Here is a 241,639-nt window from a genome sequence, read left to right as displayed (position 1 = left end):
GGTTGAATGTAAGTATCCCCTTAAAATGTACGTGTACGTTTCAGTGGATGGAGAGCCAGTGAAGTCAGAGTACATTGAGCGTTTGCGTTAGCACTTAGCAATTGCAATTGACTTTTGCTGTGCTTGTTGACGAGCTAACAGCCAGAACGCCACAACGACAGATGCTTTGGTGCACTTTTAGAGCCGTTAGCGCTGTAATAACCTTAAGTGGACAGAAAACAATCAACTAGTGGGTGTAGTCGCATGTGTGCTTCTGTGATCCAGACACACGTGTGTGAACATGACTGCAAGGTGTATGTGAAAGCAGGCGAGAATGTTCCATCCTACATATTTCAGCTGGTGTGACAGAGAAACAGTGTAATCCGGCTGCTCCGCTCATCATTTCCCTTTCAAATTATCAAGGCTCATTTGCTCACAATCCTCCTCATCATCATTTAGCTGTGTTTCCCGGTTCCCCTATGGACCATACTCAGCATGACTTACAATTGCTTCAGTGGCCCGGCACAATGAGTCAGAGACGCTCATGAATAATCAGGAGCCAAGAAAGCTTTATAAGGTTAGAGATAAAGCAGAATGGCTTGATTAGCGGGCGCCTGTGTAATCACGGCCAATATTTGAGCTGGCTTCATGAGTTCATGAGAGGATTCAGAAATGAGATTTGGGGGATCTGGCCTTTGTTAGCCTCTATTTACTGAGGTATTTTCTCTAATCACCCTGTAGCTACTTCCCAGCAAAACACAAACTCATATCACATGAAGTCACATGACATAGTATGGAGAGTGTGCCTGGCTTGGGATGATAAATGGATCAGAGAAACATAGAACGATTCGATTCCCATGTGAAATAAATAGTAGATGCTGACTTCTTTCATAGTGATGTTATTTTCCAACAGTTACATCCATCCAATTAATGTTTTAGGATAAAAGGCATTCTATGTGTGCTGATATGGAGTACAACATCACTGGGACTTTTAACGTTGTGTATCACTCCGCCTCAGGTGTTCTGAATATAGTTAATTAACATTACAGCAGAAGGTCTTTGTCTTGATTAATAAAGCTGTCACCAGAGCATGAAAAAGCTGAAAGCAACAAATAACTATATTTAGTAGCCAGTCTGTTGAATTGTGCAGACACACACAGAGCAGCAAGAGTGCTGGAAAATGTTTGTGTTGCTTGCCAACAGTCCAGTCCAGGTCAAGTTCCAGAACAAATTCTGTTGGTGGAGCCAAATGAATGATTAAATAAACCACATAATCTGTTATTGATTCCTTTTTTTTTTTTTTTTTTTTTTTACTATTATATACCACTTGTAGAACTGTTGAATAAAATAAATATCACACTTGAGGTTGTGTTGTTGTACCAAATATACAGAGCACTGCTGTGATTTGGGCATAGGCACCATGCTGCAGAAGATAATCACAGCCATCCCTCCCTCCCTGGTGATATTGCTAAAGTAACGTACGCATGCTTGCTACCTTAGACACATAACCTACGTATATAAGTGACTGAAAAAACAGTCAATCAATCAAGTCAAATTTTATTTGTATAGCGCCAAATCATAACCAAAGTTATCTCAAGACACTTCACAGAAAGAGCAGGTCAAGACCGAATTCTTTGTTATTTAGAGAGAGACCCAACATGAATCACCATGAGTAGCAGTTAGCAACATTTTGCACATTGGCAAGGAACAGGGTAGGCAGAATGTGCCTATGTAGCATATTTAGATCTAATGCAGCAGGTCCTGCTCACCCTGTTGGGGTTCCATTCTGCGATAACAACAGACTTCTTTCGGTGGATTGATATGATTACAGTCGCACCCCCAGCAATGGTCTGTTCTTCAGCCGTGTAATACGGTTAATTATAGTAACTAATAATAACCAACATGTATAATGTTTTGTTGTCCACTTTTCAAATCTGAATAGCTCCTGAAGCGTTTGAGAGTGTGTGAATGTGTGATGATGCATTTTTATTGCTAACTTGACTGCTTTATTAAAGGGTACCTATATAATCAGATTTTGAGGCATAGGGCCACTTGGCGAGTTGGAGGTGAATTCTGTTTGGTTATTTCAAGAAGTGAAAGTGAGGTGAAAAGGAAAAAAACAAAAATTGAGGTACATTGTTGTGAAAAAAGAGTATACTGTGATCTGAAAACAAAACAAAAGGTTCAAAAGGTTATTTTCATCTCAGCTCAAAAGGAAATGTTTGATATGCTTTTGGAAGATTTGCTTCTTTATGCATGAAAGACACAATATTTCTTTTACCTTTAGACAGGTTACAGATTCCTCTTGTTTGTAATCTTTATGCTAAGCTAGGCTACTGGCAACAGCTTCATATCTACACACACAGATATAAGAGTGGTGTCAAACTTCTCATCTAATTTAGACAAGAAAGCAATTCCAAAGTTCCAAAATGTCAAACAATATTTTGGAGCACATTGACACTTTGTACTGTACAGCCACAGTTTTCTGCTCTACAGCTACATATGGTCATTACTGTTAAGATCTTAAATCTACAATAAAATAAACTCACCACCGCTGGACAACGATGGAACGCCAGAGACCGTGGCATCAGTTTAGACAACCAGGACTTTGTGGTCTTATGTACCACATGTTGTTTACTATTTTTGGCATGTATAATTGTTGTTACTATTCTGTTGTTAGATCAGGAACCACCGACTCCCACTGACGGCAACTATACTCGGACCACAGCAATGACCCCCAGCCCACTGAACGCCACACACGCAGGTAACCACACCTCCGACATTGTGTGACACAAGCGTAACACATGATCTTACCCCTGATCCATATTCTCACTTGGCTGAAAACTCTGGCATTGATCCACACCCATTTGGCTTCCTAGATTCATGGTTCGGTAAGTGGAAGGCCTTAATAGTGTATATCATAACAGCTCTGATCATTGCTCTTGCTGTCTTCGCACTTTGTGAAACAATGCTTTCCTGTCAGCCCCTATCTGATGGAACACAGAATCAGTATCAGAATCGGGGTATATTGCCAAGTAGGTATACACACACAAGGAATTTGTTCAGTCCAGTGTGTGTTAATGTAAGGCATAGTCTGAATTAGAGTCTTAAACATTTGTGGATTGTTGAGTGACTGAGGGGCTGGATGAGAGACCATGTCACGTGGAGTGTTGTCGGGGCCTTGTTGACGAGGCTGGCAGCAGAGGGGAAGAAACTGTTCTTGTGTCGGGAGGTTTTGGTCCTGATGGAGCGCAGCCTCTTGCCAGAGGGGAGGGTCTCGAAGAGACTGTGATCGGGGTGAGAGGGGTCGGCCACAATCATACCTGCACGCCTCAGGGTCCTGGAGGTGTACAGGTCCTCGAGGGATGGCAGATTGCAGCCAATCACCCTCTCTGCAGAACGGATGATACGCTGCAGCCTACGATGGCAGTGTAGAAATGCACCATCATTGTCTTTGGCAGGTTGAACTATTTCAGCTGCTGCAGGAAGTACATCCTCTGCTGTCCCTTTTTCAATGAGGGAGCCGATGTTCAGCTACCACTTGAGGTCCTGGCTGATGATGGTCCCCAGGAAGCAGAAAGTCACTGGTGGTGATGGGGGCGGGTGTGGCTGCTTTCTTTCTTAATTCCACAACCATCTCCACTGTCTTCAGAGCATTAAGCTCCAGGTTCTTATCACCACACCAGGTCACCAGATGGTAAATCCCACCTGTAGGCAGACTCGTCCCCACCAGAGATGAGTCCAATGAGGATGGTGTCGTCGAGCTTGACAGACTAATGACTGGAGGTGCAGCTGTTGGTGAACAGGGAGAAGAGCAGAGGGGAAAGAAAGAAGTCTTGAGGGGAGCCGGCGCTGTTAGTCCTTGAGTCAGAGACGTGTTTCCCCAGCTTCACATGCCGCCTCCTGTTGGACAGGAAGTCCGTGATCTACCTGCAGGTGGAGTCGGGCACGTCCAGCTGGGAGAGCTTGTCCTGAAGCAGAGCCGGGATGATCGTGTTGAAGGCAGAGCTGAAATCCACAAACAGGATCCTGGCATAGGTTCCTGCTGAGTCCGGATGCAGGAAGATAGTGTGGAGGGCCCTGGCCAAAAGGGGGTAGTGTAATGGAAATATTTTATGATTGTTACATTATTCTCGCTCACAGAGACCATCTGTGCTCATATTTTGTACTTTGTGTTGATCTCATGTGCACAGGAAAGGTTTCTGTCCAAGATACAAAGTTTAACTACACCACACTCTGTCTCTGAACGATGCTTACTCCTTACTCCTTATATGGAAAGAATATCTGTGATCAACTTTCAGTTCCAGTCAACCTTCCTTTTTTAGCTATGATGTTAACTCTTTATTTGTTACAGAGTATTTTGACAAGAATGCTGTGCAAGCTATGTGACAGGTTTTTTCTTTATAAATACTCTGGGCACAATTTCTCTTGGTTCTTCCTCCCTCAGACTGCATTGCATTCTGGTCTGGTGGTGTGTTGCATTGATGCTTACTGTAAAGGAGATTGAATGCAGCAAATTTAGACATGCTTATATTGACCAAAATGGGCGGGTGAATAGAACAGGGGCCAAATCAGTGTGAAAAAGAACTAGCCTAGTTTTTAAATGGCTTTTGTGATGCGCCAACAGTGTGTGCCAATATCTATGGAATACATGACAGAGAGCAGCATGGACGGTTCATCTGGGGAGTCAGTCCAAAGGCAGCTTGAAAAATACAGCTGGTAAGAAGTGTCTCTATGGAAAAATGAAAGACGTGTCACAGCCTGCAGCGTGTACCAAAGAAAACTTTGATTTCCTACTTTTAGTTTCCTGCCAGGGCTGAGGTTACTTAATCATTTGGAATTGAGTGTGCATGGACATTTGGTAGACGGCTGTCATCTTGGCACAAATGAATAGGCATCAACTAAAAGTTAGTCTGACCTTGGCTGATAATAATATGGTATTTAGGTAATAATATCTACCATGCACATGTAAAAGCACTCAATTCCTTGGGGAGAATTAATTGATCAAGAAAGATTAATAATACAATAACATATGAACATAAATTGGAGACAAAACAGTACATCTTTTGATATGCTAAAAACCGATGCCAAAAGAAACTATACCATAGGTTGTCATCATTGATTGTATAAATAGTAGATGTAGCCACCGTCATGTCGTCCATTGTTTTTTTTTGACTGCCTTTTTGAAGCCAGGAGTTTGGCATTTTGGAGTACCCATGTTGGTTTCCTGAAACCAGAAGTGACCATATATGGACAAGAAGGTGGAGCTGGGAAGAGCAAGGGGTTGGCAAATACTGTGACTGTGTCCCATTTCAGGGGCTGCATCCTCCCAAGGACATATTTGAAGGCCGATTGCATCACAGGCTGTCCCATTTCAAAGGCTCCTTCAGATGCGGCTGACAAATAAGTCCTCCTTTTCCCGGGCCACTATATCCATCGGGTGCACCCAACGTATGACTCATGACTCATCCTCCGTAGACAGCGTTCTTTGAAGGATGCAGCCCCTGAACTGAGACACAGCTTAAGTAATCAGAGCTACATTGTCCATGCCTGTTGTTAATTTATTAGCTAGGGACTGAACTAGTTAACCATCATACTTTCCAGAGAATTAGTCCTGATTATGCATAACTTTAAGCTTAATATCATTTAAAGGGGTGAGTAATATCAAACCTTGCTGTAATCATCATCAGTTCAGTTAGTTTGAAATCTAATATCGGGCCTAATAGGGATTGACTCACTTTTGGAGCCAGCCTCAAGTGGCCAATAAAGGAACTGCAGTTTTGCCACTTGCTTGTCTTACTCATTACAAAAGCAAGTTAAGCTAGTCAGCATGCATGACATAAAAAAATGCAAATACTATAAATATATTACATTGAAAAAATGTTTCTCATTACAATAAAACATATCAAGATCACATAAAACATAACTTTGAATCACCCTCTTACATGATGAACATTTTCCACAAGTCTCAAGCTACAGAACCAACTTAATATTTCATAGAGAACAGCAATTAACCCCAAGGCAGAAACGCTTCAACTGCTGCTTTCAAAGGTGCCTATGCATGATGGAAACGTCATCGTTTCAGTTACATTACTGTAGTAAGACAGAAGTAGAAGCTTATTCCCTCATTGCCATAGAAACTGGGTAGTAATGTAGCTTATTGTGAAGGTATCATTGGGGTTTGTTTGGCAATATAGGGGGGATGCAGTCCCCACACTCCAAGGCGATGGGGGAGGGTAAATAGGCGCTGAATCTGTAAGGCTTTGATGTTGTGCCGAGAGGAAATACAGCAGAGTTGTGGAGCCAAGCATGGTATGTTTTGGCGTTTTAGTCATCCGAAGGAGCTGCATCTTTTAGAGTGATATTTTTTTTACACTTCATGAACGAGCAGTCAGAAACATGCAAGTACGTTTGAAGCCGTCATGCCTTCAGTGTGATGCTTGTTTTCAGAGATGTATCACCTTTATATTCCAATCAATAGGACTCACCCTCCAGCAGTAAGCAAATTAGTATTTCCAGTTGGATGACGAAAGTGGTCTCATCAGATTAGAGCAGTTAATCAATGACTTGTAACATTTAGTGTTCTAAAGAACCATTGATCGCTTATTCAATATTATGTATTAGAAATAAAGGATTACACTTTTTCTGTATTAGTGTTCTTGTTTTGTTTTTCTTTGTCAATAAGAGAATTTTAAAACCTTCAAAATAAAAGCCTCTGTTTTCAGAACTTTTCTCCGTCTACAGCAAGTTCTACATCTTTGATCTGGAGAAACCTCACTGCTTCCAACCACCCTATCAACTTTCTCAAACCTTTTCCCCCCAAAATTACATCACCTGTCTTGCTCCTTTGTCATAATTGCAATGCTCACTATGGGCTTTATTAATTGAACTTCAACAAATCTTTTGGGAGGGGCAGTCTCATGAAAAATAGGGGTGTAAAGATTTTTTTAGACTTATTTTGTTTTTAAGTTTTAGGGATTTTTTTTTTTTTTTTTTATAGCATTCCTTAAAGTAAAAATAAAATGGGATTCTCTGTCTATAATGAATATATGTTTGAAGGTGAACAGAGCCCCTTTTGTATAATTGTTTAAGTTTAATTTATTATGGGAAATGAATATTTGAGGGCTGCATGGTGGTGCAGTGGTTTGTACGGTTGCGTCAAAGCTAGAAGGTTCCTGGTTTGTATCTTGATTTGGACGCAGGGAGTTTTTATGTAGAGAACCCATGCATGCACGGGGACTTGCTCGTTAGGTTCATTGGTGACTCTAAATTGGTGTGAAAAGGTATGAATGTGAGTGTGAAAGGTTGTCTGTCTCTATGTGTCAGCCCTGTAATTGACTGGTGATCAGTCCAGGGTGTGACCCCGCTTCTTGCCCAATGACGGCTGGGATCAGCTCCAGCCCTCCCGCGACCTTGAACAGGATAAGCGGTATAGATATTATATGGATGATGAATATGTGACACAAGAACTGCATCGTATCGTATAGCATTCCACCGAATCGCATAGTACTCAATTGTTTGAAACTTAAATGTATTGTCCATGAATCGCGTCAGAGCCAGTTGTATCCAGATGCGTATTGGATCGTCTTAAAATGGAGGGATGCACACTCCTAATAAAAACATTTAATCAAAACATAAATCTTTGATCCCACATACACCCTGCTACAAACAAAAGTACTATTTTTCTCAGTTTGAGTCACATTCGGTAGGAAACAGAACCCTGTTGTTTAAAAAAAAAATACCTTTGCCATTTTTAAAGAGGATATTATACATTCATGGTCTGTTTGTTATGTATGAGCGATTGCGGTTGATTGCCACAGACATATGAAAGTCTGAGTGTTGAGAGATGAAATAAACGTGTAGTTTTGGTCTTTTCCTGGGATTTCTCTGCAATAACAGAAACACAGAACACTGCCAGACCTATTCTTAAAAATAGAACAGGAGATTAAACAGAATGTTTTATCTATGTAATTACTCTGTAGCAGAATATTTCCCCATTTCCAAACACAGACCGCTGTTATTCATTAATAAAGTGCTTTAATATTACATGCACAACTGTTTCCATAATCCTCAGCTCTATTCATTTCCAGACTTTGGTCCCAGCAGGAGCTATAATAGAAATCTTTGTGTGGGCGCGCTGGATGTGTTGGCATCTGTATGACTGAACACGTGCCTGTATGTATTGTTCTTTCATGCATATTTTGTACTCCTTTGTGTGCATGTGTGGGCAAATGTGCTTTTTGTCCAGCTATAAATTTGCTTTAATGCATTTAGCTGGAATGAATTTGGATATGGATGGCTGTGTGTTCTCTCAGCGTATGTAAAACTTTGGTTTGTGTGTGTGTGTGTGTGTGTGAGATGTCCCCTCGGGGTGTAAATTAGCTTGCGGTGTAAAGGCCATGATTCACGCTGAGACAGAACTCTGATCAACTGTGTCGAAAAGACAGATAATGCAAAAGTACTCCTCTCCTCTCTCTCATTATTTACTCTGACTCCTGCTCCACTCCCTTGCCACGGCCCCCCGTCTGAACAGCCTCCATCCTTTCTTTCCTTCCTCTGCTCCTTCCTTCCTGCCCTTTTCTCCATCATCCATCTCTCACCCTCTCATGTCATCGGAGGCTATCCTTCTTCTTCCCCTCCTCTGAGGCGAGGCGAGGCGAGGTGGAACAACACTTATCCAATCTGCAAATAAATACCCATCCGAACAACCGACTTTAAGGTCTCTGGTGAAACACATTCAATATTTAAGTAATACACATTACACAGTCTGTGTCTTTAACAATATTTTGACTCCTTTATTCTGATCTTTTGCATGTTTTCTGGAGAAACGTTTGATCTTTTTTCAAGAAAAGTAGACTCTAATAGCGTTGGATGTTATTGTACAGTGAAGGGAGACAAAACCAGCAGCCAAAGCATCGAGCACTTTGCCTCTGCATATAGGGGGCCTGCTCTACTGACTGAGTTAAACCAGCGCCAAGTATTCTTTTTTTTTTTTAAAGGAAATGTTACAAAAAAAGTCTAAATAAAGCAGTTTCAAGTTAAAAGTGTGTCTTCTCTTCGACGCTCTTCTGCGACCAAAGGATGTCCACAGGGACTGCAAGCCGAGCTGCCGCTCACCTTAGCTCAGCTCAGGTTGTTGTGGGACGCTTATTTTTGGGATAGGATTCCTGAAGTGTTAGTTTCACAAGGGTTCTGACAGAAGCAGAATAATCTACAGAGGTCCCTTTTACTTCAGAACCAAACCAATATGAACACTTAATATAAGTTTCAGGTTAAAAATCAGTGTCTCAGTTTTATGAGGGGGCTGCTCGCTGAGTTGCCACTTACGCCAATGTAATTTACAGTTCAAACAATGCTTTACAGTGTGTTCCACATGCAAACAAAAAACTGCAGATTCGAATTTGTTTCTTTTTCTTTGGACCTTCACTTATTTTTTAAGTTGTATCTGTTGTCATCGATCTTTTCTTTGTTTGTTCAGCCATAGTAGATTACTGTTTCCTCGCAACACTTGCAGAGACCGCAAAAGCGGCCGTTTAGCTCCGCCTACCCTCTCTGGCAGACCAACCACTGCTGGCTGATGGAAAACGTGTCACTAACTGGGCTCCGCTTGAGATTGTTTTACGCGAGAGTCGCCACAGTCTGTAATACTGAAAATGCAAAGGCTTTAATCAGTGGGCAATAGGCTCTATCCCCACTGTGTTACCTCATACGGCGATAGATAGTGACTTAACAGATATTTAAATGAAAATCTTCGAGGTTATATTTTTGATATAATTTTCAAGGTTCAAAATCAGTGTCTCGCCATCCTTCTTCTGCAGACACGGGAAGTTTTGAAGGGCTGCTAGCTAAGTTGCTACTTATCATTTACAGTTCAAATGTTGCCATTTTTTGTCAACACACTATTACCATCTTTGGAGGAAGACAGGAGTTTATGTTCCCTGTCACTTGTCGCTTTTTCTTTGTTGCAGATAACAGTGGCAATGACTATAGCAGCTCAAACAAGGATTTGCAGTGGGAAATGGACAAGTATTGCAGCGTGTGTTCCACATGCAAACAAAAAACTGCTTACTTACTGTGTTATGTTGCCTTTCCTGCTTTGAAAGGCGGTCTGATCTCTCCTGAGTATAAATTTCCAACGTATATATTTGGAACTGTGTACATTTTTCATATGATGACACACTTAATAAGTGATAATCTGTGTATATAATCTTTGGCTGCAGCCCTGAATGTTTCCCTTCCCTCAAACATCTCTCTTTTTTTTTATCATCTTTCGTCTTTTTCTCCTCCACTGGTTTTCAGCTCTCCACTGCATTCACTTATACTCCTGTTCCTCTTCTCCACTCTCTCCTCTCTCCATTGATCTATGTTTATCAGTGATGCTGCTGGGAGTGCACGCTCCTTTGGTTCACATCCATCCCCCCCAAACACACACTCACACACAACCACAAACACACAGTAATAGTCTCTGTCTAGCTGTCTAACTTATCCCTCCACTCCTGCTCACACCAGCTCATCCTTCCTTCCTCAGTCTCTCCATCTTTTTTTTTTCTTTCTTAGTTCTATCTTTCTCTGTCTTCCTCTTTCTTCTTCTGCACTATGTAGGGAGAGAAAGAGGGAGGAGATGCTTCTTGCCATAGAGCGAGAAAAAAGAGAGAGAGACACAGAGAGAGAGAGAGAGAGAGAGAGAGAGAACGGGGAGGGCGTAAGAGCGCGCGAGCCAGCCAACGGGTGAAGTGCGCGTGCTCTGTTGTCGCCGCCGCCGCTACAGAGGAGAGAAGCCGTTTATTCAGCTGCTGAATGAGGGACGGAACGGAGGGAAGGATGAACAGACAGACGAGAACAGGATGAGTGAATGAATGAGTGAATGAATGAACGGATCCCGACGTGGGCTTCTTGCAGAGTACCAAACCGGTGAGACACAAACAACGTGTGTATTCCTATTGTTATTAATGTAAATGTATTGTGCATGCATTATAATTGTCTGAGTTTCTCTTGTTATCATGTGTGAGCCGTGTGTGTGACAGGAAACAGTGTGTAAGAAGTGTACACATATGTGAAGCGCGAGGTGCAATCACTTTGACAGTCCGTTAATTGCAGCGGGTGGTGTGATTTGCTCAGATCGGTGCATGCGTGCGTAAATAAGGAGCACACAACCTGTCAGGAAGACAACAGGGGGGAGGGAGAACGGGAGAGGCGAGGATGGGAAAGTGATCGTTTGGCTCGGGGAGAATCCGCGGAGGAATGTACGGACACTGGACAGCCACGCATGACCGGGGGTCCCTGTCAGGTGCGACGCCGCAGAGCCCTGCCCTGTCCGGGAGACGCGTTCAGTAGGGCTCCAATTAAGCATTTATCCATCCAGCGCACAGTCTCCACTTGTTTACTGGAGATGTAGCCTTGGTGGGAAAACGGTGAGTGAAAGCTGCAAGGGGGGGGGGGGGGGTTGTGTTTGTGGACCGTGCAGGTTGTGCAGCCGGCGGCCGGCGAGGGAGGATGAGATAAGGGTCAGGGGGAGTGAACACACCGGGGTCTGGAGGGACTGCGCACCGGGTCAGGGCGCACGAGAGGTATGGATAGCCAATGTGGGAATAGCAGCGACATACTGTATATTACTTACGGACAGTGAGGTCTTTGATGTTGATGTACAGATTAGGACGATGGCGTTATCTTAATTAAAATAAACAATAATTTGATTAACAGTGATTACTCCCATACTTTCATTGAGGTTAAGATGTTATCTAAGCAGTTTTTAGTGCTTGTGATGATGGTGGTAGTGCATGGGGATATGGTGTTGATGAAGATGATGGTATTTGTTAATATTTGTTTTATTGTTATAATTGCGATTTTTTCATGGTTTGTACCTTTAGTATCCTATGGTATCATGTCCCATTACTCTCAAAATGTTTTACTGTTTACAGATGATCTGTCTTATTGTCTCTTGTCAATCATCTGTAGCCTGAAGCGCTTTGAACTGCATGAACCTGGAGAGGTGCAATACGAATAAAGTTTGATTGACAAATTGATAGTGGTGTTGGCAGGTGATGATGATGATGAGGAGGAGGACCATGATGATGATAATGTTTATTACTCTTACGAAGACTGATGATAAAAACGGCTGTGGAAGGAGTTTTGAAGATGTTACGATTAAGTTCTATTGCGGTGGTAGTTTCTTTTCTTTTTTTTAGCTAATAGCTAAGCTAACAGCTGCATCGTCATGGTTGTCAATGGTAAATGGACTGCACTTATCTCCTTTCTCGTATTCTGACCACTCAAGGTGCTTTAGACGAAGACAACGATGATGGTGGTGCCATTGATAAAGCTATTTATAGTGTGGTTGAAGTTTTAATAATGATTATGCTAGTTTTATCATGAAATTTGGCAGCATGATGATGGCAATGAGGACTTTTTTTTCCACAATGGTAAATAATTAACATAAAGATATGTCGCCCTCAATAATTCAAGCACCCAAGCTGTCAGAGGGAATAGGCTATAACCATCTACATATCTCAAACCATCTTGCAGCTTACATCAGCAACAATAAGTCTTTGTGTTAAGAAGCTTTGATACCGTCTAGCTCGCTGCAGCTATCCAGTCATTTACCAGAGCTAATGCGGGCCATGTCTGCAGGGTGGTGATACATGAGGCAACACTTTGGACAATCAGACATGCAACGCTATTTTTTTAGGGTCAAATATGTACTCGGATGTTTCCTGGCTGAAAGATAAAATGATTTTAAATTCAAGGAAAATAAAAGGAGTTATGTTTCTAAAATAGTTGTCTCGTTTTACATGACACAGAAATAACTGTTTGAGGAAAGATGAAACTGCTGATGATTCTTAGTAAATTTCCATCACTGTCAGAGTTCTTATTTAAGAATGGAAGACAAACCGCACATTTTTGTGTATATGTTTGCTCTTAACTAACTCGGAAACAGCGGCGGTGTGTTTTGGGCTTCCCTGTCATTCATGTTGACTTTGTTCCATTCGTCTTGGTTGAGCTGGGACTTGAAATGACCGCAGGGCCAGAGGAACCAGGTGTTTGCAGGGAAAACATCATACATTTATTCATTATTTTGAGAGAGACCTACTCCTAGAAATGTCAATATTGACATTGATTTGGTAAGGCTGTCACATTTTTAGTAAGCAGAGGTATGTGTGTATTTTAATGCTCATAATGCATGCTGCCTCTGTACCTGCTGAGATCTACGTAATTGTGCTGGTGCCAAAAATATCCGGGACTTACTCTCTCCGTCTGTGGCTTCCTTTCCTGCGACTGTCCTCAACTAATCCATTAATGACTTAAACAACACAGTCATTTCCCCGCTGGAAAAGGTGGTAACCCACAACTTGGCCTCTATTCTTGTCCATGTTAATCTGGTTATGTGTATCACTGGCACTGGTCTCTGGTGACTTGTGTCGTTACTGATTACTGACCTCTGGGATCCCGCTACTGTCAGCATAGCGTGTCTGGCCGGTAGCTTGGAGGGACAGGAAAGTCCCTGTGGTCATAATCCTCTTCTTTCCTATGAGTGTGTGTGTGTATGCGTGTGTGCGGTACATGCTGTTAGTAGTGTCATTGGAGGTTGTTAGCCCTGGAGATAGATGCCCTGTGTTCTGAATGGTGCAGTAGGAGGAAGATGATATTGACACTAGCTGGGAAGTAGAAAAAGAAGAACAATGACTCATGTAGCCAGGAGACTAGGCTTTTATAAAGGTTACAAAAGGAGAAATGACATTTGACAATAGTTAAGCCTATATAATCTTTTTAACTGAACTATTGATTAGATAGTACACTGTATGAAGTGTGCCCTTGCATACAAGTGTAGTCCTTTGAGGTGACACTTCAAACCTCTAGACACTATCCAATTACTTTTCATAGCCCGCAGGCTGAAAACAGTTCCTGATTGTGTCGACCTCATTGATTCTGAAAGTCATCAGCTTAATATACAAATTCTTCAGATATTGGCATTGCGAGCAGGGGCGCCCCAAAGTGTTCAATATTAAATCAAATGAAAGACATAATTGAAAGTAATGAATATTTGTGGAAAAATAATAAATGGACCAAAACAATTAAAGAAATCATCAAAATGTGTTGTAGCAGTTTCATTTACTCAGCATCAAAGCGAATTGCCCAAGGTAGCAGTGTAAGCTAGTTCCTGTTAGCTCAAACTACCACAAACAACGCCTGTGTGACCTTGACAAAACTGTGTCTTTAGAAATCATTTTTGTGGAGTTAACATTGAAGTAATGCTGAAATAACCTTAGCTGGCTAGCTAGCTGCACTGTCCGGTTCAGAATTCTTATGATGTTCTCGCCAACAGGAGCTTTCCAACCATGTGAGTTAGACATCCTAGCACACAACCAAGCCTAGCTAGCTAGATAGTTAGCCTTCCCAGACTTGTTGAGCCAAACATTAGAAAATGTTTGTGTCTGTGTTTAGTTACAGCAACTTTGGTTGATGTATCTCAAAATGTTGTGCTAGCTTAGAGGAGCTAACAGGCTTATTTGGAAAGCAGTTGTTGAGCTAGCATGAGGCAGGCAGCTTCTGTGTTGGTTTAGTTGTACTTTACTCAATTTATCACAGCTTTTATTTATACCATGATTTCTTTTTAATTTATTTACTATTTAACAGTTCTGTGCTGCCATCTGTCCGATGTGTGCACGCAATATGCTCTGTTTCCCAATCCACCACGATCATTAATCATCTCAAGCTTTCTAACCTACTTGCCAACGACATTTTAATTTGCTTTTCCTGAAAAGTGTCTTGAATCAAAAACGTCCACTCAATACCCTTCACCTGTTTAGACTGGCCCTTTAATCAGAGAATTTCCTGAAGGTATTTTAATCTTACCGCAACCTTACTGTTAGTGCACCTCGAGGCTTTAAAAAGCATGGCATCCTGCCCACAGGTTGATTAATTAAGTCCCTATAACAATAGAATGTGAGGACAGTGATAGATCATTGGGTTCATCTCCTCTGGCTTTGACACAAAGTCATTGGCCTATCCTGTTTTATTTTATGCGCTCTTTGACATTCTTGGTAGTCAGTGCCCAAATGCTCTCTGCTCTGCCCAAATGCCACATCATATTGGCAACTCAACACTTGCTGGACTAGAGTCGCCTGTGAATGAAGGCCAAGGGATATACTGTCAAACAAGTCTATCAAACCCACAACTTTACATCCAGTACAGGCATTTGTTAAATTCAGCTATAAAATGAGATAATATAACATGACCTTGTGACCAATATAACGGGGGACTATTGGGAAGTTCTTGGTGCAATAAAAGTGTTAATGTGACCAAATAAATGGAAGATCAAGGTAATGCACCTCAACCAAGTATCAAAGAAAGCGAAATACTCAGCAAAAAAATAAAAAAAATCAATAATCACTTCCACAGAGGGCTGCAACATATAGGTTTCAGATACAGTATGGATGTAACACCCATTGAATTTAAAAAACCAATAAAGATGAGTAATGCCGACCGAATATCACCCTGATTTCCCTCACGGGGCCGACCAGGTTGGCCGGGTCCCTCACATCATTCATTCCACTCCGTTTTCCAATCACTCCCAAAGCATCACTTCAGGGATTCATTTGACACGTTTATTGCCAAATGGTGTGATTTCCAAGCTGGGCAGCAGCTTTTGATGTACCAACAGTGATCTCACTTGCATGGCAGACTGATTTGGCCCTCACACTTCTGTATCTCACTTAGTCCTTCCGAGGTAAAGTGGCAGATGATGAACAGAGTCGTTAATAGCCTGTAGCATTGAATGCAGCATGCGCCATTTTGCTCTGTCCTCATATTAGATAACCAGAGTTGACGGTAGGATCTTGCGGTATTACTGTCCTCTCAGCAGTGATTTGTTTAATACCCCAAGCGATAGATTTATATTTTTTATTTCACTTTTGTTTAAGCTCATACTTTGAGCCTACAGCAGAATAGATTTAAACAGAGGTTAAAGTGTTTTCCTCGATAAAGCAGAGCCACAGGGGCTGTTTGTTGTGCACTCCACCTTGGACTGTGAGCATCGTAAAGCTCATAAAGCAGATGTTATATGCATATTTGATTAAAATATTGAATAATCTCAAAGCACACGTACAATTCACTCAAAGCAGAGATTGTATCCCATCGGCTGTTGTCTGAGACGATATAGCCTCTGGGGACACCGGTGAACGTGCCGGGCAATAAGCAATAAACAACTTCCCAACTTGTTTTTTTTGTCACACTTCAAACACCTTCAGTTTTGGAACATTAGATATCAGGGATTCACTGCTGCTCATGGGCGCCTGGTCGTCTTTCAAAATGTTGGAGCAAACTTGTAAAGAAAAAAATTTAAGATTAATTAAAGATAAATTTCCTGCCTTTCTACCCTACCTAACCTCTTGGGTTAAGTCAAGTAACAACCTCTGCATTATGCTAGATTAGTTAGATTGAGGGTGGTATGAAAGAACTCATTTAAAGTTTGTCCAAAGAATGCTCCTGAAATCGACTGATTGATATCTCATCCCTGTTTTCTAAATGTGAAAATGCTTACATTCTCTTCTTTATTGCTGCCTATGTCAGTTTTGTGCTGAGTGTGGGAGACATACTTTACATCACGGTTACTGTTTTTAATTGCAATCTTAATTTTGGATTGACTTTAGGCTGCCTACACTAGATGGTAACTCATTCTGGCTAGTTTCGGCATAATTACAGTAACGCACATGATATTCATTGCTCCTTAAATAAACCAAATAATTTAGACCTCCATCAAACTCAGAAAATTGTCATATTCACAATGATAGTGGAACATTTGTGCATATCAATGTATTTAGTAATAATGTAATCAAATTGAACGACAACCTTAAATCAAAGGTCAGGTCAAAACGTGTATTTAAAGAATAGTGACACCCTTAATACTCATGACCTCACTTCATTTCAGGTTTTTTAGTTACCTCTTTTTAACTTTAATCATCACAACTAAGTTTTCTGGTTTATCACAACTACTATAAACCTTTATCTCCCTGTTGTCCACCTCAAACCTTTTGTACAAGTGACCTTTTCTCATTATTTACCTCTTGACAACTTAACTATGCCACTAATACAAACTTCATCCATAAGTACATCATGTAGAATTTAATTAGTTAATTTATTTTTATTTATTTCATCTATCAAATTAGGGGGCAATTTAGAGTGTCCAATTAACCTAATGAGCATGTTTTTGGATTGTGGGAGGAAACCGGAGCACCCGGAGGAAACCCAGACATGAAGAGGGGGAACATGCAAACTCCACACAGAAAGGCCCTCTTCGTCCAAACCGGGGTTCAAACTCGGAACCTTTTAGCTGTGAGGCGACAGCGCTAATCACTGTGCAGCCTCCTCCTCCTTCTTCTTCTTCTTTATCGTCCTCAAACCGAGGAAGTGGCGAGCTCTTTTCCAGAAGGACTTCCTCTTTTTCTCAGGAGCCTTCTCGTCAGGGTCATGGGTCTGTTCTAGGAGTCCAGGTGCCAATGGAGAGGGAAGGGACTCTTTCTCCTCTTTCTCCTTCTCCACCTTGCAGATTTCATCCTGCAGCTCATCACTGAGTTGTGGGGTCTCTGCAAGGCCGGCTTGAATGTCCTCTTCCTGAGTGTTTGTCAAGGTCTGTTGGGGGAGTGTCTTTGTTGGGTCTTCTAAGTGCCCAAGCTCATGTCTGTTTTCCTGGTCTACGTTACACAGGCACTCTTTCTGGCTCTTCTGATTAGACAGCTGCTCCTTCAGTTCTTCCACCTGTTTGCCAAGTTGAACCCTTCGTGCTTGCTCTTTAAAACACTTGGCTGTCTCTTTGCGCAGCAGCTCTCTCTGATGCTGTGAGAGGGCGGTCAATCTGTGGGTCTCATTGAGACTCATTGATACTCCACCTGATTCCAGAGGCAATGATTTTCATTGACCTCGGACTCAAGGTGGGCAAGGTGGGTCTGTTGGGGGAGTGTCTTTTTCAGGTCCTCCAAGTGCCCGTGGAAGGATTGCTCCCTCTCAGATGCTTCGAAAATCAGGAGTTCAATTTCTTCTTCCTTCTTTTGTTGGAGGTAGTCATGTTCACTCTTTAGTCCGTGGATCTGCTCCTGAAACTCTGACAAGCTTTCAGCGTGAGAATTCTTTTCTGCCTGAAGTTGCTGCTGAAGGATGTCACTCTTGTGTCTTTGGGCCCTGATCTCTGTCAGATACTTCTTGTAGAGCAACTGTTCCTGGCTCTCCTGATGACACAGCTGCTCCTTGAGCTCTTCCACCTGTTTGCAGAGTTGAAATCTTTGTGTTTCTGATTCAAAACACTTTGCTCTCTCTTTGCGCAACAGATCGCTCTTTTGCTGAGAGAGGGTGTTCACTCTGCTGACCTCACTGGTCATATACTCCACCTGATCCCAGAGGCAATGATTTTCATTTACCTCTGACTCGAGGTTGGCAGAGAGCTCAGTGATCTGTTGCTGCTGACGCTGAAGCTGAGTCTTTAGCTCCTCGACCTGGTTGAGCAGATCCTCCCTTTCTATGCTGCTGGAGATCTCCTGCCTGGCCTGGTTCGAGGTGCCGAGGGGGGGATAGTCTTTGTCTTGGAATCATGTCTGAGATAGTAAGAGATTACCTTAAGAGATTCTTTCAGTGGTCTGTTAAGTGATGAACGGTCTGAGAAGAAATCAGCCGTCAGCCCTCCTTTATAGTTTTCAGACCATTTCAGAGTTGCTCAACTTTTCAGGTTGGTGCTCTCAAATTCAACACTTTCAATTGTTGTCCCACAAACACCCCAAACACACATACAATCAACAGTATTCTGCTCCATAGACCCTTTATATAAATATGCATTGCATAAAGATAACTACAAACCTTCACTCTCTTGTTTTGTTATATATAATAATATAATATCTATATATAATCTTTGTTTACATTTTGTGATTGTTTAAATCTGAGTTTTACATAAAGTTGGGGAGAAAAAAAACATTCCCTTACAGTAGTCACATGGCATTCTGGAACAGACACTGTGAAGCCACAAGATGATTCCAATTTAACCATATTCCCCATTACCAGAGGTCAGACCACCTGTGACTACAAAATTCACAGAAAATTAAAAAAATTTATGGGAAAGAGCAACTAGAAGTAAACAAATCTTATGTCATTGCCTCAGCTTGATGCTTTTGGCACAGTAAGCGTTGGCAAGCTAGCAAGAGTTAGCTTGTCAGAAAACATTATGTTAATAAGGAACATGTCCCTTTTTCTAAAGATTTTTGTGATTGTTGTCTTGTGAATTGTTTTATCTAAAGCGAGCCTAAAGCATTTGCTGAACAACAGCGACTGTAGTCACAATCACAGGACAAAATGCTAAATGCTAAAATGTAACATTAAGTAGGCCGTATCTATCTAAGCAGCCATATCTATCTGGAGTAACCATCCAGTCTTGGCAGCTGGCTGTTCAACATGAGCCTGGTTCTACTTGAGGTTTCGGCCTGCCATAAGGATGCTATACAAATACATTTTGATTGATTGAAAGTTTGTTAACATAAGCTAACATTTGCTACCAGAAGCAGACCAATAACAATGTCTATAGCTTACAAATTTGACCTTTTTATTTGTAAGAATTCAAAAGCAGAATGTCTAACTTAAATCTCAATATCTCAATTCTAACTGTGTGTTCACACCTGAACGCAAATAGACACGAATCTGCGGCGAGATTCCATAAAAGTCAATCCAACGACGTGAGTAGACGTGAATGACGCAAATGATCGCGACGCAAATTCGCGTGATTGTAAAAATGTTTACTTCCTCTGTGAATTCGTGTCACGTGGTGTGGCAAAAGCCTATCAACATGTTATCTAAATACGAATTTTGATCCCGTGGTCAAACTTGCGCGAGTAACGCAAGGCGAATATTCGCTTTGCATTCGGTGTGAACGCACAGTAATGCTGCATTTGAGATTTTTTATTAATAATCGAATTGGTCGTTTCATGTTTTTCCAAACACTTTTAAACTCATGAGTGCATTTTAGCTATTATTCTCTCTCCAGTCAGTTTGGATGTAACATGTCTGCAGAATCATGTGTGAAGGACCATCGCAACCAGGACCCCTTGACCAGGGAATCTCATTTATCCTTAAGATTAGCGACAATCCCACACGACTGCTGCTGCAATCTTCATTGTCCTTGAATTCTTGGGTCCACATGTAGTTACAATCAAGATCCAACACATAAACAAAAAAATGTTCACCCACATCTGCACAGTCTCATAAAAAGTGAGTACATAACACCTTTAAACTGACTGACATACATTTAGAAGCAGACACAAAAACACTTGATGGTGCCGTCCTCACTGTCGTCCCGTCAGATTTTATTTAAAGATGAGCATTGATATGCAGAGACGCTCATCCTGCTGCTGCTGCTAAAAATAGAAAACACCAAGGTAGAGGGAACCATTTGTTTTACGAGTAACCTCAGCCTTTGACACGCACACACTTGGACTGGTGACAGTGTGTGTGAGAGACAGTAGCTGTGTCTGTCTTTTTCTGTCTGTCTGTGCGTCTGTAATCTGAATGTGATGATTCACGAGGATGACTTTCATGGCAATGATTTCATTGTTGCCTGAAATGAAATGCCAGGGATGGCTTAATGTTTGGCAGCACGAGACGCGCTAAATAGAGAGAAGTGACTAAGGTGGTTACAATCTCTGAAAGATACAGGAAAAGACAGAAGGAAGAAAAAAAAAAACGTGCTTCTGTCCTTTTCTCAGCCGCTCTCGGAGGCCAGATTCTGCACAATCTGCTCCTTTGAATTCATGAATGGGACACACAATGTGAAATGGACAATCACAGATGTATCAAATCAGCTGTGAAAATGGGCTCACATGAAGAATACATTGGCCTCTCAAGCTTCTCTGAGCGGACAGGCTTGAATGGGCAGCGTGTGAAGTGAACAGTTGCTTAAAGCAGAGCGTGTTCTCTTTTTGAGGAGGATTCCGAAAGCATTAGGCAACATGGAGGAGACTGTGAGCCTCTCTGGAGTGGCTACTGGTTGTCGAACAGATGAAGCACTTGTTTCTGAAGCACGAAGTTATTCCCTGGTGGTTTCCTTCTGACTCCCTCTACCTCTTCCCCTCCCTTCTCTGCCCTGTCATTTTTCTTCCTTATTCCTCCTCCACCCTGTTTGTACAGCTTCCACTCTTTAATTTCCTCCTGTCTTTATGTCTGTCCCTCTCTCTCCGTCCTCTCTCTAGTCTCGTCTTTTTTTTCTGCCTTTAAAGGCCTTAACAGCCAAAATTTCAGGGCAGTTTGTATCATAACAGAATACTTACTTTTCTTAATTACTCCCTCATTACTCATCATTCATGAGTCCAACTCTGCGTTTTCTTATTAATCCAGCCTTGCATTGCCTCTACAAATGAATACACTTCCTGTTAAAGACATAACATTGTTTTTATCTCATCCTTTGTAGATATTGTAACATTTACTTCCATAAAAATATATATAAGCAGCACTAACGGATTTTAAGAAAGGAAAGAAGATGAAGAGGTCGTAACCTTTACCCTTCAAAATAAAAGTAAAAATTTACGTAGGGTTTTGCACAGATCAATCTGGGATCCCATCGGCTATAGTCTGACAATGGTATATCCTCTGTGCACAGTGGTGAACATGCGGCAAGCGATATACCGTATCCGCGTGCTGCATTGTGTACAGAAAAAGAACCGGTTTTTCTTGTGATTGACTTTAATTAACGGGTCTTACCTTTTCCGAAATTTCAGCATCATGATGTAGATTAGTAAGAAGTAAAAATGAAGCTTTGTCAGGTCTGTCCTCAAGAGGAGAAGAAAACTACTTTTAAAATGCTCGTTTGTTGAACAGAGGTCGATCATTTCTTATGCATTCGAGGAAGTCGGGAAATATGCTAATAGGCTTTCGTGACACAGCATCAGGGGAATTTATCTCAAGTTGAATTTTAGATCTAGGACGGATTGTTAGCTGTTAGCATGCAGATGTCTGTTTATAGAGATCAATAAGAGGCTAAATCATCGTCAGATGAAGCTGATGGGAGCCGGGATGTCTGTCTCCACACAGACTGTTTTTCCTGCATACGCCGCAGCCTGCTGATCTGTGATTGGTCAATACTACTCAGACTACAAGCGTAGTAACAACGTAACCGTCCTGGAAATCCACGTCCCTGCTACATTTCTATGTAGAATCTGTAAGTAGAGATTATGCACGGATAAAAAAAATTTCGTGCCACATGCACTATTCAACATTATGTGTGCGTTGGGTTGTTGCATACAGAAACAACATGGGTCAAGTCTTCATTACTGCTGTTGCTACTGCAGTCCAACTTTTATATGTTGTTATTTTATGGTAATACTGTTTAATTTGAACAACCTGTGAGATGCAGCAAGTTCTTCTGGGTGGTTTTCATGCTAAATTGGCAGCCTAAAGTCTAGCAGTTTGGCAAAAGACCTGCAAATACATGAATAAGGCAATAAGTGCAAAATGGCTTCATCCGACATGCAGGCCTTTAGTGCAGAGTAGCATTAAACAGGTGGAGCATCAAGTGCATGAGAGAGAGACTTAACATTACAACTTAACATCCGTCAACAATGCTTGTGCCTCAAAAACAAGCCCAAGTGGCTGCAAAATTGTGTGTTCGCTTCTGCCCCTCTGCACACAGTAACAGCCTCAGGTCAGCACTAAAAGAGGGTTCTACGCTCTGAAACAAGCACTTGAGTGTACTAGAAGCAGCGAGAGGATATAGCTGGAATAAGGAGGATCAAGTGTGTGTGCACGGTCGCCTTTTAGTTTTTCCACCTTCAAAATGGCGCGACATTGGAAACCAGTATAACTCTAATATTCCCTCTCCTTTAGCTCTTGTTCTGTCTCCACCAATGCTCCTCTTAAGCTGCTAAATGCTCCACTTTCTGCACAGCTGGTCGCTAACGTTCTCTCTGTTATACGGTGCAGCAAGGGTGATATATTATGGCGTTATCATCAATGAAAACAGCTGTCGAAAAGAGGTTTGATTACAGCGGTGGGAGTGACGCAAAATGCTAAGATTGGCTTTAAAAACGAACCTCTCTCATGTTACACACTGTCATTATGTCCATTGTTAATATAAAAATATGGATTATCGTCGCTTTAAACTCAAATCTCATGAGAAACACCAGCATTTTGACAGTGAAACAAATATAGCTACTTTTGTTGTCTGCTTCCTCCTCTTTTACTGTCACTTTTGCTTCCTTCCGCCTCTTTCCTCCTTGTTCTTGTCCTCTCCTCCTGTACAGTTGCTTCTACTCCCTTTTTTCCCTCTTGTCTTTTGCTTCACTCCTGTCTGTCTTTCCCTATCAGTCTCCTTCCCGCTCTGTCCCCTCACATCCCTTAATCCCCCTCTCGGTCTCGCTTCCTCTCCTCTCTCTCTTACCTCGGCATCCCAGCTCCCAATACTCTCTGCAGCCTCCTCACCTTGTGCCCGCCTCCTTTCTCTATCTGTCACTCCACTCCTTGGTTGTTTTTTTCCTTTATCCCCTCTGCTTCACCTCCCACCTGTCTTCTCCGTGTTCAATTTCCACCATCACTCCCATATGTCCTTATTACTGTGTCCTCTTCCCAAGCTCAATATCCCTTCAGTCATCTCAGATCTTACCCTGTGCTGTCCCAAAACACCATATCCTGCATTATATTCCATGATTTACTCATCTGTTTTAGCCTTTTCTTTCCCCTGGCTGCTTCTTTCCCACTCTTGCATGGCCTCCTCTTCTATCTGTTTGTGCGTAATCTGTCACAGCAGCATAAACCCAAACCTTGCTTATGTAATCTGATAAGAGCCGCACACAAATACGCAGATGCACACATACAAGCTTCCCATCCACGTTGCATGCATGACTGCAGGGCGCTTCTGCATGCGATGTGTCTGTGACGGTGTGTGTTCACGAGTGCATGCATGTGTGATTGTGCGATCTTGCAAGTGTCAGCTGCACTGAACCGGGCGGGTTTGTGTGTGTGGATTGTCGTGTCTGGCGATGTATCTGATTAGATTACAGAAGGGATCATAAGTGATCAAGCGATAGACGGGGGAAGAGTAAAAAAAATGAAATTAAGGGGGAGTGGACGAAGGCGCTCCTAAATACCCATAATCCACTCTGTTGTCATGCTATGGCAGTCCTTCTGCTTGGCTTTTATGCACAGCCAATGCACATCAGCAGCTTTTATGTTTCTTTTTAGAGCACCCACACGCCACTGCTGTGCAAAAACACCTGCAAGATTTGTACTTTTTTTTAATGCTCCAGTTTTCTTATTTGTTTATGTGTGTGGATGTTTTGGTTCCTCTCAAAGCCCCTATGACTTAAGGGTGACCGATTTTAAAAGTGCATTGGAGTCACAAGAACCTGAAAATAAAAACACCTCTATTTTTTCATTCACTTCCTGAAAAAAAATGCTGCTATTTTTAAATAAAGGAAGGCCAGCGTGGGAAAGCATTGAGCTCATGAAAGACTCGGTTCCATTTAACTTCATTAGTTTTACCACAGCTCTGTTGCAGAGCACAAACAAATCAAACACGCTCCTGTTATCCATCTGCTCTGTTATCAAACTGTAGCGCAACATGGCATCCCTCACAGGCCCGCACACACACACACACACACACACACAGTGTGACACACCTCTTTTTGGCATTCATTTGCAGGAGCAGTAATTTCTCATCGCCACATGGGTATTTACTTTTGAAATTAAAGAAATGGAGGGGAGAGACAGCAGGCGAGTGCCAGCTCTTATGAATATGGCTGAGTGCGGAGCCAGAGGACTTGTAAAGTGGACTTATTTTTTTGCTGGAGGAAAGCAGATGCGATGCAGCGGAGCGGGGAGAATGATGAAGATGAGAATCGGGGAAAATAGATAGAGAACAATAAAAGATGGAGGGAAAACAACAGAGGGTTTAAACCACAGTGGGATGAGATAAATAAAGGAGGACAGATAAGGAATTAATTGAACTGAATCCAACAGCCTCACACTTTTTCTTCCCTCGCAGTGTAGCATTCTGTACATATGCGCCCTTCTTGCAGCAAACGCCCCGTTCCTTGATGTTAGCACTGCTGACACTCTGATTCTAAACAAGTCACCTCGACTTAATCCTTTGTTCATGAAGCTTTATTAAAAAAGTCACAGCTGGTCCCCTCAAATTTTGTTTGCTTTTATTGTTTGTCGCTTAAACTGCGAGTCACTCGGAGTAAACATTCTGCTACTGCAAATAACCGTGACATATACATGCAGGGAGGCGTTTTGTAGAGGTGTAGGCATCCAGGGGGAATGTAGTGCAAACAGTCACAGTGTGAGGATCCCTGAGGATGACTGGTGTTTAGTGTGTGCGTGCATGTGTGCGTGTAACAGTGACAGAAAGTGTTTCAATGTAAAGGTCTATATGATGGAAGGTGTTCAAGTGGTGTCATGCTTTTTAGTTATGAACTCAGTGTAAGTGCATTTTTATGTGTCATCAGGGCCCCACAGCAGAAAAATAACACTTAAATGAGCAGCCTGGGAAGACGTGTGTGTGTCTGTGTGTGTGTCACCAAGTCACTGTAGCAAAAATAAATCCATACGATTGCAGAAACACTATAGGACAGCCTGCGAGGAGGCATGGTGCGCTTTTGTGAGTAAGCTAAGTTTAAATGTTCGCTCTCAGTGTTCTTATTAATTTATTTATGCATGATAAGTGTGTGTGCGCGCGCGTGTGTGCATATGTGTGTGTGCTCTTTAGCCAGCTAGCTGCCTCAGGCTCTTTGCTATCCTCTCTGTGTGTGACATTAGCAAGGGACGGAAGTCTGAGCACCATGCTGCCAGTACCTCTCAACATCATACACACATACACACACACACACGCAGAGCCAAAAACAAACAAACGGAGGCTGGCAGATACTGGATATGAACATCTGCAATATGACTTACGCTCGGGGAGAGCAGAGTGCGCGTGTGTGTTTGCGAGCAAGGACAAAACATATCCATGACTGCCTATCCATAGAAAGCTGGGGGAAGATTATGGTGATTGTGTGTTGCGTAATACCATATGTGTAATATGCATTATGAGATTGCATACATTACATTATGGGGATTATCTAAAGCCACAGTTCAAAAGCTGTCAAACTGCCAGGGCCAGTTAGAGGAGGACAGCATGGAGGCTAGTATACAGTTCCCGTTTCGTTTGTCAGTCATTAGGAAACACCTGGATCCTGTGTTAAACTGAATCATTGCAGGCATGCATGAAGAGCCCACATGACATCATATTACATTTAATGATTAAATAAATGCAGCACTTATTTAGAAAAGTGGGAAAACACCTTCTGCCAATCTACATTACATTACATTAAATTATTGCACACCCACCAGCCAATCAGAATTGACTATCATGCCATCACGTCATGGTATAATTTGTGATAATGGATATGCAGTAGCAACTGACACTGGATCTACTAGGGTCTCAGTAGGTCAACAATATTATGGAGGATTTATCATAAAAGAGTGGATACGTGGCAAAAGAACAGATCCTCATTTTAGTAATTCATTACAATAACACCTAACAAGCGTTTTGCCCTTGACCTGCCACTGATGTGACAGTCTACAGAAAGCTTCGAAACATGCATGTCAATTATATACCGTCAATGTTTTTTTTCAACAGTATACTAAGCACAAACTTATTAAAGTGAATTCAAATCTTGTTTCCTTTAAAAAATATTGAATGAATATCCTAAAAGGCGTACGACTTAAGGCTACTCAGAGACCCACGGTTATATAAGTAACCCAGTTTTTGCTGCTATTAGCATTTTGAATAGCATTGTGTTATCATTTGCCTTCTAATTTATGAAGCATTTATTTAAAAAAACACATGTAAATCTTGCAAATCTTACCCTCCTTTTACTAGTGTTTCTTTCTTTATTTCTTCATTAGATATTCATACAAAAAAAGGTAACCTACATTTTAATTCTGAAAAAAAAAAATACATTTCTGAATCACTTTTTCCCATCAGGTCCACACTAACTTAAAACCAGATGAGATAACATCGGAAAAATCTCCCTCATGTAAAACAAACAAACCAAAACGAATCAAACTTTGGAAGAAGATTTTATTCATGTAGAACTGAAACACTCATAGTAGGAAAGCTGTCAGAAAATACACTCTAATACATAGAATTGAGAAAACTTACTTTAAAGTGTAACTGCACACACAGGTCTGACCATAACTCCAACCGGTGCACAATTTTGAAAAATGCTCAGTGACGTCCCCTCCCCTGGCCAGAGAAAAATGGAGAGCGACATAGAATCACAAGGCACAGAGGCCTCTTTTGAGGTGGAGGACTTCTGCCCTTTCGTGTGGTGGAGGACAGTGGTGGTCCCTGAGCCGAGGCAATGCAAGTGCGCATGCACCAACCGCGCATGCAGCCTGTTACAGTTATTTCTGATTCTGATTCTGAAGAGAGAATGGGCACAGTCTCTGAGTGGTAACGTAACGTTAGCTAGAAGGCTAATGTACAGTGTGCTGGCAAAAATAGTGTAAACTCTCGTGAATGATGCATCAGGATATATTTGAATATGAGCATGGTTTCACAGACTCCCTCTCAAAGGCAGGGGCTGGGGGTTGTACCTCCGACCTCTGATTGACAGGCGTTAACATTCTTTATTTTATAAATTTCATTACGTGACTTTGTCCCGAATGGTCGACTCTACATTACCATCGGCTGGCAAGGTCCAATTTAAAACAGTAGATGCTGTGTTTGAGCCGTTTTCCATTCCATGAAATGCAGATTTTTATAAATTTGGTTAGAAGTGTCAATATTAACACCAGCATTGATGTGTTTCATCACAGTACAGCAATATAATTTAGATTACAGCTCAAAAAACATGTTAAACTGTGACGGTACTCTTTAATTTTGTCACAGTTTTATTCATTATTGAAGCATTCCCACCGGTTGTGTGTGTGGCAATTATTTTGATTGGAAGGTTGGTGGTTCGATCCCCAGCTACCTCAGTCTACATGTCGAAGTGTCCTTGGACACTGATGGCAAATGCTGCTATACAAAGTGCCGGGTTCAGTGTCTCGCCCAAGGACGATTGAACCGCCTACCTTCCGAGTGAGAGTTGACTGACTGAGCCACAGCCGCCCATTTGACTTATTTCTTATTCACAGTTACTATTATGTTTTTAATGCGTTGTCCCCCCATGTGTATCAATATTTTTCTATACAACTAAACGTATTTAGGTCTTTATCCCAAATTGAATCTAAGTTTGATATTACCCCTTAAACTGCTCTGGGATGATCATTAAGTACACACTACACACATAGTCTGATTCCACTGGCTGGGTCCATTCAGTTATTTTCCCCCCGATCCCTGTTCATGTCTTTATAAATGCAGCGTAGTTATTAACCTCCAGCCCCAGGGCCATGCTAATGAAGCTAATTCTCTAATGTAGGCATAATCTGGAGGTAGAATGAAACATTCATAGAAGCTTCTCTATTCATCTGTCTGCTGATACTCCATCAACCCTTTATGGCCTTTACAGCCTAAAGGGCCCTCTGACACTTTTCTCATTTCCTCCTCTGTATCGTCTCTATTCCATTAGTCTTTTCTCTTATCGTCTGCTTAGTTATTCTCTTTTCTCTTTCTCTCCATGCACTCCTTTCCTTTCCTCTCTCCTAAAATCCTCCCCTCCCACCTCACTGCTCTGCTCCTCTGCCATCACCAGCGTGACAATCTGTTGCTCGCTTGGATCTCAACCGCAGCTTCAAACATGCTTTTAGAGGGATCAAAGTAGATATCAAGCGCTAATACACACATTTAAGCAAGCACACACACACAGGCGGGCACACATCTCCACACTATCACAATGAGCCTTTTGCAAATTACTGCCTTCAAAGACTAAAATAGACGCTGTACAGTGTGTAATCTCACATGCACACCCACGCAAACACGCCCCCTCGAATGACACCTATTGGTACACACAGTTAACATGCATAAAAATGTATGAAAGTGAATGTAGAAATATAGGAAAAAATGAATGTGGTTTTCTGTGGCTGAGTGAACATAAAAGTGGGTGTGCAGTTGAGTGTGTGATTGCCTGTGTAATGAATGCTTGTTATTCTCAGATCTGCTGGTTAAGTAGGATGTCGGGCGAGGGGCGAACGCTTCAAAAGCTCTTTCATGCCTGCTTTGGCTCAGGTCATATCGACCTCTGGATCAGCAGATCGATTGAGCAGCCTCGATTTAACTCATTTGGGAAAGCAAGAACTCTGTAATTGAACTTTGGATTACGGACACACACATATGTCTAAAGGATGTGAGAAATTATTTAGTTATTAGTTTTTTTCTTAGCTTTAACAATTAAGGTCTGTAGTTGTTTATGATGTGGAAGGCGTTTTTGTGTCGGAAAAAAAGCAAATACCCAAAGCACTGTTTCAGTTTCTCTCCTACATCTTGGCAGGTAGCTGTAGCATGTGTTGCTAGCTAATTCGACTAGCAAGATGGCTGAGAGGGCAGCATTTACTTAATGGAAATATTCCCATTATTTTGAATGTTTGGGCGAAAGGGACAAGAACAACATGACGGTGAAATGTAAACTTGTACCTGGAGGATAAGTGCTTGTTAGCTGCAAAGAGCTCGACTTCAAATGTAAAGAAGCATCTGAAGCTAAACACAGCGCAGCTACACTGGTGGAGACTAAAATCTGGTGTTGTATTTTTTTTATTGAAACAGCTGTGCCTAATACTGCATGCCTCTGCCCAGTTCGCTTTCAGATTATTAGCATAAAAAAGAGCTGTAAAGGTTATACTTTTACAGCTGAGCACAGTTGTACAAGCTGTAAACATAACATTTGACTTTTACTATTTAAGCTCTTCCTGTATATAGCCTACACATCCAGAAGACATAGAGCAACAAACATTTATTTGGAGCTGTGTGACTGGCTACCAAATGCATCTAAAACCAGAAGCTACTCCACTTTTAGCTCTGTTTTTGTCTCCACCAACATTTCAGGGAAAGTATCTCTTTAGTGGCTAATTGCTCTACTACTTATACCAGCCAGAAACTTTGTTTGTCTGCTTTTTGGTTCTGGGCAGGAAATGCACGTTTAGCTAACAAACACAGTTAGTTGCTAGCCAAAAAACGGAAAGCAAGAGCAGCACGTTGCTAAAGCTGACAGGAACTGCAGAGTTAAATGGTAATTCTCTCTGAGCTTTTAAAGTATACATTACATCTTATACATTGTAATCAGACTTATTGCTCATATGAAATATGAAGAAGTGCAACTTTAAGGTGCTGGATTTATATCTTTTGAGGCACCATTACTTCCATTAATTTTGCTATGACATGAAATCACCTTGCACAGATTGCTAGGTTGGAAACTTGCTAGACATTATTTCTCAAAGTGAACGTCTCTTGGCAGCTTTTTGTAATATATCAAAGGTACAATATTGGAAATGCAGTTGCGGACAGAGACTGCTTTGAAAACTTGTAAGTGTGCTCAAGGACACTTTTCAACTCTGCTGCAGAAAGCTACCTCACTGCTCTTAAGTCTGAAAAGCTGGAGAGCAATTTTTGAACTGCTGTTGCTCTTACATTACCGTGAATTGATATCTAACAAATGAAGAAAAAGATGGTCACAGACGAATTCTAAAGCAAGTTTCTTTAGACTGACTTTACTCAAATTAGGGGAACAATGGATACCAGTGAGATAGACAGTTCTGTAACCTGTTTTGCATGGGGAAAGTTGATTCTGACGAGGACAACTGCAGAGCATCAGATGGTTGATCCTTGCTCAAAGGCACCTTAACTTTAAAACTTGAGGCTTTGAACATCACTTAATCATTTTCTTTATTCCCATTCGAATCAATAGAATGAAACTGACAACCTTGCACTTGTGAGCCCACACATACTCTGTTAACCTTGCTGCTATACCTCTGTCCCCTGGCAAACCCCTTTGCTCTCAAGGCTGTGCTGCCTGCAGTTTAACTCGTATTATGAAAGAGAAACGACAGGGAGGCCGAAAGTTGATGCCAATCACATTTACTCTGAAATCTTCTGTATTCATGCCGTGTGTTTTATTGACCTGTTTCACCCTCCCCCGTCGAACGGCGTCCAGATTAGTTGCGAGAAAACATCATCGATCTAAAGATAGAAAGGCAGCCGGGGGGGATTGGACTCAACTTGTTTCACTGAGGATTTTCTCAGTTCTTTTGTCTCTCTCTCTCTCTCTCTCTCCTTACACAAATATACACACACATACAGTCACACACTCCTCTCATACCCGTAATGATAACGTTAAAGACTTGTATCTCATTAATCGCCATGGCAACAGTATTGGACCTACTTTTCCTCTCCATTTCTTGCTTTTTATTTAAGTCTCTCACACACAAACACACCAACACACACACTGGAGAGATTATGTTTCCATTCTCCTCGGCTATACAGCCATCTATATTCAGTACTGAATTGGATATTACTGGAAGTGACATACTGCTGATGCACACTCACTGTTGCTTACATTTTGTCCCTGCAGGATGCGCTGCTGGATTCTGCGTGATTATCCGTGTGATGAGTATTTTTGTGTCGTTCTGTGCGTGCAGGAATAAGAGCTTGTGAGATTGTGGGTGAAAACAAATGAGTGAGTGTCTCCCGGCGGCTGTGGCAGGTGTGTAACCCCATAAGGCCAGAGTTGCATTGTTAACAGAGTAGTTCTACATCTGTGTGTGTGCTTCAGGGGCACAATCGTTAGGTAACATGGATTGGTTTTGTTGGTTGTATTAATGCTGGAGTGTCTGTGTGTGTACGTGTGCATGTGTTCGGTGTGTGTTTACTGTAGAGCAGGTGAGAAGAGTTCAAGATGTCTTTAAGCGAGAGCAGATGGGAACTCAAATGTTATTGGAGCGTACGCTACATGATTCATTTATGCTGTGTGTCTCTGTGTGTGTGTTTCTGCAGCTGATTGTGTATCTATGTGCGATAGTCGCCCTGAGGGGGTTACATAAACACAATTTCATACCAGCCAAAGCACAAAGCAGCAAGGGATGTGAAATATGCGCTACGCTACATAATTATTTAAAGAATCAGTCTGTTCTTCTGTTCACTGATAGAAAGCCAGCCAGGCTTTGCATCCAAAAGTTAAAGCTGCACTAAAGAGGATTTTATACACAAACAGCCACCTTTCTCTTTAAACTAGGGAACATTTGGCTCCAAAACTGAACCACCTTTTAAAAAGTATGTAAATTCAGGTAAATATTATTTTGGTGTCAGGTAGAAACACTTCTCGGCTGTTGGTGAGCTTTAAAAGTGAAGTCCAACTTGAAATGAAAAGTCAAATCGAAGGATATCCTGAGATTCACTAAAGTTTTGACCTTTAACCTTTCTTCTCCCTGTAGCAGCTTTGTTCATTTTTCATATATTTAATAAAAGCAGGGATGTATCTGCATTTAATTCAAGTATTTAAAATTCAGTTGAAAAAAAGATGCAATTTGCAGGACTCCTTCAATCTGTACTCTAACTATGGATTGTTTTATCTATAATTTAGGGATTCAATCAGCAGCTAAACTCCATCTCAGCCTCAATTTATTTTATATGAAAGTTTTAAAGTTTTGTAACTCAGCTTTTCATTGTTTGGAGACAAAGAAGTCTGGGTGAAAATTGCCTTAAACCAAATTATGACTTTTAAAAGAACCTTCACAATTCAAAAATGATGAACATCACACATCAGAACAGTTTACAAGTGATGTACCATAAAACCTGGAATATAATATGTTGTCTGTTTTTGGTGCTATCCCAGAGGGAAAATAGGTTTTCTATATGCTATTTATTAATAAAAATGTGTATACAAGTTATGTCAACACTATTTACTTTTATTTGAAACACATTCAAAACAGACACAAATTACAACCTACCACAATGTCGAGTTTGCAATCCTGCAAGCTACTGGTGTTGTAGCTAGCGGCAGCTGGCAGCCTACGGTAACGTTGATTGGCTAAATCCCAATCTCTACACTTTTAGACTTTGAGGCGCGCGCATGTGTGTGTGAGTGCTTAGTGCTGTCAAATCACCAAGTGTGTGAGGGCTCTGATGCAGACTTTTCAACCTCAAATTGCAAAATTTCCGTGAGTCTGCATATCTGCAGACTTTCCTTTGGTAGTTACCCATAGTTCATAGCCAACTTTGTGACATAAACAAATGTAATGGTGCTGTCCTGCACTAAATGTAAACAAATATAAAATTTGAACAAAAAATTAACAAGCATTGACGGTGACGGGAACCACAGTTAACTCTCAAATTCCACAGGATTCCGTGTGCGCCGCGACCTCCGGAGTCGATCACGCCCATTCAAGTCAATGCTTGTGATTCCACAGCTCGCACCGCGGTCCGTCTCCGACAGAGGATGCTGTGATTCTTGTTTTCCCTGAACCCCCGGGTCTTTAAAGTATTTATTCTACCAAATATTTAACCTGTTTCTCTTTGACTAGATGTCTATTTCAGACCCTGAGCTTTGGCGTCATCTTTGCCAAGAAACCGCTAGCTCAGTCAGTCCTGCCACTCCAATAGTTCAGAGTGGGTGAGAAAACTCTGTATAAAAATGTTTGTGGGTTTTTTCTGCACTTGGGTCCAATTTAACTCAGGACACGAGTTTGAGCCAATGAAGCTTGTTAATTTTGTCATTTTTCTGTGGCTTTCTCTCAAAAAGTTCATGGTCAGTTCACTCTCCCCTCAGAGCTGTGGGGATTCACTGTTGATTTTTGGACGCTTTCTATCAAGTAGTCGCATGTCCTCTAGTTGAGAATTGGTTGAGATACTCTCCTGCTGCACCAGACTGAAAGACATTAAATCAAAGTCGTCCTGAAGGTGCTGGGTGGGTTGGATATTGCTCTCAGCGGGGTGGAGGATTTGGGTCTTGGACAAAATCGATAACAACTCCAGAGTGGCGGTGTTGTGGGGGAATATCAATCATGCTTTCCAACTGCTATGACTCACGATGGTGAATAAGATTTTGGATGTGACTTTTGGAACAAATAAAAAAGCTGGTTACTGAAACTCTTAAGATAACTCCTTTCTGTCATACACTTTGCATCTTTGACCCATTTTGTTGTTCATTGTCTCCTCGGATTCTACAGACATGTTGTGTTTGGAGTAACTGAAGGCTCGGTCTGCGACTTGAACCTTTTGTCTCCAGCTTTTCTTCTGACTGTCGGTGTTCTAGCCAATGTGGTGCCCAGGGTGAGATCACCAGCACCCAGTCTCATTAATGACCTCAGACAGAGCGACGCTTTCAATGAACACTGCTTCTAAGGCGATGACATCGTCTGTATTCTACAGAGGAACACTGAAAGGCAAATAAATACAAGTTTCTATCAAATAATACAATTAAAACAGTTGCAAATTTAGTTCCACAAAGAGCAAACACGTTATTATTATTATGTGTGATTAGAAATTGTGTGGCCTGGTGTCCGGCATCAAAACCTGCTGGTCTTCAAGCAAAGACATCAGACATCTTGAAGTCAGTTCTGTCATCTGCTGACCCACTTAGCTGCCGATATTCAGAGAACCTGTAGGCACAAGAGTCCAAATGGGAGGAGGAGGTTCTGAATGATTCCAGCTTTCATGCATTGATAGCAACATTTTGACAGAACTCTCTGAAGACAGTGTATGTAAAGAATTTAACTGCTTTGTTTCAAGCTATAGTTTGACATTTTACAAGATCCACACCACCCCAATGATTAATTAGCTTAGTCCTAGTAGGCTGGTCTGGAAAACCAGCTAGGAACTGTTTGGCTTGGTTTTGCCTTAACATTGACTTTTGGTCACACAAGACTCCAATCTGGTTTCATGGGTGAAAGTCCAAGACCTATCTTTTCCAGCGGACCATGGTAAGGTTTTTTGGTCCACACCAGAGTTCAAATGGATGTTCTCACTTGTCCAAACAAACCGGACTTTCCGAGTAAAGTCCTAAAGTCCGGACCAAAGCTGTCAGGTGTGAAAGCACCCTGAGAGGCATGGATCCCACTAGAGCTCTGACGGTATGCTGTGGGATCTGGCACCAAGACAAAGCAGATCCTTTAAGTCCTGTAAGTTTCAAGGTGGGGCTTCCATAAGACTTATTTGTCCAGCACACCCGAAAGATGCTCACTTGGATTGAGATCTGGGGAATTTGGTTCCTCAAACCATTCCTGGACAATGTTTGCAGTGTGGCATGGCGCATTATGCTGCTGAATACCGTTTCCATGAAGGGGTGTACTTGTTCTGCAACAATGTTTAGGTAGGTGTTTTGTGTCAAAGTAACATCCACATGAATGGCAGGACCCAAGGTTTTCCAGCAAACCATTGTCCAAAGCATCACACTGCCTTTGCTGGCTTGCCTTCCTTCCATAGTGCATCCTGGTGCCATGTCTTCCCCGGGTAAGCGACGCACACTCACCCAGCCATCTACATGATGTAAAAAAAACGTGATTCATCAGACCAGGCCTGTTCTTCCATTGCTCTGTGGTCCAGTTCTGATACTTGCGTGGCCATTGTAGGAGCTTTTGGCGGTGAACAGGGGTCAGCATGGGTACCCTGACTGGTCTGCAGCTATGCAGCCTCGTGCACAACATACTGCAAAGCACTGTGTGTTCTGACACCTTTCAGTACCAGCATTAACTTTTTCAGCAATTTGAGCTACATTAGGTCTTCTGTTGGATCGGACCACTTGCATCAATGAGCCTTGGCTGCCCATGACCCTGTCGCCGGTTCACCGGCTTTCCTTCCTTGGACCACATTTGGTAGTCAATATTATTCACTTTACCTCTCAGTGCTCATTATTTCATGGCTGAAGGGTGTATATTTCCATGGATAGGTATAAATTCAAGTTTGTAGATACCTGTAACCTTGGCCAACATTTTCTGAGCATTCATGGATGTCTTTTTATTTGCCCACCTGACCAAATGACCAAATTGTGTTGAGTTTACAGATCATTCACGCCAAACCAAATGTGAGTTGTCTTCCTCAAGAAAGCACATAAAGGAGGCCAGCCAGGTCATGGCAAAATCCAAATCCTAGTTGTGAACAGTGTCTGAAGACTGGTATGAGTCATCCCTCACGCCGAACACAACATCTTTGTAAACATTTGGTGCCCAGCCATGCAGTCTGTTTCTGTGTTTCTGTGTTCGTGAGCACACACGGTTATTGACTCTGTTTGCGTATCTGTTGGTAATGCACACAGCCAAATCGGCAGTCACCTGCAACAGTGAGTCACTCAGTCACCCTGGACTGAATACGGTGCCATTTAGACAAGACTGCAACACACTCAGAGGTGTGAGCGTGTGTGTGTGTGCACTCATTTCACATTTCACTTATGTTTTTTTGCATCTCTGTGCCTGTATTGCATAAGCTTTGTGTCTCTGTGTTGAGAGTACAACAGTACTTTGCATGTGAAAGCTTAGTGTGTTATGTGTGTGTCTGCGTGTGTGTTGTGTGTGGTGATGTGTGTCTATATTTAATAGTAAGCTCCGTGTTTCTGTTTGACCTTTGGAAATCCCTCGGTCTGTCGCACACCGCTGCTTCACAATAGACGTACACAGTTCATTCGTGTGCGTTTGTGTGTGTACTGTATGTGTGTTTATGTGTGCAGACACAGAGAGAGAGGACCAGAAACATGTAGAGAGAAGGAGAGAAATTACATAAATGTTTAATTTCGGAGTTGGAGTTGTGTAATTTTTATATTGCTCATGCATAATTTATGCAGATGCCATGAATTGAATAAAGAAAAGAGTCAAAGGGACAAAGATTCAAAAGGACAAATGTAAAAGAAGAACAAGCATCAAGTCTGCCCAGCTGGCCGGCTCATAGAAAAAGGTCAAAGGTCATTTAGACACACAATGATTCAATTAAATAACCTTTTAACTGCTGCCTAATAGCTGTTGAATGTGTGAGGTGGTAAAATTACAAGCAGGCCCTCGCCTTGTGAATATGGATCCTGGCTCTGATCATTATCAGAAGCCTTGCACTGGTTTACCACAGAATCGATAATGAACACATGAGTAGGTAATTGAAATGCATTCCCTAAAGGGGTGAGAGGTCAGTAGGATTCAAATGAGGTCCTTCTAACATGATTGGGGCAGAATATTTCAAATGCCATTTGATTAGCTGCTAACAGCGACAATATTGATGAGGTTGTTTTTTTAAGTCTTTCTTGAATTCATTGGTATTTCATCAGTTTTTGTCCTGCAATTGTTTGGGTTGTTCTTGGATGCTTTATTGGTTTTCTTCATTGATTTTTTCCTTATTTGGTTCTTTGGTGTGTTTATTCTGATGTTGGGTTTCTCCTTTGGTTTTTAAAATCTTTGCCTTCTTTAGTTGTTTCTTTGCTTTATTCCTTAGTTCTCTAGCTTGTTGGGCTTCTTCATTCGAAACAATTTATGGCCACTTTTTCCAGTGTTGACATAATTAGGTTTGCTGACCTCGACTAACCTGCTGCCTAATTTGTAGTCATGTGTTTTAAAGATGCTTATGTGTGCAGATGGTGGTGTTTTATTGCATTGGTTTATGTACAAATCAATAGCGCCACAAAGAGGGAGTCTAAAATGAGAGAAGATGGGATGTGAGAGAGATAGAAATATTAGACAAGTGAGCAGTTGAAAATGACAGAAACATTGAGAGATGGAGGTGTTGCGAGGCGATATGTCACGGGGGGAAGCGACGGTAAAGAGGAAATACATGGAAGTGGGTGAGGGATGGAAGGCCGAGTGGTGAAAAGAAACTAATGAAACAGGCGCAAAGATGGAATAAAATAATTGAAGTGAGCGATGAAGTGGGAAAAGGTTGCCACATTAGTGTAGGATGAGTGACTGCAGACGGGCTGGAAGAGTGAGAGTGTAGAGAAGGAAATGCAGATGACGGATAGAGGTAAAGAAGTGAGGTGATGGGTAGAAAAGATTAATAGAGATAAGAGGCTGATGCAAAGTGGAGTACAGGGCATCTGCAGGAGGTTGAGAATGAAGCGATAATTTAGGGTTTCCCCTAAAAAAAAAGTTGGCGGGACCACCCGCCATCCTTTTTAATCGACAGAATCAAGGCATTGAGAATTTCATGAAGCCATAAAAGGGCCCTAAAATGAGTCAATGCCAAATTCTGTCTGGAGATGTGAAAATATAAATAATAATATCAAGTCATAACTCATGTAAGTCATTTATCCACCACACACCAAGGAAGTCAAATCAAATCAAATCAAATTTTATTTGTATAGCGCCAAATCATAACCAGAGTTATCTCGAGACACTTTACAGAAAGAGCAGGTCTAGACCGACTCTTTGTTATGTTATTTAAAGAGAGGCCCAACATGAATCACCATGAGTAGCACTTAGCAATATTCAGCACATTGGCAAGGAAAAACTTCCTTTTAACAGGCAGAAGTGTGAAACTTCTACTGCATTACGTCGACCTGAGACTGTGCTAATGTACAGATGCTAGCTGTCGCTTCCTCATCGCCATCACCTACAGTATTTGGCTGTTTGAAAAAACAATCCCTTAATATAACAGAAAATAAGTATCTGTGTTAATGAATGGCTAGCTAGCTAAGGATGCTTGCTCGCATTAGCATTTGAGGACTGCGAAGCATCAAGTGTTACATCTGCATTCTTGTTTAAAATTGTCTAAAATGCTCAAAGAAGTTTATGAAAATTGTAATCATTATCCCTTCACATCCCTTAAACATCAGCATGTACATCATTGAGACATTTAGCATGATAGCATGCTGTTAATAGCATTTAGCTCATAGCTACAATGTTTCTCAGAGCAGCCTCACAGAGTTACAAGCATGGCTGTAGTCTCCTGTTAGCTGAAAAGAAGATCTGGGTAGTTAGCATTAGCGACAATAGCCACAAGGGCTGAGTCACAGTGGAATCCACAAAGTTGGACTGACAGGTTATCTGTTGAAAGTTTAGGGCTGAAACAACACTGCAATGAGCACAAGACAAAAAAGAAAGCCTAGCCATACACAATCACATGAAGCATGTATCAAACAGGATTAAAGGACAAATGACAGAAAACACTTTCTGGCATCTGAGAGTTTTTGTAAATTTGATATGATAAAATCGGAATGTCTTTTTACATTCTTGGCAACCAGCACATATTTCCCTTTCTTGCCCCTTGGTTAGCTTTGACCCTACTCTGCTCTGCTCACCAGCAGCATGTGGAAGTCAGAGACATTTCTCTCATCTAATGTGACACTTAAGAATGATCTACATCGAGGGCTGAAACACAGGTCTCTACATTTTATTCAGGAGTGGTAAAACACATAGAGGATCGTTTTGGTACATTGAACTACCTTTAGAGTACATGTACAGTGTGTGTGTGTGTGTGTGTGTGTGTGTGTGTGTGTGGTGTGTGTCCAGGTAAGTGCTCCTCTAATAGGCATTCACGGGTGAACGAACTGCAGGAAGGAACCTCTGGTGACTCTCTTGCATATTCTCACCTGGTAGAACACACTCACTCACACACTACACTGCTTGATATGTGACCGTCAAGTAAATGCTTTTGTTTCCAGTATGCACAGTCATGCATGGAAATGTACGAGTGCCATTACCTTTGTACCACTCTTGAGTGGAGTATTGGACTTTAATGGAGGTGAATGAAGTAGCTTGTGTATTACATTTAAAACAACATTTAGCCGCAGCCTGGTTGTGTGATTGCACTAAAGTCATTTTAGCAGAGACGACCTATAACCTAATGGTTATTCAGGGGAAGCCATGGTCACAAAGTTTGAATCCCAGGAGATGCTGAGGTGTCACGCACGCACGCACGCACACACGCACACACACACACACACACACACACACACACACACACACACACGCACACACACTCTGCCCTCCTTCAGCAGCCACCATAACACTGCCCTTGAACAGGACACTAAAGTCCTAAGTGAGGTCGACAATGCAGAACTGTGAATGAAAAGCAGGATGGAAAAAATACAACTGTGCTTAATCAACCTTTTCAGGATGAAGGTTACTGTAATAATCTGTGACATTTTTATATAGATGGCCGTTTTGATGCCTTATGCTTAATGATAGATAGTTCATTTGCTCCGTTTTATACGTTTGAAATAAAGGCCCACTTGTCTTCCACTATTCCTTTTTGAGGATAGCCATGGCTGTTTCAATATGAGCAACATTTTTAAGATAACAGTGTTAGTAAAGATTTTTAATTATTCAGTCAATGTGGAATGAGGTTTGCTTGTAAAAAAAAAAGTGCATTTGTTACACCTCTCAAGGTATCAAACGTAAAAGTTCATGACAGAGCAGTAGTCACTGAACCTGGTGGGGGTTTTGGTGAAGTTGGCTTTGATTGGCTGTAACAGTATCATAACAAATAAAGTTACACAGGTGAATCTCTGCTTGACCACAATATATCCGATGTAGCCAGCAGTTGGCGACAAAGGACTTCCTGCCATAGTCTGACTAGCAACTTAGGAAGCGCGTATGGAGTTGGAGTTGAGATACAACATCTAAGAACAAATTGTTAGCTTCATTTGCATGCAGAAATCTGTTTATAGAGATTAATTTATCGTTGAATGACCGCCAATGGGAGCCAGGATGGCATAACAGCAGATTGCGTTCTGCCCACTTCCGATACCAAAATCCAGTCCCCTGCCAGCAGATTCAGATGCATTTTTATGCACAGGTAAAAATGTACTTAAAGTTACTTTAGCTCAATATTTACTCCCGTCAAACCATCCATCCATTCGTCCATTATCTCTAATCCTGTTCAGGGTTAGGGTTAGGCTGGAGCCTATCCCAGCTGTCATTGGGCGAGAGGCAGGGTACACCCTGGACTGATCACCAGTCATTCACTGAGCTGACACATAGAGACAGACAACCTTTTACACTCTAATGAGCATGTATTTACCTGCAGGGAATCCTTGCATTCACAGAGAGAGCATGCAAACTCCACACAGAAAGGCCCCCTACGTCTGAACCAGGATTCAAACCAGGAACCTTCTGTTCTGTTTAATTTAATTACACACTGATTACCTTAACAACGGCGTCAAGCTTAAAAAGAGTGACACTCAATCAAGCTTGATGTACACATGTTGCCTAAAGCAACAACCGGGGAGTGGTTACAACCAAAATATTATACCTGAGTGTGCACATTATAAAACAGAAATTACGCAGGTTGGTTGGCATAAAGATGTAATGTAATCCTTACACAAACAGTGTGTGCCAGCTCTCTAAAGGGATTTATTTATAGTTTCTTTTTTAAGGCGGGGATAATTTCTTTGATGAATTTACTTTTGGCTCATAATGGTATATCATATACATGTCTGGACATGTTCGTGGGTACTTATTTATGTCCCTCTATCAGAGGGGTTGTATGATATTGAGACCAAGGTTTGGTTTCTCTTTGGAAAATTGTCTACTCTTCAAGGTATTAAGGTATCACTTTCCCTGCAGCTAAAACACAAGCTAGATTGGAAGCACCCATGTAGTTAACATGAGCAATTATAGCCCACAGTGCAGGAGGAAAACAGTAGCACAGACAGAAAACCTTGTAGAAAATCCAAGCAAAGGGTGTCACAGTCTCACCCGTACTTCTTAATTAATAGACAATTGATTTTGGGAAGTGCACAACAACAGTGAGGCCTTCACAGCCACACACTTTGATGTTTACTCTCCCCCAAATGCCTGCATTTAATATTTCAGTGCTGGTAATTTAATGCAGGATTTGGATGAGAGCTCGAGAGACTCATATATTTTACTGCGGGGCAAAGGCAAGGCGACACAGAGGAGATTTGTTAGGGAGCTGTGTGAGGGAAGGACATCTGCATCTTAATTGATTTCGGGCTGGATATTTTTAAATTTATGTGAACATAAATAAATTATTCATGCAGAGGAATATGTGTGTGTAACAGTTGGAGTTCATAATATCAGTGGGTGCTTTATATGTGTGCTCTGTGTTTCTGTAGTAGCAGTGTGTTCATTTGAGTGCTCATTATTATTCTGAGTGCTGTAAGAAATTGTGTTTAAGTGTGTTACATTGTGGTATTGTAACACGAATAGTCATACCAGTGAGCCTGTGAGTGTACGTGTGTGTGCGTTTGTGTGTGTTTTTGGTACCCTGCAGCTAAGCCAGATGGTGGTGTCAAGTACAGACCACTGAAATCAACGGCTCTGACATCACCGCCCCACCACCGAGCCACAGACGATATGGATGCGTTCATCACAATGCGCATGTTCATGAGGACCAATCATAAGGTCAGGGTGACTCTGCACCTGTTTGTCAGAGTCTCTAACTTCTCTTTCTCTTCGTCTCTCTGCAGCAAAGAGGTGGTTTCACCCATGGCTGCACACACTCATTCAGCGTGCTCAGCATAATGAACGAACACACACACACACACACTCACTCAGACGCATGCGGGCAGCAGAAGTAATTAACAGCTAACTGCGAGAAGCCATTATCATTACAGGAACGAGGTGGGATCAGACGCTCCCACCTACATAATGGACAATTAGTCTCTGCATCATCATGTGTCCAACTGAACTCTTTTCAGGAATGGCAACATCGACTACTTCTGCTCTGACATTTGTGTATTTTAACAGGATATATTGTGGCCTTTTCTCCCACTAATGGCCACTTTGAATGGGAGTCATTGTTGTACTTTGGAATACAAAATAGGTGCAACTCTAGTTTCCCCTCTCTTCCAAAAACTCGAGGCTCTTTATGAGACATTATCGATGGTTTGGCCGGGCCACAGGGTCATGAAAAGCTTTTTCTAAACAAAAGAAACCATTTCAGTTTTATCACAAGAAAAGGCTAAATGTTAAAATGACTGTGGTAAATTTTGGTGCCATTTTATTAGAGGCTTGAAAAGTCTCCACAAAGTTCAGTGCAAGATGTGACATTGCATAAGGAGTAGTTAAGGTCTCTGTCAGATGAAGCTATAAAGGGCCTTTTTTAATAAGTCAAAAGGGAATATTCCATGTTCGACAGCATAGTTTAGCTTGTTAGCATGCTAATCTTTGCTAACTAGCACTAGACACAAAGTACAACAACAGCTGATGGGAATGCCATCAGTCTTTTAGGTAATCTTATATCTAACATTTCAGTCTGAACCTAATCACTTGAGTGACAATGCTAGCGCGGCTATAAACTAGATTTGCAGCAAAATCAGTAACAGAGGAAATATTGCATTGCAATACATGATACAATATACATTTTAAGTAATAGGTTAGTGAATAATTGCATTTTTATTCTTTAGCAAACTGTTCAGAGATACAAGCTAATCTGGAGAAATGGTAATCTGGTGTTTCTTATCAAAAGAGACAATTTTAGTTTTGTCAGATGAAAAGGCAAAATGTTAAAACGAGGCTTGAAAATTCTCCACAAAGTTCACTGAAAGATGTAACATCGTATATAGAGTAGTTAACGTCTCTGAGAAGTAGGATGATGCTGTAAAACCCCATTTTCAATAAGTCAAAGGGAAAAGTCCATGTTCAACAGCGTAGTTTAGCCTGTTGCATGCTAATCTTTGCTAACTAGCACTAGACACAAAGTACAACAGCAGCAAATGGGCGTGGCATACATTTTTGAGGTAATCTTTGAGTAAAACAAACATTGATTCCAAATTTCATACTAATTTATCGAATAGTTGTTGAGATATTTCATTCTGAACCTAATCACTTGACTGACAATGCTAGCGTGGCTATAAACTAGCTTTGCAACATGCACATACAGGCGAAATCGGAACCAGAGGAAATCAAGCATTGCAAAACATCACGCTATTTATTTTAAGTAATGAGTTGTTGAAAAATGGCATTTATATAACTTAATAAGTGCAAACTCTTCAGAGATACGAGCTTATCTGGAGAAAAGTTAATCTGGTGTTTAAATAAGCTAGCACAGTACATGTATAGCTTTTAGACACGTATGTCTGCTTCACATGGTGGACATTGTGTTGAAAGGGAGATAAAGTGTTCATAACTTTTTAGTAATGATTGGAATTCATGAAAATCCAAGATTTAAGCAGCTTTTTCTCTGCTTGTTGTGTCGATTTCAAAGGCAAAATATTCCAAAAGTAACTCCAGGCTATCTCATTATACTTTTTACCCAATTTACTTTAATCTCTTGTGCTACAGGATTGATTCCACTTTGTCACCGTGTAATGGGTAAACTTAGATTGCATTTTGAAATTAAACATCCCGAGTGCGCCTGCTAGCCAGAGATGAATGCATTAGAGGCAGGACAAATTGGGTGAAATTGTCCCCCCAGCCACTCCAGTCTGGGCTAATGGAGCCAATACAAAGGCCATGTTAGCCAAACCGCCCTGCCTGAAATTGATCCCTGTCTGCTCACCAGTCCGAAGATTCTACTTGTGCAAAATGTTTATTTTAATACATCAATAGTATAGCAATTCATAGAACAATCTGAGTATAATGTGTAGTTGCGTGCTGTATATTTTACTCTATAGATGATTGGAGGGTTTTAAGGATTTCGTGCAGGATGTAGCATCTTACCAGAGGCTTATGTGAGTCAAGATTATGTGTGTGTGTGTGTGCCTGTCTTTGTGGTTGTATGTGTGTGTGTATAGGATTTGTATTCCTCCTCAAGGTTAAAATGGAAATCCACACCGTCCATATTAGTCAGGCCATATATCTCCTTTAGCTCCTGATTCATCCTCCTTTATCATAGCATTCCCTTATTATTTTCCTTGCTGCTCCGTTTGGTGCTTTCTTCTTTGTTGGCCACAGCGTAAATATAAAAATATAAACTGCTGTTTTCTAATCACCTCTCCTCTCCCTTCCTCTCCTCTCCTCTCAGCCTCGTCCTCTATTGATTGTGGCTCCCGTTAATTAACAGAATTTATTTCTAACGAGCCAAACACTGATTATCTTGTTCCAGTCGTGGAAACAACCTCCTGCAATGCTTCAGTTGGACCTCCAAACACGAGGTCAGAATAATCAGACTGTACTCAGACCACAGTGCCTCTCCATTGCACCACTGCAGACTTGTGCTACAGCGCAGTTTGAGCTGTAGCCCCAAGAGATTTTGCACCAAACGGCTGGAAAATTAGAAGGCTTTGCTGCCAACTTTTTGCTCCCAGATAAAGCGTGTCAGGGGATGAGCTGTAGGTTCTTGAGCATATGGGGCTTATGTTTCAGAAATGTCTTACAAAGGAAGGTCTCCTAGAGGAGAGAGGATACATTTGTGTGTGTGTGGTGGTCAGAACAGCGAGCCTCCTGCTGTTTATCCAATGATGCAACAGTCAGCTGGGTCAGGCTTTAGCACATCACACAGAGGAGAATCTCTTTATCTCTTTATTTCAACAATGTCTTCACCCTCACTTTACTTTTGTACAACATCGCAATATTTCCTAACTGTCTCTTCTGTGTGTATACTGGAAAAAAAATCGGATGTGTGTAAGAGCCCCGGTTCTGTGAATGGGAAACAAAAAAAGAAAAAAAGACTCCATCACTATTCCATCCAATTAACAATAGGTAGCATACCTGCATTGCACTCTGACCTCTGACCTCTGCCCCTGCCAGCTACTCTCCCTCTCCAACCTCCTCGGAGAAGGAGAGTAGCCTCCTATAAATAGCTTCCTCTTTTGAAGCTAACTTATCCTCTGGCCGCTGTTGCTCTGTATCGCTGTATTGTGATATTACCGTTCCCGTGGGCCACGTATCCCATTTCATATCGGGAGTTACCCTGCATTCCCACCCCTAGTTGTGAGTCTTTCCCCTCCCAGTGTGCATCCATGAATTTGGGGGCAGAGCTTTAGATGTAGCACTGAAAGGAGACATTTATCTGTATGGCTGTCAAGTACTATCTTTCTCCAGAATTGAATATCCCATCTTTACGTTCCTAACCCTAACCGTGCTTAAAGGGGTGATTATGCTAATTACAAGCTTCATATTTCACTCTGTGATACCTGTGGAGTAGCTTAGCATAATTTAGAGTGAAAAAAAACCTCTTCATTTTTTTCACACTGGTGCTCTGTGCAGGCCCTCACACAGCCTCTGCCTGAAAGTCAGCTCTGTCCCTTTAAGAAACCCTGCCCCTACAAGCCCACTTTCTTCTGATTGGCCAGCTCACTGAAGCTTAATGAGGTTGCACTTTGTGACATCACAAAGTGCGTGTAGAAAACCTACATACTTTGACCTACAGATTTGAAACTTCACCCACATTTAGTCTGAACAGCCAACATTATAAAATGTTGAGTAATGTCTTAAATGTGACACAGCATAATACCCCCTCTTTAAACATATATATTTGCAATAACCACAACCATTCCTGAAAAAGCTGTAGAAAGGGAGAATTGAATGAATGTCATCCAGGGTTTTGCAGAATTGTCTATTATTGCTGTTCTTGTCTTCACTTGTCTTCACTTGTCTTCTTGAGGCACTTTCCTTGTCATATTAAAGTGCCAGGAAAGAAAGCAGCTCCAGCAATGTTGATGTTATCAGTTACAGAAAAGGAATTATATGTTTCTGTTGCCTTCATCTGGTCCCTGTTCATTGCAAGCAAATGAATGATCTCTGTGGTTTAGAGCTGCGTGACATGATTTTGGTCCCAATTGACATCCATCCATATGAGTCATTCATGTGTTGGTGTTACTTGGTTAACTTCATCTGCCAAATTCAAGCAGCTTTTGATAGTTGTATTATAACCACGCTCTGGGCTGGAGGAGGTTCCACCCTAAGGCCTCAGGAACAGAAGGAGGGATTTTGGGCACAGAGTTGGAATTGGATGCCACTTGGAATTTACACCTCAAAACTATTTTTTTCCGATGCAAACTGTTTATAAAGGAATGTCTGAAGAAACCATGCTTTTAATAGTATGAGTACAAGTGAACGCTGAAGTGTTGATTCTTATGTTTCTAATCCCACTCTTCTCTCAAAAAGACTTGAAAAGCTGGTGTGCAAAAGGGCTGTAAAATAAGGAGAAACTTTACAACCTAAATGACACTTTTGTCTTTCACAAATTGAGTCTCTAGGTCCAATGAAAATTAAAAAGTTTGCAGAAAGTCAGCGATTCAGTCAGGTCGACTAAAAAGCATTGAAGCCTGGAAAAAACTGTCCTTTTGTGGCCCTTAATTGGAATCAATAGTGCGGTTACAGTGCGGGACATGTTAGATGGATGAAATGAGATTTGTGCCCAATCTTACAGCTAAGTGTAAACAAAGGTGAAATCATTACTTCTGGATTTCACATTTAAAGGTGTAAATGGGGCTTAGGGACATCGAGATGTATCTAAAGTGTCTCTTTCAAATCTCGGAGGGATGTAAAAGCAGTATAAGGAGTCTCATTTAAGCCCTGCACTCTTCTCTAATCAATGCTCATACAAGTTGCCCACTAATCCTTCCACTGAGCTCCCCACATAGTCAATAAAGACAGAGTGCAGAGTTTAGAACTTAAACTGTGGCGATACTGAAGAGGAGTCTGCAGAGGGGGAGGCTGTGGACGTTATTTAAAAATGAACAATCGAGGAGGAATGTGAAGAGAGTGAATTCATGTGACAGTGAGACGTCTTCGAGAAATAGTGCCCTGTCCTCGATCTTTCACACTGCTGTCTTGTTTCATTTCTGTGTGTGTGTGTGTGTGTGTGTGTGTGTGTGTGTAAATGTGTGACCTTGAGGTAACGAGGTCCATTCAGCTGCTGATTGTCGGGCCGCTCTGGCACGGCTGCTGGTAATGCCGGGAATTGATTCGCTGCCAAGCTCCTAAAATTTCACCTCCGAATCTAAATCTCTCCCCCTCGCTTTTTTGTCTGCTTTTCTTTCCACTGCTTCCCTCCCTCCCTACGTCACTTTTCTCCTGGCCTTGCACTCCTTTTTCCAACTGGATTTAAAGGCCAGCTTCCCTCATCTGTCGCTAAGCCTGTGCTACATTGCGTGTATTGTGTGTATTTGTGTGTCTCTGCACTAATTGTACCTGTTAAATGTCTTGCCAAACTCATTGCTAAATGTAGCATGTAAAGAACAGGAAAAGTGAGTATTCTCTTCTTCATAATGACACTATAGGTGCATTCCAACTTCTTCCCATTGTGTGTAACCAGTGTGTGTGCGTGTGTGTGTGTTTAATTGTCTATGCAACAGTAAAATATATTAAAGCTCCCTCTCCTCCAACTCTGATTTCCCACAGTTCCTATGCACACCCACTCACGCACCCACACACACATGATTAGAGCTACCCTCCCACTCACAATTATAATTGCAAGAGCATTATTATCAGTGGGTTTGGACAGATTGTGAGCACAGATGCATGTTTTGGATTTCGGTGTATGGGCGGATTTAAGAATAGAACAAAGTTTGAGAGACAAAGAAAAAATGATTAATAGCTGAGACAAAGACATCACCCTGTAACTTTCCTGGAGCTGCAGCAGGACAGATATGAGTAAGCCCAGCGTAACAATACAGGATACATACTATGATGTCACAGCTGTAAAACAAATATTAAATCATGTAAAACATCCAGGAAGTGCTTGGTGAAATGTTAAACAGTTTTGGAAACCCAACAACTTTTTAAAAGTCTACCAAATTAAACATCAAATACATCACTTGTCTATGAACATGAACGACACAAACAGGCGCTTTCTGATGGGACACACAAAGTTCTCACTGTTGGAAAATAGATCTGTTTTATCATGTGAAAACTCTCAAAGGCCTTATTAGGTTAAGGCAAAAAATGTGGTTAAGGGAACAAAATATGGCAACATAATAGTTTGATTTAAAAGTAAGGTTAAGAAAGCTGTGTTGTCATGGATAATGACACGCTTGGTTAAAGTTGAGGAATAACTTTGGTCCGTCTTTGAAAAAAAGAGGCTGTTTAAACATGTTTTAGCATATAATGATAATGTTGCCTGACTTCCTCCTTTGTTGTTCTGGAGCACTTTCTGAAATGGCTGTTGTTTTACCTGGCAGTTGCACCTTTCCAAATTGGAGTTATGGATGCTAAATGTCAGACTTTTTTTTTTCTTTCAAGCACATTGGGCCCGTACATGCGGTGCAAAGCACCACAGCGTGCAGCACAAGTGTCATTACTATTTTCCACCTGACACGGTTGGCATTTTTACGCCCAGCGAACACATTGTGTAAATAGCAGTTGATCTTGTGCCCAAGTTACCGGCCATGGGCGGTCTTAAAATGAGGTGTAGTCAGACGAAGAAAGCGACTGCGCCATAGACTAACAAAAACCTGGTCTAAAGTCAGGCGCACTTGCTTTTTAAGGGAATGAGAGCTGACACTCTGATTGGTCTGATTCATGTTACGGCCAACTAATAAATAATCAGGGGTCTTAAGCCAACCTCTTTGCGCCTTGCTCCTTGCGCCTCACTTTATGCCCAGATTGTGCACTGCGTAACTAGAAGTCTGACATGCCTTGAATCACTTAGCACCATGAGCTTTAGACCGTGCGCTGTGCTAACTAATCTCTTACTTTGCACATGAGTGCGTTTGCCATTCAGACAGCTTAAAACACTTTTGCAAGTTTTAGTCGCCAGCAGCTGCTTTCTCATAAACATACAGTCTCACAGTCAACATTAATATGGAATTGTTTTGTAAAATTTTATTCTTATAACCCTTTTTAGCAATTATAGCAGTACAATAGCAGTTAGTAACACACATTAACACACTGTAATGTTGAAAGCAGATAACATGGGTGTTTCAAAGTGTTGGAACACAAATTTTTCTGTTGCTGCTGTATGGTCAATAATGATTTGTAACCCAGGATACAGTATATTATAAGGGCTATCTAGAACAAATACAGTGTTGTTAACCCACCTGTAAGTGATGTGTACATGTTTTTTTTTTAACTCAAGCATATTGAATCTCAAGGATAAAAAAAAAAGAGTTTAGAAAGGATGACTTAAAGGCCACCAATCTTTATCTCAGGAGATCCAGTATGTGCATGGCCTGTTGCCTCAGCCTGTTACTGTAATCTCTATTTAACAGTTTAATTTATGAGGAAACCCTCTTCTCTAATTGATTTAGATAATGTCATCCAATGAATAATCCACTAACATTACTCTGGTTTTTCCATCTGGATGACACGCACATACACACACAAACACTATGTGCATCACCCACTCGTTTCATACTCGTAATGATAATGATAATAACTTTCCTTTCCCATTAATCACTGTGGTAACGCCACAACAGCACAAGGCCTGTTCAGTCTCCGCTCCGCACTCTTCTCTCTCCTTTCATTTGAGTAAAGAGCTACGACAAGTTTGATCCTTTTATGCTGCACTCAAGAAAAGTGCTTCCAGTCTCATTGTTCAGTGTTAGAGCCATAATATTTGCAGCTCCAGAATGAGATATATGCACTGCATCACTCTGCAGCTGAAAGTGCACTTTATGGATTTAAAATTGACTTAATGAGTGACGAAAATTGGTTATGAGAATAGTTGTTGAGTAGTTTTCTTTCAATTATTTAATCAATAAATTTTTTCAGCTCTTCTTTAATATCATCACTTGTTTCCATTAAAATATACATAATAAGGTTCGCCTTGAGGTTGTATTGCATCACTTCGTTTCTTGTGCCTCTTGTTTAGTGTTTCTTTGTAGTTTTTTGCACTGCTTAGTTGGGACATTGTGTCTTTTTGTTGGGTGGCATCTCTTTGTAATCATGTTGTATCTTTTTCTTGGTTTTTACACTACTGCTTGTTTTGCACTGTAAAGTCTCTTTGTTGTCATATTGCGTCATTTCGGATCCCTTTGTTGTTTTGTGCCCATTCGTAGTTGTTTATGTGTCTCTTTGTAGTTGTTTAGCATCTCTTTGTCATCATTTTGCATCTTATTGTTGTTTTTACACCTCTTGTGTCTTTAGTCTTTGTGTTTGTGGCCATTTTATATCTGTTTGAAGACATTTAGTGTCTCTTTGTCGTCATTTTGCGTCTCTTTGTGGTTCTTTTTGTTTCTATGAATCATCTTGTATCTTTTTGTTGTTGTTTTACGTCTCTATTCTTGTTTTGTATCGTTGAGTCTCTTTGTTGTCATGTTGCCTTTTTTGTACACCCTTTGTAATTTAGTTTTGTGTGCCTTTGTAGTCATATCTGTATCTCTCTGTTTGGTTTGTGTCTCTTTGTAAACATTGTGTTTGTTTCTTTAAATTTAGATCTCTGTGCTTGTTTGTATCATTGAGTCCCTTTGTCGTCATATTGCTTTGTTGTTATGTGTCTCTTTGTAGTTGTTATGCATCTCATTTTTGTGGTATTTGCCTCTTCGTGTTGGTTTGGTGTGTCTTTGTAATCATTTTGTTGTTTTTGTATGTCTCTTTGTGGTTGTTTTGCATGTTTGAGTCTTTGAGTTTGTTTTGTGTCAGTTGTGGTTGCTTTGATGTTTTGTGTCTATTTTGTTGCCGTTTAGTGTCTCTTTGTAATCATCTTTTTTGTTTTACATCTCTGTGCTTGTTTTGTATCATTGAGTCTCTTTGATGTCAATGTGTCTCATTGATTTTGTTTTGTGTCTTTGAGTTTGTGACCATTTGTGGTTGCTTTGATGTTTTTTGTCTTATTTGTTGGGGTTTAGTGTCTCTTTGTAGTCATTTTGCTCCGCTTTGTAGTTGTTGTTTTTGTTTCTGTAATAGTTTTGTATCTTTTTGTTGTTTTACATATCTGTGCTTGTTTTGTATCGTTGAGTGTCTTTGATGCCATATTGTTTCATTTGTGGATACTTTGTTCTATTTGTAGTTGTTATCTGCTTCTTTGTAGTTGTTTTAAATCTCTTTTGTTTTTTTTGTTTCTTTTCTTTTTCCATATCTTTTGGCTGAGGCGTTGTGTCTCCTTGTAAGGATTTTGTGTCTCTTGGCTGTACTTTAGTGTCTTTTTTAGTGACATTTTGCAGGGATAGCCCTGGGGGACGCCACATGTTTTAGGCCCCTGAGCCTGTGCTTGCTAGGCCTGTTCAGTAATCCATCCATGACGGTCAAAGAGTGAAAGGATAGATTGACAGGCAGAAGAGACAGCGCATAAATATAGAAACTGCAAAGTGACTGTTGAAAATGGCAGCTTAAAGAACATGATTGGCCCTACGCTGTTACCATGGTGACTAATGGGATACAAAAGTTATTAGCGCTGTATGGCATGAATGGCTGATGCTGTGAGTGTGTGAAAAGACAAAGATGAAAGTGCGTGTTTAAAGCCCAGAGAGCACTTGTGCAGAGAGAGAGGGGAGTCGCATGTTGGCGAGTGTGTTACATAAAGGAAAGAAAGTGTGTGTGTGCATTGACAGGTATTCTGTGTGTGTGATTACTTCACTGGTTGGGGGTATAAGAGAGAGATCAGAGGGGATTAATGCAGCTTCCAATTATTGCTGTTGTGTTTGCTCTCCCCTTCCTCTTTCCCTCTCTTTTTCTCTCCCTCCATCCTCTTCTTCCGTTTGACGGTGCACACACGTGAGCAAATGGCCCCCGTCTCTTTATCTCTATCTCTTTCTGCTAAGCTCTCAGTGACAAGGGGATTTTCTTTAGCCTTTTTTTATTAAGATTGTTGTTATTTGTCACACAAGAGCGAGGGAAGGACAGAGGGAGGACGGGAAGAAAGGCAGACAGAGGTTGAAGAGGTTTGACACAGAAATACAGACGAGGTCGGGAGACAGAGAGATGTGAGATAGAAGGGGGGGGGGGTGAGAGAACAAACAAGGATTGTAAAAGGGAGAACAGACAAAGTCGGAAGGAAAGGAGAGCAGCAGGAGGTGAGGAGAGCGAAAAGAGAGATGGTGGAGGATGATGGGAAAGAAAGGAAAAGGAAGCAAAAGAAACTTGCATCATCGCTCTTAAACAAGCCTGAGGGGTGAGGAGGATGTTTGTGATGATAAACTCTTCACCCTCACTGACTCTGGCACACACACACACACACACACACACACAGTCTCATTTTCTTCATGTTAGCCAGCCTTTGTCACAAGATGTAAATTGAGTCCTTGGTTGTGTTCAGGTTAAGGCAGTGAGAAATCCTCACGCTAATACAAATCAGGCATTTATTAGCGAGCGCTGCATCAGGGTCGGCACTCAATCCTGTTTTATTAACAAGAACAGAGCAGATCATAAATGTTGTATTAATGTGATATTATTTTATCACTTGCAACAATAGGTGTAATTTTTGTCTTCTGGGACGGAGCTGGAGCCATGGCAACCATCACATATAGTCATACAGTTTATTGGTATAACATAAAGTGAAAAATAAAAGAAGATTGAGTGGGTCTCACTGAACATACTGGGACACACAAAATGACATCCTCTGGATTAAAGTTGGATCCGAGCATTACTTTAACAAGCACGTAATACATTGGACCATAAAGCACACTCTTGTACAGCTTCCATTGCAGATATTCACTGCCAATCTCTAGAGCTTCAACATGGGTCCTTTTGAAGTTCTTTCTTTTTAAATACTGGCTGCTAATGGGCTTGGCTTGTTGTACTAATTTCCATTACCACTTTCCATTAGCATTGGATTGAAAGTAAAACTTCCTATGAGGAGTTTTTAACTGCAACTCACTTTAATACTGATGCTCCACTGGAACCAGATTAAGACGATGAGATTTAAAGCATACAGGCCGAAAGAACCTTTGTTTACATTTTGCCCAAAGTTTCGGAGGGAGAAGTCAGTCAGCCGCTGGGTTAGAGAATCTCCACATGCACATACAGGACAGAATCAGCAAAGAGACGAGATGTGTGGCAGAGTCGGTCGATCCCTGACTGCTACAGCCACATGTCCTTGGACAAGACACTGAACCCCAAATTGCTCCCGAAAGCAGGAATGTGCTCCTGATTGGAGATTGGCATAGTAGCCTTTGTCATCAGACTGTATGTGTGAACAGGTGAATGTGACATGTAGTGTAAAAGCGCTATACAAGAACAGTCCATTTACATTTACCACGTACCGCTTTGTCTAAAGGGACTTTCCAAATTGACACAAAATGGAAATTTCCTCACAGTTGCTCTAAAGCAACACTGCCTTTAAATGTACTCTTCCTTATTATTATAGCCAATTAAAGGTTCCCTGTGAAGATTTTGACCACTAGTAGTGCTATGGAGCCATGTTTTTGTGAGTGGGTCTCAACAGGTTGATCAACAGGTAAAGGTGAACAAATGTAGATACTTGGAAGCTTTAACCAAAAGGCAACCGGACTTGGTTGAAGTTCTTCTTTAAGTCCAGTTGCCTTTTGGATTAAGCTTTGAATTACCATGACCTGGATCACTGTGACCCTCCTCAGACAACAAACGTAGATAACAAAGGTAGAATAGAAGAAGACTAGAAGAAGCAAGCAAACATGGATGTAAAGAAGGCAAGATTTGAAATAATTATATGACTGCCCAATAGTGCATCATTGGCGCCCGTATTTGCAACATCGAAGGGATGAAAACAAATTGAACTTCTACAAAATGCAACACCTCAGCGTTGATAAAGCAAGCAGGAAGGAAGGACCCAAGCGCAGGTGATTACAGGCAGATTGGTGCAATTTATTGACACTTACAGGAAGTTGCAGACAAACAGGTTATTGTAAACAGGCACGCAGGTAGGCAGACAGGTCCAGATACAAATAAAAAAACACAGAAAATGCAAATGAAAAAAGCATGGTATAAAGGAAGAGTAACGAGCATGAACTGGAACCAATGTAAAAGCTCTGGAAGTTCAGCGATGGGCTGATTATAACAGGGAACAGGTGAGTAGATGGAGGGAGTACGATGGCATCTTGTGAGGACTTCTCCCACACATATTTGTGTACAGCAGTACTTTTTGCTAACTAGATATTACAAGTGGTGTTCAACCAGAATACATAGTCCACAGTTACATGTAACTCTGATATTTTCCTGTGTGCGACCTAATCCATCATCTCCACAGCATATTAGTCTTGCTCATATTGCTTCATTAACTACACACACATTCCCTCTTACACACGCAAACATGTAATATGCATGCCAAACCATGTCTACTGACTAAACCCAGGCTTATTTAAGGACTCTTCATTGCCCTGGTCGCTTACACAGTATCCTTACACCCAAACAATCACGCACCCTCAGACACGCAAACCTCAAACAAAGCTAACAGCATCACATCATGCATCACCTTCTCTTGTTTTTATGCCACGGCCCATTAAAACCCTTTTAACCCCATTTGGCTGATATCCTCGCCCACACTAACTTTCACATGTTCACACAGCATGCTGTTAAAAGGACAGAAAGGAAGAAGGGAAAGCTTATTTTTGGCAGCAGGCCGATATAGTCTTACCTCATGCAGTTGTGTATGGCAGTAGAACACATAGCAGCATTATGAAGGGCTAGATTTCCCTGTAGGATTCATAATCACAGGGAGAATTAGACATAAAGGGAAAGGAAATGAGAGGAGAAGACTCAGCGCTTCAGGCAGGATAATATTAACCCACATTGACTGGGTAGCCTGTGGTGAAATTTGTATTCTACAAATGCCAGACTCTTCTGGGGGCAGAGAACAGCAAGACTCCTCTACTCTGCTCGTGAACCTTACGTCACCTTCTCCTGTTCTTTAAATTATTCAAAGGCTTAAAAAAATCTCTTCCCTACAGTCCCTTAACAAAAACAGGAAGTGTTTCCAAATTAAAAGGTAAAAAAAAAAAGGGTAGAAATAAGTTGTGACCAAGAGCTGCAGGATTACACGCATTGCTCTATCCGTCTCTCTCCCAGTCTTAACCTTTGTGACCTTGCTGAGAGGCCTGATCTGATTTTCTGTGCATCATATGACTAAAGCTGACATCCATCCATCCATCCATACATAACATGCAATGCTCTGTGTGTGCCTACAGTATACACTATAGTATAAAGAACTATACCTACTGGCTTGTAAAAATGTCATGATTTCATAGCTGTGTTCATGTTTCTGAGATTATATCCGTGCATGTGTGGCGTCTGTGTTTGTACTTTTAATGGTGTGTGTTTGGTCGGTTACGCATGCGTCTTGTGGCAGCATGTTCTGTGTGAGAGAATGTGTGTTGGTCCCCGGAGTGATGGATGAGCCCGGCAATCGATCGATGCTGAGCACCGTCCAGCAGGGAGATACATTCAGTGACCACCAATGTACTGACTGCACACACACACACACACACACACACACACATACACTGAAAACTTAAAGCCTCCAAATGGTATTCATGGAAGAATTTTTGTGAGTTGCAATAAAACTTCGTACATATACCGCATATAACTTCAGTTCAGTATATAACTATGTTGTTTTAGTTAGTATCCAACATAAAAGGTGCAGCAGTTGTCCTAAACTGTAGCTTTGCCCTCCAGTTTGTGCAACACTTTTAAACAGCAGAGTGTGGTGAGTGTAGACTGAGTGTGGTGCGTTCACTGGCACCTTAATCTTTAATTTCTTCTTCTCTTTGTACATAAACGGCCGATCTAAATGTGCAAATGTTGCTCTTGTCACACTAAATAAGCTGTGAGTTTAAGTGAACAGGATGTCTGCAGATAACATTCACGGTCCTCTTTAAAGCTCTTCATGCGCACACTACTTCCTAAACTAAAAGCCAACTGATGCATGCGCAACATTCTGCAGCCACTTTTAACGCTCTTCAGAGGGGACAGCCAGGCTGCATCCCTGATGTCTTTCTTTTTGTTCCGCTGCGTTGCGCTCGCCATCGCCTTCAATCTGCGCCGTGCGGCGGAGCGCGGGCAGCACTTCGCAGCACTCTCTAACATGCTTGGACAGCTGTATCCACGGCCCAGTGGGGCGCGTTCGCTATCGCCCTTAAATCTGCCTAATTACGCATCTCATCAGCTCCTCAGCCGCTCAATAGCTGTAATCCCACAGTCACAAACATCCATGCGCCGCCTCTGTCTTTATCTCTGCATCTCCTCCCTGCCTTCCTTGAGTTGTTTTATCTCAGCACTCTCAATTCTTTTTTCTCATCACCTTTCTTCTCCCCCTCCCCCCTCCATCCCTCTCTCTCTCCCTGTTGCATCATCCTCCGCTCTTCATCTCTCCTCTAATCTCGTCCTCACCAAGTAACCAAGCTCTCTGAGCTCTGCGTACCAAAGGCTCCACGGCCTCCCAAGCCCACAGTAACTGCTCCCTACCGGGTTTCTCCTCGCCGCCTCATTGCCTCCCCTCTCAACTTCCACCACCACCCAACTAGCCCCAACTCCCCCTCTCCATCAGCCCGGAGCGTCCACGGCGTCAGCCAAAGATCAGTCACGCATGCACATTCACCCACACACACACACACACACACCATAATATAAACATGCTCACAACAAGCCAATTCTCACACACTGATAGACCACCAGTAAAGTGCAGGGAACTGTCCATGCACACACACACACACACACACACACACACGCACGCACTAAAGATATGACCAAGATCAGTCACGCTGGCTTCATCTTGGTCCCCTTCACAGAGGAGAGATAATAACTTTGTTAGAGATGGAGAGACAGCGGAGGGAGAGGAGAGTGAGGAGGAGATAGTAGACGACGAGAAGGAGGGGTTAACAAGAAGAGTGGGAACGAGGAAGATGGAGGAGTTTGTAGAAAACTACAAACAAAGTGACGCAAAAGCAATAGTAAATAAATCTACGGAAACGACTCTGGATTAAAATTTGAATGGATAAAGCAGCTGTTTCAGTTTCCACTGCAGGCCTGTCCACTATTGTTGTGTGGTTATATAACAAGCCTTTAGCTGCAGGGCGAAGACATATTACACACACCAAAACACTACCTATGCCTTTTTTAGCTCGCACTTTCCTCAGGGTTTTCCAGGAGTCACAGGTGATTTGCACGGAAAACAGCGATATGAGCTCACTTCACTACTCCGTATGAGGTCACATGACTTGTTTGGGCAGCGTGAAAGGGCAGGTGGACGGAGAGGAAGAGAAATGAAAGCAGGAAGGCTAGCTGAGCCCATGAGGATGTGATGAATCAAATGTCATTTAACCCTGAGACAATATTAGCCCTCTGCACTGTGTAACTTTGTGTGTGTGTGCGCGTGTGTGGTGATTCACGGCCAAACGAGGCAGAGCAGCCAAGCACAGCTGATGAGATATGAATCAACAACCGTGGTCAGTGCTCTTACTGCTTTCAATAAGCGGGTCGTAGCTTGTGTCTGTGTGATGTGCTTCGCAGTGGGCGTGAATATGGGCATTGTCTGCCCTCATCTCGTCCTAAAGGCTCTCTGCACATGCTACACTTGACATTTTCCAAATTCAATTTTCAGGCGGACATTGCTGCTCGGCTTCGTTCAGCTACAGCCTCTCCAGGCGAACAGTTTGGGCAGTTGTGTCTACCTCTTTTAGATAACAGATTTGCGTTATTATCTCTGACGTATTCCCCCGAGCTGTCGGGTTATAATCCTTCAGATTTCAGTGCTCCTAGATTTTGGCGATATCTGGTGGTGCAACTGACTTTTTCAGAATCAAAACAGAAGAGCAACATGTTTGTCTGCTCACCGTGCTGCCAGGCAAAACATCAAACCCTGCAATATTGGGACAAATCTGTTTTCTGAGACACATAGGCCTATTGGACAAACCACTGCGATCAGCAGTCATGTAGAGTTGCCATTTACAATGTCAAGATAAAAGCCAACCTGTGATTTCAAACATTAATGCTAAACAGACCAACATCATATATACCAGACTTCTTTTGGCAGATTGATATGTTTACTGTTAGTCCTCTGGATTCCGTAGCAACGGTCTGTTCTTCATGAGCAATGATCTGCTATCGGAAATTATATAACAGTTAGTTCTGACCAAGTCATCTGATTGGACAAGAGGCATTCCATGAGTGGCCTCAGCCAGGTTCTGAATACTGTTAATTAACATTACAGCAGACCGTGTATGTCTATATAGCGCCTTTCTAGTCATTTAAGCACTCAAAGCGTTTTACACTACATCTAACATTCAGTCATACACTAACTTAGGGCCATACAAGGCAACTGTTTGGTGTTCATCATCATGCCCAAGAATACTTTGGGATCGAACCGCCCACCTTCGGATTGGAGGGCGACCCGCTCTACCTCTGAGCCACAATCAAGGCCAACCTGTGATTTGCGTGTTGAATGCTATCAGCGTGACACAGCAGCATATGTTGGGTAACTTGCATTAGATACGGCAAAGCTTCTATGTAGAAAGGTTTTTTCGCATACAATTCTTCCCTTCCCTTCTCTCCTCTTCTCGTCTCTTCTCTTCACCTCTCTCATTATCCCCTTGTTCTATCAAGTCTGCCAGCCGTTAACCTGCAGACGTTGTCAACATGAATTGTCCAATTACCACATTACCTCCGTACACACATATACATGCATGCACTTTGAACACCTGTTAGTGTCATTAAAAGCAGAATCAAACATGTGTGTTCTTGTGTGTAAATGCACATACATGCATTGGACTTTACACACATGTCTGCATGCGCACGAAAACACACATGAGCATTGCTGTCTGTTTTCAGAAAAGTCTGAACAGGTCATAATGTGTGTGAGATCTGTCAGAATGATTCATGTGCTACAAGGGAAAGCCTTGGGGAAATAAGGAGCACACACACACTGAGATACATGCACACGGATTGAGAAGTCAGGACTGGTGTCAGACACTGAGACAATAATGGTTTTAGTATCATACGCACAAGTGTACCTCTCTTCTTCTAGTGTTTAAACATTCCACTTCATCATAGTTAATCAGTGCATCTCCTACATACGCTCCCGTCAATCCTTTCAAAGTAAAACTGCCATTTTTCAGCTTATATTCCACAGCTCACCTTATGGCATTAATTTGCTTCCTGTCATGCAGCCTTGCACATTATTATTAAAGGGGTTGCACTTAAGTCAGGGCTGAAAATTAAAGCCCACCTCAACTCAGCACAAGAAAAGGCTAATAGCTTTTTTTAGCGCACAAATGATAAATGGAAATTTTAAATACCTTGACACAAAACTGAGCTCTTAAGCTGAAATTCAGCCACAACTGCATATTTAACCTGAGCTATTTAATGCTGTATTTAGCCAACGTGTTGCCATTTGGGTATTTAAATTCATCCTCCTGTAGCATTCATTTTTGTCACCAAAACAAAACTTCCTTCCAATGAGTAAATCTTGATTTTTTTATTATGATGATATACTATAGAGCCTGGAAACGTACATACGGTGGCTACAAATGCCACCGATTTGTTTACAGGATGATGAGGTTGGACGAATCAGGCGAAAAAAAGAGCAAGCAGTGGATATGACGAGGTGCTCGAGACGTGAAGTGGTGCGTAGGCAGAGAGAGAGAGAGAGAGAGAGAGAGATGGAGGACGACAGGACATTACCGTACGCAGATACACAGACAGAAGTGAGCAGGATGTGAGGGAGCCTGACAGAGAGGCTGAGAGGGAGGTGGAGATGGAGGAGAGGGGAGGCAGGTGAAAGAAAACGAGACGATAGAGAGAGAGAGAAAGATTCTTCAGTAAAAGGGACGTGGTGCTTTTAGAAGAGGAAACTTGAGCATCTTTAGTGTCTCTTTAGTATCTGTGAGACGATACCGATTATGATGATTCCAATTATAGATGATAGATTTAAGATACGATGTAACGTTGGCAAGATCATTGATGAAAATGGAAGTTGCTCCGTTAGGCCCCAGGATTGTGATGTGATTGGCGAAAGTATAGGATATAATAACTCATTTATGTGCTATATATATATATATATATATATATATATCAAATCCACCATTTGCTCAGTATTACCAAATTGCTCTTTAGTCACCAAATAGTCACTAAACGTTGGATGTTTCTGACGACAAATTAGCAAACTCAAATGGCTGATAAAGTCTTTATAGACTGTATGCAACGCAAAAGCAAAATTTAGAACTGAAATAAAGGGACCATGAATGGAAATGCCATTCATTTTCCTTAAATGTAATTCTGTACCTGTTAAAAAAGTTGTAGAAAGCCTTTTGTGGCTCAAGAGGGAGCTGTACAAAGTCTGAAACATGACATAACTTAGGTCAGCGTTGGTTTGGCCTGAAAAGTAAAAGTAGCCTCTCTGGCCCCCTGCTTTAGGCTAGCATGTTTAAGCTGCTATAGCAGCTATTAGCATAACACCCTCGATCTCCAACAAGAGTGTATTTAAAGATGGACGATGTACTCCCATTGTACAAAATTGAAGCCGAAATACATCCGTGGCGGGTGCTGCCATCTTGCGATTGTGACGTAATTTGTAGCCAGAGCTGCGCAGTAAAGAAAGGCAGGTGGAGCCGCCATAGCCACTTCCGCTAACCAAAACACAAATTACCAAGAAAAAACAGCAAGGATCCCGCATGTCGGTGTGTTAAACAACAGAACAGTTTCTTGTGTTGGTCTGAAGCAGACGTTCACAGATATGGAAAATAGAGGACTGCATTGGGATAGGGACCTGGCAGGCAAATCTCGCAGGAGTGAGCGGTAAGCTTTGCTGCGGGCGGGAGTGGGCAGTCAAATGCGAGATGAAAATTGTAGAAATTAGTCCCTTTTTGAATGTAAATGATCACACTGTCTTGAAATAACCTTGTAAGAATAAACACCAGGTGAACAGATCCAAGTCATCTTTGCCTGCATGACTGCAGGCCTACTGAATTCAATGAAAGTCCTTTTACTCTCTCGCTCATTGCGTTTTAATACACCCGATTTATTGATGCTAAAACCACCATGTTTTGGCTTCACTTTTAGGGAGCTGTCATGTCATCCATCTTTTTATACAGTCTATGATTTCCAACCGAAACGTTGGTGGCTGAGTTGCCTTATGGGTAATATAGGTGCCAGCTTTTTAGTAGGAAAAAACTTAAATAGTCAATTTCATCATCATCATCATTATCACCTTCTTTTTCTACTTCTTCTTCTGTGGTTGCCTTTTTTTTCAAACTTATCGAGACTAACAATGCTCTATGAAAAAAAAAGTACTCTTTTAATGTTACACCTGCATTATTACGTAATCCTGAGGGTCGGTCTTGTAGAGAGTCCCTGAATCATATTCTGAATTTAAAAGCGTTCATTACTTCAGTATACTCAAACCAGGCATATTCTTCATAAATGATTGCTTCATCTAGTTAATGATTAATTACAAACTAATGCTCCCGCAGATCAGTTTTGCTAGGGCCCTCCTTGCAGCTTAATTGTGTGTGAAGTTGTGAAAACTCATTTACATACCAAGGAGATTTAGGAAAGTTTTTGGAAATTGCAGCCAATAAGTGAGGTTTAAAATTGCCCTCGCTCTTAAAAAAAGAAAGGACTTTTATTTCTCCATGCTAAAATCCTGCAACAACCTGAAGTGTAATTTCTGAAAAAGACAAGAGAAAGACTTCGGGAGGGGAGGGAAGCAGTAGTAGACGTAGAAGGAGAGAAGCGAGTGGAGTATTGAAGTGACAGGTTGTTGTCAGAGTAGCGAGACCCTGGAAGATAGATGAAGACAGGGTCAGCAACTCCCTGCTAATGTCACGACAGATGACTAACTGTGGTTGTGTGTGTAAAGTGTGTGCGTGTGTGTGCCTGTGTAAAAAAACGGGGTCAGCAATTTATCGCCCAAGGCCGGCAAACCGGAGTTTGGAGTATATGTGTGAATGAGTATGCAAGTACAAGGTCAGCAACTTCCGTACTACCACGCCGACTGATACTGTGTGTGTGTGTGTGTATGTGTGTGTGTCTCTGTGTTTAGTGTGTGTACGTGTGTATGTCTCCCTGTTAATGTGTTTGCTCTGATTTGACCTAATGCTGCCAGTTCAAACTGTTTCTCTTCCCTTTGTGGTTTTTTTTTTCATATTAGCTCTGGTCCAACACAACAGCCGTTTCGCTTCGTGTCATGGAAACATATTGCTGTTGTATCTCTGCTGTCGGCGGCTTGTTCTCCACTCAGCAAATGTTTACTGCCAAACACTGTATAGCAGCATGTAATCTCCAGCAAAGTACAGCTTTTACAGCTGGCTGCCCACACGCATGTGGTTCAAACTGACTTGTGGGTAAAAATTTACACATGAAGGACTCTTTTCAAGGCTATAATTTGCACCAAGGAATATGCAGAGTTTGTCCTTGTAATGTTGCAGTCTGTGGTAAATATTTTGCTCGTACTGCTCGCATAGGAGGAAGCCTTGAGTCAAAGGAGTCATCAAAGTTTGAACATTTTGGCCACATGGCTAAAATTGAAAGACATAAGCCCCAACTTTTTATACTGACATAAACATGCATGAATTCATATTTCACACATTTGGGGATAGTTAATTAGTTAACATGTTATGAAGTTGATCAATCAGAAACAGACTCAATTTTTAGTGAATGATGAATGTACACCCAACTTTCACTCTCATTTTATCTCGGTTTTTGGTCTCCACCAATTTTTGGCTCTTTGGTTAAGGCCCCGTGTCCACATAGCACCTTTTTCTGGTAGAAGATGCGTTTGTGAGGTGAGAGAAAAAAAGCGGGATTTGTTTCTATGACAACAAAAAAAGTCGGAGCGCTGTGAAAAAAAGACGCTGGGTGCAGCGCTTTTTCTCTAGGTGGCCGCATACGCTCTGTCCTCATTGTGAACTATTGAAAAAGACGCTCGGAAAAACGGGCTATGTGGCCTAATAAGTGTGTAACTATTTTTACAGGCTAGTTGGTTTCTGTCTGTAGTAAAGAGACTTTTGTTGAACTATAAAGTTGTGGCTGTAAAAGAACATTACACATATTCATTTGACCCACTGTTACAAATATGAGCTGTGTTGCTTCAACCATCAACAACCCAAAATTTAAACTTTTAATGTTTGGAGCCTGGAGGCATTAGCTGTGCGTAATCGTTCTTGTAAAGTGTTTATAAAAGTGTATTTCAATTAATTCAACACCGTCTGTGGTCATTATGAATATCTGGGACACTGAGCACAACGAGAAATAAGCTGAAACGTTAGCTTCCATGTGCTCATCTCAAATTTAGAAAAACAAAACCTTTTCCTTTTCCTACATTTCATAGTTACATTTTACATTGCTCATCAATTATTATAATTGATCTCAAGAGTTCTCCTTTCAAATTAAAGGGATGGATGGCCTGTAACAAATTCTACTTATGAGCCAGTTTATAGCCTGTGGTGCTCTGGGAGATTTCTATCTTAAAGTTGTAAAGTACGTATTACAGCAGTGTAATTTGTGTCTACTTGTGCATTATGGCCCAGATAGAGTAAAGAGGTTGCTATTGACTTTTTTACAGTTCAGATTAAAAATACGAGGTGATTGATTTTTTTTTTCCTCATCTGGGAGCTCATGCCGGCTACATCTACTTCAGCTTTATTACAGACTTTATTATTTTAACTTTATTACACATGGGGGTTAGGCTACTGTAGGCATCATTATTAGCAGCATGAATACAGGCTCTTTCCTAGACTTGCTTTTATTCCTTTTTATTTGTTTTTTATGCACCATAAAGCACCAGGTAACCACTTTTAAGTGAGTCCTATTAAAAATGAGAAATGTTGTTACATGTGAATGGACTGCACTTCTATATAGTCTTCCATACGTACATTCATACAGTAATTTAGTGCTTTACCCAAGAATACTTTGGCATATAGATTGGGGGATCAAACGCCAAATGGGAATCGAACTACCAACCTTCCTATTGGAGGGCGACCCACTCTATCTCAGAGTCACAGCTGCCTCAAAATAGGTTTTTTTTAACAGACCACCCAAGCTATGGATCATTTTTCTTCCAGTCCAGCCTTCCATTAACTTCAAGTTTTACGGCTCTTTTCAGGCTTTAATTAAAGACACTTAGGCTGATTTAAAATCAGCACAAGGTGTTTTTACAGTGAAATCAATTAAAGGCAAACAGAAATAGTTCATAAAATAGTCCACTGAGTGTGATGATTGGAGGGTTGAATAATGACTCTCTTCCTGTTTCTACCCTTTCTCTGTCTACCTTTAGGATTCAGACGTCGTTCCAAGCTGCAGCGACCCAGTAGAGCTCCGTAGAGTCCAGTGAAGGCCCGGCTGCTTCAGCAGAAATGGCTCCAGCAGCCATGTCTCTGCCGCCACCCTCTCTCACCTCCCTTCGCCCCTCCCGTCTCTCCTCATTCCTCCTCTTCTTCCTCTTTTCCTGCTTTCTCCTGCTGACATGTCCTGCATCGGTCCACGCTGGCTCATCCGAGAGCAACTGCTCAGCTAGTGGAGACCCCTGTCAGGAAGGTAAAGAACCTAGGGATTAACATGATAAATTTCTGTTCTTAACCCTTAAGCAAGAGCTGCTTGTTGAAGGGTTAAGTAAAGGAAGGGTTAAGCCTCTGGTTTGGTTATCCGTCTTAGCTACCTATATCACTAGACTTTCATCAAAGGCGAACATGATTATATTCAAGTTCACCATTGATGATCAGATTTCTGCAGCCTAATTTTCGGGGAAACCGATACATGCTCCACTTTTTAATTGGCTAATTTAAAGTATTACAAATCTATGGAGGCTTATTCAATGAATTCTATTTCCTCTTAAAGATAGAAGCGATAATTAAGCCTGTAATTCAATATTGATAAATATGTCTGTATTATAATCAAAGCAGTAGATGCATGGAATTCTATGCCTTGATTGCATTAAAGCGCCTATAATTTAACCCAGCATTAGTATTCTGAAGATTTAATGGCCAAATCTTCATTGTCAAGGTTGCATTATTCATCCAGGATATATTGAGCAATTATATTACCAAAATAAAAGAACTTAATAATCAGCCATTTAGCCCTAGCATTATACTGGGGGGATCACTTATTCAGTTCAATAGCCACTAAAGCTCCATATTGAGGTATTCCTATGGTGCCTTGATATAAAACAACATTTTCTCTTTCATAAATCATATAGAAACATACTTTGGAGTTGCAGATAAACTCTGTGGCCTGTCCAGGGGGTCTCCAAATAAAAGGGAGGAGATTTATTTGCCACTTTCCAGGTGCTAATGTTCTTGCTTAAGTCAAACAATGTCAGCAGAATATTCATCACACAACCACATCAGCGACGCCTTACCATAAGAAGCCAACAGTGTTTCATTGCCTTCGAGCTAAAACATAACACTGGTGAGTTATCGGACCATTGTGCCAATTTACTGTCCTGAAACTGGAACGCACTGATCCATTTAATTAAGTTTGAGCAGGACAAATGGGACCATATGGAAAATCTCGTACTTCTTGTAATCCTTAATCAGGTTATACTGCCAATGAGCTTTATACAAAATTCCCACTGAGGACTTTTTATGAACAATGTTTAATTATGATCTTTAATTTGTTTACATTTCAGGAGTGGTACTGCCCGTGTGGAACCCTCAGAACCCTTCCGTAGGGGACAAAGTGGCTCGGGCCATTGTTTACTTCGTAGCACTCATCTATATGTTTCTGGGCATGAGCATTATAGCTGACCGATTCATGTCTTCTATAGAGGTAGGAAAGAAATGAATAACCACAAACTTATTTTACTTTTAAGATATAATTGTATAAATGCATAAGTTTCATTTCATGCCTTCCCTGCTTCCCCTTGTTTCCTTTCCTTGCTTTCCTTGGGTACTTCCTTCACTTCTTGCTTTTGCTTTTTGTGTATTACTTTCCTTTCCTTTTCATTCCATTAACTATACTTTATTCTCCTCTCCTCCTTTCCTTTCCAGGTCATAACCTCCCAGGAGAAGGAAATCACTATAAAAAGGCTGAATGGTGAGACCACCACGGCCACGGTCAGGATCTGGAATGAGACCGTTTCTAATCTCACTCTAATGGCCTTAGGTTCCAGTGCCCCTGAGATTCTGCTGTCTGTTATTGAGGTGAGTAAAATATGAGCCGGGGTGGTTACACATTAGATAACCTGATACAAAAAGTAATGGGAACACGATAATCTGATTTTCACCCCACCCATAGGTGTGTGGTCATGGTTTCGAGGCTGGGTCTCTGGGTCCCAGCACAATTGTTGGCAGCGCTGCCTTCAACATGTTCGTCATCATCGCCCTGTGTGTGTACGTGGTTCCGGACGGTGAGACGCGCAAGATCAAACACCTTCGGGTGTTCTTCGTCACGGCCGCATGGAGTGTCTTCGCCTACATTTGGCTGTACTTGATTCTGAGTGTCTTTTCCCCTGGAGAAGTGGAGGTGAGGATAAACAGAAATTAAAGTTGAAAGAGAGGAAAGTTCTGGAAAAAGGAAGGAAAGGGGAAAAAAGGAAGCTAAAATGAGGGTGCTGCTAACTCTGTCTCCTCTCTCCTGTAGATATGGGAGGCGGTGCTGACCTTCCTCTTCTTCCCCCTTTGCGTGGTCCAGGCCTGGGTGGCCGACCGTCGCCTCCTCTTCTACAAGTACGTCCGTAAGCGTTACCGCGCAGACAAGCACCGCGGCATCATCATCGAGACCGAGGGGGCGGATGGAGGGATAGGGGGCATGGATGGAGGAGGAGGCGGAGGAGCTCTGGGTCCAGGGGGGTTCACAAAGATGGACATGCTGGAGCTAGACGGGCAGATGGCATTGAATTGTCACAGCGGGTTGGATGGTGGGATGATGGAGGAAGGAGGAATGAAGGACGAGGAGGACGAGGCCAGAAGGGACATGGCAAGGACGCTGAAGGAACTGAAGCAGAGGCACCCAGATAAAGACATGGAGCAACTGATTGAGATGGCTAATTATCAGGTAAGAAGGAGCACATATTAGCACAACAAATTAGCTATGTACTTTTAACAATGTATATAAATACATAAAAAGAAAAACAAAATTACATTTTTGAAACATGCTTATTTGATACAACTCTCATGTTTGTGTGTTCAGTATTTAGCTCAAACTTGGAGGTGATTAGCTTGTTTTAGAATAAAGATTGAAGGCTAAATAGCTAGCTGGCTCTAATTAAAGTTTAAAGCTCAATAATGAACAAAACCAGAAACATTGTGGTTGTTAAAGAAAGTTCTAGGAAGGTTGTGATTCTTTGGGAAGGTACAAGTATTAGAGATAGAAAACAACAGCCAGGGTTAGTGACTTCCTCAAGTAGCTGTTGGCTGCTGTTTGCCCCAAAAATAAGCTAACCTAGCGTCCCATAACTTTTCCTAAAGCTACAACTTGTCATATTTTCTGTTTCTGTTTGGGTTAAACAAAGGCATTAGAGTTGCTAATAGGCACATTTCAAAACTCTAAATAGAGCCAAGCTAGCTGCATCCCCCTTCATGCAGCCTTTATGCTAGGCTAAGCTAACCACTGCCTCACTCTTTACCTAATTTACAGACATTAAAGTTGTATCAACTTGTAAGCTAACTTTTGGTAAAGAAGCAAAAAGACATAAATGCACATTACATTTCATTCAACCATGCTAATATGGTGTTTACATTTGTATGAATATGACTGGGTGTTAATGTTATGGTAAGCTGCTAATTATTAGCGCCCTGATGAAGCATGAATGAAGCAGCTGCTCTCATATTGTTCAACTTGTTTGCTCTGTCTCCACTTCATTGCAACATTGCTTCTTTAAGTTTTGTTCTTCACTCAGCTTCTGAGCCACAGACTTTTACTAGAGTAACATCCCATCATGCATCACATTTCATGTTTGACTCCTCTGAGGATGACAATGTGTTGGAGGTGACGCTGTGACACTTTCACTTGTGAACATGGTGTGTTAGGTGAAAGGGAAGTGTTCGAAGAGCAACCTTTGAGCTTTTTTACTTAATTAATTTGCTTAACTAATTCTATTCATTACACAAGTTCCTTCCTACACTTAATTAAAATTAACCTCTTAATTAATCTCTTCTTATGCACATTTATTTCTTGGATATCGAAACCAGGCTATGCACACACACACACACACTAAACATAAACACATTTATAAAGAAGTTAATTGAAGTGTTGGCTGCGTGTCAGATAGACAAACACTCTTTAGTCTTTCTCACTCACATAATCAGATACACAGTGTAAATATATATTTAAGGACACTCCTCATGTAATGTTATCTGCTAATAAAACCACTAGTCTGCAATGAGGATGGTGCCAGTTGGCTTCATTGACAGCACTGTAACGTGCAACTCGTCTGCCATCCAGGTGATATTTTGCCCGGTAAGTTATGTGAACGTTAGATGCCGTCATCCTTGACCTTGGAAGATGTGTCTTGACAAAAAACTTTTAACGAGAGGTCCACTTCTTACCTTCTTACTGACCTTTCAGACCCCTCTTTAAGGCTGAAAGTAGAACGTAAGGGGTTCACTAGCAAGTGAACCTTGAGTTAAGGTTTTTTGGGGGATTAATATTTGCGATTTTAAAACTAGTGTCTAAAATAGATGGACATTTAGTGCTTTATTTTAAATTTAACTTTCGGTTAAATTTGGAATTAGTTTAGTTGAGTTTTGATTGTCACTGAGCCACACAGAGATTAATCGACTAGTTGGTTAATCTGCGCTCGTCCCTGGTGAAGAGAAAAGGAGTTGCTACTAGTTTAAACACACCTCTTTGTTGTAACATGTACTCGTGCTTTCTTCAATGTTGAAAAAATATTTCACTCATCCAACTGGCACATTAAATTAATACTCTATTTTGCTAAAGTGAAGAAGCTATCCAGGTCTCCACGTGCTTTCCCTTTTGCTGTTTTCCTTGCTTCTTTCTCTTGCCTCCTCTCAGAATATTTTCTGGGTTCAGTTGCAAAGGAGGGAAGGAAAATAGCTTGGCAAGCACCCCAAGGTGCACCGGGCAACTCCCAGATGTTTGTTGCATTTAAGCCTCCCCCTCCCTGCAGCTCCTCCCTCAGCCTCGTGCTGTAAATAAGTATGACAGCTACACTGGAGATTAAACTCTCTGGACAGATTAAGGTTATTGTGGCCGTAATGCACCATTAATTAAAAAACTAAATGGTGGCTCTCTTGGATTTGGACTTTTATTAAGTAAAGGCAAACAATTACTGATTCCATCCCTCCGAAGAGTGAAATAGCCGGCCCCTTTTCCTCAAATTTGAATAAATCACAGCGATCCGAGCTCCAAGGCCACATTTAATCTAATGGTCTATACAATATATTTGTTCATTTCTATTTGGTGGATTGGTACGATATTAAATTGCTTTTCATCCAAACATTTTCAGGGAAATAATTTCTTCTAGATTGATAGATCTATTGTTTGCCAACAACTAAAGCCTTGTGCATTATGAAGAAGTTATTACTTCATGAAAATGGACGGTTATAATTTATTTTGTGCCTCATCTTCTTGTGTACGAGGTGGATTTAAAGCTCAAACACCCACCCTTATAAAGTTTAACTTAAGTTACTCTATAGCTGACCTTTGACCTCTAACCTCGCTTTGATCACGTACGAAATCCCAGGGGCGATCAAAAGCTTATCCTTAAAATTGCAGCTGTCCGTTACATAAAGGAAAGATTAACCTTGACAAAGACATTAAGTTGTAGATTAGCATAATGAATACAATACGTCCATATGTTAATTGATTAGTTTTGCCGATCAGGTCCTGATGCAGCAGCAGAAGAGCAGAGCCTTTTACCGTATCCAGGCAACCAGGATGATGATCGGAGCTGGAAACATCCTCAAGAAGCACGCCGCAGACCAAGCTCGCAAGGTGAGATATATATTCTCCCCTCATAGCCATTGTACCTGTTGCTAAAAAAACCCCACCCAATTCAGGCCTGACATGTACTTTTCCTCTTTTATTTTCCAGGTTGTGAGCAGCCATGAGACGCAGGCCCAGGAGGACGACCCTCACACCATCAGGATGGATTTTGAACCCCCTTTGTACCAGTGCTTCGAGAACTGCGGCTCCTTGAAACTGACCGTTTCCAGACACGGAGGAGACGCTGGAGTTACTGTCAAGGTTTGGGATAAGTGCAAGGCTTTTGGGTTGTTCAGAAGGAGGATGTGTGTACAGAAATGTGTGTGTGTAAGGGAAAGAAGCCAAAAAACACAGAAAAAAGCAGACACCAGAGAATACAGAAATCTACTTTGAACTGATTTCAATCACAACTTTGGCAGTTTTCCTAGTCTTAGTCTGATCTTACACATAACATGTTTTCACTCTGGAGGCTTTGAGCATCCTTGTTCTCTTGTCTGGTCAAAGGCTGGTAAAGGGATAGAAATGGGTGATTGAGGAGTATAGAGGACAATTGGGAATACACAATACACAACAGTTTATTTTTCAGATCTTTAGCTTTCAGCTCAGGTTGTAACTCAAAGAAAACACATATCCTCTTGCAAAGGCTCATTGATCTTGGGCTTAACACTGGCCTGATCCTCTGAATAAGAGATTTTCTTTCAAGTCTCCTACAGAGAGTTTGTGTCAGTGGAGTGATATCTGATCTGCTCGCTATCACTACAGGAGCTTTGCAGGGCCTCCTCTTTTCTTCCCCTGTATACAAATGAAACTATTTTGCAACATCTATGTTGTCTGTAGAGGAATCCTGATGGCATGGTCTCAGTCTGCCGTCTAACAAAGGCTGATTTTGTCAAGTAAAGTGGCCCACATTTAGCCCCCGCAAACGCTCTTCAGACATGGTGTTAGAGAAGTGCTTTAGAAATTATTTTCACCAAAGAGGGTTCTCGATGACACTTGATGGTACAAGTGTGGCTGTTGATGTTTTATTCAGCTCTAGGTTGGAAACTTTTGTTAGCCTTTTTCAATCTCCCAAAGAAGTTCAAAGATGATGATTTTATCATCTTAAAAGGTTTAGCAACTTTAGCAGAAGCCAGCAAATCAATCAAGTAACAAAATTTCATAAACATTTTTCATATTTTAAGAATGATTCAATTAACTACAAATTTAAACCAGCTTTAACTTATATAATTTGCCACTTGGGACCAATGGAAACAAGCTACAAATAGGCTATAACATGTTATCACCCTTTAAGCTAATATGGCTAACCCATTAGCAAACATTTCAAGATTTGGCAGATACAATCAACATTAGCTTTATTAGCTGTATCCACCTTATCAATGTTAGTCCAGGTTGGTGTCCTTTTAAGGTTTGTTTGACACTCCAATGATACCTGGGTGAAATATGTTTCTTTAGCTGCTAAATGCTTCATAAATTACACAAGCTAGTGGCTAACTTTGTCTGTCAGCCATTTACTGAGCAGTAGGTAGTATAGTGGGACTTTTATTGCTTTTTGTCTTAAAAATTTGCCATCTACACAAGAAACAATGCTGATAACAGTTGTGACAGTGAAGTATTGCAGTGAAATTGCAGGTTTGATAACCAAAACACTGAGCTAAATGCTAACATGTTATGGAAAGTTCAAGCTAACAACACAGTGATGATTCCCTGAGGGCTAGAAAGTATCTACGACAACTTTGACATGGTGATTACAGTTTTTAAATTGAAAATAAAAACAGTAAAAACTACAGCAGCTAGTTAGCTATAATCGTTTGTACCTGGCAAAAACAATTTAGTGATACAAAATAATGCCTTACATGAAGCTAGCTTAGGTGCTGTATTTTAGAAATGTCATATTTAGGTGTTTTATGTTTTAGTGTTATAGCTTGAACCAACAGTACTACAGTACTAAAAGCCTCGCTATGTTTTTGGCTACACATCAACATCAAATTTTTCACATTTTTAATCTTCTATCTAAAATATTAAAAGCAGCACTCCTTGTGTCTGAAGCATCTAAATTATTGTTAAGCCTTACAGTATTCCCAGCACTATAAGACCCTGTGATGGATGCATTCAAAAGTAAATTTAGCGCTGTGTCACTCATAAACATTTCATCCAGAGCTAAAAATAGAGCTGAGCTAAGAAAGCGACTACAATAGCACCACCAACTCTGAGTCACAGATTCAGCTTTGCTTACAAAACAGCTTCAGATTATTGTGAAGTGAACTGAGTTTTTTCCATTTTTTTATATAACAGAATCTGTTCTCTGATCCTAAGAAATCTAGGTAATTTTGTTAGGATGGATAGGGTTAATAACCAGGGCAGACGGAGAGAGAATGGAGAGAAAGAGAGGATACAGGGAAAGTTTTGTTGAACAATCTTCAAAGTCTTTGTTATCAGACTGTATCTGACCAGAGGGCTCAGTTTAATGAAGCTGTTTCTCTTGTTTTCTCTCACCCTCTTGTCGCTTTTCCCCAAATGCCTCTCCTCCTTTTCTTTCTCCCCTATCTCTCCCCTCTTCTCTGTATTCTTCCTCTCCCTTTGTGTTTATCTACCCTTTTCCTATCTGTTCCTTTCTGTTTCATCTTTTGACGGCTCTCTTCGCTCTCTCTCTCTTCCCCTCGTCTCACCCCACTTCTCTCTGTTCGTATCTCCCCCAGGTGGATTATCGCACAGAGGACGGTACAGCAAACGCAGGTTCGGATTATGAGTTTGCCGAGGGAACACTGCTTTTCAAGCCAGGAGAGACCCTCAAAGGTAAAAATGACAATGACAGTAACAATTTATGACATGTTTTCAAAGAACGAGTCATTGAGACAGAGGTTTAAATTATAGAGGTCATCTTGCAACTTTTTCCCCCCTAGCTTTAAACATAAATTTGCATAAAGAGTGGTACTGTGGACTATTCTGTAACAACAGCCGAAAATGACAATACACGCAACTCTTTCACTAGAAATCACAGTCGGAGTGATTGATGACGACATCTTTGAGGAGGACGAGTATTTCTATGTCCACCTCAGTAACCCTCGGGTGGTTGGTTATCCTGAGATTGGCACTGCCCCGCTGGATGCCAGTGCCACCCCAAAGGCTGTACTGGGTGACAACCACACAGCCACAGTGACCATCTACGATGACGATCACGCAGGTAAGAGGAACCCCTGAAGTTAAGTAATTTAACTGAGACAGCAAACGTAATACATTTTGAGGTCAGATCTACGCTTACTAAAGACGAGCGAATGCTTGAACGTTGACACGAGAGAGGCTGGCGTGAAGACACAGGTTAAACAAATAAGGGCAGAGCATCACACTGGCAGGAAACAGAGGAGGGCAGGAAGTAGAGAATCTGTAATGAGACATAAGGGGAGTATCAAAATAAAACAGGATACACAAGTCATGAAACAAGGTAACAAAAGGGAACTTAACTAGCAAGGAGACATGACAAAATTGACAAAGGATCCATCGGGTGCATCCTTCGCGGCCCAGCGTATCCTGAAATTCATTGCAGGCCAATTCAAACGAGATGGTGTAGTCTTAAACAGCCGAGGAATACACTTTTAAGCTAAATGTTTTTGGTTTCAACTCAGTCAAAAAGCTAGCGATACAAAAATAAAGAAAGGTACCTTGATACCTCAGTTCTTAAGGATGTACCCAACTAAGAATTTTGTAATTCGAATCACATGTGGCTGTTCAATGCGAAGCTCTAACATCCTTCCTTTTTTCAGTTTAGCACCACACCAAACTCCTATATAAACCTACATGAGTCCAAGATTTTACCACGTACACATGCTGTTGACTGTACTTTAAAACATGTCCAGCGTGGGCGTCGGTTTAGCTCAGCGATTAAATCGTGTGTCCCTGTGTGCAGAGGCTACAGTCCTTGATGCGGTTACTCCCACCCTCGGCCCCTTGTCATGTGTCAACCCCACTCACCCCTCCCCTGTTTCCGACACTATCCCTGTCCCTCTCCTAAATAAAAGGATAAAAAAAAGCTCCCAAAACATCCAGTTCTAGCTGACTGCTGTCTAACATTAACATTAGCAAAGCATGGCACGTAGCTTTTGAGTTTAAGACCTCTGCAGAAATTCTGTTCTGGGTAAAAACCTCTTGAAGGAACACTGAGGAGTGCAGATATTTGACAGACAAAATGCAAAGCAACTGGAGGTGTTCTCGATTGCTGCCACAGTTATGGGGCAACTTTAGTTCCCATAACCTTCTGTGCAAAATGCAAAACAGACAAAGTGACTATGTAATTATTTTAACTATATGTTTTTGCTAGAAATGTGTGCACTGGACCAATTAAATGAAGAATCCCCAAGGCGTTGCTTTGCTGTATAGTCCCAGGATATCCTTATATCGTTGAAAGAGTTCCAGTGCACTCAGTTTTGTTCACTTACATGAGTTTGATAAGACCCAAAGAGAGTTAAAGTGATGAAGGCTGAGAGGAGAGTGGGCGTTTACCTAATGCTAATTATCTTTCATCTAGAGAGAGTGGGTGGAAATCTATTATCCCTTTCACTATATATATGGTACATGGTACACGTTGGAGAGCTAGTGAGTGAGAGCGTAGGTGTTTATCAACCTCATTTTACATCTGTGGAGTGTTTCGCCAGTTCAAAGAACTTTTTCTTTTGTTCTTTCTTAGGTATTTTTACCTTTGAGACCGCCAGTCAGAGGGTGAGTGAGAGTGTAGGCGTGATGGAGTTGAAGGTGCTGAGGACATCGGGTGCCCGAGGCCTGGTAGCTGTCCCATACCGAACCGTGGATGGCACCGCTAAAGGAGGGGAGGACTACGAACTGGCCTCTGGCAAGCTGGAGTTTCAGAATGACGAGACCATGTAAGTACAGACGTGTTGTAACGGCCGTGTGACCCAGTTTTATGCACGTCTTATGCAATTGAAAATCTGAAACCCAAAGCTCACTTGAACCATTACCTTCCTACACAATAGGTTTTTCGAATACATAGACATAACAGCCACTCACGGCATCCATTACTGAGGTTGATTTTTCCCCATCGTCTAAAAAACGACTTTAATTTATGAAAAAGATGTTGTTTAGGCGCCAATAGGTGAGTGACACCCTTTTTGATTGTAAATGACACGTTCCAGTTTCCCGTCTGTGTGATTGAGTCTCATTCAGAACTGCTGTTCAGGTTAATTGAGTGTTAACATGCATTCACAGTATAAACAGCTCTATTAGGCAGATAACAGTGTAATATTGCCACTCTTCAAGGTAGGTTACTCTACATTAATATGCTTGCACACACGTTTGCGCGCGGCACACACACACACTTGCTCTGGTGTCCTTGGGCACATGCATTTTTAATATGCTGATGTTAGCGGTGTTAAATTGACCAATACATAAAGCGGTTGGGAATGCAGTTTCCTCAGAGCCTCCTGGGGCCTATAAAGCAAGAAGTCTCCTTGTGTGAGAGAGTGTGTGTGGTGTTGTTCTCACATCTCTAGGAGGACCGATTTAAGAGTGAGGACGTTCATGCAGAGTGAGGACATTTTTTACCGGTTCCCTCTCACTTCAGGTGACTCTTTTCTGACAAGGTTGGAAACTAGTTGGGGTTGAATAAGTAGGGCTTAAGTTTACGACATGGGGCTACTTTATGTATTAATGTTCGTGTATATCTTCACAAGTACACTAATACAAATAAGTGCATGTGTGTGTGGTTGGATGTCAAAGGGAGCCAACTGTTGGCAAGGCAATTCAAAAGCTGCTCATCTGTGACTTCCCCTCAGAGAAAGACTGAGAAGGTGCAGTGTGTCTCTGCCTGTGTGCTCCACATTTTTGAACAGGGCCTTAAGAGTGAGGACTTTTTCGTCTTCATAGAGCTGTTTGACTGTCAAGTATTTGGCTTCAAGGTTAAGAATTGAAGTTCTTAATTTAAGTTCTGGGCTAATCCATGAACTGTGGTTGTGAGGAAGTCTGCAGCTTAGGGGGATACACGCTTCCACTGAGGGTCCTCCAAAGTAAGGGAGGACAAACGTATGTGCGGATGTATGAGACCAGAATATAAAAATGAACAAGTAGCTTGTTACCAGCCAGCAGCTAAGTATGAGTGTCACTACAAGGGCAGAGTTTGCATGTGTGTGTGTGTGTGTGTGTGCTTGTGTCATGTCAAATTAAAGCTTTAATAAGTCAAAGTCCTTCCTATTTATTAGGACACCACTTTAAGCAAACAGTATGCATGTAATCACAGAAGAGTATGTGTTTCTCTTGTAGTATATTTTACTCTAAAGAAACATTTCAGATTAAATATGAGCCGCCTTGTCTACTATAATAATGTCAGAGATGCTTTGGCATCACAGTGATCCAATTATAGCGTTCGGCTGCATCAGTGTGTCTGCTCTTTTCGAGAAGATGGACAAAGCAGACACAAAGGAGGAAGAGTTTGTATAAACAGGATGCACTCTCCCATAATATCCCTGCCTCTCTATTTTCTTCTTCTTTACTTCGTTTTTTTTGCTGCTTCTCCTCTCGGTGTGTGTGTGTTTTTTCTTCTCTTTTCATTATTACGCCTTTAAACCACTTCCTCTACACAAATGTAAATCAGCTTTCATCCGTTACACTCGTTTGTTTATTTCCTCCCTCCATCGTCTCCGTTTCTCTCTTTGCCTTATTAAATGTTTGCTCTTCGTTGACCTTGGATTTGCTCTATGTAGCCATTTAATGCACCCTCCTGTCTTATATCTCTCCTTTTGTCTCTGTCAGGCAACATCTCTCACCCTTTATTTGTGTCTGGTATATTTTTAGGATGCTTTTTGTGACCCCCCCCCCGCTCTCATTCACCTTCTCTTTTACCCTCACCTTCCTGTCATCTCCTCCTTCCCTTTCTCTCTTCTCCTCATTTGCATCTTCCGCCGTTCTTCCTTTCACCTTTACTTATTCACATCGGCACCCTTATCTTCCTCCACTATGCCTTTCTTAGCTCCTCTCTTCGTGTCCTCCTCCCTCACTTCCTCCCTTTCATCCCTTTCCTCATCCTCTCCATCCATCCATCTCTGTCTCAACCTTTAGTCAGACAAAAGGGACTTACTGCCAAGGCAATTTAGCCAGATCACAACCCAGACATAACTCACCATCACACCTCCCTCCATTCTCCCTCACCCCTCCTACAGTATTTCTGTTCTGTTCAACCTGCGTAATAGGTTTGTTTACCCATTTTGTCCTGCATTTAAGCAAGCCCCATTAATCTGTCACTTTCAGTGTTTATTCTGTGTGTGGGAATGAGCTTTCTGAAAAGTTCAGAAAAATAGTAGAAGGACGGACATTGGGATGGGTGGGGGTTGGATGTAAAACGGGTGAAGCCGGTGCTGCTTAAAATTCTGATGAACATCTAAAAGGCGCTGGAGCTGAACTGACAAGAGGAGAGCGATGGGAAGTGAAGACGGAAGAGAAGAGAAGCGGGGTCTTCAGCTCAATTTCACAAGCTCTGATCTATAGAAACAATGTGATATTGATCCCACAAAGTAAATCACATCTTCTCTCACTTCCTGTCATTAGAGGTCAGAGGTCAGGCTTCAGCAGTGCATCTTCTTTATTTATAGTTAAGGGAGGTGAATGATTGTGAAAATGGGGATTTAAAGGGCCACTCCATCAAATTAACACATACTGTCAGTTTACGTAATGCAGAATCTCTACTGTGGCTTTGTCGAGTCCAAAGGCATAACCCCCTAATGATGTCATGGTGATGTCATCATGATTATCTCAGCTCAGTTGGAGACTGCACATTTATATTATAAGCCTGCATGATAAACAGGAGCGGTTTAGAGGGTAGGGCATTTAAAAGGCAGGCAGGATGTAAGGAAAGGTGCAATCCTGTTTAATTAGGACCCAGCACTGTTTTAGTTTGGTGACATTCTTTGCAATTCTGTTATGTGGAAATCCAAAACAGCTTGAGTCCCCTTTAAAACTTGGACACATAAATAAATGCAAGGCTGCATGCAAACCAAGAGGCCTCCCTGCCATCTAAATTATAAAGGGAAATAGTGGAGTAACATTTTCAGTGAAAATGTGGTTAACTTCTCATGGAGGGAGAAGGAGATTGACTCTGTTGAAATGTGAAAGGTGGAAAGAGAAGATAAAGAAGGATGTCTTAGTTTCATTACTTAACTATGAACTGAGGATAGAAGTGATGGAGACAGGGAGTAAATGTGGAAATATTCTCTCAAAAGAGTGAGTCGCTCTGTGGGAAATCACACACACACATATGCATATATAGAGAGCAAAGTGAAACTATATTTATACACTCTAGAAAGAAATTCATTCTCTCTCAGCTGAGGCTACGAATGCTGCCTTCTCTTGTTTGCTAACAGAGTCCCTCCTGTCTGTCTCTACCTCAGCCTGCTCTCTCTTATTTGTTCTTTCTGTTAATCATGAGGGCATGATTGTGTAAAGTCATAGGCTAAATAAACAGGGTGTGTTTTTGTATGTGTGTGTGTGCGCGTCTGTGCGTGTGTGTCTGAGAGGGAGAAGCAGAGGCTCAGCAGGACCAGTTTATTCTTAGTCTTCCTCTGACCTGCAACTCAGTGAACAGTTACTGCCAAGACGAAGACAACAGCTTGTGTGTGTGTGTGTGTGTGTGTGTGTGTGTGTGTGTGTGTGTGTGTGTGTGTGTGTGTGTGCGTGTGTGTGTGTTTGTTTGACTGTGTGTGAGGTCCACTCCCCTGGCTGCTCATTATAAATTTCAAACAGGTGTCGCCACCAAACTGTGCAGACTCCTGTTCAATTAATGCCTTACCCTGTGTTGGCTATGTGTGTGTGTGTGTGTGTGTGTGTCTGTGTGTCTGTGTGAATGCTCTTATTTAAAGTAGCAAAACATTGTGGCTTTTATAATTTTTGGTCCCTGAGAGTACTTAAAACCTTTTAAGCTTGCAAATGAGTCTGTGCCATAACAATGTTGCTAAAAAAAATAAATAGCACTTCCGGATACATTTTTCAGCCTTATACACAAGTATATAGAAGAGTTAACACACCTCCTCCGATCCGAAGGTTGACTGCTACAGTCTACATGTTGAAGTGTCCTTGGGCAAGACATTGAAGCTAGGTAAAGCAAACATAAGGTAAAGCTGTCTAGCTAGTGTAGCTAACATTAACTTAAAAATTTGGTCTTAACAAATGTTGGAAAAGGGTCTTAAACATACCCTTGGTGACAAAACTTGTTATTGTGCTAAAAGTCTAAGGCTAAAGAGCCATGTTAGCTTACATGCTGTGGTTGCTGTTGAGTGTGCCTCGTGTAAATTCAACAAAGATGGTGCTGCTAACTTTAGCTTAACTATGATCCCCAACTATATTTTGAGGGAGTTTAAGGGGGAAAAAACCTGGAACGCTTGGTCTTGGAAGTTTCGCTTGTTTTAACCTGTTGGTAGTAAGCTAGTTAGCCAGACATGCTAACGGTTAAAGTTAATGTTAAAAGGGAAAACACTGTTGTTTTATTCCTAATGCTTCAGCTCTTGTGCTTCTGATTTTAGAAAGGAAAAAAGAGACAGCACCCTCAAAACTCTTAAATTAATGCATACAAAGTGCAGAATATTGTTCCCTTTGAAGCTCTGTATACACTGATATGACATTAGGAGAAATCCAAAGCTTGTCAGACATGCTTAATTTGGAAAATTCTCATCATGCGTCTCAGACATCAACACATTTCAACAGGCAACCTTGACTCATCACTTAAAGAAGACTTAGACTGTTATTTTGTTTTCTAATGCGATAAGAGAGATCACTGAAACATCCCCTGAGGTGCACCAGCTGAATTCCCACTTCACAATATTGAGCTTCTCTGTAATCCCAGCGTGCTGCCATGTTGCTTTATGTGTTAATAATGCCCAAACACAAGTTCTTAGTGTTTTTGACAAAGCTGTCAGAAGAGCTGTGATCATCCATTAGCTGCTGGTGAAGGAGAAGTCAACTTGTAAGTTTGAAACAACACATTCTCCCTTTGGCAATGTTACTTGGAATAAACAGAAAGAGACAGAGGAAATAAGAAGAAAGTGAAAGTGTGAGCTTGTGTGTGTTAATGTGTGCGTGTGGGTGGGTGTTTGCTGTGTCGAAGGGCTTGCAAAGTGTTTGATATTTGCAACCTGTTTCTCCGTCTGTCACCAAAGTAGGGTGACTAACCCAAAGCTGTTCCCAAAATAAAACATCCTTTGAACTCCAAATCCACTCGAGCTGTGCGCTGTATGTGTGTGTAGTTTGCGTAAGAGAGTGTGCATTCAACGAGTGTCTTTTCGTGCGCATACAGTACATGGAGATGCGTTTGACCTTGCTTGTTGCTGCAGGTGCATATTTGTGTGTGTGTGTCGTTTGTTGCTCATCTGGCAAATGTTATATCATGTCTTTCTCTTAATACACACACCCACACACACACACACGAACACACACACACTTGCATGACTGCATATTGTCCCCTTCCTGCTTATCAGCACACAACTTCATAAACAGTTTATCACCATATTGAGATAAAACAGGTTTCACAAAGCAGATTGGATTTGATTCCTGCATGTGTTGTTTGTCAGATGTGACTGAGCCAACACCATAAATAAATACAGCTTGACTGCTGTGCATCATGGGTAAAGGTATAAATGAACTGATAGTACAGTAGAAAAACATATATATATAGCGCAGGTATTATAATGATGTTTGCATGCTGCTTTCCATGAATCTCGCATGTTAAAATTTTCAAGTGGGGGGTTTGTCACAAACACAGCATGCGATCCGGTGAGTTAGTATTCATACTGCTTCCTGTGAGGCATATTTATGCAGCAGAGCCTGTATTAGAAAATATCCACCCTAAAACCCTTTTACACAGTGGAAAACAGCCTCGGGTAATCTCACAACGCTGAGGCGATTTTGTTAATACAGAAGATAACTGAACAAACAGTGCAGCTTTTTTTAAAAACCTTTATGAAAGAGATAAAAATGTTGATTGTTTATATTGCATTATTCCTAAAACCTCGCAATGTTTACAGGGAAATATTTTAGCTTGTGAAAAAAACTGAAAGGACGAACATATGAGAAAGAAAAATGTCAAATGCATACTCAAATATTTCAAAAAGATCATGGTAATATATTTGATAATTCTAGTTGTTTACTTCGACCTCCTTCCCATTATTCTGACATCTTCTCAAGGCTGTAACCAATTGCACCTTTAGACAAATCCAGGGAACAACACCTTGCAGTGTTATTTGCACAATATTTACATAAGCTCTGGCGATGTCAATTGGCACAAACATTGTGGCTTTACTTGGAATGGAGCTTCACCATGAAAGCAATGAAAATTCTTCCCATATTGAGTTTAATTTACACTCACAGCAGACGCTTAGGATTCCGCCATATTACTTGTTATAAGTTACTGGTTAGAGTCTTTTCCCTGGTAATTTACGTCACTGGACCAATGACTGTATATAAAGATGGATGACGTGTCTCCATCTACTCAAAATACCCCATGTGATGGGTGCTGCCATCTTGCGCGGGTGGAGCCGCTGGCCGTAGCCACTTCTGCTAACCAAAACACACACTTAACTTACAGAAAAACATCAAGGATCCCACACGTTGGCGTATTTAACAGCAACCAGCTTCTTGTCTCGGTCTGAAGCAGACGTTCACAGATATGTAAACTTCAATGACTGTAGTGATTGTTTTCGTTACGTCTCCTCTCGCCGTTTCTCCTCTACTCTGCTAATCCAGAACAGATCGGCTAACTATAAGTAAACTTGTCAGAAAAACACTTGAACAATAGTCAGCATGATAAGAACTAACTATACTGACAGAAACCATGTTTCGGCGTGTATTTTGATTCTATAGTTTGACTAATGTCCCATCTGTTAACATGGAGGAGGCGGACTTTGTGACCTATACTGCAGCCAGTCAGCAGGGGGCGTCATGTCGTCCATCTTTTTATACAGTCTATGGTTCGGACATAGGGGACCTTTCTGCGTGGAGTTTACGTGTTCTCCCGTGCATGTGTGGGTTTTTTTCTGGGTACTCCGGCTTGAAGACATGCTCGTTCGGTTAATCGGTGACTCTAAATGTGTGCGTGAAAGGTTGTCTGTCTCTGTGTGTGAGCCCTGTGATTGACTGGCGATCAGTCCAGGGTGTACCCCGCCTCTTGCCTAATCCTTTTCTAGCATTCTATTGGATTCATGAAAACAGACAGAGATGATTCTCTGCAGTTTCTTTCGATTTTTCTTTTTAGTCGATGAAAAATTTCAAAGCTTTCTGTTTTTGTTTGTGAATTTACTGTTTTTTAATCCTTTTTACTCCAGGTCAAGTCGTACAGTCACCCCTTTATGTTTAAATCTAGTGTTGAATGACATGTCTCTGACATAAAGTAGTACCGTTAATATCGTAAGTAATGTATAGTAACTAACATATCGTAATTAACGTGCCGTAATGAACTTATCTTAACTAACGTATCGTAAGTGACATATCGCAACTAACGTATCGCAACTAACGTATCGCAACTAACGTATCGCAACTAACGAATCGTAACTAACGTATCGACACTGACATATCGCAACTAACATATCATAGCTAACGTATTATAACTGACGTATCGAAACCAATGCATCATAACTTATGCACTGAACTAAGGTATAGTAACAAGCGCATTGTGACTAATGTATCGTAACTAACATATTGTAACTTACATATGATCGCAAACCTATCGTTACTAACATATTGTAACTAACATATCATAACTAACATATAGTCAGTAAGTTATTATAAGTAAGTTATTAGGTCATTATTTTTGTATAATTGCAGCATTTTGGGAGACATCGGTTATGCATTTTTAAATCATTCCACAAGGAAAATATATTAATCAGCACAATTTTATGCTTCATAAACTTTAGATATAGACACATATTATTGTGCATTTTGATGTTTTCTCTCCTTCAAGCCCCATATCCCTTCAGGTTTCTCTGCATTCTCCCAGTTCTCCTTTTCTCTATGTTCTGCCAAAAAACATCAGAATTCCTCCGTCTCTATACGGATGACAGGGATTTCTTTTTTAATCTTTCCCTGCTTGTTGCCTGCAAAACTTTTGATCCCTCTCATTGTAAGAACCACAAAGAGGAGACGGCGGAAAGCGACAGAAACACGGAAAGTAAGATAAACACTAAAAGGGAGAAATTATGGGAGCTAAAAAGAGGAGCTTTGTTGTTTTTTTGTTTTGTGGTTTTCTTCTAAAAATGTGTTTTTCTGCCATCGCGTGTCTGCTCTGGAAGTTGAAATATTAAGAACCGTATCATTAGAATCCCCATTATTTCTCTTCTTCCGTTTGGTCGCTCTTCATTTTGTCTTTCATTCCATTTCTCTAACATTTGTTGTCAGATTCTAAACCAACTACCACTGTGTGTGTATTCATGTGTGAGATACACGTCCATTGTTTTTCTTTTAATTAGCAAAGGGAAAAATTCTTTGTCCAAATGGATTATGAAGATTAAAGAGTCATATCACATTTTGCCTCAGTCACGGTCTGCCTGACGGAGAGAAAGATGGAGGACAGAATATGTTGAAGACGGGGCTGATTTGATGGAGTCAAAGAGCAAAAACAAAGATGTTAAAGTCAGAAAAAATAGAGGCGAGATAAAGATTTATATTCTTCTCTTTCTCTGCTCTTCTTGTTCCTCCTCCTTCTCTATGCCTCGTTAATATTCTCCCTCTTCCATCCCTCCCTCTTACCCCTCATCTCCTCTAATGTCAGAGCAGTCAGACTTAAGTAGCTTAAGACAACCTCTTTAACAACTTTGCCGGCTTTCTGTGTGTGTGTTTCTTCATGTGTGCGGCCTGTGTGTTCCATATTTCAGCTGTATATTGAAATCGATGTGGCAGCTGCCTTGTGTTGTATTCCTATTGACATTTCCCACTGTACTACAGTAATACCACTGGCACAGTCTAAAACGCACATACACACAGCCGCACATCACTGCTGGCTTCTTTCTAAACACAATTTTAACCCATTTTTAATCCCCGCCTCGGGCTCCCCTCTCCTAGTACTGCTGTTTAACGGTAAAAAAAGAAGTCAATTGAATTTGGTGTCTAAGAGGAAGCCAACAAACTGTCAGTAAAAGTTACCGTTTGATTTTTTACAGTGTAGTTTAGACAGATATTTTAAGAGGTGGGATTTTGCGATGCCAAAATACTTTCAGTCTTTGAAATGCTAACCTTGCTGCCTCTGCCTGTGTCTGCCTGTCTGCGTTTTTCACCTCTTTTTGTTGTTTTCTGGTTCCTTCCATGCCTCCGTCTCTTTGTTATACAATTCAGCGGTTTAGCATCCCTGTCACTCCCCGTCCCTGTTCTCTCTCACTCTCTCCATGTCTCCCGTTTTGCACGTCTTAGCCTTGCATCTTCTCCTGTGGTTGTTTTTTTAGCCCTGCAGTCCCAGCTATTTTCTCTGTCGAGCTCTAACACTCCCTATGGTCGGACTCACATGCATACACTGTGTCCTGCCAATGCATCCCTGTGATCAAATCCCCGTGGACTGCACACACCCTGTAATCACGGCTCTGAGGCCCACCGTGAGCTGCAGCAACAGGCTGCCCCTGCCCTTCCATGCCCATGATTAGAGCCTCAAAACGGGACAGATACAACCACTACACCCCCCCTCTACTCCCTGCCACCCATCTGCCTTAGGCCTCCCTGCTCCTCTGGCCTCCACCCTGCCACACCAAGACCACATTAGAGGCCACAGTGCAGGGCTCACTGACCACCAAGCTTCAGGGTGGGTCAGCTGGGGTGCTACTTTTTCTTTTGTTTACTTTATGTGACAAGTTTCTTAGTTATCCTAATTAACTGCTGCATGCATATTATGGTATGGCCTTGGAACTTGGCAGGCCTACATTTATAAATCCTATCCTGGGATTGTTTCAAACAACAAGGCCATATTTACTGAGACCGGTAGCCACTGTTTCCCACTACAGCTCAGGATATAAAAAACACTATGTTTCCCATAAACGCTCATCCTTTGTGTCTTTTATGTTTCTTTTTTTGGCCAGCAAAAAGATAAACATCAGAGAAGTGGCTTTTTCCACCAACCAATTGAAAGACTGAACGTTAAAGCCTTATGAGAGCAGGAATAGTGCCCTCTTTATCCTCTGTGCTTAAAAGCAATCCAGCAAACATTGAAATATTTAACTTTTAAAATTTCTCAGCGTCATTATGATTACTGCTTATTTTAGTGTTTATTCACAACTACTACAAACTCCCGACAAACACATGCTACACATCTGGTCTCACATCTGCTTGCCGAGTGCCGCCTCTTTTTTTCCCCCCTCTTCTTTCATGTGTCATCTCCCCTTTTGGAGATTTTCACCTACTTTTGTTTTCACATCAACATGCGTGTGGAGGAGGCTTGTCATCACGTAGCACATTGAAACAATGAAAAACCCACATCATAAGTAAGCCTGCAATAAACAGAAAGGACACTGTAGCCTTAAAGGTCTCTCTGTCTCCTCTCTGTTTGTATTTAGAGTGTCACAGTACAATTTTACAATGTTTTAATTTCATTGAGCAGAAGCTTTTGTCCAAGGCGACGTACATCTGAGAGTTAATACAACACACGCAAAGATCAAGACAGGAGGGAACAAAGCCAGGAAGTGCCAACAAATCATCATCATCATCATCATCATCATCCTGAATATCATAATCAACATCAACAACATCCTCAATATTGTCATCATCAATAGCAAGCAAAAGTGAGCGGCAACTAGGAGCCAGTGGAGGGATATGAACAGTGGAGTGACGTGTGCTGTTTTGGGTTGGTTGAAGACCAGTCGAGTTAATGCGTTCTGGATCATCTGCAGAGGTTTGACTGAGCAAGCAGGAAGGCCTGCCAGTAGGGAGTTGCAGTAGTCAGTGCACGATATTACGAGAGCGTGTAACAGCAGTTGTGTTGCGTGTTCTGAAAGGTAGGGACTGATCTTCCTGATGTTGTGCTGGGCAAATTGACATGACCAAGCAATCGAGGCCACATGAACCTTAAAGGTTAGCTGGTCGTCAGTTATGACGCCCAGGTTCCGGGTGACTTTGAGGGTATGAGTTCAGTTGGTCCAAGCTTGATATTGATCTTTGGTTGCATAAGAGGGACAGGCTGGGATGACAAGTAGCTCTTTGATAGTTGAGCTGAAGGAGATGTTCTTTCACCCATTTAGAGATATCGGAAAGGCATGACTAGATCCATGGGTTGCAAAATACTATATATGCTTTGGAGGCCTAAATATGCCTGGGCAGACCGGCAAATTAATCTCCATGCCTCTCTTCCTAGGTCACATGACTGACAACATTATAATCTCATAGGACAGAGGTCTGATCCCATGCTCTTTGTTCAGATCAAGGCAAAGAAAATCAGGAAACAATAACTTTTGTTTAATCCGCTTGTTTAATCTGTACTGCACTTTCACTGTTTTATTAATTTCATTTGACTTTTGTCCGCTCACATCCTGGATAAATCTTCTCTCGTCATCTCATCATCGTTGCAGACTTACTGTATACATGGCCTCATATCGCCCTACTGTCCCCCCTCTGATTGGTCAGAGGGCATCGTTAAATTCAATTAGAGCAGTGACCTCTGTTTGTGCATGATTGGAGACTGCTCTGATGGCTGTATCAATCTAATGAAGTGAAGAGGGATGATGATGAAGCCTCAGATTGTCTGTTGCTGTCCCATGGCGGGGATTACCCAACTTGTTTCCATTTTATAAGAGAAAAACTGGTAGGATTAAAAAAAAATTGAAGAAATATTCTGATTGCAAAAAGTGGTGAGAGCAGTGGGCATAGCAATCAGGTGCAATCAGTGCTTGGATAACAGTTTTTAGGATTTTAATTTGAAAGTGGCAGAGAGTGGGATGATAGTAGGTGGTTGGATTTAAATAAAATAATGTGATTGTAGGTGATGAGATTAATGGTTTTTAATCAATAATGTTTGATTAACTGTTTTTATTCCACTGCGAAATATCTGCTCAGAAATTATTACACTGCGGCACAGCTAATAAAGCTTTCCCAGTATGGGCCCTGTGCCTCTCAGTACTCTGAAATGTCAGGACTGTGATGAGGGGTTGAAATTTCGAATAAAGAGAATTTGTGGGTCGAAGTTCACCAAAGTTGAATCTGATGCAAAATGATCATGTACAACCTCTCTCATTAAGATAGCTTGGTCAGTGGTTCTCTGCTTTAAAATATCAACATCTCCTCTGGTTACTTTTAAGGACATGTAACAATCATTAACATATTGTAAATGTTGTTGAACTACAGTTTGATTATATTTAGGCTTCAGAACAACTTGGTACGTTTTAAGAAAAACACTACTGACATATTGCAACTGATGTATCGAAACTAATGTATCATAACGTTTGTATTGTAACTAAAGTATTGTAAATAGCGCATTATAATTAACATGTCATAACAAACTTTTTGTAACTAAAGTATCAAAACTAACATATCGTAACTAACATATCGTAACTTACGTATCGTAAGTAATGTATTGTAACTAACGTATCATAAATAACGTATCGTAAGTAATGTATCGTAAGTAACGTATCATAAGTAACGTATCGTAAGTAATGTATAGTAACTAACATATCGTGACTAACATATCGTAACCAACGTATTGTAACCAACGTATCATAAGTCACATATCTTAAGTAACATATAGTAAGTAACGTATAGCAACTAACATATCATAACTAACTTATTGTAACTTATGTATCGTAACTAACGTACTGTAACTTATGTATTGTAACTCACGTATCGTAATTAATGAATCATAACTAATGGATTGTAACAAACGTATTGTAACTAACATATCATAACTGATGTATCTCAACTAACATATTGCAACTAACATATCCTAGCTAACGTATTATAACTGACGTATCGAAAACCAATCTATCATAACTTATGCATTGAAACTAAGGTATAGTAACAAGCGCATTGTAACTTACATATCACAGCAAACGTATCATTACTAACATATAGTAAGTAATGTATTGGAACTGACTTATCTGAACAAACATAACGGAACTATTGTATCCTAACTAACGTATGGAATTAGACCTGACTAACAAGTATATAACGAATTTGTTTCACACGGGAAGAAAACCCAGAACGAGAAAAATCTTGTTTGTCTTATCAATTAATTAAGGACAACCTCCACAAATGACAGTGGGGGTAGCTACAGCACAATATTTTGAAGCTTTGGGACAATGACCAAGCTGCTGTTTTTGACAACTTGGGAAGTAGAACTGAGGCCCACCAGTGACCCACCCACGACCTGCTTTGGGTCTCAGCCCATACATGGAGGAACTGGACTCTGACAAGATGAATTCACACTGCTCTGTAAGAGTGATGAGCCAGTTCCTGACTGCACTAGCTCAGGGTAATCTGGTATGATACACACACACACACACACACACACACACACATACACACACTCAGTGATGTCAGAGTGATTAAATCACTAATAGCTTGCGGAGGAGACGATGTGACTCACACAAGCTCTCCATCGCTCTCTACATCTCTCACCCTCCCTCTCATACTCTTTCCAATAAACTTCTTGTTCTTGTTCTTCTTCCTCTCTCTATCTGACGCCATTTAACTCATTCTGACTTCTTATCTTCCCCTCCATCTTATTATTTATCTCCGATCTTCCCCTTTTTCCTTACAATTCATACGTCTCTCACTCATCCTTCCTCTCCTTTATTAATCTCTCTTTTTGCCCTCCACCTCAGCTCCATCCATCTTCCTGCCCTGTCGTCTCTTCACTTTTATTCTTCCCATCGCAGATATCTCCTCCGTCTCCCTCTTCATTTTAAGGGATGATATATCATCCCTCGCTGTCTTATCGCTCGCCCCTCCGTTCCTTCTCACCTCTTTTGCTCCCTCTTTTGCTGCATCGTTCCTTCTTACCGCTTCATCACTTGCCCTTCATCTTTATCACCTTTCACTTTATCATCATTCTTCTTTTCTTTTAAATTCTCCCTTGTTCATGTTTTTTTTCCTTTTGCATAAATATAGATAGCAGGCGAAGTTTAAACAAAGCGGGTTTGGAGGAAAATGGTGCTGGGGAAAGTTTGGTCGACACTTTTAAAAGTTCGGACAAACAAACCCACAACCTCATTTTATAAGCAGTTATTAGTGTAGTCCATTTATTGTGATTATCGATGTCTTTGGCGTTCCCAATAAAGCTCAGTGTGGAGAGGACTTTTGGTTTTAATGGTCAGTAAATACAAATAGAGGGCAGAGAAGGAGGTGAATGGTAAACTGAGGAGAGAGAAAAGAATGTAAAAGCAACAAATTATTTGAAAGAAGTAGGGATGCATATATTATCGGCACCTTCAGATTATGGCTAGAAAACGTCATATCGGCATCGGTAGATCTGTCATTTTTCTACCTGATATTTCCCTCCGATAAAACAATGCTTAATTATACCTAAATGCTTGATGATTCCCTAAAAAAGCTTGACATAATGCTACAACATTAACTCGTAGGAGGGGCCAAATCTCATTCAATCAACACTACAAATTTGATAGCCCATCTCAATGAACTGCCAGTGGGCCACTACAATAAGAGTATGCATGATATCAATTCTACTACAGGGGAGACTTGATGTTCTCTGCAGTTAGGTGGAAATAACGTGCCTAATATGTCGGTATCGAAATTAGCAAAAAGGGTTGGAAAATATCCGATATCAGCAGAAAATCCGACATAGTGCATCCCTAGAAAGAAGGAGAGATGCAGTTAAAAAGGTCCTGAGATGTGCTCTTGAGAGTGCACATATCATCTTAATGCACACAGAAGAAAGAGACAGAAGCTTCTTTTAGTTCAATGATCTGGAAATGCACATTAATTCCCATTTTGTTTTACAGATTTTCAGAAAGTTTGTTCAAAATTTGGACGGCTCCTAGCCGCATCTGTTAGCATCTGTAGCCAGAGGCGAGACACGGGCACTGTGTTATTGTGCAGGCATGCATTTTCTTAAAGAACTGTTCTTTATAAAGAAATAGTTCCAACACAATTCCTCCTAAAAAAGATCCTTCTTTTGTTGCTGCTAGCCAGGTTTCTGTTATTAAAGAGATTTCTGACCTCGATGGGACAAACCTGGTTAACTAACTCTAACACTTGATGCACTGTCTTTCTACCGTTTCACTTTCCTAACTCTAATTTCCTCTGATAGCCACCGATTAAAACTTCTCATGACCTCCAGGGTTATGAACACACTCGTGCAGGTTTTTTGAGCGATAGATAAAAAGATAGATAGACGGACGAAGGGGACGCAGGGGGAGAGTGAAGGTGTCAGAGAGAGATGAATAGGCTTAGGGACAGGCAGTAAATGACAACAGAGAGAGAAGGGGGACGAAAGAGGAATTGACCAAGGAGTGGGGGCCAGACAGAGACAGACAGAGAAAGAGTCAGGTTTAGGGGGAAGAGAGACGGATGAATTGCTGGGAGAGAAGAAAAGAGGGATGGGAAAGGGCAGGTGGAGGTGGGAAGAGAGAGAGAGAGAGCAAATGATGGCTAGAGGGAGGAAAGTAAACAAGCAGGACCAGAGAAAGGAAGGAAGGAACGGATGGTTGGAGAATGGCTGGCATTTGGAGGGATGAAGGGATGGAGAGAGGGGAGAGGAAGAAGAAAAAAGAAGTGAAAGAGATTAAGGGGAATGAAAGAGAGGAGTGGTAATTTTTCTGTGCCTCGGGCAGGGAGTGAATTAGAGTGTGTTTGTGTGTGTGAGAGAGAGAGAGCCTGTACAGCTACATGCACGCTTGGCAGGGGTTGGCATGGAGGTATATATATCCTACTACCTAAAGGCCCAGACGTCGGGCCGCTAACGTTAGTCATAAAGCTTAGGTGCCGCTACACACATAAAACAGATGTATGTATTTGTAAGGACCACCGCTGACTAGATTACGTTTCTAACAGCTAACTTTGAACGCTTCATAACACAGTGGTTATTAAGCAGCTAAAAACTCACTGCACTAAATTCCACGATCACGACCGAGGCTACAAACTTGGTAACGATGCATATGGCTCCAGAACTCCAGGGAGGCCTAAATGCTCCAGGCTTGCTTTGGCTCAAGTGGTTTGTGCTCATTTAATTCACATTTGTTCAAGAATATGCACCACTAAGTAAAAACATACAACCCAACATTATGTTTGTTCCAATGTAGCTAAGATCCCTCCCTCTCCTACTCCCACTATTAGCTTAGATGTACAGAGTCACACAAAATATCAACCATGTTTAGAAATCAACTTATTTTTGTAATTTACTTAGGGCCTCATGGTTGCTGTCTTTTGTCCAAAGCTACGAACAGTACATCTGAGAGTTAATACAGCACAAGCAAGGATTCAGACAGGAGGGAACAAAGTCAGGAAGTGCCAACAAACAGCTTCAAGTGCGATTTGACACAGATGGCGACAGGCAGTCAACAACATCAACAAGGTCAACGTCATCATCATCATCATGAATATTTATATAGCACATTTAAAAAAAACATCAAAGTTTACCAAAGTGCTGCACAATTAAAAAGCAGATATAAAAACACAGTAAAATGCATAAAAAGCACACAAGAAGTAAAATACATAAAAACCCGTAAAACACATAACAATACAGTAATAAAGCAATAAAAATGACGCAGAAAGACAAAGAACACAAAAAACTCTCATGCTGGGTTAAAAGCCAAAGAATAAAAGTAACTTTTAAGACGTGATTTAAAAGTAGCTAAGGTGGGGACCATCCGAACATTTGGGGGGAGCTCGCGCCATAATTTGGGTGCCACTGCTGAAAATGCACGGTCACCCCTGGTTTTCAGCCTCGTCATCATCATCATCATCATCAATAGAATCAACCATTAAGTGCAGAGGTGTTTGTGAAGGAGCTGGGTCTTTAGCTTCTTCTCAAAGGTGGAAAGGGACTCTGCGGCTTATTCTACCACCGGGGGACTACTGAGGAGAAGAGTCTAGTTAGCGACTTAGGGCCCTGTTATGATGGGAGTACCAGGCCTTTCATTGGCAGAGCGTAGTGGGCGGGAGGGAGTGTACACCTGGTTGAGGGCGTTCAGGTAGGCAGGAGTCGTTTTTGTTGCTGTTTTGTAAGCGAGCAACAGGGTTTTTAATTTGATGCGAGCAGCGACTAGGAGCCAGTGGAGGGATATGAACAGTGGAGTGACATGTGCTGTTTTGGGTTGATTGAAGACCAGTCGCGCTGCTGCGTTCTGGATCATCTGCAGAGGTTTGAATGTGCATGCAGGGAGACATGCTAGTAGGGAGTTGCAGTAGTCAATGCGTGATATTACGAGAGCCGGCACCAGCAGTTGTGTTGCATGCTCTGAAAGGTAGAGTCTGATCTTCCTGATGTTGTGCTGGGCAAATTGCGAGCAATCGTGGCTACGTGAACCTAAACGTATTCATATTTTAATGGGTCCGGCTGACCCATTTCATTTTATTTTGTACTCCTTTAGTTTATTTATATTGTTTTATTGTTACTTTATCACATCCTTCATTCTGGAAAAAAGAGTGGGAGAAAGGAGGGTATAATGGGGGCCCAGCAGCTCGTTTTGCCCCAGGGCCCTCAAGCAGGTTATTACGGCCATATTGGAGATCTCAGATACTAAATACTTTAGGCTGAAGTTTGGGGAAATGTGTAAGAGCTGGTGCACAATTTACAAAATGTGTATGTATTAAATGCAGCCATAGAAGTAGTCTTGGATGTGCATATTTCGCTGAAACATCGTAATGCAACAAGCAGATGTCTGATACCGTCAAAATAAAACTACTTAACACAGATGACTGAAACTGACCCTGAACTAAACCTTCCTGGGATCCCAACATTACAGAGGCAAGTGAAACCGATTTTTGTCTGTGTGTTATGTAATCCTTCAAACAGCTTGGTTCTCGGGAGCAGCCCCCTTTTTGACTAGAACATAAATATATGATGAGAAACGTTGAAACATACATGAGAACAGACGAGATGAGAGAGAAAGAGAGCGGGGAGGGCGATGAATGAAGGGATGACAACAGAAGGGAAGAAAAGATGAGTGCTTGACGCTCGTTTATCCCTCTGTCTTTAACGCTGCTTGTTTTGTACAGTTTTTCTACTAACGATTTGGTTTGGAAAAGATAAAGAATAGTTTAGAATAATTATGTCCGTCTGCCTCGCTATTTATCTCTGTTTACTCTTTCTCTACGTCTCCGTATCTCGTTAGCTCTCATTGTCTTCTTGCATCTTATTTGCTACATATGTGCCTTTGGCTCTAATCTCTCCATCTGCTGGTCCCTATTGACTGATCCATCCTTCATCCTTACATTCTTTGCCTTGTTTCATTATTCTGTATCCTCTGACTCTTCTTTCTCTTCTCATCTGTCCTCATTTCCATCCATCCGTGTCTTCGTGCATCTCCACTGTAGAAAACTGATGGTAATGTATAATTAAGAGCTGCTAAAAGGGTTTGTGGGAGGAGGAGACTAGTAATGGCGGCCATAACGCTTAAACAACATTATCTGGAACACAACAACAACATTATGTATCTTGGCAACTGCCTAATGACAGCTTCAAGCTGTAACCCTGTCAAGCTGAAGAGGCTCGGATTGATGCTATGTGCTGTATGTTGCACTGTGTATAAGTGCATTTATATAAAATGCAGACCAAAAAAAAGTGTTGTTTATGAAAAATTGGGGGGGTGACTTGCTGTTATTGCACAGCAGCTGCAAAGCCAATGAGCATTTGGTTTTACTCATACGTTGATACAAAAGGTGTGAAAATATGCAGTTGCTTAATTTTTAACAGCTGCCTGTTTAACACGAATCATCAAAATGAATCATCCATCCGTTTTCTAAACCGATTATACTGTTAAGGGTATTGGGGGGCTTTGAGACAATCCCAGCAGTCATGGGGCAAGAGGCGGGATTATATCCTGGAGAGGTCACCAGTCAATTACACGGCTGATACATAGAGACAGACAACCTGTCACGCTCACATTCACACCTACTAGCAATTTTTTGTGTTACCAATTAACCTAACGAGCATGTCTTTGGACTGTGGGAGGAAGATGGAGTAGATGGAGAGAACTAGAGCATGCACGGGGAGAACATGCAAACATCACGCAGAGAGGCCTCCTGCCAGCAGAACCGTGATTTGAACTCCTGGCTGTCGGGCAACAGTGCTAACCACTGCACCACTGTCATAAAATGCAGACAAACATTTTTTTATTGAACATGTAGTCTCGAAGATCTCAGTTTTGTTCTCTTTGGCGGCAACTATGGCGATAAATGGTAATTGCAGGAGCACACTTCCCACATATCCACATAACTGTTTGCCTTCATCTGAGTGTCGAATTTGTTTCTTTTTCTTTGGATTTTCAATTATTTTTGAAGTTGTATCTGCAGTCATCGATCTTTACTTTGTTTGTTCAGCCATAGTAGATTACTGTTTACTCGCAACACTTGCAGAGACAGGAAAAGCAGCCGCTTAGCTCCGCCTACCCTCTCTGGCAGACCAACCACTGCTGGGTGATGGAAAAACGTGTCACTAACTGGGCCCCACTTGGGAGTCGCACCAGACAGCCAGTCTGTTATACTGCAAATGCAAAGGCTTTCATCAGTGGACCATAGGCTCAATCACCATTGTGTTACCTCATTCGGCGATAGATAGTGACTTAAAGTTTGAATATAAATCAAAAGGTGAAATTTAACTTTTTTTTGTTATTGTTTTTATTAAAGAGGTTGGTATAAGACACATTAAGACATATATATAATCTTAGTCTATGAGTGTTTTTTCTACACGCGACGTTGTGACGTCACAAAGTTGGTTTGTAGGGACGGGGTTTCTTAAAGGGACAGAGCTGAGTCGTTTCAGAGTTTTGTAAAACTGTAAATTATGCTAAGCTAATCCACAGAGTGAAATATGACGCTTGAAATTAGCATAATACCCCCCACCTTTAATTGTTTTTCTGAAAAATTAAGAATTATTAAAACGTTAAGAAAACACAGAATATCTGCTGTGATTGCACGGCTGCTGCAAAGCCAATTAGCATTCGGTTTTACACATACATCAATACAATAGGTGCAAAATTATGCAAAGCCGTTTAATAAGAAGCTCGTTTTTCACAGTAACAGCTGCCTGTTTCACACGCCTGGAGGTCAAAATGAATCACTGCCTTGTTTTTAAATGAGCTACTTATCTCTAGTTGTGTCTTTATCACATCATATTGCAGAGCTTTCTGGGAATGATGCAAAATGGCTGACGACAGAAGCTGTTACATAAACTATTACATAAAGTCAAAGTGTTTGGTCAAAGCCCTGACCCATAATGAACGAGCCGCATCAGAAAAAACTCTCAACTGACTCACAGATTCATGCGCTCTGATGAGGTCGGGTGATTCCCTTTGGAGGCAAACAGTTCTGTGATCCCTCTGTACCTGAAACCCTGTCCTCCTGTCAGGCCTCTTTTTTTAAGTTTAAAAGGACGCAAATTATACAAGGAGGGCAAACTGCTGTGTAATTCGCTGAGAGAGTCTGAGTTGAAGACTGTCTGTCTGTCTCATTTGATTGAAGTCATGAGCCTTAAATCTGCAGCCAAGACCTCAATCCCAACTCCCTGCAGTGTCAGAGTGAATCCAGTTTCTGTGTAATTAATATGCAAAAGGGAAACGGTGTTAATGAACTCTATATCACAGTGAATGTGTGCATGTTAAATACGCTGTTGATTCACACTTACATGCACAAATGCAGTCTGTTCAGGAATAAAATCGCTTCCATTACGTCATTATAGCTCATTTTGCATATTTCCTTTAAATTTTAATGCCTTCACATTCCAGGCTTCTCTCCCCTCGCTGTTTAATTTTTTCTTTCGCTCCCTTTTTACGACTGTTCAGTGCAGTCTTGTCCTCATGAGACCCTCCCCAAGTAACACATCACATACATGGCTGAGAGCTGAGAGAGAAAGAGAGGTAGCGAAATGCACATAATCCATACTCAGGAAGCAGCGAATAGAGGAAAAGAGAATAAAGTTGTAATCCCGAGCTCATAAAATAAACATATCAGCAGGATATATCTCTCAGCATAAGACAAATATCTGCAGATTACAGTTGGCTTTTATTGTCTTTTTGCCCCAATGCCACAAAAGCAGTAATGGCCCATATGGCATCATTACTGCATCATTACTGCAGTGCCAGCGGGGGTCAGTGATTTTAGTACATCCACATTTGAATTGTAACACTCAGTCATGCTTGTATGCTCCAACAACCACCAAGTGGCCTCTGAGAGAGGTGGAGCATATGAATGTCCTAGCCTCCTAAATCCTAATGTGCAATGCTAGCCTACATCACTCAACTGAACAGCAAATGCGACTTAGTCCTGAATCTCTATTTAATAAAAAAAAAAAGTTATATAAGTTATAAACATGCGCAGACCAAAATTATGTATTTGGATAGACCTATAACCAGGGGTGAACCTAGACTCTCAGCCAAGAGGGCTACAGGTTGGGCCTTCTCATAATTCTGTAAAATAGTGAATATATCCTCTCCTACCGACAAAGGGCCGTAGATCAGCAGAGAAAGTTGCAGCAGTGTTAACTGGTCAGTTGCAGAGCCCTGATGCCATTGCATGGAGACTCAAAAGATTTGTCATATGGCCAAGTGCAGTTTATAATGTAATGAGGTAGATCTTTCTTTAAAGGCAGTCAGGGAACAGCGCAGACGGCGGTTGTTTGTTCCATGAGTAGCGCGCAGTTCCACCAGAGCCTGCTGCTGCTTATTTGCACATTTGTCATCCTGCGATAAAGTGATGCTGCCCCAGTGCCCTGCGTCGCTAAGAGCCTCTTTACCCTCTGTCACCCCCCTGGTCCTCTGTGGCTGACTGTCGAGGCAACTCGCAAAAAAATCTGAAAAATAGGTGGGCCGCATTCGGTCAGAGAGAGAGCGTCAGATCACTCAGTGACATCGACAGGTACGGCGCTGTCCACAGTGCTGAAACCATAGACTCCATCTATAGATAAAGAATCTATGCCTGAAACATAGCTTATACGGGGACCCCTGTACATCCGCAGCAGTTCTTTCTGCCTGTAAAAGAATGTTTTTCCTTGCCAATGTTGCAAAAAATGTGTTCATGGTGGATTTAGTTGGTTCTCTGTAAATAATATTATTCGAGTTTAGACCTGAAAGATGATACAATTTGTATGGCGCAATATACAGTAGATAAAAATGGATTGATTCATTGGTCTTGGAACCACTGCTAAAATTAAGAATTTTGAATTTGAATTCAGAAGGAGAGGGCAATGCATTATGGGGGATGAATAATGCATACTAGAGGTATAAGTATGTCTGCATGTGTGCAGATTTACTGCTGCCTTATGTGTGTATGACATGTGTGTTACAGCTCTTTTCTGCCCTACTTGATTTTATCCTCACCAGGAGAAGTAGTACATCCATACTTTCTCTGCTATGCTCTCATTTTTCTCTTCCGTCTTCTCCTTTTTCTCCTGCTCCTTCTTCTCATGCTCTACCCTTTATTCCTTAACGTCTCTTCATCTATCAAGCTCTCTTATTCTATACCATGTTTTACACTTGACTGTGTTTTCTCCCTCCCTGTACCATCCTCTCCTCCATCTCGGAGCAGATAACAGTTCAGTAGCTCCTGTGGATTACAGCTCATCATGCAGATTTGTGTGGGTCTGTATGCATGACGTCAATTGTGACATGGGTTAATCCAACACAATTTACTCCACATAGGAAGGCATTAGCATAGACATGTGAGACTGATCTGAAGGCAGATAAAGCATGTACAATATATGGGTTGTATAGGTGACTGTGATTTGTGTATGCTATACATGTGTGTGTTTCCATGCCAACCATACATCCTCTATACTAACTGTAAGTGTTTCAGATTCTAACACCCTTCCTCCCTCCCATTCAATCTCTGGTTCTTCTTCTTCCTCTGTCCTGATGTCATCACAGGCTTGTTATGTAGTTGGTGTAAAGGCTGGGAACGTCTCTTAACTGTCATTCTCGGGTTTGATTGCTGATAGCAACTACAGGGTTGGATTGAAGCTGGATTTATGATTCCTCATCAAGGTTTTGTGGCTGATTCCACTATATGGTAGATGCTTCTTATGTAGAAATTTGACTGTAGATCAGTTTAGGGCTTCAAGCATTGACTATGTTAATACCATTGCAGCAGCATATGGATGTGTCCTCCATTATGAGGTTCTGTTACATATTCAAAATTGCATTTGCAAATGTATATTATATTTTATGGCGCCAAATCCCAATGTCATGTCACTTTACATATAGAGCAGGTCTAGACCAAACAATTGGTAATGGTATTTACGGAGACCCAACATGAGCAAGCACTTGGCAACAGCGGCAAGGATAAAACTTTGAACAGGCAGAAACACCAAGTAATGAGTAATGAGTATGACCAATGAGGTTTCTCTTTGGGAAAAAACATCAGGTAGCTGGGGTCTTTGATGTTGCGTGTTGCCATAGCAAGGAGTTTTACTGACAGCCAGTCATCCAATCATGACAATCACATACCGGAGAGCTTTTGAGACATCCAATCATGATTCCCAGTATGCGCTGCATACATACTTGATGGTTAGACAGCAACTTGACAACACTGAATTATATAATTTTATATTTAACAGCTAACACTTTAAACTTATGAACATGCAAGTCATCCGAGTCATCATGACTCAAGTCAAGTCTCAAGTCATTAAGTCGAGTCTCAAGTCATGTATATTTGTCAAGTCGCAAGTCATCAAAACAGTGACTCGAGTCGACTCAAGTCCAAGTCACCAATGCTCAAGTCCACATCTCTGCTCAGAAGTGTCTAGAAGTTGAAGGGGCCTTCACTGACATCAGTACTCGTTAACCTGCTCATGGAGTCAAGGCTTTCTCACACCTTGCAAAGAGTAACCCTGATATATTCATGTAGGTCATAAAACTCTCTCAAAAATGTTTGCAATTTACTTTTTTATTTCTGGCAACATTTGTTTTTCTGAAACTCTGTCTACATTGTTGGACTAGAATAACAAGTAATCTCAAATAATCTTGATTTGAAGTATAATATCAAGTGTCAGTTTTTTTCTTAAAATATTCATCTACAACAAACAAGACCATCTGCCGGTCTGCCTTCTTACCTTTTAATCTGCTCCTTCGCATATCTCACACAATTTCACTACAATATCTTTCTGGCTAATTTTGACTGTCTCTGAACATCAATCAAAATTCTTAACCTCAGTGTACCCAAACGCAGCATCTGTAGCAGCCACACCATGTAAACAAACACCAGCTGTGCTAACAGCTAGAGCGGATTAGTACCTAATTTACCCTGAATGCAGCCTGATGTGAAGCAGGTTGAAAAACCCAGTTTGATGCAGTATTGTGGCGTCCAAAGAGGTGAGAAAGTAGTGAAGAGCTGGAAATAAAACCTCATCCTATGATACCCTTTGGCAGATAACCAGACAGTGTCACACATGTGTTATTTTAAGTGTCACGGGGTCACTTGTGCCCTTACTGTATTGAATTTCCCATGTGAGAGGCAGGGAAAATCAATATATTTTCTTTTTCTACAGTTTTTCTCTCACTTCTTGCCCCCTTCCATGTCCTACTTCTCTGACCTTTTCTCCATCACCGCCTAATCCTCCTCCCCTTCAATATCTTCCTCTGTCCCTCTCCTCAAACTTGAAATCATCTCATGTAACTATCCATCTCTGTCATCCCACACACACTAGAGATAAAACTTTATTACTCACCACAGCTGGAGACCACTTAGGACCAGTGTGTATGTGGGATAGACGGAGTGTATTTTGTTGTGTTCCTCATTATGCGTTCCATCATATCATTAAGAGGGGTAATATCTCTCCCCTTAAGAGCTTTTTTATCTCTCTCGCTCTCTCTGTTGGCCTCCCTCAAATTGTTTTGTTTTCTGCCTCCACTCAGACGAGAAGAGCTGAACGAAGGTTTTCTTTGAGCCTACCTGCTCCTGGAGAAGTGTGTGTGGGTGAAAAAGAGAGAAAGATTCCGACCAACTCATATCATTTGATCTCACATATCTAGTACATTTTGCCTTTCTGCACTTTTTACTATCTGTGAAAACTGAGAAATCTAGCATGGCTCAGAATCCCATTTAGTCCACAGTTTTCGCAGATTTTTTGAAGTCATTCCTGATACTGAGACAGTAGACAGTGTAGAGTTGAGTATTGAATGTAGAGCTTTGGGGCATTTTAGTAGAAGGCAGAATCAGTTGATAAATTATCAGCATAAAGTTAATCCAAAAAAAGTTCGAAAAAAGTTTGGGGGGTTTTCAGTTTGAAGTTCATTAATATAACTCCATATACTGCCAATATTTCACATTATTTAATATTATTTAAATTTGAAAAGTTATAGGGTACACTCCCCCACAAAGCCACAAAACAGAATACATATTTTGTCAAATTTGGCTGGAGACTAAAACAATATTATTTGGCATCAATTTTGAATATATATAGTGCACAGAATTGTGAAACTACTGAGAGAAGATCATGATGATTTCTACTTATTACAAAATGTAGCTAAAAACTGAGCCGTACTGTTGTAATCACTCTCTGGCTTGATAATATCTGACTGCTAACACTAGCCTGTCCCAAGAGACTCAAGCAACCACATAGCGAAAGCTAGAAAGAGCTTCAAGATGTCTACTTAGCTAGCAAGCCCTATATCTAACTCAATTTTTTATAATTGTCTGCCTCAGCTGTTGTAACTGCTCTCTGGCCTGATAATCTCTTACTGCTAACACAAGCCTGTCCCAATAAACTCAAGTAACCATACAGCTAAAGCTAGAAAGAGCTACGAGATGTCTACTTAGCTAGCGAGCCTTATATCTAACTAAATGTTCTATAATTGTCTGCTTGAACCAATTTGTTCCATCTTGTAGCAAGCAGTGGAGTTAGTTATAGAGCCACATTTATGTATTTGTAAACAGGAAAGCCAGTATGATGGGACAGGGGTGTGCAATTTGTGGGTGTGTTACATGTGCGCGACCCACCAGCAGTTAGCAGCTAACTCAAAGAAGTTAGCAGCTACCGTACATCAAAAGGAAAGGCCACAAACTGGGGAGATAAACAGGTAAGAGAGTTCCTATCACTCCCAGCAGAGGACAAGATCGACCGGCAAACAATAGGGATGGTAAAGGACTATTATTATTTTCTTTATTTAGACAGAGTAAGTTTAACAGCAAAGGAACAAGATACTTTATTTTTCACAAGAGTTGGTCGAGACGAAAAAGCGGGAAAAAAACTTTATGTCTGATGGGTATCAGAAAACGCTTCCCAACCTGTTAGCCATATCAGCTTTATAAGTTGATGAGCCTGCATGTCAATGTTGGGCTAAGTGGCCAATATCAGTTAATACGGGTTTAAGCACACAAATGAAAGTCCAGAGAAGATATTGAGTTTGCAGCCTGTAGTTCAAAGTTATGACTACATACAGTCGGTAGCATCAATACTTTTAAGGCAAATTAAGCTTTATAGGGTAAGTGCAATATACTTTAATGTGATCATTACCTTGAAAGCTAGAAAGGTCCCCATTTCTTCAAGCCAGTTTCTGAATATCCCAGCAGCTATCCATCATTTTCTAAAATGTTTCTAGAACTGAAGCAGACTGCAGCCATATGGCATGCAGACTTTTAAACTTTCACCTATAACATTTGATGAACTAAATTACTGTTTGTGTGTGTGTGTGTGTGTGTGTGTGTGTGTGTGTGTGTGTGTGTGTGTGTGTGTGTGACAGACAGACAGATTTAGAGGTTCCACAAAAAGCACTAACGGTAAACCTGTGAGCGTGTGTATAAATCAACCTCACTCAATAAAATGAGTCGTTCACTGCTGCAGTTTCTTCTCTAAGAAACTTGCACTCACACACACAGTTTCACTGCAAAGAAATAATGGAAGGCAGTCATTCAATGCCGGAAAACACACACAAATACTCAGCATCCAGTGGTTGTAAATCAAAAGTATAACTGCTGCCAGAAGAAAATGAAAAGAGATTGAGACAAAGATATAAAGAGAGCCGGTGTCCATTAAGTAATGCGTTGAGGTCTCAGTTAATCAAATCAAACTGTCACTCAATCATTCACTTCTTTAAGAACTTTAGAGCCAAATGCAAACACACACACACTCTGCAGCAATATAAAACTTATCCATTAAACTGATTTACAGCCCATTTGTTTCTGTATGGGGCTTTTCAATCAACAATACCTTTTGTTGACCTTTTTCACTCTGCCGCTCCCTTTTCTCGCTGCCTCTGTCTCTATTCCTGGCAGTGCAAGTTCTATGTTCAGTGAACTAGGTATGTGTGGGTCCTGGTGTTTTGTGTCAGCCTGTTGACAGACTGCGCTTTCAGGCAAGGCTACTGTCTGAAAGATGAACTTTCAGGGGAGCAGGTGTCAAAAAGTAACAAGGTAGAAATATAGAGAGAAGGAGCGACATAGAGAGAGGGAGGAACAAAGTAATTTATTGTATTTAGGACTGTATTTGAAGGGAAACAAGTTTACAGTCTGTGTTGTAACACAGCAACAAAACACGGCAATCCAAAATATCAATTACAGATGTGTTCATATGTATAATCAAAGACTGATGATGGTGTACTATATCCTCCTCTGACAATGGCCCTGTTTACACCTGATATTAACATGCGACCTAGGTCATCCGATCAGAACACCTGGCATTAAAATGTGTCCCGAGTAACCAGATCTCACTTCCTCCTTTATATGCAATAAAACAAGTAGCCTCAATCAACTTAATGAGCCTTCAAAAACATCAACAAAAAAACTGTGCAGACCGGTAGCAGAAAGAGAGAAAGAGTGAAAGAGGGAGCGGGTATACCAACTGAAGTTCCAATATAAGTGTGTTACAGAATATCATTGAAGTGTTTAAATTCAACTGCAGACTGGAGTATCTGTTACCTGCGAAAAAACAGACAAATAAATCTGTTATATACACTTCTCCTCACTGACATATCTGTATCCCCACTGAGCTGCATTCTTAAAACAATGATGAACTGCTTGTTGGTCACATCTTTAACCTTCGTCCAGGTGCCATGTCGTTCACTTCCCTTGTCCCTGTTAGAAAAATAAACTTCACTGGCTCTCATTAATCCAATACGGGACATGATTTGTCCTGTATTGCATGCAAATCCATTTGCACATGCTGGGACTGATGATAAGATAATAAGTCAAAATATTTTTAGGAGAAACAGCAGAGAAGTATTTAATCAGACAGCATTAATCATTAAAAAGTTGCCCTGGATATGGAGAGTAGGGCACATTTGCGTACACACCGCTGAAAGAATGTGGCAAAGTGCGACGCAGACCTCCAAATGTGGCCTTAGGTATCAGATCTCCATACATCATTAATGTGTCTTAGCTTGTTTACACCTGCACTTGAGAATGCCCACTTGTCAGATCACTTTGGATGCATAGAAATACCAGGTGTAAACAGCGCCTTGAGCAGAACAAGATGTTTATCAAATGAATGCATGGTTGAATGTACAACTAAAAGATAACAGCAAAGATGGATTGTGTTCATAGTCAGAATAAGGAAATCGGAGAGGAGGACGACGTGAAAAGGGGGCTAAAATAGACGGATGGGGGGCTGGGATATAGATAGAGAGAGAAGGGCACAGATGGGAGTGCTGCCACAGCCAGCACCAACTATGAATAATGAAAGCACTACAGTCAGCGTGTATGTGTGTGTTGTCTGCATGTGTAAATGGGCTAGATAAATGTGTACATATGTTTATGAATCCCCCAAGAGTTAAACAGGAACTTGTTTTCATCATTCCATGTTTGTGTACATTGAACTGAATTGTTTGTGTGGGTCTGTGTAGTACTAGTGAAGGTGAATGCATGTGTGACCACATCTGTGTATTGTGCATGATGTGCAACCTGAAAAACATTATGTGTGCATCCTTGTAGGTTATGTGATTTGTCTATGTACATGCAAGGTAAACTGTAATTCCTAAATGTGTTTGCATGTGTGTGTGTACTCTTGTCTCCCTGAGTGAACTCACTGTGTGTTGAGTCGTAACCCTTTTCATCTCAGTGGAGTCCATGCATTACTCATACTCCCCTCTCAACCTCTTTCTGTCTCTTTCTTTGCACACTCCCTTTCTCGCCTCCTACTTCCTCTAAGTATGTCTATTTCCATTATCTATTTTTTTCTCTTCTCATCACTCTTATCTTTCTTTATCTTCCTCTATCAGTCTCACCTCTGTCTTTCCTGTTTAATCTTACTGTGAATGAAATTGCTAAACCCTGCCATGGCACATGCTGTTTACAATAATTAGGCTACGGTAGCAGATTTACCACTAAAACCTCTTCAGTAATTTTTGGCAGGATGAGTCTTCTATTTAGACAGACAAAGACAAGAGCGGTTCTTTAATTTGAAGCCAGAGACTGTTGATTTTGTAGTCAGAAATGACAACTGTCACTAGCAGATTTTAGCTGCTGTAGCTAGCTAGCATTTAGCTAACATTAGAAAATCTAGGAAAGATGCATGATTCACAATTTTTTTCGAACACACACAAAACACCACATTATAGATGTGCAGGTTGTGAACTTCTTTTGATTTTTTAACTTGTAGCCAAACAAACTACTGATTTGCACCATGGCATTGAAAGTAATGCTTTGTAGCTTACTGTGTGTAAAAAGCTAGTTAGCTATTGTGCTAACAGCTAACAGCTTAAAATTGGGCAGACAAACACGCTCCATTCCTTCATTTCTTGTTTTTTTTTTAGATTTATAGTCGTAAAGACTTTAAAGGCCCCTTCCAACATCTTTTGAAACAGAGTATTATAAGAGATAAATGCATATTGTGTAAAATATGTATAGAAATCCAAATCTTGACAGTCTTGCTGAGCCTAAACATTTGCTTAGCTATGATTGGGTTTCGCAAACATTTTAGTGTATTGATAATTAATTATTACTACAGCCAGATGACTGGAGATAATTAAATAAACAATTCAGCTTTAATATATAAAATAGAACAGATAGTCTTTCCCCCTTTGCCCTCCCACTTGGACCTCCACTGAATGGAATTGCATGTTCTTGTTGGTGTTTTTTTCCGCTCTTGTTTCACATCTGACTGAACAATATTTCCATTTATGTTCCAACGTTGTTGAGAGTTGGCCGCTCAACTTGATGTGATGCTGGAAATAGAAAATCCAGCCACTTTTGTCCACTGTTGCTGCGACAGCTCACCAATGAATACATTTCTTCACTCTTCTACTCTCCTCTATCGCTCTCTCTCTTCTCTCTGTTTTTTTTTTCTCTGTCAAACCGAAGCCTGTTTGTGGTGTCAGAGTCAACATGGCTGACAGTGAAGCATCTGATGACACAACCAGGTGGAAAAGCGCACTATCTCTTCCTCCCTGCCTGTCAGACACAGATGTTTTGTTGAGATGAACATTATATAAACTGGGGGAAAGAGGCCAAAGCAAACTGATGTAACTTCCATAGGAATAAAAGTAATAAACATGCAAAGAACATTTTGGTGGTCTGAACATTTAAAATTAGGTATGGATTTTCCTTTATTCATACTGCAGAAATGTTCAGCCAATAACAAGATAATCAAAGGTCATGTGGCAAAATATTAATTAAAGAGGGGGTATTATGCTGTTTCATATTTTAAGACATATTCAAATCTGTGAGTAAAATTATGTTGGAGTAATCCCCTGCTAAAAAAGTCAGTCTGCATTCTGCTGTTAACGCTTGCTTTCAGACAGACTTCTATAGATGTTTCACTTTGTGATGTCACAAGTGGAGGAACTCTTTATTTGGGCATATGCCGAGACACAGCAGAACTTCCTGCCCCTGGCACAGTTCAAGGACATGCCCACCAAGCAGCTCAGTCTCCTTCCTCGGAAATCTTTTTTCACTCCACCACTCTGCTCAATTGCCCTGCTCGCCAAGTTGGTTAAGAATGTCTTGGAGAAAGTGAAAAGTGAAGGAAAGACATCAGTTTTTACTTTTCCAATCGAAAAGTGACATTTACTCTTTGCAGAGGGGAGGTGTGCCTCAAACACTGATTTCCGCCCCTCGGCAGGCTTCGGAGAGCTGGCCAATCAGAAGAAAACGGGCTTGTAGGGGCAGGGTTTCTTAAAGGGACAGAGCTGACTGAGTCGTTTCAGGCAGAGGCTGTGTAAGGGCCTGCACAGAGCACCAGTGTGAGAAAAAAAATGTAAAATGTAAATTATGCTAAGCTACTCCACAGGTATCACAGAGTGAAATATGAAGGTTGAAATTAGCATAATACCCCCCCTTTAAGTAGACATATTCTGTCTTTAATTCTGATTATGTTCTATTTACATTTTGAGTGTCCAACTAACTCCACTTTCTTTAGCAGCATCATTTTAGCCAAGGTCGGACAGGATGTGGCATCAATTTCTTAGTCACATTTTGTCTAATATAATGTATCAAAAATATCTTTGACCTTTCTGTCCACTGAGTACAGAAGTGTTACTAAAAATACCCCGTCTCTAAATACACTGCCAGATCTAATTATAATGCCATCACCAACACACACGCTGTTATACTTGTTAAGGCCTGGTTGCGGTATTCCATCAAACTCTTGCGCTGCATTTTAGGCCTTTCCCTCAGGTGCTCCTTATTAAAAGTGTCTCAAACTGTGGCTGTGCTGCACATTGCGTCACTGTCAGCTGGAGAAAATTTATAAGGGCCTGCGGGGGAATAAGCAGCCCCATACACTGAGCAATGTCAACTTTGGGGTTCCATCTTGTTCTTTGCATAAGCTGCAAGAGAGCGTACATTTAACCATGATGAGTTTTGTCAGTTGTAATACATCCTTTTTCTTGTAGCTATTACAATGGTGTTGATAGTAATGAGGATCACGTAGCAGTCCTAACCCATGCATCTGTGCTTTGTGTTATAACTGCCCTCCTGTCTTATTACATTCTGACAGGGTGAGACCTCCTGAGTTTTAATAGACTGCTCTAAACACACTCGCTGCTTATTATGAGGGAGAGCATAAAACTGGAAAGGTTAATTATCTAGAACACACTCGCTGACTCTCATCTTTCTCTTCGCTTTCTAACAGGAAGATCATCGAGGTGAAGATCATTGATGATGAGGAGTATGAGAAGAACAAGGCCTTCACCATCGAGCTGGGCGAGCCCGTGCTGTTGGAGATAGGGCAGAAACACGGTGGGTGTGTTTGTCTGTTTATGGGTGTGTGGCTAATTGAACAGAAGGGGGGGGCAAATTCACGGCTCTTTGAGACCGACACTGATTTTCTGAAACTTTCCATCTAAACTAAAAAAAACATGGAGAAAGATTTCAGCTTGAATAAAGTATGTGACTCTAAAATGATTAAAAAAGACACAGCGCTTGAGCTATGAGGTGTTGTTAAATCACAATTTCCCACAGATTAAAAGAAACGGGAACCAAAGACAAAGTCTTTAGCCTGTTTTAAAACCATATACATATCTATATATAAAGTATATGATTGCACTTTTGCACTATAGTCATAAATGCAAACTAAGCAGCAAGAAACGAGCAGAAACATAATTTGCAGTCCACTCCTGCCTGATTAACTATTTTAATCATGTTCCTTTCTCAGTGGCAGCTCTGCACTTTTATTTCCTACTTTATGAATTCACACAGCTACCACAGAACTCTGAAATCCATGAATCTAAAACATCTAAGCCCTTCAACTTTTTAAGAATGTAGGCGGCTTTGGTGGAAATTTTTAAAGGGCTCATTACAGCCGGCAGACGGCTAATCTCTGGAAGGTAACTCAAGGCTAAAAAGAACAAGCGCTGAAAGTCAATAAGTAGCTCTTGCAGCTCGTTCTGCTTTGACCTTTCCGCTTAAATGCATTTTCAAATGTTGGAAAGTTTGCATGAAAAAAGAAAAGACCAATTGGGGCAGCTTTCCGTGTGTCATTTCACTTTAAAGAGACATTTTCTTCTAATTAAACTAATTGGACTCCTTTTCTTTACTTTATTTTTCTCTAATTTACTCTTGATTGCAACACTGTGTTTTCTGTCCTTACTGGATTATATACATGCATCTGACCTCTGACACACTCATTCTTAACCTGAGGTTTGGGACCACTTCAAAGGGTCGTAGAATATATTGGTCATAAAGCCCGCCACTGTAGTATCTGTCGACAAATACGGCTCCTGATGAGGACATGTAACTAAGTGCAGTTATAGAACCTTCTATATCTGTGAATATCTGCTTCAGACCAACACAAGAAGCTGTTCTGCGTGATCCTTGCCTTTTTTTTGGTGAGATAAATGTGTGTTTTGATGAGCGGAAGGGGCGGAACATCAATACCACCGCCTCACTTTTGTACAATGAGAGGAGGTGGAGACGTGTCTTGCATCTACTGTATATATTCAGTCACAACTGACAAAGTCAGTCATTTATGTAAGATAAAAATTTGGAATACTAATAACATTCTCATCAGACTCAACTATAATTTGTGTGTAATGCTAATTAGCAAACACTAGCTTGCTAACAGGACATGTATAACAGGACTCAAATGACTTGTATGTGTACATACCTGGCTAATAAAGCTGATTCTGATTCGGATACACAATGATATCAAACATGGTGAAGGAGTTAGTTAACACTCTGAGATTGTTAGCATGTTGTTGCTAGCATGTTGGTCAAAGCACCTGTCTAACTAGCCTGGCTGTAAACTACTTTGTTTTTTACGTGGTCCTTTTTATCTTGAAGTTTACTGCTGTTCAAACCGTTGTTTAAAAGGTGGTTGTTCCAGATACAATGTTGGCTGCCATTTTTAATAACTGTCAGCAGAAAAGTACAAGCCACATCTCTTCCTTACAGGCGTAAAAACCAACCAGTGGGCTATAAGTTGTCCCTAACAAGGATATATTTCCTCCCCAGGTTCCTATCTGAGAACAATAGCAGCTGTGTTTGATGGAGAGCCATACTAAGTTTAAAGCATCATAATCAGGGATTAAACCTTATTCTCCAAGCTAATAAAAAAGTATTATATTCCTCTGAACTCTTGTTTAGAAAGGCCACAAATCTTCATCAGAGCTGATTCATTTCACCCCCAAAAAACAATTAGGATTGTTAATTAGGCCCCTTTTGCACTTTAGGCCCAGGCTGTGCACTGGTTAACGAGAAAAAATGGAGTAGGACACGTCCAATGTGCACTTGCTCCATTCTCTTCAGACCATGCATTCATTTTAATAAGGCCCTCTTTCCCTTACACGCGCTATGGGATCTGTAAATGGCTTACCCAAATGTTGCTTCAGTATTGTACCTGAACGCATCACTAAGCCTCCGGTGTATGTTGACAGAATCCCTTGGCGGAGTAAGCGTCCACACTCCAGATGTCAGTCATGAAGAGCCAGCAGCCTGGAGCATGTTTCATTACAGAGAGGGCAGAATTGGTTTTATAACACTGTCGCATTAACATGCAGAGATGCTCAGAAACACACATGCTGTAACCCATATAGTACAGTGCTTTTCAATTACAGCAGCTCTACACTGATAACAGCTGACTCAATTAATGGCTGTCACTGTGTATGAAGACGGGGTGAGGAGACATGGTGTATGAATGGAGGGATGCATGGGGGAACATATGGTAATGGAGAGATAGAAAGGTTGTTTCGTGGTGGAAAATTAAAATTCCTTGAGGGAATTCATATTTGTATTAACATGGAATGCTTAATAGCCTGGATTTCCCCTGTGGAACATCAGTGTTTGAATATTAGCATTTACATTATAGACGAGTCAGCAAAATTGATGAAACAATTTATTCTGCTCTGGCCAATATTAGACAGATGAAAAAAATACAAGATACACGATTTGGGTTGATATTCAATACATCGTTAAATATTCTTTTAAGTCTATTTGTTCATGCATAATGATTTGAGTGTGTGTGGTTTAATGTGTGAACGTGTAAGTATATGAATCCTCAAACGCCAAGAAGCAAATATTTAGCAACTAATGCAAGCTAGTTCAGGCAGGCAACTCGCTACACTGATTTCACACTTGACATGCGTCATTCTCCACAATCACCTGACAAGCACGTCCGTGTATTTAAGCTGCAAGGTTTCCGGTCTCTCCATCTTCTCTGTCATTGCCACCGCTTCCCTGCACCAGTACTGCCCTCATACTTTCAGCCCCACCACCGCCCCAGCATCCACCTGCAGGCACCAGCTAGAGGGGGGTTTAAGATATTATCTCATCACTCCTCAAATTTCTGCATGTTCAATAAATCTGCGAGGAGTGATGAGGTCAGACAAAACGGCAAACAAAAGCTATGTTCTGCTGCTGTAATAAACATTTCAGCTATTACAAACGTGAGTTGTCTGACTGAACTTAGCTTTAAGTTTCTTTCACAGAAGAATAAAGGTTTGTTGTTTCAATATGAATTATAGTTACTGTTTTGAATGCCATTCCACCTTTTCCCCTTTATACCTGAAAACTTCAGATATATCTCAGTCAATTAATGAGACAGTCCTGTCACTTAAAGGGATGAATGATCCCATATGATTACAATTCATCATATATTTAGTTTTGTACATTTTCAAATCAGTGCTGTTTTAATTTTAGCTGATTAACTTAAATAATTAAAAACACACTTCTACACAATAGATTAGACAGTGCCAAGGACACATTCAGCAAACCTGATGTGGAGGGTTTCTAGGGAATTTTAGGCTGAATACAAAGGACCCCAGTTATTAAAGCTCCTGTGAGGACTTTTTCGTTGCTTATGTAACAGACTAAAATTAATCCTGATTACTCTATATGACCTACAAAAGCAAATCAGACCATCAGCAACAAGACTGATTATTTCTCTATATTTATTCTTAATGCCTGAAACTGCTGGCGGGGGGGACAAAATCAGCGAAGAGATAAGAGCTTTGTCCACAGGGGGCGCCAAAATCAACACAAACCAAGAGGAGCTGTAAACACAGGCAATTTCATAAGAGAAGGTAGCAGTGTATTTATGTGTGTGATTTTGTTAGGAATTTATCACCCACTTAGGTCCACAGCCAGGATTATGACATGTATAGCCTGCTTTAGTTTTGCACTAAATGGTTATTTTGACAGAAGTTTTTTCAAAGTTACTTATGGTTTTGGTTATAAGCTAAAAAAAAAGAAGCAAAGAAAGCAGGCCCCTTCAAACAAATATAACAGTGAAGCATATTTGTTTAGTTGTAGTGATTCAATTTGGCATATTTGACCTTTTCCATCAACTACCTCATAAAACAAACAACAAAATGACATGGTTACATATTTAAAAGGTACTCACACTGAAGCCAATCTTTCAGAATAAAAGTCAATGCAGACATAACTTCAGTTAAATTCAGCAGCTTTAATTTGGTTCCTTTAAGTCGGTACAGTAGAACATCTAGTGACACCAACCATACTTGACCTTTGACCCTTTCTATTCTGTGGTCTCCTAGGCGACTCCAATGAGAACAAGCCCGTGGTTGGAGCAGAGGAGGAAGAAGTGGCCAAGATGGGCTGTCCCAGTCTGGGCGAGCACACACAAGTAGAGGTGGTCATAGAGGAGTCCTACGAGTTCAAGGTCAGTATGTTCGCTTGTGCACATATATTGCATCTACAACTCCATTAACAGCAATGTGTTTATATGTGAATTAAAGTATTCCCTTTAATTTAGTACCACAGAAGCTCCTCAGCGTGTACCATCAGATAGATTTTAAAACTTGTGATAATCACCAGTTTGGCTGCGATAAATGTCAAAAAAACTGACCTCAAATGCAAATTCACTCTCAAATTATTTAATTTGAGTGTCAGCTGCTCGGTTCAGAGGATGAATTATTCATTTTGTTAACATGTAATGGATTCTCTAATGAGAAGCTTGTCATTTGGGAAGCAGACTTGAGAAAGACATCATATAATATATTCAGGCTGTCTTGTTTCAGTAGCAAACAGGCCTTAAAAGAAAGAGAGCTGCTGGTGGACCATTCATACAAACTAGAGATGCGTGTCTCATATTCAGCATTGTGTGTGTTGCTTCATTTTCATTCGGCTTATTTTGCTTCCAAAATGTGATTGTTTTATATTTTTGTCATCTTGAAAAAGCAACCAATCGTGCAGTGTACTTTTGTTGCTCACTTTATTTGCTCATCTGTCCATTCGTGTCATTTTGTGTGTGGGTTTGTGTGTGTGTGTGTGCAGAGAGCAGTAAATGAGCTTATTTGGCGTTCTAAAAAGGTTTTTATACCTTTCTCACGCTTTCCTTTTCTGTGCATGCTTCTTCTTCTTTTACTACTATAATTCTGAAATGTTCTAATGGGGTCATGGTCGAGTATCACATTCTACAAATCCATAAAACATTTTTTTTGTTTATTAGATGGTCATTCATGCAGGATTTTCTTCTCACAAAGCCCTGTCAGCTAGGTTATGATAATAACTCCTGGTTTAGCACTCTATAGCTGCTGCTGCGACATCCTCCTTACTGCTTTAAGCAAAAACACACCCAGTCAGCCTGCAGGTTCCTATTTCACAGGGAGCATCACACCCAATTTCACAGCGTTGCATTAATTAACACACCCTATACCTCGAACTCTCAGTGTTAAGAAACACTGAATTTTCAACGTATCTTTTGTGTGAGCTAATTGAATGGTTTAAAACTGTATTTTCACCTTTCTGTGTGGCTGTGAGTGAATTAACATCTTGAGGGTTGTATCTTTCCTGTTCTTCCTGGTCTGTATGCACTCGCATGTCTTGTTTTGTGTGTCTGCGTGTGTGTGTGTGTGTGTTTGTGTGTGTAGAGTACGGTGGATAAGTTGATCAAGAAGACAAACCTGGCCTTGGTGGTGGGAAGCAGCAGCTGGAGAGAGCAGTTTGTCAGTGCCGTTACTGTCAGCGCAGGTAACACACACACACACGCACACACTCAGAGAGAGAGAGAGAGAGAGAGGACATAAGTCATCATTTTGATTTATGAAAAGTAGTATTGGACATCTTTCTTGACTGCATTTTGAAACAATGATGAATGAAAGAACATTTCCTACAAGTTTGAATCAGCGATTTATTTTGAACATTATCACGAATTTATTTCAATTTATTCATAGTGTACTTGTTGTGCAGGTTTTTTGGCTCTTTTTTTGTTTAAAATAATCAATATGGACTGTTTTCCTCTGTTAACATTATTGTTAACATATATAACCCTGCTCTAAAGAAACATAGTTTCGACATTAAGGGAAATGTAGCTTTCTTGTCCAGGTTCAGTACCCCATCTGCATTCTGACTGTGAAGCAACAGGCTGCAGTCATTTTATGTAGCTTAGCACAATGAGTGGAAACCAATGACTGTATTTAAAGATGGTAAACGCGTCTCCATCTCCTCTTATTGTACAAAGCCTCAGGAGCCAGAGTCAACACACATTTAACTTTGTTTGTTAAACGTTCCTCCTCTACTCTGCTAATCCGGAACAGAGCGGCTACAGGAGCTGTCAATCATGGCCTTACACACCTTTTTATAGCATCAAATAACTAATTAAAACTAAACTTTAATAAATACTTGGACATAAATCAGCATGATAAGAACTAACTATAATGACAAAAACCATGTCTGAGAAACATGTATTTGTGTATTTTGATTTTATAGTTTGACTCATGTCCCATCTGTTAACATGGAGGAGGCCTATGACCTATACTGCAGCCAGTCAGCAGGGGGCAATAGAGAGGTTTTGGCTTCACTTTTAGGGAGCTGTCATGTCGTCCATCTTTTTATACAGCCTATGATGGAAACAGGTGGAAACATTTTAACAAGATATTCCTGCTAAATCTTCCAAAGCTCACCAAGATTTTTATTTAGTTTGTTTAATCCATGTAAATGACAAGCTAGATTTTGCTGTCCTTCTAAGACTCATGTACATTCTAATTACTGAGTTTTATTGTTGTCGGGAGGTGGACATTTTTACCTTTGGACAGAGCTGTCTATAACTCCTCTCATAGTTAGCAGTTTAGGGAGTTGTATGACTCTTGTTACTGAAGGGATTGAGTTATGCAATGAAATAAATAGTATGCAAGACGTGTCGTTCTGCTATGTTGGAATCAGATGTGTCTACAGCCAGTCCACACAGGCTTAATAAAATGTTATAGAGACTGTGAAGGATTGTTATTATTATTTAAGTAATAGTCTTCCACTATGTTGTCCACATGTAAAGAGTGTACAGCCCAATGGCTGTATATATAGATCAATGCGTCTCCACCTCCTCTTGTTGAAAAAAAAGGAAGCTAAAAGTTCCCTCCAAAGTGCCATGATGGTGGAGCCGCGGTATTGACGTAGCGCCCCAAACATAAATTTGACTTATCAATCACAGGAGCAAGTGGCTGTTAGGGTCAGATCTATGGTTTTGAAAAGTTACAGAAATGCTCGGAAACAGCTCCCTCTCATTCCAGCCCTAGGAAGGGATGTTTGATCATCCCATACGCTGTTCTGAAGTATATTGGCAGATTAACTCTCAGCAAGAAAGCAAATAACAGCATTTCCCTGGATTTTGAAGTCTTTCTTTTTCATAGCTTTTTAAGTACTTTATGTGTCCCCATGGGGAGATGTTTTTTCCACTATCATTTATTTTATGTTGCTGCAAAATGGTAAATTCTTGCAAAAAGTTTTGCCTTCCTAGTTCTGTGAGTCTCACTCTGTCTTCTTACTTGTATGCTGTTAATCCACTCACCTGTCTCTTTCTGCTTGTTTTCAATTATTTCTCTTCTCTTCCTCTCTATGTGCCGCTTCCCTCAACCTTTGAATCATCCAATGCACCCAAAGGAGATGACGATGAGGAGGAGAGCGGCGAGGAAAGGCTGCCGTCCTGCTTCGACTACATCATGCACTTCCTCACCGTCTTCTGGAAGGTTCTGTTTGCCTTCGTCCCACCCACGGAGTACTGGAACGGCTGGGCCTGCTTCATTGTCTCCATATCACTCATCGGGGTCCTGACGGCCGTCACCGGCGATCTGGCGTCACACTTCGGCTGCACGATAGGACTGAAGGACTCGGTGACAGCTGTGGTGTTTGTGGCGCTGGGGACATCTGTGCCAGGTAAGATGGTCTGGTTGGATGTGTGTGGAGAGTGATGCCAAATCATAATACATACTTCCTCCTCAGTCAGCAAATTTGGCGGATCAGTCGTTCTTATAGAAACTAAGCTCAGGGTGAAATATTTAACTTATTTCCTTCTGCTGTGCCCCTGCACACACAGAACATGCTCAAGTTTTTGGCCCGTGCGGGGCTCGAGCTAGAATCTCCCTGAGGCAAGGCAGGCATGTGTGGAGGCAGCAGTGAGCCTGTAAACGTCTTCCGGCATCACCAGATCAGCACCAAACCGAAAGTGGTATCATGATTTAAGGAGACGAGAGAAGTAGAAACTTCACTGGGCATGAATATGACAACTGCGTCAGGTGGAAAAGAGCAATGACACAGGTGTACGGTAGGGCCCAAAGAACCGGGGTATTTATCCTGCAGGAGCTTGATGAGTGGATGTGTCCCAAGTGTGCAGGTGGATTGGCAGGAGGATTGTAATTGTGGGCCACACCCAAACAAACACACACGCTGTGTCCCAATCCAGGGGCCACAGCCTTCAAAGGAGGCGGTCCCCAGAGGATGCTCCAATCATGTCCTGCGTATACCGTTAAAGCCAAACTGAAATGAGATGGTCTGGTCCACCCTTGCATCACCAAACCGCACTCCTGTTGCCTAGCAACAGGTAGCTAGCGGGCTAACTCGCATAACTAATGTCAAGTAAGTTAACCAATTAGTTTAAAGATAATTTCTTTCAAGGGCCCTTTCGTTTTCTTAAACATGTGTATCTCTAGCTTTTCGATTGAGTTGAAGGATGCACCCGATGGATCCTTCATGGCCCGGGAAACAGAGTATGCATTTGTCAGCCGCATCTGAAGGAGCGTTCAAATTGGGACAGCCTTCGACGCGCCACTTTGATGCAATCGGTCTTCAAATACAGCCTTGGAAGGCTGCAGCCCCTGGATTGGGACACAGCTACAGAGAGACAGAAACTAACGAGGAAGGTGAAAACAACTGTCGAGGCCCAGCAGAGACCACGACATAGACAGCTTGTAGATAAACTGCTAACAGAGGTGACCACCAAGCCAGATCGAACCTCCCTTCTTCCCAAAAAAAACCCAGAAAGAAACTGTAACTTCATTTTAGATGCGTCAGACAACAAACACCTGAAAAGGAAGTGGACTGATCCTCTCTCCTCTATCTGATTTCAACAGCAGCCACCCTCAGTAAACAGGCTGGAGATGAAAATTGAATTGTAAAACTCTGGCTCCATCACAGCCTCCAGCCTGAGCCTGTCTCCGCCTGGAGGGGACATGTTGTCCCAGGGCTTTAATTCAATTCTCTTCCTCATCTTCTCGTCGGCCGCTTTATTGTTGCCCCTTCATGTGATTTATAGAAACAGCTCCTCTGCTACTCTTCCAGCCGCTAACTTTGATGGCTCGCAGCGAGGTCTGGGGAAAGTGGAATTTGAATCAATTTCTTCTGCAGTCATATTATGTTGGTGTTCAATTTGGACGATATAAATGTGGATTTGATTTTCATTTGAGGTGTGTTTGCTGTCAGAAGACATGCTGATGCTCATTTGTGGGTTTGCCTGCTGTTGTTTTCCTTTTGTTCTTTACGTATTTACCTTTCTTCTCTCCCTCTGTTCTCTCTCCCTTCCCTCTCTGTTCTTTCCTCACACTCCAGCCTACTTTATCTTTTGCACTTGCTCTTATGCCCAACCCGGTCAATTTATTATTCTGACTTGCTCTTACCGTACTCCCTCCCTCTCTCCCCTCCTTTTATTGGCTGTTATGTTTTCACTATTGTATCATCCATCATTCTGAAGTGTGTGTGCTGTTGTACCCAGGTGTGTGTGTGGGTGAAAAAGTGTGTAATGCAAGTTTGAATGCGACAAGTCCCGCAGATCATTATAGCTTTCACTGGGAGTGTGTGCACCCCCGTGTGTGTGTGCGTGTGTGTGATTGTGATCGCCTTAAAGCTTGTTAGCAACATTCATCTCCTCTCTTGTTTCCCACTTTCTGCCTCGCAGCTTTCCCTCCAACAGACTTATAAAAGCATTTCTGTATTACATTGGAGACACACTTGAGGATTATCCAGCCACTTACACCAGATTTGCAGATTCAAGCAATTAGAGGGCAAAAGCTGATCGGCTTGAATGAACGCTGTGAACTACTGAATGTTTCGGGCTGTTTAAGGGCTTTTATGGAGCTCATTTGTAACCATGTGAGCCATTTAAATGGTATCAGTCGGGGTTTGATATTTGAATTGGACAGTTCTGCAAAAAAGTCAAGACTCTCTCTCAGCGTATGGAGAGATCAACCCTCTGTATGAGCTGAGAGCCGATCCAAGCTGTCATTGAGGCGGACTGATCGCCAGTCAATCACAGGGCTGACACATAGAGACAGACGACCTTTCACGCTCACATTCGCACCTACGAGTCACCAATTAACCTAATGAGCATGTCTTTGGACTGTGGGAGGAAGCCACACATGCACAGGGAGAACATTCAAACTCTACACAGAAAGGCCCCTGCGTCCGAACCGGGATTCCAACCAGGAAACTGGGAGGCGACAGCACTCACCACTGCACCACCGTGCAGCCTTTCAATCGCTCAATAAACACTTATTTATATAGCCCCAAATCATAACAAAGGTTATCTCAGGACACTTTACAAAAAGAGCAGGTCTAGACCGTCCTCTTAGTTATATTATTTAGAGAGACCCGACATAAATCAACCATGAGCAAGTTCTTTGCAACAGTGGCAAGAAACACTTCCTTTAAACAGGCATACAACTCGAGCAGACCCAGAGTCATAATTGAACAGACGTCTGTCGCGACTGGATCGGCGGAGAAAGTGGGATAGAGGGAGACGCAGAGGCATGCAAAGGCCATACTTATGCTAGTAGAAACATGTGTTGTGTTTTTCTGTTTGTTTTTTTTTGTTGACTTGTATCTTGCTTGGCTACACGGCCCCTGGTTTGGACATAAGGGACCTTTCAGTGTGGAATTTGCACGTCCTCCCCGTGTATTCGTATGTTCCCTCCATGTACTCCAGCTTCCTCCCAGAGTCCAAAGACATGCTTGTTAGGTTAATTGATAAGAGTGAATGTGAGCGTGAAAGGTAGTCTCTGTGATTGACTTGCAATCAGTCCAGGATGCACCACACCTCTCGCCGAATTATAGCTGGGACAGACACCTGCCCCTCCCCCACGACCCTGGATGGGATAAGCTTTAATGGACGGATGGACGCTTCTTGCTCTAATCAGTGTCGGGCAATAACTTGGTTACAAGTTAAAGGTTACCGTGTAAGGGATCACACAATAAAATTCACATACATTGCAGTAATTATTCCCAGTAAAGCTCCTTTAATTTGTAATTTTCAGATAGACTGGAGGGAGACATACTGTGTTAGCCTGGCACAGGGGGGTGGGGATATAGTGAGCAGACCCACCACCAGTAGCTCTAAAACTCTCTTAGCCTGCTTGCTAACATTAGCCATATAACATTTAAGAATTAGCCTGGTTTGGTTGTTGTAAGAAAAAGTCGTATATGGGCAGCAAATCAGAGGTATGGTATGTTGTTGGATTTGAATGTTTAAGGAGGCATTTCATGATGTAGAAAGAGAAATTGAAATAGTTGGTGAAGGGAGAGTTTCCTTATTTTGTTATCATCTACTGTGTTGCCAGCATGAGTAAGAACAGTGTGTGAATGTGTGTAGCAGGAAAGACCAACAATCTCATTTACTGTATGTCAACAAACACAAACTTTTCATTCCTCTTTGTGTGGTCCGCCTCAAACAGGATTACAACTCATCCCCCCTAAGGAAGTTTGGAGGATTTTTTGCATGCTGGGATATGAATTTCAGCAAATCTGGCTGACACTCAAATGAGAATTGAGGCTCATCTCACCAGCCTGTCTAAAAATAGAATAAGCCGAGACAGCCCTGGTGTTCCATGCCAACACAGTTGTAGAGTGTCTGCACATTTCACCCAATTTCTCCTCAAATGTTAAGCACCAAAATGCTCCACTCAGTCATAGCCACTGCATTTTACAGCATGAACTACAGCTGATTGGTTTAGGTATGATGTCAATATATGAGATGAAACAGATGTAGAACTCTACATCTTGTCTTACATTCATGTTTACAGTGGGTTATGTTTCATTTCCAGCCTTTAGATGTTGACATTAATCCTTAAAAACGCTTATTTAAAAGTCCAAATCAAAGTAAACAAAAAGGCTATTGGTTAGCGACATTTCCTAAGTGAACAGGAATCCATCTAGAGGGCAACCAGCTAACTGGTTAGCTAGTTGGTCAGCTAGCAAGCTAGCTGCACTAATAACGAATGAAATTACAAAATTATTATTGTTTTATATTTAACATGATTCCACTACCCAGGTAGTACATCCATGTCGTTACAGGAGCTAATCCATGGTGCTTCTTTCTGCTTATACTTTCAACTCAGAGCTCATTTTGAGAGCATTAGGAGGTTTAGCTACTAAGCTTTCAGTACACATTAGCTGTGTCCCAATCCAGGGGCTGCAGCCTTCGAAGGGCATATTTGAAGGCCAATTGCGTAGCGCGTCAAAGGCTGTCCCAATTCGAAGGCTACTTCAGATGCGGCTGACAAATGAGTCCTCCTTTTCCTGGGCCACAAAGTGCTGCAACTCTCCATAATCTACCAGATAAGGGTGCATCCTTCGTGGCCCAACGTATCCCGAGACTCATTGCGTGCCAATTCAGATGAGATGGTGGACTCTTAAGCGGCAGAGGAATACACTTTAAATGTAAAAGTTTCAACTCAATCAAATAACAAAAAATTAAAGGGGCCTTGAAACAAATAATTTTTCAAATGAAAGGTAAGTCATGTGACATTAGTTCTACTAGCAAGGGTAAGGTCGGGAACAGCTGGTGACGCAAACAGGAAATCCTCCATAAACCAGGTAGTCTCATTTCAGTTCAGCTTACACAGGCTATGAATGGCGCATCCTCCGTAGACCACCTCCTTCGAAGGATGCAGCCCCCAAACTGAGACACAGCCATTGTTGGGTTTCCCTTCATCTCTACAATCAAGGTGGTCAGAGCAAATTTAGCATTAGCCACTGTCAGAAATGTTTCGCAATTTCGCCCCGTGCCTTTGGAGGACGCTATCTGCTTCTCCAATGGGCCCTGAAAAAGTCTGCCAGACTACGTAAAACGCATCATCTGGAGAAGGCCAGGGAGCTTACAAAACTATACTTCGTTAGTTACTTTTACTGCCAATTGCTCCTTTAAGTTCTATGTCTTCAAAAAACCTTTTAGCTGCTATGTTGTGGGGTTTTTTTGCACACAATACACTTCCTATATTTGTGTGTGTAGCTGTGAGAGTACTAAATGTGGGTGGCTTGTCACTTTTAACAGACTATATTGTTATATTTCTGTCTTTCTCATCCAGACACATTTGCCAGCAAGGTCGCTGCCATCCAGGACCAGTACGCTGACGCCTCTATCGGAAACGTCACCGGCTCCAACGCTGTCAACGTCTTCCTCGGCATCGGTGTCGCGTGGACCATTGCCGCCGTCGCCTGGCGCTCCAAGGGCATGACATTCAAGGTGGACCCAGGAAACCTGGCCTTCTCCGTCACCCTCTTCACCATCCTGGCTGTAGTGTGTGTGCTCACACTGCTGTACCGGCGACGGGCGACGGTGGCCGGCGGCGAGCTGGGCGGCCCGCGGACTTGCAAGGTGCTAACGTCCATGATGTTCGTCTCGCTGTGGCTGATTTACATCCTGCTGGCTTCACTGGAGGCCTACTGCCATCTACCAGTGTTTTAAACAGAGAGAAGAGGGGAGGGAGAGAGACCCACTGCCAACATGAAGAGAATAGAGAGAGGGACGGAGACGAGGAGAGATGGGTAGAAGTCGATTCATATGAGCAGATTCCTATAGTTTATAGAGTCTGCATATCTCTGCAATTTCCTCTATTTTAAACATCAAGTTCTCTTTTTTAAATTTTTTTTCCTGGAAAACAGTCACATTCTGAAAATCTAAAAATCTCCAACTATGTCGAAAGTGATGAAGATTAAGAAAGAGTCTGTATTAAGAATTCATGAACATAAAGGATGGATGAACAAAAATTGCAACGCAGGTTATAATGAGTGCTTTTATGTAGTTCCAGTATACTGCCAAACCAGCACAGGAGAAGAAGACACAGCAAGGAGAGCTGTTAGCCAATCAGCTGGCATCTGAAAGGAAAAACAAAAGTGAAGAAGAAGAAGGAGGGTGAAAGGTAAAAGTGGAAAAGTTGAGAGGAGGCTGGAGGCAACAAAGTTAGAGAGAAGTCTGTATAAAGTTTTGGAGAAGACGACGAAGAAGAACAGATGTAAGGAAATATTCTGCGCCCCCTCCTCTCTCTCTCACTCTCTCTCTCTCTCTATCGATCGCTCACTGCGTCTTTGCTCTACGGGAACGGTGGATCTTTCCATTACACCTTCTGAACTCTATCTAATACTATCAAAGACTTACTTTAACTCATTTCCCCCAATTGTACACACACAAACACGCAAACTTTGGGGCCCTCAGGTGAATCTGCAGCGGAGGACCAGTCACTAACTTGCAATTGAACGGGCAAGATAAAAACTGACAACCTTTTTTTGTCCTTCTCTTCTTGAATACACTGTGCAAAATCGTCCATCCTACCTACAAGACGTCACACACATACACATATCCCCTTTCAAGCTTACACTCCTCAGACTGTACACACTCCTTCCTCCCTCCCTCTTGCCTTATTCTTATCTCCCCTGTAGGAACTGTCTCAAAGTTGTGATAATGAAACGTCGTAGTCACCACAAACCAACCCCTCTTTTTCATTGAGCCAACCCCAAGTTCCTCTTCTTTTATGCCAATCAATAGCCTCATGAAGGAGACGTACCTTTCCCCCTTTTTTTTCTAAACTTTTCAATGGCGTCACGTGTTGATGTTGTTACCGTGCAATTGTAAAAAAAGAAAAGAAAAAAAAGACATATAAATACAATATGGTGAGATGGAGATAAAGAAAGTTAAAGCAGGTTTTTTTTTAAGATTAGATGTAATTTACAAGATCGAGATGGATAAAATGTCAAAATGGGGACAGAGGAACAAAAGAAATGTTTGGAACCAACAAGGAAGCAGTCCACCAAGAAATAGTTGTCTTTCTTGTTATTAAGCAGCATTGTGCACTACACGTTGTGAGGTACACTGTTTACACTCTAAAGTTGCATTAAATGGCCGGGAAGCAAACACGGGAACAAGCAAAGCCAACAGACATCAACAAACGGTACAACGGAAGGAACAATCAGAATGAAGGATCTGACCTCGACTGGATAACGAAGATGATGGCAACGAGCGTGTCGTTGATGAAAAATCAAAACTATGACCATATCCAGTGTTTCTAATTGTACATGGTAATATAAGAAACTTTTATTGATGTGTGTGAGAAAACTTTAATATGTAATTTATGTGAAGCCCCCCTCTTTGTGAGGGTAACCCTGGAGGAGGTAAAGGATGCTCAGTGTGCCCTTTTTGCTCTGAAACACCGTGTTTAGGAAATCTAACGCAAGGGAAAAATGGCGGATGATGACCTCAAAACCACTGATGAGTCACAGACGGAAAGAAGAGTCAAATGCTCTGTGGGAAATGTACGGCAGCTCTGATATATCACAAGACTGTTCTGCAGCGGTTTGGGAAGTTCCTTTGTACGCAAAACGAAAATCACAAGTCTCTGTTATCCAAAGATTTAATACACTGTCACAGATCACAGTTAATTTTCAGTGTGCAGTTTTACAAGTCCCACAAGCTGCCAGTTCTAGTTCAAAAACTGGCTCATTTAAATTCATGATGTGTTCAGATAAATGTGCTTAAACGTTGGTATTATTCATGGGAATGGGCCTGTATCAAAAGCTGTGCTATATTTTTGTTTTTGTGGGGAGCTTCAGGCATGGCGTGAGTGAAAGTGAAAGTAAAACATCAGAATAGCTTAAAAGGAGAATTTTACGCCACACATCATCTGAAATAATTTCGTTATTGTTTGTCTGAGAACGTGTGGAATCCAGGTTTACATTATGTCTGTTAACACCCCTGCTATGCCCCGTGGCCGGTCTGAAGCTTGACAGAAGGAACGGCATATGGCTTGTCAGTGCAAATGATTGTTATGCGTATTTCCCTTGTTAACACCCACATAGAAGGAAAAACTCTGCAACCATTTTCCTCCTAACTGCCCGCAAACGCTTTTGGTGAACTTCAAAGAAAATCCAGAGAGAAAACAATAATTAAACTCTGTGTTTTACCACTGCTCACTAAGAGAAAAATGGGACTGAAAACAACAATTTACCTGCCCACCATTCCCCTTGTTAAATATGGACAAATTACCCGCTGCTTTCATGCCTTTGTGAATGCAAAGGCAGCGCAGTCGTGACCAGGCTAAACAAACGCAAGCCTTTGCAAAGGTGAGTGCTTGTACAAATGGTAGCAAAGTGGTTATTAGCAGCAGAGAAAATGCCTTTGTGTGTTTTTCCTTCTCTCAGTTGTGACTTAAAATACGACAAAAATGATTGCACTTTCTGACAGATAAAGTAAAGGAGTAGTAAAGGAAAGGAAAGAAGAAAGTGAATAGCTGAAATGCTTTTGTGTTTGTGTTACTGTAATCCAGCTGAGAAGCAGCTCAGTATCACCTGATTTCAGACGAGCAAAGCCAAGAATCAATGATACAAGGAGTTTGGTCCCGTGCCATGATGCTTTTGCTGTATTTCAAAGGAATATTTCTCGGCTGCACATATTTAATGTTGCTGTCAAGGAATTATACACAAGGCATGCCAAGGGTGTCCACTTTACAGAGGAGCTGCCCTGGAGTGTGAATAGGGATTTAGTGTCTAGGTCATAGAAAGTTAAGCATGTAATGTGACTGCAGGGCTGTAGCCATGAATTTAAAGAAGTCCCCCCAGCCTCCCCCTCCCCCAAACAAGCCTCCTTAGAAAAGTTTGTCAAACCCAAAGAAAACTGAGCTGTTGGATTTCACATTAAGCTGATTTAGTTGTAATTTTTTGATAGCTTGAAGTGTGCTACTGATACTCTAAATCGGCACAGCAGGTCTTGTATGGATATTTCCGTATCATCTCGTTTTAATGAAGCGTGTAAGCTAACACTTGCTAATTAGCACTCAAGATAAATTACAGTGGAGGCGGATCAGAATGTCATTGGAATTTAAGTTATTTTGTCCATAACCAAAGTACTCAAAATGTTACATTTCACATGTTAGATGGAAGGTTAAGGAATCAGCAGAGTGATTGCAATTTATCATAAGAGTAACATGAATGTATGAAACCAAATTTAATGCCAAGTCATTGGATATTTGTCCTGACATTACACTCAAAATCTCTCACTCTGTCAACCTCATGGTGGCATCACAGTATATTAAGTTGGACAATCACAAAAATCAGTAGGAGTCATGATCTTGGCAGTCCCTCCAAGACGTTGCAATGTTGCGTTGCCGCGGTTTCACGCAAATTCAACCAATCACTGCAACTTTTTCTCGACATTGTAATTTTGACAAATTGCTGCAACTTTTTCTCAACCTTGCAATTTTGATCTACTGCCACAATTTTTTCGCAAATTGGACCAATCATCCTATTTCCCCCGCATGCGTGAAGTCAATTACGTCACCAAGCTCACGTCTTTGATATTGAAAATATTCATCCCCTGAGGTCTTCAATGTTGTATAAACATCTTTTACAGTTTCTGTAATTTCTGGAAAGCTGCATGCTGGAGACGTACTTTTTTTTGGCTGTGAGGCAGACAGCTGCAGCGCTTTAAAGGGGCTCCAATGTGATTGTCTCACTTTCACAACCTTCCCTCCTACAGTTTCTGTATAGAGACTCTAACTGCTGTTATTTCTCCACTGAAAACTGTTAGCTGTCCACTTAGACGTAGATTCTCCTTTGCGCATATTGTAGTGCGAATGGCTATTGACTTCAGTGTCATTCAGTTTTTACACATTGTATTCGACATCCTGATGTGGAACTCAACCGGAAGTGATGTCAGAAGACAAAAAGCTCGCTCAGCCAAGAGATGGCTTTATTGGAGTGTTTGTCCCACTATATTCTCACAGTGAATGTGTCATGTGTTAAAGCGAAAAACAAGGCCTCAAAACTTCATAACTTGCAATGCAACTTTTTAAAAAAGCTGCAGCGAAATCAGGCCTTTAAGGCCCGCAAAATCCTGGAGGGACTGTCTAGTTAACATGAATGTTTCTTTAAAATGGTGTGGTTATGCTGTAGAAATATATTTGTCAAGACCAAAACATTGTTAACCCTAGAAGTACTTAGCTAGCGTGGCATAAAATAGAAACACCCATCATGGGTGCAATACTACGCCTCACAAATCTTTAAATTCTCAGCTGAATCTGTCTGATTATCCACATTCATTCTGTCACTTCCTCTGCTCATATAGTGCGTATTATATCTTTAACAAGGGACTGAACAGAACATTTAGGCTCATCAGCCAGTTGCCAGTGTTGACATAACTGGCGTGTTTGTATGCCTCCTGGCCCGCTGAGACGCCAGCATGCATGTCAGGGCAACCTGTTTTTCTCAATGACTTCAGTTCTGTAACAGTTGCCAGTTTCAGAATGAGTGGGCAGGATAATAGTGCTGCTGACGCCACAGGAACACAAGAATACCGGGACTGATTTAGAAATGTAGGCTTTTTAAAGGTTGATAAGCCTTGCTGGAGGACGGCTGAGTGAGTGTGTCTGTGCGTGTGTGTGTGTGTGTGCATGCTTTCTAAGTGAGTGGAGAAATGCAACCATATTTTTAGTCTCTTGCCTGTTGCTTAGCGACCATCCATCTGTAAGCCGTTGTCTTCTTGACTGTTGCTTGTGTGTGAGAGACGTTGCGTGCGTGTCGTTCTCTTGATGTTTGTCTGCTTGCCCTTCTTCGAGTCGTTAAAGATTAATTTTTTCTCTCTCTGCAGGTTAAATCCGACATATTTTTCTGACCTTATGATCCTTTTTCAACACTTATTTAATTTTGTAACTTTATTATCCGTGTGCCTCCCCTTGTTTGCATGTGTAGCCATTGTGTGTAGATCTGCATGCGTATTTGTGCCTTTGTGTGCGTGTGTTTGTTTGTGTGTCGGTTGGTGTTGTAATCTCCTTATAAGGGCTCACCCTGTGTGTCCCTGGCTGAGTCCCATACGCTGGATTAATGAATTAGAATGCCAACCTGACCCACAGTAAAAAAAATAATAAATGCCGGGAAATTGGTATCCCTCCCTTGTGTGTGCCTGTATGAGAGTGTGTTACAGCGAGAGTGATAGCCGGGTAGACTCTGATACTCTCCATTGCTCAATGTTGGTGTGTGTGCGTGTCATTTGAGTAAGTGAGTAATGGATTAAAGTTGTTGACTCATTTTCTGATTAGCTGACGGCTAGACGCAAACACAGTCAGCTTTAATGTATACACATGTACTGTACATGCTGAAACAGGAGATCGATATGAGAATCAATCAGGTATTTGCACACAAGCACACACACACACTAAGACACAGGCTGTACTTGTATTTTTGATGCTCTGCAGAATATTAGAGCTAGAAAATAACTACAACAAGGGCCTGCGATGAAAACTGGAATGCAACTATTACTCTGTAACTGGAGAACATGGTTGCAGGTTGATTTGTGTTAGTGTAGTAAACTTGGAGGCCAGCAGCAATGTTAATGCAAGTAGCTGCTGCCATATTTATTTGATCCTTTTTACAACATACGTGTGTTTTACTTTATGTCCTCTACTTTTGACTAATTGACATTTAAAGTAAAATGCAAACCTGATATACAAAAGTTGCCCAGTGTAAACAGGATGTCAGAACCCCTCTGCAAATATGGATTTTTGACAAATACAAAGGTCATGAGTTCAAGTGGGCGGCACAGTGGTGCAGTGGCTAGCGCTGTTGCTTCACAGCTGAAAGGTTCCTGGTTCGAATCCCTGTTGGGGTGGGGGCTTCTCTGGGAGGAGTTCACTCTGGGTACTCCCACAGTCCAAAAGACATGCTCCTTAGGCTAATTGGCTGTAGCTGTGAATGTGAGTGTGAACAGTTGTCTGTATGTGTCAGCACTGTGATTGACAGGAGATCAGTCGAGGTTGTACCGCCCCTCTCGCCCAATGACAGCTGGGATCGGCTCCCAAAAAAAAAAAGCATGTCCCCTTATAGTAATAATTATTTTTTTAGTTAAATGCAACATTTTTCACACATTAAAGTTTCCCGTCCTCAGCTCTATACTTCTTTAGGCCTCCGAGTCATCAAATTGACAAGGCAACTTCACAATGATGATGTTACTTCCTCACTGTTTTCTTTGTTTTAATAGGAGATACATTTACAGGATTTGGTTTCTGAATTTAAAAATGTATACTGCAAAAAGTAAATTCACATTATATAAAACATGTTATTTGTAATTCTGTCACATTTGCAGATTTTAAAACACCTGACCTGTGGGTTTGCTTGTGTGTGATACAGTGAGTTCCAAACCACCAGACTTATAAGCCACTATATAGTTATCCCTGATTCTTTGTTTCTATCTCCTCTACTATTGGCCACTCTATTGCTCCCTACCTTATAAATATTTAAATATTTGATCCATTTCTACTCTTCATTTTATTAATATATCATTGAGCCCTATTTAAAAGGTCACAAAGTGCTTTTGATATACATATCTAGTGGTTTAATTTTTCCATTTATTTTGTTATTATTATGTTATTGTATATTTTTGTTGCATTTGTTTCTATTGTTTTGTGTTTTGGTGATTTGTTTTGTAAAAAAGAAATCCTCAGAGAGAAGAAGCAAATTTGCATAGTTACAAATTATCCTTATCCTTTTTATTGTGCGTGTGTGTGCGTGTGTGTGTGTGTGTGTGTGTGTGTGTGTGTGTGTGTGGGAGAGAGAGAGAGAGAGAGAGAGATAGTTTATCTGCGTGTGCGGATGCAAGCATTTCTTCATATCATTCCGTCCATGAGTGTGTCGATGCATGAATTTAACTCATTCTGAATACAGTGTTGATGTTGGAAATGTCGTAGTAAAGAGTAAAGTATTTTTAAACGCTGAAAAATGACATGACATGAAAAACGATATAGATGTTTACAAAGACCAAACTTTTCTTTTGTCTCTTCTTTTTCTCAAAGATGAAATAAAACTTGACTGGCAAATGCTCAAAGAGTGTGTATTTCTTTTCCCCTGATGTAGAGGAAGTCTTTACTCAATTAAGGCTGAGGATATTTATCAAAATTAAGATGCTAATTTGGCTAAATGCTTTGCAATTAGCTAATGATCCACAGTAATCATATTTAGTTTAAACCCATTAAAGCTGGTTGGTAAATTAGCTACAGCTCTGCTTTTTATTTTTAGTGGTATTTTTTGTGCACAGTTTCAGGTGCAGATAAGAAAGTGACATGTATAACTAACCGTGTGTCTCCCCTGTCAGATCAGATTTCTGTATCCTTAAAAAGTCTGTCTAAAAACAACACAAATAAGCCTTTACGTTGCTAGAAATCTTGTCCTCCTTTCTATTCAAGAAAAGATTCTTTTACAATATAACTGATAGGAGAAAAATTCCACAGTCTATACTCTTAATCGTAAATGGACTGTATTTATGTAGTGCCTTTATTGAAAGCAGTATCCGCTCACACAAGATGAGTACACGGTGCTAGCCTGACCATCAGGAACATGCAACTCATACATGCAACATTTTCTGAAGTTCAGCTAAAGCTAGAATGTGGCGTTGTTAGCATGAATCAGCTAAATTAAACAGTATGTCATCTGAGGTTTCTGTCTTTTTAGTAGTTGTCCCCTTATTTGCGTGTATCCTTATATACAAGGTAAAAAAACAAAAGCACATTTAAAACATTTTCATTTGATTTGTCAAACCTGTCATCAGAAGCCTCATAATAGCTGAACTTAGATTGCACCTTAGAGCATAAGCTTTAGGCTAGATGCTAATGACAGCTTGCTAACATGCTGATGTTTAGCAGGTTCACCCCAAATTGGTATTTTTAACTTCACCCTCCAGCAGATAAGTGATATTGCATGATGTGAAAATGTGTTGGCATTATGCCAGATTTATCCTATCAAATTAGGGTGTAATGAAAATGACCACTTGACAAAATAACAGAGGTCACACCACAGAGCACAATAAACGACAATGTCAACACAGGGACGATCACGTACTGTTTGATGGCAAGCTTCATTTAATCTGTTATAATGCTCTGAGTCATTTCCACTTCAAATACACAACAAGAATGCATGTAGCTACCTGCGTCAGAATTTGTGCTTGTGTGCCTGCCACAGTCAAATCATAAAAAATCATGAATAGTCTTAAAGGGGTAAGCTAATGTTATTAAAAAACAAGGACTGAATTGTTATTCACTTTCCAATCTACGGGTGTAACAGGGTGTAGCGGCGTGCTGTTAAAACACTTGAATTAACAAGATAATGAACAGAGAACAAGAAAGTTCAGAAAACTTGACACAGCATGTTTGAATCAACATCACTTAATATTCTCAGTGTTTCTCTGAAGGAGCTTACTGAAAACAATAATAATAAAGAATAATTCGGTCTGATTTGTTCTTCACAATTTTGCCATTGCATTGTTTTTACTGCACAGCAAACATCTTCTAAATCCAGGAACAAATCATTAATGTGATCTTTGTTTGGTGTTGCCTGACCTGAAAGTTAATTCAATCCCTTTGTTTTGATACAAAAACATACAGGGTTGAGGGTAAGAGTCGGGAGATGAAGGGATAAGGGGATGGGGGTAAGGGTCAAGGGAAGAAGGGACGAAGGGTTGAGGATAAGGGACCAGGGATGAAGGGTTGAGGGTAAGGGTTGAGGGATGAAGGGTTAAAGGTATGGGTCGAGGGATGAAGGGATTAAGGGTTGAAGGTAAGGCTCAAGGGATAAGGGTATGGGTTGAGATATGAAGGGTTGAGGGTAAGGGTCGAGGGATGAAGGGAAAAGGGTTTGAGGTTAAGAATCCAAGTAAGAAGGGATGAAGGGTTGACGGTGAGAGTCCAGGTAAGAAGGGATGAAGGGATTAAGGGTTGAAGGTAAGGGTCAAGGGATGAAGGGTATGGGTCAAGGGATGAAGGGTTGAGGGTAAGGGGAGAGGGATGAAGCAATGAAGTGTTGAGGGTAAGGTACGAGGGATGAAGGGTTACAGGTAAGGGTCAAGAGATGAAGGGTTGAGGGTAAGGGGAGAGGGAGAGGGATCAAAGAATGAAGGGTTGAGGGTCAAAAGATGAAAGGTTGAGGGTAAGGGTCAAGTGATGAAGAAATGACAGGTTGAGGGTAAGGAGTGAGGGATGAAGTGATTAAGGGTGGGGGTAAGGGTCGAGGGATTAGGGTTTAAGGGTAAAGATGGTGAGATGAAGGGTTGAGGGTAAGGGATAAGGGCATGTAGGGAGGGGGGAAAGGTCAAGGGATAAGGGAATGAAGGGAGGAGGGGAAGGGTCAGGGGATGAAGGGTTGAGGGTATGGGTTGAGAGATGAAGGGTTGAGGGAAAGGGATGAAGAGATGAGGGTAGGGTCAGTGGATGGGGGGATGAGGGGATTAAGGTAGAAGGAAAAAATGGCGGTTGAGGTCGGATGGTAGGAGGAGAAAGATGATGGACCAGTGTCGCTTTTGCTGAAGGACATAAGGAAACAGAGTCAAGTCAGGGAGCTGTGTCTTTGTTGCTCTCAGTATTGAGCCACAGCTGTTCCTATATTCAGGCAAAAAGAGAACGGATGAAATAAGGGGGGGGGGGGGGGGGGGTGCTTACATACATGTTTTGAGGAGTGGTATTTGTTCGTGGGGATCAAACAAAATGATGTTATTGTTTGCATTATTGAAAATGTAGGATAAAAACATCGTTGGGACTTGGGGCTCTTACTGAAACCTAAAGGTACGCATATTTTGGCTATACTGCTCAATCCTGACATTTTCTATACACAATTGCAGTTGGTGAGTAACTTTGATGACTTCAGAATGACGAAGCAACATTTATAATACAACAATTTTAATACAGCCTCATGGTGTGTCAAGCACCAAATCATATTTGATAAACAAACATGAACATTTTAATACATTTCAAACCCATCTCCAAAATAATTTGAATTAAATGGTCTGTAAAAGTAATTTCCACTCTGTTAAATGGACACATTTAAATGGGTTTGAGTTTACTGTTCGTGAAAGGATTCTACTATGACTGTGACACATCATTTCTCTGTTCATTTTAAAAAAGACGACAACCATGTAAAAGCTGTGTCACATCACACTGCTCCTGCTTGAGTCAGGCCTTTAATTAAAACTGAAGGTATTAGTTTTTCCCGTCAAAATGAGAATGACTAAGGTTTGCTGTCACAAGTCATTGAAATACAGTCTCTTTCACCTCGCTCTGACCCAACCATAGTAGCACTATAGTGTGTATTTCCGAGTCCTCTTCCAAGCATTTGCCATTTCAGCTGAGGCCTGTTTGAACTGAGGAATAGACAAACCAAAGGGTATATATAATTATGTACACATATGTTTCACTGGGACAAATTTGACAGCTGTCTAAACAGAAGATTAGTCCGGATTTTCTGGCATTTTCTCTCTGGCAAAACAGCGATTAAAAAATCAAATTACTATCCCAACAGTCCTGAAACCTTTTGGCCAGTCTTAACCAAGCCACACTGAGGCCATTAAATAGCTGTGGGGTGAGAGGGGTTGTGACATGACCTGACCAATCAAACGACCCCATTGCCGCATTGGTGGCTTATGTCAGTTTTTGAGCCAGACTCTACAGTAAACTGTTTAACATACAGATACACCTCATAGAAGTGCATGAAAGCCCAATCAAGCTATAATGGTAGCCGTACATTCACACTGATTATCTTAAATCTTAAGAGTGGATCACATGACTCTTGTAAGAGTGGAAGGGGTCACTAGGGAGACCCTCAGAGAAATACCTGTTGCAGTTCCCCTCAGTTGCGTAGAGCCACTTTTAGTTCGTTGTTATGGTTGTCAACTTTAGTGTTGACACCCTTACAGCTCCCATCCAACTTGTTTCCAGCTGCAGCAAAAAAGCTCTAATTAACAAAAGTTAGCCGCAAGCTCCTAGCTTGGTGGAACATATACCTGATATACACCAATCAGCCATAATATTATGAGCACCAGCCTAATATTGCGCAGTACCCCCTTTTCCCACCAAAACAGCCCTGACCCATCGAGGCACGGACTCCACTACACCTCTGAGGGTGTGCTGAGGTATCTGGCACCAAGACTTTAGCAGCAGATCCTTTAAGTCCTGTAAGTTGCGAGGTGGGGCCTCCATGGATCGGACTTGTTTGTCCAGCACATCCCACAGATGATCGATTGGATTGAGATCTGGGGAATTTGGAGGCCAAGTTACCACCTTGAACTCATGTTCCTCAAACTATTCCTGAACCATTTCTGTAGTGTGGCAGGGCGCATTGTCCTGCTGAAAGAGGCCACTGCCATTAGGGAAGACCGTTTCCATGAAGGGGTGTACTTGGTCTGAAACAATGTTTAGGTAGGTGGTATGTTTCAAAGTAATATCTACATGAATGCCAGCACCTAACCCAAGGATTCCTTCGCCTGCTTGCCTTGCTGGTGCCATGTCTTCCCCAGGTAAGCAACACACACGCACTCGGGTATCCACATGATGTCAAAGAAAAAGAGATTCATCAGACCAGGCCACCGTCTTCCATTGTACCTTGGTCCAGTACTGATGCACACGTGCCCACGTAATAATTGAACTGACTGAAAAAGTTCACCACTAGCTCCTAGCTTGGTGGAACATCTACCTGATATGTGTACAGAATTGGACACCAAAAATTGAGCATACATTCTGCTAGTCATTTTGGCTCTTTTTCTGCTGGATGTTTTAATTTAGCCAAATCACATTTCTATGGAGATAATATGTCACTGTTTTGGTGACGGCTTTTTACACACCCAATCAATCCAAAATACTGGTTTGAAAACACAAATACTGACATTAAGGCCTTAAACCAAACTACTTTACAACTTCAGGCCTGTAGCACTTCCCCTGTGCTGACTGGATCCAACTTTATGAATTGCTTGCTGAGTGGGATGAGGTCAAACTGCAAACTTCTCCCGTTTGTGCATTTCTTTTTACATTAATCACAGTTAATTATCTCAGCATTCACCTGCTATTTTGGCTGTTATCTAACCTGGCAACGTGAGAAAGAACACCATCATATTTACAGCACTGACTAGGGGGGAGTGGTTGTTTAAACCTCATGCATACACAGATTCACTCTGTTGGCCAATAAACAGCTGTACTTTGTTCCCTGAACCTTATGCACTTAGGAACCGTGGACAATGTGGGAGAGTGCGCATTTTACTTGCTTTGTCCAGGTTTGCGTGTCTATTCATAATATCACTTTTAAAGACTGGCCTAATTGGGAAAAAGAAATCCAAACTTTGACTTAAAGGTTTGAAACAGTTAATGTTTTTTCCCCTTCTTGTTCTTCTTTGTCAGTTTCTGAACAACAGCGAAGTGGCAGCTGTTATTCCCACAGCAACTTCCCAGTAACCACGACGGTAAGACACGTCTCCATTCTCCGCTGGAGGAGAACGAGACGAAGAGACGAAGAGTAAACACAGCGGTCCTGAGGGAGAGATGGAGGAGAGAAGGAGGAACAACAAGAAGGTAGATGCGGACAGAAAGAAAAAAAAGATGGTGAGCCACACAGGGTGCGAGGAGGAAGACAGAAGAGCAGGAGTGTGAATTTGAACAGAATATGAGACAAACAGACACGGACAGAGAGCAATAAACAATTTGAAGCGTGAGAAAGGAGTGATGGAGTTGGTGCTGACACCGACTTATCCTGTGGGATGAGGAAGAAGACAGGAAGTGACACGCTACATTGATCGCCTCGCCTCTCTTGGGCCCAAATGTTTGTCTCCACGCTTAAACTGATTTTGACACTTTTTAGTTGGTTAATCGGCTCTGCAGTTTTTTCACAAACAACTTCTCATTAGCATTCATCAAACAAAATGCTGTTTGTTACTAAAAGAGGAAAGCACAAAGTTCGGAGATGAAAAGAACATCACATTGGAAGAGAAAAAGTTAATCGATAAATATAAAATTGAAATAGATTGTTTTTGTATTACAAAAAGCATACGCTCTTTTGAAGCACACACGTTTTTGTGATGATAAATAAAGAACAATGTCAAATGTCGAAATACTTTTTGAAAGCATCAAAATACTGAAAATGATGTTACTATATACTGATAGCAAAAAAAAGAAATATTACCTCAAAAATACGACAAATAAGGGAAAGCAAAATTCGATATTAACTCTCCTCTTACCTCTGCTTTGGTCTCCACCACCACCTCTTAAGCTGCAAATGCTCCACTTCGTTTACGAGCTAGTCGCTTACTTTGTCAAAGTGGAGCCTGTTCGCTAAAAAACAGACGCCTGTTATAGTTTGAAATGATGCTGATGAGAGCGGTAACATTGAATCAAAACAGTAAGGGCCTGTTTCCACTAACAGCACTTACTGCGCTGGCAGCGCCTACAACCTCAATTTCAGAGTGCTTACTGTTGCTGTGACTGTTAAATCTGTTTTAAATTGCTCTGTGTGCTTAATATTTGTTTTATTCAAGGACATTTTATGACGGAAAGGAATTGTGTCATGGCATTAGCAGCAGCTCTAGACCTGGAAATTGTACCGTCAAAAAAACAAAATAAGAATTAGCTTCTCCGACACCATTGTTGTTGACAAAGTTGATATCTGAAGTCCCACCCCTTCTTGATGTTGATTGGTTGGTGAGGGAGAAGTGACCTTGACGAGCACAGCAGTGTTCTGAAAGTTGAACTATTTTCAACTAAGAGCTCTGTGTTTGTGTGTTTGGTCTCTAAGTAGAAATAGATTCCATGTGTAGCTGAAGGTTTTTTCATATTGGGTTTTGATTTTTAAAGCTACTAGAAACACAAATCCACAACAGCCTCCTAACTATGTTATTAAGGGTCTATTTACGGCTGTGTTTAATATTTGATTCTGATGGCTTCCGAGGGCTGTTATCCCACAGCTAGCTTAGCTCATTTTAAGAAGGCTACAGAGTTAACTGTTGTGAAAAACGGAAATATAATAAATAAATATTAATTCATAAAATAATTTCCAAATAAATATTTTGTGTCAGAGTGTTGATTTCGTAAGTAAATAGCTGTGTAATAAGCGGGATAATGTACAGTGAGCAGGTTGTAATAGGGGAGGAACCCCTTCAGGGTTAGGGTTAGAGTTACCACCCTGTCGGCATTTCATTCCACCATAACAACCGGCTCTCTACACATGATCCTTTACATAGTAACCATTTAAATTTCGTTAAATTTACTTAGTTACTGTGAACTTTCCTGATATTGGGTTTTTATATGAAGTTGTGAAGTTCATAGAAAATAATCCAGTGAACCAGTAATTGTGACATCTGTGGGCAAAGTATTGACCACAGAGGGTGTTTATTGATGGCAAGTGGTGTCAAGTGGTAGCTGCATGTCACAGATCTTGATTCACTGCTCACGTGCCTTCTCTCTGTAATTATTCACTTGTGAGGGAAATTCTCCTCCTGAAGATAATTTGTGAAGAACAAGTAAACTCAATGTTATGAATCACGTCTCTTTACTTACATTTTACATGCAGCATGGAGAGAAGTACAGCAGTTCTCTGCCTTTCAGTCAGAGTGTTCAAGCTTATATACGGTGTCAAAAACCCTCACCTCATGACTCCTAAAACACATCCCCCAATGGTACTCCTAATGGGAAAAACAAGTGATTAGCCCTTGTCAATCACATAGTGTCGTAAAATAAATTGCCCCCCCATATACTTCTAAATTTAAATTAGTTAACCTTTAATGATCCCCGGAAAATTCCCACATTCCCTCCTTTTGACAGAAAGTGTAAACATATCATATTGGTAATTGTATTAAAAATTTTACATCACACATTCAATTTGAGTTAAACCGTATGACTTTTCGAAAAGTAAAAAACACAATACACCACAAGAAACTACAATTACACTACAAACACCAAAGAAAAGAGTACACCAACAATAACACCATTCGACTAAACAGTTCTTTTGACACAATTTATACACGTCTTCTTCTGGGGTCTCCGGACCCTGTGGTGGTGACATGCCAATGCCACTCAGTTAATGCTGTTTCTGTCAAGTCAAATCCAAGTCAGTTTTTCCCCATGAGTCATCCAGTCGAGGCAGATGGCTGTTCAACATGAGTCTGGTTCTGCTCGAGGTTTCTGCCTGTTAAAAGGAAGTTTTTCCTTGCCAATGTGCCGAATTGCTAAGTGCTACTCATGGTGGATTGATGTTGGGCCTCTCTTTAAATAACTTAACAAAGAGTCGGTCTAGACCTGCTCTTTCTGTAAAGTGTCTCGAGATAACCCTGGTTATGATTTGGCGCTATACAAATAAAATTTGATTGATTGATTGATTGATTGATCATGTAATACATGGGTTGGGAGATCTCCACAAAATCAAAAATCCATGGACGGCAGCAGCCTGCTAAGCCTTAAAAGGATGTAATTTGGTTTGTCGTGCACAGTTTGAGTGTCTGTGTGTGTGTGTGTGTGTGTGTGTGTGTGTGTGTGTGTGTGTGTGTGTGTGTGTGTGTGTGTGTGTTCTGCTCAATGCTCTGACCTGCCTCCACTGTCTCCTATGGCTGTGTCAACGGCAATCCTGGGAGTGAACAGCAAGTCTCTGAGGTGATGCATGTGGCCAGGAGTCCCTCTGATCTTGTTCTCCACATTTGTCCTTTTCCGGTGTAGCACAATCACGTGACATGTGGCCAAAACCTTCACATCTGTAACACCTCAGCTTGCAGCCATACTTTCCTTGAAGTCTTTGATGCGGACCCCATCTCCTTCTGTCTCTCAGCATGCAAGACGTGTGTCCTAACAGTTGCTGCCATGGATTGTCCACCAACACTTCTGGATCCCAGTGGCTGTGTGCTTCTCCTCCCGTTGGCCAGTTATTTATTTGGCTGCGGTACTTTAGTGAGGGCCTTTGACCGTTTTTTTCGGCGGCACAGACTTGAGTTTCATAAGGGTTTTTACGTGTTTATGTACATGTATATAATATTAAATGCACGATTTTCCAGCTCAGTTAGTTCAGTTGGTTTAGCTAAGCATAGTTCGCTTCCAAAACTGTCATAAAGTGGATCAAATATTTAATATTTATTCAATATTTATTGCCCTCATTAAAAAGCAGGAAAAAGAAAAAAGCAGCAAGAAACTCAGAGGTTCAGTGAGGGGAGTGAAGAGGATGTCCACAGCTGCTCAGAGAATTGTGAGAGGATAAAAGAAAGAGCAATGTCAGCGTGGATCTACTGAGAGGACAGGGAGAAATATAGACTGGAGTGAGAGGATGAGGGGGATAAAACGACAGAGAGAGGGAGGGATAAAAAGAAACAGATGCAATCAAAGAGAGCAGACAGTAGTGGCTGCGACAGCGAGAGGATAGAGCAGACTTTTTGAAAAACAGGAGGGATAAAGGAGCTGGGGAAGAAATGAGATTGACAGGAAGCAAGAGAGATGAGAGAGGAAAAAATAAGTGGGACTGACGGATGACAGTGAAATGATGTGTTTTTCATGGTGGGATTAAAGCCTGTCATGGGCAGGCGGAGGGTGAGTGTTTGGATAAGGGGCTAAAGAAGAAGAATTTTGTTATCTGCAAAAAAAAAGAAAGAGAACTGCTGAAATCCTAAGAGACAAAGATGATTCCAAAGAGAATTTTGTGATATAGAATGGAAATACGGAAACAGGTTTCACAGGCAGCGCGGCAAATTGTTTATCAGGTTACGGTCAATTTGAAATGACGCAGGTGATAATCAGAACACGTTACTGAGGCTGGATAAAATGTGCATAATCTCCCAAACCAATTGCCTCCTCTCAGGCTCCATTGTGGTGCTGATTACTGAGGATTTGCGACAGGAAATCAGTGATCTGTGAAGGATTATATTCTCACACCAACCTGTCTGACCCGGATGAGCTGCATCAAGGGACGAGGGAGAAAAATGAAAACCATATGACGCGTACAATACAGCTGAAATGTTTAGTAGTCCCCCTGAACTGAGTGTTCTTTTTCTTAAACAAGACCGACTCCTTAGGCCTTGTCACTTCAAATTATTGTATTTTTGATATTGTTATTAATCCCCCGTCTGAAAATGGTGTTTTCTGCAGAGGTCAGAGGTCAGACACAGCTGCAGAAACTATTGTGCGGATATTCTTGCAGCTAATAGCATGAATACAATCCATCCATCAAATGACGTCATAAAGATGCTTGAAACTGTTTATAAATTCTGCACGACACGAGAGTTTTAAATGCATTTATTATTACTTCTTCAAGCTGTCTCTTCCTATTTAAGTGAACCAGGTAAAAAAATCCAGCAGCTTGATCCAAACTGAAGTATGTACTGTTAAAAAAATACATTATTTACGTGTTATTTTCTGGACTCAAGCTTACATGATTTAAGAACCTCCTCACACACACAGCTTTCTTGCTCCTTTAGGGCTGCACGATTAAGGCCAAAATGATAATCACGATTATTTTGATCACTATTAAGATCACGATTATTTATTCATTTTAGGAACAATTTTTTTATTGTTCTTTCACATTTAAATAAACAAAGCAACACTTTGAGTTTCTTTTTTTGCGGCATTCCGGCTCATTTACAAACTTTGCATCAAAGACTCAACTGGGTTCTTTACTAGACTTTGTTGTATCTTCTATAAGCAAAATGCAGTGCAATTTGCATAGGTAATTTCAGCCGGTCTTTGCTGTTATGTCTGACTTGATGCTGGACAAGGACAGAGTAGCTACGTTATTCCTCTTGGCCTTCATACACTCATCATGCTGCACTTTGAGGTGTTTTTTCAGGTGGTTGAACAAGTTAGTTGTGTTGCAGGCACAGGTTTCATGCACTCTTTGACTTTTCACTTGCCCTAAACCCAAAATACCTCCAAACAACCGATGATGAGCCGTTTCGGGGGACCAGTGTTTTGGTTTAACGAGCGACTTGCTCTCAACAAGCAGCCTTCAAAACGTGACCATGCGTTAGCAGCCTACATGACACATTTGCACAAACACTTCAAAGACGTAACAGACATATTTGAGATCATAATGAAAAAAAACAAAGAGGCATTCACGAGGACAGTTACGTATTCTTCCATTTTCAGCAGCTGCTGAAAGGCGCCAGTTAACATGGTCATTCGTTGAATCGAAACACCAGTCTTTGTTTTTGTTTTCTCTTCCACTCTAAACTGGCGCTGCAAGGTAGGCGCTCATGAAATGACATGACATGCCAGCTCCCCCTAAAGTGAAACCAAGGCCTGTCCATCACCCCCTGGAGGAGTGGCTGTAAGATTTGACACATAGCAGAGTTTTCCATGGCCAGAGCACACATTTTAAACGTCAATCAATAATTTAATCGTGAGAAGCCAAAATTGTGATCGATATTAATATTTGATTAATTGTGCAGCCCTATCCAGGCTGCTGCAGAAGGCAGGATGCTGAAACCATTTCAGGCTCTTTTTTCTTCAAATACCATCTCCGAATTAAATCAAGAGGTCAAAGAGGGCGAAGCTCTGCTTCAAAACTAAGTGTGCCACATTCAATGAACTCAAAACACATTACAGAGCAAAAAGTGCTAAATAATAGACACTTTTTTTTAAAATTACAAATGGGGAGGAGGTTAGTGCAAGGATAGCCTAAAATGATGGGGGAGAACAACACTTTTTTCATGACAAAAAAAGGAACAAAACAACCGAGGTTCAGCTTGTTTTCAGTTTATTACTGAATGTTCCGTCATATACTTTATATTAATCATAAAGGAACAATACAATATTCCATCTGGATCATTGTATAGTATTCCTTTTATATCTGACAGTCATATACACTAGATATACAGTGTCCAAACTTACTACATTTCTCATCTAATGTATTTGCATGCTTTCTTTACTATCACTACTTAAGTGTACAAACAAGGCTGCTGCTTTAAATGATTAAATGAGTCCAAAAATAAAAGATGGTCTCATTATTGGGTGGTACTGAAGGAAGGGAAATGGGACACTGTGGTGGAGAGAGGGATAAGAAGAAGAGGGAGAGAAGACATGACAGCCAGAGGCCTCAGGGTGGGCCTGAGGGAGACCAGTCAGACCAAATGTCTAATAAGAGTAAAGTCATGGAGTGTTTCTGTGTGTGATGCTGAGGCTAGCATAGTGTCTAATAGTGCGCTGCGATGTTGGTAACAGAGTATGATAATGTGTGTGTCTGTGTAAATGAGTGTTATACATAAAACATAAAAAGGACAGAAATAACAGAGGTTAAAGCTCACGGCTGACAAGAAGCAGCCCTCAGGCTCCATTCTGCTGGGAAGGAAACTAGCTAGCGGCGTTAGCATACTGATTGTGCTCCTCCTTTCTTTCTCTGAGTGCCAAAAATAAGCATGTAATAGATAATAGAAGGGAATAAAAGCCAGCCTTTTTAGTGTCATGTTTCACAATAAAAGTCACTAAGATCCTGATCCAAAACTATCTTGCCTTACATTTGTGTTTTTTGGGGACTTTGCTGACTTCTTGGAGGTTCTCCCCATTTTGCTCTGACCAGAATCAACACGCTAATGACTTAGATTGTTAAATGTCAAGTCTTGCTAGGTTATTACAGATATATACTATTACCCAATGACAGACAAACCTTTAGGTAATACAATAGAATTTTTTTTTTACATTTCTCAAAAAGAATAATTTTTTGCAACTTTAGGGTTCATAATATTGACATGATTCATATGGCAAACACATTAGCAAATGAGCCAATAGTTGCTTGCTGGCACATCCAGCAGACGCTCAGCAACATTGGCATTCCTTTAGAGCCCTTCTTTGTTTGCCAACTGACGTATGTTCAAATCTTCACTCTCTTTTCTTATTTTTTTATTTCTGAATCCAGAGAAAGATATCTTTCTTATTAACTTATTGGCTTTCTCTTGACAGGTAGCGTAAAGTGAGTTTAGAAGCCACTTGATAGGAAACAGCGGCAACTGAAAAACAACAGAGTATTGAGACTGAACCAAAACAGTAAAGTTATGCACTGGAAAAAAAAACATTTAAAGATTTAAGATGCTTAGTAAAATTAGCATTAACTTCAGAGCAGTATGATTATTCTCTGTGGGTTCAATAGTGATCCTCAAGCTATTTGATTCATTGCCAATATCAAAAAATATTGATGAGTGCAGCTTTAACTCTGATATTAAGTAACAGATGAAAATAACATAAAACTATAAAGTGTGGAAATGGAGTGTTGTGTCAATTCTTGTCAGACAAGGCTCATCTCCCAGAATGCATTGTACTGTGAACCCATATTTGACTAAATAAAACAAGACTGACTTTACCTCGTAGCACACAGTACCTTTTCTCTATACAGTACACGTGGAGTACTCCAGCAATGCCACCTGTAAATGGTATCATCATCTTAGGTTCCACCTGATCTACAAAGACACTGTATTTAAAGCTGGGAGCTATCTAGAACCAACAATGTGTTTTTATAGTGCGTAACAAGTAAGAGTCAACTGGTTGAAAGACTCTAATTTAAATATTAAAAGTGCTTGTAGTTTGTGGCATTTTTAATGAATGTAAATTTAATATGAACTTTTTTTTGTTGGTTATAAATACATATTTTCTATCACTGTTTTATTCACACATTTGTAGCTACAGAAATTGTTAGACACTGTAGGTGCATTTAGTACATTGGAGATACACACACAATCTGTGTGTGTGTGTGTGTGAGTGTTTTAGAGGTTGGATAAATTTCATTCCAAGTTATGTGATATTACTTTTAACCTGCTTTGCCAAATAACAAAAAAGATAACTCACTGTGCAAAGATAACATTGCAATATTGTCAGTGTGATCCACAACCCTTTTCCAACAGCCACTAAACCTCATTAAAATAAAGAATTGTTGCAGCATTAAACGGAAAGCGGTAAGAAAGTGGTTGTATTGATGTCCATGACACGGGAACAAAAGACAAGACAAGCAACAAAAACAGAAAATGAAAAAGTGCATTTCAACATAAAAAGACTCAGCTGAAAGGGGTTACATTAAGATGGGATGTTTCACCCCAAACATAACAATGAGTACCTTGTAATAATGTACAAATCTTACAAATGTTACTTTGAATAGTTAACACTGCACCATCTTGGCCCTTAACGTAGACAGCCTGCGAGGAATGTATTGGCTTTCAAGAATGTTCTGTCCCCAGCAGGTCTATGTGGTATTTACTGTTCTAACAATGGCTGGCTAAACATACTGTTATTATCTTTATGTTGCTTCTTTATGTTGTCCAATTAGACAAACCCTGATGCAGGACAAAGACAATTTTCATGATGATTTCAAGCACATCTAAATGCCTAAAAATGGAAATATTGGATTTATAATGGTGACTGGGGAGGGACAAATCACTGAGTTATGGACACAGATACTTTCTTCCACCAATAAAAACTTAAATAACCAATAAAGGAAAAAGTTGTTAAAATTCCATTTAAATAGGTGATAGTTTACAAAAGGCTGTGTGTGAGGGGGAATAATCAGACAGACAGGCAGCCAGTGCTCGTTGAAGGATGAAGGTAAGAGAGGACAAGACAGGAGTCAAATGAAACTTCACTCGTTTCCTCCATCAACCTTCCTTGACTTCTCCTGACCTCCAACTCTCTGGTGCACTTTTGGTCAGTAGTAAAAATCACATACAACATATACACAGAGTGCCATCGTTTACCCCTCGACAAGACAAGGAAGAAAAAAAAACATGATGCAATAAAAAAAAAAAAGAAAAAGTCTCCAGTAATGGGTAAAAATACAGAGCAAGGCAGTGTTGACAGAGACAAATACACGACTTAACCTAAAGTACCGTTTAGCTAGTGCACTACAATCCAGAATTACGTTATTGTCTTGAATGGAGGGTCTAAAAAACCAAGGGACCTGTGTGGCATATTTTAAAGGGCACATTTACCCCTAAAAAAAAATCTGTTTTCAGACACTTTATGAAACAAGAAAACTGAACTACTGTTTTTTATAGCAACACATAATAGCCTTAGATGGCAATAAGAGGTCACACTTTCTTTTGAGGCTTCTGTGAATTAAAAGCATCAGAGAAGTGGCTTCTGCAGACATACAGTTAATGTTTTGTACTTTGTGGTGACATTCTAGGCTGCGGCAGGAACCACATTATCTAACAAGAATTTGTCAAACTATACACACTGACTGAGTTTGAATTAAACAGGGAAGGAATACTCTCATCTTTTTGGCAATTTAAACCAAAAATATGAGTGCAGCTTTAAATTAAAATGTCACAGTGCAGCTTTAAGTCATCATTAAGACCGTCTCCTACAGCGGGGTTGCTATTTAAGCAGACAGTCCTTCTCCAGGCAGCTAAAGTGGCAAACTAACTGTATCAACACACACACACTTAGCAGCCTCTTTCCATTAAGCAGGAAGTATTACTCTCCCGAAAAGCAGATGTCTCATCAAGAGATTAACTTCTGGCCACACTCACACCCACATCCACATCCACACACTCACACCCACATCCAGAGTTAAGTAATCTGCAATAGTTGTAAAATACTGTGGTTCTTTCTTAATGTGTGTGTGTGTGTTTGTGTTTGTGTGTGTGTGTGTGTGTTTGTGTTCTGTTCAAATAGTGGGATAAATTGGATGGAAAGAGGATTTGGGAGTCTTTTAGCCTAAACCAATAAACTGTGTCTATGTGTGCATGTGCGCACGAACCAATGTGTTTGAATACAACTTTACGGATACTCAGTAGAAAATACAGTGTCAAGAGTATATGTGTGTGAGAAAATGAGTGACACGCTCTTCTTCATCATTAAACACACAGACACTCATTTCTGACCAGATGGATGTCTGGTGAAAGTCCCTCATGCAACCTTGGCTGGATTCTGATTGGAGGTCAAAGGTCAGGGACATTATTCCGACCAATTATGCTGCACATCCTGCCGAGACAGGTGTGTGCCTGAGTGTGTGTTGAGGTACAGTGTAATAAGATAATCAGGCTGGATGAATGGAAAGCTATTTAAAATGCACAGTTAAGGCTGCAGCCCCACCTGCTGGTCAGCTACTGTCATTACAGCTTAAACGTATTTGTAAGTGTCCAATAAATCTAGAAAAAGCCCTCTTTCCCTTCATATTCTAACTTGATACTAAATTCTGAAAGAAAAAAATACTTATCTAACCTTATCGAACTTGTGTTTGGTGACATATATCTGCAGAATACCCATTGGTTTTTAATAAGTTCCTCTTGTATTTGAAGGACATGAAGCCCTTAAAAAGCACTTACATTGGTCAAATGTTGCTACAACCAAATATCAAAATATCTTGCCCTTGCTTGGGTCAACAGGTTAGATGGCTGATTTTAACCCTTAGACAGTTTAAAGCTCTCAAACAGAGAGCTTTTCACAAAATCAGTGTGAACATACAGCATGTGGTGTGGTAAAACCATAGCAAAGCTAACTAACTAACTAACTAACTTCTGACAAGAGAAGAAATGAGCAAAAGTTATGGAAGGACATGGCATTAAAAGCAAAACAAAGAGATGAGAAAATGTATAAAAATTTTTAAAAAAAAGTTTGGTTATGATTCTTTCGATAAAAGGCATGATGTGTCATCTGACAAAAACAGCAAAATAAAAAACAATAGAGCTCTGTAGACATGAACAAAACAGTTTGTAATAAAAAAAGGAATAAAATTAGTTAATAATTAATATCATTACTATCCCACATTATAATCATTATAGACCCCTGTTGAATGTATATATCTCCTTTTTACAAGCAATAAATTTAACTAAACGACATCTCTGCCTCTGACAGGACCGGAGTGGTAGACGAAGAAGTGGAATCGGCCAGTGAGGCAGTGCTATTGTCCATGCTCTTGTTCCAGGTGCTACGATTAGGCGTTGATGGATAAGAGGGCGTGGAGCAGTTGGAGGGCGGGCCCGAGCCGGAGCTGGGGCTGCTGTTATTGGACAAGGATGAGCACAGGGCGTCCTTTTTGAGCCCTTTGTTCTGGAGCTCCAAGTGAAGGTGCTGGCAGATCTCCTCAGGTAGTTGCTGATATTCCTCCTCCTGTTCCCTCTCCAACTGAGACCGAGCCTGGACAAAGAAGTATCGTCAAATCAATTAAAACAAGTCATAAAAACCTGGAAAGTAATCTCATACACTTGTTTTCTTACAACGTATCGGATGAAAACATTAATACTAATCTTATATCTGTACTTGTATGTCGCTAATATCCAGAAAGTGATTAGCTTAGCCTAGCATAACGACGGGCAGCATGGGGAAACAGCTAGCTAGCTCTAAGGTTTTTAAAATATACTCACACCTCTAAAGTATCTGTATTAATATGTGGTATCTTGTTACTAATCAGTACAAAAATTGAATTGTAAAAAAAAAAGTGGTTTTAACGGAAAGTTAAGTGCTGTAACCAAACATTCAGGATCCTTTAAAACCACAAATTATCATTCCAACTATGGTCCTAATATACTTATTAAATAAAGACTAGAACTTTTAGCTGTTATTTGGTGTTTTTTTCAACATAGGACATAGTCAGGCTAGAAGTTTTCCCCCACTTTAACTCTTTATGCTAAGCTAGGCTAATTGCATCTTGGCTCCTGAGTTGAGTCGTGTCAATCTTCACTGTAAGTGTGTGTTTCTTTACTTCTTTTGGAGCAGTACAGTAAAGTCGAAAGATGAGGTAGCAGCTACCGAGATCTAAGCTAAGCTAACTTTGTTGGTTTTAGCAAGAGTTAAGCTGTTTTGTTTTTATTCAAAATGATACGATTAACCTACTGCTTCATTTTATTAATCGGCATAACTAAATAATGTGCATTAAGATGTTCATTTTTCCTTTACAAGTAAGGAATTAATAATCAATAAGTAAATTTACTTTTAGCTTCAGCTAAGGCTAGCCATGGCTATCTTGTCAGATAGCTTTAACTGACATGGCTTTGTTGCTTTAGCTGTTTGGTTGTTTCTCTGTGACAGAGTGCTGTTCAGTGTGATTGTACTGAGTTTTTTCCTTTCAAGGACAGACTGTACTGTCTTCTCTTAAATGAGTTTAATGACAGCTATTACAATATGTGTGTCATTCAATGTGCGAGTGCCCACCAGTGGAAGATCCTCATCTATGTGCTGCAGCACCTCCCGCTGCCTCAGCATCAGCTTGTCCTGTCTCCTGGTCTGAGCCTCCTCCAGCTGCGGTGTCAAGAAGGAAGGGCAGGAAGGGAGGAAGATTTAGGAAGGAAGGGAGAAAGTAGGAGAAGGAAGGAAGTTTGAGAGAGGATAAAACAAGAAGAATGCATGGGAAGTAGGAATAGAAATAGGAGTAGGATTGTAAAAGGGAAGAATTGAGGATTTTAGGAGAAGCAGGAAAAAGGAACATATTAGGATTAGTGAAGGAAGCAAGGCAACGTGGATTAAGAGGTGAAAAGATAAAAAGGGTAGAAGGGAGAGAAGATAGCGTGTTAGAGGAGTGGAGTTGATGACAATAGCAGAAAAATGTTCCAAAAGTACATAACTGGCAATTCTGAAGGACTGTTGGTGATAAGAGAGTGTGTGCGTGTTGAAGTGGGTGCTTACCCCGCGGATTAAGGCGACAGAATCTTGAATATGTTTCCTGTTGATCTCATTCAGCTCCCTGCAGAGGAGAGGAAGAGGAAACAACGCGGATAAAAGGTAAAAAGAGGGATGAAAAACATAACAAGTGTGAATTAAAATAAGGTCTGACTGAAAAAATATCCAATATTACACATTTAATTAACAAATTCATTACGTCTCAGCCTTGTCTTTGTCGTGGGTCTTGGCTTCACTGATACTGTTTTGTCGCTTCCTGTCCAGGATCTTCTGGAGTTCTTTCTTCTCCCTTCAGACACATTTACATTTAAACATCATAGTAAAAATTTTACTTATGAAAGTCTAAGTTCTCACATAATAACTGACAGCAGAAAGTCACTTTAGCAGTGACTTCGGGGTCCTGTCTCAACTTTTTAAAATAATGCAAGGTGAAACAGCCGCACTCACTTTTCACACATTTCCTTGAGCTTCTTCAGCTGAGCTGCTTGGCATTCATGGGCCGTCTCCTTTAACTTCTGGAAGGCCTAAAAACACACGGCAGCAGACGACGACCTGTCAGCGAATCACTGTGCAGATGTACCGAGGTGCCACAAAGTTTCCTGGAGGTCAGCTTAGGATGACGTATATTTAAGGATTCACAGGAGGCATACAGTCTTACTCCAAGTGTGTCACCTTGAGTATGCAAAAGTGTGCATATATTGGGGGAGAGCATTGTCGCTTTTCATACAGAGGTGTGTGTGTACGTGTGTCCTTACGTCCTGCAGGTGTGTCTGTTGCTTCTCTCTCTCGTGTGTGTGAAGCTGCCGCCGGAGCTTCAGCAGCTCTTGCATCTGCCATTCCCTCAGCTGGACCGTCTGCTTCTCAATCTCCTGATCCAGTGCCGTCAGCTCACGCTGCACCGGCTCCGGGGGCTCGCTGAAAACAAACACACAAACCAATACGCACAAAAGGTCAGATTTAGTTATCTGCAACCATCTTCTTCTTCACCTCTACCAACATCCATCTTCCACCCATTTACACACAATAACCATCTACCTTTACAACATATTTTTTTCCAGGTATTTAAACATGTCTTTTGCACCTTCCCTCCCTTCTTTAAAGGTACTTCTTGATTATACAGCCGTATAAATCCATTCATACTTACTTTTTCTTTATGCTACGTTTGAGGTGTTTCTCCATCTGGCTGCGTTTCCTCTGGGTGTCAGATTGAATCTGGCTACTCCGACTCTTCTGCTCCTTACTCAGATTCCACACCTACAAACACACACAAGCAAAAACTAATCTTAAAACGTACCCATCGAGTGAAGAATTTAATACATATGGATGCAAATATGAGTGTTCCCATTCTGTTGGACATCTGTGGGTTAGTGTACCTTCTTGAGGTGCTTCTTACGCAGCTCTTTGTCTTCTTTGCTCTGTTTCTTCAGCAGCTTCAAATAGCTCTTCTGCTGCTTTAACTCCTCTATAGGCTGGGCCTGGATGTCTGAAAGACAGAGAAACCACATGTTGGCCAATCACCAACGCAATTTCCTGTGTAAACCTAGCTAACAGCTAGCCACTCCTAGCATGAAACGTACCATGTGACAGTGACACACAGATGATTTCATTAATGTCTGTGTGGAAATGAAGGTGGTGGAGTGATCTTACCTGCCAGAACAGTCGCTATGAGGTCTTCCTTTGGAGATTGTACTACACACATACAAACACACACACACGGACACAAAAAACGCACAGCGAGATGAATGAATTAAATGGATGATGGGATAGTGAGGCAGTGACGACCATTCGCATATACGTTAACTAATGCGTATAATACATCTCCATGAAGCAGGCTTATACAAATAGTAAATCAGAGGTCAGCAGAATAATACAAGGAAGCAACTTTTTGGCTGTTTTCATTCACATTCTTTCACATTTCTTAAGATCACAATTTTGTTAACAACATTTGCGGATGTGAATGCATAGTTTCTGGATGATTCTACCTGGTGCGGGTAATTTGTTGATTTCAGGGGTGTCATCAGTTGGGCCCCCGTGTGGCGTGTGGAAGGGGGAGGGGAGTTGACATCCTGGAATGACTTCACTCTCTCTCCTGCTCTCTCCCTCTTTGGGCTGGTTGGGGACATGCTGAGCAAAAGCAACAGAAAGATTAAAATACTGATTGAGGGTCAACAACCTTTACACAGTTAGTTACTTATTAGTGACAAATCAGATACAAGTATTTAAAAAGTAGGGGGCAGGTAATGTTTGGTCTGACCTCCCTGCAAAGTAAGATTTTTATCCTTTTAGTTGGTTGTTAAAATTCATAATAGAAATGTGTCTTACCTCACTGTTGTCCTCTATGAGAACAGCCAGCTGTGTCTCCCTCTTGTGCAACTGACTGATGTGCTTAATGGGGTTGGTCAGAGCCTCTGCATACTCTAAATACACACAGATACACATACAAAATCAAGACAAAGAGCCTTAATATCATGCGCATCAAGAATGTTCTGGATGTTGCAGAGCTGTTGTCTTTCTTGGTAACTGAGTCAAAGCCATGGTACTTAACTAAATTTAAGGTTGCAAAATGAACCAATCAGTGGGAATCAATCTTCCTTAGGTCTCTGAATGATCATCATATACATATATATATCTGCATTTGAGCATTTTATGTTTAAAGCTTTCTTACATCACTGAGACCGAGGCCTTTCGATAAATGGACTGTACTTATATAGCACTTTTTTAGTCTTGTGACCACTCAAAGCTGCTTTTACACTACATGTCACATTCACCCATTCACGCACATATTCACACACTGATGGCAAAGGCCTAAGTGCCAATCTCCAATCAGATCTCTGCCCATTCATACCTGATGGCTATGCCACCGGGAGCAATTTGGGGTTCAGTGTCTTGACCAAGAACACTTCGACATGTGACTGTAGCAGTCAGGGATTGAACCACCAACCCTCTGATTAAGAGACGACCAATTCTACCACTGAGCCACAGCCGTCCAAATCCAACAGCGTCAGCTCATGCTGCGCCGGTCTTGAGTTTTCCAGGTCCAAATTAAAGAATTGGCTTTCAAGTCCAGATGTACTAGACCTGCTCGTGTCCTCAGATAACTTTTGCTATGGCGGCTGTGGCTCAGTGGTAGAGTTGGTCGGCTTTCAATCGCAAAGTCGGAGGTTCGATCCCCAGCTCCCTCAGTCTACATGTCAAAAAGGGCAAGACACTGAACCCCAAAGCGCTGTGAATATGCAATATGAATGTGATGACTGATTGACAGTTGGGCACTGGATAGCAGCCTCTACCATCAGTGTATGAATTATTGTGTGAATGTGTGAATGGGTGAATATGACATCAAGTGTAAAAGCAGCTTTGAGTGGTCACAAGACTGGGAAGTCACTATGTAAGTACAGTCCATTTACCATTAACTATGATTTTGCGGCATATAGATAAATTGATTGACTGATTGATCATACATTACTTTGAGATATACAGTACATGAGAATATACGGACTATTTCTTGGCCGGAAGTTACCTCTCAAATAACCATAATTTTCTTTTAACAATTTATATTTTGTACATATTAAACAAAGTAGTTGCAAGAAGTTAGCTTGTGAGATACGTTGATTTGGAGCTTTATAAAAAGTAGACAGAGAGGCTTACTGTTTTCCCCTGTTACCAGTCTAAGCTAGGCTAAGCTAGGCTAACCAGCTGCTGACTGTACCTTCATATTTCAGCACCGTAATAAAAAGGTTAATCTCAATCAACCTCCTCTCAAAACTCTTGGCAAGAAAGCAAAAAATAAAATGTCAAACTATTCATTTAAATTGTGTTGTGTAAAGCTGCAAAGTGCTGATGTTAATGTGGTGTTCTTACCCTGGTGTTCATTGGGGATGTAGTCCTGAGCTTCAGTGTAAACCAGCAAAGAGGGCAGGAGAAGCGGCTGGTTCAGCTCATTCTTCAGGTTGATGTAGTGGTAGCCTGGAAGTCAAAGAGAAGGGAAGAAATTATTAAGTGAAAACTGTTGATTTAATGCTCAAGTGGAAAAAGGTGCAGCAGCATGTAAGTTCCCACTGAGCAAAGACAAACAGTATGTCAGTTGGAGGTTTTGTTTACACCCTGACCTCCCTTAAGGATTGACATTACAAGAGTGTGTTTGTGTTAGTGTACTGACCAGGTCTAATGGCAGACACAGGGAGGATCCGGTGTCCAATAAACTTGCCATTTTCTTCAAACACTGCTATCCTCAGAGAGGCCAGTGTCGGGAGGACCACCTGGAGAGAGAGAGAGAGGGAGGGGGGTGTCGAAGCCGTGGGAGAAGTTTAGAGGGCATGAAAAAGGATCAGTAAAGGGTAAGAGGAAGATTTGACAGACATCTGAATCCTGATGTGAATGCATGATTTACCTTATTAAACACAAACATTTCATCATCCCACACAGGGTCCAGAGAGTTCCCATTGGATGTTTTGGTTCTGAACTTCCTCTTTGTATCAGCAGGAAGTCCAAACATGTCCACTTCCACATACACGCCCACTTTTTTATCTATCAGGAACTGGCCTGAGACCACCTGGTGGATGTTTCAATCAAACATATTTGTTAAATTTACTCTCACAAAACAACTTAAATGTCCAAATAGTGACATTTGTCCTTACCTTAATTTTGACAGTATTGGCGACTATCCCATCCACTATGTTTTCTGTAAAAGGGTCAAAGTGTTTGTCCGTCCTTCGCATGAACTCAGGTTTCAGCAGGTAGCCGCTGTGGCCGTTGTATTCGAAAACACCCATGTTCAGCTGCATAGGGAGGTCTGGGAGAGAGCGATGAAGGGTAGAGAAGGGTGAGAGAGAGGAAGAAAGTATGGGAAGGAAAGGGAGGGATTTAGAAGGATAAAGACTGAGATGCTTTAACTTGACCTCCCTGAGTCTTGAATTATTTATAAGGCTAAGGAGACTTTCAATTATCAACTACAGCACAGTTTCTGCCTGCTAAGGAAAGCAACATTTTCCATTTTGAAAGGCTTTATTTGTATTTCCTGGAATTAAGTCAAAATCTTTATTTAAAAGCAGTTTGAAGATGATAATAGGACAAACTGGCAGAGCAGGACTGTTTCTTGATTTTAAATCATAAAGGAGCAGTAAAATAACACAGACAAGAACAAAAAAATGAAAAATGAAAGATATTTTTGGTATAATATTTAATTATTATGTTCTGTAGATACTTTGTACTTAATGGGGCTGAGGCTGATGATAAAAGGACTTACCGAGGGTCTGAAAGTTTAGCGCCACCATCTGGCAGCCGACATTCCAGAAGAGCTGAGGCATGTAGTTGGAGCTGTCCACTCTCGTTCCTTTAGGGTAGATCCTGCTCAGCTGATTCTTATTGTACCTGGAGGAGGGCAGTTAAGGACTAGACACTGAATATGTGGCTTATATATACAGCGATCAGCCATAACATTGTGACCACTGACAGGTGAAGTGAATAACATTGATTATCTCGTTACAATGGCACCTGTCAGTGGGTGAGATATGTTCGGCAGCAAGTGAATATTTTTTACTCTAAGTTGATGTGTAAGAAGCAGGAAAAATGGGCAAGAGTGAGGATGTGAGCGACCTCAACAAGGGCCAGATTGCGATGGCTTGACGACCAGGTCAGAGCATCTCTCAAACTGCAGCTTTTGTGGGGTGTTTCCAGTCTGCACCCCACACACAGTGCATCAGTTTGTTGCACATGGGGGTGCGTAGCTGCAGAACGGTGTGGGTGCCCATGCTGACCCCTGTCCACAGCCGAAAGCGCCGACAATGGGCACGGGAGCATCAGAACTGGACCACAGAGCAATGGAAGAAGGTGGCATGGTCTGATGAATCACGTTTTCTTTTACATCATGTGAATGGCCAGGTGCGTGTGCTTTACTCACTTGGGGAAGACATGGCAGCAGGATGCACTGTGGGAAGAAGGCAAGCCGGCGGAGGCGGTGTGATGCTTTGGGCAATGTTCTGCTGGGAAACCTTGGGTCCTGCCGTTCATGTGGATGTTACTTTGCGAGTAACGCCTACCTAAACACTGTTGCAGACCAAGTACACCCCTTCACGGAAACAGTATTCCCTAATGGCAGTGGCCTCTTTCAGCACCATAATGCGCCCTGCCACACTTCAGAAATGGTTCAGTAATGGTTTGAGGAACAATGAGTTCAAGTTGTTGACTTGGCCTCCAAATTCCCCAGATCTCAATCCAATCGAGCATCTGTGGGATGTGCTGGACAAACAAGTCTGATCCATGGAGGCCCCACCTCGCAACTTACAGGACTTGCTGCTAACGTCTTGGTGTCAGATACCTCAGCACACCTGCAGAGGTCTAGCGGAGTCCATGCCTCGACGGGTCAGGGCTGTGTTGGTGGCAAAAGGGGGAGCTACACAATATTAGGCAGGTGGTTATAACATTATGTGTTTTCCATTACAAATAGGAGAATTTTAACGTAGCACAAGCACAAGTTTGCAATGGATGACAAGCGTTCAGGGATACTCGACAAACTCAATGGGGGAGTTCTTCAGGGTGTCCATGCCTTTCGTCTCCACGAATGACGACATTTCGAAGAACTTCCTCCTCTCTAGTGGACAGAAAGAAAAAGATTTAACACTTCATATCTTTTCTGTACACAAAGCATCTCTCTGTCTCTGCCTTCCTCTTTATCTCTCCCACACACTTACTGTTTGCCACCTCGAAGCTCTTGAATTTGACAGGCTCGATGTAGTTGACGAGAGTGGACATCTCCTCTGTGGCGTTCACCTCACTGCTGGCCGTACCCTGAGAGAGGCAGATACCAAGAATCCATCAATCAATCCATCACCATGTGACAGTCAGACACACCTTCATCCCTGCTCCTGACGGCTCTCACCTCATCAGAGTTTGGTTTTTTTAGCTCCGTCACAGGTTCGTCCTCCTCATCCTCCTCGCTCTCTCCTTCACCTCCTGATAGGATCAAAGAAAATCTGCTGTTGCTAAATGTACACCATGTTAGCACCCTTTTTAATCATTCGTTCAACTCTTCTTCAACCCACCTATGGATTTGCGAGGCTCCAAGTCTTTGACCATCCTCTCAGCCAGCTTCTCCTCCCCATTGGATAGGAGCTGACTTCCGTAACTGTCATTCAAAGGACAATCTAGACATACAAAGGAAACTATCAGCTTTAATTTTGTACCTCAAAACCTGTTTTTTGCACATATTTTTGTAGTAAAAGGTCTGATGTAGCCAGACAATAAACTCCAAAACACTGGAAGCTGATTTTATTTCATTTTTACAACAAGGCAGGGTTTTTTCTGAGTGGATTCAGATGCTTTAGTGCTTGAAGATTTTCAGCTCTATGTGCCACAGCAAGTGGCGCAGGTAGTAGTCTGCACTTGAAAAACAAAAGCTCCAGCACTCACAGAATCAAGGATGACACAGTTTAATGTGGGTAATGTGTTACCCACATTAAACTGTGTAACTGGGTAATGTGTTGCCCACATTAAACTGTGTCATCCTTGATTCTGTGAGTGCCGGAGCTTTTGTTTTTCTAGATTTGATTTTCTACCGTGCGCCCGAAGCCCTATTTTGAAACAAAATTTGGAGTTGCGCACGCTACTACTGCTGTATTCAGTGGACTGCACTCACCGTTGTTGGGTGACGACGGCTCCTCCTGCTCTCTGCGTCGTATGCTGCCACCACTCGAGGGTCGGTGGTGGTGGTGTTTCTTTTTGTTTTTGATGAGAATTTTCCCCAACATCTCCTGAGGCGAGGGGAGAGGCTGGCCTGGGTCCAGCTAAAGCCACAGGAAACATGAAAGTCAAATATGTAAATATTTGGAAAAAGACTAAGTGATCCCTAACCAGATATAGAAAAAGGGGGTGTGGCCAGAAAACTTTTGAAAAGACAGATCAAGGGATGAAATAAAGAAAGTAGACTCTGTGATTCACTTTCAAATTGATTAAGCCCTGAAGTAGAGGGTGCCCTCTTCAGGTAAAAAGACTACAGTAATTGTATGTTTTAACCTGCATTATGTAGAAATACCTAAACATGTGTTTCTTGTGAAAAGGATCACAATTCTCAGAATATTTTAGCACTTCTGATTAAGCTCCCAAACAATATTTTCTAAGGAAAAGACAAGACCGAAAAATTAATATAGCAAACACAAAAATTACACAAAATGTTTAATTAAGATTGGCGCTCTGACCCTTGGTTTGAGGTCACAAGTTTTATTTTGAGAATTGTGTGTATGCAACAGAAAAATGTTAATATGTCGAAAAGAAAAGAAAAAATGAGAGCACAGAAAGGTTCATTAGGTAAATTAACAAGTTGTTAATTAGTACAAAAGGATAATGAGCTGATGTGCATGTCACTAGCACACTGATCATATTAAGGGTATGTCTATCAACAGCATAACTGTCTTTCAGATATTAGTGTGTTGTTTGTTTACTTTGAGGAGCAGAGGTAAGACCTCACTCAAAATTTATTTCAAACTAAAAACAAATCCAAAAATATTACTTTTATAGAAAGTATAAAATATAACACATATTGAAAGGCAATTACAACAATAGCAAATTTTATTTCAGTCTTACCGGATATTTATCCAGTGGATCGATGAGCAGGGCGTCTCCAAAGATGGTCCTGCAGTACTCTGCCATTTTGGCCTGCTGCTTCGCTCTGACAAATAAAACATTGTAATTACACATCTGGTCTGGTACAAAATAAATCAGACTAAACTGCAAACTGTTAAACAGACTCCTGAGACAATCTAAAATGATCTGAATCCCTGGGCTGACTTAATGAGACTGACAGAGCAACTTACGAGTCTACGTGGTTTTCAAAGGACAGGATGAGGGGGTACGGGGAGGTCTTGAAAGCACTCTCTGCTATCGCCTCGATCACCTCCTGCAATCCGGGAAAGAGTGAAGAATGAGAATATTAATAGGAGTTTCACTGAACTAAAACTGTGTGCACATATTGGAATAATAATTTCCTGAGATGTTAGGCTTCTGATGAGAGCTTAAAACCAAAATATACAAATTTGTAGCTTTTAAATCAAACTGTGCCTTGTCACGCAGTTAAAAAACATAACAAATGTAAGAGAGGGTCAAAGTTTTATTATTAAAAGGGGGGAAAGAACATGTAAACAGATTTTTCCTTTCTGCTGTGAAGACTTCCCTCTGTTCAAACTATCTGTGGTTGCTGCATTCATATTCAGCATTTCTGAATCCTCTGCACGAAGAATCTGCTGACCAAACTGCATAAATACTCCAAGGTCAAGAGGTCAACACACAACGTTTTCCTAACCATTTTTCATATCTTTAAACAGCTGGTGGAAATAAAATAGCCTCAGCTTGTCACAGCTTTATTACATGAACATAAAACTTAATGAACCATAATTTACTACGTGAACCTCTCAACCTTAATGCTTCCATAAACATTAAGAATGCAGTTCTTCTTGTGTGCAGCTGTTAAACGTTTCATCAATTAGAGATTTACTGAATCATTTCCATACTGTGCCAGCTTTATTTAGAGGGGAAAACCAGACATTTATGTAAGAGGAAAACTCACATGAACATCTCATGCCCTTGTGAAAATGCTGTACAGTGAATGTTGCACAAGAGCAATAACTCGACCTAACCAATGTGTCCAAATTTAACTGGACTGAAACAAGAAAAAAAAAACATTCAAAAGCAGCGATTACCACCTTAAAAGGGATCTCAGTGGTCATGGTGAACCCGTGGGTGATGTAGGGCTCCTCGTCTTGCGGCCGGCCCTTCCAGCAGTCCAGCTCTACACAGCGACAGCCGGTCAGCAGCACCTGCCTGTACATCTCCACTGACGACAGGCCGGTCAGCTGACCCACTGTAGGCGCACAGAAAATGGAGGGAAGGATGGTTTCAGATCCATGAGACTGACGATAAAGCATTCAGCTTATATGTGTGTCTCATTAGATTTTAGGTGCGTATGTTCCTACCTGTGAGGTATGTGTTGTGCGAGGAGTTGATGAAGTAGTGAGATAAAGGTTGGTTCATATCGTCGATGACGTCCAGCCTCTCTGGGGGTACGATGCTGTTTTCTTCTCCTCCAAGATAGCGAGTGAAAGCCTGCAAACTGATCTGGTCTGAAAGAGAGAGAGGAGAGAGAGCGTGTTTACTGGTTAGAAAACAGACAAACTTTACAAGTGTATGTGAATCGGCTAGCATGCTTTTGCTCATGGCAATCAGAATAACTGAATAAGGCTCAAGTCCAAAGGCTGGACAATTTCCATCACATGTTTTTCGCAGAAAAAGCCTCAAGTTTTAGGACAAACAACAGAGGTTAGTGGTGAACACTGTGGGCTGCTCAGGGGATCACCTTACAGATTTGGGCTTAACAGTGTCCTATCAGAGCGGCTTACGGTAGTCATAGCTCCGTTTTGTACGGTTTATCCACTACAGCAAAACATGTGGAGGACATTTGCAAATGACTCGCACATTCTGGATGTTTTATGTTATGGCCTCAGTACGGTCAGGCTTTTAAAAGAGGACGACCACTTTGCTCCACTTTGCTGCAATAAAAGATAAAGCAAAGGAAATCAATCACACCATAAACCTGGACTTCTTTAAGTTCTACTGCAGCAGAAATCTTGCTCTGGGAAAAACAGATCACAGACACTATCTGCAACATGATACAGATGCATGCATGTACAATGAACTCTTGTTATCTAGTTAAATAACATGATTAATGCGTCTTGTTTTACACTGTTATTTGATTCAGCAGCTTTAATGGGTCAGTGTGTCCTGGTAACTTCATTGGATGATCTTTAGGAAACAAATTAAATGCAAATCAGGGCCGATTTTAAATTGCTTTATTTTTCAGTGCATTTATCACATCTTTTGAGCTGCTCTAGATGAAAGTGACTTACCTCTCTCCAGTTGGCTGGTGTTGGTCTCGTATTTCTCCATGATCTGTCGGACCTGCTCTCTCTTCAGTGGGGGGTACAGCACCTCATTCAGCCGGGAGTCTCGCTGCCTGCGGTTGATGAAGTCCATCAGCTGATCCAGAGAGATGAAAGGCTTCCCCTTGGAGCCACTGGAGCACAAAAGTAAAGTTCACAGAAAAAGCATTAATAGGAATTCTAAAAATGTAACTTGAGCATTATGATCAAAGGATTGAGGGTCGGGGTTTTCAAAATAAAAGAGAAATAAAGCAGCATATGTTTGTCAAAGTGTTATTTCTGTGTCACATACCTTTCCTCAAAGATGCTTTGTATCTCAGGCCGGAGACAGAGGGTGGCGAGAAACTTCTGGAAGGCCTCCCATGTGCAGTCATCTGGCTTGAGTCCCTCTGACTGAGAGAGAATAGAGGGAATTGTGTTCAAAGATAAGAAAGTCATAATCATTCAGAGACATCTCGCTGCCTCCAGCGACACATTGACATCCAACATACTCCCTTTGAACGTTGTATATTTTTCCGCCGCCTACAGCTTTTACAGTAATTAGTTTATTATAAGGGTGCCATTCTTTTTCCACTGTGTGTATGTTGTACTATTCGACCAGCAGGAGGCACCAGAGTACAATAACAGAAGGAGAAATGCTGACAGTGCAGTTTGCACAATCCAGTCTCCTGTTCAAAAAGAAACTGTCTTGTGACTCCACCAAACTGATTTTTTGGAGAGATTGCAGCATTGAATAAGACACAGGAAACCTTGTTTCACTACCCAAACCACAATCCTTTGGTACCTGAAACTACACATACAAGCAAATCGTTTGACTAACAACAGACGAAAAACACAAAACTGTTTTTATTGGACTCCCAGGTTTAAAAGAATCAATTAAGTCTTATTTTCAGTATCTATTACTCTGTACCAAAGAACATCAGGAAAAACAGCTTGATCAAATTGCAAAGAACTTTAGTTTCAGCATTTAATACATTTCAAATTTCTTTAAAAGGCCACAATTAAATGTTGACTACTTAAAAGTGAATATTTTTTCTCATGTATTTGAATTGTTCATTTTAAAGTTGGTTTGGTCAAGTTTTATTCCTTCTACTTTGTGCTAAGAAGCTGAAAGCTGTCACAACCGTGTTTAGCTAGTTATTACAGCTGTCTATCCATTTAAAGGGGGCATTATTATGCTAATTTCATGCTTCATATTTCACTCTTTGACACCTGTGGAGTAGCTAAGCATAATTTACAGTTAGAAAACCTTTTTCTCAAACTGGTGCTCTGTGCAGGGCCTCATACAGCCTCTGCCTGAAACAACTCAGTCAGCTCTGTCCCTTTAAGAAACCCTGCCCCTACAAGAAAGCTTTCTTCTGATTGGCCAGCTCTCCACAGAACTCAGTGTTTGAGGCACGCCTCCTACCCTGTGGCCGTGTTAGAGAGTAGTCAGCAAAAAGTAAACGTCACTTTTTCAATTTGAAATAAATGTCTGGTGCTCTTGTCCTTTGGAAAAGTAAACACTGATGTATTTTCACTTTCTTCAAGACATTCTTAAGTTGACGAGCAGAGGCGTTGAGCAGAGTGATAAAGTGAAAATGATTCCGAGGCAGACAGACTGCTGGGTGGGCGTGTCCTTAAACTGTGCCAGGGGCAGGAAGTTCTGTTGTGTCTCGGGCAGATGCCCAAATATAGAGTTTCTCCACTTTGTGACATCACAAAGTGAAGTGTCTGGAAAAGTCTGTCTGAAAGCAAACTTAGACTTTTTTAGCAGAAGATTACCCAAACATACTTTTACCTACAGATTTGAACCTTCACCCACGTTTAGTATGGACATCCAACATTGTAACATTATATATATATGTGTCTTAAAATGTGAAACAGCATAATACCCCCACTTTAAACAGTTGATCTCTTTTGTTTTTTTGTACCTCAGTGGCAAAACGTTGCTTTAAAAGAATGGTTTTACATTTTTGGAAATATGCTCATTTACCGGCCCAAAGTTGGATGAGAAGATGAAATCCATTCTCATGTCTGCAAGGTAAATTTTACTGCTCCACCACCAGCCAGGCAGCTTAGCTAAGCACAAAGAGTGCAAACAGGAGGAAGCAGATACCCCTCTGTTACAGAATCATGCTTCAAGCATCTCTAAAGCTCTCTAAATAACAGTTTATTTAATCCGTACAAAACCAAAAAATCTTTGTGACATTTAAAAACAGGCTTTGGGAGTAACAGAATACAAGTAAGGGCATTACATAATAAGGCAACTGTATTCTGTTACAGTTACAGAAAAAAAGACGTAATTAATGACAGATACATTTATTAAAAATGGGGATTACTAGCAGGATTACAATTTTAAATCACATTTAAAATGAAGACGATATAATACCAAAGATGCTCTATAACATCTGACGTCTCATTTCTAAACCGTCCGTCTGACCATCTCTGATAATACCATGCACCTGCGCGCACACGCTATGACAAGTATCACAACACCACTCCTCAAAGTTGCCATCAACAGTCTATGGTTGCCCCGGCCTGTGGTGAAGAAATGCTTTCAGTGGGTGGAAATTTCTCTTTTATTTTGTCTTCAAAGGAGAAAATGGGAGCAACATCGCAGTACAGTGCAAGTTATTCCTACTGGCTATCATTTTCCAAGGACTCCACAACTCATTTAAAGAAATTATTTGCAGTTAAGACCAACCGCTAACGTTAGCTGCACAGAATTCCAGTTAGAGATGTGAGCTAACCTGTCATCTTCCACTACTACTGAAAAATAGTTTGTGTCTCTGGTGATGGGCGCTGACAGGATGGTGTGGTGGTGTGTAAAAACACAAGCCCTAGACTGGAATAAGTTGATGGAAGTTTACTTGAAGTTTGAGTGTGAAGTATCGTGAATAGCATACTTAGGAAAGTACATTTAAATGTGCATAATTACTGCTAATAATTAAATACAGATTTAGAATTGAAGTAATCCAAAAGTAACTGAAAGTAATCAGTTACATTCATTTAAAATGGTGATACTTGGATTAGGTTACTGATTACAGTTTTTAACAGGTAATTAGTAACTGTATCTGGATACATTTTTAAAGTAACCCTCCAAACCTTGTTTATAAATTCTCTTTCTATTTTGCCTTCCCTACATTGTAAAGGCATGCAAAGAATGCTCTGCAACACCCCAGGGTGAGAACTGTAACTATCATCATGTATAAAGGACAACTGTGGTCAGTGATCACTTCGGATGATTACCCTGTTATTGACAAGGCCACACTGCTCCAGCGCCGTCTCCACTCTCTTTTTATCGGAAAACATCTTGAGGATACTGAAAGACAGAGATCAGAGAAATAACAGTCATTATCTAAAGTTCTCGACATACAAATCAAACACTGACAACAGAGTCTGAAAGGATTAGATTCACAGAAGTGACAATAATGACTAAAAGTGTGGGTCAAACATCAACACTAGCAGAGATAAACCAGAGGTAAAGTAAAATAGAGGTGATAGCGAAAGTGGAAGAGAGACAGAGAAGTGGAAAGGAAAGAAGAAGTGGAAGGCGGTGGCATTTATAATTCTGTATAGAGTTTAAAAAGTGGTTGATGTAGGCGTTTTCTCACTTCTTCACTGGAATCTTCCCGTCCTGATTCACCTGCAGCTTTAATTTAGTGTACCTGAAACAGACAGAGACACAGAGAGATTCACTAATCATGATCTGAAAATCTACTCAAGTCAAGATAAGACACACACACACACACACACACAAGTCCTTACGCTTTGAGAAGGAAGGTGTTCCGTGATGAATTCTGGGAAAGTATGTTTGTGGCCAAAGTGAACAGCTCATCCGTCCAAATCTAGAAACGCAAACACACACACACAAGAACGAGATGATAAAACCAGGTTTGTTTGACTGTTTGTCTGATGTTAAACTAAGTAACACATTTTTTATATACAATATACAACACACACAGGAAATAATCCCTCTTTACAGCTCCTAAACAAGCAAGCGCACAGGCTGCTATGTTAACATCGTAAAGTGAGTAATCAGCATATGGCCTGAGGAAAGAAGGAGACAAGTTAAGGAGGAAGGAATGAGAGGTTAAAGAAAGGAAAGAAATGAAGGAAGAAGTTTTATATGCTAGTGTAAATAAAGGGTTAGCGGATGATGGGTGTGGTTTCAGTGGTTACCTTGGCTGTATCTTCCTGCATAGCCTGGAAGTTAAGGAAGGAGGTATTGACCAGGTCGTTGCCATGGACGACGGTTACCAGCTTGCCTTCAACGTTGTCGCCCTTACCGAATCCGAGCACCTCCCGCAGCTTTGGGTCCTGACACACAAACACAAACGCACTTTTATATAGTTTCATTATTTAATTCTTAGTGTGCACAACACTGTTATTTTTTGTGTGCATACTAAGTCCACATCCTTCCCGCTCCTCATATATCTGCATCTCCTGAGCACAGTAAATGTGATGCATGTGGTGTAGCACTCTGATCTAATTAACCAAACGACTCTTTCCTCCTTTTTAGACCACTCTTTCTCCACCAGCAGCTCTCTCTATCAATTATGCATTCTCTCCATTACTCGCTCTCTATCGGGTCCCTCTTTTATTTCAATTAAATAAATTAACTCAGAAGGCTGTTTATCAAGAAAAGTGCTGCCAAAGCCACGGACAAGATGTACATTTTCATCAAGTATAGCCATAGTTTAAAGGGTCAGTTCAGTCAAATCATAAACAAAAAAGTATTTTTTTTAAGCTCAACAGCGACTCTTCCTTCCAAATGATCCTCCACAGACCTCACTATTAACAGTTTTATTTGGAACCACTCTTTACCAAAGACGTAGTCCTCATAAAGTGGTGTTTATGAGTGTGTGCTGGTAAATCCAGAGCAACAGGAACACTGCTTCTGGATATTAGTGTTGTTGAACCCTTTCTAACTGCATCACCAGAATGTTCAGCCAAGATGTAACACAACATCAATAATATATTATCATCTTACAACAAATATTGATCGGGTGTTCTTTTTAAAACCATAGCTTAAAACCAAACCATTGCTTATTAACACATCAGTCACATAAATAGCAATGTTAGCAACCCCTGGAGTTGTGTGTCTGGCTACCTCATATATAAGTCTAAAATTCACTCTCCGTTGAGCTGTGTTGTGGTCTCCACCAACTCCATGGGGAAATATCTCACACTTTAGCTGCTAAATGCAACACAATGTTAACCAACTAGTTGCTAATGTTGCCTTTCTCATGTTTCTTGCTAGCCTGTTTTTTCATAGCCTGAAATAAGATGGTCTGGTCTACGGAGCATTTCCTGTTTGCGTCACCAGCTGTTCCCGCCCTTACCCTTGTGTCACCAAGCGCCTCTCCTGTCACCTAGTAACAGGTAGCTACAGGGCTAACTAACTAGCATAACTAACGTCACGTAACTTAACCTATTATTAACATGTGTATCGCTAGCTATTCGCTTAAGTTGAAAGCAAAAACTTTTACATTTAAACGTTTATTCCTCGGCCGCCATCTCGTTTGAATTGGCACGCAATCAATCTTGGGATATGTTGGGCCGCAAAGGATGCACCCATTGGATCCTTCGTGGCCAAGGAAAAGGAGGACACATTTGTCAGCCGCATCTTACAGCCTACAGCCCGCCACTGTAATGCAATCAGCCTTTAAATACATCCTTCGAAGGATGCAGTCTCAGGATTGGGACACAGCTAAAGTGTACAGAAATCAGCTCTATGTTGAGGCTGTAAATTAAACTGATTAGAGACCAAAGTTGCAGAATGTACAACCAAAACAGTTCCATCCATTCATTATCTACACTACTTATCTAGTTTAGGATTGTGGGGTAGACCCTGGGCTGGTTTTCAGTCAATCACAGGGCTGACACATAGAGACAGACAACCTTTCAAGCTCACATTCACACCTACGGGCAATTAAGAGTCACCACTTAACCTAACTAGCATGTCTTTGGACTGTGGGAGGAAGCCGGAGTACCCAGGGGGAACCAACGCAGACACGGGGACAACATGCAAATATCACACAGAAAGAGACCCTAGGCCTGACCAGGATCCAAACCAAGGAACCCTGAAGCTAAGACGACAAAACAAAACAAGATACCATGAAATTAATCTTTAATTTGGGTGAACTGTCCCTTTAAGCATTTAAACCACTCTGATCACATTCTGATTTTACTAAAGGTGTCCTAAAGCCACATTTCGTTGCTACATAACAGTAATAGAACTCAGTTTTTACACAACATGTGGTTTTTGTTACTTGATGGCGAAGGTTTTATTGCAAAAAGGCCCCAACTCTTACATACTGATTAAAAGCAGAACCAAATCATGTCATTCATTGCTTTAATTGAACTAAAAGTAAGTAATATATTGAGCAGTAACTCGATCTTTTGTTATCTTTGACTGATGTCATCCAGCCTGCACTCTGTCAACACATCCATATGTTTGAATTTCACCACTGATGCCCTGCTTTATATCAGTCTCCGCCGGCCAGATCTTCCCTCTTACACAATGACTTCCTTGCTAACAGTCGCTGGTTATATCACTTCCTGTCTGACGGTCCATCTGTCAACAGGCTCATTAGCACCTTTGAACGATCAGCTGAGAGAGGAAGCACACGCATGCAGTGGACACACACATCTTTTGGTGACAGTCACACTTGAGCATCACTGTTCAGAGGACAAAGTTATCAACAGCAGGAGGTGACAGCTTCTTTTTCCCTCTCTTTCCCACACAGACACACACAAAAACAAACGCACACACATATTACCAACCTTTGGTTGTTTGGCGTATTTTCCTGTTCTGGTGTCCCTGATAGTGGCCATGTCCAGGATCTCCACCTCCTGAAAGACACACAGACGTCAGTCAGTCCCTTGGGCAGCAATTCAACATCAGCATCATGGCATTACATCATTTTGCTATGATGAGAGATCAGCTGTGATGCTGTGAAGAGTGGCAGTAGTCATAAAGTTTTGCGGACAGCATTCTAAATTTTACCACATATTAGTGGTGTTGTTCGTGAGATGGAAATGTCAATCGCTTGGTTGATCGACAACTCTGGTACGGACTAAAATATCTCAAAGACTATTGAAAGGTTCGCCACAAGATTTTGTACATTTGACATTCATGGTTTGTAGATGATGTACCCTAATGCCTTGATTCCCATGGGGTTGATTGAGTGGATTTACCATGAAATCAAATAGATATTTTCTAAAACATACACTTGCCCTTATTGTCAGCCTTCTGCCAGTATCTGGCCCAACAATGACAAAAGGTTTTGTAGGTATTCTTAATCAATCAAACAAATAAAATTTGATTGATTGATTGATTGAATTACATTTTAGCATTTTTAATTTCTTGGAAAACCTTTAAAAAACGTTGCACTCATGGGATAATACAAATACCCATCACACACAGGACGTACGAACTAGCTAGCAGTTATGGTTCCTCACTATTTGTGTTTGAATGTTCTCACATTCAGCACTATGGCTAGCGTTTATGCCAATCAATATCCTTAACGAGCCCCTCCATAGCTTCCTGTTTTTACAGGAAACATAAATATTGTGGTGAGCTAAATGTTTTGCAGTAATGAAGAGGACAATTTGCTTTCTTTAGAACAGCCAACTTTATTAGCAGTCGCAATGCAAAACACTAAGTTTTACACTGTCGAAGGGAGGGGGTCAGGATGGAACCCTCACTTATGGTACGCTCTAAAATTAGCAACATGAATGTGAAATAATAGCGTCTAAACACAAAGGCATCAACAAACACACTGTAACATGAAGCCCCTTTCCTACTGGCCTAGCTTAGAGCTAGTGTTCTCTCCAATATCAATTTAATATTGCTGTGAAAACATCTTCAAACAACTGGATATTATTCGGGTTTGTCACCAAAAACTACATTTAATTGAAATAAGGGGGCAAATGTGTTTGTTATATGGCTTCATAGACATTATTTTCATCTGCTTGCAACTCATGTAAAAAGCAGCCTCTAGAAAAGCTGTTGAAACAATAGTGTGTTTTTGAATGGATGGGAAAGAGAAGAAAAACTTGAATAAAGGCCTTTGTTGAAATTAATTCCTCAGGCTAGAAGTTTATGCTCCGTCTCTTCCATTAAATCCACTTTTATTTATCTTTTATCAGACTCTCCTGCTTCTCTAGACATAAAACACAACCGCTGACAAATTAACTGTGTGTGTGTGTGTTTGTGTGAGACAATGGAAAACAGAGAGACAGAGAGAAATAGGTGATATTTGGAGAGAACTGTGCACACACGCACTCAGATATCTTGGACATATCTTTGGAGCAGATTTGCATGAGTGATGCGGCGACACAAATACCCGTGTATGCATGCACGCACATGTAAACAGACAAAATACACATCGAGCGAAGAGGGGAAACTGTTATATAACACAGCAGCTAGCAAAGATAGTGCGGTCTGGAAGTGGAGACCAAGCAAAGACCAAAATGGGAGGGATGGAGAGTGCAGTCATAAAATGAGCCATAAACACAGAGGAGGACGCACTGTAAATATTTGTTTAGCTCTGCACTCATCCCCCCAAGCTGTCTTACTTTATCTGAGTCACCTGCATCTTATTTTTCTGCTCATCTTTCTTTCTATCTGTGTGTGATTTATGTGCGCCATAAAGGACATTTTCAGGCCAAAATTTACATTTTTTTCCTTTTTCTTAAGATGTTTCATTCATGAAAAAACATTAAATATTTATGTCTCTCTTCCTCTCATTCTTTGTCTGGATCTGGGACACACAGCCCAGATTTCCTCTCCAAAATTAACAACAACTCATAAAGTCACAGTCTTTGGCTGAAGTTTTGAAACTCATCTCTTCCACATTCCTCCTTTCCTTACTTCACTCTAGCTGTGATGTCATCGCCCTGCTGTCTGTCTCCTCCCCCGGGATAGGCTGTGAGTAATAAAGATCAGACCAATTGGATCAAACTCTGTCTCAAACTTTGTCCTCTGATTGGCCTGTGGAGAATAACTTACTTCCTGGGAGAATAAAGCGCTTCTGGGTCTGTGGGACACACACACATAGACACACATGCACACACACACACACCTCTCCCACAGGCCGTGGTTTCATTCTTGCCATGGTGACTCCTTGGAGACCACAGTAATGAGACTACAACTTTGCCTGCCGCTTGTGTGTGTGTGTGTCTTTGACAGTTAACATTTACTGACTTGCTCGCAATGTAAAACACACACACCCAAACACACACACGGGCACAGCAATATACTGACAGGCATATCCTCGACATGCAGGTCCCAACTTGAGAAACATCCTGACCTGTTGAGCAAGACAGGGTGTATGTGAGTGTGTAGGTGTGTGCGTGTGTGTATGGAAAAGGCTTGTAAGTCAGCGCACATTATACGCATGTGACACAGAAGCGGAGGCAATTCTTCAAGTACAAATGTGACAGCATGTGATCAGGAAAATGTGTGAATGTGAAGTGAAACGTGTGTGTTTTTGCACATAGTTGTGTATCTGTGGAGTGTGAAGGTCGGTCATCTCTGCGCACATTCCTAACATATTCCGGCCTTCTGCTCAGTTAGCGTGTGTGTATCTGTGTGTTTCTGTGTGTAATATTTAGCTACTCATGGCAGCTGTAGTCCTCCCGTTCATGTGTCAGTGCTGAGCCCAAACACAGCTCGCTCCATTTATCACTTCAGACTCGGCTGCAGGCTCATTATTGCTCCAAATGAGACGGGATGAGAGTTTTCCAGGAGTCTTGTTGTGATAAAGTGCTACAATTGACTTTAATTGACTGTTTTTGGAGGCGGGAAAAAAATTCCCTCAGTAGCCTCAAGTATTTCAGCCTCAGATTGTGGTTTCCTACATTTCCCAGAATGCACTCCCATAGTAATTGTAGGCAATGTTGTGAACGTGTTGCCCTTGTTGATTACGTAGGCAGGTAGCTAAAAGCAGTTTTTCTAGGTGAGATAACAAAGAATGTGCTGCCGCAATGCATTCTGGACTATTGAGTTTAAGAGAAGCCCATCAAAACACTCTGGATCAAAAGAAGCAATACCAACATCCTTATTCTTAGAGCTCTAAATGTGTTGTGTTTTCTCTTCTATCACCTACAAATATCAATATATCTTGTGTTACAAATCAGTCCGAAAAAAACGTTTAAGATGAAAAACTTTTGGTGTCATTCCGCCATGAAGTCACTGCACCTTGCCAAGAAATAGTCCAGCGTATAACCCCCATAAAAACAAAACATTTTACTTTGACACTTTGGTTCTTGCATAAATAAATGATAGATAATATATAATATTAATGAGCTTTAGAAAGATTTTAAAGAGATTTGGTTACTTTGGGACAAAGCCAGGCTAGATGTTACCTCCTGTTCCCAGCCATTATGCTAAGCTAACCAGGCTTACAGTCCTTATATACCTAAAGGGCAGATATAAAAGTGAATGGTAAATGGACTGTACTTATAAAGCGCATCTAGTCTTGCGACCACTTAAAGCTGCTTTTACACTACATGTCACATTCACCCTTTCACATAAACATTCACACACACATAAAGTGCCCAACTGTCAATCAATTATCACATTCACACACCTATGCCATCAGGAGCAATTTGGGGTTCAGTATCTTGCCCAGGACATTTTGACATGTAGACTGAGGGAGCTGGGGATCGAACCACCAACTTTCTGATTGAAAGACGACTGACTCAGCCACAGTCGCCCCTAAAAGTTGTATTTATCTTTTCTTTTAATTCTCTGCCAAAAGGTAAATAAGGGTCTTTAAGAAAACAAATTAAAAAAGCCTTTACAACCTGGCAGTCTTAATGAAACCTTTGATGCTGTGCTGCATTTGTGTGCATATGTAGTTTTTGATTGGACGATAATTATTAGGTCAGTCTATGTTTAGTAACGAAACATAAGTACAGCTAATGTGAAAGTGATTTGATTATGCCCACGTTCACTCACTCCTTTCCTTCCTGCATTTCTTTGATTGACTTTTCACTTCCCCTCCTCCCTCCTACCTTACCAGTGTCCTCTCTTCGTTTTCTTAAGGTTAAAATATGAAAGGGCACCTAAACAATTAAGAGAGCACCACTCCTTTCCTCTGACGCGCCCACGTGTGCGTTTAAAGATCACCTCGGCTAAATATGTCTCAAATGACCAATCACAGCTGCTATCAAATGGCACATGATGACGGCATATAGGAAACTGATCCTGCTGGACACGCACACACATACACACAGACATGAACAGTGCCAGGACAGCATGCGTCTCCACCCTCTATTGCTTGGCTGTAACCCAACTGGCCAATCAGAACAGAGGAGAGGTCTTAATATACTTTAAAGGACAAGAAAACATCGGAGAAGTGGAACAAAGAGACCTTTGCACTGTTTTACTGCCGCAATGGGAGAGTTGGCAAGGTGTTTATAGAAAGAGTAGAAGGGGGACACTTAATACCCCTGAGAAGCACGGGACAACTCAAACTTTGTCTCTGTGACACCTTGTAATATTTCGATGGCATCCCACGCTCCTTTTCTACCCCTCTTCTGTGAAGCTCCCTCTTTATCTGTTTCTCCCTCTCTTTTTTGTCTTTCCTCTCCACTTTGTGGACACTAAACATTTTAGCCATCATAGCTAACACATTGATCCAAAGTGGTTCTGACTGAGAAAAAAAGAAAGAATAAAACATCAAAGAGATAATTAAATCCAAATGTATGAGAAAGAAAAAAACATTATTTATAAGAGGAGACAGAAAAAACATTAGACATCAATAAGAAGAAAGCACACATAAACAACACGGTCATAACAAATGTCTCCAGGCGCACATAAATACAGGCCCAACACACAAAAACTAAAACAAAACTAAAATAGTTGCTGTAATCATAAATATTTCACAAAACACAAACACACACCACTCGGATTGAAGTTAAAACTGAAACCTTCGTGTGCAGCCACCCACACACACACACACACACACACTGAGGACACACACGATAGACAAAACATGAAAATCTGACAGAGACAGCAGGAACAACATATCGTTATATGTGAGTGTGTGTAGTTTAAAGGAATACTTTTGGAAAATATTCACTTTCAACTGTTATTCTCCTTCTTGCCAAGAGTTCGATGAGAAGTTCAATATCAGTCTTGACCTGTACAGTGATTTTGAAGCTAGAGCAAGAAGGGAAGTGAGAGTTGTTACGGCAAAGTCAAATGGAGCAAGACAGAAAGTAGACGTTTGTAAATAGGGTTTAACCGTTAACTGACAAAACACAATTTGGCCAATAAATACTCTGCTACTAATGAGTTAAATGGTTAAAAATAATGTACCAAAATGTATTCAAACAAATTATGTTTCAGGTAAAATAATAATAGAATACACTCTATTTTTCTAGCTACATACATAAGTGTAAGAAAAACACTCACTCTGGTTCTATGTCTGCAAAGTAAAGAAAGGGCTAAGAGGAAGAAATCATGACTTTAATCTTGTCGGTAAGGGGTTAATGATCAGTTAACAAATGTCATCAGTTAGAAGAAAAAATCCTAGTTGTAAAAATGTCAGCAGTCACTACCTTAATCCAACATTGTACAGGAAATCTATGGCAGGAGGTCAAAGGTCAAAGCAAAAGAAACATTGGCCTGGTTTCTCATCCAAATAATTTAAGCTTAGCTCCAGCTTAGTTTAAAACCTGTTTAATCAACTCGTTGATCGTGTTTCTGGCCTCATGTAACTTTGTTTTTAGTAATGTTGCGTCATTTCACTTTCACAACTGATTTGGTACAAAGTTAATTATATAGGTGATAAGTGATACTACGAAAATAAGATTTAATTTTTAATAAACCAGAGTTATTTATTTCACTTCAATTACTAAGCCCCTCATACACACAAACACACACATCTGCAGTTTCATTAGCTGAGAATAAAGATTAGCAAAGTGCTCATACTCTGACACAGGCACACACAAGCATCTACTAAGACAATGGAATCGATACCGTGGAGTGTCTCAGTTCTTCATAAGGTGAAGAACTGAGTTTCTCTGCTGTGCGTGCGCATGTGTGTGTGCACGTGTGAAGGGAAGTGAAAATAAATACTTCTTTGCCATGTGCTCTGACAGATAATGTCAACAAAATATGAAACATGTGATCGAGCAAGAAGGAGAAAGAGGGAGGAAGCTGTCACATTAATGACTGACACACTCAACTTCCCCTGCCAACCGCTTACTGTGTGTGTGTGTGTGTGTGTGTGTGTGTGTGTGTGTGTGTGTGTGTGTGTGTGTGTGTAAACCCCTTGTTCTGAGTTAATTCCTTGGGGTTATTTGACTTGAGCCATGGAGATAATCTCTATTAGATCTCTACTTATACCTGCCAACAATCGTTCTACTACAATTCAACTGGCCCACTTGTACACACACACACACACACACACACACACTTTGGAGTTACTTCCCGGCCTGGCGTGTACATAGACCCAGTATTACCAATGGATACAGTGCATCAGTGGAAGGCAATTTAGTTAATCAAAATGATGATTTAAAACAATTGGGGCGGCTGTGGCTTAGTGGTGTAGTGGGTTGTCTTGTCAGCTAATATTTTTTTCAATTAAGAATTATATCAATGTTTGGAAATTTCTTGCTTACGTGAAAAGATTCTTCACATTCTCATTTCTGGTCACAAAATATAAAGCTACCGTCTAACCTACTAACTAACCTGCTAATGTTTACTTTAGCTTAGCATAAAGACAGTAAACAGGAGTTGGTAGCTAGCTTGGCTCTATCAGAAGGTAACAAAATTAGCCTAGTATGACATTCATTTGACATACAAAGTGTAATAAGTCATTAGGGAGCTTTAGGATATCGTTTTAACCTTGAGACAGAGCTAAGTTAGCTATTTATGCTAAGCTAAGTCCTTTGACTGTATATCTGTTATATTCAACATATTTGAGTGTGGTATCTATCTTCTCAGCTAACTATCAGCAAGAAAGGAAATTAGTATATTTCCCTACATGTCCTACTCATTTAAAAAAAAAAAGGCATTAATCAACAGTTAACAACTCTTGTTGAGGCACTACTGAAAACCCAGTCCACCTACATTCATGACATACACTTATATTAGACCGAGATGGTTCAAACCACTTTCACTCCTCCACTAAATATGTGGCGACAGCAGAGCAGCCCCAGGGGTGTTTGTTAAACGCACTAAAGTAAATGTTTGTTTTTTGGTTTCTGGGAGTGTCCCGCCCCCAAATCTAGTCAAGGTATGTGAAATCAATTCCACACCATTAGAGGCTAAATTGGAGTTCTCTGACGACTCAATTACATCCCTGGGGGCAATGTCTGCAAGGCAAGGTGTAATTGACATGACCTGTACACCTAAAAAAAGAGGGAGGGAAGGAAGGAAGGACATGAACAGAGAGAGAGGAATTCAGGGAAAAGGGGAAATGTGGAGGAGTGGGAGGAGGACGAAGAGCAGGGAAAGAGTGGGCAATGAAATTACCCCAGAACCCCCATCTCCCTCGTCTGCGTAGCTTCCTGCCCACTTTCCCACGCTGAATGAGAGAGTGGGGGAGATTAGAAGTGTTGTTGCAAGAAATTAAGGCGCAATAACTCTGGTAGGAAGGGACCATGTGAGAAAATGTATGGATACGATGACGAAGAAGGAGAAAGAAGCAGAGAGAGGGAGGGATGGAGGGAGAGAATACAGAGATAGCAGGGTGGATGACAAAGTGAGTGAAAAGATGGAGAGCAGAGAGGGAGGAAGTGTCATCCTTCAGTTTATATTAGCTGAACAGCTTTTGCCTCCTCTATCTGACGGCAACCAGCTGCCCCAAGACAGAGAAACATGGGGCAGTTAAGGTGGGACAGAATGACAAATTGAAGGGGGATGAGCAGTGTAGAAACAGGGAAGGATCCAATGGCATAAGTGTGAAGAAAAGGATAGCCGAATTAAAACAGAAGCAGGGAGGATTAGCCACAGAGCCTGGTGCATCATCCCCCTGTGGCAGGTGAGGCTGCCCTCCACCAGGACCAGCGCCGCAGCACTAGAAAGTTGACTCTGTTAGTTTAATTTAGCTGACAAATCATCTGGTCTGGCAACGGCATGGTGGAAAATGTTCAACAGGGACAAGGTGTCATGATTAATATCTGGCCTGGTTCGGCCTGCCAGACTGTGCAGTGGGGAGCAGGCTTTACACAAGGTTTAAAAACCACACTAATCATCTAACCACAGTGTTACATCTTGTCTATTCTCTGTAACCAAGACATTTACTTTCTAGTCAATGAGGTGTAAGATGAAATACTGGATAAATGGGAAACCCCTGATTCATAGTAAACACAGCTATTTAGCACAATTATCTGCAATTCAGTGCAAACAGCAAGAAAATTATGAAGTATTGAAACTAAAATATCAATGAAAACTGAGATTCACTTATGACTAGAGGTTTGTCGAGTCTGAGGTCAGGATGAAAGGGAGGCTTGTTCCTCTTACTCCTCTTACTGCCCAAGGGTATTTCAGCAGGTATGGCCACATAAGCGTATGAGAACAGGCTTCTCATTTGTGCGACTGTGCTGCCACAACTTTAAACAGCAAAAAGAACAAATATTTAAGGAATACTGCACTGAAAGTCAGCTGGACGACATATTAAATAAAGAGATGAAGTTTGATATGGTGACCAAAAGTCAAAAACTAGAATTTGTCAATTAGGGTTGCCCCCGACTACGCTTTTTCTAGTCAACTTGTAGTTCTAACTTTAAGTAGACTTTAAGTTGTTGCATGCTTATGATATGAATTTAATACGCATTTTTGGGGGCATCAAATACTGTACAACATTACAGAGAAATAAAAAACCATTATAGTAGGCATTTAAAATATTCATTTAAAAGCGCTTACAAGGCAAGCAGCCTGTAAATGTGGCGATATCAAAAGCAGCAATGATTCTGAATGTGTCAGAAAAAACAGGAGACAAAAAATTATTTTCGACTTAGTATTACAAAGTCCCTCCCCGTTTTTGTCCTCCGAACTGTAGATGAGAGACCACTTTTTTTGCAGATTGGAGCAGCTAACTAGGGAAGAATGGTCTTAAGACATTTTGGCATCGTTGCATAGTTAAGATAAGAATCCTTTATTGGTCCCCAGAGGGGAAACTCAACAATTAAACAGGCAAAGTGGCAACCAAAGCATTGGCTCCACTGTGTCTGCAGCAGATCCTCGTCCTTTTCTATTGCTAACAGAAAGGAGGAACCACGTCACATGGATATGCTACCTCATGGCCATCCCTAAGGGGTTAAAGGGAAGGCTTGGCAAGTCACACTGCAAATAGGTCTCTCAGACAGCAGACAAGTTTGAGGCTTTTCCCTTCTCCAACTAAACGACCAATTAAATCTGTCTTGTGACTCATTTCTTCTAATGTTTGGTTGACTAATAGGAGGAAGCCTCAGAGTCAATTAGGGGTGGGAATCGCAGGCTAACTCATGATACGATTCGCGATATGTGGCCCACGATAACGATAATATCGCGATACAGCAATACATGTCCAGATGTATATAATGTTGCAGGAGTGGTTTAACAAGTTTCTTTGGACCTTTGTTTGGACTCTTGGTCACCACTGGGTTCCACTGTGGCTGCTGTGGAGTCAAACCTACTACAGCTGCTGCCTCCACAACGGAACAATCAACAAACTTTCAGCCTACCCCTTTAATCAACTCGTCAATGTGAAATGATCAACAGCTCCGGTTTAAGATCCATCTCAACCTCTTTAGAGAACCCTTTCACCCTTCTCCTCCATCTGTCACAACACTGCCATCTCAACCTAAAACATCTAATTTAGGTTGCAAATGTAAAGAGGAGGTGGAGGCGGGTCTAGGCCAGAGGACATAAAAAGGACACGCAGCAGGATTAGCAGGAGGGAGCAAGCATATGTTGGAACAGATGTGTGGATTTGGGATGTGCCTGTGGATCTTGTGTTACCCTCTGCCACTGGCATGCACTTTGCGTTTAGCTTTTAGCTTCAGAAAGACTCGATGCAGCAACCAGCATTGAGGATGTAGCGGTGAATTGGGTTCATACTGGATATTCTAGTCCCTTAGAGGTCAATGAAAGGTCACAAGTCCTAAACACTTGGATATAATAGATTATCCAAATATGTTCTGTTTGGAACGACTACAGCAGTTTAAAGTTTAAAGGAAACTAGTGAAATACATACTGTTTAATTAAAGCGACCGCTTGGAACAAACCTGCCTTCCAATCGCATAATTTAACAGACTGGGAGCACATCTCTTAAAGGTGCTACATCAAACACTATCAAACATGTTACACTAACATTTAGCACAGCCTATATGTTATGTTGCCGAGTCCCGCTGTCACTGCTTTTAAATATTTTTATAAAATCCGACCCCTGTGTACCCGACTCGATTTATTCCCGCAGAACACCCAAGGGATAACAACCAATATAAATCACAACTGTAGCTGCTGCTCAGTTAGATAAAGTTAACTCTTTCAAGTAAAAATTTGCAATTGATCATGTTCGTGACAACTTTATCTCCAAGTGTAAATAGAGGAGTGATTTTAATAGTCTGGACTTGAAAGACAAAAAGACCAAACAACAGTGAGTAAAAGAGAAAGAAAAACAGTGCAGATTGGTGCTTGTTCGGGTGTGTCTCCTTCTTTCACTGCCAAGCCACTGTGTCTAAGTGTGTGTGTGTGCGTCTGTCAGCGACAGTTGGTTATCGCCACTGACTCAAGCATTATGGGAAAATTCTGGACACAAACACACGTCAGAAGTTGTATGTACACTGCCCATTACGTAACGATGGAGAGAGGGAGATAACAGAGAGAAGAGGGGAGGAAGTGGAGAGATGTCAAAGATTAGAAAAGAGGTATGGAGGAAGAAAATGTTAGGCACAGCTGACCGGTCGAGGAGGAAGAATATTGTTCTCAAACTAATGACATGTTGGAAGAAGTGTAGAGTTACGTAAAGGAAGATGTTAAACAGAGTGAGGCCTAAGAAGAAGGTGAGATGAAACAGATGGTGATTAGTGAAGAGAAAGAAAGAGATGAAGGATGAGATGAGGAGAAATACCTGTACAAAAGGACAGATAATCAGATGGATGCACAGGAGGGGGGGGGGGGGGAATGAGATAAACCAGATTTAAGAGGAAATGTTTAAGAAAATGTGAGAAGGAAGAGAGTTAAAATAAAGTCAGAGAGGAATGAAAACATATGATGGATGGATTAAATGGGAAAGGGCTGGAACATGCTATGGGCTACACACTGGGGAACATGCATTGTCATTTAGAGACGTTCAAGATGGCCTTCTCTTTTAAACTATATTATTCAATATGGCCGTAAGTATGCTGAGCTTTTTCTTACATTTTCCATTATAAACCCGTTCACACTCCCTAGTTGTGAAATACAGCAGCGTGGTCAATGGCCCAATGTGTCAAAATAAGACACTGTAGGTTCCCCTCTAGCAGGACACTGAACTGAGTGCCGGAAATCTGTTCTGGGTTGCAATTGAGGGCGATGGATTGGTCAAACCAACACAGAACTTTTGTCCAAACCACAGGGGTTCGTGTCCTGTATGAAACGAATAGTCAATGTGGACCTCTTTTAAAAGTTGACTTCTGTTAAAGTTATAATCTTGAAGATCTCAGTTTTGTTCTCTTTGGCTGCACCTATGGCGATAATATGTAATTGCAGGAGCACACTTACTAGATAGTCAACCAGTGTGGCATGTGTGACACCCACAGTTGACTCCGGTTGTAACTCTGGATTTTTCTCCCTGACAGTCGCTTTCCTTTTCAGACTGTTTGCCTTCATCTTCATCTTTTCTTTGTTTGTTCAACCATAGTAGATTACTGTTTACTCGCAACACTTGCAGAGACTGGAAAAGCAGCTGCTTTACCCACAAGTGTGTTTGCCTACCCTCTCTGGCAGACCAACCACTGCTGGGTGATGGAAAACACATCACCAACTGGGCGCCACTTGGGATTTTTTCCGCAAAGGGTCGCCACAGACACCCAGTCCGTAATACTGTTTATGCAAAGGCTTTCATCAGTGGGCCATAGGCTCAATCACCATTGTGTTACCTTTTTTTCAGCGATAGATAGTGACTTAAAATGTTTATTTATTTAAATAAAAATCTTCAAGATTTTCACTTTAAAGCTACTGTAGCTAAGCTAATGTATGCTTGTTACACAACAAAGAAATGTTAATTGTGTCATATTGGATGCGTTAATCAACCTAGTCAAGTCATGTAACTACAGTATGTACAAAAAACCCAAACCACTGACATTTTTCCTAACCCTTTTTGTGCTTATACATAACCAAACTGCCACAGTCAACCATGTGTTAATTGTTGTTGACGTTCAAAGGCCATAAGAAGTGTGTTGTCACCAAGCTTTATCTAACCAGATGTTGCTTATTAATCATCGCTTATCTGACAGCTTGATTTTGAAAGTGAAACTGGACGTTGCACATTTATTATTGCTAATTATACCACAGAGCCATGCACACGCCAAACTGACGCTAGAGTGATAACTAAGGTGCTTCTCCACTCCAGGTTTTTTCCCCAGGAAGTAGGAACCTTTTGAGGAACTCTGCGTTTCGATAGCAGGAACCAGGGTCTAAATTTAGTTCCGGGGTAATTGATTTACCTCTTGAAAAGTCCCTGCTCGGGGGGGATAGTACTTTCCAAAGGTCCAGGAACTTTCAGGGCGGGGCCTTCAGTGCTAATCCTTTCTGATTAGTCACATCATTTTATTTCACCTGCCATGTTTAATTTTGCTTTGAGATTGTTTATCAGGGCTTTGCAGTGCTTTGAGATGGATGCTAACTGGCTAACACAAATGATGATACCGGCCCGTACGTTGCGAGATTTTTAATAACAGTGTACCTGTCCTAAATAAAAAAGTAAAAGCTGCATCCTTCTAACCTTGGCAGAAACAGTCGTACTTTTCTATCCTCACATCCAAAGATGAGCATTGTTACAAAGTTTCTGGCCATCCTTGCTTGCCTTGGCGGAGATTCTAAAAATCACTTAAACCAGGAGTGATCCAGTTCCACTCTCACAATGATCACAAAGTAAATATAATACATCATCACAAAGGGAAAGAATCCTTAAATTTAACTCCAGGCGACTTTAGTTTCAAACTCTCTATTGTTTGACGTATTAAAAGCAGAGCAGCCAAAATAAAAACTGCACTGGAGATCAAATATTTTGGGTCCCTCTATTCAGAGAAATGGGTTCCATCCAGAATACCCTTGTCATCTGTGTAAAGGCGTATTAACTGTTCTCATTAATAATAGCTGGATATCTGTGTTGCAGTGTCCTCTTTCTTTCCAGCTCTGGTTGGAAATCTCCTGGGGAGCCACAACGCTGAATTAAAGCATCACTCAAGTCCTTATTCATTCACTTTAAAATAGGACTTCTGTAAAGCCACAGTCCGGATCTTTACATTCAAGTGTGCGTCAAAGCACTGGCCACACACTTTAACTGACAAGTGATCTCTGGGAAAGAACAGTTCAAAAGCACAGCAGAAATGATTAAAAAAACAATTTAAAAGAAGCAATAAACAACTTTTTGGACATCAAATTGTTTTAAAAACTAAACATAAAAGTGAACTCCCATTATTAGTGACCCTGGTTCTGAACACATGTCTAAATACCCACAATTCCCCGTAATTGGCCTGGGTGGTCTGGATGTTTAGAGGCATATTTGATTTTCTGTGGCCGACAGCGAGCAGCTTTCCCGCTACTGCAGTAAGAATAGTGGCCACAATGCAGCTCAGTGCCGCCAACATTAACAAAGATGAAAAGCTCTAAGTAAGTAGTGACAGAAAAGCCAAACAGTGCGGCACATGAGGCAAATGAGGTGGCACCCGGTTTCCAGGGAGGCTGCAGGAAGCTGCTTTGACTTGGGAATTGTTTTAGCTCACAGATAAAATCTGACATGGTATTATGAAAATGAATCATTTACATGGCTTGATCCAAGAAAGCATCAAAGTCAGTTTTAAGAAGTATTTCACCTATTTCTGCGGCCACACTCACAAGAGTTCAGCCTGTTTCTGTTGTTCTTTTTTCCCCCTTTATTCCCAAGTGATTTAAAATAAAGCTTGTCTCACAAAGTTTGAAGTTATTGTATGGCTCAGCTACATCCCAACCCTGAACAGATTTAATGACTGACAGCCAGTCTTTTTGCTTAACAGTGTCACTGTTGCGCCTCAGGCACCAAATGGCCTATTATCTCAATGCCACACACACGAGCATGTGCAAGCTTAAGACATAAGGATGAAACGATTATTTAAAGCATCTGTCTGTAATGTGAGTGCATGAACACATGCTGACACACGTGAAGGCACACAGGATGACGTGTGCTCTGGCCCAAATATGTACACACACACACTTAGAAACAATGCAGTGATAATATTGGCTATAAACAGGTAATTCCATACATGCCTTTAGGATAAATAGACAGCCAGAAATAAAAAAAGAGGGGCAGTGTGTGTTTGTGAGTGTCAGTGAGAGAGATAGAGGAAAACACAGATGAGAGATAGGATGGGGGAGGTTGGGTGAGTTAATTGAGCTGCTCTAAAGTGTCATTTGATCCAACAGGCCTTGCAAAATGTTCTGAGTAAATTAACATCACACAGATATATTTACATGTAGGGGATGGATAGATTAATGGAAGGACTGCAGACAAAAGAAAGAGGGGGGAAAGGAAGATGGGATGGGATTTGTTTATCAACCATGGGAGGTTGATGGGAAGTACAGATTGATGGAGTGAAAGAGATAGATGACTAAAAGGATGAAGACCACAAAGACAAGAGGAAGAGGGGGAACAGACTAGAGCGGAAGCAAACAAGACCGATACAAATTGATAAAAGCCATTTTGTCTGAACTAATGGACCAGATAAATCCACAATAACAGACATAGAGATATGTGGTTAAGTTAACGGAAATAAACAATAAGCGTTTCATCCATACTGGCACCACGCTGGGGCATTAAAAATCCATTGTGGTCCACTTTAGAGTGGCCCATTTGTAATTGATCATATCTGTCTTTGCTTTGAGATAGGCCACAGTCCATTTGGCATGCTTTGAGACCAAGAATTGTGTGCGAGTGTGTGTGTGTGTGTGTGTTTGTGTTTGCCTCACCAGGTTGGAGCCTCCAGTCCAGTAGAGGAAGAATCCATCTGGGTCGACTTTCAGGGTTACCAGGGTGGGGTGCCCGCTGTTGGGCTCCTAGACAACAACAGAAATAAAGATGTTAAAGTGATGAATGCACAACAATAAAAGGGAGTGGGCTCCGGTTGCCAGGGTACTTAAATCAAAATTACTCTTAAAATAGCTTTATTACAAGTTTTTGTATTAACAGTTAAATGCTGATGTTTGGAACCATGGCAACATTGTGCTTGACCTCTGAATAGGTTGAATACAATTTTTCAGATGATCAGAGAGGGTATTTGTAAGCAGTTTAGCCATACTGTAGCTATAATTGAAAGTTAGCACAAACATATTGGTGAATAAAATTCTGAATTGAATGGGAAAACTACTGCATAAGTACAGTAGGTTTGAATCAAACCAGGAAGTCAGTTTGTGAACTCTGATGGATCTTTATGAAAGAGAGTTAGGGTAAACATTAGCTAAATGTTAGTTTAGACTCCTATTTTTGAGTCTGTGAATTGTTGAGTACAATTTAGTTTAAAATTTCATTTAAATAAAAACCATGCCATTCGGTTGTCCGTTTAAATCACTGCGTGCCATGTTGTTCTAACTAAACAAGGTTATATTGTTCTTTGCTAACGCTAACTGAAGAAAACTAGCAAGCGCAAGCCGTGCTGAACGGACAAGCAAGACACCAAGCTATCTGAAAAGGAATGAGAAAAAATACACAGGCTTTAACACTGTAGGTGGAGAAAGGGTGGAGAAAGTAGCTGTTTGCTGATTTAGTAAAAAGCAGCTACTTTATAGTTTTATAAACATGTCACTCAGTGAGGCAGTGGAAGGGCTAGTAAACAGAAGAATGCTAACGCTACAGTAGCCTACAGCTTAGGACAGGGCTACGTGGGTTGAATTTGAGCTGATAAAAAAGAAAAACATTTGGTTTGAATTTGTTGAAATTGATTTCTTTTTTAAAAAGGAATACTACAGAATATGGTCAATGTTATGAAAAGGTTGGAGAAAAGACTCAATTTAAGCACTGAATATTTAAGCCAGTTTGGCTCCTTGGACTCCTAAAGCTCTTGTTTCTGTTAGGTCACTTTGTATACTATTTAATTTAAAATTAAATGTAGTCTTCTTGTTATGTTGAACATGCTCTCTTAGGGGTCGTAATAGACATGAGCCCTGTGATGATTGTTGTTCAAAACGGCAATACGTTAGGATGAAACACGTGTATGCTGCCATTGTGGGATTGTAGACAACAGGAAAACAGAAGAGACGGTGATATTGTGTCTGTGTCAAGTGACGTGCAACAGCTGTTTTGATGCTGGAACCACACAATGTGGCCTGCATGAAGATCTCATTCATGTGAAGCATAATGAAGCCACAAGAGCCAGCGTAAACATGTCATTAGCATCATCATTTAGGGGTCAAATGCTAGATACCATGACCACACACACACACACACAAACACGCAGCTACTGGTTCTGTAATTAGTGGTAAGCTGTCATACTCTGGTCCAACAGACAAACATATTGTCCAGACATCCTGAGAAAAAGCAATGATGATCCAGATTGTTTGTTATTACGGTGACAGATGACTCATACACATGTCATCACGTGCATCGATATCAGAACCTACACAAAACCTTCCCACCAACGTACGTTCAGAAAAAGATACAGTAAAAATGCAACACAAAAACAACTCACCACCGACCACACTTTGGTATTTGTCAATGTGGGGGGTAGGACAAATAAAATTACTGCAACACGATATTAGCTGAGCTGATATAAAAGCGGTACAAACACAGACTGAGTAATGTTTGAATAATCATTCAAGCCTGAATGAATTCAAATTCTGCATATCAAACATGCAAATCAAGGTCTCTGAGACCTCAGCAGAGTGGGATCCTGAAGCAAAGAGAAGCACATAACACTATGTTACTACTTTACTCATGTACTGTATACTCACAATAATCATGCTTGGCTTGAATGGGGAGATAATGTTGGTAGGTTGCCAAACAGGGATAAACAGGTTTAAAAAAGCAATTTATAATTGTTAAAAGATACACTTTAAAGAGAAAATGTAAATTGTCCTTACTGTTAAAAGCTAATCATTCACATTTGAGTTGATACATAACAGGCATTATTATTCATCATGATAAAAAAATCAAGTGAGGAAGTTATCTCGCTGAAAACAACTATGATTAACAAAACAAATTACCTTATATTTATTGAACACATGACATTGGAAATAATTATATTGTTTTTTACCTAAATTAATGGCTAACTTACAAGGCACAGGTTACCTAAGGTTAGCATAAAGACTGGAACGGGTGAATAGCTAGCTTGGCTTTGTTCGAATGTAGAAGGATACAAGTAGTTTGTTTAAAACCTACAAAATACTAAGTGCAAAAAACTATTGTTATTTAAAAACGTTACCTGGCCAAGAAATAGTGTGGCACTTAATCTAACTAAAGCAAAAGTACCACTTTTGTTACATTCAAAGGGCCAGGCTGACAGTTTACAGTTTACAGTTTATCTTTAAGCTAACCTAAGCTAATCAGCGCCTAGCTTAACATGCTCAGGCTTACCTACACATGCTTCTCATCTAAGACAGCAAATAAGTGTTTTCCTTAAACATTGAACTATACCTTAACAAATTCAACTTGGATTAACTTTATTCTGGAAATTAACATTTCTATGATATTTTAACCGTAACATACCTTGAGTTTAGGCTCCAAGGTTGGCTAACAGAGAAGGAGTTAGCAAGAATGGTAGGTGTTTGGATAGGGATAGGACAGAAGGGACAGCCGGAAATAACATTAGGTTTCAGAAATGGAAAGATAGGAGGAAGGTGGAAAGGAGTTAGACAGAAAAAAGGTTGAAAAAGAAAAAAGAAACAAAAAGGTCAGGAGCAGAACCAAAGTCCAACCACATCATGTGACCTTAATTCGTAGCAGTAAAATGAGTCTTTTTAAAGTTATAAATCCCTAATTCAAAGTTAGTTTTAAGACTTAGATATAACAAGATGTTTCATTCTTTAGCACCAACTATGAAGTTACCCAGATTTTGTGTGAGGCTTTCATATAAATCCCAGTGACATAATGACAGTGTAACTTTGTGTTAACCTTCTAATGTGAAGTCGACCCTGCACTACAAATTGCTGAACCTGTGACAAGTTTACTCACTGGAACCAGTAGCAAACTCCAATTTCATGCTGTGATTACCATCTTAAGGCTCTGACCTGATGTCAGAAGCAGTTTTCAGCTGAAAATTTCAACACAGAACAGTTTCTGTAACTTCCAGAGATGTCTGAGCTTGCATATCTGCAGTCAACCTTACTTTGTTTATCTTTGTCTGCAGAATCTGAATAATTGCCGACAGTTTGGAAGATCCAGATGTTTCCAAGACACATAATCAAATTCCATTCTAGTAGCAGGGACAAATGCAGACATAGCATCATTTGCAAATCAAAATACCCGGCATGGTTGATGAAGGCAAATTAGGCCCTTGTTAAAAGTTCCAAGTCCTCTTTGTTGTAGCTGGTTAACCTTCACCTTAAAAACTGTGTGGAAATTGCTCTAACTGCATTAAATGTCAGACGGATTCAGGTTTTTTGCCGAAATTAGTCCATTAAATTTATGATAATTTAAAAATGGTGGAACAGTACAGCCAGCCTTTTGTTACATTTGTCCAGCTGTTTCATGCACTGTCACCTTTGCTAGGCTACTTAACACTGAATATAAAAAACTACACTTATGAATTTGGACGACTATAAAGGAAGACATTGCTATTGCTTGGGTAAATGGTGCCGAGACGCACAATATAATGTACTAAACTAAAGCATGACTGCTTAAACATGAAGTGCAACATTAGGAATAGATAACAAGCATCTTCATAGCGCAAGGGGTCATGTTCAACAGAAAAAACAAGACAAACATGCATCACTTTTATACATAATGAGGAGACACTTGATTCCCACAGACGTTTTTCCTTCTATATAACATGAGCTTAATTTCCATACCAATCCCTCCTGATGAAATGCATTAGCAAGAGATTAGAGTTTAAAGAGTGTGAAGACGTAAAAATCTAAAATAATCTGAACTACAGAGATGCTAATAGAGTGTAATGAGTACAATTACCGTAAAATTCGGTGTATAAGACACACTTTCAAAATCACCTAAAAAGTGGTCTGTGCCTTATATACCAGTGCAACCAATATACCAGTATAAAATGCAGAGAGAGGTATGTTATTGTGTTACGGTATTTTAGCCAGACAATGGCGCTATAATCTAGCTAAAGTTGTATGGGTTGTTAAGTGGTGACGTCACACCTCCACATTAAATTGTTTCCGGGTCCAAGCCGCTACAACGTCTCCTATTTACAATATGCCACAGTGCTGTTTTATGTTTTCCTTGCCGTTTTAACACACACTTGATTGTTGCTAACACACGTAGGCTGCCAGATACTGCAAGCTATAGCACCGGTAGCTAGCATGATTGCAAACTAGACATGGCGAAAACAGATGGTAGGCTGTAACTTGTATGTGTTTTTAATGAAAATAAATTGAAATAGTGTTGAAATAACTTGTATACATATTTTTATTATTTTATAGCTAAAGAAAACCTTTTTTCTTCTGGGATACCCCCAAAAACAGACTGCGTCTTATATGCCGGTGCGATTTATAGTCCGGATTATACGGTATAAATCAAACACAATACTCTGCCTTGTCTCTTTTTACTGCAACTCTGCATTTAGATGTAGCTGCAGTTTAATTGTATTTTACATTATGATGTTGAACTTTCCATCAGTCCGTGGATCACATACATGCTGAACCATGGGGGGGTGATCCATACAGATTATGGATCAACTATGATCTGTTGCACCACTAGCGTTTTTATTAGGTTCCCACATTGAATAGGTTAATCCAAGTCGTTCTACAACAGGCTCACAGATTGTCCTGGATTTTCCTTTTCTCTCTCTTTTTTTATCTCATGACTAGAAATTGACTGCATATATCCAGGCTGAACGTACACTTCAAAGCAGATGGGGTATTCCATTTGAAGCAGGCACACAAACACATTTACCCAGAGGAATGTGATGTTAAGGCTCATGTGGCCACTGATCTCTTATGTACTGTAGCTGTCACTGTCAAGCCACACCGGTCGGAGGCTAACCACACACACATATACACGCATACGCACACACACACTCAAACACCAGTGTGGTCAGATGTATTTGCATGTTATGCCTGCTTAGTTTTACATATCTGACAGTTGCTTTCTACTGCTGCCTTTTTACCATGACACATGCGCTATTGTCTCTAATTTTTTTCATTATTAGTCTTTTAAAATCTCATTCATGAATATACTATTTTTTGATCATTAATCACTAAAACGTCTCAAAAAGGCGGGATTATTACACCTCTGTTACGTTCCGTCTTCTATGTAGAACGCATGGAGGCAGAATGGTGGGGCGAAGTCAAGAGGTAGTAACAGAGGCGTAACAGAGGTGAAACGTCGTCTGTGTGAACTGCAGAGTCGGCAGTGCGAACAGTGCTTTTTCTGTGTATTTGAAGCACGCGTTGTTTGTTTACACCTCGGGCACATTTTGGTCATGGTCCAATGTAGAATGACAAAGGTAGCATGAGGACGGAGCTTCGTTACGGAGCTGAGGCGAAACCGCAGTGTAAAAAAGGCTTTAGTTTGTAGCTCAAATTTTGGATAAAAGTTAAAAACCTAACCAGGAAATCATTGGTGCATGCTCTCCACACACGCACACACACACACCATACCATAAACATGCTGCTCATGGTGTGTTTTCTGTGTAGGAGTGTGTGGTAGGTCTATAATTGGACCTAACCCCTCTCCCTAATTAACCACCATATGTAGAAATCCTCCAAAGTCTTGACTTGCTTCCTTCCTCCTTTCTTCTTTCATGTCTTTCTTTCTCTCCATATCAATCATCCCTTCGGTTCTCTCTCTCCCCAACACTTGGAATCAGCTTTTCCTTCCTTATTAACCGCCTCTTTGTGCAGACCCCCTCCAGATGCCCTGACCCTCTGACAAACACCTTCATTACCTGACCATAATGTCAAACACACACACACACCGAGGGGACGGACCACCCTCTGAGGCTGAGGTCTTATATGGACAGACAGCAGCTAATGAGCCCCTCTTTAAAAACCCACTTCTATAAACAGCACACGCATGTAGAAAGACAAACACACGGCTATTCTGTCCACCTCTCTACACACTGTCCTCACCACAAATTAATGTGTGTATACACAGCCAGTCAGGGGAGAGCCATTAGTGAGAAACTGATAAAAGTGGCTGCACCTTTGCTCGGCCCTACTGTGTGTGTATTCAGCTTCAGCTGAGGGAAGTGGTGTGTGAATGAGGGTCATTGCACACGTAGAGTGAGTGTGTTTGAGCGGCTGCTTTGGCAACATGGTAAAAGTTGATGACAGTCCGTAACCTTTGGACTCGAGAGAGAGGAGAGGAAAGAGGGAGGAGTGGGGCAAGAGAGGGAAAATAACCTATAGAATACAGAACAGAAAGTCAGTCAGGTTAATATTTATTACAGTTGTAGATGAAACAAAGCAAAGCAGCTTTACACACTGTACAGTACACTGTACAGTAGTCTAAGCATAGTCAGTGTTTCAGTGGTCACTTATGCTTAATGTGCTTCTCCAGCAAAAGACGTCAAACCGCTAGCTTCAGCTCATCAAAATAAGGCCCTGTGGGACCTCTTTAGCGTAATTTCTGTTAACATTTCTGTCCTTTAGCTTATAAGTGAAGTTGCGTTAAAGTACTGTGACATAGTATGAAAAGCAAGAATGCTTAGGGACGCAATGGTTCAACAAAAACAGGGCATAAGGGTTTGCTTCTCGTGGTGCGTTTCTCGTTTTTAAGTTATATAAGTAGGTTAGTTATGTCATATATGATGTATTAGTTAAATTACTTACGTTAGTAATGTGACTATTGACATACATTTGTGCTTATTTGAACCAAAACCAGGGTCTTCTCCTAAAACTAGTCAGTTAGTTTTGGGGCTAAACCTAACCAAACTGTGACTATTTTAATATGTTAACCCCATGTTGATGATTGTAGCACGTCCAAAAGTCATAAAATATGGTTACGATTGTCGGCAAGCTTTATTTAAAAATTTTCACGTGAAGTTGCCGATTTATTATTCTACATGAAAATGTATGATATGAGATTTGGCCTTGTTTCCCTTTTTTTGTACGTTTGTAGTCCGAATAGTACTGACCAATCATGGATCAGCAGGCTTCAGTGTATGCAGGAAAAACATTACGTTTGCAGAGCAAAAGCAGTAACGTAATGACGTCCAATCAGCGGTAAAGCCTCTGTGTAAACTACGTAATTAACCAAGACATATGAGGGGCGAAGTTCACTTCCCTTTAATCTGAACATATGGTCACTTCTTAAGTTGCAAATTGGGCTGTAAACAATGCAGCGCACAGAAAAGGGAGCCTTGGTTGGACGTCGTTTATTGCTAACCTTTGGCTACACCGGAAAAACCAAGAAGTTGGCGATGATACCCAGAGGCATTTATCGTCATCACACAATGGCCGATGGGTTCCGAGATTGCATATTCATCATTGCTGACTTCCCTGCGGAGCCCGACACACTCAAGACTGACTAAAGGCGGACATCATTGTCGTTTTGTGAAGCTATAGGGCAACAGACAAAGCTGCCTTATTTGTCGAGTTGGGATTGAGAGTGTGCTGACTTTTCTTATTGCAACCTGATATATCTCTATCTGACCTAACAGTATTCTTTTCTCAGTTGCTGCAACACCTCATTTCGCAACAGGGGTCATTTAACCTTCATCTTATCAAACATCTACTCAGGAAATGAACCTATAACCCTGCCAGTAGTAGCGCCATGTTCTACTCACTGAACAATACCCCAGTGTATACAGGTTTCATTAGGCTAAACAGAGGAGCACGACTTTCTTCTGATCCCACTAAAACCACATGTTGAGCTTAAGGTTTACAAATCTGAAAACTATATTAGTGTCATGAAAAGTAGGGTCTTTTTTGAATACTTGTGTTGAAATGAAAGACCTTTAACCCTACAAAAGAGAAGACAAATTTTAAAGCTGAAGACGAGATAAAAAGAAGACTGACAGGAAACGAAAACAAAAAAACAAGAGGCAAACTGAGAGTAATCGAAGGAGGAAGAGAGAATGACAGAAAGATGACAAAGAATGAATGGGGAAGAGATCTCATGTGCAGATACACAACCACAGAAATGATAGGTGTGTGGTGAACGGACTGACATTATGAAGAGGGTGAAAGAGGAGGAGGGATGGAGCAGTCCAGATGTCAGTCCCACACTTCACATGTGGCTGTGGTTGACCTTCCACCTCTCTCTCTCTCTCCATCTCCCTCCATCCTCCCATCCCTTGTTTCTCACCACTCTGTCAGGATGTCCGCGGCGTTTCTCGGCATGGCGTCAGACCTTCACACAAGCCTGCATTTCCTCGTCTACGAGCTCTTATCCTTTACGCATTTACACTAATTACTCCTGATAATGATCATTTGTGGTTTGGTGCTTCGATGCATCTTTCTAATGCTAAACCAACACATCCACTTTCAGGCACAGAGGAAGAACTGGCGTGAAAGTGGAGCCTGTTGTAAGGTCACAATGACACAGCAGCTCTGCTTACAAAAGAGATTTGTTTCTAAGGTTAGAAACATTTCATTTTGATATATTGGCTGTCAAACCCCAGGTGTAAAATGCTCTCCGAGGAGTTATGCAATCGTCTTGCTTTGGGTTACGACTTTCAACACTTTATATATCCTATGTAGTGCATGAAAGTGTCCTCTTTCTTATTTATCTTGTTTAAAGAGAGCAAGTATCATTCAAGGCACTCTCAGAGGATCATTTTTATCAGTGCTGTGCGATCATAAAAACATTCCATGGCATCATATTAAGCGATTGTTTAGTGAGACCAAAGTAGACGATAAAGGAGCTGCTGAGCAAGTCCCAACATGCAGGAGAAATAAAGCGCACAGGATGGAAATTTGTAACAGGGTTCGTGTAATGTGTGTTTTACTCTGAAAAGGTGTTCTCAATTAATGGCTTTAATGTAGGGCTGCGCATTAAATCGCAATTTCATCATTAGCGCCATATGCGCACCCACAATAATCATAGGACTAAAGTCTGACCAACAAGCCACGCTTTCTCACAAAGGATACAACATTTTAACTTACTGGATGAAGCTTTGGGTATATTCTTCATGCTGTTACATCATTTCGGTGCCAAGGTAGCACAAGCTAGCTAACAGCTCGATTCAGATTAATTGGTGTCAATGTAGTGGTGAGGAGGGGCATTTAGGGGCGGCTATATAAGTACAGTCCATTTACCATTTACATGTTGCAAACACATGTACAGTGTAAAACTTGCAGAACAGCGGATAAACATAGAAACTGTGTGTTATAGCTGATATTCACTCTCTGATATTTGTTTATTTATCGCACTTCATATCGTTACAGCATTATGTCATAGCACATCTGGAGTTTTTTTCATATCGTGCGGGCCTAATGCAGAGATGGAAATGAAGAGAACTTTAGAAACAATTCCTCCATGAATGGGTACATCAAATCTTAAGGGAAAATTTCAAATTATTACTTTAGCAGCCATAATTTGCTTTATGCAAAATGTTATTTGATTAGAATGCACTCCTTTTATGGGTTAACTATCATTCCCAGTAATTTGCACCTGCATGTGGTGTCATGTGATTTACCAAATCAGTTGTGTGGCGGGAAGAAGGTAAGTAGGGCTCAGATCATTTCTGTTGACTGTCACGACGCATCACGGCACATCACGTTGCGTCACGTCACGACACTGCTTTTTGTTTTAGAATCTTTTCTTAGTTCTTGTTTAATAAAGAGTTAAAACTCATTTGGACTTTTGTATGTTTTTCGTGTAAGAATGCGCCAGAGTTCAGAGCCTATACTTAGTCTCTTAGCAGTACTTTTCAGTTAAAGTCGCTACAATAACACATGACAGAGACTTCTGTCACGACCTCTGAGAATTTTTTTTTTAAAGGTTTACAAAAGTATTCCTAAAAAACATTTCAACATTTAAGGAAAGAAAACTCTTAATCGCTTTCTTAAGAGTTGAATAAGAAGACTGCTAGCATATTGTAGCTTTTTAGCATAAACAGCTAGCTGTTTTCAGTTTATCAGTTGTCGATTTTATGCTATGTATATTACAGTTAGCGACGAGTGTTTAGCAGACTAAACGACCAAAATTTGACAGAACAAGTTAACTTAAATTGTTCATCCACATGTGCTTATTTTGCTTTAAAAATGAACCCTTTCCCCATTTCAAATTTGGAAGGTTAATCTAAGATAACTTGCTGCTGCCTTTTTAAGATTTACCGTAGTGTCCATGATTTAACTAACAAATATACAACTGGACTGTTCTTTTTACAGCTTGCTTTCACATCTGCAATATACCATGATAGACAATAGTGTGATTTAACTGGCCTGCGATGCAACGAAACATCGCCAACTAGATGAATGATATGAAGTTTCCTGCATGGGTCATTTAAATCCAGCATGTAAAGAGAAAGTATTTAGAGCAGATGAGGGTGGTGAAAACAGTAAGTGCCAAGTCAGGATGTTTGAGAATGAGGAACAAGTGTGTGCTTTCAGTTTGGTTTGACAACACAGTACAGATAAACAGTGAGGACAACAGCAGCATAAAAGAGGCTTTGGTGTCCTCAGCTGTTCCCGTGATTATAGTGCTGAGCTCCTCTGAGAGAACCGCGGCGCGGCCTGCGAGGTCTGAAAAAATAACGACAACCTTGAAAAGCAACGTTTATGGCTCATCATGCTCCGCTCAAGTTACAGACATTTAAACACAATCCAACATCCCCACAATACACTTCTGTCCAATTAATGAGTAACTAGTGAGTCCATGTGACTTAAATGAGCCCTTTTCACATGTGGTTCCAACTAAAGAAAACATGTTGGAGTGTTTGTTCCAGCAGATTCATTCTTCTTCTTGTGTTTTCAAATAACATGCATGCAAAGGCACAAGTGTAGTGGGAAGTGACACAGAGGAAGCGGATTTGAATATATGAGGTGCAGATATAATCCAGCTGAATACTGCAAATGAAGGAGACGTTGATGTGAGGTGTAAAGACGACTTTTTATTTGCCTTTTAAGAATGATATCACACCGCGAGCCAGGAGACAAGCTGTCTGTGTGTCTTTGCTTAATTGGTTGTTTGGGAGGAATTTTAACTGAATTCCACTTGGAATTCTTCTAAATTGAATTGCGACCGAGCTGCAGAGAGGGCGGAGAAAGGGAAGGAAGGAGGGAGGGAGGAAGGAGAGGGGGAGAGAGGGAAAATTGTTTGGCTCTGGAGCCTCCCAACAAGCTCCAACAGGAAGTCATTCGCCGTGTAACACACAACCCAGAACAAAACAACCGCACACGAACATATGAGCACACGCCGATACACAGAGGGGAGACGGTCAATTTGGAATGCACCCAGCCCCCGACGACACCACCACCGCCCCCTACATGAGTCAATGTGTGTATGTGTCATAAGATGGGGCCCCTACAGAAAAGGACACTACAGTGACAGATGAGAAAAGGATTTAAAAGTTAAAAAAATAGAGTAAAGCATGATGGGAAGTAAGGATAAAAGACAGAAGAAGAAATAAGCCATGTGGAAGGAGGATGTGGTGATTGGGAAGGGGGTGAAAAGAGGGGGAAAGGGTCAAGAGTGTTGTTTTCAAGCTAAGTGCGCTGCCCTCAGGCACTTTCTGTGTGTGTGTGTGTGTGTGTGTGCGTGTGTGTGTGTGTGTGTGTGTGTGTGTGTGTGTGTGTGTGTCCCAATTCTTTTCCCACTTTGCCAAATCCTTAAAGGAATACAACAAGTTTTTTTGGGACAGCGGCTGACTGGCCAACCTTCTTGTCCGAACATAGACACTAAAATAAACCATGTGTCCCCAGCAGAGCAATAATTCTGAGTCTGGAGTGAAAACTTTGAAGCTATGAGCTTTTATGGAGGTTAAAGTCGTATATGTAACTTTCAGAAAATCCTCATTCCGAGCGACATTGCCATTGAGGGAACTGCAGTTAACCTTCTTGTCTGCGTTCACGCGGACACTCGCAAGCATGAAATAGCATCTGGTGTTTTTGCCGAAGACACACGAAACTGAGCATGCTCAATCTCGGAACTCGTCGGCTCTGTTTACTTTTCACTGGCGAGACGTGTTTATTGACTGGTATCATGTTGTCAAAAGTCAACACTGTTTGTCATAATACCTAAGTTAGCATCATGTTAGCTGGCAAAGTTATTTGTCAAGCTAGACTGACAACACTCACATACACACTCATTGTCAAAACGTTAGCGAGCATGCTAAGGTTAGCCAACTAGCTCTAACATAAATACACTGCATGACTCTGGCATTGTGCTTCGTAACCAAACAGCAAATTACTGGCGAACCAGCAAATCATCACAAGCATTAGCGAACATTTGCCAGGCAGGGCAGGGCGGCTGGAGAGAGCTGAGATGAAGCACTTGTTTCTATGACAACAATAAGTTGTGACTTACTACAGAGCTAGCAAGCTTATAACGCATTGCAAGAAAGCCAGTTGTGGGTCTGTTTTGATCCCCAAAAGCAATCAAAGGTCTTGAAGATTCGCATGCCCTGCCGATGTTGACTATAGTTTTCCCCCTGACGTTGGTCACATTCCTGTTTGGTCAGACGGGCTTCACTAGATAAAACTTTTTTTTGTTTTTTATTCTTGTGTGTACTTTGTGTTGTGGGTGCTGTCGTTTGTTGGCATTACCGTCTCCATATCACAGCTTGTGTTGTCTCGTGTTTTTTACATAAAAATCTGCCCACAGGCTGTTAGAGGTAATGGAGGAAGTTAGGGAAGGTCTCAATTCATCAGTTCCTCTACTATCTCTTAACACATTGGCAATAAAAAATGATATTTGATTGATGAATACATGTAAAATCTTATCTGTATCTGTATGTTTCTGTTGTTTTCTGCACAGCAGAGTCACAATGAGTCATGCTTACTTCGCATTATGATCGCCAGCGTCCAGAATCTGCTCTCAACTTGTAAAAACTGCATTTTCGCACTATGCACCCTGGCTTTGGAATAATTGACATGATTTGGAAACACTGCCTTCATACCCAGCATTCAAGAAAAAACTCCATGTCCATTTTCTGTGTTTAAAGTCAAGCTCTTTCCTTTATGCTATCATGCTATTGCTATGTGAGAAAGAGTGTTAACCACTCTATGCGGTCATGCTGGCCAGGTTTCTCCTGTGAAAGAGATTATAGGAGCCTTCCTAGTTAAATAAGGGCTAAATGTTATAATAATAAAAAGGACTATTAAGGTGTTCAAGGTCTCTGTTGTCTTAAAATATCGGTATGCGTATGTGCTGACAAAGCCCAGGAGAAAGTAATAGGATTAAAAGTGATATTAGTGCTGAATTGTTCAGCCAGACAAGTCAATAATTGATTGAATTTGCGATACGATTGTGATAAAAGTGAGCAAGGTGATTACCAAGAAGACTGACAGTCTTCACCTGCAGACAGTCCCTTTCACATTATGGATTTTGCAAGAAATTTACTGATTTCCTCAATGAGTTTCTGACGAGCTGGGGACAAGTAGAGACATGGTTTTGTGACAGCTGAAAAAGGATTATTAAAGGCTGTAAAGCCTGTCTCACAAGCAGGATTAACACGTATGTACTTTTGGGCTGCAACTTGTCACTGATTTATTCGTCAATTCTTTTTTGGCATCTTCAATTAATAGTTAAGCCCGTAAAACTTGAAAAGAGTGAAAAATGCTGTGCAAGAAAACAGTCCCAGGACTCAAGGTGTCATCTTCCAGTAGCTTGCTTTGTCCGATCATATTCCAACACTCAAAGATGTTTGATTGCAATGATAGAGAACTGGGAAAAGCAGCTAATCCTCATATTTGCTGGAACCAGAGAACATTTTACTGTGATAGATACTTTACATTATTCATCATCCATCCGTCCATTATCTATACCGCTTATCCTGTTTGAGGTTGCGGGGAGCTGGAGCCAATCCTAGCTGTTATTGGGCGAGAGGCAGGGTTACACACTGGATTGATCGCCAGTCAATCAGAAGGCTGACATAGAGACAGACAACCTTTCATTCTCACACCTACGGGCAATTTTAAGCTACTATCCCACTGGTCAAAAACCCACTAACACCCAGCCTTTTTGCTCAATGGGGTTACAATTCAGACCCACATAATTATTGCCTTGGCATTGATGGGAACAAAAAACCTGTGTCAACACGGTAATCTCCGCTCCATTCCGGTGTGATGCTGTGCTACAACGGTATCTTCTGCGACTCCTTGTCATCTCAGCTACAAATCCATTTCCGTCCGAGCAGCGCTCGAACATCATTCCAACATTTGTCTGCGCCAAGTTTGATACACAGACTGAATGAGTAATAGATACAATAAAGACCTAACCACCGCAACATCTTCACTGTTTACTAACCCTGTGTCCGACATCTTCACAGTTTACTAACCCTGTGTCCGACATCTTCACTGTTTACTAACCCTGTGTCCGGCGCGTTTGTGACATCAGCCGGTGACGCAGCAGAATAGAGAACGAAAGGAGTATACTTCACTGGCAATGGGAAAAGAGACAATCGGCATCTATAAGCGGGTGTTCCCGGGTCTGAAAAATCTGCGTCAACGTGCTAATTTCGGTGGGAAAGGGGTATTAGAGTCACCAATGAACCTAACGAGCATGTCTTTGGACTGTGGGTGGAAGCCGGAGTACCTGCATGCACGGGGAGAACATACAAACTCCGCACAGAAAGGCCACATTATTTATATTCAGTGTTTCTTTTGCAGATTTTAAGGGGTTCTGGATTTTTCAGTTTCAAACGAATCTTTATAATCCTGAATTGTGCATTCCCCTGAATTATGAGATATATAAGAACTAAGATCTCATCTCCTCCACACCCCTCCTCCTCCTCCGGAAGTGACCTCTCTCTATCTCTCCATTTATCCCCCATAATTCATTTGTTGATATCTAGAGGGGAAATAGAGAGGAGGAAGAGGGGATGAAAGATAGGATAAAGCATGTACATGTTTTGGAGTGTTCACACACTAAATCACAGACATAACCATTTCCTGGGAATTCCCTTTGAGAGAGAGAGAGACAGACACAGTTGGTGTGTAAGAGAGAGAGAGAGGAAATCAGAAGGACATGGTATTCACTGTATGCGTGACAAGAACAGACACACAAACTCACACAACATGTCTTCAATCTCTAAGCTCTGTTGCTGATAAGTTGTTTTACTGTCACACATGTATGTTGTGCATATTTCCATACTTGTGCATGATCGCACAAGTGTCGACATCACACCTGAGCTCATATCTGCAAGGTGTCCTTAAGATAAGGGCCATATTAGACCTATGAACCTTTCTCTGCAAGATTTCAATGGGCCACACACATACACACACACACACACACACACACACACACTTGCATGCAATTACATTGTAAATCCAAGACAGGGGGTTCCAAATGAGAGACGCAGGCCTACAGATCAGTGAGCTGTTAATCATTGATCGCTGCTTAGACACATGGACACACACGCCTACTTTCTCTATGGACAAACACACACACAAACACACGTAACTATTAAGGTCAATGACACGGGCAGGCGCATGTCAGGGTTGCCAGACATGCATCTGCAGAAATACGCGGAAGAAAAAATAGAGCCGGAGAGAAAATTCCAACTTTTTTGTTGACATGGTTTAAAGAGACACAAAAAGAAGACAACACTTTAACTCGGTTTCAACAAAATCATGAAAGAAATTTCAGTGTGGTTTGCAGCTTAAGATGCATTTAAAACACCGGATTCCCTCTCAGACAGGTGTTTTATTATCTAATCCTCTGGGGTAAAGGGGAGAAAGTACAGGAAGAGAACGAACAAGGAGAAATAGGAGGAGAAAAGAGGGTGTAAGAGGGCGTCTGAAGAGAACCTGAGCCCGAGGAAAACCGGCTTGACAAGAATTTACACAACACACACATTGAAGCACTGCTGCCTGCTGGCAACTATAGGGGGATTTTCTACTTGAGTATCTGATTAACACTCACAAACATAGTGGGCTTCTGTGTTTGGCGCGGGATTTTAGGGCAACACACCTGCACTTACACACATTATCCATGTCTCTGTGTGTCACACACATCAGTCTCATGTGTGACTTCACAACAGTGGGCCTATACTGTCAAAAGCAGGCTGTCAGCGCTCATGTTGGCTTAAAAAAGTTGATCACATCAGGAGAACTTCACAATCAAGGCACAATTTGAAGCAAACACATGTTTCAAGTGCTGTCAACAAAATCATGCTCACCTCGTCCCACTTGATGAATTTACCCCCCTTCTTTAGAGCTTCGTGGACGGACACGGGTTTGAGCTGCAGCGCGTGGACTCCCGGCTTGGCCCCGGCCATGGCGAGGGACTCCCTGCCCGGGTGCCAACGCCTAAACCCCGGCTACGGCGAGCTGGACTCCTCGGAAGGAACAAGACCGCTCTTCCTTCCTCCACTTCCACCCCGGAGCTTCTTTTTCTTTTCCGGGGAGAGAGTTGACTGAAAGGTGGAGGGGAGGGAAACTTTTTCAGACGCCGACCTTAAAAGTTAATGAACCTCAGCGAGAGTTTGAAGAACATGAGGAGTAAAATCCAGAAGACAGAAGTTGGCTATTTCAGCGCGCACCGCCGCTGTCTTGTCCGCGTCCACGCAGCAACGCGGTCGCGCGCCTCTAACTCCCCTTTTTATTCTAGTCTTTGATCCATATATTTGTTTATTTGTGTGGGATCCTTTAATCGTGCACTTGAGCCCGCGGAGCGATCCTTTCCTTCCTCCCTCCCATCTGCTCGACCCCTCTCCTCTCCTTTCGCTCCTCTACCAACTTTCCCTGTTTCCTCTCTCTCCTGTCGCCTCCTCCTCTCCTCCCTGCATGTTTTCTGAGGAAAAAAAGAGAAGATTCCGAGAGGAGAGAGTGAGGGAGAAGGACAGCGTCAGATAGCGCTGAGTGAATGAGACATGAGAGAGGAGGAGGGAAGTCAGTCAGAGTTTGTGTGGGGGTGTGTTTTAATTCAGTTCCTCTGCCTGCCACTCTGTAGGCATGTTTCCTTAAAATTTAAAGCATCCCGACTTTAATAAGAACATGATGTCTGTTTTCTTTTCTTAAACAACAATGTTTGTAGGGATCTTGCTGAGAGTTTTCACCCTTTCTATGTTTACTTCACCACTACATCTCTCTAAATAGAGTCAAACTATCTGTTTGAACTTAAAGGTGCACTCCAGTGATTTTGTGTTTCACTTCTGAAAAGTTGGGAAAAGTGTGAGAGGCAGATTAAAAGAAGAATCGTGAAAATCACAGCAGCAGAGGCTGAGATATTGCTGAGTTTTAGGGACAAATGCTGAATCCTACACTTCCCACAATGCCACTCTCAAGTGTCATTCCTTCAACCGTCCTCAACTTGTAAACACATGACTTTTGCCACTTGAAACACTTTTCTTAAAAAAATGTAGTTTCCAAATGCTAGTCAAGATAGCCCGTGACATGAGTAGAGGTTTTCTTTTATCTTGAAAAGCAGTAAAACTACATTGAAGTTGATGTGTAAAATCTGTGGAGTGCCCTTTAATCAGCCTTTGAGTACAACAGCTCGCAGATATTGAGCTATTTTAATCAATCTTCTCATAAGATGTAGCACTGTGCAACATGAAATATAAAACGTTTATTGTAAGAGAACACATCCACATATTTGCAGCACTACAGAACAGTGTTTTCCAGTGGAGGCATTAGAAAGGAAAATTACCTCAAAATTAGCTTAATTTCTTGTCAAATACTAGATACCTCCACCTATCTATGCATCTATTAAAGTATCTGAAAGGAAAATAACCTTTAGGTTCCCTAATTCAAATGTGAATGTCAAGCCCTGTGATGAGGAGCCAATAGATGAATGAAGCTATGAAGCGACAGCCCACAGCTAGTTAGCTTAGCTTAGCATAAAGACTCAAAGCAGGAGGACACAGCTAGCCTTGATTAAACTTCTTGTGAGTCTAATTTTGAAGCACTATACAGGGATTTGTATGCAGTGCCGTACTAAGGCTGTTTGAGGGGCATGGGCAAAAAAAGGGGGGCACTAGCTGTATGCCATGGGGCACCAGGGCGCAGAAAGTTGTGGGTATTTTTAACTATAAAGGCATACCTATGAGGGCACATTGTCTCACACATATAAGTGTGTAGAGGCCACATGTATCACTTATCCACTGGAAAGGCACCCAGAGGGCACATCATTTTTTATCCATGACAGGGGTATCCATGAGGGCACTTTCGCGGCCTTTTTTTCAGACACGAGTACACAACTGCTTGTATGCTTTGCTTAAGATGTACTTAAAGTTAAAAATGTACTTAAAGTAGAGAAAAATGCCTCAAAGTAGAAGTACGACATGGATCAAAATGAAAATACTTTTGTTAGTACAAATACCTTTAAAATTATACGGTACAATACTTGAGTAAATCAACTTACACCACAGCTTATTGGCCACCATGCTGAGAGTTGGCTCCTATTTACTGTAGTCCTCTGCAGGGAGCAGTTGTTTAATTAAAGGGCTGATTTAATCCTTCAAATTACCTTTTGCCTGTAATTGCTTTGAATTATTTTCCTCTGTGTCGACAGTGACAGATTAATTTTGCAGCCTGTAATATTATTAAAAACATGGTAGCTGTTATCACAGCCACTGGAAATACACAGTAATAAGCTTAGAGGTAATTTAAAGCAATAGGAAATAGGTTGTTTGTTTCCATATATTTTATGATGATTACATTAAATCATTATTGAATAAACAAGAAATAATTAAAAAGGTTTGATGGTTAGGTAATCGAAGCTCCGTAAAGTCATCAGGTAACTTTCCCCTGCCTCCCTTGTATCAGTGGCAGCGTATCATGTTAAATAAGTGGGGGAGCACAGGAGGCTGCACAGTTAACATCAAAGCCCGCTGCCAAGCAACATTACAACTTCGACCACTCATAAAAAAACGTTACGGAGCAACAGATTTTTTTGGCAAACTCGTCCATTATCCAACTCCCTAACTACACCCGGCAGGAATGTCTGCTATGCTGCAGCCTGCTGACTGACTGACTCCTCCGGTGGTGTTTTTTTCTTGACCAAAACCGAAGCGAGGAAGAGGAAATCCAAAGAAAACCCACAAGAGTCAATCAGAAATCATCCATCATGGACAAATAATTTTATGTTTGTGTTTAGAAAGTTCTAGTTTCTTTGTTACATGAGCCTGAAGAGGCGCAAGAGATGCATCGTTTAACAATTCAGGAGCTAGACAGGTTGGCACTGAGGTGGTTGTGTGTGTGGTTTTGTGTGTGTGTGTGTGTGTGTGTGTGTGTGTGTGTGTGTGTGAATCCAGGCTGTAACCAAGTCCACGTAGGCTTGTTGATTAATCTGATCTTGGATCATCACATACACACGCACACCTATTCACACACACACACACGCACGCAACCTCTCAAATGACACCAAACAAATACAAGATGGACACATGCATAAACACTATCCCGACAGCAGAGCACACATGCATAAGCAGGGGTTTTGTGTTTCTGGTGCATAATAAAATGCACACACATTATCTTTCCTTTCTCGTACGCACACAAAAAAATGAATTTGCAACAATATTGTGTTAAACGCTGCTTGTGAAGTGCAGGCACCTGTGGTGTCAATAGACGGCCTCCTCCCTCCTTTCTGCTCTCCCTCTCTTCAACACAATCTCTCTCTATGTCTCTCTGTTACAGATAAAAACAATCCCTTATTCCTCCGTGTTTTTCCACATCTCCCGCTCCCTCCTTCCCACAGGTGTCCGGCTCCCACTGGTCAGTGAGACATAGCAAACATGGTGCTCATCTGAATTAATATAAAATGAGGCAACATAATATTTTGCATTATGTAACAAATGAATATAGAACACCAGGCCCTTATTCCCTCTTCTAAGAATCAAAGGCATATTTCTACTTAATTATTTGGCTTCCCGTAACATTTCTGAATAGGCTCCAGTCAGATCTCTCGTGTTCACAGGAAATGGTTTTCCTACTGTGCCTAGAATAATATATTTTTCTGCTGAGGGTGTTTCCGTCCTGCCCCCTCGAATCAAGTGTCATAAAACCTGAAATCTCTTCCAACTGTGTCCACATTCAAAGGAAGCTACGGTGTGTTTGTGTCTGGGATGTCTTGGGAGTCAGTCAGTCCACCACTTTGATCCAGACTGAGATATTTCAACAACTTTCGAATGAATTAGCATGAAATTTAGAGGTTTAACCATACTGGCTTTGGAGATATCCTGACCATTCCTCCATGGTAACCATGAGGTAGACATTTTTGGATTTGATTGACATGTTTTGACTAATTTGTGTAGTTGCAATTAAATTTATGTGCACACTTTAATGAACTCCAACGACTTTGGTGATTCTCCAAGTTTGCTTCTAGTGCAATCAGCAGGCCAAACTTTCCCCTTAATGCTTGAAAAATCTCAACATCCAATGAATTGATTTGCATGACTCCCAGAGGAGGAACCCTAATGACTATAGTGGCCCTCTGACTAATCCTGTTGCACCAGCTGGTTAACATTTTAAGGTTGTCACATGTCTTGCCAATTGTGGGATGGGTTGTGATGACAATTTGTGCAGACTGTCTGCTCATGTTGTGTTCAAAGACCTGCGAACCTGTTGATATTCCCATCATCCTCAGCTGTACTTTGTGTGCTAATTAGCTAACGTTAGCATGCTAGCATGCAAACGCAAGATGGTGATTATGGTAAACATTTCTGCTAAGCATCAGCGTGTTTGCACAAAAGTGCATCCTCACACGTGCATAGCATTGTGGCTGATTGCATTTTAATATAACGCACATTGGGTTTACCTGTAGGGAACTGTGCCACATAAATAAACATCTCTCCACAGCTGTGGTGTCCTCAGGAGCTCTCTTCATGGGAAGACACAAGAAGGGGAAAACACTGAGAGAAAAAAAGGAATTAAAAAAAAAAAAGCTCATTTTGTATCATATTCTAGCTCATATTGGCCTTTTAATAAAGAGGGTTATGAAAGGGACAAAAGCAGGTTAAAATTGGAACAAAGTGATACACAGGCACACATGGAAAAGATGTTTTGGAAAGAGTTAAGACCCACTCCTCTCTCTCTTTCTGTCCCTCTAGTCACAGCCTGATCTTTCTCTCCAACGCAAAGCCAAGGACTCACAAAGACACATTGTATAAAGACACACAGGCATATTCACTGTCCCTCCACACACTGCCCCCGTCTCTACACACACACACACATACACACACACATGCATATATCGCACAAACGCTAGCTTTAATAAGAAAGGCCTGACTCAGTCAACAGTAGTAATAAAAACTCGATTAGATTGCTGTCCGCAGCGCTGCAGAGGTTTTGGGCTGGAGTCACCTGACAGTTCACAGGAGACGTTGCAGGGTTATTGTTGATGTGTTTTTGGAAAAAAGTGGGCGTTTGAGCAAAGTGCTGACAAAAGATTTCCGCTTAAGGGGTATTCAGAGATAGTGTCGATGGATACAACCAAGAGCTACAATTTACTATTGTAAAAAATGTCTTTAATTGGTCAACTTTATCCAAATGTGTCTCCAGCTGTCCTTTACAATTTTTCTGCCTCTACATGGCTGCATTATAATCATATGCCGCCATCTAGTGGCCGCTCGGTAATACTACCCTCTCCTCTGTACACTGGATTGTGCAACAGTTAGGTATGTGTTAGTCTCAGCTCTGCTTCAGTTCCCATCCACTGTTAGAATACTGGAGGTGTGTCCTCCCTGTGTGTTTGCACACCTGTCAGTAACAGAAATCTGTGTTGAATGTGTTTGCACAAGTCAATCAAGGTAAAACCATTGTGTATACAGCAAAGTACTGTATGTGTAAAGGTAGACTTTGATGCACAGAGAGACTGATTTTAATTCTGATCACGACAATCAGCAAATAAATTGCAGACAATCCATCATGACATTCCTCATTTTATAATTACAAAAAAAACAACTTAGTGTGAGTCAGCTCCAGGTGTGTTGGTGGGATTTTGGTCACAAGTCGCTGAGGTTGGATAGAGAGTGGAAAAAAAGGTGTCTTTTATAATAAGTGCAGTCTTAGTCTTACTTATGCAAAGAAAAGTACAGTTTCAGCAGAGCATGTTGTCACACAAGGTGACTAATGATACCAAAACAGTCACATACAGACAGTTTCTTCCCGTTTTAAAAGAGCTGGTAGCTCAGTGCAAAAAGCTCAACAGCTCCCCCCTGTGGATGGATGACTTTCCACACGCCTAGCTTCAGTTAGGAAGCAAAAGAGAGAGGTCTTTAATTCTGAGAGCAATTACACAAATGAAGCTCTAGGAGTTATGTAAACACATAAGTAAGTAACAGGTGAAGGCCTGGTTTACCATGTCAAGTGTGAAACTACTGTATGGTCAGACAAAAAAGAAGGAAGTAGAGACTGGTAGTACTTTTCAGAATGACATTGTTCCGCTTTTGTTCTTACTGTACTTGACTTTTTGGTCATGGAAACTAACCATGTGCATTTCCTCATGTACACATGTACATGTGTGATCACTTTTCTTGTTTTTATTTTATTCTTCTACTTTTCAGGGGGAGATATGGTACTTTTTACTCCACTGAAGTCACTGCAACAGCTACACTTACAGCGTGTGTGAAAAGTTTATGATTGACGGGGGATTTCTTTATTTGTTTCAATGAACATCGGGGCAATGAGGCGTCAATATAATAGACACCGCAGTCATGTCGCATCGCACTCCTTGCCTCTTGTAATGGTGGGGTACATTGAGGTAAGGGGGCACTTGATGTGATTGGCTGCACCAACACTTAGAATATATTTTACATATTAAGACTATACATACAAAAACATATGATAAGTATGTAAAAAGTTGATGTCTTTTTAAAGATGAAACAACCCAACAGTATATGCAATAGTTAACATTTCCTCCGCGTAAACTAAGTACAACATTAAAGTGCATCGTTCAAATTGATGCAGTATCAATAATCTTATCAGTCACAGGGACACTGTTAATGCAGAAGAAGTACTTACAGTTTTGAGACTTTATGCACATTTAGATTCTAATGTTTTTTCTTAAGTCCTAACTTAAGATATGAATATGTCCTTCATCCTTCATCAGATGATGTTTTCACAGACTTTTATTCAAATGAGTTTTATTGTTGCAAAATGTAAACTTTTAATTAAGTTGTATCATAGGGCAGTATTGAAAAAAGCACCTTCTATTGCTGTTAATGGCCAATGAAAACCTAAGGTCTCAAGGTTAAAGCTTCATGCAATGTAATGATGTTTTGTCTTGGCACTAAATTTTGGTTCTGCACTTTTACAGGAAGATTTAAATGCGGGAGCTCAGCATTAGGCAATAGCAGATCTGCGTCACGTATAGGTCTCCCACAGTGGTTAAGCCTCGGGGTATTCACCATAGAATCTAATAACATCCGTTCCTTGCTATGCGAAAGCTTGAGGTTCTTAGTGAGATTATAAGAGCTCATGACCTGACATTTTCCCACACAATATACTGTATTTACTGGCTCTGCACCTCTTTAATCTCCCCCAAGGCCAACACACTTTGAATATTACACGACAACTTTATCCTTACTTCCCTCTCCTGAGTCTGACTTGAAGTCCAAAGACCCAAATATCACTGACAGGTCCTACAAGTCCACTTAGCTGGTGTACTGAGGCATATGCACACAGCTTGTTTGCATTTTATTGTTTCACCTGGTGACAAATTGGGTTTGTGCAAAGTGTTTTTGTGTGACAGTGTCCGCTGGAATAAGTGTTGTGTGTGACAGATTATTTTATATGCAAGGACACATGAATGTTTAGGTTGCTGTGTGTATGTGTGTGTGTGTGTGTGTGTGTGTGTGTGTGTGTGTGTGTGTGTGTGTGTTTGTGTGTGTGTATGGGTGTGTGTTGGCCTGTCTGTGCTTACTCAACTGTAAGTTTCAGACATGCCCTCTGAATAATTCAGCTTTTTATGTCTTGTTGCCATGGTTGTCTGTGAAATGGCTGCTTGGGCCGACACACACACACTGGCATACACACACTAATATGAGCATGCTGACAGATGTGCACACCCCCATAGACACTCCAAAGGAGGGAGAGAGACAGACATTATGAATTCGTTCTCCATTCTTACCTCCCCCTTCACTCCACACTCCTATTATTATTAAAACTCTTGTTATTAAGCAGCCTAGCCGGGGTGTGGGGTTCCCTGCTGTTACAACACAATGGGCAGACTGTGAAAAAATGTGACTGGTTTCCTGTTAATGGAACACCTCCAAGGGTCTTATCTCTGTTGTGGTCTTGGGATCAAACAGTTAAGTTCCAAAACCTAAACTAGTTAATCCAGCTGTTCATGCTGCTTCAGTCCTACCTATAATAAAGTGTGTAATCTTAGAGGAGAAAACTGAATTTTTGCAAAAATGGAATAAATACAAAAGTCATTTTTGCACTTTGGAACAAATAAGCAATTATTTTCTCAAACTGTGAAATCTAGGTGTGAAATGTGGCCTGTATGTATTTCTCACATAACAAGGGAAACATTTTATCTGTTGGGAACTCAAATGAGCATTCAAATACCAAGCGTTTAAAGGCAGTTAAAGCCTGAGGCAAACTGGCAATTTGTGTAAATACTGTGTGAGGTGAATGTTCCACACAATGCATTGTTGGTCTGGTAGGTATTAAGTGTATTTGGCAGGCTAGTGGTGAACACAGGGGGTCACATGTGAAAGTTAAGGGAAGAGGGGGTGGGGTAAATGTGTTTGAGAAGGAAACGAGCAAAAAGGGGAGTGAACTCGTTTTCAAAGTTGGAGAGAAAAGTCAACATTTGTTCTTTTTTCTTTTTTTTGTTCCCAGTCGCGCTACGTCGGATGCGCTCGAGTCCAGTAAGAGCGCGCGCACGCAGCTCTCGTGGCGACAGAGGAAAGGAGAGAGAGAGAGAGAGAGAGAGAGAGAGAGAGAGAGAGAGAGAGAGAGAGAGAGAGAGAGAGAGAGAGAGAGAGAGACGTGTGATTTCTCTTTGTACTGAATGAAGAGTTGAGGCCGGCACTGCTACTGCTGCCCTCTCTTTTGTATAGGCAGAGTTTGCATGCTGTAAATAGCCCAATAAGCCGGTTACACTTAACGTTTCATCGTACCGACGGTCCCGTTTGTTTTGCGGAAGCGGCTATCTACTGCCAATGTCCTTTTGAGCGAATTTGGACAACAAAAGCATCAGGTCCAACGTTGTTTCTTCTTCGGGGGCTTTCAAGTCACACATTTATCAGTCGGGATTTTTCAGTGCGGAAAAGCGAACAGCCGCACTTCAACAGACCGCTTCGCCTTCTTTGTGTCGCCCCTTTCACACTTCCACACCTCCAGGGGCGAAAATTATTTCCCGTACCGAGCGACCATGGCTGCTGTAACAAGCCCGGAGACGAGCCCTCAACCCCGGGTATATTTTCAGACGCCGGCCGGCACCACGGAGGAACCGGAGACACCCGTTCGGAAGCAAGGACGAGTAACCGTCAAATACGATCGTAAGGAACTGAGGAAGAGACTGAACCTGGAGGAGTGGATTATCGACCAGCTAACGGACCTCTACGACTGTGAGGTAAAGACCCTAACAATAACCGGCCATGAAACCGATCGAACATATTGATTAGGTGGCTCTTTTAAGTAATTGGGCTCCATGGTACAGAACCATAAGTCAGTTTATCAGGTCTGGAGCTTGTCTGTCTGTCTCATCCCAAAGCAAACTGTTGATAAAGAAACATTAAAAGGCCTTTTGTCGCTGCTTTTGGCCTAGCCTCGTTGGTTCTATAGCATATAGTATGTGGGCCACATGCAAGTAGATGAGGTAATGAGGAGGGGAAACTAGCAAAGAGTGTGGACGTTGCATAAAACAAAGACCTCATGCCAGGCATTTTAGATAGACAGGGCAGGGTGTTGTGGTTAAACTTATGCCTCACACTCACAGGTTGCTAAATGTAGCTGAAGAAGCTTTATAGCCTCATCATGAAACAGACAGCATGTGCTCTCTGCTCTGATTGGCTGACGCTGTTTTAAAGCACACCTGTGAATCAATTTAATTCAATATCATTGGCTGACTGGACTGTACCACTTATGCCATACTTTTGGGGTTGAATAAATTGTGTGGCTGCAGTTGGAGACCTGCTAAGGAGGTTTAAAATAGTTAATTAGCATCAGTATTTAAAAGAATGAATTCAATACAGATATTAAGTGAAAAACAGAGTTTTCTCTGGTTGCGTTTGGTTTATTTTGGCTGGGATCCTTGTTGGATGTCCCCTCTTTTCTTATCTCTTCTAATTGCAAACTTTTAAGTAGAGCCAAATGTTTGTGAGGGAGAAACTTTCATCAGGCAGGCGTGATGTGGGCAACCAAGAGACAAATGAGGTGTTACTGATGTGTTTGGCTGGGGGGTCCAGACACAAATCTTGTCAGGGGGCCCCTCATAAAGAACCCCCCAGCTGTAGTAACGCTTGTGCATAATTATCAGTTGTAGCTAGCTAACTTAACAGTCCCTCTGCACTATCACACATCAAACCCTCGGTCATGGTGACACATGGAGAGCCATGCAGTCAGTCACAATGTTTCCTGGCGGCAGCTGTGGTGTAGCTGCTGGCGTCAGTAGTTGGTAAGCTCATGTCGACTCTACTGAGCTGGCATTGACCCACATTCTATTCCTAGCGTGAGGAATACAACGACTTAGCAGGTTCGGAGAATTCCTGGTAGGCTAACTGACAGAAGAGTCAGAAGTGCAAGAGCCTGGAGGCAAAATCACACATACTCACACAAGGTTAGGCTGCTCTATAGAGGATAAAAAGTTTGACTTTTTTTTGTTGCTGCAGAGTAGAAGAGAAAGAGGGGGGGTTGGCTTCTTGCGCTGATTTCCCAAGACATGCTCTGCAACATCACAATCCCCTTTCTCAGAAGTTTGTGCTCATCTTCAGCCTCAAAGGATGCACACAGACATGCATAAGGATGGCCTAACTATTGCTGCAATTATGGAATTGTTTGTCTTGTTGCTGATAGGTTGGCCATTAGCAACAGAAGCTCTTCAGGAGGCCTGGCTGTCCTCGCATCTAAAGTGTCCAAAATCCAATCTAACTGTAAAAAACCACCTATAATTGCAGACAGAAGTTAAACATGAGTGTAACTGATGCCTCTCATACTATCTGGCGTTTGTGCTGCATTCTAATTTCATTGAGATTTTAATGGCAAGAGATGTGGATGATAATAAAGTAGCAGGGATACTACAGGGACTCACATGGCCAGCAGAGGTGATTAAATGGCCTAGAGAGGATTTTGAAATCAATGTGTTTTGATTGTCTGCCAATAATTGATTAAAATGCAATGCAAGCCCCGCAGAGTAAATCAGTTCAGTAGAAAACATTTTCAGTGCTGTTTCCTAGTTGAACTTTAATATATTACTGGAAGGCGATCAGTGTTTTTGTGAGTGTAAATCATTCTCTGGGATGCGAATTATCTTATTGCGCAGGACGGCCGTGATTGATAGCAGGCACTGCACGTTTTCAAGGATTAATATCTCCCAGTGTAGATTCAGTCATTCATTCACCCATCCATCTTTCATTCACTAATCCACTCAGTTTTTCAGCCACGCATGCTTTAATGCACTGATGCTTTATTGTCTGTTTTCTAACTGAGCAAACAGGGCAGAGTCCAAAAAGCTGCACATATAGGTGTCACAGTGGAAATACGACTTTTATGATGTATCGTTGTCAGAAAGCAGGTTTCTACTCAATTTAAATGGCAGATTTATTATTCATGCCACATTTTTTGGGCATTCCCATCAACTCCACTGACGGTGATGCCTGTTTTCTGCTTTTATCTGCAGTGGTTTCCCCATTTTCATTGTCCCGATCCCGTCTCGGCCTACGCTGTTAGACAACAAAGAGATTAATTTACAGTCGTTCACTGATGGAGACACATTGGGCTCATTTAGACGGGGAAATGTGGAGCACGTGCTGCTAAACAGTGTAACTGGAGAGGCAGCTTGAGCCGGTCAGGGAGCAGAGAGGATATTGGGAGAGCCCTGTTCACTGACAAAAGACAGGGAGCATGTGGCCTTGGATTTTCTACCTTTTTTTCTATTCCTCTTGTTGTCTTGTGACTCATTTCTTAATCTGTATTTTCTCATCATTATTTGCTATCTTTATTTCTCTTCTTACTTGGATGCATTTTTCGACTATTAATAAAACCACATGCAGTTTGTTCAACAGGGAATTCATAATGAGCTACTTCCCCATTCACATAATCCCTTTAAACATGCTACAAGCAGTCAGCCAGTCATTTTTGCCAGCCAGCTTGTCAGATACTCATCCAGCCACTTAGTCAGCCTACCAGTCAGAGTTGCTATAGTGAGGAGCAGAGCCTTCGTATGATTCCATGGCAACAAGGATTGTTAAATGTTTATGTTGGTTAACCATGCAGTGGAAAAAAACAGATTGTGTCCATTTAGTAAAAGAAAGCTTCTTCAAATTCCATCATTCCCAGAAGCCCCTGTTTCATTGTCTTTCAATGCAAAAGTTATAATTAGACCAATTCAGTTATTATAATAGCAGGGTTCAGTGAATACCTGCAGTTGATGGTAATGTGACATTTTGTTTGAAGAAACAATCCGTGGTTTTGTTCGGGTGCCCGAAATGGGGATACATCTGCAGTTGTCGGGGGGGTGAGGTAAATGAGGAGTATAGTATGTGGAGTGTATAAGAAGATGATGGTTTGATTGAATACATCACTTGACATGTGTTGTGATTGAGAGTGCGGTAAAACTAGTTCGCATTTCACGTTTGATTTTTGAGTCGCATATCGGATCTTTTTTTTTTTTTTTAAAGGATATTTATAATAACTTTCCCACTCCTCTGCTAGCCATGACTGACACTCTGTATCTTAATTGATTAACGTTTCTGGATGCATCATAGTTTAAAAAAAACAGACTAACAGTCTTTATTTTTATATATATCTATAACACCAGAAGATATGTCAGAGAGGAGTTAGCTAATGTTATTAGCGGCTGTTTCATTAGAATATAATTACATAACATTAATTAAAGAAGACTTAACATAATGTGAATACAACTTTAACGCAGCATCCTGTATGTGAAAACATTTTCTGCCTGGGTAAAGGGGCATTGATTGTTTTGTTTTTTTCAACAAAAAGACCACAACTCCCATGATCCCATGCTACTTCACAAGGTCATCCAACAAAGTCTTTTGCCATTGTTTTGATTGAGATCCCCCTAGCAACAGAAATTACATACTGTGCCTTTAAGAATTGTTGAGCACGGAATGTAAAGGGCACAGGAAATTGGTTTCTCAGAGTTGCATATAAAGGCTTAAAGTCTAGATGAAACGGCATTTCGAGAGTATCTAGCTTCCGTATCATGACGTATTTCCGAGTGAAACAGGACGTGCAGGCGGGACATATCATTAGAGGGATTGGATTTGATCGTTGAGAAGTGGGCGTAGACAGACGTTCTCCACAGCGCAGTAGCTAGCTAACTGGTCGAGCGTTCTTGGTACTCTGCGGGTAAATGTTGCAGATTGATTGACAGGTGGATGTCATGATATTATTGGTTGAAATCGGTCGGTACAAGCTTACGTAACCACACGTGATATTTTGACTTTGACTTTATTCTTTATTTCAGACCCTGGGGGATCCATATCACAAAATACAAAAAACAAACACACACACAAAAGAAAAAAAAATAAAATACAGGAAGTTGTTTTACAATGTTTTACAGGAAGAAAAAATGATGATTTTCTGTATTTTTTTGGCCTATATTTTCAAATAGATGCACAATATTACCGGGGATGTGATCTAAAAGGATTAAAATGACATTTTTCATTTCACCTCTACTTTAAGATAGCTAAATGTGAAGGAATTGTTCTATGATTTAAATCAATAGCTATTGGATAAATGGTAAAATAAGTCAAAGTAGGCCTTATATACGTGTAATTGTTAGAAAGAAATACAAGGTGTAATACTCAGATTCTGCCATTCGTAAAGCGAAAACAAAGTTGACCTGACAAATCTAAAGTAACAGTTAAAATGTATTAAAAACCTTTAAGTTTTTGTAATGTTTAACTGTGTTAAAAACCGTCCAGTTAAAAATCAATTCATTAGAACTAATTTGGAGCATGACGGATGGCGTCAGCGAAGGTTACTCGAGTTACTTGAGTTCATCAGATGTCTCTGTGCATTTGAAAAACTACTGTTACTGAGTGACTGCAGGAGAGCCTCAAATTCCATTTTTCCCACCGTTACCACAGTTTATATTTCGAACCAAACTGTAAACTGTGTCTGTTTACAAACATAAACACACAACTGGCAGTTGATTAAGTGTTTGATTTCAGCCGGGTTATTGGGGACATAACAAAATTATTGACTGTTTTTTTAATTGTTTCATTGCGCACACTTTCTTTGTTGTCATTGTGCCTCGATTTCTGGCTTTATATATAAAGTAAGTTAGTTTGAAAATGGAATAGTAAAGAGTCGGTTACGCTCATCAAGTCCACACCTCCACTTCTAGTACAAAAAGATCTAATTTCACTCCAGCCTTGAAGTTACTATTTCCATGGTAACTAGCTGTTAAAATGTAATTTGTCAGACAGTATTTTCTCTCAGTATGCTGTGTTTTCTCCGTATGGTGCTCTGGCTCACCAGTAGCTACAGAGTTAACAGTGGAGCGAGTGGGCGGAACAATCCCCAAACTCCAGGGTCCTACGTGGCCACACACACACACACACACACGCACACACTCACACACACATAAACACAGATGGTGATACGAGTAGAACAGAGGCAGGATTGGTGAGCAAGAATGTAATAAACGGGGGAAGAGAAAGAAAAAAGCTAGCGGGGATGGCAGGAGGAGACGGAAAAAGTAGTAGGAGTAGGCAGGGATGTCAGAGTGGGAGAAAGTGTTTTTGTAACATGTGTCCTCTGCTATTACTTGTTATACACACTTAAGGGTAGATAGGGAGTTATATAATGGTAGTGACTAAAGTCCTCTTTTAAACTGCAGTAGCACTCAGAGGTACAGGAAACACTCCAGTGACTTCTGACGGCACATTTAAAGAACAAAATGACTTTTTTTCACAATAACACATGTCTCTAAATGGATTTTTTTCTTACTTATGCTGTCTCATGTTTCACTCAGTCTGTTGTGGTCTCAAACAACAAACAATTACAGAAGTGATGTTTACAGGCAGGTCACTAACAACTCATTCATCCCGGTGTTGTATGTCTGTGTATGGAGGTTATTTAAACAGAAGTGGCAGGGGAAGCCTTGTCGTTGGAACAGCTGTAATTTCATAGCTTTGCAGGTCATGGATTTAGTTGGCCTCCTTTACTGGCTGCACAATGTAAAAGGACACACACACACACACACACACACATGCATGTTAACATACATAGGCTGGGCAACTTTTGCTTTAACCTTCGACTTAAAAGGTCTGAATACCAATCAGCATTACCCTGTTTCACTCCGTGTGCGTAAGAGGGTGACTACAAAGAGTGGTTGTTACACAGCGGGAGTGAAAGACTCCAGTGTGTCTCAGTAAACCCCCCCCCCATACCAACACACACACACACCATCCGCAGACAGACATGGACCGAAACCATCGTGTTAATAGGTTGCATGTGGTTCTACATGTTGAACACACAGTGTATGTGTGTGTTTGGGGTTGAGTCAGTGTACTGTAGTCTGACCTACTGACTGACCATGTGAGGTTTATAATCGTGAATAAATCAACCAAGTTAGAGATAAGAGCCAAGAATCATTTGAGTGAGGGAAACTGAGCATGTGCTTTGGTTAGTGTGTGAGTAAGAGCGGAAGGAAGTAAAGAAGGCCGCATGGATGAAGAAAGCTAGGGATGAGAGAGAGAATGAGGGATGTGAGTCATTCAGGGGAATGTTTATGCATGTTGTTTCAGGAAGTGTATAAAAAACCTAAACAGTAGATGGAAAATGGACAATATTTAAACACCACTTTCCCCCAAAACAACTTACATCAATGCACTGCCTGTTGATTTACACAAAGAAAAAGCACATGCAAGTCTTGGTTTCACCACCTATATAAAGCCTACATGCCTGGAAACAGTTACATAACAGCCAGATGCACACTTGGAACATTTTGGTATAAACAGTTTATTACTTAAAGGCACCCTGAAGACCTCTTTTTGACCACCAGTAGTGCTATAGAGCAATGTTTTGGAGAGGGGGTCCCTGTTTTGTTGAGCAACCAAAAACAAACAATCAAACAAATAGTTTATTACTTACAGGCTCCTTGCAGAGTTTTTAGCCACTAATAGTGCTAGGGGTGTCCCGATCCCGATCTCGGCTATTGATCGGAGCCGATCTGTGCATTTTTTTAACTGATCTGAGATTGGCAATTTCAGCCGATCATCTCACCCCGATCATTTACGTCAGCTGCCGTAAACTGAGCACAATTTGCGGCAGAACGCAAACACGCGAGTAACTTAGCATTTGCAACCCCGTGGCTAAAATGTCAGCAGTGAGGAAATATTTTAAACTAGTAGAGCTGCGTTCAATACTAGCACTTTGGTACGACATCTAAAAACTAAACATGCAACAGAATATGGCGCATTCACTAAAGCAACAAACTCTGGACTTTAAAAGGAAGGATAAAAATCCCAGAGAGAGCGAAAAGGCAACCAGCCCATCTCCATGGTAGAGGCAGGGTTTTTTTTTTTTTGTACGACAATGCTAGCTGAACTAAATTAAATGGAATAAACTGAAGATATCTTTTAGTTAATTTGTTTACTTTAGGTTTCTTTTGTAAACAAAAAAACGGTGCAGCTCTATTATCTAGGCAAATACAAGTATCGTATTGGGACTCGGTATCGCCAGATACTTGGTATAAAAAAAAATCGGATCGGGATCGAGGGCCAAAAAAGCTCATTGGGACATCCCTAAATACCGCGGTAGAGCAATGTTTTGTAGATGGGGTCCCCTTTTCCCGTTTGTTTGAGCAACCAAAAATGACAAACAAAAAAAGATTTGAATCTCAATGGTCTACTTGGTAAAACAAAGGTTGAATAAGTAAACAAATCCTCTTCTCCATAAAAATAGCAACAGGCTAGCAAAAGACATGAAACATGAGGATTGCTAGCTATCAAACTTGCATGTAAACATCAAAACAATTTACCCATTTTAAATGTTTCCAGTGTTTTATTAGGGTCAATATGCACCCTGATTTTGTTAAATAATAGTCAGTATGAACATAACTTTGTTCACAGGAAAACTCCACATGGTACCTTTAGTTAATTTTGCTCTGTGTTAGCTAACGTGCTCTGTTATGTGTCAGACAGTGTGGCCGCTACCTGCTGATTGCCTAACACCTTTCCTACCTGTCAAACCCTTCAGTATTATGTTTCAGCACTAGCTAAGCCAGATGAGCTTGTCATTCCATCCTCTGATTGTCACACACAGTCAGGCTGTCAGCCAGGTTTAAGAGGTTTAAAGAAAACCATTTCAGCTCAGTGATCACAAGTCGAGCAATTCTGAGAAGCAAATCTAATTGGTGAAACAAAGTTTAAAGCTATCCAATCCTATCTTCCTGATAAACAGTTGTGTATATTCTGTTAATAGACATCCAGAAAATACTAAAGCTCTTAATATTTCATGCTTCCATAAACATAATGTCCATGATGTATTCAAGTACCCCTTTGCTCCGTTGATTGTAATGTTTTATACAGTTAGTTTCAGCTAAGCGCTCTTCTTGGTCATAACATATTTACGGTTATTGTTTAATAATTAGATTTTAAAACTGCACATATGCTTTTAATAGCTGTTTTGCAGAAGCTCCAGCACCCCTAAGGGGCCTTTTTAAAGTAAGCATAACAATGATGCAGTTTGATACTCAGGCCTGTGTTATTACCATCTGTGACTCCGGGGTGTTTTAAATGAGGGATGAATATGAGGTCTTGCTGATTATTTTTATTGGCCTTTATGTTGCAACCATATTTAAACAATCAAACTGACATAACCACTGTCCGAAAGTTTGCTACTAGCGTTGGCAGCAGCTCGCATGCATCATTTGTAAGGAGTCATTATCATCATGAAGTCTCTTTGCAACGAACGCCAACCGCCTGCAGGTTGAGTGAGGTAACACATATCCACTCAGGAGGGTATTTTTGTCCCAGGAGATGCATTAGAGCAGACAGTTCAGCTGATGGTTAACTGCAGGGAAGCATATGCCAGTGTGGCTTTATTTACTGTGTCTGGTTGTTCGTGTGTAATGTGTTTTTTGTACTTTTTGTTGGCTGACTGTGCAGGAGGTAGGCACAATGTAGTCCCTATAATGCAGTATATTTAAAGTTGTTGATGGATGATGTTGAAGTTGTGATTTTTAATATGAAATAGTCGTCGCTTTCAGCAGGAAGTAATAAATGAGCGGCTGGATATTTTTGCAGGAACAGACTGTTCAGAGCTGTGGCGCTGTGTGAGCACTGACAGTGACCAGCCTGACCTGACGTCAGTCTCAAGCAGACAGACAGACAACGTTAAAGAGGTTAGACTACAAGTGCCATGTTGGCTTCATGTATCCTCCATGATGTCATCACTGTGACACCTAATTTTAGCTTTCATGGTATCACAGTGTAGAAGAAGTCTTGTGCCAAGATTCTTGTGCTGTCGAGGGCAAGAGGAGGAAATGGACGGACGGAATGTGGACAGATGGGCAGACAATCAATCACTTCTGTCATATATTGAAATATATCAAAGTCTAGTTATATTCCTATATATATTCCTATATATGCATATACTCTAGACAGATGTGCGCCTTATGATTTTTTTTGTAAACGTAAATTGTATGGTTTTCACTTTAAAACCAAGTTTACTTCTGCAATTTGCATTTTATCGCAGAGCTGGAAGGAACAACCGACCATATTTGGGCAAAGAGTCTGAGTGACAGGAATTAAAAAGTTACTGATTCATCAGGGAGTCAGGCTCTCTCTACACTCACAGTCCCTCTCACAATATTGGAATTCGTTAGTAATTGTTTCAGTGTTGTATAACCAAAAAACACAAGTTTTCAGACTTTATTATGGAACAGAAACAAGGTGACTGACTGATCAGTGTTACAGGCACAGAAAAAGTGACCAAAATATCCAGAGAAACTTCCTTGGCAGCCACTGTTCAACCCACAGAGGATTTTATTTCATGTGGATTATCACTTTGATCTACTTAGAGTTGCTACAAAACCCTTCAGGACTGTTTTATCCTGCGCTACTGAACAAACCTCAGAGGAGAATCAATGAATTGCCTGGCAGCTGAATAAATGAATGTGTGATCATGTCAGGACGAACATAACCAACTTCTGACAACCATTGTCATGTATTTTGAACATGAATTTAACTTTAAGTGTAAAACATTAATGCTGACAAGCAGAATGTTAAAACACCATCCTTCTAGCTGAATAAAGATTAAAGACAAACTAGTAAAGAATGAGTCATTGGTTGGTTAAAGTGAAGGCTACAGCTTTAATAGAGATTCATATTTAAACTTTAACATGCTAATGATATATATAGTAACTAAGGGTAGAGGCACACTGACACTCGCATGAAAAAGTAGAGCAAGTTGAGGTGAAACATCACGTTCCTTATAAAAATAAACACAAACAAACTTGTGGGTTGCAGTTGCTCAATGTGTCATCTTTCATTTTCTAAAAATGTGCAAATGTACGTGTAATTAGCGTGATGAGCTCACCGTCTCCTACTTCCTGTCGACACACACAAGCTCACGCTGTGTGTGCTCTGCAGGTGAAGCTGCTAAAAGAAAACACGTCTGCTCTGTGAACTGTCAAGTTTATGAAGCCACACAGCGTTAATGGGCACCGGGACGAGGTGCCGCTGATCACGGAAACACTCACACTGAATAGCCGCCATGCATAACTAAAGCCTGCCTTGATCATCCCATCGACATGACCGTTACAACCAGAGCCAACCGTAGATGTCTGGATGTGTAAGAAGTGTACTCACGCAATTAATGTTTATTGCCAGAAGGAGCCGCCAAAGTGAACCAAACTGAGATCTTCGAGATTATGTCTTTAAGGATCAAATGGCAAGTAGTCCTTTTGCACTGAGCAATAATAAAGTAGCAGCTTGACGTGTTGCAGGTTGCCTCACAATCGCACATCCTGTGATGTCACTGTTGCACATGCGCACATTGCAATTGCGATGGTGAAACGATTTATTGAGCAGCCCTACTACATGCATTTTTATGTTTCCATCAGAATTTTATTTTCTAAGTAAAGGATACCTTAAAGCACTATTATTATTCAGCAATTGTTTGATAGATTACCCAATATCTTGCCTGTGTTAGAGAAGTCAGAGGTTGTGTTAATGGTCTGTGTGCATAAAAGATTTATAATCCACTCTAATCCCTTTTGAAATCCACACTAATTACATCTCAATGCCAGCAGAATGAGTTACAATGGCTCCACAAACACGCTGAAAGTCTCTGTGGCAGAGTGGGTAAAAATGAATGGAAAATGTTTTGAGTTGGAATCTTATTGACCTTGAGGGATCGCCAAACTCCACTCCTGCTGAAACTTCCAGGAAAATTAATAAGCATTTCTGTGAAAGGGATGGCAACTGAGCAATGAATGGTTAGTAGTACTTGCCAAGAATGACATAATGCTAATCTGCTATAATCCTTGTTTGTATGCATTCTTACTTTAATCTGCACGTAATCTCGTCTCTCAGTCCAATTGTAGTGGAAATGACTCTTCTGGTTTGTAGTACCGATGCGCGTGTGTTTGTGTGTGTCGTCTTCTTGCTCTCTTTTCTGTAAGCATTTCTTTTTACTTTTGAGCGTTAGCTCTCATGCTAATTAGCGATTGATGGAATAGAGGGAAAAATCAATGTGTTAGAACACCTCAGGCTACTTTTCCCAGTGTTTGCAAGGTGCACACACACATGGGCAAACATCGATATCAGCCTGTGTGTATGAGTTTGATCTTCTCCTGTCAATCCTCTGCTCTGGCTGCAGAAACGACAGAGTCATGAAGAAGAGCTGGAGAGTGGAGGTGGAGAGAGAAGGCACTCGTGATGCTGTCTGGTTCATATATTTCAGATGGATGCACGGAGGATTTTGTAATTAGAGTGGGCTGACGAGAGAGATGGATATTCATCGTGTGTGTGTGTGTGTGTGTGTGAGAGAGAGAGGGCGACAGATAGAAGCAGGGTAACGTAGTTCTATGCAAATCATTAAAGCTGCATGAAAATTGAAAGCAAAGGTTAAAGCTGCCAGCAGTCAAATGTTGTTTGTACATCTTCTGTGACTCAACAAATGCCAGTTTTGATTTTCTGACCTAGCTAGCTAACCTAGTTTTATTTTTATAACTGTACAAGACTTTGATGAAATGTTTCTTACAGTTTCATCCCATCTTTGGTGCTAAACTCTTGTTCCTCTGCTGCAACTGCACAGCATTTCCTTGGATCACCTGTCGATTAAGCTAGTAGTAGTTTCAGTCACATGTTGAAGTGTCCTTGGGCAAGACACTGAAACCCATTGCTCCTGGCGGCATAGCCATTCGGTATGAATGCCTAGATTGGAAATTGGCACTTAGGTCATTGCCATCAGTGTATGCATGAGCAAATGTGACATGTAGTGTAAAAGCAGCTTTGAGTGGTCAGAGGACTAGAAAAGCGCCATATAAGTACAGTCCATTTACCATTTTACCATTTAGAAGTGACCATATGTGAACGACAGCATGGATACCCATTGCTACGTCTCTACTTAATTTTACAGGTTGGCGTGGTAGAGATGTCCATCACAGGTAGCCACGCACTAAAGCATACCCATCTTTATAGTCTATTTTGATCCAAATGGGGTGACAATTTACAGACCATCATCCTTTATTGAAGAACACTTGAAACTAAGTTCAAAAACTCTTCTGGTTCCATACAATCCAACTTCTATTTGCAACAATTAAATAGCTGGCCAATCAGAAGAAAGTGGACTTGTAGGGGCAGAGTTTTTTAAAGGGACAGAGCCGACTGAGTCGTTTCAGGCAGAGGCTGTATGAGGGCCTGCACAGAACACCAGTGTGAGAAAAATGATGAGTTTTTTTAACTGCAAATTATGCTAAGCTACTCCACAGGTATCACAGAGTGAAATATGACGCTTGAAATTAGCGTAATACCCCCCCTTTAAAGTCATCCCCTTTTGGCCATTTGAAAAAATGCATGCTTAAGACACTTCTGCACTTGGCCCACATCTGATATACAGTCTCTAGTTAAATGTTAGCAAATGGGCAATGATTAAATTAAAAAAACAATAGCAGATTTTTTCTTTAGTATTAGATCTCAGTTAGATGAAAAATGCTCCTGAAACCAGGGTGACACTGGGCAGCAGCTGTGTCGTACTGTTGCCCCCATGTATCAGTTAGTCAGCGGCATCCAGCAGCAGAGCTCCAGCCCCGGCAGCACGAGGCGTTTGCCAGTACAAGTCTTCCCGAGGCTAGTTGTGACTCTGAGGGACCAGCAGAGTGTTTTCCCCCGGGAGAGGCTGCAGCACAGACATGTCCACTCAACACCAGAAACCACTGAACCGTTGATTCAGACCAAACAAGCCGATGTGTGAATCGTTCAACCGTAGTGAGGGCTGCTATGACTATGGGCAGCTTTTTTGGAGGGGTCAAGGTTGGGTGACATTCATTTTAACTTTCCAAATAGATTTTTTGAACAATGTGTGTATGTTTTATGTGTGTGTGCAACCTGACCAATCCGTATCAGTTACTGTAGCTTCTGGAAGTCGTTCCCAGATATCATTTTTTAAACTGTCTTTCAACGCTACTACTGCTATATTTGTTATTGTCCCATAATTACAGTGTAACAACCACCAAAACTGCTCTGCTAGCGTCCTAATTACAGTGCTAAATGTTTCCTGGCATCATAAGAAGATATGTTCTCTGCACTCGGAGCCTGTTTGCATTGGCTTTCTCCTGCAATAACTCTGACACAACCCACACAGCACTGGGACACAATAGCATGCCCACATCACAAGCTGCGCACTCTGGAGGCTCTGTTTCCTTTTACTTTACATGACAGGGCCGTTTGCGTTTTATCTGCAGCGAGATAGCAGGAAGGCTGACAGGGCTGGAGAGGCGAAACATATGGAGGCTGTGGTAGGAAGTGCTGAAGGAGGGGTATATGTTGTTTTAGGACGTTATTTTAAAGGAGAAGTTTGGTATTTTTAAACATGGGCCCTATGTTTTTTTTTTTTTTACAAATTTGGTTGTTGAAATGACTCATAGGAATAAAAACTTTTGGAATCGGTCCAGTAGATGTCCCACGGGTGCTGAGATGTTACCTGAACAGGATGGTGGAAGCGTGAGTTAAAGTTGGAGAGAGGATTCGTTTACTGCCAGCAAGAATATATTTCAAAAGCCATGGCTGAATATTTACCTGATCGACGATGAAGATGAGGCATTTGAACCACCGTCCAGTTCCGGTAACACCTCACCAGCTGTGAGATTTCACAGCGAGTCTCCTTGAGTGAGACTTCTGTTTTGGCTACACAAAAAGAATCTTACTCTTTAAAAATACGACGATCTTTGTAGGGATATTTGGAGGGACACCTTGAGTAACAATCTGAGCATGTCAGTGGCAAAAACAAGCACTTTTAGTGGACGTACTTTGATCAGGCGCAGTTGCCTCAGGGGATTTTGTTGCGACCCAGGTTTAAAAATACCAAACTTCTCCTTTAATAGAACAGAAACATAAAGGAGCCACGTGTGGCGCTACTTCCACAGAGATGTAGAAATATATGTTGTTTTTTTGGAAAGAATTAAGTACATTTTCCTTCATGAGTGGGAAGAAAGAACACGGTTAATCTTTGCTGTTTAAATCCTTAATACAAAGTGTAAGAGAAAAACAAATATGGCTGATAAAACAGTAAATTAAATGCTGTATTCTGGCTGTACATGGGTTATAAAGAGGAGTTCACGGCAGCTGTTTTGCCTGCGGCTCTTTCGTTCTGTTTTCCTATCATCCAAAACAGGACATCATTTTCTTCCTGGGAGGAAGTTCATCCAACTGATTAGATAAGCAGTAGAGACGAAGATCAACCACACACACACACACACAGGCACTCACACACACTAGTAATACTAATTTCCATCAGTCAAATCTGCATTCTTAAAGTGTTTCTGTTCACTCACACACATTCTCTCTCACACACTCAGCCATCTACTTCCCACAGATATCATTCCACCTCCCCTCCCCCACGATCTCCCAAGGTCACGTGCCCAGACAGGAAGTAGCTGGACGCTCTGATGTTTTTAACCCTTTCAGAGCATATTACAAACTTTTTAAAAAGCCTACTTCCTGGGGTCACACTTTTTCCTGTGATTGTGGGGGGGGGGGGGAAGAAAAAAAGGTGTTGGAGAGCAGAGTCCTGATAAGCCACCATGTGAGACAGCAGGGGACATAGAGAAGATTGAAAGCAGCAAGCGATGAGTGACACAATGCATCCCTAATCCCTGCACCCACGTTGACCCCTCTGTGACTCCCCATCCCTCATATTCTCTCATAAGTGGTATCATGCCCCCAGCAAGGTGGCCCTATCACTATAAAGTGCCCTATTACAGACACACTGAGGGTGACATATATGAGGCGGTCACGCCAACCAGAGAGGAAGGGCATCAAAGATTAAGAGACACAGGGGGAGCATGACAGGAAGGAGGTTCAAGCCTGGTGTTTTTCCACTGCTCACACTCTTTGTGTATGTGTTCATCAAATGAGCAGATCAGTCACAAGACCTTTTACAATCATTTTTTTGGTGTTATTTTAAACGTGTAGGTCTGGTAACTGTATGTTTGAATGTTGAAAGTGAATGTCTCACTCCCACATTTGGTGTTGGCTCCAGTTTTTTCTGGCTCAGTCAATCTGTTTATTAATAAACAGGCCTGTACATGCAAACGGAGAGTGTTTTTGAATTCCAATGTGAGCTTATCTGCTCATCTGTGAGACGTTGGGAGTTGCACTGACTAGTAAAAACGCTTCTCTGCATCGAATATGATAAGGATCTCTGCAGAAACTGTTTCATCCTTAAGCCACCTCCTTTCTGAACTTGAGCAATGTATTTTTCTCAGTTACACAAGACCACACTTTTTATATTAGCTTATAAGTAAGCATCACAAGACGAATTGTCTGCTGGTTTACAGCTTCTTCTCCTTTCTGTTTTTAGATGTTATCAGACCCGGGCAACTTCCAAATATTTCATCACAATGTTCTTTTCTCTCAACCGACGTCGACCCTTTACCCACACTTGTTTATCTCACTCTGTCCTTCAGCAAACCTCAATGGATGAGTCAGTGTTCTGTCTGTCTGTGATGCACCAATAATCCCATTACACAATTAATTACAAGCGCTGAGCTTTAAGTGTTTGCATGTCTCAGGCCTTTTGATTTGTAACACTGGGCGAGGATGATTAAAGCACGATCCTTGTTCTCGATTCAATTTATTCATCCTCTTTCTTGATTAAAGTCATACTCCTCTTATATTAGCTGTTGACCAACTATCCAACCAACTTAAAGCTCCTGTGAGGAGTTTTTCATTGGTTATGAAACAGACTGAAATTAATTCTGATGACTCTATTAGACCTACAAGACCTACCTACCTTTTAAAGCCAGATGGCTGGTTTTACGTAGTCTGGCGGAGGTTTTCCAGGGCCCATTGGAAAAGCTGATAGCATCCTCCAAAGACTCAATTTTTTTTCCTACCATAATTGCATTAGCTCCCCATGATGGCATGATAGGACTGAGGTTGAAAATTGGCAAACATGCCTATTTAAAGATAAAATCTTGAAATCTTGACCGCCACCCACTGGCGATAATTGGTAATTATGGGAGCACACTTTCCAATTTAACCAAATTGTATGTTCCTGCAATACCGGAGGCTGCAGTTTTTAGGACCACATTTCTCGGACCCTAGTTTTTTCGCGACAGCGCCACCTGCCGAATTGGATGACGCAGACCTGGGGCCGCATTTCTAAGACCCAGGAGCGCCACCTACGGAATCGGATGTCCACAAAAGGTTTATTCCACCAAAAACTGACTTCTTTCTGTGAAAGTACTTACAGTAACAAAGGTTTATTCTTCCCAAATTCTTTATGTCAGAGTATTTATGGTTTTAAAGGGTTATTCCAGCAAAATACTACACTGTGTACGAGTACTTGTACTCATTTTAAAGGGTTATTTCACCAAAATACCACGTCGTCATCGATTTTTTTTCTTTGTTTGTTCAGCCATTGTAGATCACCGTTTACTCACAATGCTTCCAGAAACCAGAAGTGCAGACACTTAGCTCTGCCTACCCTCTCTGACAGACCAACCACTGCTGGGTGATGGAAAATGCGTCACTAACTGTGCGCCACTTGTGATTTGGATTGGACACCCAGTCCATGAAAAATACTATTTACTGCAAATGCAAAGGCTTTCATCAGTGGGCCATAGGCTCAATCACGGGGTTAACTCATTCAGGGATAGATAGTGACTTAAAAGACATTTATTTAAATGATAAAGTTTGAGATTATACCTTTAAGCTTGTATAGGACAAAATCAGCAGAGATAGGCGGTACGACTTTGTCCACAGAGGTCAACAAAAACGTCAAAAACCGAAAGTTCGTCACAGGAGCTTTAACACTGAGCAGTAAAATAGCAGCATGGATGCTATGTTCAGCTCAGCTGGGAAAAACAGAACACACACTAACAGTAAGACCATCTTACCTATGCCTGTGCAGAGTGGATGTGCGAGTCTGTAACTTGTCATAGTTAGCATACACACATACTTTGTACCTGTGTCATAGTGCTAAGTCAACCAGCCGAGGGTAATAGTTTTAATGGTACCCACACATAAACACTCACCCACTCTGTAAAGCAAACACACATATAAAAACACTTCCCTGCTGGGACTGACCTCAATAGAGACAGAAGTGAAAAGGAAAGGCAGTGAGGCAGTGTGAAATGTGTTCCACGTAACATGCAGATCACATGTCTCTCCACAACTATTCAGAGAAAAGATGTAACATAAAAGAGGAACAAATGACGTATGAAGGAGTGGAGTTTATTCAGTCAAAACAAGTGCACGAACAGGGAAATTGGAGTGAATGGCGGCATTGTCGCGGCCACGCGGCCTACTTTTCCTACTTCTTCCTCCATCCTGCTTCTCCAGCCATCACTTCCCTCAGTCTCCAACTTCCTCCTTCCTGACTTCCCCCCTTGCAACCAGCCAAAACATTGTCTTTGTAGCAAAAAAAAATGGCGGTCGGCCATCCTGAAGTCTGACTATTTTTATCCTGCCTTGTATCTGAGGCGGCTAAAAAGCAAAAGTGGCTATTTATCACTCATTATCCATATTCTACATTAGCTCTCTTACTCACACACACCTACACTTCACATCGATCATATCACAGGAGTCACTTCTGTAGTGTGTTATCAACAGAAGACATGCTGTGTAATCCATGTAGGTGGCCTCTGTGACCTACTTACACATGCTGCATCCCACAGCGATAAGGCTTTGGCTCATATCCACCATATTACATTTAACATGGGCCTATGTTTCAATTTCATTAGGACTGTGTCTATGTATATATATTTAATATCATAATTTGTCATTTGGTGGCTGTTGGGGATTTCTCAGATTTTAAACTCGCACCACTTTTTTTCTTTTTATATCTGCATAGTGAAATCAAGTTAGACTAAAATTAGAAAAAAAAAAAAAAAAAGGTTGAAAGAGTTTAACTCGTTCCCTGGTGTAACCCTGACTGCATCACTTCCCTTTCCAGGCGTTTTTACAGTAGCCATGTTAGCCTTTTTGTTGTACTATGAGGACACTGACCTACTTGTGTGTGTAGCTTATGTTATTCCAGTGAGGGAGATGTATCTGGCATTTGATCTGTCCAAGCCTGCATTTGCTAAAGAGCCCGCTGTGAGAGTAACAGTACTACGACCTACCGACGTATGAGCACGAATTCGCTCTCATACTGTCACATCTCATTCTGCTCTGTTCTGCAGGCAGCCTCCAGACAGACAGAGACAGTCTCCCCGTCCCTCATTGTGGTGGCGTGTTAATCATATTTAGAAGCTTGTCAGGAAGAGAGTAATTAAATTTAAAGACTAGTCAGAGTAAAATGGGTTTTGTATGCTAGTTAACAGTATCTGTTTGATTTTCAGATGAGCTGGTGGCTCAGATTGAGTCAAGCTAGCATTGAAACCCACACAAAGGTGACCAACTAAGAGGCAATAAAATAGACTTTATGCAGGTAATATGCAGCTATATTTACACTTCCTCAGCTTGTCATTACAATTAAAAGTGCTGATTTAAAAACAGTGCAGAGTTCACACATGGTTTTGAAAAATGCTTTTTGTAACTATTGTAACCTTCCAGATACAAATTCTGATACCTAGACTTAAGTATTTGCCGATACCCAGTACCAAAAAAGAACTGAAGAAGAGCATGAAACTGCTTTATTTTTGTTTTCTGTTTAAATTTTATTTGCTTTAAAGAGGGGGTATTATGCTGTGTCACTTTTTAAGACATATACACAATGTTGGATGCCCATACTTAACGTGCGTGAAGTTTCAAATCTGTAGGTAAAAGTATGTTGGCGCAATCCCCTGCTAAAAAAGTCTGCAGGCTGCTGTGAACGCTTACTTTCAAACAGACTTCTCCGGACGCTTCACTTTGTGATGTCACAAAGTGGAGGAATTCTAATTTGGGCATCTGCCCGAGACACAGCAGAACTTCCTGCCCCTGGCGCAGTTTAAGGACACATCCACCCAGCAGCTCAGTCTGCCTTGGAAATGTTTTTCACTTGGTTAAGAATGTCTTGTGCTTGTAGGGGCGGGGTTTCTTAAAGGGACAGAGCTGATGACAGAGTCATTTCAGGCATTTTTTTTAACTGTAAATTATGCTAAACTACTCTACAGGTATCACATAGTGAAATATTAAGCTTGAAATGAGCATAATACCCCCCTTTAACTTATGGGAAAATGGGAAAAATCTTATAGCTGATATTTTGCTAGCTGTTTTGCGTTACAGTCTTTGCTAGCATCGTAATGTTTGCTTTCGTCCATTGATATTCGCAGTCAGTCAATGTAGTGATCTGTGATGGTTAAATGAATGCCATTTGTCCCATACACTTCCTGGAGTTGTACTGATCTATGACTTCTACATGTTTCATGATAATTTCCTCTTTGACTTGTTCATTGAATCAAACCCAAAACTGCAGATTTAATTCTGAAGAACTGAAATAATTCCTGATCCAGGATAAAGCAGATTTACCGTCCTTTACCTGCACACCCCTTTCAATTGTTCCACAGTGCTCTGCTTTGTTTAGAATCCTGCTGTGTGTGCCAATATCTTGTATCCACCTTTCAGTCAAGAGCACATCTGCAGCCAACAGTAAAAACCCCTGCAGACATCAGACTGGTTCAGTAAGTCAGTCTGCTGGATTGTTTTGGAAATCCTCCCTCGTGATTCCCTGCTTTCTTTGTGTCTCTTCTCTGAAGCCTGTCTTCCGGCCTTTTCTCAACATCGCTCCCTCGCTCCTCTCGTCTCCCCCTCTCGGTTCGCTCCCTCTTTTCGATATGCTCCTTAACCTTTTACCTTCCTTCCTCTGGGCGTTCCCCTCCCCCCACGCAGGTTTGAACAGTTTGCCAGATTGTTTTTAAGTGAGCTGTATTAACGGAAGTCAATGTTTATCCACTATTCTTTCAGGTTATATTACAGAGGTACAAAGAAGAAATCAGATGCTGTATAATTAGAATTTGATTAGTGATTTTTGGCTTTTAATTACAAAATGCTGCCTTAAAAAAGCGTTTCCTTTGTCCTCTAGTCTTTTCACACTTCTCTTTTTACTGCATGTTGCTGCACATGGAGCCCACATGTTGTGCAGATCAGTCTTTGTGTCGGACTTCACTGCCTGTGTGTGTGTTTACGAATGTGTGTGAGTCTATACAGTATGTCTGAATATGTCTGCGGTTGTAGCATGTGTGTGTTTGAGTGTACGCTCATCTTTATATCTGTCTTTCAGAGCTTTTATTTTGAAATTCAGTAAGAATATCAGCTTATGTGTGTCTCTGTGTGTGTCAGACTTTTTTGCACACTTTTGTCTGCTTTCCTGCTTACAGCATGTCTGTATATCGACTGTTATGTGTGTCCGTGTGTGTGTGCTCACATTTTTTTTTTTACTCTGCTGACAGTAAGTCTGTCTGTCACCTCCAGTCTCTATCTCACACACACAGGCTGTCCTGCCAAGAATTAAATCCTTACACACACACCAGCAGACACACACATACGCACACTCCCTTCATCCAGCTCAGACTTATTAATGCCCGTTTTTTAATTCTTTAATCCATGTGTTTGTGAGGTGTGTGTTACAGAGAGGAAGTGTGTGATGTTGAGCACTTTTTACATGAAACGACCATTTAATGTGACATATGAACGTGCACACAGAGCATGCTGGGCCTGTCTGTCTGTGCGTGTGCGTGTGCGTGTGTGTGAGAGAGAGAGAGAGAGAGTTGGGTTAGGGGGCAGTTGGGCAGGTGCAGAGACAGCTGGTGTGGGCAACTCTAACCGAGGGGGAGGACGAGAGTGAGGGAGAGATTCCTAGAGAATGACATGAATATAGGGTAGCAATTGAGCGGCAAAAGAGGGGAAACGAGTGTTTGTACGAGTGTGTGTGTGTGTGATGTTGCCAGTGGTGAACCGCTTTGATAAAACACACTGAGCTAGTGTGCTTGAGTGAGACAGATGGAGAAACAGAGAAAGGCAAAGAGACTATTAAACCACTTTTTATGCAGGGACAGATTAATCAGAGAGAAAAGGAGTGATTTAGGGAGAAGGTGTGGTGGAAAAGGGGAAGAAAGAACTCCGTTTTTTACTTTGATTTATTTAATAAGCTGTATATCTCTTAGCTGGAGGCAAGTGTGCTCTTAAACTCCATATTAGAGGCCATCTTATCAGTATCAGGCTATAATTGCTTCGCTGAAATGAAAAGTGCATGCACACATTTTCATTAATTGATGCTATTTTTGCACTTTTTTGCAACGGTGTGTTTGCACTGCACATATAACCTATTGTTTAAGCAGACCTAGTTAGATGAGAAGATTTCTACCACTCTCATGTCTGTATGCTAAGTACAAAGCCTCATCTAGCATCCTGTTAGCTTAAGACTGGAAACAGCTAGCCTTGCTCTGTCCCAAACAAAAAATCCCACGTACAATCACCTCTAAAGCCGCTTTCCCACTGGTCAAAAAACCTGTTAAAACCTGCTTACACTCGGCTTTTTTGCTTAGTAGGAAAGGTTACAATCGGCATTCAGACTCAGGTCAAATGACTCTGCAGTAGACCCGGGTAATTATCGCCTCGGCTCCAATCGGCATTGATAGGAACTCAAAACCTGTGTCGACACGCTAATCTCCGCCCCCTTTCCGGCGTGATGCTATCCTCCATCGGTAACTTCTGTGACTTCTTGTCATCTCAGCTACAAATTCCGACCGTCTCCATCCAAACAGTGCTCGAATATCATTCCAAATTTGTCGGCGCCGAGTTTGATACACAGACTGAATGAAAAATAAAGACCTAACCGCCGTAACATCTTCACTGTTTACTAACCCCGTTTCAGGCATGTGGAGTGACATGTGCCGTATTGGGTTGATTGAAGACCAGTCGTGCTGCTGTGTTCTGGATCATCTGCAGAGGTTTGAATGTGCATGCAGGAAGCCCATTTATAACATTAATAGACAAAAGAAATACTTCCAAACAGAGACTTGGGAATGCCAATCTTACCAATTCTTCCCCTTAAATAGGTTAGCAGAGACAGACTGCGTCGGGTGGAAAAATAGCACTGTGCGCCACAAAGGTCTGCCACTCGGCTACATCATGAGTGCGCTACACTTTTTATGTAGTGAGGTTCACCAGATATCCGCTTTTTTTTTCATTAAATATTAGAATATTGATATGCCTTCAAATGCCTATCCCTAGTATCATTATATGATTGTCTTGCAATATATCGATTATCGCTGTATCGTGATATTATCATTATTGTGAGTCAAGCATCATATCGCATTGTATCGTATCGTGAGTTACGTGTGATTCCTACCCCTAATACATACCCGAACAAAAGGAACATAACGACACGACACATCTAGCCTACACATAACCGCACTTTCCCTCCCTTCAGTTATCAGGTGGTGTTGTTTAATGATGCTGTGACAGAGGGAACAAAACTGCTGCCATAGCGGGCCCTTTTACAGGCCAGAGCCCTGTATCTGCGACCTGATGGAAGCAGTGTGAAGGATGAATTGAGGGGTCATGTGCCATGATGCACTGTGTGTGATGACTTTGCTGTTGAGGCCTGAGAGCAAGCATTTACATATATAACAAATATTTTACATGTAAATTTACATTTTTATTGTTCTGCATTAAACCAGTAAAAATATCTTATAAAACATCCTCCTACTTTCCTGTTTCTTTGTCTCTCCTCTTTTTCCCACACCACATGTGATGCGATGGAAAGACACTGCCCTCTAGTGTTCAGACGGGGCTGATCATTGTGCTGCACCACGTTGTGCAGAGAGACAGAAGTGTCTCTGCTGATCTATTTTCAGACAACTACATAACATCAACACAGTCATGGAAATAAACGCTCATCACCCCTCTATTCTTAGTCCCTATGTCGATGAAAAGAGATTCAGAAATGTGTGTGTTAACCAAACCCTCTTGTCTCCTCTTGTTATGTGCTTTCATAGGAGGAGGCCATCCCAGAGCTGGAGATAGATGTGGATGAGCTACTGGATATGCCCAGTGACGTTGAGCGGGCAGCCAGGGTCAAGGTAGGATACAAAAATAGACTTGAGTCAAAGCATGAAAGGACACAGATGCTAAAGACAAAACATTTATTCACTCTGTTTTTAATTGTTTTATAGGACCTGCTGGTTGACTGTTTTAAACCTACTGAGGTAAGAGTTTGCTGCTCCGACCCATATCTATGCTCTGTGGATGTTTTGGTTTCTGAGTCCCCTCATGTGTTTTGTCCCTCCTGTCTCCCCGTAGGACTTCATCTCAGAGTTGCTCGACAAGATCCGAGGGATGCAGAAGCTCTCCACGCCTCAGAAGAAATGATGGCGCCCCTCCTCTTCCTCCTCCTCCTCCTGCTCCCCTACATCCTCCCTTTCCACCTTAGCCCTCACCTCTCGTCTTCCTTCTGCACTTTTCATGCTTTTATTTTGAAGTCAGATTTCCTCCAGTGGAGATCTTCTTGAAAAACTTCTTCTTCTTACACCCTCTCTCCTAAACCCCTTTCTGTTTTGTTTCCTGGATTCAGCCCCATAAAATGCTTTTATTTTGTAGTTTTAGTGAACTTCCTTGTTGCTTGTCAGACTTCCTACTTAAAAAGCATCAGCAAAGAAGAAAAGTAGAGTTTAGGATTACAACAAGCATTTTATCGGTCTAAATCCAGGCACTCTTTCCTTCTTCTTTTTCGCTCCTGCTCCTCCTTCTCCCTTTGTTTGGTTTTACTCCTCTTCATCAAGCTCTTTCTTCCTCACACCCTCTCTCATTCCAGCCTCCATCTGTCTGAGGAGGAAGAGAAGAGAAGAGGAGATGAGATGAGCCCCATAATTACTGAGAGTGGAGCGGTTGAGTGTGGAAAGAGGAACAAGAGAGTCTGCAAGGAGGAAGCAGCCAATCAGATCGAAGCAGGGCCTAATCATCGCTAATGTCTCAACCAATGAGGCTCCTTATTTTGTTATTTTTAGGGGGTTTAAACTTGTATATGATCCAGTTACCAACCAGGATTCTTTTGATGTTTTCTAATGAGTTTGCGGGCGCAGGGACATTTACTTGACTCTAGTTTTTTTTATTTTAAACTTGTGTGGGGGTCCATGCAGTCTTTTGAGATCTCCCCCCCCACCCCACCCCGTAATCAGAGGCATTTGCTACAGTGGTGCATTTAAAGACTGTCTTTTCTTGTGTGTGTATCTGTTGAAAAATCTGCACTATGTCATTTCGGGAAGGAAATCTGGACCTCTGACCACAAACAATAATGTATGGTATATCTTTAGTCCAACAAGGGGAAAATGTGATCCCTTGAAATAGCGGTGAAACCCTTAAAAAGTCACTGGTTGGCTGTGGTGGTCATACGGTCCAGCTAATTATAGAAAAAAAACCTTCTTTTGAGGCTAGAGTAGAAGTAGGTTCTCTTAGGTCGGGTGTGCTGGAATAGAATTTGAATTCTTGTGGAGAAAAAATAAGTTTTTTACCCCTTAAATGCGTGGTGCAGTCATAAGAGAGGCTCTTAAGAAGCCACTGCTGTCCAGCCTGCACATACATATGTACGTCTGTGTGTTGCTAAAAGCTACGTGTGTATGTTGCTACATAATGTACAGCAACATCCATAATAGGAGTGTTTTTTCTGGCCTGTATATTCTGCTGTTCTGTACGAAGAATTAGATTTTAAGTATAGGACTGGTTCCTGTTTTGTTTTCTTGTTTTTCTTTTGTCACAAACACACTGACAGTCCGACAGGGGGACCCTAACAAAGCTGCCTTGTTTTTTTCTTTGTATCATCCCCCCTCTCTCTGTCTCTTTCTCACTATCTCTCCTTAAACCTTTGCAATTACTTCATCCACCATGCCAGTTCAGAGAGGTCGCACGTACATGGAAACTCTGAAAATGTCTCTGTTGGTGTGGAGACTGTGTGCTGTCCTCTGCCTGTCAGCAGACCCACCAATGAGACGTCTGAATGGGAGCGATGGAGGGAGGGAGGGAGGCCACTGTTTTACATTGAAGCTGTCTAGATGCATTCACCCTTTTTTCTTTCTCTCTCACTCACACATACACACAGGCCACCCTTGGGGTGGATGAAACGGAAACACATTAGCAAATACAGCTGCCTCTCACACAGATGTGCACGCACACACACATACACTGAGAGAGAGAGCGAGAGACAGGTCCATAGCTGTCACAACGTTTGTGTGTTTCCCCGCTGCAGCTGCCAATCATCACCAAGAATAAGCCATCTGTTTCTGATCCTGAGCCAATCAGATCGGAGACGGAAGCCCCTCAGCCAATCAGGGAAGCGGTAACATTTGCTGTGATTCCTGTGGCCAAGCGCTAACACCTGCGGTGACAGCAGACCTTCACCGTCCGTCTCTTTCACTCTCAAAGCCAACACACACACACTGGCCCATTTCATCTTGCTGCTCTGTCATTTCTCCCTGGCATCCTCCTCTCTCCTCCTCCCCCTCCCGCCCCCTTTTCATCCTTATGTCAACCTCCCTCTATCCTTTCTCCAGTTTCCTTTCCTTTTTTTTTAAAAAAAAAACAGATGTTGCCTTAGGTATTATTTATGTTACACAAACCAAATAAACGTGAGACATTCATTTTTAAAGCGGTAACACAGACTGCTAAAACGTGTGTTACTGAGCAGAACTGCGGCACATGGAGAGTCTTGGATCTCCTGTCGTTCCTTTTCTTTTCTTTTTTCTTTTTGAAAAACAAAATGAGATTCTCTTTGTTTTTTGTTTTTTAGAAGTGAGTGTTTAATACGTAGGCCTTGATACAGTGATTTTGTTTAGATAAAACAATGTTCTTTACATTTACCATTTGAATACTGGTCTGTTTTTATTGTGATCATGACACTTCTCGATGCCAGGCCTTGGATTCATATGTTGATGAACTAAAATCCATTCAGATACATTTTGGTGCGATTGCTTTTGCCTTCCTTGTGCAGTTTCCAAACCAAGCACTGTCTGCATTTTTTGGAGACATTCGGATCAGTGGGGTTGTTGGCAGGCTCAATCAGTAGCTGCATTTGAGTGGATTTTCATTTCTAAATCCAAGTTTGGATTATACCTTCTTAGACTGTTATTGAGAAGTCTGTTTTTTTACTGTTGGGGAAAATTGCAAAAAATATATATACCGATTATTATCATTGAGGCTAAATACAAGAGCTAAACTGTACGGATTAGAGGAATGTAGGTGTTTTTTGGACAAGGATCAGATCAAACCAACAAACAAATGTAGCAATATCAACAACAGGTCTTGTTTTTGCCCAATTTTGTTACACTTTTATGCAACTTTAATAAAAACATGTAAAATGGACGTACTGTCTTTGTTTTCGGGTTTGTCAGTTCTTTGCTTCAGAGAGCCTTTTATATGATTACACAATACTTTATAAGCTTGAGTGTAATATGACAAAGCATCCTCTTTCAATTAAATATTAACTTGGAAAAAAAAAATCAGTAACCCTTATAACATTTTCACCTGTTGCAGTACATTAAAGCACAGGTGAAATTAAACATAGAACGATGATGTTCCATAAACTGTCATGTCACTGACTAGCCTACGCAATATGAGAAATTGGAAAGCAGACATAATTAATGTTAGTTCCACCTGTAATTTCCCTGCATTGGCATGCCAAAATGTCTGCCATGAAAAGGCCTATTGTCCAAATGATAGGCTATGTATTCCAGCGTCATCATTTGCATGGTTCACCTGCTATTTTGCATTACTTTAGTGCCATCTAGTGGTTTATTGCCGAATTACCACTGCATGTGCACTACTGATGTAGTATATAACAACAGTTGGTTTGATCTGCACTTAGTGACTGATGTTCTGTTCTTATCACAGGGTGGTTAATGTAAACCTAGCAATGGACAGTGCTTTGACTTGTTCCTCTACATTGACAGCTTGTTAGAGAGAGTTAAGAGACTAGTTGGATCCTTATGTTGACATTTGGTTAAGATAAGATAATCTTTATTGATGGGGGAAATTAATGAATACAAACAATAATAGCAATGATAGTAATAAGAAATAAAGTAATAATAAAAATAACAATAATAATAATATATACATTATTTACAACTGTATTTACTTATTTACAACCTTATTTAACAATGTATCTACTACTACACAGACACCTAGAATCACAATCTTTCAGAAACTAAAATTCAAGGTTGCTTTATTGGCTTGGTTGTTTTCAAATTCAGTATTGCAAGTGGTTGTACATGGTTAATAATGTAAGAACGATTCAAATATAAAAAAGAGAAGGCAACAGATGCTTACATGTATCTACACCAGCCCTTTTATATTGTATTATATTATATTATATTATGTATTAGTGGATATGAATGAACAAAACTAAGATGCGCGGTATTTGTAAGTACAAAAAATAATCCAGCCTATTGGCTCATTCTCATCGCTTCCAACAGCAAACTGGATTCTGATTGGTTAACTTGACCTGCTGACGCATTTTGATTCGACAAGTGACGTTTGTGATGGTCTCCCCTATTGGCCTGTACCGCAGGAGGGCTCGACCCTGATTGGCTGAAGTTACGGGTTGTAGAGTCTGGCAAAGTGTCGAACTGAAGGCTGAAGTGAAGAGGAAGTACTTTTTAAAATGGAAATATAACAAATGATACTTTAACTTTTCACAGGCGAGCAGTGGGGAAGGTGAGCAGACTCTTCTGTATTTTCCGGTAAAGTGAAGGTTTTCTATTTACAAGCAGCATCATCCGCCTGCATGGAGGGATAACGTTATAGTTAATCCGTGTGCTGTTGGAAGACAGTCAATATGAAAGCTGCTCTGCCGATGTTTCAGTGTTCTCAATGACAATTCAACGCGTATTATATTTGTTATTTATAAGCGCAAAACACGTTTACAAAAATATATTTTTAAACATTAACTTGAAAAACGTGAGGAGCAGTGATTACCTCTGTGTGTTTTCAATTGTTAGCTAACGTTAGTGTTGCACTTGACTTCACAGTGCTTTATTTGCCGTTTATTTGACATTAAAAATGCAACAGCGATTCTCTGTTAATTTTCCAGGGGCTGTAAGTAAATGTAATGCCAGTAAAATATGTCCCAGATATAGTTTTGGTCATATTGTACACTATATTCCGCCGTCGAGCTCATAACGTTAACCATCTTACTGTATGACGTCACGGAAGCTACCAGTGGTCAAGCTCGCCAAAGTAAAAGTACTTCCGGTAAGGAAATGAAATAATAACCTATTAATTGATTTAACAGGTTGTTTTACGACTGTAATTGTTTTTCACGAAGCATTTCTAAAATAGGGGTAAATAGTTTTGTTTTTCGCCATATATTCGATGCTTTTCTTCAAGAAAAGTCCAGTCATTTCCGGTCTTGTGCCGTGTGTTTTCAGCTGGTTTCAGCTTCACAGATACACGGAAGCCATAAGGCAGCTCGATGTCCCGCGGGTTTCGCTGTATTATCTTCAGACTATTTCTGTCCGCACAATAAGCTACAATTAACAATTAAACCCATGTTAAGTCTTTGCTTTACCAACAGAGCAGCCTGTTTGATCTCTTTCTGTTCTTGATGTGCTGTATTTTTGTGTCTTACTAATATTGTAGCTCAGCTGCAGTTATCATTCATCAACATCACATACAGTATGTTGAACAAAAAATAGAACAAGTAAATCACCAGATATCAGTGTTAGTGTTTTGAGTGCGTTTTTATTTCAATAAAAATTGAACCTTAAATAGCCTATGGAAAAAATAATTTCCAATTTTAGTCAATCAGTATTTTAAATCTAAGTACATTTTTTTTCTTTGGTAGTGGATGACTGAAATGCTTTGTTTTCCCTTTTTCCAAAATACAAGTGGAATTTAATTCATTTACCCCTACATTTATTTTTTTCATTCCTAAATTAATTCTAAAATTAGGAAATCTAGGTTTATTTTGTCTTCATCATCTTTGCAGTTGTACATATTTTGAAGTGACTCTACCACTTACAAGAATTACACATAGTGCTGATAAACACCACATATACAGAAAAAAGGACTTGTAATTATTTAATAAATTAAAATTCAAATATAGTGCAAAATACAAAGAGACTAGCCCGGTTTATACATTGATAATCACCCATCAAGGGAACTGCTTGGATTTGTGTTTGGTTTTCTTTAAAACCTTCAAAGAGACGTAAGTATGTGTGTGTCTGCATGCGTCTCTGCTAGCCATGCCTGCCCAACCTCCTGTGAGGGAGCCGGAGGAGGAGATGGAGGCAGAAGGAGAGTCACAACTCCCTGAAGCCAACGGAGAGGTGGAGCAGCCAAGAGAGAATGACAGAGGAGGTGGAGGAGGAGAGGAGACCATGGAGGAGAGCACAGAGGAGAGGGATAGTGACTTGGAGGAGACTGACGAAGAGGAGGAGGAGGAGGAGGAGGAGGAAGAAGAAGAGAGTTCAGGTAAATTCAAAGTGCCCTGCTGAAAAGTTCCCGGATTGAATCCAATGAGAGATGGAGAGACTGTATACATCACTGTTCTGACTCTCTCTGTTCCCTGTGAAGAGATGGATGATGAAGACTGCGAGCGGAGGAGAGGAGAATGTCTAGATGAGATGTCGGATCTGGAAAAACAATTTCAGGAGCTGAAAGAGAAGTAGGTTAAAAAAAGAAGGGTGAAGAAACTTTACACATGTCCCTTTGCTGTGCTTTAAAATCATCTCATAGTGACTGAACGTGTGTTTACAGGTTGTTTCGGGAGCGGCTGAACCAGGTGAAGGTGAAGCTGGACGAGGTGCTAACAGGGAAGGCTGGAGAATACAGAGAACCACTGGCTGCACTACAGAGCAGCATGCAGATACGCACACAGGTGGCTGGTAGGTAAAACACACTATTCTCATGGCATATGCTACAAGTTACTTCAACCATGTTTTATTTTAGCAGACGTAATTTTGCAGGATGTAGATTTGTATCTACAGTCTGCATTAGCATGTTATGACACCTGACCTCTCGGCGGTGCTGTTAAACAAACATCTTACTGCCAATAGTCAAGGAAGACCATCAGTGCGAAATATAACTCTCGTCTAGACAAATGTTTAGTTTGCCAACAAGTTAATGAAAATTATGGCCTTAAATTAAAAAAACAAAAATTGAGTGGCCGTGAGATAGTTTTATATTGAGTCCTGTTGTGTAGTTACATATTGCTAAATAATGCCTGGAGTGTTGTAGTGGTGATATACACTTTGAAATCCTAATATTGGTAGTTTAAAGCAGTGCTTCTCAAAGTGGGGTCCTAGGTTCCCTGGGGGTCAGCGAACTATAGCCTGGGCGTCCGCGAAATAATTATAATAAGTTTATAAAAAATCATGAAATTGTGCTGTATCATTAAAAACTGCATGTATACAGATGAGGACCATTTGCACCAATGAAGCAAGCATATTAGCCACGTTAGCTTTGGACCAATAGAAACCGACATGATTGTGACACATCACGTCAATCTGTCATGAATCACACAACTCACTCAGGTCGCAATGAACAGTTCCTGTGGCTGTCTTGTTAATTTTCTGAAAGCTTTTAAGATCAATTACTTGAAAAGTATAAATGCTGTCAAGTTGAGTCCACAAGCAATTTGAATAAAATGAGCCTCTGTTTTAAAGTATGTACGTGGTATTAAGTAGTATGATTCAAAGTGAAATGTTTTTCTGTTTATCACTATGAAACAGGTCTGAAGTATTTAGGTTGATAAGTTTAACTATACAAATAGTTCCAATGGCATCCAAGAGTGCAAATGGTAGTAAGCATATGCTTAATCGGTGTTACGATTATGAGGGGGTCCTTGGAAAATGTTCTTCCCTGTAAGGGGTCCCAGCCCCAAAACGTTTGAGAACCCCTGGTTAAAAGCAAGTAAACTGTGAATACAAAATGCTTGCATTAGGATGACTATTGATTTGGAAATCACAGCAAATACATCATTTCTTCCTTCTACACCTAATAATGTCTTGTTGGAATTTTTCTTATCCAGCCCAATGATATTTGTGTTTTCTGCAATTGGAAATATTCAGCATTTTGCAGCTAAATATATTGCCTGTTCAATTACAACTAGCATCAAAAAGTGAGTTTTAAAGAATGCAGCTACACTAAAGTTAGGGATGCACATTAAATTGTTTTTTTATCGTCATTATGATATGTACACAATTAATCAGAAAATAAACATAACAAAAAAAGTTTATGTACTTAGTATAAAGCAGTGTAAACATTCACACTCAGCATGCAAACATTTGGATTGGATTGGATTACATTTATTTCCAACATGTAAAAAAAGAAGCAAGAAGGTCATACAGAAAATAATATTACACAAATAGAAAGCATAATGCAGTATCAGATTGTCAAACACTTGATGACTCAGTATTTGACCTATAAAGGGGAGCCCTGGACACCTGGGCCTTGTCCTTCACACCTTCCAGCCAATCAGATGAAGCCCTCGGTAGCCATTAGCTGCTCTTGCAAGCTTAGTTTGCATGATGGCTGAGGATAGAGAGAAGAATGAAGAAAATGTGTTTCATAAAGACCTTGTGGTAAAAAAAACAAAAAAACATTTCAACTATTTAGAATAATGTTAGGCGCCGTGTTACAAACATACACTATAACAGAAGACAGTGGAAGTATAAGTTGCAGACTCTGTTTATAAATTCTACATTATATCGTCATTGCGGTATGTTGTCACTATCTATTTGTGTTTGCCTCTAAAAGTAACGACCACGCAAGCACAGAAAGTCTTAAAATATCCACAATGGCGTCTGTGTCTCTCTCTGTACAGGAGTGTACAGAGAGCTGTGTCTGCAGGTGATCAAACATAAGCATGAGTGTGAACTACAGGGGGCGAAGCAGCACCTGGAGGTAGCACACACACACACACACACAGATATACTGCACATGGACATTTATACTTTAGCCGATGTACTTATTCTTGTGTCTGCGTTACAGAGCGAGAGGGCGTTGCTGTTTGATGCCATGAAGACAGAACTGCTGGAGAAGATCAGAAGACTGGAGGAGGACAGACAGAATATAGACCTCACCTCAGGTACGGCTGAAATGTCAATTCTATTTAGCTATTACTTTTCTTTACTTAGGGAAAAAATACTAGTATAAAGGATAATATGTACTGTTCTCTAAAGAATGAGCTAATGTTGAACTACCAAATACCAGAGCAGTGCACCTACAGTATAAAATACTGTACCTCTCAGCAAAACTGTACAGACATGCACTGAATTATACATGCAGAACAAATGCAAGGGTTGCAAACTTAGAAAACAATACATGTAGGCACAAAATGTGTCATTTTTCTGTGTGTCGCCATTTTTTAGAGCTACACACAAGCCTATTGTCAGTTGTGGTAACTGACAGCTGACTTTGACTGTAAGCAATGATGTAGGACACTGTGAATGCACATCAGAAGGTTAAATCAATGAGCTTAGATTCTACTTTTTAGTGTGCGTGTTACTGACACATTATTTGAATGACGAAAGTTATGTAATCATTATTATTATATTTTCCTCTTCCAGAGTGGAGTGATGAGATGAGAAGCAAGAAGTGTAAAAGAAAGAACCAGCTGGGCCGGTCAGAGAGGAAGAAGAAAGTGGCTCTGGTTTCAGGTAAAACTTGTCACTTTATCATCCTTTTTTTAAACATTTGTTCACATTTTAACACATTTTAGATTTCCACATAGGTCTTACCAAGGGCTGGGCCATACAATGATCTCACTAAGGATTAGGATGACAAACTTTGGCCATTGTAACCCAATATGGATAAATCAAACCGCCTATAACACAGCAGAAATAGTTAGTCTTAGTCTGCAGTTATTTGTTTGCACGCTAAGTCCACACCAAGGACATGCCCACTCCCTACTGTAAAGCTTTGTTTGAGCTGCGGGAAAAGAAAGTGGATGTTTTTGTACAAGAGAAAAGAAAATGTGGAACCGAGGAGAACCAGTGTAAGTGAACTCCAGTTATCCTCAAGAAATGGTGGCATTATGTCAATCATATGGATGCTAGATGTATCTCAACTAGCACATCCTGTGTGCACCACAAAACTTTGAGGAGACACTCATTTTAGACTTGAAAAGTGATTTATTGAGAGTTTTTCTCCAGTTATAAACATTCTAAACAATAAAAACTAAAGGAATCCTAATCTAAAGACATGCTAAAACTCTTAGAAACAAGCAGATTTAATGTTAGTGGCTGCTCAGCTTGCAGCCCCTCCTGACACCCGTCATCAGAGTCGATGAGACATAGATTTTGAAGTCAATTTTGCTCATTTTTAGTCTTAAAGATGTGTAATAAATGACTTCAGTGTATGTTAATAAACTAAACATTATCAAATTATAAATTGTGATGTATATTGATATTGATCTAATACACAAAATATTGTGATAATATTTTTTTTCCATAATCTCCAGCCCCAGACTCACTGACATCACACCAAAAACAGTACCTATTATTATTATTATTATTTTGCCAGCTGCCAGGCTGTGACTGTAAGCTGGAGTTCAGATTTAATAGCTCTGACCCTCTGTGTCTCACAGGGCCTTTCATCGTCTACATGCTGAGAGACATTGACATCCTTGAAGACTGGACCGCTATCAAGAAGGTAAACTAGCAGCTATGTTTCCATTTACAATCTACATACACTTCAACAAAGAAACCAGTTAAATGTATCCTGGTTACAGATCTATATTGGTAACTTGGTGTTTGTGTGCTTCTCAGGCAAAAGCAGCTCTCGCACCACTAAAGAAGAAAGTTGAAAGTAGGTCCGCCTTTCTTTATGCACATAAAAAACACTCAGTTTAAGATTTCACGTGTAAGCCATTCTGATTTTGTCTTTCAGAGCGGTGATAAAAGGAGCGACTTACTGAAGACCAGCGGCAAGGAAACCAAACTGAACACTCACACACACATTCCCAGCTTCTCCCACTAATCGTTCAGGTTGTCTCCCTGACTGAAACTCAGCAGACTGTTTTTGTGTTGTTTTTATCTGCGCCTTTGACCCCAGCAGCCCACCACCCCTCTGCTTGTTTGTTATCTATTGCTATTTAAAAGAAGTTCTTAATGATATGACAACCATGTATTTATAGAATGATTTATAATGGTGATTAAAATTTTAATCTTTTGTGACACAAGGTTTTGCGTGTTCGCCTGGTTTGTGTACGTGTGTCTGTGTGTGAGATCATTACCGTTGCAGAGTTAATGTATGTAACCATAGGAGCTGACGTTTTTGTAAAAATTGACAATATTTAGGTAACTGTAACTATTCCAAAATATCCTATTTGATGACATTTTAATTACAGTATGAGGCAGTAACTTTGTCATTGTTTGAAGAATAATAAAAAATACAATAAAAATAGATTTTAAGTTGCAGTGTGTAAAAAGGCGGGACGTTGAATTAGCTTAAAGCATAGATAAAAGTAAATGCATATTAATTCACTCCATACAGTGGAATGTTAACATATATAAATATTAACAACCTGGATGTATTGGCACGTTCACCTCATACTCTTCCTGACCAGCCGAAGCTTAAGTGGCTAGAGCACCTCCCACATTGTTTGCAATAGTGTGGTTTCTCCTCTGTGTGAATTCTTTGAGTCCTGACACCTGCAGAGCTCACGAGTTCAGTTTTTCTACACCTGGTGGAGCTTTTGTCACAAAATTCACATTGGTATGTTTTTTGTCTTTGCTGTCGGAGCACATTTCCAAAGTAAAGCTTCTCCCTCACTGATTACAGACGGTGTGGCTCCACTGATGTGATCTCTGTTGGTCTGGCGGCTGATGTGACAGTGCGCTCTCTAAAAGCATTTCCCTCTCTAGCTACAAAGATGAGGCTCCACTTTTGTGGGAGTTGGCTGGTGTTGAACAATTAACTACTTAAACATTTAGGCATGTAAGGCAGCCTATATGACGCATGTTCTCCAAACAGCACACTAGAGGGCACTATATCACATTTTCTTGCACGTAGTGACACCAAACCAGTCAAAGAATGGGCAAAGATGTACATAAAATTGTGCCTTTTAAAAGTAATGACTACTGAAGGATTTATGTGTGTAATATGGACAAGGTTAGATTTCATGATATTTAGCTTATTCTTGTAACCAAGCACAGAATCTAGTTACTATCCTGATCAGCATTTAAGCATTTTTTTTAAATCAACATGTCATGTGTTCATACTTATTGTATATTTACAATGTTTTTTGGAAATCGTGTAGCTTAAAGTTACACTTAAACCAGTAACATCAAAACAAACTGAAATTAAATTTACACAATTCATTATTTAAGATGTAATTCAGCATCACATTTCTGAATTAAAGTTGCAAAATTATAATTTCATTTCTTTCTCATTGTCTGTCTCTTT

The 241,639-nt window shown here is 41.0% G+C and overlaps 4 protein-coding genes across 4 annotated transcripts; 3 read left to right on the top strand and 1 right to left on the bottom strand.

Annotated features, from left to right (window-relative positions):
• Positions 1-66,195: 66,195 nt before the first annotated feature.
• slc8a4b (solute carrier family 8 member 4b) lies at positions 66,196-128,685 on the top strand. The gene is made up of 14 exons (XM_069671803.1): positions 66,196-66,288; positions 66,510-66,662; positions 66,757-66,984; positions 67,102-67,515; positions 70,309-70,419; positions 70,519-70,671; positions 73,107-73,203; positions 73,400-73,591; positions 75,089-75,281; positions 107,531-107,637; positions 111,891-112,015; positions 113,226-113,325; positions 115,231-115,503; positions 120,921-128,685. The coding sequence occupies exons 1-14, from the start codon at positions 66,238-66,240 to the stop codon at positions 121,298-121,300; spliced, it is 2,577 nt and encodes an 858-aa protein (XP_069527904.1). The 5' UTR covers positions 66,196-66,237; the 3' UTR covers positions 121,301-128,685.
• A 13,829-nt stretch (positions 128,686-142,514) lies between these two features.
• Positions 142,515-197,341, bottom strand: plcb3 (phospholipase C, beta 3 (phosphatidylinositol-specific)). The gene is made up of 34 exons (XM_069671839.1): positions 196,676-197,341; positions 180,246-180,332; positions 164,879-164,947; positions 162,272-162,409; positions 161,858-161,937; positions 161,704-161,757; positions 161,339-161,411; positions 158,400-158,500; positions 158,075-158,241; positions 157,145-157,291; positions 156,875-157,032; positions 155,990-156,072; positions 155,760-155,844; positions 154,816-154,963; positions 154,223-154,324; positions 154,060-154,133; positions 153,872-153,968; positions 153,687-153,771; positions 152,428-152,552; positions 151,820-151,974; positions 151,573-151,734; positions 151,342-151,441; positions 151,044-151,148; positions 149,508-149,602; positions 149,168-149,309; positions 148,833-148,874; positions 148,559-148,668; positions 148,330-148,439; positions 147,941-148,100; positions 147,633-147,709; positions 147,385-147,474; positions 147,192-147,249; positions 146,721-146,807; positions 142,515-145,706 (listed from the first exon to the last, which is right to left on the bottom strand). Exons 1-34 carry the CDS (start codon positions 196,772-196,774, stop codon positions 145,395-145,397), a joined length of 3,777 nt encoding a protein of 1,258 aa, XP_069527940.1. The 5' UTR covers positions 196,775-197,341; the 3' UTR covers positions 142,515-145,394.
• An 8,014-nt stretch (positions 197,342-205,355) lies between these two features.
• On the top strand, positions 205,356-232,594 carry ppp1r14bb (protein phosphatase 1, regulatory (inhibitor) subunit 14Bb). The gene is made up of 4 exons (XM_069672621.1): positions 205,356-206,022; positions 229,240-229,323; positions 229,417-229,449; positions 229,544-232,594. Exons 1-4 carry the CDS (start codon positions 205,822-205,824, stop codon positions 229,610-229,612), a joined length of 387 nt encoding a protein of 128 aa, XP_069528722.1. The 5' UTR covers positions 205,356-205,821; the 3' UTR covers positions 229,613-232,594.
• A 1,245-nt stretch (positions 232,595-233,839) lies between these two features.
• Positions 233,840-240,413, top strand: brms1 (BRMS1 transcriptional repressor and anoikis regulator). Its single transcript, XM_069672261.1, has 10 exons — positions 233,840-233,944; positions 235,472-235,702; positions 235,805-235,895; positions 235,988-236,115; positions 238,056-238,135; positions 238,223-238,319; positions 238,801-238,890; positions 239,820-239,884; positions 240,001-240,040; positions 240,122-240,413. Exons 2-10 carry the CDS (start codon positions 235,474-235,476, stop codon positions 240,127-240,129), a joined length of 828 nt encoding a protein of 275 aa, XP_069528362.1. The 5' UTR covers positions 233,840-233,944; positions 235,472-235,473; the 3' UTR covers positions 240,130-240,413.
• Positions 240,414-241,639: the final 1,226 nt, after the last annotated feature.

This window comes from Semicossyphus pulcher, unplaced genomic scaffold, assembly GCF_022749685.1.
Source record: "Semicossyphus pulcher isolate SPU_LCO1_2020_fin unplaced genomic scaffold, fSemPul1.0.p SCAF_21, whole genome shotgun sequence".
Taxonomy (NCBI): Eukaryota; Metazoa; Chordata; class Actinopteri; order Labriformes; family Labridae; genus Semicossyphus; species Semicossyphus pulcher.
The sequence above is the reverse complement of the archived record's forward strand: the minus strand, read 5'-3'. Positions and strand labels throughout refer to the sequence as shown.

Coding starts and splice junctions, on each gene's coding strand:
- plcb3 (XM_069671839.1), bottom strand. CDS start 196,774: ATGGCCGGGGCCAAGCCGGGAGTCCACGCGCTGCAGCTCAAACCCGTG. Junction 149,603..151,043: donor CATCCCCAATGAACACCAGG/GTAAGAACACCA, acceptor GTGTGTATTTAG/AGTATGCAGAGGCTCTGACC. Junction 149,310..149,507: donor TCATAGAGGACAACAGTGAG/GTAAGACACATT, acceptor GCTTTTGCTCAG/CATGTCCCCAACCAGCCCAA.
- ppp1r14bb (XM_069672621.1), top strand. CDS start 205,822: ATGGCTGCTGTAACAAGCCCGGAGACGAGCCCTCAACCCCGGGTATAT. Junction 206,023..229,239: donor CGGACCTCTACGACTGTGAG/GTAAAGACCCTA, acceptor GTGCTTTCATAG/GAGGAGGCCATCCCAGAGCT. Junction 229,450..229,543: donor ACTGTTTTAAACCTACTGAG/GTAAGAGTTTGC, acceptor GTCTCCCCGTAG/GACTTCATCTCAGAGTTGCT.
- brms1 (XM_069672261.1), top strand. CDS start 235,474: ATGCCTGCCCAACCTCCTGTGAGGGAGCCGGAGGAGGAGATGGAGGCA. Junction 235,896..235,987: donor TTTCAGGAGCTGAAAGAGAA/GTAGGTTAAAAA, acceptor GTGTGTTTACAG/GTTGTTTCGGGAGCGGCTGA. Junction 236,116..238,055: donor GATACGCACACAGGTGGCTG/GTAGGTAAAACA, acceptor CTCTCTGTACAG/GAGTGTACAGAGAGCTGTGT.
- slc8a4b (XM_069671803.1), top strand. CDS start 66,238: ATGTTTCTGGGCATGAGCATTATAGCTGACCGATTCATGTCTTCTATA. Junction 66,663..66,756: donor TTCTGCTGTCTGTTATTGAG/GTGAGTAAAATA, acceptor CCCCACCCATAG/GTGTGTGGTCATGGTTTCGA. Junction 70,420..70,518: donor CCGCAGACCAAGCTCGCAAG/GTGAGATATATA, acceptor TTTATTTTCCAG/GTTGTGAGCAGCCATGAGAC.